The sequence below is a fragment of the Dreissena polymorpha genome, chromosome 10, assembly GCF_020536995.1.
Source record: "Dreissena polymorpha isolate Duluth1 chromosome 10, UMN_Dpol_1.0, whole genome shotgun sequence".
NCBI classification, from domain to species: domain Eukaryota; kingdom Metazoa; phylum Mollusca; class Bivalvia; order Myida; family Dreissenidae; genus Dreissena; species Dreissena polymorpha.
In genome coordinates, this window is record NC_068364.1 from 6,940,031 (window position 1) to 7,183,823 (window position 243,793).

General features: G+C 35.0%; 5 protein-coding genes and 1 long non-coding RNA gene across 9 annotated transcripts in view; 4 read left to right on the plus strand and 2 right to left on the minus strand.

Moving 5' to 3' along the window:
• The window catches only part of LOC127847342 (uncharacterized), a 65,717-nt gene extending 49,888 nt beyond the window's left edge, over positions 1 to 15,829 (plus strand). The window contains exons 41-52 of the mRNA XM_052379187.1: positions 1 to 440; positions 662 to 2,115; positions 2,879 to 6,243; positions 8,059 to 8,373; positions 8,742 to 8,870; positions 9,713 to 9,857; positions 10,826 to 10,968; positions 11,505 to 11,587; positions 11,849 to 12,755; positions 12,946 to 13,168; positions 13,938 to 14,179; positions 14,632 to 15,829. The exon at positions 1 to 440 is cut by the window's left edge and continues 252 nt beyond it. Of these exons, the coding sequence (XP_052235147.1) occupies positions 1 to 440; positions 662 to 2,115; positions 2,879 to 6,243; positions 8,059 to 8,373; positions 8,742 to 8,870; positions 9,713 to 9,857; positions 10,826 to 10,968; positions 11,505 to 11,587; positions 11,849 to 12,755; positions 12,946 to 13,168; positions 13,938 to 14,179; positions 14,632 to 14,936 (7,751 nt within the window). The 3' untranslated portion in view covers positions 14,937 to 15,829. The remainder of the gene's footprint in view (positions 441 to 661; positions 2,116 to 2,878; positions 6,244 to 8,058; positions 8,374 to 8,741; positions 8,871 to 9,712; positions 9,858 to 10,825; positions 10,969 to 11,504; positions 11,588 to 11,848; positions 12,756 to 12,945; positions 13,169 to 13,937; positions 14,180 to 14,631) is intronic.
• Positions 15,830 to 44,337: 28,508 nt separating this feature from the next.
• Positions 44,338 to 50,950, plus strand: LOC127848869 (uncharacterized). Its single transcript, XR_008034797.1, has 2 exons — positions 44,338 to 49,084; positions 49,639 to 50,950. It is a non-coding gene; the product is annotated as an uncharacterized LOC127848869 (long non-coding RNA).
• Positions 50,951 to 125,070: 74,120 nt separating this feature from the next.
• Positions 125,071 to 134,542, plus strand: LOC127847955 (sodium-dependent glucose transporter 1A-like). Its single transcript, XM_052380207.1, has 4 exons — positions 125,071 to 125,210; positions 127,495 to 127,786; positions 128,396 to 128,838; positions 134,369 to 134,542. The coding sequence occupies exons 1-4, from the start codon at positions 125,139 to 125,141 to the stop codon at positions 134,540 to 134,542; spliced, it is 981 nt and encodes a 326-aa protein (XP_052236167.1). The 5' UTR covers positions 125,071 to 125,138.
• An 8,139-nt stretch (positions 134,543 to 142,681) lies between these two features.
• On the minus strand, positions 142,682 to 169,178 carry LOC127848864 (SH2 domain-containing protein 4B-like). Its single transcript, XM_052381528.1, has 11 exons — positions 169,063 to 169,178; positions 158,320 to 158,462; positions 157,520 to 157,601; positions 156,891 to 157,047; positions 155,461 to 155,541; positions 152,512 to 152,632; positions 151,664 to 151,826; positions 151,019 to 151,166; positions 146,928 to 147,097; positions 146,231 to 146,451; positions 142,682 to 145,553 (listed from the first exon to the last, which is right to left on the minus strand). Exons 2-11 carry the CDS (start codon positions 158,416 to 158,418, stop codon positions 145,434 to 145,436), a joined length of 1,362 nt encoding a protein of 453 aa, XP_052237488.1. The 5' UTR covers positions 158,419 to 158,462; positions 169,063 to 169,178; the 3' UTR covers positions 142,682 to 145,433.
• A 31-nt stretch (positions 169,179 to 169,209) lies between these two features.
• LOC127848866 (uncharacterized) lies at positions 169,210 to 181,835 on the plus strand. Of its 2 annotated transcripts, none has more exons than XM_052381530.1 (7): positions 169,210 to 169,319; positions 172,703 to 172,817; positions 173,235 to 173,311; positions 173,620 to 173,711; positions 176,609 to 176,708; positions 178,156 to 178,344; positions 178,759 to 181,835. In XM_052381530.1, exons 1-7 carry the CDS (start codon positions 169,254 to 169,256, stop codon positions 178,870 to 178,872), a joined length of 753 nt encoding a protein of 250 aa, XP_052237490.1. In that variant the 5' UTR covers positions 169,210 to 169,253; the 3' UTR covers positions 178,873 to 181,835. The 2 variants fall into 2 exon arrangements, with proteins under 2 accessions (XP_052237490.1, XP_052237491.1); XM_052381531.1 differs by having other exon boundaries at positions 178,690 to 178,832.
• Positions 181,836 to 182,967: 1,132 nt separating this feature from the next.
• On the minus strand, positions 182,968 to 242,265 carry LOC127848863 (Golgi-specific brefeldin A-resistance guanine nucleotide exchange factor 1-like). 3 transcript variants are annotated; one of them, XM_052381526.1, is made up of 37 exons: positions 242,074 to 242,265; positions 239,525 to 239,699; positions 237,886 to 238,017; positions 236,033 to 236,151; positions 234,801 to 234,909; positions 228,502 to 228,611; positions 227,065 to 227,337; positions 224,895 to 225,050; positions 224,181 to 224,295; positions 221,972 to 222,196; positions 220,691 to 220,911; positions 219,801 to 219,899; positions 218,699 to 218,893; positions 216,645 to 216,927; positions 215,777 to 215,895; positions 213,646 to 213,848; positions 212,106 to 212,229; positions 209,961 to 210,086; positions 208,691 to 208,773; positions 208,376 to 208,439; positions 207,357 to 207,529; positions 206,769 to 206,868; positions 206,212 to 206,388; positions 204,664 to 204,927; positions 204,177 to 204,292; positions 203,315 to 203,712; positions 202,743 to 202,903; positions 200,064 to 200,277; positions 199,361 to 199,548; positions 197,121 to 197,271; positions 196,492 to 196,622; positions 195,996 to 196,097; positions 194,084 to 194,197; positions 193,517 to 193,688; positions 192,296 to 192,415; positions 190,309 to 190,599; positions 182,968 to 186,856 (listed from the first exon to the last, which is right to left on the minus strand). In XM_052381526.1, the coding sequence occupies exons 2-37, from the start codon at positions 239,691 to 239,693 to the stop codon at positions 186,726 to 186,728; spliced, it is 5,928 nt and encodes a 1,975-aa protein (XP_052237486.1). In that variant the 5' UTR covers positions 239,694 to 239,699; positions 242,074 to 242,265; the 3' UTR covers positions 182,968 to 186,725. The 3 variants fall into 3 exon arrangements, with proteins under 3 accessions (XP_052237486.1, XP_052237485.1, XP_052237487.1); XM_052381525.1 differs by having other exon boundaries at positions 190,274 to 190,599; XM_052381527.1 differs by lacking the exon at positions 190,309 to 190,599.
• Positions 242,266 to 243,793: the final 1,528 nt, after the last annotated feature.

Below are 243,793 nucleotides of genomic sequence, written 5' to 3' on the forward strand. Positions count from 1 at the left end.
ACTTTTATGTGCACGGGATTAATGGGGCTGACTTAAAAGCAGAAGCGAGGTCCGATGGCTTTATTGTTGATCATACACCTCCAATTATGACAGAAATTTGTGATAATCAAGTTGGTAGCCGATATCAGGCGGACAAATCAACTTTGAATCTTAAGTGGGATTTCCTTGATAGCGAATCCGGCATAGAAAAATATAGAACGATGATTTACGAAAACCGGCACGGTATTAAACAAAAGCACTGGCCTGCAAATGAACGGTATAATGAAACCAAACCGTCAAATTCCTTCAACGGCAAAATGGAAAGAGCACTCGGGGACTTAAATATGGAAGACGGTGGTATTTATTTTCTACACATTACAGCGTTCGATGGAGCACTTTTAGCCACAGCACACGAAAGCAGCGGAGTTACCATTGATACAACTCAACCAAGCGAACCCACGGTAATTCATTCAAAAATGTTTACAAAATATTTTTAACAATTACATGTGATTGATCTATGTACAACTTTCAAATAATCTACAAAAATATGTTTCCTAAATATATATTTAATTAAGTGGATTAAACATGTTTAGCATAGTAAAACCAATTAAACAAAAACAAATATTTATTATGAGTAAACATCCTATTTAATATAAGAAAATACATTGATCTGATGTTTAAGGTAAAGATCGGCCTGTCAACAGAAGACGAGGAAATTAATGAACAAGGCCAAGTGTTGCACAATGACCAGTATGGTATTCGACTTTATTGGTCTTCGAGAGACTCTGAGAGTGGAATAGCAAAGTATATGGTGGCAATTGGTACAAAAGACAACAAGGAGAAAATTGCTTCGTTCACTAATTACGGAACAGACACTTCTGCATTTATTTCTAATATTTTCTTGGAGTCATTCAGTACCTCTGGCACACTTTATGTTGCCACTGTCGTCGCATTCAATGGCGCCGAACTGGCTTCCGAAGAAGGTATTTCCAGAGATATATACGTACAAAAGGCAAATATTCCCGGCGTCGTCTTTGACGGCAGGATCCTTTTTGAAGACGTATCTTTTACAACTGATCACACATCCATCGCGGCTTCGTTCTATGGGTTTGAGAGCGAAAGTTGCGATATAATCAAATATGACTGGGCAATTGGAACAACTGCTTTTGGAACCGACGTTATAACATACACTAACTACGGCCTAGTCATGTTAAATGATTCACATGGACAATGTCAAATTGATACAGAGTTATTTGAAGACGTCACTTACTATATAACAATACGAGCAGTCACAGGCTGTCATGAGGAGTATATTGTGTCCTCCTCAGATGGAATCACACTTGACAGAGTTGCGCCAAAAGTTAATTTTACTGTTGACGCTTCCAATGATACAATCGTTTCCATTCAAAATAATGTTATTTACCAGTCAGTTAAAGATTCCATGGCTATAGGTGGTAATGTTACTGATAGACATGACATTAAGTCGTTTGAATGGGGTCTTGGATCACTTCCTGGTTTAGTTGACATCAAACCATTTACATATGATTTGGCATCTTTGACGAGCGTCGCAACATTAGTACCCGGTGAGGCAGCTTTTGTGACATCAAACGCCGTTGACCTTGCGGGAAATCAGAACATTGTGTCATCATTTGCTGTCATTGCAGATACAACAGCCCCTGAAATGATTGACCTCGAGTGTACGCAATTTATATCCATACGCAAAAGTGTCGTTACATGCAACTGGTTGACAATTGTTGAAAACGAAAGCATTTTAAAAGAAACCATAATAGCCATGGGATCCACAGAAACTAACTTCGATGTTTTAGACAGCTTTGTTATTCATAAAGACACCTACAGTTTCACCCGAGATCTTCACAACCATATCAGTGAGATAAGTAACACAACTGTCATATTTATTACTGTATCTGTCTCTAATGTTGTCGGACATAAGACAACGTATGGCCGAAATGTAATTGTTGACAGAACAGCCCCTGTAGCCGATAATCTTTATGTCGTGACAAGTACCTCGCATGGTAACATGAGAGATGTTCATCAGAAATGTCAGATACCAAGAGGATATGTTGAAGTAAAATTGATAGGCGTTTTTGATAAGGAGTCTCCAATTGACAAAAATAGGTAAGTACATTTATATGTCCTTTTGAAAAGCGGCCGTATTATAAAAACTCTCAAGAGGGTAAGAATGCATGAGTAACATACCTTTCCCGGATGCTAACTTTGTCCAACATGAATCTTTTTGTTAAATTGCAAGTTTTATAACCACAACAGTACAGCTCTGGGTTTAATACCGAATGTTCCTAAATTTTCAAAGTCTAAAAGAACAAATTCATGTTAAGTTATTTCTGACACGCCTTTGATTTCATTACATTGATCGATTTTAAATGAAGAATGATTTGTCGGATTGATGTGCTAAAGAACAAAACATAATTCGTCAAAGTTAATGTAACACTCAATGCCTATAGTTAATTAGTTGTAAATGCTTTGTCCTGTGCGTCACTGTACCCAACACATACTGACTTTTAATTAAATTGCCAAAAGGAATGGTTTGAATTAGTGTCGCTCCCAATGTCATTGATCATGGTCAATAGACAAATCATGGTATTCAGCATCAATAGGATTTGTGCAGGTTTGAAGCAGTCTTAACAGAGTTTAACAAACAAACAAGTGCCGTTGTTGAAGGTTATGATAACAATACATGGTCAATTTTAAAACATAGGAAATATATTTACAGGGTCACATGTTTGGTCATAATTCCTTATAGTATTTAGATACATAATTGATTAACCCTCTCACATACCGGTAGATGTGTACATCAATGCCATGATCAAAAGAATGTCCTAATAAAACACTTTTAATACGATTTTTTTTTTGTTGTTGAAAGGTTTGAGATCGCTCTTGGAAGCAAACCATTGAAAACAGATTATTTGGAATACCACACGGTCAGTGAAAACAATGATGGAATATTCTTTGTAAATGGATTTAGACTAAATCAAGGAGATGTGTTTTATGCAACAATGAGGATTACCAACAAGGCCGGTTTGAGAAGTGAAATTTCTTCAAGCAGCGTAGTTATCAGCCAGACACCGTATCTTGAAGTAATAGACGGGACTGGCGAATACGATATTGACTTTCAGTCGATGCCGAACCTCATTCAAGGCTCTTGGAAATATAGTGACGCGTGTCCAATCGTAGAGGCAAAATGGAAAATAGAAAGTCTTTCAGGCAACACATTGTTTGAATTTCAACACGTTCCGAATGCTGGAAAAGTGTTTTACAATGACGAGGTTTTACTTGAAAACGGAATAAAGTTCACTGTCACGGTTCAGACGATGGACTTCCTCGGTCGTGTTAAAATAGCGAGGTCGGATGGTGTCACGATTCGTATTCAACCGCCCTTCCCAGGTTTAGTGAGAGATGGTACTGATAAGGACCTCAACTATCAGTACAGTACAACTGAACTCTCAGCCAACTGGGATGACTTCGGCGATAGGTCTAGTGATCCGACGCAGACCATTCATCACTATGAAGTCGCAATAGGAAACGACCGTCGATACGAGAAAACAAGGACTAATATTCATTACTTTGTGAATGTTGGAGTCAAAACGACGTACGCGTTTTTACATTTAAATCTGACATCAAAGCTGGTCAGATATTACATTACGGTCAGGGCATACAACACTGCCGGTGGTTTTACAGAAGGCTATTCGAATGGTATACGAGTTGGATTTAACGATGAAATAATGCCTGGTTCCATTTCCGTTAAGAAATACCAATCCTCTACTGATTCGATGGCAATATCATGGAGTAAATTCCAATCGGATATCGACATAATTGATTACAAAATTGCTATAAGCAGTCATCAAGATACAATTGCTAATGACACCGTGATTTGTAACGTAATAACCCGCAACACAACAATGTACGATGTCGCCCCATTTCATAGCGTTGGCATAGACGAATTAAGCGATCTACAAGGACTTTCACTTGTTCACAACATTAAATATTATGTGACTGTTGTTGCCGAAGATGAAGCTGGTATGTGCACAGGAGTAACAAGTGACTGGGTGCTGGTTGATACATCACCTCCCGTGTTCGGTAAACTATACATTGACGACATAGAAAGTTCTACTGTGATTTATGTTCAGAAGTCGTCGGAAATGAAAATCGAATGGACAAATGTACATGATAATGAATCGGGAATAAACAAAGTTCTAGTTAAATTATTTGAATGTAGCTATTGCATGTCTACGGCAGTTACAAGTGAAAATTGTTACTTAATTGATGAAAATTCTGTGAAAAACGACACGAAAACGGCGTTTTATGAGCTACAAACAAACCCAGACAAAGTCTATTACGTCACAGTAGATGTTATGAATGAGGCGAATCAAGTGACTTTCGTTCAAAGTCTTCCAATTCTATTGGACCAAACGCCACCCTTGGTTGGCGACTTTAAAATAACGGATGACTGGCATGATGTTGAAACATTTCAACACTCGACAGACAAGCTATCAGGAATGCTACCAATTGCACTTTCGGAAGTGGAATATTTATGTCCGAGCCAAAAACTGTATTTTCCTTTGATTAGTGACATCAGAATGGAAAACGTTATGGACAAGTTTGACAAAGAATTTCTTGTAGTAAATAACACAGGTGCATATCTTGGAATTGGATATAATTCGGACTTAACATGTATCACGAAATCCGGGGTGATATCAGAATCAACGGAACTACAAAGTGGGAATTATTCGTTTAATGTTCGTGCAGCGACGGGAGACCGAACTATAACTACCTTAGCTATAATCACAGACCAAATTATTATCCCATTTGTAATAAATGATCAACCAAAAGAGAAGGACTTTGACTACAGTCTGTTTGAAAATGTCACTGCTTTAGGCGCAGAAAACTCATCACTGGATGATAATATAAATATAACAACTACGACCACTGGCCCAAATCTATCTTCAAAGCTAAACAATGCCACAAATGGTTCAAAATCAGATTTTGAAAACGAAGAGTATGGAATAGGAATTCATATTTTAGGTTATAAGCTCGGAAATAACACATTTTATCATCACGCTTTATGGGCCAGAAACAAATATATGTCTTCTCTAATGTGGTTTCAGAGCGACAAAAGTATAAATGCTGAACATAGATATATATTTAAGGTTTCAAAGAAATCGGAATACATTGACGACACAATTGATGTCACCCTAATTGTTGGTGAAGTAGAAATGGCGTCTATTTCTGGTTTCAAGTTTGCCGGTACCGTAAAGCTTGCTGCGCTTACATGGAATGAGGATAACTACCAACCTCCTTTAGATGATATCTACAATCCATTTTACTCAGAGGCAGTATTGAGCTCAATATATATTCCAGATATGCAAGATAAACTTTGTCGCCATGGGCGCGGTTTCTATGATGGTGAAAGCGGCATCAAGGAATTATGGATTGGAGCTTCTGACAACAATGTCTTAGCAGGCAATATTCGTGCATTTGAACTATATCAAACGTTCTGCTTTCCTTGCATAAAACCCTGTAACATACTCTGCAAGGAAACATGTAATGCGGAAAGACTTAACGACGGATTCAACATGATAAACTTTAATGTTACAAATATTCATCTTGAATCATCCGAAAACACACCAGAATGTGCTAATGTCACTAGTGATAAGAGATGTAATAGCACTGCATATTACTTAAACGCCAAACTAGTAAATTTTGCAGGAGTAGAAACAGTAGTGTTCTCTAATGGAATCCAAATTGATACATCTCCACCATATTGCGAGTATGCAAAATGCACATCTCCGGAATACAGTGAAGATGAGCCAACTAATTTCACTGGATCGAGTACTACAATAGGTGCGTATTGGAACTGCACAGAAAATACAAGCCAGATCGTGAAATATAATGTTCATATTACAAACAAGGAAAGTGGAAAACCTGTTATGGATTATGTGGACGTCGGTTTGAAGACCAAGGCTACATTCAAACTCGGCAATGGTACTTTTGAACACGAGAAACATTACGAAGTGAGAGTTTCTTCGTTGAACAGCGCTGGATTAACGACCACTATTTCTTGTTTAGTGCAAGTGATTCTCTTTCCACCAGACGTAACCAAAGTTATATCCGGCCCTTTGTATTCCAATCGGTCAAATGGAGCAGATGACGAGGAACCATACTGGACCGAATCACAGTCACTTATCGGCATTCAGTGGCAGGGTGGAACGCCTGATATTGAATTCTATGGTGAGTAAACTACGTTCTTGTATGCAGCGCTCTTTGCTAAATTGTGAACAGTTCCGGTACCTTTCATTTGGGAAAAATGAGCGTAAAATTCGGAATTGTAGGCCTCTTAAATGAATGTGTACTAAATGGGTGTGAAATCCGGAATCTAACAAAGAAAATACCCATTAAGTTGGTGTTGTAACTTGACCATTACATCTGGTCATATTAAAATACTATCGATGTGAAAGTTTTAATTGTTGTAGAAAATATTCGATGGTAGGGTTCCTCAGTAGGTATAATGACCGCCGGACAAAACGACATCATAACTGACTGAACATGTTAGTTCTCTTTCAGCCATACTTTGGCAACTAAAAGCACCCAAGAGGTTTATGGCCTCGATTACTTTTTCATGTAGTATTGTCTATTGAAACTCACTTGATATACATATATGCATTTCTTTTAAGTTTAAATTATCACGGTTTAAGTCAAAATTAAAATGGAAATGGCTTGTTATGTTTAATTTAACATCTTTTAATCGAACAAGGGGCCTTTGGTTATACAAGACTAATCGATGTAATGTGTTATATTACCATATTACCGTTATAGTAGTAGTAATAGTAGTAGTAGTAGTAGTAGTAGAAGTAGTAGTAGTAGTAGTAGTAGTAGTGGTAGTGGTAGTAGTAGTAGTAGTAGTAGTAGTAGTAGTAGTAGTAGTAGTAGTAGTAGTAGTAGTAGTAGTAGTAGTAGTAATAGTAGTAGTAGTAGTAGAAGAAGTATTAGTAGTAGTAGTAGTAGTAGAAGTAGTAGTAGTAGTAGTAGTAGTAGTAGTAGAAGAAGAAGTAGTAGCAGTAGTAGTAGTAGTAGAAGTAGTAGTAGTAGTAGTAGTAGTAGTAGTAGTAGTAGTAGTAGTAGTAGTAGTAGTAGTAGTAGAAGTAGTAGTAGTAGTAGGTGTTGTTGTTGTTGTTTGTTTACAGCGTGTTTCAACACGCACAACAGATAGTTCCATACACCAGCAATAAAATTCACGACGCGTGAGTTTACCTCGTATCAAGACGTCAAACTGGAAAGGAAGAGCACTGCAATTGGCAATAGGCCTTCTAGACTTAAAAACTTGATTCAGTCAAGATTTTTTCATACACTCAAACATTAATTTAACTTTGTTATAACATCTATTTACAATTTAACAAGTTTCTGTTCTATTGTTCATTTTTCTTCAGAGCAACAATGGCACATAAAAGTGCTAATGAATTTGATAAACACAAACGATCGACATTCATTCAAATAAATTTCGGCATATAAGTTTCTACTAAATGATTTCCTAAAATGAACGTCCAATCGGGACGGGATATTCCCACTGAACATGTATATATCATCCGACGCAAGGTGGGCGTTAAGTTCTTATGCAAGAATGTGTTATGCAACATTTTCGGACAATCGGGAGAAAGTGAAAGTTTTTGTGTTTTTTTAAATAAATTAAATAAATGGAAGTGTATGTTTACACTAGCGCATTCGTCTGCTTCACTTTGCAATTTATGTGGAAATTTAAGAGTACCAATAATATGTATAGAATATGGATACATTTTGGCTATTTTAGTTGCATTAAGATTTTATATTGCAATTATGCATATTTTTCGTCATTTTGGTGGCGTATTTATTTTCAAGCGTAGCAATGTTATTGAAACAAAATACTCCTAGCATATGCGTGTGACGTCATCACGGGAGCCTATTTCTTAATGTAAACAAAATGGTCGATACAAAGACATGCTCGATATGAGGGAACCGTACGAAATAATAGTTAGGCCTAAACATGTTATGTGCATGCTGGTTATTTTTCAGAATGGCGTGTTGGTACTGAGTCGGACGGGGCGGATCTTTTTCCGCCATCGAAGGTTGGAATAAACACGGATGGTTCCTCCGCCATCGTCCACGGGAAGGTTCAATACAACAACAAATATACCAATCGAACTGTGTCTGAATACAGAAATACCCTGAACATGTCGTCTGAAGAACGCAATAACTTTACCTCTGCAAGCGAGGCCGAGAAATCATTCTATCAGATTGAACCGGGGCGTTGCGTGTATCAGTCATTATACGCGATAGGTTTATCGCATTTAAAAAGTAACATCAAATCGGAGACAGTGTGTATAAAGCGTGAGTATTAAAACTTATAGAATAGAGAAATGACATGTTATATAAAATAAATATTTTAGAAAACACGAACGAGTTGGAGTTTAAAATTCCATTGAATAATACTTTATGTTCTATAACAAATTTTCATGTGTTACGGAATAACTTCTGTAAACTTTATTTGATTCGGTTATATTTTCGTGTCGCTTAGCTTGGTATAATGCTATTCTATTTTATTGATGATTTATTTTGTCAAAATGAACAACACAGTGTGATTTTTATCGAGATACTATAAATGAAGATATTGTACAGCGCCAATGTGTTTGCATTGCGTTTTGTTTTGAACTTTGAATTACGAGAACAAACGGTAATATAGTTTAATACCCATACAGGTGCCGGGGATGTTAATCTGAAGAAGAAGGCAGATGACTTTCTTTTGCGGGCAGTACGACCTTCAGGATCTTCCAACTGGATCGAAACAAATGATGCAGTCACCGCAGATATTGTTGTAGAGACAAAACGTGAGTACTTCTACTTTTTAAGTTTGTCGAGTCAAAACGCGAGTCATAACGTGTTATATAATTGTCGCATCAGAACGTTGATACATCCGCTTAATCGCTTAATGCTGTTGTTTATTCTGAACGTTCGTACAGGTTTTACTTCGTTGTCGAATCTGAACGTAAGTTCTTCCAATTAATAAAGTTGGTAAATCCGATCGTCCGTACTTCCAATTTATAACGTTGTCAAATCAGAACGTAAGTACTTCCACTGTATTAAGTTTGACAACAAGAACTGCAACTTTATGTATAAGTCGAACCTCAATTTAAGTTCTTCAACTTCATTTAGTTGTCGAATCTGATCCTGAATACTATAACTTTTAATACCGCTAGTTGTCGACTCTGAGTGTAAGTGTTTCTGCTAAACAGCTTAATATGATTTTCGGATCTGAACATAAGTACCTATATAATGTAGTTGTCTAATCTGCGCGAAAGTACTTCGCCTTATTATTGTTGTCGAATCTGAGCATACGTACTTTTACTGTATATTATTGTAAAACCTGAAAGTAAGTGTTTTCACTTCATATAGTTTACAAATCTTTATATAGTTTTATTGTTGTTATCTATTGATACTGAATATATATTGTGGTATATAAGATTCTTTTAATATAGTATTAAACCATGTGAATAAGTTTTTTTTCCGCCACGAGTATATTTTAAGAGATTGAACTAAAAAAAAGTGTGTCAGAGGATTTACTAACGAACTGAGCAAAAGCATGTCTACCGCAATGGATATGGCGACATAAAAAGATAAGCGTACACTGTAGATTTCCTTTTTATATATATTATAGCTTGTAATATTTAAGTGACCACGGGTGGCTTTACTCTGGGAACGCTGACGCAGCAGGACCTACAGGAAACATACGGTAGCGCCGCTACGGCAGACTATAGGCCATTCATTTCCAACATTGAAACAACGCAATGGAAAACATCACGGCTATTGCGAAACAGGTACGTAAGGACAAAATCACCACGTGACGCATGAGACGAGTTAGTTAAACGTATTTATTAAAGTCCCCGTTCGCGGAATAGATCGTTGTTTTGCATATAAATCGTATAGCGATAAATAAACATAAATTCATTGAAATATACTTTGTATCGAGGTTGACATCGAAAACCTGGTCAAAATCGGTTTCGAATCGATAAAATAATAATATAAATGATGATAATAATAAATACATGCAATAGGCGAAAATCATTGCAGCGTATATTTATATTTAGCTTTCGCTAAACATTATTAGCATATGGAAGATTAATACATAGATTTAGCAAAAAAGTAGCGTTGCAACTCTGTTACCGTCTGTAACAGATGTTTTTGTATTTGTTCTTACCTTCGCTCCGCTAAATTCGCCCGTATCCGCAATTTAGTTTGTTTAAGTTTTAATTAACGTGTCGAATCATAAATATTAATTAGGTCGTTTTCGTACTTAACCGTACTCGACCCCAAAATAAAAATCGCTATATTGTTTGTTTTACACCGATTTCAACCGGATTTTCAGCGATATCCTCAATATTAACACGATTATGCTCATTTATATCTCCGCGAACGGGGACTTTAAGATGAACGAATATACTATTATGTAACAAACGAACTAGATAGCATGTGCCAATCATGCTTCAACTTCTTCGTTTTCAGAAGTTAAACATTCGTTTACTACAAGTTAACATTTAAAGTCCATTCTTTTTTTACACTTAAATTGTAATCCTTACCAGAAATGTGTCAAAAAATTAATAAAATTGAATATAACTCACCGCGCTTGAATAGTTGTTTTTGTTTATATAGCTCGCATAAGTTCACTAAACAGCGTTATTGGTTCCATTGCCTGAGACTATTTAACGACTTGATGTTTGCATATAGTTTATGTATTCAAAAGTCGTTCTTGACTTATTTATTCATACGATAATTCGTTGTTCTCCAGGATACATCGACACTGTGATGTCAATTTATTCATCTCCCCGGCACCACGTGCCGAAGCCAAAAGCGTCACCATCAACGTCGCAGTTCCAACTGGGTGCGAGCCAGACCCCGAGCATCAACCCGCACTCGTCTTTTGGGACAGCGGTTTGAATAACAGAAATCTTTTAAAATACTTGCAAATATTTTATTTTGAACAAGAAGTCATTTAGAAGCCATTCAGAATTTATATAAAAGGAATTATTCTAGCATGGTCTATGGACACTGGAGTATTTCTGTCCTAATCATATTTCTGGTATTGCATTATAATGAAATTATGTACAGCGATTGTTTTTTCACCGGGGTCATGTCATTGGTTATTGAAGTTGAGAATAATATTAATAAATCTTAAAATAACATACGAAAAAACACACTCTACCATGTAATCTCGTAAAACAGTTCCCAGATGTTAATCAAAAAACGTGAGAAACATATTTTACTATAGATTTTACATGTACCCTTTAGTTGTGCACGTCAACTTTAAATTCGTTTGACTGTCAGACAATTTTAAATAGCTCGTAATTGTATAGAACCAAACTGACACGCTAGTTTCTTTTCAAAAAATACACAACAACAATATCCATGAATTTGTATTTGTATTCATATCACATTATTTATCCCATTTTAATTTCAAATTGTTTCAGAGAAAGAAATTTGGTTGCACATTGACGAAGGATGCAATGAAATATTGACTGCAAATGTCTCCAGTAGAATATATTATGCGACGGTACAATTTTATTCATTTTTTATATGTTGTATTAAAAAAACAATTTCTTTAATTAAAAAAAATAAAGAGGCAGCATATAATAATCATTGAGTAAATAATCGATAATTAAGGTTGCATTAGAACATTATGTACGTATTGAGTACAGAACCCGTTTGTTTTTTCTACGACATACCGTGACAACACAAACAAAGTGCAACTCCATTTTAGTTTTTAGGTATTGTGGGGGAATGTTATGCCCTTCAATTTTATTTATTTCGATAGATGTGTCCTAAGTTTAACAACGCAGAACGAAAAAAGAGAGACGCCAACATTGTAATCGATTCACCGATGCATTACAGCTTGGTCAAAATAGGGAAAAAATTCAGCAACTATCCGCCGAAAATAGTTTCAAAAATTTTGGATATAACAGAGGACGTTATAACCGATCTTTTAATTGAAGTACAGGATACAGAAAACGACACTCTGTTTTATAACATCGTCGATGAGCCGGAAAATCTCCAGTGTAACATCACTTCAGACGGGAATCTTCGATGTAAGGCGACTGAGGACGATTTTTATGGAGAAGATTACGTAACAGTTGAAGTTACCGAGATAGATTTGCCAACCATTGAACAACCGATGGCGGATAGAGTCCGGTTGAAACTGGTTATTCACGGAACACCTGATAAAACTGAACGATTCTTCTTCGATTCAAATGAAACATTCTACGCTGACAAACGGCCCTCTTTACGTCACACCATTTTAGTGAACGCTAACAGGTCGTCTACCCACTACGCCGGACGGATTGTACTCGCGGATGTCGACGGCGGCGAAGTGTTTGCTCCTCATCCTAGATTCAATGCTCTCGGCGACGCAGAATTCTCTCTTAAGAGGTTTACTACCACATCGGATATCCTGCTTGCCAATTACACGGCTAAACGATACAGAAGCGTGGACGCATATGACGTGGACTTTGAGTTCTCTCCTTACCTGCAGGGTAAGATGACCCTTGATTTTATCGCCACGAGTGCCGATGACAGTTATACGCCAGGTGTCACCATCGAAGTCTACGTGATGGAGAACCCGTGCATTCATGGTCAGTGTCACCATCCCACTCTGGGCTTTGGTGCTTGTGAACATCCAGCGAGGTCTCTTTCATTCACTGGCTTTGAATGCTTATGTGAACCTGGTGAGCAACTATTTATATTTCTTTGGACGCGTCATATGCACGGTATTGCAGTACTGATACCAACTTACATATTCGTTAGTTGCATAGCTATTTAAATACGTACTGATTAAATTGAAACATGTGAACTTTGGTTGATTAATTTAAACGTTTGGCACATGTTTAATAATTCAATTTATTGATCGACATACAGGTTATACAGGCGACTGGTGTCAGATAGAAATTGACGAGTGTCAGGCCAGCCCTTGCTCCAGTTTATTCGACTGCGAGGATCTTGTCAATAACTTTAAGTGCAGCATCAACATCCCTAAACTTCTGGCTGTCATCGCCTGTCCTCTCATTGCCCTTATTGTCCTTGTGTACGTTCTGAAGAGAGCTATTGCGAGGCTGAGATATATCAAGTTGTCAAGAAGCAGGTACTGGCTTTATTAATCTGTCGTATCATGCCCATGGTGTAAAAGTTGAGGTCTAGTAATAATTCACTGTGCAATGTCTGCAACACCGGCTTCATTCCCTGACACACCGGCTTCATTCCCTGACACATAAGCTTCATTCCCTGACACATCGGCTTCATTCCCATACACACCGGCTTCATTCCCTGACACGCCAGCTTCATTCCCTGACACACCGGCTTCATTTCGATTTATCTATGTCCAAAGAGATTCGTTTTATTTTTTTAATTATACTGCACATGACTGGTCAACTACATTCATGGCCTCTGTTGGATGCGGCCACTTAACTATACCACGAAATACTATTAAGAAATATGTATAATTTCAAAAAACTTACATTGGAAGGTTATATACGTAATTTAAACGTAATGATATATTATGATGGCGTAAGACTGAATACTTTACATTTGCCAATTTATGTTTTGCCAAAAATGTGAACAATTATAGTTTTTACAAATCAGCCGAGTCCCACTGCTTCAATATTTTCGAATATTTGAAATAATAGAAACATGTACCGCATGCCAACAATGATGAACTAAGTATACATTACTTGCTCACAGTAAATAATGTACCATTACGTTCATGATCTTCTGCATTGGTTATATTTTACATATGGTGCTGACGTTTTTCTCGTTTAATGTTTTTATCAATGGATTACTAGTTTTAGGAACACTACTTTTTATTCATTTGGAATTTACGAAAATATTTTATGAGCTCCTTTGTCAATATAAAGGGTGGGTTTAATGGAGGAAAGCGGACGGGAAGTCGATAACAACCGCCCGGCAACAGCCTCCGAAATCTACATGCATGACAATGATAACAACAGCATCTCGGATGATGACGGCGTTGATGACAACAAAATCAAGGGTGACAACACATCCGTTAGAGACAATGCGCCGTTGCAATTAAGTTCGCTGCTTTTGCCTGGCAAGGCTCTGCCACCACACCACGGAGATATCTTCTCCGCCTTCAAAGGTAGCCAGTGTTTCTTTGCTATCAATCGCTGCATGTATGTGTACAATATATTGTTCTGTATAGTTTGACTGTACCGTCAGCGTATGTACACATTGTACGAAACGCTCTGTTGTAAACATAACAATATGCATGCTTATTTGCTTGTGATACACCCCTGAATCGACAAGAAAAACAGCTATTATGTATAACCAACTCGTAAATAATGCAAATAAATGACCCGAACTATAGCTCAACATAGTTAAATATAGGAACCATTATGGTTGCACACTTGTTTATAAAAACATGTACAATATTATTTTTTTCTTATTAGTGTTATTATTCAAGCCATTAAAATACCTTTATCTTTCTTATGCGTGCTTATTAAACAACTAACGCTTCTTTACTTGCTTGCTTTAAATCGTTTGTAATTGCCAATATACAGCGATAATTTAAAATATACAATAACACCTCAGGTACACCTCAAGGCGGTAAGTCAAATCCAAAACGTATCCAAAAATTCGAGCTCTCTGGTATGAACGGTGAACAGAGCAGGCCAAAAAACCCAAGGCATAGTGGCGCTGCCAGCAGCCGCAAGTTTGGCGTCTCGGTGCTAGAGGAGTCATTTTCGACTTCGGCGTCACGACCGGTTAGCGTCAGTTCCGTGGAGGGGATCCCTAAGCCGGGCCAAAAGGTGAAAATTCCGGAACGCCCGGAATATTTCGACGACTTGATTGAGCAAGGTGGGAAGGAGGCCAGCTTGACCGATGTTCAGACGTAACTTTAACAATATGTGATGGCGTGAAGTGATTATTGTCATGATAAAAAAATTGTTCATTAACAAACATTATCCCCAAACATTTATTGAATATATGAAGCATCGTTTAAGCTTAAACCGTGCTGTTATTTTACTGGCTCACAGTGTGTTTTTTTAGTTATATTATTGCAAATTCTTAGTCGCCATTGTAACCGGACATATTTTTCTTTCGAAACTTCGCTTTACTAATTTGATTAAAAAATACTACATGCCTTTTGCTTCTATCGAATGATTTTGACTATTTGCTACACCATTCTTTATTCTTAAATAGCATGGGTCACAAGGCGTTTATTTATAAATTAAAGATTATTTTGGGTTCAAGTTCATGCAAAACAAAGAATACGTCGTAACCGTTTTAACCGTTTTAACCGTTTTAAAATGTGTGTATATCAATATATATAAACTTTATCAATTGATAACGAAGTACGATATGACTTTTAATAAGATTTAATACTACATGTATCTCTGTTTTTTTCTGTATTTCTTTACATACTGTATTGTTATATTCTTGAGTACTTAACCAGTTAACTAAATCACATCGAAAATTAATAAAAAAGAACACAGAACCTGATCGAAAAACTTCAATATTAAAAGATGCACCATTTTCACCATAAAATATACAAGCTTTTATTGTTCTAAGCAGACGTGACGCCATTATAACACTGCTACGTAGTAACCTACTTTTCAATCCGCCATGTACATCATTGAACGAGTGTTGTGCCTAAATGAACTTTGTTATTGTTGTGTTTTCATTATGTATGCCCGTTGTAATGCTTAATTTAACCCTTTATTATAAATATGTATATGTTTCTCCCTTATCTTAAAAATGCTGGCTTAAAATAAACTATATAAATGTGTGACTGTATTTTCTATGTTTCATTCTGTGTTTATTATATTTGGTCAGGTGCCGGACATTTTTACAATTATGTTTCAATAATTGCAACATGGTAACTCTATGGTAAAAAAGTAAACGATTGTGTTGCCGATATCATAAAAGAAGGATTATATACTTTAAACCGGTATAGTAGAATAAGGATCATATGTGTTTCACCGGTATGGTCAAATTTGGGAAGTTACACAACAAATATGCCAGATCAGAAAATGTCGTCACTAAAACACACATTCGCACTATGAATGCCAACGTCACAAAACTTCAAATTATATATTTCACGATTGTGTAAACTCGTTTTTAAATATGGTAAGGTACATTTGAAATACGAATAATTCTTCCATAAAACATAACTGAAAATCACTGAGATGTATATTTAACATACAAAAATGTATTAACGTTACTTTATTCAAATCAGGTAAAGTTTAAGTGTCAAATAAATTGGTCATAAAGCCCATTTTCATGTACCCCCAAAAATAATTAAAAACTTTAACTGGCCGTAACAGGATCCTAATTATGATATTTTCCTCTTGAGATTGGCCTCTTTAGATCCCCAAATAATAGAAGTAGATACGGGCACTATAAATTCCATACAAAAGTTATTTAAATTACATATTTTATTTTTTCTTTAAAGGATTATATTGATTAAAATATCACGACTGGTATATTACATAACTTGAAAAAAGTTCATATTTTCAGTATATTCGGTAATAAAATTTCGCGACGTGAAATCGAAAGTACATCGCGAAATTAGGTGACATATAACGATTTACACACTATAAATAACGCAAGTAGATTGATCATTTTATATATAAAATATAAACAATTTACTACGCATGCACAATTTGCATTCCTGGGTTAACCACGTGACGATGATGGTCAATCTACGTTCGTTATTTATCGTTAACTGGTAGTTACCTGGTACACATACCCAGTAAAATTATATTACCGAAAATACTGAAAATATGATAACTTAACAACTTTTTCAAGTAATGTAATATACCAGTCGTGATATTTTATTCAATATAAAGTAATAATTGTACAAAAAATAAGGTATTTTAGAACTTGTCTCTGTTTCGTCAGTGTGGTTGACGGTCCCTTGAAGTATTAACAACTTAATTAATTTGGTTACACATTCGCGTTATATCTCAATTTTATTCGCTAAGAATTTTCTTAGTGGAGCTGTATTTAGGTCACCAAGCTAAGAAATTTCGCAGCGAGTAAAGTCGAGATCTATAGCGAATATCACTAAGAAATTAACACTGGTAACTTTCTTGCTGATATTGCTGGGAAATTAGCGGCATTTAAAAATTAATACAAGATGTAGAGGATATTAAACGGTGAAATTTACCTGCATGGACGTCGCCATCTTGACTAACACGTCATAACCCTCTCTGACTCAATCAACTATAATATTTTACGCAAAAGCAATGGGACACAATTAAAAAGATTCTTTTAAATAATATATTGACCGGTTGTCGCCCTTTCTTAATTTTAAAGCTTATATAGAAATCATTGTGCGATGCTCTTTCCATGGCATTGAACTACGAATAGAGTTGAGTTTAGTTATGCAAGAATGGTATCTTATAATAAATATGATACCGCTTGTATTTTATGATAATATCATATGTTGTAGTTACGTTTTCAATATTTTTCATTAAGACCGTTTCCATATTGCATGACTTAATCCTTGAGGAAAACAAATATGTTTATTCATCGTTTGTTCTTCATATAAGCATGATTTGTATCAATGTCAATTATATTTTAATTATACAAAAAAATGTGAACATTTCGTTTTAGTCACATTCTTAAAATGTAGGTCCATCTCATGCCTACTGGTCAGAGATCCAATATGCGAAAACTTATTGTGTGTTTTTTTTTGCTTTTTATAATATTTCAATAATAAAAAAAACTATTTTACCGAAAGACAGTGCTGGTGACATTCTTACTACTTGTCTGTCTTAAAACACATGTAATTGATTCTTTAGGGTCTGCGACACGTCTATATGAAATTTTTCTTCATGTACATATTTTGTCTTAAATTGGTAACAGTTATTTTATTGATCAATATTTAAACAATACTATTCATGTTTAAAAAAGATATATATCGAAAGAACATTAATATATTTGCATCCTGGCATATGTAATATTTCGAAAAACAGCATGTAATGCATCAGTCAGTTTTTCATTTTTTATGAATAATCCGCATTCTTTAGTAACAAACAAGTCTTTATTACTTTGCTTTATTACTTTGCAAATAATAGTATCAATTATGGTATCTTTGACATTTGATGCCATGTAAACAATTTCAAATTGCAACAATTGCTTGCCAACCCCAATGCACTGGACTTATATTTCAGTAACTACAACGTATCAACTGACGACCGTAAGTGTTTACTGTATCTACCTTACTAAGCTACTTTACTAAGCCACCTAAGCTCCAAATAAATATCAAATCAGTCCAGTCTGCTGCACATGCAGGTCTTCAGAGCGCTTATATTTTATAAGTTTAACCCATTTATGCCTAGTGGACTCTCCCATCCTTCTAAATTAGATCAATTTATTTCCAAAATTAGGAATGTCTTGTACATTTATTTCTATATTTAGAATATTTCGTACATAAATTACTTTAAGCAAACAGCGCAGACCCTGATGAGACGCCGCATCATGCGGCGTCTCATCTGGGTCTACGCTGTTTGCCAAGGCATTTTTTCTAGACGCTAGGCATAAATGGGTTAAACTTCGACAATCTTCTCTGCAAATGTCATATGTTGAATACATGGTTTGTAACAATACTATACATCTAGATGTCAACTTATGTTTAAAATATGACTCCATATTCAGCAGCTATGTAAAGCTAAGCGGATATCCGTGTAATACAACAGTTACACAAACATATATCCGGATACAAATTCTTAGACCTCCTCAATCAACATTGTTCCTTAAAATTATTCAACTCTTATTTCGTATTTGGTGTGAAACTGCTGCACATATGATTGTACCAAGACTACACAGGGTTCTAGCTAAATCAAAGTTATAGTTATCAACAATTACATTGAAATCCATCGTGTTCAGTGTACAGTGGGGTTAGTGATTTTGTTCCGCAAATACGGGGTTGCTTAGCGATGAATATGTTTGGGGATTAATCTCTAACAATCCGTTTTTTAAGTGATTAATCCTAACAATCCCTTGTAGGGATTTTTTGGGTTGAAAACGGATTATTTGGGATTGTTTGGGATGCTAGCACTCTGCGCATGCGTGCGGCTTAAAAGGCGGATTTTAGAATGTGAGATTTTGCTATGACAACGCATGCGTAGGGCTGAAAAGGCGGAGTTATTATTGCGAGCTGTTACTCGCGATAATAACTCCGCCTTTTCAACCCTACGCATGCGCAGTACTTAAATGTATTAAAGCGACGATCTATAAAAACAGGTCGGACATCAAAGACCTCGTGAAGAGACCGGTAGGACCTGTAAATAAACTCTGATACACACGATCTATAAATAAACAAACATTGGAAAAATCCATTCGAACCAATAGAAAGTATCCGGAATGCGCGCAACGAAAACGAAATCAATATCACGTGACATCAATCGAGCAGACGCTAGTCTCACTCTGTTATCGTACGTTATTATGGCGCACCAAAGGGGTCGAAACTTTAACTTCTGCTCGAGCAGAAAAAAATGCTGCTCGAGCAACATATTGCTGCTCGAGCAGCAATTTACTGGTCGAGCAGCATTTAAATGCTGCTCGAGCAGCAAAATTTCTGCTCGAGCAGCAATATGCTGCTCGAGCAGCATTTATTTTAAGAATAAGCCATTGAACCCTTCAGCCAATAAACTTTGAGCTTACAAACGGACGACATTAGCTATCTCTACGGAAACGAAATAGACCGGTGTAGCGTCAATATTGTCAGATCGTGAGATCTGACGATTTTCACAGTACCCCCGTGATATTGCTCCGATCAGTCGCCGTGAAAAAAATGTCAGATTGATGAAAAATAATATTTAACGCATTGTTGTGTCAATTCAACTTAATTTTGCGTTTTAACATCTTGCAGTTATTTACGGACATCTTTTTTTCGGACGCTGAACCTAAACACATTGTTCACGTTGAACCTAAACACATTGTTCACAACAAATATATCAAAACAGTAGTTCTAACACCATGCAAACATTTGAATTTTAAAACGATTTTCGTTTTAAATGTTATATATATCGATGATGCACATGCATTACGTTGTAAAAAAGTATGGTAATGCCTAATTTACAGTCATGAGTGTTGCAGTTTTTTAATACAAAGTCAAAGATATAACATTGATTTAAGAAAATATTTTCAGATTATATATATATATATATATATATATATATATATATATATATATATATATATATATATATATATATATATATATATATATATATATATATATATTATTTCAGCTTTAAAAAGTTAAAAACTCATTATGAACCAAATTCAGTTCCAATAATGAATAATCCCAATCGGTGTTTTTATCATTAATTTAGCTAATTCACATGTACACTCAATTCAGGAAAACTATTGTATTATATTTCACACAATCATAGTAACCACTATCATCATTTATTTAATATGTCAATAAGCTAGATTGGTAATTGTCGGTTCGGCTCGGGTAATGCTTTAAAGTACCCCGTGTACTCTTAAGTATACTTCAATGTACCCCGGGTACGCTAAATATACTTAAACGTACCGTTGGTCTGTCTGTCAGTGCAGTCACTCACAAACTTTTCAGTGCTTTATCTCAGAAACTCAATATAAGTTTTCAACATGAAACTTTAAGGGTGTATAAATATAGCTGAGGAGAGGTGCCATGCACAAGAACCATAACCCGTCGCTTTCTGAAATAAGAGTTATTGCGCTTTGTTGTTTTTGTATGATGTAACTAGGGCTATATCTCAGATACTATACAAGATTTTAACATGAACAGAACAGAACAGAAATTTTTTTTTAGCTTAAGCATACAGCTCATCGCCATAAACATACATATGCAATAACAGCATGTGTGACAATTATATACAAAACATACATCCTTTTGAGGAAAGACCAATTTAAAAAAGTAATGACATACAACATGTTTTAGTGAGAATGTCACATGGATGGGGTTAATACAAAGTGATCATATAATGTTAATACGAAATTTAATAATTGTTACAAATATAACATTATTCTAAGCTTATTGTCTTTGTGGAAGATATATCATTTATACTACACATATAGCACATCTTCTCGTTACTTAAAGCATTTTAAACAAAAAATGGCAAGTTTTCTTAACACTATTTTGTTTGAACAATTAAGTAGTTCGATAAACTTGAACATACTAGGTCGTGATCTGTAATACTTTTGGAATTAATGTATTCCTAATATCGGCATAATAAGGACATTTAATAACATGAAACTTCATAATTATCAATGCACGAGAACCACAACCGTATACTTTCTTACATAACGGTCATTGCTCTTTCTTGTTATTTTATGATGTAACTTTTCAGGGCTTTATCTCATTTATAGAACCATGCATAAGAACCACAACCCTTCACTTTCTTTAATAAGAGTTATTGCCCTTTGTTGTTTTTGTATGATGTAACTTTTCAGGGCTTTATCTCAGAAACTATAAATACAAGATTTCAACATGAAATTTCATGGGTGTATAATTGTCAATGAGAATAAGTGCCGTGCACAAGAAAAATAACCCAAGTACATATGTACACGTCTGATGTTACTTTACAGGACTATATCACAGATACTATACACAATTTAAAGAAGAAATTTAATGGATGTTAAGATATCAATGAGGACAGGTGTCATGCACAAAATCTATAACCCTACACTTTCTTAAACAAGGGCTGTTTGTAAAACATGCATGCCCCCCATATGGGCTCTCAGTTGTAGTGACAGCCATTTTGTAAATATTTTTTTTGTCACTGTGACCTTGACCTTTGACCTAGTGACCTGAAAATCAATAGGGGTCATCTGCGAGTCATGATCAATGTACCTATGAAGTTTCATGATCCTAGGCATAAGCGTTCTTGAGTTATCATCCGGAAACCATTTTACTATTTCGGGTCACAGTGACCTTGACCTTTGATCTAGTGACCTCAAAATCAATAGGGGTCATCTGCGAGTCATGATCAATGTACCTATCAAGTTTCATGATCCTAGGCATAAGCGTTCTTGAGTTATCATCCGGAAACCATTTTACTATTTCGGGTCACCGTGACCTTGACCTAGTGACCTGAAAATCAAAAGGGGTCATCTGCTAGTCATGATCAATCTACCTATAAAGTTTCATGATCCTAGGCATAAGCGTTCTTGAATTATCATCCGGAAACCATTGTACTATTTCGGGTCACCGTGACCTTGACCTTCGACCTAGTGACCTGAAAATCAATAGAGGTCATCTGCTAGTCATGATCAATCTACCTATCAAGTTTCATGATCCTAGGCATAAGCGTTCTTGAGTTATCATCCAAAAACCATTTTACTATTTCGGGTCACCGTAACCTTGACCTTTGACCTAGTGACCTCAAAATCAATAGGGGTCATCTGCGAGTCATGATCAATGTACCTATGAAGTTTCATGATCCTAGGCCCAAGCGTTCTTGAGTTATCGTCTGACAACCACCTGGTGGACCGACCGACAGACCGACCGAGAGACCGACATGAGCAAAGCAATATACCCCCTCTTCTTCGAAGGGGGGCATAGTAAGAGTTTTTGCCAATTGTTTTTTTATGTTGTTACTTTTAAATTAGTGAGATAAGGGTACAACCCTTCAAATAAACTTTTCTGTTAGTTCTGCACCCATCAATAATCAAAATTTATTCAGCGGGGGATATCAATTTAACGAATTTGCTTATTATTAGTCTAAACGTTAAAGTAGATTTAATATTTTAATTAGCAATGAGAATATAAGACACAACAGACTCATCAGTCATCAGTATTATGTTAGCATATCATTAGTCGGTTACTGAACTAGGGCAAATAAAGTTGAAGTTTATCAGGTGGTCTAAAAGTCCTCACCGCCTAGCAGATAAGTCTACAAAGTATTTTAAAACCGGTTCATGAGCATGAAATGATGTCATTTACGCCATAGGGATTATTTATTTTAGTCAATATGCTTTTGGAATCTTAAGGCACTCATTGAAAAATACACCACTACATAAATAAATATCTAGGTCAATTGTGATTCTGTCAAGCAATGATTATCATATCAATTATTATCTCCAAAAACATATTTTCGAGCAACAACACATATTGATAATATCCATTTTAATGCCGTGCAGGTCTTTACAGTGGAGTGATCGAGTCGCACAGATTTGTTTGCCGCACTCCATGAATCAGAAGTCTGCGTCTTACGACTAGTCTCGATAAACTGAATCATGGGCCTGTCGCAACATTGTGGGATGCTTTTTCATGACCAAACATTTGGCAGTCTAGAAATAAAGTAAAAGTCATTCATACTTAACTTAAAAAAAAACAAACATTTGTTTGCAATAAGAAAAGCATATATTCACTAGATTAAATGTTCACAAAAAATACTATTTCTGAAAATAAAATTGCAAGAACGATAGTTTGACAGTGAAAAGTATTCATGTTTTGTGCATCATAAATATACAACCACATTAAGACACTGAAAAACAACTTTTCATACAAAATAATATAATGGAGCAAAGAGAATGCTTTTTTTCATTATATGACACATCAATAAATTAAAATATGAGTAATCTTCTTGTTTAACCTTTTTTCAGGGTTATTTGACAAAAGTGGGACTCTATAACACAGTTTGATCCTCAGGTTATGATATTACATATGAAATATCATGTCCTTTATAAATTAAAAGAAAATGCAAGGCTCTAAAAACCAATGCACCAACAGAAAGGTACGATGATTATATTCTACATTCTCCCATTATGTTGTTGAATAAAAGTTAATGCAGATCTTTACTAAGCAAACTAGAGCTTTGTCACAGATGTGACAAATACCGCCACGTGCCGCATTGACACAGACTATTTTGCATGCTGTCTTCACAAAACAAGAGAATCAAATTTATGGCGATTTTTAAGAATGATAATGCCATTATCATTTATGGCCATTTCGACCTTTGAACTCTTGAATTCTTTAGCATGACATGCAGTCAACTTTATGGCCATTTTTTTTACTTTTGAACTCAAGTGTGACCTAGACCTTGGAGTTATCGACATAATTCTTTCACAAGACACATCGTCCAATGACTGTGAACAAATGTACCATGTATTTTTTAAATCTCACAATAAATGACATAGTTATGGCCCGGACAAGATCATTTATGGCCAATTTTGACCTTTGAACTCACAGTGTGACCTTGACGTTGCAGATATAGACGTAATTCTTTTGCGCGACACACCGTCCAATAATGGTGAACAAATGTGCCAAATGATTTTAAAATCTCACAATGAACAACATAGTTATGGCCTGGACAAGCTCATTTATGGCCTTTTTTGACCTTTGAACTCAAAGTGTGACCTTGAACTTGGAGTTATCGACGTAATTCTTTCGCGCGACACACCGTCCAATGATGGTGAACAAATGTGCCAAATGATTTGAAAATCTCACAATGAATGGCATAGTTATTGCCCAGACAGGCTCATTTATGGCCATTTTTAATCTTTGAACTCAAAGTGTGACCTTGACCTTCGAGATATTGAAGTAATTCTTTCGCGCGACACACCGTCCCATGATGGTGAACAAATTTGCCAAATGATTTTAAAATCTCACAATAAATGATCAAGTGTGACCTTGATCTTGGAGATATCGACGTACTTTTTTCACGCAACACACCGTTCCATGATGGTGAACAAATGTACCAAGTTATTTTAAAATCTAATCATAAATGACATAGTTATGGTCTGGACAAACTTTCGGTTTAAAACACACTAAGTGACCCCGTGACCTAGTTTTTGACCCGGCATGACCCATATTCAAACTTGGCCTAAACATCACAGGGCTTTTCATCCTTATGTAACAGAGGCCGATATTCGGCTCCTTCCCAATTCTAAAAAGCCTTATTTTTTCCCAACTCTGGCTGAAAGACTTCCCAAAAAAAACGATTGAAATTCCCCTGAAAATCAAAAAAATAAACACAGCGGATAGTGTTTTGTAGCCAAGTTACTATTCGGTATAGTTTTACTGGTCTTGTAGATGATTGTAATTTCATTGAAAGCTTCCACGAGCGATAAACAAAGATGAAGGTTTATTTTGCGTAATTGTTGTCTGGTATCGATTTTTTCGCTACCAGTTCAGTTCAGGTATTTCCCCACTACCGCTAAGCCGAATTTTAATTGTATTTGTGTACCAGTCTAGAACAGAATATTGCGTAGTACGGGTTTTATTGTTGAGATTAGTTGAGATTAACCATAATGTCATAAGAGAGGTTCAGTATCAATTTGAAGTGAATCGGTGTAGAAATGAAGAAATTATAGTAAAAGGCAATTTTGGGTGGGCATGGTCTATGTGGGCGTGGCCAATGTGGGCGTGGCCAATGTGGGCGTGGCCAATGTGGGCGGGGCACCCCAGGGTTGGTAATGGGGCCATGCATAGTTGAGATTATCCGTATTGCCATAAGAGAGGTTCAGTATCAATTTGAAGACATTCGGTGTAGTCTCCGGTTCACTCAAAATGTGCAGCTCCATGAGATACACATGCATGCCAAATATCAAGTTGCTATCTTGAATATTGCAAAAGTTATGACCAAGGTTAAAGTTTTGGGACACACACACACATACAATGACAGACAGGCCAAAAACAATATACCCCCGATCTTTCGATCCGGGGGCATAAAAATGAGTAAAAATCTCTGACCCGGCCCCACCTCAAACCACATAACTTTTGACCCAGGGGTCAGATCAAAATTCCAAATACTAGCAGTGCAGGGTCGCACATATGCTCATAGCTAACATGTGTGTAAGTTTCAAGGTTCTAGTGCTTATAGTGTAGGAGAAGAAAGTGGCCAGGACGGACGGACGGATGGACGGAAGACGGAGATAACCACAATATCCCCACTTTTTTTCCGAAAAGCGTGGGGATAATGAAGCCTAAATGAAAAAATTTCTAAAATTTTAGATGTTAAGTTATGGGAACAGTTTTGTTTGTATTGCATAGGGAAAGGGTTCATGTTTTATAAATGAGTAGGGCCGTTCTGTCAGATGTAATCACTTTTTCACAACAAAAGATGTTAACCAAATGTTTTGATTTTTTTTTCATAAATGTACATGTCTTTTGCACTTAATAAAATCTCATTCAAACATGTTATCAATATTTTATCAATAAACTTGATTTTCGGTAAGAAGGGACTTCCTTCAAACTAAAAAAACCATAAAAGCGGAAAGTCTCGTCCCTGATTAGCCTGTGCGGACTGCACAGGCTAATCTGGGACGACACTTTACGCACATGAATTAAGCCCAGTTTTCTCAGAAAAAGACACATATAATTCACTGTTCTTTATTTAGACCTTGCCCTCTATATATTAAACATTATATTCTCTATATATTGGACCTTGTTCTTTATAAATTAGACCTTGTTCTTTTTATACTTTATACATTAAACACGATGTCCTCTTACTTGACCTTCCTCTGTTATACAATATATCCTCTACATATTTTGGTAATGTGTCATTAAAAATGAATGAAATAATAATAAGTGCTGTACCGTTGTTTATCGAAGGTTTTAACATGGTTTTTAGTGTAGATGTGTAGGAATTGTACCACAAGGGTGACAGTCTGCGTGGTTTAATTATAAGTGTCTGAAAGACTTTGTCATCCATCATATTTGACATTTGACCATGTTCAACTTTTATTTTGGCTTTTTTTTCAGTTGCTTTTGAATGCTTAATTAAATCGAAATTTAATCATTAATTCTGCTATAATGTAAGTTTGTTTTCACTTTCTGGAGGTTTATAAGAAAAACATTCATTTTGTGTCCCAAGTGTACATGTACAACATTTAATAACCAACTTCAGGCTAACATTGAGGATTATTGGAGAAACATTTTGATTAAAATTGACATTAATTTGAGAAGAGGAAATGTATTTTTTAAATAATGTTATGGTAAAGTCAAATATACTTCCCACACATTATCATTTATATGCTTATATTTTTCTTCTGAAGACATACCCATATAATAAGAGTAGTTCACCCCCAGAGTGAAGAAACCACCTTTTTCTCTTGGAGATTACACCCTTCTGTGTACTTCTTTCCAGAAAATTAGTGCCTTTGTTTATTTTTTAAAAGCTATCACCTGTCCATCAAACATGATAAAAATTTCGTACACTTGGGACAATGCTATATTTGTCTTGCAAAAAAATTTCACAAGGTTTTGGCATCAAATTTTCAGTACATCTAGTAATAAGCATTAATGGTTTGAAGAAAATGATGTAAAACCTTGAAAATTCTATCTATGAAAAATTTAAAATAACTTTCTTGCAAAATGTACACTTGGGACAGGGACAAATTCTGACCACATTTAGTATTCAGCTGTTCAAAATTTACATGAACAAATAATTGTATAAATACCTGTACAAATGTGTAGAAAAAACATGTGACAGGTTAAAAGGACACTTTTTGCCTATAAATATTGAACCACTTTATGATGCCACCTAATATACATGAAGAGAGTTGAAAATTGTGGCACAAAATTGACAAGAACATCATTGCTTTGAACACATGCTACAACAGATATCAACCTAAGTAAGAAGCATTGTTTAAAATGTTTTATTTTTCTTAAAGCATATGCATTTTTATATTCATTAAATGATGGCAATACCTAATATTTCTGAAAGTTTTATTGAAGTATAGAATTGAAAATCGCCTTTTACATAAAATGTCACGCAAAACCAGTACACTTGGGGCAATTTTAAGGATATTTTTCAATTTATTTTGTTAATGAAGCAAGTTATTGAGAAGAATTTTCACATTTAAGTTAATCACATGGATACACTTCTGTAAGATAGAAAAAGAACTCAAACATGCTTAATGGTAAGAAAATAAATGCATGTTTTATTTAGGCTTCATTATTTTTTAAATCACCCATAGGATAAGATGCGGCATTTGTCTTTACGGAATATAAAAAAAATCAATCATTTTTACCCGGAAGTTGGCGCTGTAATAAATTTGCTATTCTGTGTGTTCTTTTACCAAGCTTGATTCGGAATTTTTGAAAACGCGCCATGGAGATTTTCTTTCACCATTAAAAAAAATAGTTCACAGATTCAAACCATAATTCCTGATTAATATGTTGCTACAGTGGATTCCTGTTCTTAGCATACCATGTCAGCAAAAATTATGCTAATAACAGGAATATGCTATTAACAGGAACACACATTTTAGCATAAATATAGCAACTGGGGGCTTACAATAAGTCAAATCTGTTAATAATTGATCGTTAAAGTGAAATTTAAATTCAACATTGTATATGATTGATGTTTAAGATAATTATTTATCAAATGGAATTGTATTCTAAGGTATTTGCATTTGCATTTGAGCATATTTTTGCAGATTTAAAGCATATTTTCTTGGCATTCTGAGAATGTTCTATGCTATTAAGACTTTAAGTGAATTCTGAATATTGGGGTTAAAAATTATGCTATTAATAGAAGAAAAATACATTAAAATTTAAGAATTAATCTGTGCTTTGACATTCTATATGCTGATAACAGAAATATGCTATTATCAGGTATGCTAATAGTGGAATCCAGAAATTATCCTGCAGTCTGACAGAATTTCGTACCCTGTCAGACCAAACATCTGACAGATTATTTTACATTTTGCAGTGTCTGACTTGGCTTCTCACTTTTGAGTCCATGATGCTTAATGTTTTAGATTCAACACTAGTTTCCTCAACCTCACGACACCAGAGCTCCTGTGATGCAAATATACTTAAGTGGTATAAAGAGATATTTTTTTCCCTGCAAATTGCGTTTAGTTCCTCACTTCTGGTTAAAAACAAACCTGTTACCCTCCGATTGACTGTCAATTTAAACAGCAAACTCCAATACATATTCCTGTTTGTATTTTGTATGAAAATGTCCACAACATATGGGCGTAGTTATATGGGAACTGAATATTCAAATACATGTAGGTTAAGAAGTACAGTAAATGACATGACAAAATGCTGTTAGGACATATCATCATCCTTAATTCTAAACCAGCTGTAAATGACATTATTCTTAAGAGGGGCATTTCAGAATAAAGATACAAACGATTCGAAATGGAAAAATTATTTCCTGCAAATATTTTTTATCGAAATTATTTCCGTCAAGACATGTTTTACAATAGCATGCCATGGTTAAAATGAGTGTGAAATACAATGCCTAAACTCTTTCTGCAAAATTTGGGAAGTCTGCTTTAGGGACATTTAAATGGAAGGACAGATGAAAGGTAACTCATTATAGTGCCACCAATGTAATTATTATGCAATTTTTTCGCAGTTCAGAGCTGAAAATAACATCCCAGAACTTAATTATGCACTGCCAAGTTATTCAATAAATAGTAAATTGTAAACATTTCAATTATGAAAAATTAAACAACTTGTAATTCAGACACAACTCACATTTTACCTGTTGTTAGCTTTGAACAAGCTAATTGGCCTCGGTGAAAAATAATTTACATTGAAATTGAGAAAAGTCCTCGAGAACTCAGTGCCCCAGATAATTATTTGGGAAATAGGGTTTTCAACCATTGATTTGGAAAAATAGGGTGATTCCATTCTTCATATAGAGTGAAATGAGTAATAAAAATGCATACCTTAAAATAATTGCTGCTTTACTTCCGTTGACGCTGCACACTTGTATTGATTCAATAGAACTGTAAACTATCATCATAAATTTTAATAAACTGATGTTTCGTAATATCTTTAATCCTTGAAACTGTCCAATGATATAAACTTTAAAAAATGTCGACAATTTCTAACCAATGACATGCCTTTTTTTATACTTTTGACAGGTTTGTTAAGTCACAGACTTTCCATCATGTTTTTTGGATGTCAACTCAACTGCTGTATACACAGTTTCTAACAAAATCGATAACACAAATGATTCATCACTTATTGGCTCTTGCTTTCTTGATTCGCAAAAGTTTGCGATCGGCTGATATTTTGGCGCAACAATCTCGGACGTCTTTCGACCTCTCTTAGCTATTTTTATTTCGCATCGTAATAGAAACTGAAAGTACAGACGCTTTACAAATACGGGAAACACTCTTTTCCATTTTCCTGATTCCATTGGCTGTTTCGATTGGCTGTTTCGGCTATGGAAAATAGTTGTATGGCCATAGACGAGAAAGACCGGTTATGGAAGAGAAAGACCGGTTATAGAACATTTAGTTTTAGAAAGACGTCGGAGGACTAAAAGATCAAAAGTAAATAGAAATAACATAAATTTCATTCTTAAATACGAATGAAATTACGGCAGGTATAAAACCCGGAAATATCCGGAAAACCCGGAAATTTTTAAGGTAAAACCCGGAACCGAAAAAAATGGTTATAAATGCATTATTATTCGTCCGATATTAATTATAATGGTACCGTTGTAAAGAAGATTCTCTACAGTTTCTAACCATGTCAAAATATTTTATAGCAGGATCGTAGTCGGCCTGTAAATCGCGGACAAAGTCGGCCTGTTTTAACGTTTTTTTACACACGCAAATGCCGTAAAGGAAACCCGGAACCGATATAAATGGTTATAAATGCATTATTATTCGTCCGATATTAATTAAAATGGTACCGTTGTAAAGAAGATCCTCTACAGTTTCTAACCATGTCAAAATATTTCATGGCAGGGTCGTAGTCGGCCTGTAAATCGCGGACAAAGTCGGCCTGTTTTAACGTTTTTTTTTACGAACGAAAATGCCGTAAAGAAAACCCGGAACCGATATAAATGGTTATAAATGCATTATTATTTGTTCGATATTAAGTATAATGGTACCGTTGTAAAGAAGATCCTCTACAGTTTCTAATAATATATAAAATATTTTATCGCAGGGTCAGAGTCGGCCTGTAAATTGCGGACAAAGTTGACCTGTTTAACGTTTTTTTACACACGCAAATGCCGTAAAGAAAACCCTGACAAGGAAAAAGGGGTTATCAAAACATTATTATTAATTCGATATTAATTATAATGGTACCGTTGCAGAGAAGAACCTCCACGGTTTCTAACCATGTTAAAATATTTTATGGCAGGGTCGTAGTCGGCCTGTAAATCGCGGACAAAGTCGGCCTGTTTTAACGTTTTTTTTACACACGCAAATGCCGTAAAGAAAACCCGGAACCGATATAAATGGTTATAAATGCATTATTATTCGTACGATATTAATTATAATGGTACCGTTGTAAAGAAGATCCTCTACAGTTTCTAACCATGTCAAAATATTTTATGGCAGGGTCGTAGTCGGCCTGTAAATAGCGGACAAAGTCGGCCTGTTTTAACGTTTTTTTTTACACACGAAAATGCCGTAAAGAAAACCCGGAACCGATATAAATGGTTATAAATGCATTACTATTCGTCCGATATTAAGTATAATGGTACCGTTGAACAGAAGATTCTCTACAGTTTCTAACCATATCAAAATATTTCATGGCAGGGTCGTAGTCAGCTTGTAAATCGCGGACAAAGTCGGCCTGTTTTAACGTTTTTTTTACACACGCAAATGCCGTAAAGAAAACTCGGAAACGATATAAATGGTTATAAATGCATTATTATTCGTCCGATATTAATTATAATGGTACCGTTGTACAGAAGATCCTCTACAGTTTCTAATTATATATAAAATATTTTATGACAGGGTCAGAGTCGGCCTGTAAATTGCGGACAAAGTCGACCTGTTTAACGTTTTTTTACACACGCAAATGCCGTAAAGAAAACCCTGAAAAGGAAAAGGGGAATATCAAAACATTATTTTTAATTCGATATTAATTATAATGGTACCGATGCAGAGAAGAACCTCCACGGTTTCTAACCATGTTAAAATATTTTATGGCAGGGTCGTAGTCGGCCTGTAAATCGCGGACAAAGTCGGCCTGTTTTAACGTTTTTTTTACGAACGAAAATGCCGTAAAGAAAACCCGGAACCGATATAAATGGTTATAAATGCATTATTATTAGTTCGATATTAAGTATAATGGTACCGTTGTAAAGAAGATCCTCTACAGTTTCTAATAATATATAAAATATTTTATCGCAGGGTCAGAGTCGGCCTGTAAATTGCGGACAAAGTTGACCTGTTTAACGTTTTTTTACACACGCAAATGCCGTAAAGAAAACCCTGACAAGGAAAAAGGGGTTATCAAAACATTATTATTAATTCGATATTAATTATAATGGTACCGTTGCAGAGAAGAACCTCCACGGTTTCTAACCATGTTAAAATATTTTATGGCAGGGTCGTAGTCGGCCTGTAAATCGCGGACAAAGTCGGCCTGTTTTAACGTTTTTTTTACACACGCAAATGCCGTAAAGAAAACCCGGAACCGATATAAATGGTTATAAATGTATTATTATTTGTACGATATTAATTATAATGGTACCGTTGTAAAGAAGATCCTCTACAGTTTCTAACCATGTCAAAATATTTTATGGCAGGGTCGTAGTCGGCCTGTAAATCGCGGACAAAGTCGGCCTGTTTTAACGTTTTTTTTTACACACGAAAATGCCGTAAAGAAAACCCGGAACCGATATAAATGGTTATAAATGCATTACTATTCGTCCGATATTAAGTATAATGGTACCGTTGAACAGAAGATTCTCTACAGTTTCTAACCATATCAAAATATTTCATGGCAGGGTCGTAGTCAGCTTGTAAATCGCGGACAAAGTCGGCCTGTTTTAACGTTTTTTTTACACACGCAAATGCCGTAAAGAAAACTCGGAAACGATATAAATGGTTATAAATGCATTATTATTCGTCCGATATTAATTATAATGGTACCGTTGTACAGAAGATCCTCTACAGTTTCTAATTATATATAAAATATTTTATGACAGGGTCAGAGTCGGCCTGTAAATTGCGGACAAAGTCGACCTGTTTAACGTTTTTTTACACACGCAAATGCCGTAAAGAAAACCCTGAAAAGGAAAAGGGGAATATCAAAACATTATTTTTAATTCGATATTAATTATAATGGTACCGATGCAGAGAAGAACCTCCACGGTTTCTAACCATGTTAAAATATTTTATGGCAGGGTCGTAGTCGGCCTGTAAATCGCGGACAAAGTCGGCCTGTTTTAACGTTTTTTTACACACTCAAATGCCGTAAAGAAAACTCGGAAACGATATAAATGGTTATAAATGCATTATTATTCGTCCGATATTAATTATAATGGTACCGTTGTACAGAAGATCCTCTACAGTTTCTAATTATATATAAAATATTTTATGACAGGGTCAGAGTCGGCCTGTAAATTGCGGACAAAGTCGACCTGTTTAATGGTTTTTTACACACGCAAATTCCGTAAAGAAAACCCTGAAAAGGAAAAAGGGGTTATCAAAACATTATTATTAATTCGATATTAATTATAATGGTACCGTTGCAGAGAAGAACCTCCACGGTTTCTAACCATGTTAAAATATTTTATGGCAGGGTCAGTGCCAACCTGTAAATCGCGGTCAAAGTTGACCGAAAAATACCGTTTTGTTTTTGTACACAAAACAATGTCTTTAGGAAAACACGGAAAAGCTAAAAGGGGCTATAAAAGCATCCTTTTTCTAACCGACAATACATTTTGGTACCGTTGTTATGGTTTTCTTCCACTGTTTCTAAATATGTAAAAAAAATGTGAGAAAGCATAATATGAAATAAGGCGATGCATCAAAGCGAGCTCAATTAATTTGTAATAGAAGAAACCGCGGACTCTAGATGACAATATACGCAACGTGAAGAAACTAACACACAACTTATATACAGATAATATTTGAATTAAATCATTAAAGGCACTTCCTAGCAGAAGAACCTGGAGTTCGTAAAGACTGTTATAAAAAATAAGGAAATGAACTTTCAATTATTACTTTAATCAGCAATTCAACAACAAACGGGCCATATTAAAGGGTGTCATGTGACCTAATGAACTGAACTGTTAGCCCAAAACCCCGCCCAAAACAGATTGTCATACTATCCGTTGCCAGCCTTGCACTCACAATTTACCTACGAAGGTCAGATCGGGATTCGAACCCGAAACCACCCATTAGCCATCTAAATAAGATATGATTCCGGCCTGGGTTGCTCTACCAATTTAGCTATTCTGACCTTTTGAAAAATATATGGGTAAACTGCAATTCTGTTGAATAGCATGATTAACTTGCTTAGAAAAACTTTTCCAAAGAATAACATGTACATTTCATTGAAATTGTTTCATGATTTAGAACGGTATATTGTCAGTTCAAAAGGTCACACGAGGCAATGTTTGAAAAGCCCACAAAAGCTTCCGTTTGTAGAATGGTGATAATTTGCCGACTGTGTAGTTCAGATAAACCCTTATTTTGCACAAATCTGGAAGAAACATATATGGATCGAAAACCAACTGCAGATAAGAGCAACAGAACAGTCCTTGTAACTAAATAACTTCATTTTTTTAAAGCCCACAAAAGCTGCTGTTTGTAAAATAGATAAAATCACCTTATGTCGGCACACATCTGAAGTATATATGGTTCGAATACCAACTGCGGATAAGAGCAACTAAACAGTCCGGGGCAATTGCACTTTACCGGTACGCACTATAACCCAAGCCCTTATAATTAGTGTTAAGTTGCGCAAATTTCGGAATCCATGATGGCAGCGTACCGGTTAAGTGCACTATAGCCAACATAAATAAGGAGTTAAAGCGGGACTGCACGATTTGTGTCAGCAATTAAACAACAAACAGGCCATATTAAACGGCTTTATGTGACCTGACGAACTGATGAACTGAACGGTTCGCCCAAAACCCCGCCCAAAACAAATTGTCACACTATCAGTTTCCAGCCTTGCAACCACAAGTTTAGCTACGAAGTTCAGATCGGGATTCGAACCCGAACCCACCCATGAGCCATCTAATGATACCGGCCTGGGTTGCTCTAACAACTAAGCTATCTGACCTTTTGAAAAATACGTAGGTTAACTGCAATTCTGTATAATAGCATGAATGACTTGCTCAGCAAGAGTTTACAGTTACTAGTATTCGAACATCCCCGCTCATAGCAAAACACAATTGACTAACATAAAATCATTTTCTTTACATTTATAAATCTTTAATCGAAACATCTTCATTCCTTTTCATAAGATAATGTTTTATAAATTTTACATTGCCTTCTGCGCTTTAATTTTAAATTAGGAGATTTGTGACGTATATCCTTTGTTGTCATTTCAGTGACGAAAAAAACTAGTTTAACCTCAAAATATTTAACATACAGTCCACACAGGCTAAACAGGGTCGACACTTTTCGCTGTTATGACATTTTTCGTTTAAATGAAGTCTCTTCTTAGCAAAAATACAATCGAGGCGGAAAGTGTCGTCCCTCATAAGACTGCAAACTGCACAGGCTGTGCGAACTGCACAGGCTTATCTGGGACGACACTGTACGCACATGCATTATGCCCAGTTTTCTCAAAATACGACACATAGTTTAAACGCATTTTCGATAGAATAAGCGACGACATATGAACGTGGTTTGTTTTTAACAGTAAATTGTTTATTCAAAGCATCATCAAATGCAAAACGTATTTAGGATTGTTTGTTTGTGATGCATTATTGTAAACTTCGATAAGAATAAAAAAGAGCATACATGTGTATGTGGTTTAAAAACATTTAGATAAATTGAAAGAGAGCATAATGTGGATGTGCATTTCGTTTGACTCTCTGGATTTTAATGACAAGTCGACGTGGCATTTTATTTAACAGTAACATATTTGTTAAAACATCGAACGAAACCAAAATGCATTTTGGATCTTGTGTTTGTCATGCATACAAGAAAACTTCCATAGGAATAAAATAACTCGCTGCTACGTGACCGCGGTTTTGTAAAAATTTGGTCAGAATGGTTAGCGTTCGAAACAAACGTTATCAATAATGCTGTGGTTTAAATTAAATTTCGAAAAAGTGATGGAAGTACAAAAATGGTTGTGCATATCATTGTATATATACCTTTAGACTTTTTTTCGTTGTTTATTCTGAGTCCAATGCAATCAATGACGATTTGTACAGTATACTTATTGAATTATCTGTCTATTTGTAAATCAAGTATGAAATTTATCAAACCCATTTTGATACTAAAAATACTTTCAAATATATATGCATTTAAATACAAGCAAAGTTCTGATTTCAATACACATATCTATACTTAGATTCTCAAAACCTTACCCATATCAGTAATTTTAGTCGAAAAACTCACCCCGTATTTTCGGCACATCCCTATATACCCGTATACAGGAAGTAACCCCCCCTCCTTCCGGGGCTGGATGTCGAAGGCATAAATTTCATTTTATTGTACGAGATAGATTAATTTGTTATAATGGAAATGACACTACAAAAGTAACTGTACTGGAGGATATCATTACATTATATCTTAATAGATATCATATATCTAAACATTAAGATATAATTGTTGCACCATACTCACATACCTTTACCTCAGTGCTTGTTCATCTCAAATTACCATGTGCAGTATGGACACAACCATTTTTCATCTTGGTTTGTCATTGTGTACCCAACACATCTTTTGTGAAACCATCTATTCAATTTGCATCTTTTATTGTCACATTCCACCATATCACCAACTATATCAGGCAACTTACAAGTGCAAAAAATCTTAATAGAACAACTTTTTGCTACTTTACACGGCATTTTTTGGCATTTTTTTTTACATTTTTGAAAATGTTGTAAAATGTTGTTTAGTAATACATTATAATAAATATGCTCTCATTCTTGCTATATTATATCTGATACTTGAAAAATCTACATCATAATTGTTGTGTAACACCTCAGTAAGATTTGCAATAGCAAAAACACCACAATCTGTGTAATTACGTTGACGTTGTACGTCGGGTATTTGTACTTGTACACTGCGCTCTCCATTTTCATAGATTTGAGCGATTTGAATTGAAATACTACTGTTAAGAGTTCTTGGAGATTTTAAACTGTCCACCACAATAACATGTCCCTCTTTCTGTGATTGGTATGATAATACCCAGTGATTACTGCCGAGAACGTCTTCTGCATTTGAACTTAAAAATGTTGTCAAACTTTATTTGTTTACAAGAAGTGAATGAATTGTTGGTGTTCCGGCTTCTTTTTTTAGACGTTGGTGTTTTTGGGGTTGATGCTATTAAATTGGCGAGCTTTTGTTTCAGCGATGCGTCACATGATTTGCCAGTTGGTGTCATGAGTATTGAATCGGGTGCTGGGTTAATTTCGAAGTCGGCTTTTTTCGGTTTCTTTTGTCCCGTTTTTTGGCATCAGGCGGTTTGCTATTTCTTCGAAGAAGCGTGAGATTTTTAACCGTCCGTTTATCACAGATTCCGTCAATATTCAGAGTCATTTTAACCGCTAGTAGGTGATAACAAAGTCCAGTTGACGAACAACTACATGTTTCTTTTGGCATGATTGTCACCAAACGTTTGGAGCCATGTAATTCCTCAACAATAAAGGTTTTCATGGATGGGATTAATTTTATTTTATCATTATTTATAATAAATTCCGCCAAAGCTTTTTGGGACATATTCTTTTCAATACCCTTCATTTCCCCTAATTCCTTATCGTCAATAGAAGTAATGTTTTTATCTTCAATTATTTCCAAATTATTTTTTACTCCGTCGATGATATTTTCTCTTGTTATTAAACTGGTTTTTATCGGTTTATCAGTAATTTCACCAGAGTTTTGTAAATGCTCTAGTGCATCTTTCGCTTGTCTTAAAATATCATCCGGTGTGCCGGATATGTGTGGTACATTAATTTCACTTCTCTCTTATCTGGCGTATTCACAGTCTTTTCTTAACTTAAAAATACCAAATCCTGCTCGACCAAATTGTATGTCTGCATAAACTGATTTTTGACACATTAGTAAGTTTAAACATATTAAATCTACCGGTAGCTCTTTTCAGTGTTGTATTGCCTTTATCATATTATTAATTGATTCGGCGGGGTTACTGGTTATTCCTGAGTAGGGATTGTACTAGTATATGCCTAATTGTTCTAACACCCAACGACCAGAATTATTCAAAATGGTTTGATGCAAATGTCTGTCAAAATAGTTTTAAATTCCTGGCTCCACTCTTGTTCTATTTTAGATTTATGGTCAGTGTAATCGTCTTCAGTTGCACATTTCATTAAGTCTTGCACATGTTTAGTGTACACGGAGAAATCATCACTTTTTGCAATAGTTTTCTTAAGCCAAGTAGTAACGTCTGTTCGTGTGTGATTCCAGCAGTGAATAATTTGTATGTTGGTTAGCGAATTCTGAATTGCTAATTTTATTCCGGCCTCTCGATCACAAATTAGCGGAAAATGTGTTCTTTTTAAATTTGGAATATGTTCCTTTATAACACTGAAAAACCTTTCATGGAATTTTGCGTCTCGCCGTTCGTGCATCATGAATGCTACGGGCACTACTTTATTGCCTTCAAACAAAATATGTTGATATGACAGAACAAACAAGTGCCCCATTTTATAAGTTGTGTTATAAAACATTTTGAGGGGTGTATCGGAGTCGAACATTAGTAATTCATTGAATTATGTCAGTATTTCTTCCAACCCCGATATGCACACCAGGGATGGAAAGACGTCAATTTGTTTGTTAAAATTTTCTAATTCTATTGAAATTTCACAGAGATTATATATTTCGTCGTTGCTATAACGTTTTTCACTTCTACTTTTGTATAAATGATTTTTTACTTAGCGAACGTTCCTTGCTGTTTTTACACCAAAATCTGTACCTTTCTCAGCTTTGCATTTCAATTCTTTGTCTATAAAATTAGCACAAACGGTGACATCATCAGCACGTGACTTGATATGTTCAATAACAGAAGGATTTGTTCTTATGAACACCGTTTCCTTATTCTTAGAATTCCCATGTGCTAGTGGTGAATATATGGTGGGGTCTCCAAGGTAGTATATAATTGCAAATTTTCCATTTTCTAAGCGTTCGTATACATGCTTTTGAAAAGATTTTAAATGTTGGTTTTCGACTAATTTAATTTTGAAAAATGACTTAAACATCGTTGGTTTTTTATATAATACTGCATGCTATACTGCCAGGGTCATGCGAAAATGGATCTTATTTCTTAATATCCAGCTTCACACTTTATTAGCGCTGTCTTTATTAAGGCTATGTCTATTTAAAGAACAGATTACGGGGCGCCCAGATTACAGTGAAGTTTATACTAATGTGCAACAATGATGTGGGTCCACTCTCGTTGTTTATTTTAAATGTACATAACAGTTTGGCAATAAATGACAGTTATTTTCAGTAAATCCAATTTGTTCATAACAGTAGCCAGGTGCCTGAGATAGAGCTGATAAATAGGGATAACCACAGCGGGTGGCTAATACACAGTGTAGACTTCCCCTGTTTTATTATTGGAATTGTTTTTTATCTGATTGGAATTTGTGAAGTGTATTAATTCGGGTCTGTTGGCGATCATTTTATGTGCAAAACTGTGTTTCTTACATAATTTCAATCGTTATGCTTTTAAACACAATTTCATGAAACCATTTAATTAAATACATTGGCGCGTTGGAACATGAATTATAAATCAAGCTGAGTGGTATCAGTTTTTAAATCGCATAACTCGCTTAAATCAACGTTCAATGTCACGCACGCTTAACAAAATAATAAAAACATCACGTGATTCATTATATTTGTTTAAAAAAAGTATGTACACATATTATATGTAATACATTGGTATATTTTGTTTTTAATCAACAGGAAAAAAATTAAAACATTGTCATATATAAAGCGCTTTACCTTTGCAAAATTCTACATTACATAAAGAAGTATCGTATTTGTTAAAGTGAACATGCTTGACATATTTATTATGCATTATTTGTAGTACAAACGGAATTTGACCTATAACTGTATGCAATCCACATTTTTTAGCGTCGTATTGGAACAGTTGCAGACAACAGGCATCAGGTTAATAAGAATAACTGATGTATTTATTGAACGTGAATAACATCACCAAGTAACATGTTTTGAAATTACAAATAATAGTATAACATTATTCATCTATCAATTGTCATGAAAAGGTAGGTTTAAAAGCAAAAAATATCAAAATGTTTAATTCATTCTGAAATCGTAAATGCTGTACAGATTAAAACTTAAATGTACGGATCATTGTAATTTCCTGCAACGATATCTATTCATACGACACACGAACACTAACACGGATCTTAATTAAGCAGACAAATGCCTCTGTTATTCGCAAATTCACACGAGTCGCACTTTTATAAAGGATAATAACTGAATATACACTTATATTTGCAAATGCAGCAGCATCATACTAAAACAAAGCCCAGAAGAAAAAAATTGAATATCAACCGACAGAACTGACAGAAATGACTCGATGTACGATGTGAATCAAACTTTTGTTTAAGTAATACGACACACAGAAACTTTTTTATTTTATGGATCATTTCGGCTTAAAGGACTGAGCCAGTCATGTAAAATATCGAATATAATATATATGTTTTATAAACAACTGGTAGCAAGTTATAAATATATCGGCAATATACCAACCGATAAGCACTTCATGCTGTTTATCATCTTATACGTAAATTGGTGTATATGTTTATAAGTATTTCTAATTGACGTGAAACTCTTAAATAGAAATTGCAGCATGACTTTTAGTTAATGTGCTTTGTATTAATAATAGCGATTTTAATCGTTCCATTAAAACCATTTATTGCGCGAGCATCGAGACAATTTTGAGTTAATGATGAGTTCAAGCTGACAGAATAATATCAGTTTTTAATTATGTGTAATTTCATTCGCACCACCCTCGCTTAACTCAACGTTCAAAGGCACGCGCATTTTCACACTTAATTAGCGCCGTCTTTAACCTGTTCTATCTCTATTTAAAAACAGATTAATGTGAACTTAATTAACACAATTATTTTAACTAATGCAAGCTATAATTAATATATGACTACTTGTTATACAATCAGTATCATTCGAAAATGGATCTTATTTAATTGTGGTTCTTTCTTTGAACTTATGCTGTCCGCCGACATTTGGAAAGTATTGCTTCAGATTCACATGTTGTTTTTTTAAGATATGAAAGATGCAAATGTGTCTTACTTAAATTGTTTTCTGGTCTTTAAGCTATCTTATATATGTGACTACGTGCTATTTTTTGGAGAAATGAAAGATTCAAATGTGTCTTATTTATATTTTATCCATGTATCATGTGTTTTCAGTGTCATGCGAAAATAGATCTTATTTCTTAATTTCCACCTTCACACTTTATTAGCGCCGTCTTTAATTAGTTCAGTAAATTAATTAATTTAATATAATGTGCAACGGTGAGGTGGATCAATTCTCGTTATTAATTTAAAGTAAACACCACTTCAGCAATAAATGAAATCAGTTATTTTGGCTGATAATCCAATTTTCAGTACAGTAGCCATGTTCCTGTATTGAGCTGATAAGATCACCACAGCAAGTTGCTAATACACAGTGTAGACTTAAATGAAATCGGTTATTTTGACTGTAAATCCAATTTTCCAGTACAGTAGCCATCATGGCCATGTTCCTGTGTATTGAGCTGATAAGATCACCACAGCAGGTTGCTAATACACAGTGTAGACTTCCCCTGTTTTATTATAGTATTTGTTATTTACCTGCTTGGAATAAATGACGTGTATTCATTCGGGTCTGATAGCGTTATGTTAAAGGTCATTTAATGCGAAAAGCTGGTTTTCTGACATAATTTTTCAATCATTTGAATTTAAACAAGAAATATCTTTAAAAAAGATATACGGCGTAAATAGTTTAATGAATGAGATCAAGGATAGCGAATGTCTTTTTCTGTGCAGTTCTTAGCTGCATCACACGCAGTACGGGATGTTACGGGGAGTTTTCGCGGCTTATTTTACATTATAACATATTGCTGGTCATAAACCTATAGATACAAAACAGAAAACCAAAAGAAGAATGGAAGTGAAATTTAAACATATGAGTCAACCGGCCACACGAGAAGTATCCGTATTTATAGGCGCGTTCTTCGAACAAACCTGTTTTAGTGGTTTGTCGGGCATTGCTATTTGATTCGATTATTAACAGTATCAATTATCATCGTGCTAATGCTTAAAGTGATATTATGGGCATTTTGCACTGTTGAATTGAGCTGAAAAGAATTAACAGGTCAAAATAGTTAGTTAAAATGTGGTTACTGATTAATTATCTGCAACTCACCTTGCTACCAGTTGTTTATAAAAATATATTTTATATTCGATATTCTTACGTGACCCACCCAGTCTTGTAAGCTGAAATGATCCGTAAAACAATTTCGTGTCTTTGTGTCGTATGAACAAATCTGCACTAAAACTAAATTTAGGTTCAACTCGTAAACGCATGATCAGTTGTCAAACGAAAGTACGGTTGATATTCAAATGCATTATTTTTCTCTTTCTGGTATATTGTTTTAGTATGATGATGATGCATTAATTAATATAAGTGTATATGAAGTAGAAACATCAAAAATAATCAACGGTTGCGATAGACACCTATAAACTGTTACATGCTCATAATATCACTTTAGTACATTAGGCAATATGGACGAATAATTATTGTTAAATTTATCAACAATACTATTTATCATTGTATTGTTGAAAACACATTAAGAATCTATTATTTACATACCATAATTATATTGCTGAATATCTTCATTTAACATATTTCTGGTCTAAAGAAAATTCCAGGTCACCTAGTTCACGGATAGCGTCTTTATTATATAACGATTATTTTACTGGCCGCCAACTCCGGTGATGACCTGTATATAAACTCTGAATGTCCGCGAATTGACCCGATATACCTCGCGGGTTGAAATGCAATGCTTTAAAGTGAGGCCTCGCTTCCATTGCTCTTTATACTTTTACATGTTAACATGTTGACAGGAATAAGGAAGTAAGTACTAAATATGAGATCATAGCCTTTTAAGTATAAACGCTCTTGCGCTGGTAATACTCTGAAAATAAAAGGTGTACGCACAAACTGTATTGATGTCGAGAATTTAGTGTAAAACTGTTCTATCTATTAATCCTTTTCATTCGAGATAAAATTGTTTCATACAGTAAAACAGTGTTACAAAGACGCGGATATGTTTCCAATGTTCTGGTGGTATACTCAAATCAGCCAATGGAATAAATGAAGTGTATTCATTCGTACCTAGCCTCGGGAAATTTTATTGGAATTTTATTGGACACTTACAAAGGTCAGGCTAAGGTGAAAAGCTGGCTTATGCAGCTTACGCCGAAAAAAACACACTTATTGACATTCCATAATTATATCCGAATATCTGCAATAAAGATATTTCTGGTCATGTTCACCGGGTTAACGCGTGAGAGTTTATATAATAAGTCTTGTACTGACCGCGAACTGAACTCTATGCCTGGCGAGATGGAATGCAATGCATTATCAAAGCGCTGAAGGCACTGAAGTTGTTCGCTATTGCAGAATTTAAGACGCAATTCATTTTTCAAAATTAATCGCAAGTTTGAAATGAACACACGCCATTCAAATTTATTAAGAGAGTGCCATAACGCACGGGTCGAGCTTTGTGTGCACTTTTTATCATCCTATTTTTTCATAGAGATTACTTAGACAAAATAACAACAACATGGCCCTTTTTGGACGTTCTGAAAGCATAGAAAGTATGATGAAAATGGTAATGAGAACTGAATATAAAAAAAATTTGTAAAAACCTTCATATAAAATGAACATATTGAGTGATTTTATAGCGAACAGCATCGCCTCTGACCTGACTGCGCAAAGGCACATGTTGGGTTTAAGAAACGCTGGCTGAAACGCAGAAGACCCGTTTTCGCATGACGCGGCTATGAAAGTGTGATTTAAATGTTTCGAAATAAAACTGCGTTTAAATCAAATATTAACATACGATATATTTTGATAGTGAAGAAATATACTCATAATAAGGCATATGAGGAGACATATGATGCACTCCCGTAGTATATTTTTAATCTACTTACACTAATGTGTGGTTTTAAAATGCTAACACACATTTCATGCGGCGAATATGCACCTTACAAGTGAAAAACAACAACATAATAGTTCAACTTTTGTTTTCATTTAATTTAATTAATCAGAACCGTAAATTGCAAACTTAATTTAAAAGTCAGCGTTTACGCCTACTAGACATTTCAAAAGATATGTCTTGCTATATTTAGTTGTTTTCGGTTTTAGCGATTATAAAGCATTTTTGAGGCTGTCTATAGTATAGTTTGGTCAAAACGAAAATCAGGATAGGGAAAAACAATATTTTTATGATAAAAAAATGGGTGATCACAGAATGCAATACGGTAGTAATAACTAAATATGAAAACACAGCCTTTAAGTACAAACGCTATTGCGCTGACAATCTTCCAAATTAAAAGGGGCACACACAAAATGTATGGATGTCTTGAGATGATTGTATGAAATTATTCTCGGTTTGAGAAATACGGTATAGTATGGTTTAATACGTGTTATTTAGAAGAGAGATTATGGTAATGGTTTAGCGCGTATAATGCACGGGTTTTGTGTGCATGTTTTAGCGCGAAAGCGCACGAGTTTTTCGTTTTGGGGTATATATGATTTGCACATCTAGTGAGACGCCATTCGAGGGTTGTTTTTGACAGGCAAAGTTATGGAGCAAGAAAACGAAAGGGTGATAAAGTAGTTTAGGCGTTCATTTGCGAAATACATAGTATTCGGAAGGAGATTTTCGATGAGAGGACTGATTCTCTGCTAGAAGCGGAATGGTGAGCTGGAACTTCGAACAAAGGTCAGACTTGTTGGTTCTGTTTATTGTAATAACACTGGCAACAACATTCCGATTGAAATTAACACAGGTTGTGTTCCTTGTTAACTTTAATGATAAGTATATTCAATAACATGCTCCATATCTTTATTTGTGCTGTTGTTTTAGTTTAGTTCCAACTATTCAGATACATCAATTGATTTGATTATTGGGTAAAAATGAAACTATTTAAGTTCAAAAAGATGTCGCAAATGTAATGGTCTGGTAGGATTATATATAGGTAAGGCCACATAGTGTGTCACTCCAGGTTGTTTTGATAGCAGAGTTAGATCACTCTCCCTCATGTTTTTACGAACACCTTGCTTTATTTTTATTGTTTTTAAGATATAAAACCTTATAAGGTAATACATGTGTTACAAGTTATAATTCAACAAACGATTAATAACAATTAACTGCCGTTTTCCTTATAATTCAGCTAGATGGTTGTGTGCGATATATGACGTGGTATGATAATGAGCGGATGAAAATTTATGCAAACATATCTTTAAACTATTCAGGTATTCCAATTGTGAATTAAGAATGAAACATAAAAAATCGATACATTACTGAAATATATATTATATTCATCTATGAAACAGCTATAGAGACTTGTCTTGTAAACTTTTTTCGAAACATGTTTGTGTTGTGCATATATTACATCTCGTTCACTGGATATTAAATAAACAGTTTATATGTTATTGTTGTATACAATTAAAAAATTTCTCTAAATTGAATTAAAACATTAAGAGTTATTATATTTTTCATAATAATTTAAGACGTTAAGTTTTCCCTGCAAGGTTGGTGTCAATAATGGTGCATGCATTTGTGCTAATTAATTTACGATATTTTGGATAAACTGTGGTATAAATTTGGTTTGAAAAGAGCGTTGACAATAAGACTGTTGTTTTAAACTTAGATGAAAGGCATTTATCGGTTTTGTTAAATTTAGTTTCGTCATAGTTAAATGCATTTTTAAAGATTAGGTACTGTAATGATAACAAAAGTAGACCGGATTTATTTGCAATATAAGTCATTTTGTTTTCGTGATAGTTTTTGTTCTTGTTTGGTGGCCTGTTGGCTTGATGTGTAAAGACATTTTGCTTTTATGGTGTTTGGCCGTTTTGTGAATGCCAGTTAACATGTGTAATTTGCTTATCGTTTTGGTGAAAGCCAGTTGACCAGATGTGGATAAACCCAGTTAGCGCGTGTAGTTTGTTAACCAAATTTGTTAAAACGTGCGTTTACATTTACATTTTTGTTTTTATTTAATGTTAAGATTGCACTGTTCGAAGGATATTATATATATTGGAGAACATTAAATGTATGTTATTAAGGTCCAGATTGGCTTATGTAAATTAACCGGTTGGCTCGGGTTGTCCGTTGACAGTTTGTTGAAAGCAGATTTTTTCAGATGCGTATAAGCCAGTTTGCTTGCGTGTCAATTCACTAAAATGTCTCAAAACACACGTTGAAATTGCATTTACACATGTTTGCGAAGTTTATTTTTTCAGAAGCTGGACAGTTCGAAGAATAAATAATGAATAGTGTAACATTATAGAAAGAGGGCAGCTCGAAAGGTATAAAAAAAAAAAAAAAAAAAAAAAAATTTTGTGTAATTATGTGTTAGAAAATAACTTGTTAAGATTAATAATGATGCTTTTATTGATGATGATGTTATAAATGTTGATGATGATGCTAACGTTATTGATGAGGAGGAGGAATAGTTGACAGTATTTTGTGAATGGATAATACTACATTAACGAATTTTGAGTGAATGAAATTATTTTAGGTTTGATAAATACCGAATGATGTTGGTCTATACATATTATTTAGAAGAGAAAGTGAGTATGGTTATTGTTTAGCACGTAAAAATGAATGAGTTTCTAGGTTTTGCGTTTAATTGAACAAAAACAAGTAACTGTTCAGCAACAGGGATTATTCTCAGATGGTACATGTATTCCTTTTAGAGTCACAGAAATTCAACTTTGCATCAATACCGGTTTTCTTTGAGATTTGTTTGATGGGTTAAAATTCCAAAAAATTACGAGTTTTGCAGCCGACCAAGTACCTAGTATAGCTTTGTATTTGAGTGTGTTAAGCATTTTGTTGTTTTCAAATTAGTAAATCAAAATAATACGGTGTTCTAGTATATCAATTGAGCTTATGCTATTGCCATGGAAATTTGAGCCAGGGTTCGATCAGTAGCTTAAAGTATGTCTGTGTTGGTGAATTGAACCTAAAAACAAATGTCAAGTCGGTAGTTTTAATTTTAAGAGCAGAACATACGTATTGATTGTGAGAACATTAGTAAAATGTGTTTGGTATTTGTGCATGTCTCTTGTGGTCATTGGACCAAGTTGATTAAGGCCAATTGGCCTGATTGTGAAAGCCAGTTGGCTTGTATGGTCAGTTGACCGTTTTTAAAGCCATTCTATATGGTGTGTGAACGCCTGTTGGCTTGTGTTGTCAGGTTACCGAACTTTCTTGGAACGAAAGTCTCATAGAATTTACAATACTTGCAAGATTATTGTTTGCAATGCAGTAACTGGACAGTTCGAATAGTATATTAAGTATTGAAGAACATAAAGGTATGGTTTATGTAGTAAGTTATTATTATTACTAGGATTATTATGATGTATTTTATTTGGGTGCATTCGGAGAATTGAAAAGCCGGTAGTTAAAAAAGAGCCTATTACATCAGATATATTAAAGAAATTTTATCACACTTTTGTTTCTGAGAGCGATTGTTCTTTGGGATATTTAAGAGGCGTTACAATCTTTTTCTTATTTTATGCTGGTTTTTTAGGATAAGTAAAATTTTGTCTGTTAAAAGATCAGATGTTGTATTTTTAGATACGCATTGTGATATTAAAGTTGAAAAGTCAAAAACGGACATTTTAAGAGAGGGTAATACTGTTCTGATTGCCAAAACTAATACAGACACATGACCTGTGAAATTGTTTGAAAAGTATTTGTGTGTTGCAGATATTGCATGTTCATCTACTGATTATGTGTTTAGACCAGTTTATTTGTGTAATGTTAAACACTGTTTCAAATTGATTTCTAATAATAAGCATATAAGTTATTCTACTATAAATGATAGTTTTAAGAAGAAGTTAAGTCTATTGGGTTATGTTTCTTCTAAATATGGACTTCATTCTTTTCGTGCTGGTGGAGCATCTATAAGTGCCAATAATAAGACTGTGGATAGACTTTGGCAAAGGCATGGTAGATGAAAAAGTGTTCCACTAAGGACGGATATGTTAAGATTCTTTGAAAGACAGATTATCGGTGTCGCTAAATTTAGATTTGTGAAAAGTCATTATTAATGTATGTGTGATTTGAAATGTATGATGTGTTGTTCGTAGCACATTTAAAGACACTATAATATATTATTATATAAATGGTTTGGAAATGCTTTTGAGTATTATTAAGTTCTGTGTTTGTGTTGTGTGTATGTTCCTTGTGGTCATTGGACCAATTTGTTTACGACCATTTGGCCTGATTTGGTAAGCCAGTTGGCTTGTATGGTCAGTTGACCGTTTTTTAAAGCAAGTTGATCTGATGTGTGAAAGCCGGTTGGCTTTTGTGAGTTGAACTTATTTTCTTAAAAAGCATGATCACATGGAATTAACAATCTTTGCAAGTTTATTTTTTGCAGTGCAGTAACTGGACAGTACGAATGGTATATTAAGTATTGGAGAACATAAAGGTATGGTTTATGTAGTATGTTATTATTATTATAAGGATTATGATTATGATATTTTTTATTTCCGTTTTAATGTTTATCATTAATTTTGTAAATATTGTTTTATTATATCTGTTTAATTCTCTTGTGCATTATTCGATTGGTCATTTGACCGTTTGTGAAGGCCAGAGTGTACCTGATGTTGATTAGCCGTTTGGCTTGTGTGGTCATTTGACCGTTTGTAAAGGCCAGAGTGTGCCTGATGTTGATTAGCCGTTTGGCTTGTGTGGTCATTTGACCGTTTGTGAAGGCCAGAGTGTGCCTGATGTTGATAAGCCAGTTGGCTTGTGTGGTCAGTTGACCGTTGTTGCAGGCCATAGTGTGCCTATTTTGATTGAATTAATTTTATTGCTTTTTACAAATGTTTGTAATTGTATCTTTTCAGTTAAAACACAGTTCGAGAGGTATATAACGTGGTGGAGAATATTTAGGTATTCATTTTATGTTTTATATTATTTGTATTCTCTCTTTGTTTTATTCGAAAGTCCTGTCAAATACAAGCACTCACACCTATTTTGTCTTTGGTTTATTATTTGTTTGATAATGATAATGATGATGATATGGGTTATAAAGATGATGAGATTTTAATAGTATTTTGAGAATAGAGAATAATAAATTTACTCATAACTATGAGTAAATGAAATTATTCTCGGTTTGAGAAATACGGTATGGTATGGTTTAATACGTGTTATTTAGAAGAGAGATTATGGTAATGGTTTAGCGCGTATAATGCACGGGTTTTGTGTGCATGTTTTAGCGCAAAAGCGCACGAGTTTTTCGTTTTGGGGTATATATGATTTGCACATCTAGTGAGACGCCATTCGAGGGTTGTTTTTGACAGGCAAAGTTATGGAGCAAGAAAACGAAAGGGTGATAACCCCGCCCGCCCGCCCTTAATGAACATATGTATGGTTAAATAATTGGTTACATTGCTTTTATGTTTATAATTTTGCTATTATAAAGTCTATATTTGGTATATTTTCAGTTCGGTTTTTAGTCCATGTGAGATGGGATCTTAACACGAACCGATTTCTTTACTAGGAAAGACGATGGGTGTATTTTCATTTAAGTCTGAAGCAGCTAAGTTTTCTTGATTATTTTGGCTCATTTGTTACTTAATATTGTGTTTGAAAGAGGTCTTTTAAGTTATGGGTGTCATGTTTTTCGAGACTCTCACTTCCTGGAGATAGTACCTCCAGCATACTTATTGAAATATTGGTATGTTTAAATGTCAAGTGTTATTATTTTTTGTTGTCGTTCGTAATGAACGTTTAATTTTAAAGACATTTTTATTGTACGATTACTTAATATTTTCATTTTGGTGTGACTGGTTAGATGTTGAAGTCGGTTTAATATAGCTGTTAAATTCGTCATATGCATTTATATATTTCTCGGAATATTTATGATTTATCAACATTCTTTATAGATGCTTTATGGATTTTATGGTTTGAGAGATTTGTTTGTTTCTTGCTGATGTCCGGGGTGTGTGCAGGATGCTTTTGATGTTTGTTTGTTATGTTAACTTGCGCAATGAATTGATAATGTTTTAATTACATTTTTTACTATAAAATACTTAATGTTACAGTATCTTAATAGCTGCTTATTTGTAGATTTCTCTAAATTAGAGGTTTCGGGAGGTGATGAAGGCACCTAGACACCGGTCTCGAGCCATGGGTCCTCATACGTCCCCCTGCCATTAAAAGAAAAAATAAGAAAACAAAAATGGCAGTAGGGTTGCGTATCCCGCTCGCGGTTTTACCTGAATCGTTTATTACTACTGAGTATTGTATGGGGTGTACGTGAAGTCATGTACACTTCTCTTGATTGGTGGTGGTAGATGAATCTTGCAGATATTAGCAGCTTCTTTGAACAAATTAATGTTTCACATTTGTTAATTTATAATATTTAAGCAAGTTAGCGTGATTGATGGGCATTGGGGGCGTCCTGTGTGCACTGTGGGCATCGGCGGGGATCAGTTTATTCAAACAGTAACTCTTTTTTGAGATATATACTTGACGTCTAATTGTTATGAATACATTTGCACTTTTTCACATGACACACATGTGTATGTGAAGTATTCATAATTACATGCCCTACAGCATTTAAATAGTATCGTTTCAGTTCTTTATACACCTGAACAAAGATGTTACACCGTTTCCAGTCGTCTCGAGATTCCTCAACTGAGCGGTGCCGTTGAGGTCTATATCCATTGCGCATACAACATATACGGGCTTCAGAAGAATTGTTTTTTGCATTTATTTGTTGAAAGTCCTGTCAAATACAAGCACTCACACCTATTTTGTCTTTGGTTTATTATTTGTTTGATAATGATAATGATGATGATATGGGTTATAAAGATGATGAGATTTTAATAGTATTTTGAGAATAGAGAATAATAAATTTACTCATAACTATGAGTAAGAAATTTTTCAATACCTCAAGCCTTTGTTTTGAGAGGTACAGTAGATTCATGCTGAACATTGATACAAAGACGCGGTCGTTTTGCCGATGTTCTGTGGAATCATGCTCAAATCAGCCAATTGAATAAATAAAGTGTATTCATTCTGATCTAGCCGCGGAATATTTTATTGGAATGTTATTGGCCATGTTTATAGGTCACCTAAGGTCAAAAGTGACGTAAAACAGCTGTGCCGAAAAAAGAACACGAGATTGTAAGTACATGCATTGTTTCAAATGCACAATTGCTTCGTTCAAATGCGTTGGTTGATTTAAATAGTATTTGTGCTGACGCCCATACATATTTCTTGCTTAATTTGCTTCAGTGGTCATATAGTAAAATGACAAAATAAAATTTAACGTATTACACAAGCAAATTAGATGAATGAATATCCCCCGCCGAGTTAAAAAAAAATCTGAAGATTCAATCAAAGTATACAACTCTGAACCGACCAAATCTCCTGACGAATGTTCTGCAAGAACCACAGAATAATGCTATTACACGTTTAATTTTTATTCCATTCAATTCCATACGGCAGCAAATGCATATCAATTATCAATTTCAATCAATTCAGGGGCCATAACTCAATAAAACTTGCAAGTGTTTCACCACAATATGACACATACCATTTAAATCAAAATTCATGATATTTCATACAATAGTTCTTGAGATACAGTAATTTTAATCAAAAAAGGAGCATTACTCTTGAGATACCAATGCGATCCCGGAGAAATGTATGCATGCGCCATCCCTGTATGATCACACATTTATATTTAGTCTCATTAAAATCCAAGCAAATGTTACTTCTAAACAGCTCTGGACTGACAATATGACTTAAATTTTGATTTATTTTGGGGCATAACTCTCAAAATACCAAGGCTGTTCAAACAGAATTTACATGTGCATCAGCGCAGTGTAATGTTATGCGTGTATATGTAAGTATATTTTATGAACTTTCACGCAATAGTAACTGAGAAACTTCTTCGAACCGGAAACAAATTCAATTTAAAGTAATAAAGGGGGCACAACTCTCGAGTTATGAAGGCTTCCGTAACAGAATTTGTGATTGCACCACCGCAGTATGTTGATACATATTTATTTTACGTATATTGAACATTCATGAAATAGTTATTGAGAAATAGCTATGGATGGAAGAATACCTCAATTCCCATCAATAAGGAAACATAAGACTACCAGTTACGGAGACAAGCCAAACAAAATTTACGTGTGCACCATGGTACTATGAGGGTTCATGTTTATGTTGAGTTTCATACACCTTAAAATTCAATAGCTACTGAGAAACAGTGGGAAAAAACAACCTCAATATCCATCAAATCAGTCTGGAATTGTCAAGGCTATCCAAAAAGAATGTACGCATGCACGGTCGTTTTATGATGATGCACAGTTATTATTAGTTTCATGAGCCTGCATGCAATACTTTCAGAAGAACAGATCCGGGCAAGAACAAATCCTCAATTTCAATCAATAAAGGGGACGTAACTTTGAAGTTACCAGGCTATAAAAAAAAACACAATTTACACGTGCATAATACACATTTATTTTCAGTTTAGTGAAATTCCACGCGATATTTACTGAGAAATAGTTCCGGACGGTAAAAAATTTTACAATCATTAATTTCATTCAAATAAGCTTGAATGCGTTAACAGACAGATTCCTAAGTAATAACGCGGAATGTTTGTTCAGTTGATGTTCTTCGAGTTGGTCGTCTTATTTTTAATATAGGCTTTTTCCTATACATTTGTTTTCATATCCATACCAGCTGAATAAGTTCACGTTCCATCATAATACCACATGCATAGAACTGGAAAAAAATTCTTTAATTAAACATAACCATTCGATCAATGCATTCCAAAAAAGAACACGATTATGCAAAAAATAACTAATTTCTCTCCATGTTATACGAACGTTATATCATACTGACTTGCTATGACGTCGTTTACATGTTATCATTTTTCACTTAATCTATTTGGCTTTGGATCGTTTATTCACAATACTGTCTTCACGGGAAACGTCTACATTCTTAAATATTAAATCATGTTCTTTAAGTCATCTTATTAACTTTCATCCAGCGTTAAGCTTCTTCTCGCTCGCGTACGCGATGCGTAAATAACTAAATCGGTGTAAAACTGCAAAATAACTGTGCAGTCCAGGGTAAATGCCCAGATTCTCTGGGTTTCTGGAGAATCAGCCATTAAGTGTTCATGATCATTACCACGGTCAATCAAGGTAGCTGTAAACTGCTGAGCCTTATCTAATCGCACAGATGGTGCAGACCAGGGGAATTGGATGGTCAGTGTTGGCAATTGCTTCTCACAACATGTACTGTGCTTTTGATAAGAGTGAACAAACCAAGCCATTTTCTTGGGTATTTGCTTATTAATCAACAAAATCGTTAAATGCTTAACTTTCAGGGATGCAAATTTAAATTGACAACTGGAATGGAATGGGAATGGATAGCTTGAAACTTTTTTATTACTCTTATTAAATGTGCAAATAATCTGATTGGTATTTATTTTTGTGTCAAATCAAAATCAATCACATTAAATGATTTAAATCAATATTGAAGGTAGCGCACCCGTAACGGGCACCTTTCCAAATATAATCTTTTGTATTATTTTCTTAATCAGCATCATTTCACTATTTTAAACTACATGCACATTTTTAGGTAGGCTTTCCATGCTTAAAAAAACATATACTGTTGTTTTTTTCAAAACCACCCCACGCTCGGCTATTGTCTAGTTTAGTTACACTCCTGGGGTAAATGAAAGTTCCATAATTCTTACAGATAGCCAAATATGGGCATGCGGCTGGTGTTTACTTGTTCAGTCCTGAAATTGTTAGAAAATTTGGATACTTGAATGTTTATGAGCTTAAATGTCAAAAATTATCATTCAAATTGATGAAGTTTGAATGCGCATGAAGGAAAATGTTAACTAAACCTAATTAATATTTAAAAGCTGTAATAGTGAACTATTACTTACATATCTTAAGAGTAGTTGATGGTTATGGACTCATCACATCTCACTACACACACAACCACTTACAAAATGATGCAGATGTTTGATTTATCTGGAAGACTTGTGGTCAGCAGCAATAAATCACTTTCTCGGGTCAACATTCTCAAAGCGTCAACATCCCAGCATTAACAGCTACAGACCATTATTGTATTGCTGATAAGGGCTGAAGTCTATCTGACTCAAGAATCGGGCATTTACCCTGGACTGTGTGTGTGTGCGTGCGGGCATGCGTGTGTGTATGTGTGATGCGTGTTTGTGTGCGAACATGCATTCGTGGGTGCGGACAAAAAAGAAAATCACACACAGACGAACACGCGCACGCAAGCGCGCGCGCCCGAACGCTTGCATTTATATGGACTTATGCGCTATGTGAAATTGCAGTAATGAACGATGGTGTCATTTTAAGAGTCATTTACTGTGGCCATAGTCGACTTGCAGTAATGAACGATGGTGTCATTTTAAGAGTCATTTACTGTGGCTATAGTCGACTTGCAGTAATGAACGATGGTGTCATTTTAAGAGTCATTTACTGTGGCCATAGTCGACTTTTAGTAATGAACGATGGTGTTATTTAAAGAGTAATTTACTGTGGTCATAGTTGACTTGCAGTAATGAACGATGGTGTCATTTTAAGAGTCATTTACTGTGGCCATAGTCGACTTGCAGTAATGAACGATGGTCTCATTTTAAGAGTCATTTACTGTGGCCATAGTCGACTTTCTGAAATGAACGATGGTGCGATTTTCAGTGTTATTTACTGTGGCCATATTCGACTTTTAGTAAAGACTATAGACTATTTATAGTCAAGATCAATTATTCGATTTTATACTAATCTTTAGTGGTAAAGGATGAGGTGTGCTAACGAATGCAATTTGAAAAAAATATTTTCTCACGCCGTGGCTAGACTTCTGGAAGGAAAGAACTAAAAATATAGACTATTGTTTTAAATGTATTAGTCCGTCGGTACCGTACATATTACGAACAAACGTATTCGCTTTTAAATTTAACTTAAATCTTTTGAACATCATTCACAAACTATTTAGCGTTGAACTGTTTTGCTAAATAAAAAAAATGTTGCGTAATTTGGTGTTTCACTGCCTTTTTGCAGACAATGGAAAAGAGACATTTCAGACAATGGAAAAGAGACGTTCCCCCAAATACATGCACAATGAGCGACGAATTAGGTCAGATTGAAAACTCATAGCGTTTGAATAACTATGACCGTTTGCTGAGCTTGCTGAATGTAAGCGTCGCCGCGTTACGATAATAATTCCAAAGAGAAAATACCTAAAATGAGCAAAGCATTTTAATCGAAGTTTCGTATTGTTAATTTTACGAATTTGCGTAAAAGTCAAATTGGTTGTGTTTTCAATACTCATGATATTGTATTTCTTTGCATTTTTAAACATTTTAATAGGGTGAAAGACGCAGATACACAGCTTATCTGGGGCACTGAGAACTGGTTAACAGACATGATATTTTGGATAATTGTAAAAGTTAGGACAGGAGATATACATGTATGAGGAGAACGAGAAACGCAAACAATGTTAACCAAAAAGGCACAATCACAGGCAATCGGCACCTTTGTCGGAAGCAATTATTAAGAATCATTAAGAAAGTAAATCGATAGAAACAGAGAACCTACACGTGCGCACCCATTGAGCAATTCTTATCAGCCGTTATACATTTATGATCGATTTTCTTATTAAGCGAATGGCAACAATTTTGCAGCCAAAATATAAAGCACTTACCGCGTGTCAATGTTAAACTTTAAACAGGTCGTCACATAAACTTGCAGAAGATGTGAAAAGGCACCATCATGGCGGCAGCCATTTTTTCCAAACAAACCAGTTCGCATCAAATGGCAAATATAACAAGAGTTCTGATTGGCTAATGCCATAATCTAAAAATAAATGCTGGTCGAGCAGGATTTTTCTGCTCGAGCAGAAAAAATGCTGGTCGAGCAGTAAATTTGCTGCTCGAGCAGCATTTTTTTCTGCTCGGGCAGAAGTTAAAGTTTCGACCCCTTTGGTATCCCATACGTTATCATTCGCTACTGCAGCGTGTCTGCCCGCTTGATTCCAATACACAACATTTCATTACTTCGCACAATAGAACTGAAAACATTTAATCATGAACAACTTTCGATATTTGAAGCAGCGTTGATAAATTTAACGTGATTTTTAAACAAAACATAATAGATTTGAAAACGTATGAGTCTCTGAACCAATTTTAAGTAATGAAACATAAAAATGGTATTTTAGGCCGAGTTAGCTTTTTTACAAGTACACCTTTCAATTGCCTTAAACTTAATTATTTCTTTCTGGAACTAATGATTAAAGAATAAATATAAGAGTGATCTCAAAATCTACAGTCTTTAACTTTAATATTTTCTCGGGTATTAAATAACAATACTTCGAGAGATTATCGGCCGAGTTAGAGTATTTAAAGGCATGTAAATACTTCTCCTGAACATATAATTTTAACGGTATTTTAAAATGTACAATACTAAGATTTTTTTTACTTTAGCGTGTTCGGTCTCAGAGATATTCATAACCGATGCATGTTTTTCTTACTGACAAGTACATATCCGTCTTTGCCTAAAACTTTCATATTTCAAAATTAACATTCTATGTTAGAACAATTAGATTTAATATATAAAGCTATTGCCGAAAATAAAAAGAAATATTTCTGTATTAAATTTGCCAAATAAAGTGTTTATTTTAGAATAAACTTTACAACAGGAAACAAATATATTGATTTTAGTTTCGTTTATAACGTAAAAATAATATTAGCACAAAATAAACATTTTGAATACACTACTCTTAAAGGGTGTTATGTCTGTGACACCACATGTCTACGCATGAGTTGATAAGATTATCACGATACGATGATTAAAATCTCGTCGCCGGGCGTGAACATCCAATAACACTAATCTTTGATTACTTATAAATCTTTGATCATCATAACACTTTTTTACTGCAAACATTTACTGTAAACAAAATGTTTAACATTGTTACTTGTGACAATTTGCTCATAGTTTATCATCATCATCCTATTAACATCATTATCATTATCGTTTTCAAATAATAACCCAAATACAAAATAGAAGTTATTGCTTGTATTTTACAAGACTTCAAAATACAAATGCAAAAAAACAATTATTCTGACGCCTGTATGTGTTCCATTTTCAACGGGAACGACCTCAATGGCACCGCTCAGTTGATGAATCTCGAGACGACTTTAAACGGGGTAACATCCTTGCTCAGATGTCTAAAGAACCGAAACGATACTATGTAATGATGTAGGGCATATACTTATGAATACTAAACACGCAGAAGTATGGCATGTAAAAAGTACAAATATATTTATAACAATTCGGCGGAAAGTATATAACTAAAATCATGAGTTAAGCCCAAGTCTCACCCGGAATGATTCATATAAATTATTTAACGCGGTCACAATATTTCCCGGTGCCGCCCCGGTTGAAGCCGGTCTACAGCACGACAGAGTCCCGGTCAACCCCGGACTGGCTACGGTTCATCGCGGTTAAGCCCCGGCAGAGCCACGGTTGTCGCCGGGTATGCCCCGGTTGAGCCCCGGTGAAAGCCGGCAGCGTCCCGGTAGAGCCAAGACAGCGTCACGGCAGAGCCCCGGTATACCGTAACTCCGCCGGCACTCACCGGGGCTTTACCGGCATTAGACGCCATCAACGCTACGGCAACACCCCAGTTTAACCCCGGTCGTCGCCGGAAATACCCCGGTGGAGTCCCGGTGAATGCCGGTTAACTTATGTACGGTAGATATACCAGGATTATGCCGGCATTCACCGGGGCGTTGCCGTAGCTATGACGAAGTCTGCATGGGTCCCGGTGGAGCAACGATGCCATCCCGTTTGTTCCCGTTGCCACGCCGGTCTTTGCCGGTCCTTGCCGGAGACTCCCGGTTCATCCCGGAGGTATTTAACATTTTACTACTTTCTCGTTGAAGCCCCGGTTCATCCCGGTAGAGCCCCTGTTCATCCCGGTAGATGCCGGATCACGCACCGGGGCTCCGCCGGCGTCATAGTGAGACTGGGCCTTTACGGTTTGAATAAACTGATCCCCGCCGATGCCCAAAGTGCACACAGGACGCCCCCAACGGCCATCAATCACGTTGAGTTGCTTAAATATGATATATTTAGAATTAATTTGTTTAAAGAAGCTGCTATTATCTGCAAGATTCATCCAACACCATCAATGAAGAGAAGTGTACATTACTTCACGTACACCCCATACAATAATCGGAAATAATGAATGATTCAGGTAAAAGCGCGATCGGGATACGCAACCCTAAATGCATATGACGAAACAATTTTAACAGCTATACTTCACCGACGTCAACATCTAAACAGTCACACCAAAACGAAAGAATAAGTTATCGTAAAATAAGCATAATATTTTAAAATTAAACGTTTATTACGTAAGCAAACAAAAAAGTATAATACTGACATTTAAACATACTTATATTTCAATAATTATGCTGGAAGCACTCTCCAGGAAGTGTGACAATATACAATACACATACACAATATAAATAAAACAAGAAATATCTTTAAAAAAGATATACGGCGTAAATAGTTTAATGAATGAGATCAAGTATAGCGAATGTCTTTTTCTGTGCAGTTCTTAGCTGCATCACACGCAGTACGGGATGTTACGGGGAGTTTTCGCGGCTTATTTTACATTATAACATATTGCTGGTCATAAACCTATAGATACAAAACAGAAAACCAAAAGAAGAATGGAAGTGAAATTTAAACATATGAGTCAACCGGCCACACGAGAAGTATCCGTATTTATAGGCGCGTTCTTCGAACAAACCTGTTTTAGTGGTTTGTCGGGCATTGCTATTTGATTCGATTATTAACAGTATCAATTATCATCGTGCTAATGCTTAAAGTGATATTATGGGCATTTTGCACTGTTGAATTGAGCTGAAAAGAATTAACAGGTCAAAATAGTTAGTTAAAATGTGGTTACTGATTAATTATCTGCAACTCACCTTGCTACCAGTTGTTTATAAAAATATATTTTATATTCGATATTCTTACGTGACCCACCCAGTCCTGTAAGCTGAAATGATCCGTAAAACAATTTCGTGTCTTTGTGTCGTATGAACAAATCTGCACTAAAACTAAATTTAGGGTCAACTCGTAAACGCATGATCAGTTGTCAAACGAAAGTACGGTTGATATTCAAATGCATTATTTTTATCTTTCTGGTATATTGTTTTAGTATGATGATGATGCATTAATTAATTTAAGTGTATATGAAGTAGAAACATCAAAAATAATCAACGGTTGCGATAGACACCTATAAACTGTTACATGCTCATAATATCACTTTAGTACATTAGGCAATATGGACGAATAATTATTGTTAAATTTATCAACAATAATATTTATCATTGTATTGTTGAAAACACAGTAAGAATCTATTATTTACATACCATAATTATATTGCTGAATATCTTCATTTAACATATTTCTGGTCTAAAGAAAATTCCAGGTCACCTAGTTCACGGATAGCGTCTTTATTATATAACGATTATTTTACTGGCCGCCAACTCCGGTGATGACCTGTATATAAACTCTGAATGTCCGCGAATTGACCCGATATACCTCGCGGGTTGAAATGCAATGCTTTAAAGTGAGGCCTCGCTTTCATTGCTCTTTATACTTTTACATGTTAACATGTTGACAGGAATAAGGAAGTAAGTACTAAATATGAGAACATAGCCTTTTAAGTATAAACGCTCTTGCGCTGGTAATACTCTGAAAATAAAAGGTGTACGCACAAACTGTATTGATGTCGAGAATTGAGTGTAAAACTGTTCTATCTATTAAGCCTTTTCATTCGAGATAAAATTGTTTCATACAGTAAAACAGTGTTACAAAGACGCGGATATGTTTCCAATGTTCTGGTGGTATACTCAAATCAGCCAATGGAATAAATGAAGTGTATTCATTCGTACCTAGCCGCGGGAAATTTTATTGGAATTTTATTGGACACTTACAAAGGTCAGGCTAAGGTGAAAAGCTGGCTTATGCAGCTTACGCCGAAAAATTAATCAAAATAATCAAGAAAACTTAGCTGCTTCAGACTGAAATGAAAATGCACACATAGACGTGTTATGTTAATAAATCGACATACCGGTTCGGAATCCATTTTAAACTTATTGGCGGGTGCTCACAGCAGCGGATAATATGCCAGGTTAAAAATAGATTTTACATCCGTTGATGCGGATTTTTACACCCGACGCATATATAACCGTCGCTCTTGGTTACAGAAAAATTCCCACGCACGGATTTCAACCATCTTTGTTTACAATCAATTAAGTGCACGAGTACTGGAATTTGTATAGCGTTTTTTAAAGGCGTATGTCCAGGCGTGTGTCGGGAAAACAGGGCTTTATGTATTTTTTTATTCAGCTCTATAATATTTATATCAAATCTGTATGAAAAAATGTCGGTGAACATTAATCCGGTGTTAATTTTTGAAAATATTCAGGCGTTCATAAAAACACCGGGCGTATTGCATATTAGTTCGGAGACATGACTCACAAATGACCAACAGCTGTTTCATATGTAAACGAGATTAACACGAAATACCTACCTATCTATAATAAAGTTGATATGCGTACTTCAATATTATAGTTTTATAGCATTTCATGTGGTGCAATATAAGTGTTTTCTTTTGAAAGAGCTGTTGGTCATTTGGGAGTCATGCTATGCTGTACATATACATGCAAACCTTAATTAAGATTAAGCAAAATAAAACACTAAGTATTTGTCTAGATCCATACGAGTCAAAAACATACGTGTCGTAAGAGAGTATTCGTGCGCAGCGAGACTTGCTCATATAGAATTGAAACTCTAATTACTTTCTTTCGAAATAATTTCATGTCTCCGAACTAATATGCAGTTTGTCGGCAGTTTTTTTTATAATTCTACAGTAAAATGATAAATACCGTCGAACGTCTTCTATTACACACACTAACTGTTGGCGTTAAGTACGCGATAAAACATATAAGAATAAAAAATAATAATATAACAATTAATAAAAAAGAAAACTATTGATTTCCTCAAGTGAATATGTTTTCCAAAATATTCGCACCAATGCGGAATTTATTCAAGACAGTTTATTCGCATAAAACCTTATAACATAGGAGAGAGCTGTTTATCATTTGGAAGTCAGGTCCCAAAATGTGTTTAAATGGAACTTAGTTCAAAAAGGGGGGTTAACGCGGTTTAATTCGGAAATAAATGATTTCAAAGACATCAAACGCGTCGAGATAATAAAATAATCTTGATTTATGTTATAAAGACGCGCAAATCAATATACGTTTTAATGAAAAATTACAAGGCAATTAATGCAAACAATGGAAAAGTATTGACGGTCAACGCAATGGACAATCGTAACTATTTTTTCGGTAATTTCTTTGATGAATTTTATTGGTATTAGCTCTTTAGAGTGATAATCCTTTTGAGTAACAAGTTATTGCCAGTGAAATTCAACTGCAAACTTAATGAATGGCAATTATTTTTTTGATTATTTGTTTTTTTACAAATCGGGCTAACTGCTTTGATGTTCATCCTTACTTTTTAAAATTAAAAAAGACTCAAAAATGAAGAATTACTTTGCTATATGAAACTAAATCATTTTCTTAAAGCGTGACAACATCGAGGCAGCAACACCCGAATTAAACTACACAGAAACCTAACGACTCCCTTTGTTAACACTTTTGTGAACGAAATGGACACCCGATTCAGTGATTTGCAGACTAAGGCAGCCATTGGATTGAAATTATACCTGAACAAATGTGCGCCTCTCCTGTCAGTGCTAGTGACCTTGAATGGTTAATTGATGATCTCCCTTTCCCTCAGTCCCTCCCTGCTGAGTTGCACTTTATATGGCAGGCTAGGTGGAAAGGTGTACCCAACCCTCCTACTACCCTTCAGGGCTCTGTTGCACATTGTGATTCCCAGCTGTACCCCATCATTTACACTGTTTTGTCCATATCATGTGTGCTCTCTAATACATCATGCGAGTGTAAAAAGAGTATCAGTGCCCAAGGACTTGTTAAGACAAAACTAAGATCATCAATGGGTCAGGACAGGTTGTCCGCTGTGTGCCTGCTTTCCATTCATAGGGACATGGACATAAACATTTTAATGTTGTACCTAAGTTGACCTAGTAGGATATCCAACAAGGTTAAATAGGAGGTCCACCCATCTAACTCTGTTAAAAAATGTATGGATAAAGATAATGTCTCCCACCACTTTAGTGGTTTGAGAGACATTTGATTTACCCCTGTGTGTCTGTCTGTCCGTACATCTGTCACACTTGATGTGTGAACTCAAGTTCTTATTTGTTTTACATGCACTTTTATCATGCAAAATGCTGATTAGATAGCAGGAAATCGCATCATTTCAAGATGCCATTTAAAAAAAAATCGTCGACGGAAGGGGACACCCCTCCCGCACCCTCCCCTGTTGAGCCCCCCCTCTGAAAATTTTCTGGATACGCCTCTGTGACCCACTGAGAAAAAAACAATACGTTAGATAACGACTCATGCATTGCAGTATATGTATTTTTTAAGTGCCATCCAACGATATTTGACAAGTACGTTTTAAAAATTATTGGTTAGGCGGGGAAGGTGGAGGCGGGCGTATATTAATAACCCGATACGGTAAATACATGGACATTAATTACAAATGAAATGAAAATAAATGAAATGAAAATAAATGAAATTTAATTTTATTTAAAAAATATTTAATTTTTAATTTAATGTTGTTTGCTTGATAATTTTATGTAATGCTCGTTGATACCAATGTATTTATGAGAAAAATTATGTTGTACATTCTGTGTTAGTCTTATACACAAAGAAACAGGTACAGGTTTCTCTACTGAATATCTGCTGTAATTCTGCATTTAAATTGAGATAAACTTTGAAATATTTCAGGCCGTGGTAAACTTTCTTATTGAACAGTTCATGTATATATTTACCATAATCTGCAAGTGTAAGTATGTTTCTAAATCAAGTATCCATTTGAAATTAATACAAAAACTATAGGTTGAACAAAAATGATTTATTGATATTTAACGGTCCCGGCGATGTTCTCTCTATTCCTAAACTGATCTATTTCTTAATAAACTTTTCCAAATAAAATTTATAATTTTAAGATTGAACAGCAAACAGAAAACACATATATTTATTATGCTTTCACTTATTATTGATACATAATATATGAAAGACATTTTGAATTCAAATCTGCGATAGAGGCTCACACGCATTCTTTTCAATGTGGATGTCCCCACTTTTTATTTAAAGCGTTTACTGGTATGCTTGTGAAACCACATGCCGGCACATGTGTAGACAGGACTATAACGATAAGATGCGTAATCTTTATCACTTGACTGAAATATAGGTTGCCGCAAAGACACGAATCTTTGTTGCAGCACGGCAAATATTACGTAAAATCCAACTTGTGCCGTGCTGCCCGGGTGTTCGCCAAAGAAATAATTGATCCAAATAGACCAGTGCGTGATGGCCAGTGAAACATTAATGTGCACTGGTGTACAATTAATAAATTAATAAATTGTATTCTGCATAAAACCGACACAATTAAAACTTCATCTAAAAATAGTTGTCTACGCCCCGCCTACTCGTAAACGACAGTGATTAACTCCGTATTTTCATCCGTATTCCCCGCTGACATCGACTGCGCATGCGTAGAGATTAATTAATCGCTTGAAGAGATGAATTCATCCCTTGCGCTGCGTTGGGGTGAATTCATCCCTTAAAGGGCTTAATTCATCCCTTGCGATGAATTCATCCCTTAAAGGACTTAATTCACCGCAATTAACGCCTAAAAGCCACTGGAAAGGTTTAATACAGATTAATTCGGATGAAAAGGGGTGAAAACGGATTAATCCCTAAAAATCGGCTGAATGAGGATTATTAATTAGGGATTCTAAAGAAATTAATCCCGGAACAAAATCCCTAACCCCACTGTACCTGTAAATGAAAACAAAGTATTGTAAAGACGATGTAGGTTGATATCCGCAATAAAGTGAATGAAGCTATTCGCTTATAAGCATAAGGGGAACACATCTGATTCAGAACAGCTGTTCGTTCAGTCGAGTTCGCTTACAGCAAGCCTCAAAGAGCTGTCACAGTGATCGAGTGTTTCGGCGTGTGTGCGGTAATTTACGTTTTACCCTCCTAGTTTGTCTGGAGTATAACTTTTTTAGTCATCCGACAATTTTTAAAATAATATACGACATTAATTCGCCAGTAGGACACGTCATATCATGCGTAGTTTCCGTCTCTCTACCCCAGAGGTCAAGGCAATATTTAAATATAAGCTGTCAAATGTGGGCATGATACAGCTTTATGAAGTATAAATTGCTTTCTAAAAGAAGCTGCTTTCCTTTTATTGTATAGTATGTAATGTTCTTAACGCATTATATTTTGCACATTCTCTGACTAAATTTGTTTTGCAGAAAGAACAGAAATAAAAGCCTTTTCAAGTTTCAAATATATCATATTTAATTGCAAAACTTTCCCCTGTAAGCGCTTTTGCATATACATGTAATTACATTTCATAGTTATCTTCTACTGTTCATGTATTAATTTATGTCAACAAATGATATTTAGACAATTTAAATAATCTTATTTAGTACCACATCAATATAATTAGCAAATTCACTTAACTGGAAATCAACTTCCAATGATGTTTTTATGTTCAAATAACCTAAACATCTCAAACATTATATTCAAAATAAATTAAAGCATGTGGACTTTATATGTATTGGTCGGATTTAATCTGATCAACTTGCATTTGTTGCATGGTAAGGAGTACCAACACTTTATGAAAATGATGAATTGTAATATGTGACTGTAAAAAAATATTTGGAAAATTCAAAATGACTTGCTGATTGCTATGGTGTCCTTTTCAAGTTTTGTTTACTTGCATATATGTGTTTTGTGAAAGTTTTAGTTATGTCGCAGATTTGCATGAGGATGATAGACTGGTCGACATTTGGTCAGTCAAACCAAATGTGCACTGTTTCGCTTATTATTGTAAATTTGTATATACATTTTATATCAGATAAAAGTGTGTCTTTTTGAATAGGTTTTCATTTATTCACACTCTTAAACAATTTCAAAGTTGAATCTAATTTAACAGCTGTGTCAAGGTAGTATAGTTTGGTATAGCATTAGCATCTTTACCTCTTAACATAAAGCTCTAACGTATTTAGAAAATGCGTTCCTGATATGCACTCCGTTAAGTAGATAAATACCGTCTAAGATGATATCAGTATTTATGTTTACACAACTCTTTTTTTTTCAACAACGTTGTTTTGTGACAAATCAGTTTTAAGTAACATAAGCTGCTCCTCCCAAATGCTCACGTGATGGTTAAGTGTGAACTGATACGCTGTTTACCTGTCTTATAATCACGTGATATTTAATAAAGTAAATATGAGCACTGTAGTCAAGCCTTGGGTCGCATACAAGTTGCTGGATCACAGCTTTACACGCTGTTTATTTGATCTGTGTTCGTCATTTCAAATATCGGTTAATTTTGTGGAATCGTTTTTAAAAATTTAATCAAGGTGTGTGTGAAATACGTGTATAATCTGCTGCATAATATATATTTCACTTGCAATTACAAAGCGCAATGTGTGTTAAAACTTATTAAAGTATGTCGTCATTTCCGAAATCTTCACATGAATGTGATTCTGATAGTTGGGACCATCATTGTACAATCTGCAAAGACAAACGTGCAGAATTTTACTGCACAAATTGTCAAAAATGTTATTGTCAACAGTGTATTCATCCTCATGATGAAACGTTTTTTCGACATATCAAGCATGGAAGAGATAAAGTCGATAGTTGGCCGCAGCAATGCAAAGTACATACAGACAATTACATTGACTTGCACTGTTTTGACCACCATCAACCATGCTGCTATAGATGTGCTTTCCATTACCACAGGTATTAACATTTTAATATTTTGATTTCACGTTTTGGTCGTTTTTCACAAATTTCGAAGCTGTATATTGTTTTGACATGAAAAGGCTTGCTAAGAATGTTGGGTCTATTTTTGGATACCTGTAAGAAACAAGTCAGATAAAAGGGTAGGTTATTATCAAGACTTTCGGAAGAAAGTGCAAGTTATTATTCTCCGAGAAAACGCCTTCTTGACTAGGTTTAAGTTTTTGGTAAGGTAGCCTATCAGGAATGCATCAACATTATTACTTATATCTAAGACAGACGTGTTAAACGTGAAATTACATAACTATTCTTATTTTCGGTAAGAATGCTTTTATTGCCTCGTAAAAAAAAGCTTAGGAAAATTTCCTAAGACTGGACTAGACTGAAGTCGAAACCAAAGTACCTGTTATATATAATCATATTTGTGAATTAAAGGCCCTTACAATAAATGAATAATACGAGTTTAAATACCGTTTGATGTCAAAGGAAATGTATTAAAATAATACAGTCAAGCGCTATTTGAGAATGTACGAAATACATAAATAAACGTTGAATTTGTTCTAAGATAAAAAAAGTCATGAACACAGGTAGATTGGGAATATCCATTCTTTGAAATATAATTTATAAATGAAGTAATGAGGAAATGAAAAGATGTATAAAATAAAAAATAAAATGAAAAATAACAAATATAATATAAACAAATGCATATATTTTAAATAATGCAATTAAAATGTATTGATGTTAAACTGTATTATTTCGCCCCGTATCCGTGTAGATGAAGAAAACTGTATGTTTAGTCCCTTTATTTTTTTTCAAATACTAATTTTGTGGGAATGAAACAACTTCCGTCAATACGGGTTTCTGTAAAAAAAAACGTATTGTCCTATTTCAGCTGGGTTCACAGTCCGCTTAAATAACTTTATGAAGATTTTGTCATTTGATTATGTTTATGACACTTCCGAGCAAGATCTCAGGATATACAGATTTGATTTTTGATGAATCATAATTTGCAGTTTTCTTGTAATGAACATGATTTTTTTCTAGGTTGTCCGGCTCGAATTTATTTAGATACTTTGTTGTTTCCACAAGCGATGTTAGGAACTAATTAAGTAAAATGTTGATGACTTAAGCAATGTTCCTATAATTTGTTGATTGAGCGGACGTCCTAATTATTTCATCAGCGAGTTGTTGACCTTTTATTAAAAGTAGTTGAGCGGACGTCCTAATTATTTCATCAGCGAGTTGTTGACCTTTTATTAAAAGTAGGGTCTCTCATTGCCGTTCAAGGTTTTTAAAATTGATTATTCAATTTCACTTTCTGTGTTATCTTATATTTAAATTTCAGTATTTTCAGGCTCCCGTGATTACATGTTAAATTAACACTTTATGAGCAACGAGCATTATTGAAGAAAATCCATCAGACTAAATGGTTGTTTCACATGTGTATATATTAAAAGAATTATAGAGTTTATCACTGTTCAGCTGCTGAATATAAATTCTACTTTCAGAAACTGCGATGTTAAGACACTTATTCCTGGTTCGGTGTTGTCAGTGCAGGAGAACAAACAGGCGTTTATTGTCGAGAAGACTTCAAAGCACAATGTACAAATACCAGAAGATAAAGTCAGATGCTTTATCACAGGAATATGCGCTTTGGCTGATGGGCAGGTTATCCTTGCAGATTGGGATACCAAAACTGTCAAGCTTCTGGACGAACATTATCAGGTAGTGAGTAACATACCAGTAGCGGCGGCTCCTTGGGACATTTGTCAGGTTACATCAAATAAAGCTGCTCTTACTGTTGGTAAGCATATCCAGTTTGTAAAAGTCAACGATACACAACTTGCAAAAGGTCGTTGTTTTCCATTAACGACAATGAACGAGAGTGTAGGTATTGCCCACCACAAGGGACACTTGTTTATAACGAGTGGGACTGCATTGCGTGAGTACATGGAAAACGGGACATGGCTCTGCAAACTATACGAGGATACATCAAATGAAAGAACTGGTAAGAAACATGATAAATCGATACTCATATACGAACGAATATTTATAAAGTATAATTACAACCATAATAAATACAATATGGTCGTATATTATTTATGTAGTTCACAAAATGTTTTAAGAAAGTGTTTATGTTAACTCATCCCCTTGTCTGTCTGAACTATATTTTAATGAAAAAAACTTTGCGATAGTATCATACAAATTTACCTCCTAATGTGTCCACTTTCGGTTGAATTGGTGAGGTCTTTATATTTCCATCCGTCCGTAATGTTTGTTGGTCCTCCTTTCGTCCCTGTGTATGTCCATAAGTCACTTATCAAAACTGGATCCCGAAATTTCCAAAAAATGCTGAAGATACTAAGTTTATCGAACAATATTTGGACTAAGTACGACCTGTATTTTCAACCAGGTTAGGTCCATGCCATTAAAAAAATAGAACACACATTAAAATCACTAAACTCTACTTAAAGAATGATCATGACACTTGGTATACGCACTGGGTTATATGTTTGCCGATCTGACTGTCAATCTCTTCCTCTGTTTATTAATTAATCCATCTGTTCGTCCTTAAAAGCTGAAAACAATACATGTAATCAACTTTCTTTTGATTCTTTGAAGGCTTTTATAACGAGACATTTTTATGATTCTTCCTTAAAGTATGTTTATAAATTATGTAATATTTTATTAAGCCGTATGTTGAAAAGAAGTATACCATTTGATTTCCAAATTTGATGTGCATAGTATGATTTCCTCTGCCGGGAAAATCCGACATTTCTGCAGAGATGAATATCCAGTGATTATAACATACAAAAATGAATCTCAATACTTAAATTCCTCAAAAGGTTTACATTTTATATTATTATGAAACTTTATATTCACGCGGGTAAGAATGATGCACATATTTTTCTAGACGTCACATGTTGTGTTATATTAATTCAAACATATCGTTGATATTCAATTTCATTATGAAGCATAACACGTGTACAATTATGGGCAAGGCAAATGTTAAATTGCTTAATCGTAAATTGACAAATATAACAGAATTTTACCCTGAATTTGAAACAGGTGTATATTCTCCCTCCCCCCCTCCCTCAAGTTGCGCCCAAAAATTATGTACTGTATATTCCTTACGTTTTACATTTTAATGAAATACTTCGATTTCCTAAAGATGTGGTACCCAATCATGTGCACAGTATAAGGTTTCCAATACAAACGCTAAAAGGATTGTGTGCGGAGTGGGATGGGAGAGTGGAGGTACTAGATAACAGAGCTTTCAGTGCAAAAGTAGATCACAAGTTTGAGGTTTATACTAAATAGATCGCTATCGGGCATTAATAACCACTCTGTATGAAAAATGTAGCAGGGAATATGAGGCACTGTGAGCATAATTGTATGTTTTCAGTTGTCATTAACTGTATTATAAGCGCGCATGTAAAACACCGCTTATCTAATACGCAGTAAAGTCTTCATCATAAGACGCATAGCCCATGCATTTTTGTTTGGCTACAGCTATGAATTAGCATAACGGACTTTTGTAAATATGTTATTACAGAAAAATCTTGGACAATTGCTATCCATAAATTTTATAGTGGTACCTCTACCACGAATATCACATCTCTACCAAAAGCTGTGATTTAATATACCCGGACAAAAAATCGCCCGTCTATTTTTAAGTCTGACTGAGACAAAAGCTGACCCGGGAATAAAATCACCTGTAAACACGTCGTTACGTTCAAAAGCTTTATGGGTTATTTTTGGGAACCCATATCTAAAGAAGGTATATAAGTCAAATACGACTTAATATTATAATTGGCCATTTATATAAACGCATTAATAGACTGTTTAAGAAATTTGTTACAGGATCAACGTAGAAACATGAATGTTAAATTATTTTTCCATATAAGAAATTGATACATTGTTTTTATGTTTAAACTTTGAAATGTGCCATTACAAGAACATCTTTATAAAATATATTATAAAGTCGCATCTTTGATTTCCTATTTGATTAATTATGTATCATAGTGAGTAACAGTTGAGAATTTAGTAACGAACTTTAATATAGGCAAGTACGTGTGCAGGCTTGTTACAAACATTTGTTTTGAAGATGTCTTTGTAACATGCAAACCATTTAAAGAATGGAATCGCCTGTTGTGCCTGGCTCTAATTTGTCCAAAAGTATCAAATTTATGGTTTTGTGAGCTGTTTCAAGATCGGATCAGATACCGTTTTGCTTTTGCCCCATGGTAATATCAACGAAATCTGGTCGTCTTGGTGTACAGTTGTCTCGTTAAATAAGAATCAATAGAACGAAAACTGTATCAGTTTCTCTAATAATGATTTCCTCTTCATTTTGAGATGATTGTAAGTTAGTATGAGCAGATTAAAATATTGAACATATTTATACCAAGTAATTTAAGGCTGGAACTGCAATCTGAAAATATTTGTTTCATATTGGGCATTTAGTTTAATATATGATCCAAGATGACTTTTATTACGTGTTTTATAAGAAATTGACATTTTTTAACCGACTGTTATATTGAATGATGTCCCGGTTCCACCAGCTTGAATCAGTCCATGCTTAGTGTTTATGATGTATGCTGTATCTTGTATTTTATAGGCAACATTTTGATTGCCTTTGATACAAAAAACATACGGATAGTAACAATGGTTTCTCTGCTGACTGTGTGCAGGTTCATTATCTCTTTATTGTCCGTATCTTACCAATTCTATGTAAACATACGAATTCGACCCACAAAAGATTGATTGTGTGTCAATAAATTTTATATACTTTTAGAAATTGCACAATTAATTGTTCTAAATAAGGACAAGCGTAGTTTGTATATACCACGAAAGATAAACATTAACTATGTTCATTATAAATTTAATTTTCAAGAAAAGTCTTCATTCCTAGACCAGAGTCTTACAAGTTCATTTACAGCAACATTTAGTGGCAAAGAGCTTGCTTAAAGGCATACTAACATCTTTTTATGCACACGCCACGCGTCGCGTCTCAATTAACATGTGTGATTTTGTTGGGATGAAAGGTACTTCTTTCAAGATATAAGCAAACGCTTGTGGAGGGTGGGTCCTTGGCTGTTTGGTTCGCGCAATCGTTGGTGCACGCGCTTTTAACGTATGCGACCCTTGTTAAACCCAGGTTCATTTTTTTTCACAAAATATAACGACAACAGAACTCTCCAAATTATTCAATCGTTTCGCGTTGCAACGCTATATAGTTTTCCGGTTTTTAAATCGTCGAAAGATGCATATATTATGACATTTTAGAGAATGGTAAATGTTCAGTATTATTGTGTTCTCATACAATTTAAAAACTAAATTGAAGCACGACTTTTTTAATTGTGTCAATTTACTAAATGTGAAAAGGCCCCTTAAAGTCAGCCGAGTTGATGTTGGTATGTTTACACATTTTTGTAATTTGTCGCAAAAAAGTGATTATGAGTCAAAATGTGATAGTATTTATGTCAGATGTGCATCAACTTTGGTAAAAATCGGCCAAGAAATTCCCAAATTTCAATGCACATATAGGGCATTTCAATTTCTGTCCATGGACAGAAATGATCTAAATTTAAACTTGCGCGGGTCACATGTAAAACCACGTGACCATTGCATAATTGTTTACAACGCCATTTGCATGAATGATGAATAATAATGCTATTACCAGTTTAAATATATGCTGTCTTACACATGCACATTTCGTTTAAATCATGTTCACATTATATGTTGTTTTATAGTGCCGATTTAATTCGTAAATACACGCCGTCTGCTTTATGACTACATTTTCAATACTCGTATAACCCGCCCCATGTTAACTTTACTATCGACCGCTGGTTTTCACGTAGCTTAAATTTCAACTTTAAATCTCTACCGATACAATTTGTATCGTCTGCTATGATTTATTTTTACCTTGTCAATATGAAATGCCCGTTAACGTTTAATTCATGGGCGCAGCAATCTTTATTTGTACAAGTCATTGACTTGATTATTTTAAGATCGTGTATAGTGTGTCGTGTATGTCCAGTAATGTTTTTGTACACACGCAGCCATGTTTGTTTCGTATTGATATCGTGTATGTTATAAATGAAGATAGCTTGCTAGTGTACAGGAAAAAAACTTAAAATATGTCTTTAAACGTACAAAGTATTAACATTAATGGATTTAGATCCAAGCAAAAACAAACTGATTGTGTTATTTAGTAGTTCTTCTTTGTTTTGAAAAGCTCGGAAGTGGACATCACGGGAAATTGGCGCTCACGTGACCCAAAGCGCGAATACGTCACAGGTTAATAATAGTTTTGAGGATTCAGTTATGTACATGATTGGGTTTCATATTTTTTATGCTTTTGGCATTTTTTGGCACAATTTTTTGCGAAAATCAGTATGGAAGAGTTAAGCTTTAGAATGTATCTGACGAATACTGATAAATTCGGGTCAATTGAGAAAACTGAATTGTTGTGAGAAATATCAACTTGGGCGGCTTTAAATGTTTATGTTTGCGTGCAACAAGTCCTGTTTCTATTTTCTCAAATTCCATTTCGAAATTCCAGGCTAAACATAATATATTTGGCATATATCATATTATGTTTAAAACAGTTTTGGTTTCTATATCTTCTTATTTTTTTATAAAAGCTAAATACAAATCTTTTGTGTCAGTATTTAAAGTCATTTATGTCAATATGCTGACATGAAATACGCAGAATGATGTCGGTTGGTGTAAATATAAAATTCAGGTTAACTTTTGCTTACAATAACTCCGTAGCTATATATATTAAATTTAAAACAGTTATATCGTTGTGGTCATTATATATGGATCATGGTCAATTCACTTTTGCAATCAAAACGTGTAAGATCTTTCAACTCAATAACTTAAGTTTGGATGGAAATTTAATTCTTAAACTGTTGAAGCATTAAGTAGCTTACATGCTGATCTAGCAGTGCCTTGCATTTGTAGCCAGTCGGATCAATTGCACTGTTACTAACATGGGCAATATATTGAGAATGAATGTGTGGCAAGTGGAGTCAAGGTCACATTTAAATGGAGTCCCGTTTCCTCTAAATAAATTTAGTTTGCAGATATTGATATTATGCTTTAACTGTGTTTGTAGGTAGCTTACATGCAGACTTAGAGTTGTATTTTATTTTGAGCCGGTTGGAAAGTCAATATTAAAACGAATGAAAAAAAAGGTTGCCTATCAAAAAGTTTGGCTTGTTATTTGAGCAGTAATTGTGTGTAACGGTTGATTTCATGCAGAACATGATTGGGCTCCTAAAATTAAATTAAGTTAAAGAAAATAAATATTTTAAAAATGGTTATGTCTGTTTCAATAAGAATAGTCTAGTGACATATATTGTATTTATTTGATATCCCTGCAAAAAAGATTGTTTGGGGGACGGTGGAGTCAATATATATATCATGACACATTAATATTACTTTTTTTACTCGATACTTAAAATGTATGTGTAATTACCAGTAATTAATAATACTAATACTAATACAACAATGAATATGAAATAAAATAGCAATTACATAATTGGCGTTCATCTTGGTTTACAGTATGGAAATGTGTTGTGAGTTTTGCTGGGGACAAGGTGTACGTTTCTCAACCCTCCCTGCACACGCTTCTCACCTTGGACTTGAAAGGAAACATATTAGCTATCTTTCACGACCCTGGGTTATTACGGCCAGGGGGTGTATGTGTGGCACCGGAAGGTCAAATAATAGTATGTGGAGACGGTTCAGACACTGTTATGCTAGTGGACAGTGACGGCAAGACAAAGCTGGCCACTTTAGCTACATTCAGCAATGGATGTCGGTGGCCATGGTCAGTCTACTACACAAAGAACACAGCCACCATCATTGTTGGTCAATGGTACGACACAATTGTGGGGCTTAAAATAAAGGTATGAAATAGTCAAAAATACTGAAACGAATTGTTTAATATACATGTTTAAAACGATGGAATAAGTATAGATTTCCTCTCCGGCAGTCATTGGCTGTTTGTCCGTTAGGCTGTATATGGTACCTTAATAGTGTTATAACTTAAAAATTAACATGATGATGAAACTTTGCATACACAATTTGATTTAGGTATTTTATTTTTCTGTCTGCCATTTATTATCACGGCCATCTATTTGCCTGGCTGTCCATCATTACTTCAAATAACTTAAACGTACGTATTATCATGCAAATTATGACGGTATTATGCATGAACATTCATTCACCAGCGTATGTCCGATTCGGATAACGTAAGTGTGAAAATTAATGTAACCATTTATGTACTTTTAAAAGAGGCCCACCTAAGACACATATTTGAAACACTTAATAAAAATGCTCAGATTATCGACAAACAAAGGTAGTTCACAAAATTTTAGCTCCAACAGCTTCATAGAATGCGACAGTTAATCAATCGGAACCTGGACTCCTTTGGTTTTTATATGTAAAGTTTAAAATCAACTCCATCGATATGTAGTTATTCTTCTGAAGATTCGGATTGCAAGTTATTTAGGTTAGGTGTCATCTAGAATTACTCAGTATGTTTGTATCTGTGAGACAGATTCGTATCTGTGTTTTGTTGTATGCAATGTACATGATTCCTTTAAAACAATCGTTGTATTTTCTAATTAAATTGTTCACAGGAAAGGGAAAAGGGTCCATTCATCAGACTGAAATGTCAAAAGAATAAATTTCTTATTTTGAAATACACATGTGAAACCATTGAAGGAATTCTCACAATATGCAGACAGGACTTGAAAGCTACTGAATTGTTAGACGACAAATTACACAGTTTCATGTCGGAAGATTATATACAGGTTTACACAACAGAGCAGTTATTGAATCATTTTGAAACTGTTGAAATGGAAGAAAATCAAGGTATGTCTGCAAACAGCGTAGTCGCCTCCATTGCTCAGACAAGTACCTTAACTTTAATCATTGTCAAAGATGACATGTGTAAATCAATCATCAATGCTTTGAAAACATCAGTGATCTGCAACGCAGGTGTCTTAATAGTCGGCAATATGAAGGAGTGGCCTATTATCCCAAACGTATTCTTTGGGATGACCGAGTCGGAAAAGATTTTGAAGGAGGCAGATTATGTTTTTAAACGTTGTGCATGTGGCATATTGAAACAAGTGATTGCAAAATTGAAAGAATTTGCTGAAAATTCAGGAATTTTTTCTGGTAAGACTTTGAATGAAAAATATACGGGTTGTGTTAACTTATTCATAGTTAAGTATTATATAATCTGAAGTAAGCATAGCCAATAGACGCAGAGTCTTTAACTATGTCAGTATGTTATTTAAATATGTTTGTTTATCTTATGATTTGTTCACATATTTGCTTTCAGAACTGAAAAATGCAAGCCTGCAGGAGGTGTATACTTCAGTTAAAGCGTATTTCGAGAATACCTCCATCCCTTACACAGAACGCCTTGTTATCCCATCACAAAAGTTTGAATATCCAAAGAACATTGACAAGGTATAGCATGTGATATAATTGTATTAATGCAAAATGTTCTTTTTAAAGTATAGTTTTGTGTTGTCTTTTCCTTTTTTATATTGAGAATAGTCGAGGAACATAAAATATTTGCACACAGTAACACGGAGGTATATCTCTGTAAATGTATAACTCGTATGTTACTGATTTGTTTGTGTCTCTGGTACTTTCACAGGCTATCGAAGTCATAAAAAGCATACCTTCAATCATTGGATGTGTAAAGAAGAACGGAAAACTAAAAATTTACATTAAAGAATCGCCCGCTAATTCTGACGTGGAAAACAATGTCCAACGCGAGTTGGATAACTATAAGGTTAGCGAAAAAGACTTTGTTTACAGAACTTCCTTTATGTTCGTCAGGCGATTCGGCATTTGGTGGCATAGGTACTCTTGGGGGATTCGTAAGGAAGCAGGACCAATTACCTGACGCCTATGTTGGACCACGTATGGCAGAGGTTGCAGCTTTTCCGGCGAATGCTTACACATTAGTAGCTCTTGTTGCGCGTCACGTTGTCAATGAGTCCAGATCAGAATATCTCACCGTTGGAAACGATTTGCGAGTTATTGGTCGTTTCGATCGAACTGGTACTGATGAAGGTGTCGACGTGTTGCCAATAGATGTATACGCAGAATGTGAACAAGATTGCGACACAAGATTCAAAACGGAACTATGTGTGAGCATGACGACTACACAATTACCAAATAAAGAAGATATACGGACTCTGATAGAGATGAATAAACCTGTGCATATTTGGGGTGCAACTTCTGCTCCCGGTTTAGGTACACTGACAGAAATCGTCGATTCCGCAAATGGAGATTATATCAAGATTCGAGACCGCCAAGAAGGTAGGCCTTTCGCTCAAAAAGGAGATAGTGGGGCCATGGTTTGCTATTTTGATGCGCGGAGAGAAGTGCTGTACGCTGTAGCAATTCTTGTTGAGGTTATGTCGCGTGATGAAGGCGATCAAAACGAAGGATATCTAGCACACATTCTTGATATCGCGCTTCAAAAGCTGTCCATAGTCAATGGATATGACTTTGTGTTCATCTGAGATTAAGATTATGTGGCTGCTCCTGTCTATTTACCATGAGGATAGTTCAACATTATAGTACTTTTGCAATTAATGAAGTATATTATTGTACATTGTGTATGTCGTATAGTACAATTTTTCAATAAAACATCAATACATGTACATTATTGCAGTATCCGTGTATGCATTTCAATATTATACGCGTAATATTCAGTGATCGTTCACTTGTTAGTAAAAGAAATCATGCCGACCGAAAGAAAAAATATTGAGTGTCTTATACTTGATGTCTTCACGCATAGAATTGAAAGAAGAGAAAACAACTAGGCTAAGAAATCCCCATCATCCTCAATACTAAACGAAAGAGTGCTTTTTCAGGAGTTGGCTAGCATTTAAATATTGGGGCGGAAAAATGTAAATGTTGTATAATTTACAAAACTACAAACATATATATTTCTTCGTTTTATTTAATATAACAACTTAAGTTTTGTATGCAAAGAAAAATAATTATATTACTAACCTCATCATTTTATATCTATGAAAATGTCTTAAACCACGAAGCTTGGATAAACATTGTTCTGGTGCCGTCGCTCCAAATGTACATTTATGAAAACAGAATTGTCTTGTTTGCTTCAGAATAATAATTGGTTGTAGAAATTAGAAAATACATAGACCTTTCAACATTACCTTGATAATACATGATTGAAATAAGTTTATATAAAGAACGCGTTTGAATTGTTTTTAACACTTATTATGAGTAAAAACATCTGGATAATATCAAGCTTTCCACTTATGAATACAAACGTTGGGGATTTAAAGAATCGTTACAGCTATCAAAAACACCGAAAAAGCACAAAAGGGGCCATATTGCCAAATAATGGGATGCAAAATATACGCGACCTTCTGTTTATTAAACCATAAAATAAAGTAGCAATCAGATAAATTCAACATGAAAATATACTTGTTATATGTTTTATCTTTGTTGGTTTGGCATTTACGAAACAAATGAGAATTCAAATCCAAATGCTGCCTACTGTTGTTACTGTCAGCTTGATTTTAGGTTAGAATTCTTTTTTTTCGATAATCTTCAAAAGATATAAGAAAAAACGATAGTTTGGTATGATGGATAATTTCAATGGTAATTAAGCACAATCCTAGGATTCATAGTTTACTCAGCGTCGTTCCCAAACTGATCATTATTTTTAATGCAATGAGCCGATTGTTAATGAAATGACAATTAAACAATATTCATGTAACAGAATGTGCGGATGGCATAATTAATGCAATAAAAAAGTCAATAAGTTTGCCTGTAACATAAAAGCCATTGTAAGATCAAATTAATTATATTACTGGTAACGGGGTACATGTACATAATAGTTTTGCGGAACTTGTAAGGATATTGTATTGTGCAGATGAGAATTATAATATTATAATATATTCGCTTATAATTATAAACAAGCTAAAACTGTGTTTATTGTACGATATACCATAATGATTGTTACGTTAACTGCTGCGTGAATGTGACTTTCCCTTTACAATCATTCTACAGTTAATGTTCTTTCTAATGATCAGTGTGAGGTTTTCTTTTTTAAGTTGTTTTCACACGATTTGAATGACATAGTGTATAATTCATCGCAATCTTTCCGATTGATCGTCTTTAGAATTTATTGTCTACCTATGTCAAAGTTAATCGTTGGAAGTTCTGAAAAACATGATGTTGTATTGATTGTTTAGGATTGAATGTAAATGTGTTTACTTTTTGTGTATACTACAGTATGTATAATTGATATTTTCACTCTGTTCTGCGCTATTGTCCTCTGTTCGCATATGTATAATGTTTCGGTTATTTTATATATTTTTTTACATATATCCGTGTATATCATATCAATAATGCCTACCAAGTAAATGTGAATCAGTCTAATCAAAATTAAAGCTTGCGTGTATAGGTCAAACATTATATTACCAAATATACTAATATTACTAATATTACCGCATTGCTATCCATTTACTGCTTAAGTATATCGAATACTTTTGTATAATGCTTGTTTATAAAATGATATGATTGCTATTTACAAAATATTTACGGAAGATTCTCTGTGTATTTTCGTTAAATTGTTTGAACAAGTTTTTGACGGTTGCTGAAAAGATATAAACTTAAGTGATTATAAATGTTAGTCAATATGGTTATTCGATCATTACATGTCTATTTGAATCACGTTTCTAGTATTAACATGCATTGTACATTAATATTTACTTGAAAAAAAAATTGTAAGACGCATATTTTGGTTGATTTCCAAATATCCAATCATACAGTAGCGGTATGCAGCTCAGAGCATATTAGTTTTTATGTTGACGTACCGAAATAATTAATTGCTTCTTACCTATGAACGTGTTCAAAAGCGCTCGTACAGAAGAAAATCTAATCACATACGATCATTAATTTTGTTTGTTTTTTTTTTTTTAGACAGAATGAGTCAACTGTTCTCATTTCTACGTACAACTAATTGTACTCAAAACATACTCCAAACTCTTTTCTAGCAAAAAAGAAAACTAACATCAAATAACAGATTTCATCACGAAACTTCATCCTTACGTCTTTATTTCACTTACAGAAAATGTGGGTGGTAAGTTAATTGAAGCACATATATTTTGTAATATGTCATAACTGTATATATGTACATGCACATTTACATGGTATATTTTAAATGTAGGAATTGACGTTTTTAGTAAACTGGTATATTTTTGCGTTAAAGACTGTTTGTCATTTATTGTTATATTTTAAGATGAAATAAAAGGGCGGTCGATATCCTCAAATTGCTGAAATATATTTTAAAATCATTACCTTCGTATCAATTCGCAAACACTAGTGATGTATAGTATAATATTGTGTCTACTTAGTTTTACATCTTACAAACCCTAGATAATGACCCAGACAAGTTTAACTTTTATTACAAAAGTTTGGCACTTGAAATGTTAAAACTATGCGTGTTAAATTTGAAATGGGCACGGTGTACTAAACATGTATTTAAAATGTGTATAATACTTGTATATACTTAAGAGCATAATCGAATGACGATTGCATCTGAACTATACATTTTGGAAGAGCCGTCTTCATTGTATCGATGTGTTGATGTTACCTAATAATGTGTTAAGGTCCGCTTATAATCGTGTTTATGTCGCGGTCGTGTACGTTTCTGCTTATAAACGTGTTATGTCGTCTTTTATAATCTTTTTATCCGCTTATCAACGTGTAAATAATTATGTTCGCTTTTGAAGGTAAATATTTTATCTTCTCGACGTCTATGTTTTCGCCTATGACTATGTTGGTATCCATTTATAAAAGTCTGCTTATAACGAAGAATCTTTCCGCCTATAAACACGTTTGTGTGCAGTGATAACGTTACGTGTCTCAATCTATAAACACGTATGTGCCCGATAATTAGTCCTATGAACATGAATGTATTATTATAAAGACATGTTTGTGTATGCCAATGTCCGGCAATGAACATACGTTTGTCCGGCTATGAACATATGTGTGTCCGGCTATAAACATGTATGTGCCCGGCTATTAACATATGTGTGTCCGCCTATGGACATTTACGTGTCAATCTATGATAATGTATATGTCCGCCTATGAACATCTAGGTGTCCACTTTTAAACATATACATGTCAGGTTATTAATAATTATGTATATGCCTATGAAAATATAGTTGTCCGAACCCGTGGATGTATGCCTTAGAACATTTGTGCCTGTCAATGAACATTTATGTATCTGCCTATGAGAATGTATGTGTCGAACGAACATAATGAATGTCCCTACATATGTATGTGCCCACTAATCATGTAACATGTGTCGACCTATAAACACGTATTTGTCCAAGATTACGCTACGCGTGGTTGCTTATGTCTACAAATAACGATGTATGAGTCCGCATATGAACATATATTTGTCCGCCTCTAAACATGTATGTGTTCGCCCATGAACATGTATTTTCTTTTGCCTCTGAACATGTATGTGTCCGCCTATGAACATGTATGTGTCCGCCTATAAACATGTATGTGTCCGCCTATGAAAATGTATGGTTTGTCTATGTGCATGCATGTGTTAACATATAAACATGAATTTATTCATCTAGAAACATATGTATGTGATAGGAACATGCATGTGTCTGTCTATGACCATGTCTTTATTGTCCAATGAACATGAATGTTTACATCTATGAACATGTATGTGGCTGCATCTGAACATGTATGTTGGTACCTATAAACATGAATTTTCAGCCTATGAGAATACAAGTGTGCGCCTATGTGCGCTATGGGCATGCATGTGTCCCTCGTTGAACATGTATTGGTCCGCTTATGACAATGCATAAGTCCTCATATGCATACTTATTCAGCTTATGAATAAGTGTTTATCCTCGTTTGAACAAGTCTGTGTCCGCCTATGAACATATATGTGTTCGCTTAAGAACATGTTTGCCTCCGCCTTTGAGTACGTATGAGTTAATCTATGCAAATTTATGTGATTGCTCATGAACATGTTTTGACATTTTAACCAATGTATCGTTTTAATGATTTTTAACGAAGTCGAAAATTCGTGTTATTAGATATGATACTGTGGGGATTTTGTGTGTCAAACAGATGTTTTCGTTTCAATAACTTTATACTACATATATTAATTTTTATGAAACTTTCGATTAAGCAATCATGGCCTAGATTGAGACTTTATTTGGGCTAGTTGGGTCCCTACTATCCATGTTGTTAAAAAACTAAAAGCAATATCCGCTCGATAACTTGCGTTTGGATGAAGGCGTTGCATTTAATGTTTGTGAATAAGTAGCCTACATTCACGGCGAATTAGGGAAAGCATTTCATGTGTCAGATGAGTCAATCAAGATCAAAATTAAATTTCCTTAAATCGAAAAACAATATTCGCGCAATATCTTAAATTAAAATGGAAGAATCGTGATGAAAAGTTTTGTGTATGTATATAACATGTTTACCTGGTATGGGATTCCATTTTAGGCTAGTCGGTTGAAGGTGAAGGTCACTATTACTAAAACTACAAATAAAAACGGTTTCCACTCAGTAACTTTCGTTTTGATGAGGTTAATGTACCGAAATCAGGTGTTGGTAGATACTATGCCGCCCAAGCGTGAGACTCTATTTGAAACCAGTCAAATTAAGGTTAATATCAATGTTGCAAAAAAACTGATTCCACAAAATGACCCAAGTTTGGTTGGGGGAATTGCACTGAATTTTGGTGTTAAGGCTGTGTACATGCAGACCTTTATTGGAATTTAACACTCAAAGTTATTTAGTAAGTCAAAGGTGTAAAAACCTGGATCCTTGTTGTCGCTATGTTTCGTGTATTTCATATATATTCGTCATATTAATTCCTCTAACATACTATACTGCTTTATTGTGCGTGTATTTTCATTAAATGATACTTACAATATAATATACTATTTTTGCTCACCTGTGCACAACGTCCACGTGGTGAGCGTTTGGTATCGCCTATTGTGCGTCGTGTGGTGTACGTCATCCGCCAACTTTTCTTTCAAACGACATTTCATGTTAGTATTTCAAATAGTTCCACGTGTATGTAGCCAGGGAAAAAAAGGTTAAAACAAGAAATCCAACAATTATTCCCATTAAATACCGACGCTCTGATGTTTTGTGTATCGTGTGTAGCACTGCTGCAAGGTATAGTGGTCCTCAACACGTCTGTTTAAATCATTTCCATGGGGTCACCACCGGCAAATCACATTCTTTACCAAGACCAAAATAGTAAAATAACTCAATTTAAAAAAGTGGTTTTGTATAAAGTTTGTTCGTCATGTCACTGGGCTCAAGGCTAAAACCAGGCAGAGCCTGAGGAATAAAATTTAAATGGAACATCAAAGTATTTAAAACAAGGTGAAGCTTTGAAATATTTTATCGGTAATATTGTAAAGTGATCCTATACTAAGTTGGTTAAGATCGAATCCCTGGGGAACAATAAGCTACGCGGGTAGTGTAATGTTTATTTGTTACTTTATAGCATAAAAACTTTGGTAAAGCTCTTTCCCCACGTTTGAGAGCTTTTATATGTGTTACATACAAAAATTGGTCGTGTGCAAAATGTGTTTAAATACTTATTACGAGTCACATCGTAAATATGCAGTAAACAATAACTTTACAGCTTTATGCTCAAAACGTTACACAGATGAGCGATCAAGGGCAATCTCGGCCCTCGTGGTACTTTATAATCTCATCCTCTATGATCTCTCCTAATCTCCCGACAAAAAATATATTTAAAAATCGATGTTCAAATAATGCTTTCTTGGTAATAATAAAATCGTTTATATAATTATCTGAATTTACCCAGTTGTAGATGTCATTGTTTAAGTTCAATTTATTGTGCAGTTCTATAACATATCTCTCTATACATGTTTCTGTTTTAGTTGTTGAATCATTCGAATGATCATACAACATCGACTTGCGTGGACTTTTTTAGTTTTCCCAATTAAGATACCTATCGCGATGGTTTATATATAGTATCAGATTAGATTTCAATCGATTTGGATTAATACTTTTTATAATTAATGTTCTAGTATGTACTAAACTATATCAATCCGTTAACATCGAACCAAGTCTAAAAAAATTATGTGATAGTTATGATAACAATACTTTTATTTCCTGAAGGAATCATATTCAGACAATGAAACTGTTAAGAAAAATCATATCGAAAATAAATATCTTCTTCAGATTATTTCCTTATTGTTTTAACGACATGAGTATTAAATAATGTGTATTACAGCTTTAATCATTTATATTTATGTATACAGGATTTTGCAATAAAATTTAAATCAAAACTGAATTTTAGTGTACATATTAACAATATTAACAACCAGACATAAAACAAATGTACTCACACAAGACACACAAAAACACAACAAACTTGATGCCAGGCTACGATCCATCATAACGACAGACTTGCACCGAGTCTCGTCAATATAATGATAGTTGACATTTCCGTTTTCATGTGTTCTGAAATGCTTCTGAAATTAACAATTTCGGAAAGGTAAATTTCATTATAAAATTCCGTCTTCAACTGTAGCCTGTATAGTTTAACTGTTCTGTTGACTTGTACTTTCAGGATGCTTTTAGATAATGTTTGTGTTCGTGCAATACAATTTCAATGTTTTACTTCTTTAATACTAAAGAAAGGTTACGTTATTTTACATTAAAAACATGAATCTTACCTAGCAAATACACGAATTAACTACAAAAAAACTCTCCCAATAGTCTTATCATAGTTAGAGGGGGTAATCACGTGAAAGTCAAGATGGCGATAACCGTTCCAAGACAGTTTTGTTTCGCAGTTTTATACTCTTTTTTACTTGTATTAATTGTTTAAATACCGCTCACTTTCCAGACAAATCAGCAAAAAAGTAACTAGCGTTTATTTCGTATTAAGATTCGCTCTTTATCTCGACTTTACTCGCTGCGAAATTTCTTAGAATTACAGCTCAACTAAGAAAATTCGCAGCGAGAAAAGCCGAGATATAAAGCGAACTATAGTACAAAGTATACGTTAATCCCTTTCTTACCGACATGGCTACCCGTCTCTGCATGGACGTCGCCATCTTGGCTACCACGTGATTACCCCCTCTCACAGAGAACCCTAGTCCAATTGTGACAAATAGAAACACGATGAAAATGAAGCAGAAACTGTTATTATGACTTGTTGAAGTAACTATCGACTTTTATACACAACACCGTTGGTTATATATATGTTGTACAACCTTCTGTATCCACACATACAACATTATTTTTTTAAAGCATATTAGTTATTAACTTTGCACATAAGAACTGAAAAGAAACTCATAACATGTTATTCGACAGAAGAAAACATTATGTTAATGGAAATAATATATTATGATTGAGAGTGTTTGAATTCAAATGTTACACACAGTTTTCTTATTGGGTTTTTGATATAAGAAATTGTGGAGGAAAATGTTTATGTTTGCTTAATATCGAACGCAGGTGTTCAGTAGACAATTATCCAATTACCATGCCTCTGTTTTACAGTGTTCATGATATGAAGGTATTTGTTTGGTATTTGTCGAAGCGCTATTTTGATTGTTATGATCATCTTTGTAGTAAAAGAGCTAGTTCATGTGTATGTGACATCTAGAAACATAATGGAAATAATAATGCTATAATATACTTGTTGATTAAGTTTGTAATTTGTTGTTACAGATATGATTGTGGGACATTTTCTCTCCGCTGGTCGTTTTTTCAGTTATATTTGTTGATTTTTACTGCGTTCATTACTCAATAAGTTCCATTTTTGTTCGTGTGTATTAATAAATAAATCTGTTTTTCTTCTGTTTATTTGAAAATATCTTCATCCATTTTAATGAAATCATTATTAGTTAGTTCATTTTCTGACGATGTCGTGTGTCCGCTGCAAAAGATCGGCTCTTATTCTTTCACAAATTTCAATACTAACTTTCTGTAACAAGGTATCAATGTCAATCTGAAGATCGGCTGAGTCATTACCTACGCTGACTTTGAGTGCAATCCGTAGAACCTTCGATGTAAACTGCTTTTCATGTGGTTCACCGCTAACTTCCTGAGATGTAAAAGTGGATCTTCAGAAATTGCCATTTTACGATTAGTCCGATGTAGTCATAAACTAATTAAGATCTCGTGAGATTTGCGTCGAACTCTCCCGCGACGGGATCCAAGATGGCGCCGCCCATCTCCAAGAAAGTGTATATATTTGGACACTCGTTTTTGAAGAAGTTGAAAGATTTCATTCGTAATGATCCGTCACTATGTTACGATTTGGGCCTAACTGGTAGTCCGATGATAACAATACACGGGTTTCCCAGGCGCTACAGTCGACCGTCTTCGTAACAACTTAGAAGATATCCTTGATTTCAACCCAGACATTGTGGTCTTAGTGGTTGGAACAAAGGATATCTACAACCGGAATCAATCGCCACTCTCTGTTGCTTCGGCGATACGTGATATTGTGGACACTATACTTTTTGTTCATGGAATTCCACAAGTTATTGTTCTGCAAACCCTTCATAGACATGTTCCAACTTGTCACACTCGTTATCCAGTTGACATTGATTGGTTCAACTACAGGGTTGACGAAATCAACAGTCTCCTCATTGACTAGCTAAATTATTCGCCCCATGGCCGAGCATATCTGTGGCGTTTGAAGGGTTTTTGGTAACCAGAATGTACCCGCATGAACTTTGCAGATGACGGCTGTCAATTGTCACCTCGCGGTTAACATAGATTCTACAACAACATACGGGCGGCAGTGGTCGCTGCCTTTAAACAATCAATCGGATTTGTATAACATTTTGCCTGATCTTGTTGGGCTTGTTATATTAAAGCTGCCTGATTTAGTAGGTTCAGGCCAGCTCTTTATCAGTGTCACATTTTTGTCACTCTTTGTTATAAATTTAGACTGGAAAAAAATCTCTACAATATGACGGCTTTAGATATCATTTCTGTCTGAAATGGTTTCTATATAAAGGCAGTTATGTAATTTTTCATTCGACCCATGCCCACCTTTTGTATTCATTTTTAAAATAGGCCTGTCTAAAGTCATGTGTCCGGTTGGATTTTGATATTTTTATACCGGAATTTAATTATCAGTTCAGGCTTTACGTTTACATGATCAATTTCATGCCTGATTTCAGTCATTCAGTCAGATGTTTTATTGCTGCCGGATTTAAGTAATTCAGTTCAGGTTATCGTTTGTGTTATTCAATATTATGCCTAAATTAAATAATTCAGTTCGGGCTGCTATTGATGTTATAGTTATTCATGTAGGAACTATGTTTTTGCCTGATTTTAGTTATTCAGTTGAGGCAATTTTTTATATTTCCAATAGTATGCCTGATTGTAGTTATTCAGTTCAGGCTTATATTGATGCTATAGTTCTCTACGTAAGAACTATGTTTGTGCCTGATTTTAGTTATTCAGTTCAGGTCAAGTTTATATTTTCCAATATTATGCCTGATTTTATTTATTCAGTTCAGGCTAATATTGATGTTATAATTCTCTACGTAAGAACTATGTTTGTGCCTGAGTTTAGTTCATCAGTTCAGGCCAAGTTTATATTTTCCAATATTATGCCTGCTTTTAGTTAAACAGTTCAGGCTTATATTGATGTTATAGTTCTCTACCTCAGAACTATGTTTGTGCCTGAGTTTAATTATTCCGTTCAGGCCCAGTTTATATTTTCCTATGTAATGCCTGCTTTTAGTTTTCCGTTCAGGCCAATATTGAGGTTATAGTTCACTATGAAGGAACTTTGTTTATACCTGATCTGAGTTAGGCAATCACATACATTATCTAATTCTATATCTGATTATAGTTATCAGTTTAAGCTGACTTACATATTTACGTGTATGTCGGATGTGTTTATCAGGTCAGGCTAATAAATTTTCTGTTCTTTAGGTTCATTATGGTTTCCAGATGAAGCCAAAAAGTACACGCAAAAAAGCGGCCTCGTCTACCACATGTGCCTGCTGCAAGGCTTCAACAGCCACTGGCAATCAAACAACAATATCCATGCCAGCAAGGCAAACGGAGGAGCCGGTGTCGGACCAGACACGAAGGTTTCCCATCCCCACCATTCCTGACAACCGGGCAAACTCGTTAACAGCCACAGTCTCCTCCACGCAAACCTCCAACCCATCACAGTGTCATTCAGACATTTCAAACGCAGCCTCTCATCTACAACCACATTTGACCTTGGGGCATCCAAGCTTAGGCAATCTTCCCACAATGCCCAGTGTTGACATCAACATGGATGACTCGAGTTCCTCCGATGAGGATCCAGATTTCACCTTCCCCCAGGCTTTGCATTCTCATGCCAGGGACATCATACCAGGTACTGGCCAACTTAATGCAGAGCCTATAAGTACCCCAATATTGAGCCAGATCAACAAATCGGTCTTGAAAGATATTTAGCGAAACAAATTCGTGGAGATGGCGTTACTACTTCCTTCGGCGTTGTCTCCACAGTCCCTTCAATACACATTACAACTGGATAACAACTCTCAGATTTCCATTACGCCTAAATCAAACCTCAAGAAAATAACGAACATAGAACAGTGGACAACTGCCATGATCCGTTTCATGGCAGTATATACTTTCAAATATCCTTCAGAAACTCAGGCTATGTTAACGAGCCCCGTTCAGACAATCTTCGCCCTACAAGAAATTTGTGGACAAGACCTGTTTCAACTATAACAAACGCTTCTTCTGCCACGTCCCCTCTTGCCCCCAACGTCTGTGGTTTCTGCAGAGGTTCTCACCCATTATACGAATGCTCCTTCCATTCCAAAGAACACGCTGCTAGACCCCTTCTTGCCTCTTACTTGACAGGTTACCTCTGGGCCAAATATTTAATTGATGGTTTCACATCCGGTTTTAAACTAGGTTATTTAGGTCCCCAGGTCTCTTGTTCAGCCACCAATCTTTAATCATATAAGGATCAACCTGATATCGTACGTAGTAAAATTCAAGATGAACTTCTAGCTGGTCGCATTCAAGGTCCTTTCCCAACCCCTCTTTTAGATAATTTTCGTGTTAGTCTAATTGGTGTAGTACCCGAAAAATCTCCAAGGCAGTTTCGTTTGATCCACCACCTCAGCCATCCTCAAGGTCAATCCATAAATGATTTCATTGAACCAGAACTCTCCACTGTTTCCTATTGCTCATTTGATGATGCCGTTGCCCTCTTGTTGAGTCTTGGCGCAGATACTCTTTTCTGCAAAACATATATCGATTCCGCTTTTAGGTTAATTCCAATATACCACTCTGACCATCATTTACTCGGCATTCAATTTTAGAATGGCTACTATAGTTGTCTCCCTATGGGTGCTTCATCTTCGTGTGCAATTTTTGAACGTTTCAGTTCAGCTTCGCATTTTATTTCTGTATCACATTTGAACATTCCCATGGGCGGCGGGGCTCCCGTTCCGGTTCCCCTTGTGGCGTGTTTTACCGCCCATTATGTCATTTTAAGAAAAACATGTTATATTTTCACTGTCTTGCATTATGGCATTTTGCAATAAATGCCCTTTTTCACTCAGCCATATAGTGTTTGTTCTTTCCTATATGACATACGAGTGCGTCCGGTCTAATATCTTTTCATTACTAATTAGGACAATACATAAAAATAAAAACCAAAAGCCTTGTTGACGATTGGATCAACCACTCAAAATTTACACTGAGTTTAACCGATATTGGTGACGGACCCTTCATCAGATTTCAAAGCGATTTTTTTGCAATAGAATGTCTGAAAAACAAATTGAGTTTGTTAAATCTAGACTGAGTACACTTCCTTGTAATATTCTATTACAAGTTCATGCTTTTGTATAACGAATACATTGTCGTCTATAACGCTTTAAACACTTGTACGAATCATTGTTTACGCTTGAATGCTTAATAATGTCACTGAATATTTTGGGAATTCTTTTCAAAGGCTCGTAAACTGGCTTAACATAATCAAATTGTAAAGTGAGAAACTGATAATAAAAATATGAATCATTAACCGTATTTTGTTTTGCTATTGGGGAATTTCCGCTTTTGGCAATTGACTGTAGTAGCCAGTGAAATATTTTTTTAGACTATGTGTTTGTGCTCACTTTGCTCAGATTGCTTTAGTTGCAAACAATATTAAATTACATAAATCAAACGTATACATGTAGTAAAAACAATGTGCGTTTCGATCACATGTTTTACCACAGTTGTCTTAACAATGTCATCAACTGAATATGCTTCGGAATGTTTCTACTTAAATTTCATTTCTTTACCTATGTGAACTCGTACAAAGATTTGAGCGGCATGATTTCGCCAGAGCACTTAATGAGGGTAATTTATATGTTTCCATTTTGTAAAAAGGCACTTTTATTGGCTCAATTTATAATTTTTGATTTCAATGTGATGTTAAATGTCGCTATAGGGTTTCTAGATTATGTATTCTTATCCGTCTCAATATGCGAAAAAATGTTAGATATACATTTGTTCATCCATTAAACAAATTTATGGTGCATGCTTTAATTATAGTGGCTATGTGACACACATGAATAGTGGCAGTATGTCACAGAAAAACAGATACTATCCCATATTTAACATCGTAAACACATTGCACTGGTTATTTTACCAATTTAAAGACCCAGTATGTTATAAACTCTTTTGAAAAACTAATTAACTGTCATGTACAACAGCAATTGGTTTAATGTGCAGAAAATCAGCCAAAGGAATTTACGTAGTTGGAGATGTATAGACAAAACAAATGAATCGCCTAATTGCTAGCTCGTCTATTCATAGACTATTTGGAGCTTAATTTCTCTTCAAGTGTAAAATATAGTGTACAAGTGATAGAATCGTCGAGCATGCAGTCTTCGGGCAGCGGTCTTTAATGAAGGTTTCTAAATGTGTATTCACAAAACAATAAATGTTTATGTCACAATCAATCCGGAAACATTTCTTTTCACAAAATAAGAAGAAAACTTTTCTCCAATTTTCTTTATTGCAAGGGACGTTTAACAAGTGTGCTGATTGGTTCGCTTGGTTTGGCGAATCAGTCACATATTAAATTGATTAACAATAGGAGCTCGAATCTTGTCATAATTGGTAACCCTAATAAAACCTCTCCAAATGCATAGACAACGATTTCTCTGAATGTGTCAGAAAACATAGAGAAAATTTTCATTAGGCCGATTTTAGGGTGTCTGAACAAAGGATCAATACGGAAGCTGGTTTGACGAATTAATGGTAGAAACAGTCACTAATGTTGCGAAATAAAACATGAAACGTCTAGATTATATGATACAATTGTTATTCGGTCAAGATAATTCTTGGTCAATGATACATGCTTTTACCAGCATTAATTTATTAAAAATAGGGTGTCAGGGTGGCGCAATATATAAATCTTCGTGAATGATGAAATAAACAAAAAAAAATAGAAATATATTACGGTGTTTTGTTAACTCTTTTATTCAATAAATTTATAAAATGTAGGCTAAACGATGTCTGATTTTCATTTTTTTTAACTTTTGTCTTGGCTTCAGTTCTATCGAATTGGGTATCTTTTGACATTGTACCGACTTGTGAATTATCTATATTATACGCATGTATGGTTTCGTATTATTGTGAAGGTTTATTTTAACTCAAATATTATAGCCATAGTTAAAAGAAGTTCCAAGATGTATGTGAGCCTTTACAAAGAATAATTCCCATACGCGTATGTTTGCATTGCATGATAAAACAATTAGTTTAAAAAATCTACCCTGAACAAGTTTTTTTAAGTTTTATAAATACGAGCATCTAAATGCATCTAAATATGCTTCACTTTATTTCAAAATAATCCTTTATTTCACACATTAAATATTAATTGCATATTATGTATCTCTTAAATTATTACTCTAATAACTACCATAGAGTTGTGTGTTTATTGCACATTAAAAAAAACATCAGAAGTAATTCACCCTAAAAATGCAGGCAATTTGCTGGTCTGGGTGCAAGGGGGTACCACTGCTGCAGGTGGTAGATGGCGGTAGAAAGAAGCTAGTTAATCGGGTTGCAATCTGAATTAAGGTTGCTATGGTCAATATGCTTCAACACCACACCGACCACCATTGTTGGAAAGGGTTGTGACAACATCATGGTGTAATAGTTGATTTTATCATTTATAAAATATTTGTAGAAATATGTTTTTAAATTACAATTCGATGATGTGCATTGAAAATGTAGGTTATCATACAACACTGCGTTATGTCATAAACATGTACATGTTTTGTTTATACACGTAGTAATATTGGCTTCTTAAATATTTATTGTGAAAAGAGTCATGAAGTCATTCTCTTAACATTATAGCTAACATATAATGTGTTTTGTATACACATGATTTGTATTTGTCCTTAACATGCTCTAAACACATGTAAAATGAATTGTTTTCAATTATTACTAGTACTGTAAAAGATAAATGTAATGGTGTTCAAATACTGTTAGAAACATGCAGTAATATTATGTTGAAAGGATTTTAAAAGTTAAAGTTGTGTTACAATCAAATCTAGACAATGAATACGTGATGCTGATTTTTTACGACAGGCTGATGCTGTTTGAGCATCGTTTATGATTACCTGGTGACAAAGTGTGAATTTAAATAAAACATGTAGAAGTAGAGCGATCAGGCTATTTGCATGCGATGTTGAATGCAATCCAGCTAATAAGTAACACTACATGTAAAACGATAGTTTAGGCAACATTTTGAATTATTGTTTAGGTTACTGCATGAAATTGTTGCCACACGGTGGCCAAAGATCAAACTAGAGACATACAGAAACAACTAGAGAAAGAAGTACATAATTGCAAACAAATAATTTCTTCGTAGTTCCGACATGGTCATCCCACTAAAGAAGAATGTAAATATGTTTTTTGTGTATATGTGTCAGTTGGCGAGCAATGATTTGATTGCCGTAACTGAATGCAATACTTGAGTGAGTGAAAAGAGGCGAAACCATTGATTTAAGTATACACAAAAGAGGTGATTAAGCAATTTAGTGTGGGAATTTGATGTTCGATTTAAAAATGTATAACTGCACATCATTATTTTTCTAAAAGCTAAACAAATGCTTAAAATATTTAATGCAGTTTACAAACATTGAAATGACTGTTAGTAGAGCAATTAATTTTGCAAAACATGCACGCGAATACAATAACATTATGTAAATTACAGAAACTTGAATTTTCCATTTAACCGCTTTAAATTGATGCTTATCATTTGATCAATATATGTGCTAAATAAAGCACTTAAATTAGTAAACAAGATGCGATCTTAGTTTACTTAAAATAACGATATGTATTCAACATTTAATCCGAATGATTTAAGAGAGACAATTCGGTTTTACTCCTATGAAAATTCAAAAAAGCATCTCCCTTTTAATGAACAGGTCCAGCCGAATATATCATATAACGCCGAATATACCCTTAAGTTATTTAATTCACACTCTGATTGACTTTTTGAATTTTCATCTTAGAATGGAACATGCTTTTTAACTTTTATCATCAACAGCAATACCATTCTACCAACATCGCCATTATCTCAATCGTGTAAATCGTTCAAGATAATATCGAAAATATGCTATCCCAATTATGAGCATATACTATGATTCTAATTATGACGGGAAAGATGATGAATATAATCTATATAGGGATAGTGAAGATGATGAAGATGATAAAGATGAAGATGAATTTGTTAATTATGATGATGATGATGATGATGATGATGATGATGATGATGATGATGATGATGATGATGATGATGATGATGATGATGATGTTGGTGATGATGATGTGATGATGTCATTAAAATTAACACTAATTGCATTAATACTTTTCACATATTATTTACTGCGATATTGCCACATCTGATTAACGGATGACTACAATCAGTTTGTTAGTATTTACATGATATGAGAAGAGTTATATTGTGGGTTTCAGCTTTTTTTTAATATCCATGTAATTGTTCAACAGAAAAAAACGAGAACAATGAAGGAACTTGTTGCTGACACACCAGCATCTCAAACGAGATGGAACATTGCTTATAGAACGGGAACAAAAGTTGCTTACTGATTGACCGACTGCCGCCTATCAACTAAACAATATCTCTAAATAACGAATAATTTCTACATATATTGTTTTGCATCAAATGTACCTTCCAAAACTCCAAATATCTAACAGGAATTCAGAAACAAAATGAGTGAAAATGGCCAAAGACAATTGTAAAAATGCAAAAAAAGTCCAGCGATTAAAACTGAAAACTGTCTGACCAACAACTGGAATACACACTGATAAGGATTGAGCAAATGAATTCTTCAAAGCAAACAAAGAAAACGCAGAAATACCATATAGTACTTTTTCCAGACAACTTCGGTTAAGGCAGAAATTATTGCATGTCAACTCACGGCTTGTTCATAAAACAGATCTAAAACATACGCATGTGTTTAATTCCATCATTTTAATAATATTATTGATCATGAACTGAAATTTCTGTTGGTATTTTTTATGAAGTAATTTCAAATATATGTTTTGTCCGAGTTTTTGTAGCTTGTCATCCTATTAAGCAAACGCCATTTGTCATTTCAGTTCATAGAAGAGTGATAACTCAAGTCACTTAACATGCAGAAACTATGTTTTAATAAAAATTATACAAGTTATTTTAGCTGTAAATTGTGTCAAAAAGTACACACACACACACACTCATGCACACCTTATTTAATGAAGGGTTTCATCAGGATTATATTAAGGCATGGTGGCATTTAAGATAATTTGCAATAATATTTGTTATCAGGGCTCGTTATTTTATCAGGGCTTAAAATTAACACTCTTACAGACGCACACTAGCAAAATACGAGTTAAAATATTTCACAAACAGAAGGCATATGTACATATTAAAACCTGAGTTTAATTTACGGAAGGGGAGGGGTTCTCATCATTGTCATTATCATTATCTTCATCGTTAACCATCATCATCATCATCAACAAAAAACAACTTCCATATCACACTATCATATTATTTAAATAATGGGTAAATAATGCTAAAAAGTAACACATCTCAACTTGTGTAAAAAGTTGGCTTTTAGGTTACGCTAGAAATATCTCTATTTTTAAATTGAATATGTTATCAGAGTTTATTATATTTGGTTGGATTTTCTTGAGCATAGTCAGAGTTATAAAATAAAGTTAACTTTATCAATTGATGACGAAATAAGATTTGACTTTAAATGTGATTAAATAGTATCTCTGTTTTTTTCTGTATTTCTGACGCATAATTTACATACAGTATTGCAATATTCTTGTGTATTTCAACCGTTAACTAAATCAAATCGAAAATGTATCAATAGAATTAAGAACATGATCGAAAAACGTTCAATATTAAAAGATACGCAATTTTCACCATAAACTATGCTATGTATTTATTGTACTAAGCAGATGTGACGCCTACATAACACCGCTACGTAGTGACCTACTTTTTAATCCGCGCTGAGCATCACGGAACGAGTGTTGTGCCTATATGAATTAATGAACGTTGTTTATTGTTTTTTATTATATATGCCCGTAGAAATGCTTAATTTAACTCTTTATTATAAATATGTATATCTTTCTGCCTTATCTTGAAAATGCTAATTTAAAATAAACTCTATAATTGTGTGACGAGTATATACTTTTAACTGGCATAGTAAAATAAGGATCAGATGTTTTTAATCGGTATGGTAAAATGTTGCCAGTGAAACATCGAATATGCTAGATAAGAAAATGTCGTCACTAATATGCACATTCGCACTATAATTGCCAATGCCACAAACTTGAACTAATATATTTCACGGTTGTGTAAACTCGTTTTTAAATACGATAAGGTACGTTTGAAATACGAAATATGTTTGGAGCAAACATAACTGAAAATTACCTAGGTCTAATTTTTAAATATCAGCGTAACTGTACTCAAATCAGGTAAAGTTTAAGTGTCATATACATTTACCTTTTTGTTTGCTTCCAAAGGTAATTAAAACAAAAAATTGGATAAAAAACTAAAAAAATTTATAAAAGATGGTCCTTATTATGATAGTTGCTACTTTAGATTGGCCTCTCCAGATCCCGAAAAACGAAGTAGATACGGGTACTATAAATTTCAATAAAAAGCAATTAAAACTATATATTTTATCTTTTCCGTTTAGTATTAACAACTCAATTCGATTGATTACATTAAACGTTATGTGTAAGGAGCAAGTTTTATTTTGCTAATAAATGACAATTCATGAAAGCTTTTTATACAAATATCAATTTATACAAGTGTCCGATGACCCGTTTCATCAGAAAGTATCACAACACGAACTCTATAAGGAATTTAGTTGTCAATGGTTTCCGAGTATTGTTAACTATGGTTGATTATCGATTTAAATATAAGCACCTCATTAATATTTGGTTTTCTCGTTAGTATATGAATTACAAGACAGTATAAATGATGATCCTATAAAGTGTGCTCTTTGTGAGCGACCGTTTCAAACGACATCGACATTGTTGAGTGTGGAGGTTGAATTCGGAATCATAAATATCCAACCTATAGAGCTCAAAGTGAGAATTGGCATGTATCCGTTCTCTATATTGTTATAGTGCGGTACATTTACGTAATCAAGTATAATATCACACGATAAAGCGTTGGGACACAATCATAACGATCCATATAAATATTATAATGACGGGTTATTTCCCTGTCCGTATTTTAAAGATCATATATAAATACTTGAACGATGCTGTTTTCATTGGACTACGAATAAAATTGAGTTCAGTTATTTAAGAATGATATCTTTGTTGTATATATTTGATACCGCTTGTATTTTATGATTAAATAATATTTTTAGTCACGTTTTCAAGATGTTCATTAAGGGCGTTAGACCGTTGCCGCATTACATGAGTTAATCCCGGGAAAACACACATGTTTATTCCTTGTTTGTTCTTGCTATACTCATTTTTTTATAAATGTTTATTATATTTTTAGATATGATAAAATCTGTGAATATTTTTTTCAATTTTAGATGTATGTCTATCTCATGCGTACAGGTCAAAGGTCAAATATGGTACACACAAGTAAGTTTATGCCTTTTATAATAGTTCAATAATAAATCAACTTATATTCACCGAAAGAAAATGTTCGTGATATTCTTTACAGATGTCATTGATTCATATAGGATCTGGCACGAGTTGTCATATCATACCATATTTTATTAAACGAGACCAGAGATTTCGTTAGTAAGGCGAGCTTACTATGGAATTTCCTGGACGAGTTTAATAAAATATGGTATGATATGACAACGAGTGTCAAATCTTTTTTATCACACGCTTTTTAATGAGCAAAGTAAATAAATATTTACGCAATCATAATGATAAATCCCGAATGTTGTTTTTATTTCGTTTGACGTTGCAACGTCATTTCAGCAAAATAACAAAATGCGATTGGTCAATAAACGACAACTAAGCCAACGAAAACGCTTACAAAGTATATTACACATGTGTAATATACAAATATATGTCATGGTTATATTACATGGGAAACAGGGTATGGCATGTGATCAATTGGGGTCTGTGATACATTTATAATATTTTACTTCATGCACATAATCTGTCTTAAGTTGATAACAGTTATTGTATTGATACATATTTAAACAACAATATTCATGTTTAATAAAGGTTTATTTAAAAAGAACAATGATTTTTTGACATCATTGCATATATAGCATAACGAAAAGATTCCCGTGAACCACTCTATAAACCATCGTTACAGTCAAACAAATGCATCAGTCACTTTGTCATTTCTTAAGAAACCTTCCGCTTAGATTTCATGCGCTAGTAAAAAACCAGGCTTAAATACTTTTCTGATGCAATAATAGTATCAAATATGGTGTATGTGACATTTGATACCATATCAATAACATTAATTTGCAATAACTGCTTGCCAACCCCAGTGCACTGTACTTAATTACAACGTATCAACTGACTAACATAACTTTTACTGTATCTCCTTTACTAGGCCACCTATGCTCCACATAAATATCAACTCGTTGCAGTATGCTGCCCATGCAGTTGTTCAGAGCGCTTATATTCAAACTTCGACAATCTTCTTTGCAAATATGATATATTTAATACATGGTTTGTAACATGGTATAATGTCCCTATGCATGTCTGTTTTCTAAATCTATTTTAATCAAGCGTTTAATGTACTACACAAATTACTTAGTTACTTTTATAAAAAAAACTTTACATCTAGATGTCAACTTAATGTTTAAAATATGACTCAACATTCAGCAGCTATGTAAAGCTAAACAGATATACGTATATTACAACAATTACACAAACACATATCCGGATACAATTTCTGAGACATCCTCAATTAACATTAATCCTTAAATGTATTATCAACTTTTTCTCGAGTATGGTGTGAAACTGTTGCATGTACGTTTGTACTAACAATACACAGGGTTCTAGCTTAATGAAAATTGTAGTTATCAACAATTACCGTGAAATCAATCTTGTTCAGTTTAGCTGTAAACGGTTTAGAAATACTGTATTGCCACTACAGTTTATATCCGGAACAAAAAGAATACGGTAAATTGAGCAATTTCGCTTATAAACATTAAAGGGACACGTCTAAACCATCACATTTCTTCGTTTTGTCGAGTTCGATTACGGTAAGCAACATATAGCTGTCATAGTGATCGAATGTTTCCGCGTGCGTGCGGTAGTGTGCGTTCGACCGTCCGAGCATGTCCGGAGTATAACTTCGCTAGTCATTAAAAAAAACATACAAGAAATATTCACTAGAAGGAAACGTCGTTCGTTACTTTCGTTACTTGTGTCTCTTTTCCCTTAAAGGTCAATGCCATATTAAAAGGTCAAATGAGGGCATTATACAGCTTTTGACGTAAACATTGCTTTTTAAAAATATATGCTTACCTTTTATTGTTTATTATGTAAAGTACTTAACCGAGAGTATTGTCCACATTTTCTGACTAAATTTATGTTACAGACCGAACAGAAATGAAAGCCTTTTTTAAGTCTCAAATATATAATATTCTATTTCAAAGCTTTCCGCTTTAAGCACTTTTGCATATTATTACATTTAAGTATTAACATCTACTGTTCAAGTCTTAATTTATGTCAACAAAATTATCCTCAGTATCGAGTGTAAGATTTGAAACTTGGTTACACATTTCTTATATGTTACGACGCTAATTATGCATATTTAAATATGTTCTATTTTATTCTCTTGAAATTGGAAGCTTTTTGTCGCCGATTTGTAAGACCGTTGGTATTTAAATCAAGATAGATATTATTTTAAAAATTGGTAAAACACATTTCCATGAAATTTCGTTCCATCTTACTTCATATCCCTTTGTTCATCGTTTTGTTCGTCCAAGGAAGACAATGAGGCTTTGTTTTGTGTTGAAGATTTTTTGGGAAAAAAGACTATGAACGGCATGACTTTCCCAACAACATAATACACGTTCAAAACTATGTGATATCTAGACTAATTAATAACACACTAATTATTAAGTACCATATGAATATTGTTTGAAAATTCTGTTATCAAGAACTTAACTTTCAAATATGTTTTTCATTGCAAATACCATAAACATCAAAAACTTTGTATTAAACGTGAATTATAGCGTGTGACATTATTTATGTAATGATCAGATTTAATCTGACCAACTGGCGGTCATCTGAGTTGTGGAATTTGGTGTAGTGGCAACACTTAATTTACATATGCATCATATTTTACTGAACAAGCTCTTTGGCAAATTCAAATTTTGATTACTGATGTGCATGATGTCCTTTACATGTTTTTGTACTGGAATCTCGTTGTGTTGTGTAATATATTGTTTAGCCGCAGATTTCCACAAAACTTTTATCATTTGACGGGCCGGCGGACATTTTGCCACTCTTCATTCATACAAGACTAGGTCAAGTGAAAGTGGATGCTATATTTTACCCAAAGTTAAAGGTGTTGGTGCTAAATCTTTTGCATATAACGCTTGTGTTCTGTGGAACAAACTACCTTCCTCTTTATGAATTTTACAAGTTTATCTAATTTTAAGTTGTCGGTTAAAACTCATCTTCTTAATATGTAATCCTCCTTTTAGTTCTATATAGTTAGTTTTTAATTGATCCACATTTTAATATGTCTACTGTTTTATGCAAATAATTGTCTTTCATAACTCAAATCTGTGATATTCATCTCATGCCTCTCTATTTCATTACCATCAATATCCAAGGACCACAATGGAAATAAAAGATTAAGTTCTCTTTTTGTGTAATCCTTGGTATGATGTTATTGACATGATTTCATTTCTAATACATGTGTATTGTGTTACTGCTTTATCATGTATGTAGATATGGTTTATCATGTTGTATCATTATACTGAAATAAATCTATATATCTATCTATCTATTGGTCATTCAAACTAATTGTGAATTGTTTCGCTGATTTTCGTCAACTTGTATATACATGAACATAGGGTTATATCAAATAAAAGAGGGTCTATCTAAATACGTTTTCATATATTCAAACTCTGCAACACTTATAATATTAAACCTTATGTAACATCTGTTTAAAAGTAGTATTATTCGCTATAATTTGATATGGTTTAAACTGTTCTCTTATTACTTACAAACATTGATGGGTGACAATTCAGTTTTCGTAACATAAGCTGCTCGTCCTTCATCCTCACGTGAAAGTTAACTGCACAGTGATACGCTGTTTACCTGTCTTATAACCACGTGATCCTTAATAAATTAACAAAAAACATGTTGATTGTTACTAAAACTTGGGTCTTATACCTGTTGACGGATGACAGCTTTGCACGCTGTTTACTTTATTTTTGTTCGAAATGTTCAAACTCGTTTAAATTTGTTGCATCATTGTACATTTTGAGCCAATGTGTGTTCTTTTAAAATACGTTCATATACTGCAGGATATACATTTAACTTACAATTGCAAAGTGCAATTTATGTTTTAACCTATAAAATATGTCGTCAATTTTTAAATCTTCTGATGACATTAGTTCTGTGGACTATTTCTGCACTTCATGCTACGACAAGAACTTTTTGAAACGTGCAGAGTTTTACTGTGAGGGGTGCCAAAAATGTTATTGTCAAAAGTGTATCCACCCTCATGATGAATTGTATTTTCAACATATCAAGCATGAAAGAGATGGGGTCAATAGCTGGCCTGCTGCCAAGGATTTGCCGCAGCAATGCATATTACATACATATAAACAAATGGACCTCTACTGCTTTGACCACCATCAGCCATTCTGCTCTAGATGTTTTTCCCTTGCCCACGGGTATTTGAATATTTTAATCTTTGAATAACACATTTTGGTCGTTTTGCACAAGTTTTTAAGCAGTATGTAGTAGTAGTTGTTGTTTCCGCTCGCTAATGAGAGTGGGTCTATATGTGCCTACATATAAAAACCAATTTAGATCATATTGTTCGCTATTATAAGCACAGCTTGCAGGAAAGGGCAAGCTATTCTACCATAAGAAGACGTCCTCTTTGCTAGGTTTAAGTTTTTCATAATACAATTTTTCAGGAATGCATTGATATTATTCTTGATCGTAAAGGCAGAAGTGTCAAAATGCTTTTATACCCCGTTAACCATAATGCATTCGAACCAAAGGTTTGCTGTCCGACTGGTGTTTTTAAAGGAAATGGCATGAACTGAAGTTAAAACCAAGCAGCTTTAACATGTCAAAATAATTGTGAATTAAAACCCTCCCCATAAAGGAAAAGCACACGTTTAAATAACGCTTGAAGCCAATGAAAATTGTGTAACAAATTTGGCAATAGCTATTTGAGAATGTACGAAACAATTACATATGTGTTGAACTTATAATTTCTAAGTTACATAAACTGATGATTAATTGTGTGAACGCAACTTGAGGAAAGTGTGAAACTCCACTCATTTAAATCTTATTAAAACATGAAACTACGTATTTTTTGTAATTTATAAGATGTCAAATTTAATATAAACAATTGATTGCATACTTAATGAATATATTTTAAATAATATCTATTAAAATGTATTGATTTTAAACGTTATATTTTCCGCGCATCCGTTTAAATGCAGTTAACTGTAATTAACTCTCTTTAATTTGTTTATAGCTGCTATTTTTATAGGAATAAAACTATTTCCGTCAATAATGGTTTAAGTTATTATCCGCTTTTAGCTTATTGTATTTTCTGGAAGTTTTTGTATTTTGAATATTTTTTTGCCAAAGTCCCGAGTGAGATCTCATGAATGTTTAAATAGTTTTGATTTTTTATTAATTACAAATGTCAGTTTTCTTGTAATGGACATGCCTATTTAACCAGCTTGTTCTACTTCAAGACACTTAGATACTGTTGTGTTTGCAAGAGAGATTGTTAGGAATTTATTGAGTAAAAGTTGATGATAGAATTTCTTTTCATATATTTGGTTTATTGAGCGGACGTGTGTTTCGGGGTTCGTGCTCTGCGAGTATTAAATTATCAAACGCAAAAGAAATGATGGTATATTTTATTTTAGTTGTACCTAATTTCGATGTTATGGAATTTAGAGAATCTATGATTTCCTCCAAACATGAGAAATACGTTAACCTATTGAGTCTGAGATTTTCGTGCACGTTAATCACGATCTAGGGTTAGATAATTCTAATTTAAGTAATGCATGCATAAAGTTTAATTGTTTGTGCTGCCTCCATTTGACCAGTGAGATGTATTCAAATTTATATTGAAAGCCAAAGATTAAAATAAATAAGTAGTCTGGATTTTATGAGAATAATTTTTACCCTACGACATGTGCTTCATGTCTAATCGTTGATTCCTAATGCTTTTATCAGAGATTTTTTTACATTTTATTTTAAGTAGGACATTTTAATTGCCGCGCAAGGTTTTTAAAGTCATTATTAAATGTATTTTTTAGTTTATTTATTTATTTCCGTGCTGTCTTGCTCCCGTGATTAGATGTACAATTAACACATTTATGAGCAACGGGCATTACCGCAGACAATCCAGCAGACTAAATGGGTGTTTCACATGTTTATATATTAAAACAATTGTAGAATTAATCACTGTTCACCTGCTGAATATAAATTCTACTTTCAGAAACTGCCGTGTTGCGACACGTATTCCTGAATCGGCGTTGTTAAAGCAGGAGAACACACAGGCGTTTATTGTCCAGGAGACTTCAGAACACAATATAAAAATACCAAAAGATGAGGTCCAATGCTTTATCACAGGCATTTGTGCTTTGCCTGATGGGCAGGTTATTCTTGCGGATTGGGATAACAAGACCGTCAAGCTTCTGGACGAACGTTATCAGGTAGTGAGTAACTTAAAAGTAGCGACTGCTCCTTTTGACATTTGTCAGGTTGCATCAAATGAAGCTGCACTTACTGTTGGTAAGCATATCCAGTTTGTAAGAGTCAACGATAAACAGCTGTTAGAAGGTCGTTGCTTTTGTTTAGAAAAAATGAACGAGAGTACGGGTATTGCCTACCACCAAGGACACTTGTTTATAACTTCCGGTACAGCACTGCACGAGTACGAAATTAACGGAACATGGCTCCGCCAACTGTACGAGGATACTTCAGATAGTAGAACAGGTTAGAAACATTATCAGTTGATACTGATATATGAAATAATATCTACATGTTTTACGTATTGTAACGACCATTATAAAAACAACTTGTTTGTTTATTATTGATGCATTTCACAATTTTCACAATACATTTTTTTATCCCCAAAATGGTTTATATATAGCCATCCCAATACATGTCTAAATTCTATATTAATCAAATAAACTGGGCGAAGTATCAAACAAACTCGCCTTATAATTTGTCCGCTACCGGTTGAACCGAGGAGGACTATATTTTTCCCACTGCCCGTATTCTTTTTGGCTTCACCGTGCGAACGTTTGTCCGTTCATCAGTCCGTTCTCAAAACTTGATCCCGACATTTCTTAAAAAATACTGAAAATACTTGGTTAACGTATAACGAACAACATATGGATTAAGTACGACCTGTATTTTCAACCAGAGATTGAAAGTTAGGTCTCTATCACTAATGTGTATTGAAGTAATGATCCTGAAACTGGGTATACACAGTGATTGCCGATTTGGGGGCTTTAACTGCATTCTGGCAATATTTGTTTAATATTAGGCTTTCAATTGTATGAATGATCCAAGATGACTTTTATTATGTGTTTTATCAGAAATTGACAAGTTTTAACTAACTGTTATATTGAATAATGTTCCGATTACACAAGCTAAAATAAGTTGATATCTAGAGTTCACGATATATGCTGTATCTTGTATTTTATAGGTAACAGGTCAATTGCCTTTGATACAAAAATTAAGTGGATTGTCACAATGGTTTGTGGAGCTGCATTACGCCTTTATTATCCGTATCTGACCAAACAGAACATACGAATTCGACCCATATTAATTGTGTGTCAATAATTATTATTTTTGGATAATGTTTTGAATTAGCAGAATTAATTGTTCTAAATAAGGACACGCGTCATTGGAGTGAGTATATACTATGACATATTCATTCATAGTCTAAAAAATCAGCTCATATGAGAACTGAAGCAATTCAATTCAAAACAACGTTTTGTGGTAAAGAGCTTGTTTACCTCGAAGCATACTTTAATCTATTTGTATATAAAAGTCGCCGTTGTGTAATAGATATGGTGTCCTTACTTACTGCTTACTTAATAGGACGAAACTGTGTCAAATGTTGTTGGGTGAGACCATTGTTTTTTTTACCGGTATACCGGTTATTTACCTAATTACGCGAATGGAATGGTCGATTGCCCTCAGGCATGCATCTGCTTTTATATTATGGTGTATTACCTTAATCCGGTTGTAAATATCTATGATCGGAGTGTCAAAAGATAAGCGAAAACAGGGTCGAAGTCTGTAGAGTAGCGCTTTAGAATATACTGTCCAAAAATTAAGAGACATTAATTATGGACAAAAATCTGTATGTCCGAAAAGTATGAGTCACGAAAAATAATTATTTTGCTAAAAAAAGTGTCCGAAAACTTAAAGTAGTTACGGTAGCTACAGTTGTATTTCAATTTGTGTAATCGTGTTCGTGTTGGTTTCAAACTCACTTTTTGGGCATTTACAATTAAAACAATTGGACTAAACGCTGATATAGTTCAGGACACATTAATATTTTTTATTCTTACAATGTATGTGTAATTATCAGTAAAACATAATATTCCAACAAATCATACGTAGTACAAAGCAATACATAATGTCTATTTTCATTGCCTACCTAATCTTGGTTTACAGTATGGAAGAGTGTTGTGAGTCCTGCTGGGGACAAGGTGTACGTCTCTCAACCCTCCTTGCACAGGCTCCTCACCTTGGACAGGAATGGAAAAATATTAGCTACATTTCACGACCTTGGGTTATTACGGCCATGGGGTGTATGTGTGGCACCGGAAGGTCAAATAATAGTGTGTGGAGACGCTTCAGACACTGTTATGCTAGTTGACAGAGACGGCAAGAGAAAGCTGGCCACTATAGCTACATACAGCAATGGATTGCGGTGGCCATGGTCAGTCTACTACACAAAAAACACAGACGCCATCATTGTCGGGCAATGGTACGACAAAATTGTGGTGCTTAAAATTAAGGTATGCAATAGTTAACAATACTTGAATGCTTAAACTAATTATTTAACACATGTATACATTTTTAAACGATGGGAAAAGTATAGGTTTTCTCTCCGCCAGTCAGTAAGTCTGTATATGGTATATTAATAGTGTTATAACTTGAAAATTATTATGAAAATAAAACTTTGCATACACAATTTGATTTAGGTATGTCATTTTTCTGTCTGCCATTTAATATCACGGCCATCTATTCCCCTGGTTGTCCGTCATTACTTCAAATAAATTAAACGTGCGTATTATCATGCAAATAATGACGGCATTATGCATGAACATTCATTTACATGTTTTTACGATTAGGATAACTTAAGTGTGAAAATGAATGTAACCATTTATGTACTTTTAAAAGAGGCCCACCTTAGAAACATATTTGAAACACTTACTAAAATGATCGGTCGGTCACAAAAGTTTAGCTCCAACAGCTTCATAGAATGCGACAGTAAATTAATCGCAACCTGGACTCCTTTGGTTTTTATATGTAATGTTGAAAATCAACTCCGTGGATATGTAGCTATTCTTCGGAAGATTCGGATTGCAAGTTATTTAAGTTAGGTGTCATCTAAAATTGCTTTGTATGTTTGTTTCTGTAAGACAGCTTCGTGTCTATGTTTTGTTGTATTTACTTATTAAATTGTTCACAGGAAAGGGAAAAAGGTCCATTCATCAGACTGAAATGTCAAAAGGATAAATTTCTAATTCTGAAATACACATGTGAAACCATTGAAGGACTTCTCACAATATGCGGACAGGACTTGGAAGCTCATGCATTGTTAGACGAAAAATTACACAGTTTCGTGTCGGCAGATTATATACAGGTTTACACAACAGAGCATTTATTGAATCATTTTGAAACTTTTGAAATGGAAGAAAATCAAGGTATGTCTGCAAACAGCGTAGTCGCTGCCATTGCTCAGACAAGTACCTTATCTTTAATCATTGTCAAAGATGACATGTGTGAATCAATCGTCAATGCTTTGAAGAAATCAGTGATCTGCAACTCAGGTGTCTTAATAGTCGGCAATATGAAGCAGAAGGACTCGCTTGATATCCCAAACGTATTCTTCGGGATGACCGAGTCGGAAAAGATTTTGAAGGAGGCAGATTATGTATTGGAACGTTGTGCATTTGGCATATTTAAAACGGTTATAATAAAATTGAAAGAATTTGCTGAAAATTCTGGAATTTTTTCTGGTAAGACTTTGAATGTCAAATTTACGGGTTGTGTAAACTTCTCTATAGTTTAGTTTTATATAATCTTAATGATACATAGCCAATAGACGCAGAGTCTTTAACTATGTCAGTACGTTATTTAAATCATATGTTAGTTTATCTTATGACTTGTTAACATATTTGCTTTCAGAATTGAAAAATGCAAGCCTGCAGGAGGTGTATACTTCAGTCAGGGCCTGTTTCGAGAATGCCTCCATCCCTGGCCCAGAATGCCCTGATATCCCATTACAAACGTTTGAATATCCAGAGAACATTGACATGGTAAAGCATCTGATGTTATTGTATTACTGCAAAACGTTCTTTTTTAAGTATAGTATGGTGTTTGTTTTGTCCTTTTTTATATTCACAATAGTCGAGGAACATAAAATATTTGCACGCAGTTATATCTCTGTAGTTGTATTACTCCTATGCTAATGATGTGTTTGTGTCTCTTGTACATAAACAGGCTATTGATGCTGTAAAAAGTATACCGTCTATCATTGGGTGTGTAAAAAAGAGCGGAAGACTACAAATTTACATTGAAGCTGGGGCCGCTAATTCTGAGGTGGAAAAAAATGTCCAACGCGAGTTAGATTACTATAATGTTATCAAAAAAGACTTTGTATACAGAAGTGTAAAGCCATTATGTTCGTCCGGCGATTCGGCATTTGGTGGCATAGGAACTCTTGGGGGATTCGTGGTCAAGAACGACAACTTACCTGACGCCTCAGTGAAATACCTTCGTGAAACATCGTCCTTCAAACCTATGACAGAGGCTGCAGCTTCCGCGGCGAATACTTACCGATTAGTAGCTCTTGTTGCGCGTCACGTTGCCATTGCGTCCGGAGCAGCAAATCTCACCGTCGGAAACGATTTGCTAGAAATCGGTCATTTTGGTCAAATTGGTATAGCTGGAGGTATCGACGTGTTGCCAGTAGATGTTTACGAAGAATGTGAACAATATTGCGACACAAGATTCAAAACGGAACTGGGTGTGAGTATGACGACTACACAATTACCAAGTAGAGAAGATATACTGACTCGGATTGGGGCGTATACACCTGTGCATATTTGGGGTGCACATTCTGCGCCCGGCTTAGGTACACTGACACCAGAAATTTTCCATGCCGCAAATGGAGATTATATTAAGATTCGAGACCGCCGAGCAGATGTGCTTTTCGCCAATGAAGGAGATAGTGGGGCCATGGTTTGCTATTTTGATGCGCACAGAGAAGTGTTGTACGCTGTCGCAGTGCTTATTTCGCAAGTTGAAGACTTGCAAGTTCAAAAGAGAGAATATCTAGCTCACATACTGGATATCGCGCTTCAAAAGTTGTCCATACTAAATGGAAATAACTATGTGTTCATTGGAGATAGAGATCCCTAATGTGGCGGCACCTATCTATTTACCATGAAGACAGTTTGACATTAAAGTATGCTTGCAATTAATTAAGTATATTATTGCACATTGCGTATGTCGTACAGTAGATTTTTTTAATTAAACATCAATACATGTACGTTAAATCAGTATCCGTGTATGCATTTCAAAAGTATACGCGCAATATTTATTGATAGTTCACTTGGTGGTCAAAGAAGGCATGCCAAAAGAAAGAAAATTCATTAGTGCCTTATACTTGATGTCTTCACGCCAAGTATTATCAGAAGAGAAAACAAATAGGCTGAGAAATCCCCGACGTCCTAAATATTGAATGAAATAGTGCTTTTTTAGCAGATGTCTAGCATTCAAATATTGGGTTCGGCAAAAATATATTATGTTGTATATTTTAAAAAACTACAAAAATCAGATATTTCTTAGTTTTACTGAAGTTTTGTGACTGAAGTTTTGTATGCGAAGAAAAAAATGTATAATACTCACCACATTATATATGAAAATGTCTTAAACCACGAAGCTTGGATGAAGATTGCTATGGTGCCGTCGTTCCAGATAAGCATTTATGAAAACAGATTGTCTGTTTTGATTCAGAATAATAATTGGTTGTAGCCATAAGGAAATACACATAAACCTTTCAACGACATCATGATTATACATTATTGAAATACCTTTTTATAAAGAAAACGTTTTCATTTTTTAAGGCTTATTATTAGTATAAAAATCTGGTAAATATATAGCTTTCCGCTTATAAATACAAATGATGGGGTTTTAAAGAATCTTTACAGCTATCTAAAATACCTAAAGTGCACAAAAGAGGCCATATAACCAAATAATGGGATGCAGGCTATTTGCGACCATCTATTTATTAAACCTCACAATAAAACAGCAATTAGAGAAGACTCAACTAATAAATATATTTTTATATGTTTTGTGTTTGTTTGTTCGTTATTTACGAATCAAATGTGAATTTATATCCGAATGTTGCCAACTATTGTTACTGTCAACTTGATTTTAGGTAAGAATACAATGTTTTCGATAATCTTCAAAAGATATGTGTATATATATATATATATATATGTGTGTGTGTCTTGTTCTGAGAAAATTGGGCTAAATGCATGTGCGTAAAGTGTCGTCTCAGATAAGGGACGACACTTTCCGCTTGTATGGTATTTTTAGTTTCAAGGAAGTCCCTCCTTGCCGAAAATCAAGTTTAGACGGAAAGTGTCGTCCCTGATTAGCCTGTGCGGACTGCACAGGCTAATCTGGGATGACACTTGACGCACATGCATTATGCCCAGTTTTCTCAGAGCGGCTCATATATATATAATCGAGATTTTTGTATGTTTGATAATTTCAATGGTAATTAAGCACAATCCAAGGATTCACAGTTTAGTTAGCGTCGTTCCCAAACTGATCATTGTCTATACACTAAGCCGCTTGTTAATAAAATGACAATGTTACAATATAGACATGTAACAGAATGTGCTGATGGCACAATTAATGCAATAAATAGTCAATAAGTTTGTCTGCAACAGATTATGAATTGTTTGATCATGTTACTAGTAATGTACTACATATATTTCGTTTGGCGGAACGTATAATGATATTGTATTGTCCAGATGAGTACTATAATATAATTTTATTCTTAGCTTGTAATTATAAACAAGCAACACATTTGTTTATTTTTATATATACCATAATGATTGTTGCGTGATTGTTACTTACCCTTAATAATCATTCTACATTTAATGATATATCTAATTATCAGTGTGTGTTTTTCTTTTTTTTTCACATGATTTGATTTTCATAGCGTCTTTAGAATTCATTGTCTACCCATGTCAAAGTTAAATCGTAATAAGTTCTGAAAAACATTATGTTGGATTGATTGTTTCGGGTTGAATGAAAATTTGTTTACTTTTTGTGTATACTTCACTATGTATAATTGATATTTTCAATCTGTTCTGCGATATTGTCCTCTTTTTGGCATTTATGTATAATCTTTCTGTTATTTTATATATCAGTGTATACCTTTTTTTTTAAAGCCTACCAAGTGAATGTGAATCAAAATCAAAGCTTGCGTGTAGAGGTCAAACATGATATAACCAAATATACTAATATTACCGCATTGCTATCCCTTAACTGCTTATGTATATCGAATACTTTTGTATAATACACGTTTATAAATTAATATGATTGCTATTTACAAAACATTTAAATTATGGTATATTCTCTGTGTCTTTTCGTAAAATTGTTTTAACAAGTTTTTGACGGTTGCTGAAAAGATCTAAACTGAAGTGATTATAAATTTTAACCAATATGGTTATTCGATTATTACATGGCTATTTGAATCACGTTTCTAGTATTAACATGCATTGTACATTAATTTTTACTTGAAAAAAATGAATATGGTAAGGCGCATATATCGGTTGATGTCTAAATATCCAATCATACAGTAGTGGTATGCACGCCAGGGCATATTAGTTTTTAGGTTGACGTACCGAAATAATTAATTGCTTCTTACCTATGAACGTGTAAGTGCTCAAAAGCGCTCGTACAGAAGACACGCTAATCACATACGATCATTAATTTTGATGTTATTTTTTTAGACAGAATGAGTCAACTGTACTCATTCTACGTACAGCTAATTGTACTCAAAACACACGCCAAACTCTTTTCTAGCAAAAATAGAAAACTAACAACAAATAACAGATTTAGTCAGGAAGTTTCATCTTTACGTCATTATTTTACTTACAGAAAATGTGGGTTGTAAGTTAATTAAAGCACGTATATTTTGTAATATGTCATAACTGTATAAATGTACATGCGAATTTATATGGCATATTTTAAATGTAGAAATTGAAGTTTTAGTTCACTGGTATATTTATGCGTTAGAGACTTTTTGTCATTTATTGTTATCTTTTAAGATGATATAAATAGCCGGTCGATATCCTCGAATTGCTGAAATATATTTTAAAATCATTACCTTCGTATCTATTCGCAAATACTAGTGATGTATAGTATGATATTGTGTCAACTTAGTTTTACATCTTAGAAAACGTAGTTAATGACCCAGATAAGTTTAACTTGTATAACAGAAGTTTGGAACGGAATTGATCGTTAAAATGCTTATTGAAACAAAAAAATGAGGCACTTGAAATGTTAACACTAGGCTTGGTTACTTTAAAATGGGCATGGTATACTAAAAGATGTATTTAAAATGTGTATAATACTGGTATATACTTAAGAGCATAATCGAATGACGATTGTATCTGAACTTTACATTTCGGAAGAGCAGTCTTCATTGTATCGATGTGATGATGTTACCTAAAATGTGTAAATGTCCGCTTATAATCGTGTTTATGTCGCGGTCGTGTACGTTTCTCCTTATAAACGTGTTATGTCGCCTTTTATTTTATTTTTATCCGCTTATCAACGTGTACGTAATTATGTTCGCTTTTGAAGGTATATATTTTAGCTTCTCGACGTCTATGTTTTCACCTATGACTATGTTGTTTTAAAATTTATTTATAAAAGTCTGCTTATAACGAAGCATCTTTCCGCCTATAAACATGTTTGTGTGCAGTAATAACCAATCTCTTGCACGACGGTTACATTACATTGTATGTGAAAGCAAGGAACGACAACTCTGCGTGGAGATTGAGTAATAACGTAACGTGTCTCGATCTATACACACGTACACACGAATTTGGGAAAGCATTTCATATTGTCAGATAAGTCAATCAAGATCAAAAATACAGTTGCTTAAATCGAAAAACAAATTTCGCCCAATATCTTAATTTTAATGGAAGAATTTTGATGAACAGTTTTGTGTATGTAGATAACATGTATAACTGGCATGGTATTCCATTTAAGGCTAGTCGGTTGAAAGTCAAGGTCACTATTACTAAAACTACAAATAAAAACGGTTTCCACTCAGTAACTTACGTTTTGATGAGGTTATTGTAACGAAATCAGGTCTTGGTAGATACTATGCCGCCCAAGCTTGAGACTCTATTTAAAGCCAGTCAAATTAAGGTCAATATCAATGTTTCAAAAAACTAATTTCACAAAATGACCCGAGTTTGGTTGGAGGTATCGCACTGAATTTTGGTGTTAAGGCTGCGTACATGCAGACCTTTATTGGAATTTAAAACTCATTAAAAGTTATTTAATAAGTCGGATGTGTAAAAACCTGGATCCTTGTTGTTGCGATGTTTCGTGTATTTCATATATATTCGTCATAGTAATTCCTCTAACATATTATACTGCTTTATTGTATTTTCATTAAACAATACTTACATGATTATGTACGGATTTTCGCTCACCTGTGCACAACGTCCACGAGGTGAGCGTTTGGTATTGCCTGCTGCAGGGTATAGTGGACCTCAACAGGTCTGTTAAAATCATGTCCATGGGGTCAACACCGGCCAATCACATGCATTACCATGATGCTCAATTTTTAAAAAGTGGTATTGTACAAAGTTTTTTTGTTATGTCACTGGGCTCAAGGCTTAAGCCAGACAGAGCCTGAGGAATAAAAATTAAATAAAAATATTAAAAACACGGTGGAGCTTTGTAATATTTTATCTGCAATATTGTAAAGTGATCATATACTAAGTTGGTTAAGATCGAATCCCTGTGGATAAATAAGCTTCGCGCGTAGTGTTATGTTTATTTGTTTACTTTATAGCATAATAACTTTGGTAAAGCTCTTCGATCCTTAATCCACAAGTTTGAGAGGTTAATATGTGTAACATAGAGATATTGGTCGAGTGCAAAATGTGTTTAAATACTTCTCAGGGGTCACATCGTTTCCAAGCCGTTTACATAACTTATCAGCTTTATTCTCAAAACATTACACAGGTGAGCGATCAAGGGCCATCTCGGCCCACGTGTTACGTTATAATCGCATCCTCTATATTATCTATCCTCTAAGAAAACAACGACAAAAATTATATTCAAAATCGAGGTTCAAATAAAGCTTTCGTTGTAATAATATAATCGTCTATATAATTAACTGAATTTACCCAGTTGTAGATGTCATTGTTTAAGTTCAATTTATTGTAAACTTCTATAACATATCTCTCTATACATGTTTATGTTTAAGTTGTTGAATCATTCAAATAAACAGATCATTCAACATCGACTTGCGTGGATTACTTGAGTTGTCCCAATTAAGATACCTATTGCGATGGTTTAGATCGAGTTTCAGATTAGATTTCCATCGATTTCGATTAATACTTTTTATAATTAATGTTCTAGTATGTACTAAACGCTACCAATCCGTTAACATCGAACCAAGTCTAAAATAACTATGTGATAGTTATGATAACAATACTTTTATTTCCGGAAGAAATCATATTCAGACAATGAAACACTTAAGAAAAATCATATCGAAAATAAATATCTTCTTCACATAATTACCTTATTGTTTTTACGACATTACTATTAAATAATGCGTATTACAGCTTTAACTATTTATATTTATGTATACAGGGTTTTGCAATAAAATTTAAAACAAAACTGAATTTTAGTGTACATATTAACAATATTAAATACCAGACATATAACAAATGTACTAACACAAGACACACAAAAACACAACAAACTTGATGCCAGGCTACGACCCATCATAACGACAGACTTGCATCGAGTCTCGTCAATAGAATGTTAGTTGACATTTCCGTTTTCATGTGTTCTGAAATTCTTCTGAAATATACAATTTTAGAACGGTGAATTTCATTATAAAATTCCGTCTTCAACTGTAGCCTGATTAGTATACCTGTTCTGTTGACTTGACTGCAGGATACTTCTAAATGATATGTGTGTTCGTGCAATGCAATTTTTATGTTTTACTACTTTAATACTAAAGAAAGGTCACGTTAGTTTACATTAAAATACACGAACCTGTCCAAGCAAACACACGACTTAACTACGAAAAACCCCTCAATAGTCTTGCTTATTATATTCAGAGGGGGAAATAACGTGATAGTCAAGATGGCGCCGTACATGCCGATATAGTTTTTTTTGCCGTTTTATTCCCTGTTTTATGGATATTATTTTTTAAATACCGCTTAATTTCCAGCAATTTCAGCAAGGAAGTAAATAGCGTTTATTTCGTATTAATATTCCTTTTTTATCTCGACTTTGCTCGCTGCGAAATGACCTTATAACAGCTCACCTAAGAATAAGAAAATTCGCAACGAGTAAAGGCGAGATATGAAGCGAATTGTTATACGAACTAAACGTTAATCATTTTCTTACTGATATGGCTAGAAAATGAGCGTCGTTTAAAAATTAAACAAAAAGAATAAATGGTATATACGGCGAAAAATACCTGTCTCCGCATGGACGTCGCAATCTTGGCTATCACGTGATTAACCCCTCTGATATTATACGACACACATATACACATTCTTGTACATGTCGGTATGGTTTAATTAAAATACAAATAAAACCTTCTAAATCGGCTTATATACAAATATTTTGCGTATCCGTGTGTCAAAGCAGTAGACCTATTACGGATAAAAGCAATAACTATAGCTTAGTTGTTTAAGCTGTTATTGCAAAAGTCTCTATAATTCATTCATGTTTATACTCAGCTTTAATAGATATATGATTGACTTATGATAGAAAGTTGAAAGCGGCAAAAAAATCGTTCTAAACAATAACAAACGAGATTAAAAACCAAAAGACACCTTCTGATTAATGATACTGAAGCCTTTAAAAAATGTATTTATTATTCAAATTGAAATACTTACATTTACTGCTCATCAAAAGCGATTTTTAGAAAACATTATATGTACAAACCAAACACTTGTATTTTTAGACAAACGCTGCAAAACGTTTGCGTTGTTCAAGAAATAATTATGTGTGCTTTTTAAATGTATTACTTACTAAACGATTACGTAAGTTGCAGTTATAAATTCATGAACGCATAGCGAACTTATTTGGAAAAATATATATCTTTTGGGAATGGTATCATTCAAAGAGGGAAAATTGTCAAAATCAAAGGATTGAGTTGGGACACAGTGCTTTGTTTTTGGCAATATATATCCTGATGTAGCGTAAACATTTTCGATGGCGCAGCTATGTTTGAGAAATCGTGGTACGCACATCCTCCTCTGATTACATTTATGAGTACTGATAACTTAATAAAAACCCAACAGGTAAAGTGATACATTAATCATGTTAATTTATGGAAGTTTGATGACACGTGATGCAGCATTATATGCATAATAAAATTGGTATAACTCCGTGACAAGTCTATGTGCATAATACCTAAATTTCAGTTCTCACGATGTATCAAATGACAATGTTACCAAAAGGTATCTTTTTCCAACTGTATTTCAATCATTTCTTCAATCCATCTGCATACATTACAGACCAGATATTTCCCAAGCATATCCTAGTCTATAAGTTTTAAGAAATTTCGTGTTTTAAATCCCATTGGTTTCATTTTAAACAATAGCTTAATGTAATCTTATTTTATACGCTATTATGGAAAACGTCAGTTTAATAGTGTATATGCACATTGAAATAATTAGAAGAAAATTAAGTTTACTATTTAATATTATATTTCATGAAATGTAATTATAATTTCATGTAGATTTTTTTTATAATACAATGCAGGAAATTATTTATGCAAAGAAAACCCTAGTCCAATTGTGACAAATAGAAACATGATGAAACTGAAGCCATTGTTGCAGGAGATACTGTTATTATATCTTGGTGACGTAACTATCGACCTTGAAGGCCTCTAAAGGCTTAATACACAACACCATTGGTTATATATATTGGCTATAACATTCTCTATCCACACCTACACCATTATTTTCTAAATCATATAAGTTATTAACTCTTCACAAAAGAACTGAAAAGAGACTCATGACATGTCTTATTCGACAGAGGAAAAATATTTTAATGGGAATAACATGTGATACTTGAGAGTGTTAAAATTCAAATGTTAAACACAGTTTTAGTTATCTTAATGGGTTTTTGATATAACACATTGTGGAGGAGAATGCTATATTTATGTTTGCTTAATATCGAACGCAGGTGTTCAGTAGACAAGAAGGCGCATTGCGTGTCATGAACGCATCATAACATCTTAGATTTCAGTTCAATGGAATATCCAGTTACCATGCCTCTGTTTTACAGAGTAAATGATATGAAGGTATTTGGTTGGTATTTGTCGACGCGCTATTTTGATGGTTGTTATCTCTTTTGTAGAAATAGCTCTAGTTCATTGTATGTTACATGTAGAAACATTATGGAAATAACATCGCTGTACTATACTTGCCAATCCAAATTACTTATTATAACGCACAATTTTTTTAAACGGCTTCTTACTGACCTCGTAAGATGTGATACAGGGTCAGTAAATTAATAATCGGCAAGAGCATAGCTCATGTTTATCATTTCAAAACGCTGATATTGACCAGAAGCAATGGTGCCTAATATATAAGTGTTGTATATCCGGCCTTTACACATTAATATCAGTCAATCGTTGAAGGTCATCAGATTTATTGAAACAAACAATTTTACACCAAGATGCATTAAATTTTAATAAGTACATTGTTGCTAACTTGTGTCAGCTTTATAACGTTGATGCCGGGAAAAAGAATGGTAAGATATATTCGTTACAAGGCTTCATTCTAATCCCAATTTAACATTTATAGTAATTTGTTATACCGTTGAAAATAAGGAAATGCCAACCATTCAGGTTGATGCATACTGGATATTCTGTTCAATTTTTGAGAACGGATAACATGTATACGGTTTCACGTTTTCAACTTTCATGTATTTTGTTCGAAGAATCAATTTTTCATGAAATTCCGTTTGTTAATTCTGAAATAATCATGCACTTATAGAAAATATTTATTTAGGCAGTGTTTTTGTATTAAGTCATGAATTGGTCTTAAATAAAGCTTAAGGTATTGCTAAAAGGCATCAAGAGGAAAGGCAGATAACAAGAACCATGGTTGGATAATCCCTTTTTCAGAGAATGTTAGCGTTGCATTTAGAAGCGTATTAAATATTGCATTATAAGCAATCCCATAAGCGCAAAAACTTATTTACTAGTCTGTTAGAGGCAAAACCAGTAAGAAAAATAGGTCTGAGTGCGTCCTACTGTAACAATGTTTAATTATTGAGGCTGTATATAGAATAATTAAAATTGAAAACCTTTAATAACTTGAAACTTTTGTTATTACATAACTAATTGCAAAGAACATTAGTGTATTTTTAAGTGAAAACAACCATTGGTCCTTTACCAACTTTGTTCTAACTATGCCATAAAGAATTACTGCCTCAACAGTGTATCGTGCGCAATACGTGTTGCTTTTATTAAATGTCATACTAAGAGGTCAAATTTCAAATATTATCTACTTTTAGGCTATTTAAAATTGTTGTGTTCAAAACGATTATATATTTGGACGAGTACATAGCTGCCATAACATATTGAACGAGCCGATTTAATTTACACATTTCTATTTACATCTCGTGATTCAATTTTGTTGAAATTGGATTTCCTGATATAAATGAAATAACAATCACCCATTATGATCAATATTTGACTTGTATATACATTCAAACTGTATAGTAATTGAATATTGTTCCACATAATATCATTTTTGAATGTTTTCCGTGGCCATTTGCGTAGAAGCAAGATATAAAAATTAAAAACAAAATGCCTTGTGTACGGTTTGATCAACCAATAAAAATTTACACCGAGTTAAACCGATATTGGTGACGGACCCTGCATCAGATTTCAAAGCGACTTCATGCAATAAAATTGCTTAAAACATATTTAGTTTATTAAATCTAGAATAAGTACACTACCCTATAATATTCCATTACAAGTTGATGTTTTTGTATAACTAATACATTGTCGTCTAGAACGCTTTTAACACGTGTACACTTTACGTTTGAATGCATAATTATGTCACTACATATTTGGGGAATTCTTTTCAAAGGCTCGGAAACAAGGTTAACATAACCAAATTTTAAGATGAGAAAGTGGAAATAAAACTATGAATAATTAACCATATTGTGTTTCGCTATTGGGCAATTTCCTCTTTTTGCAATTGACTGTATAAACCAGTAATAAAATACTCTGTCTTTGTGCGCATTTTGCTCAGATTGCTTCAGTTACGTACAATATTGAATTACATATATCATACGTATTCATGTTGCAAAAACGATGTGCGTTTCGATCACATGTTTTACCACAGTTGTACTATAACCTTGAGAAAAGAAACCCATGGCAAATTCCCTCGCACAGTTATGAGATTGTTTTCCCAACAATGCCATCAACTAAATATGCTTCGGAATGTTTCTACTTTTATTTCATTTCTTTCCTCGTCTGTTTTATGAACTCGTACAAAGATTTGAGCGGCCTTATTTCTCCAAAGCAATAAATTAATGTAATGTATATTTTTCCATTTTGTAAAAAGACAATTATAGTGCGTGAATTTACAATGTTGATTTCAATGTGATGCTTAATGTCGCTGTACGGTTTCTAGACTATGCACTCTTATCCGTCTCAATATGAGGAAAATTGTAAGTAATACTTTTGTTAAGCCATTTAACAAATTTATGGTGCTTGCGTCGGTAATATTGGTTATATGACACGCATATATAATGACAGTATGACACAGAAAAACAGATACTTTGCCATATTTAGCATCGCAAATATATTGCACGGGTTATTTTACCATTGTATGACCCAGTATGTTATAAAATACTTTTTATTGTCATGGAAAACAAAATTTGGTTTAATGTGCAGAAAATCTACCAGCCAAATGAGTTTACGTAATTGGATATGGATAGACCAAACAAATTAATCGGTAAATTGCTAGCTCGTCTATTCATAGAAAACTCGCAGCTTAATACCTCAACAAGTGTAAATTATAGTGTACAAGTGGTAGAATCGTCGAGCATGCAGTCTTGAGGCGGCGGTCGTTAATGAAGGTTTCTAAATGTTTACTCACAAAACAATACATGTTCAGGTCACAATCAATCTGGAAACATTTATTTTCACAAAATGAACAAAAAACTAAAAAAAATAATTGTGAGATTTTTTCTCCTGTTTTCTTTATTGCAAGGGACGTTTTATAATTGTGTTGATTGTTTCGCATGGTTAAGCGAATCAGTGTAATATTAAAATGATTAACAATAGGAGCGGGAATTTTGTGATAATTGGTAATGCTAATAAAACCTGTCCGAATGCAGATATCGATTTCAATAACTCTCTGAACGTGTAAAAAACATAGAGAAAGTAATCGTTATGCCGAATTTTAGAGTTATGAACAAAGAATAAATACGGTAGCTGGTTTGACGAATTGATGGACTGGTAGAAACCAGACACTTGTGTTACGAAATAAAACATGAAGCGTCTTAATTATATGATGAGATTGTTATTCGGTCAAGATGAATCTCGGTCAATGACATATGCTTTATACCAGCATTACTTTATTATAAATAGGGTGTCAGGGTGGCGCAATATATAAATCTTTGTGAATGATATATACCAAAATAATATAAATATTTTGTGTTTTGTTCACTCTGTTATTAAATGAATTCATAAAATGTAGGCTTAACGGTGTCTGATTTTGATAGTTCTGAACACATAAAAATTGGCTTCAGTTCTGTTCAATTGTGTATCTTTTGACATTGTACCGAGTTGTGAATTATCTATATTATAAGAATTTATGGTTTCTTATTTCATATTATTGTGGCGGTGTTTTTTTTAACTCAAATATTATAGCCCTAGTTATAAGAAGTTCCTCGCTGTATGTGAGCCTTTAAAAAGAATAATTTCCATACGCGTATGCTTGGATTGCATCATCAAAAATTACTTTAAAAAACGACCCTGAACAAGTTTTCTAAGTTATATAAATACGTGCTTCTGGGAACAATAATGCAAAAATATGTGTTAACTTTTGAATCATATTATTTTCACTTTAATTCATCAATGTGACCAGATGACACCATGTAATGTTTTCCTGTATCTAAATATGCTTCACTTTATTTCCGAATAATCCTGTATTTCATCCCAATATACATTGCATTTTATGTATCTCTTAAATAATTACTATAATAACTACGATAGAGTTGCAGTGTGTTTATTACACATCTTTAAAAACCATCACAAGTCCTTCACCCTAAAAATGCAGGCATGTAGCTGGTCTGGGTGCAAGTGAGTACCACACCTGCAAGTGAAAGATGGTGGTTGAAAGAAGCTAGTGTATCGGGCTGCAATCTGAATTAAGGTTGCTATGGTCAATATGCGTCAATACCACACCGACCAGCATTGTTGGAAAGTGTTGTGACAACATCATGGTGTAATAGCTTACTTGATCATTTATAAAATATTTGTAGACATAGATTTTTTCATTTCAATTTGATTGTGTGCATTGAAAATGTGTGTCACCATACCACACTGCGTTATGTCAAAAATATGTACATGTTTTGTTTATACACGTAGTGATATTGGCTTCTTAAATGTTTATTGTGAAAAGAGTCATGAAGTCATTCTCTTAACATCAGAGCTAACTAAGAATGTGTTATGTATACACATGCTTTGTATTTTTCCTTTTCATGCTCTAAATACATGTAAAAATGACTTGTTTTCAAGTATTACTAGTACTTTAAAAGATTAATGTAATGTTGTTCAAATACTGTTAGAAACATGCAATAATATTCGGTTGAAAGGGTGTTGAAAGTTACAGTTTTGTTAAAATCAAATATAGACAATGAATAAATGATGCTGACTTTTTACGACAGACTGATGCTGTTTGAGCATCGTTTATGATTACCTAATAACAAAGTGTGAATCGTAGTAATACATGAAGAAGGAGAGCGATTAGGCTATTTTGCATGCGATGTTGAATGCAATCCAGCTGATAAGTAACAATGTATGTAAAAACGCTAGTTTAGGCAACATTTGGAATTATTTTTTAGGTTATTGCATGACATTGTTGCTACACGGTGGCCAAAGATCAAACTGGAGACATACAGAAAGAACTAGAGAAAGAGCTAGATAATTGCAAAAAAATAATTGTCTTCGTAGTTGCGCCATGGTCATCTTACTAAAGTAGAAAGTTAATATGCTTGTTGTGTATATGTTTCATTTGGCGAGCAATGATTTGATTTTGATTACCGTAAATGCTGAAAGAAATACTTGGACCAAAGAGTGAGTGAGAAGAGGCGAAACCATTGAATTTAAATTTAAAAAAAAAAACACACAAAAACTGCACATCTTTATTTTTCTAAATAAAAAACAAATGTTTAAAATATTTGATGCAGTTTACAAACATTGAAATGACTGTTAGTAGAGCAAATAAATTTGCAAAACATGCACGCGAATACAATAACATTCTGTAAATTACAGAAACTTGATTTTTTTTCATTTTACCGTTATTAAATGATGCTTATCATTTGATGAATATATATGCTAAATAAAGGACTTAAATTAATAAAATCGAGGCGTTCTTAGTTTAGTTCAAAGAACGATATGAAGTCAACATTTAATCCGAATGATTTAAGAGAGACAATGCCGTTTACTCCTATGAAAATTGTAAGAAGTATCTCCCTTTTAATGAACAGATCCAGCTGAATATATCATATAACGCAGAATATATCCTTAGGTGAGTCAATTCACACTCCGATTTACTGTTTAAATTTTCATCTTAGAATGGAACTTTTTGTGCTTTGTTGGTATCGTTTGTTTGTATCATATACATCTTCAGAAAATGGAGGCAATAAAGATATATATATATAACCGTATAAATCGTTCAAGATTATATCGAAAATATGATATCACCATTATCATTATATACGATGATTCTAATAATGACGGGAAAGATTATCACTATAATATATATAGGGATGGTGAAGAAGATGATGATGATGATGATGATGATGATGATGATGATGATGATGATGATGATGATGATGATGATGATGATGATGATGATGATTATGATGATGATGACGATGACGATGACGATGACGATGATGATGATGATGATGATGATGATGATGATGATGATGATGATGATGATGATGATGATGGTGATGATGATGATGATGATGATGATGATGATGATGATGATGATGATGATGATGATGATGATGATGATGATGATGATGATGATGATGATGATGATGATGATGATGATGATGATGATGATGATGATGATGATGATGATGATGATGATGATGATGATGATGATGATGATGATGATGATGATGACAGGCTGGGACTGGTAGGATGTACTTTGAAGCTTCGTAAAGTACTAATGAATTTTTTTCACAGATTATTTACTGCGATATTGTCATATCTGCTTAATAGATGACTACAATGAGTATGTTATCATTTACATAGATATGAGTTTCGTTGTAGGTAACAGCTTTTTCAAATACCATGTCATTGTTCAACAAGCCAGCCGAGAACAATGAACAATTAAGAAACCTCTTGCTGACACACCAGCATCTCAAACGAGATGGAACATCGCTTACATGTATACAACGGAAACAAAAGCTGCTTACTGATTGGCCGACTGCCGACTGCACTCAACAGCAAATATTTCCAAATAACGAATGATTTCTAAATAAATTTTCGTTTTGCAACAAATATGTCTTCCTAACACCCAATTAAATATCCAAAGAAATAGAAATTCAGTAACAAAATGAGTGAAAATGGCCGAAGAAAAAAGGTTTGCACAAAAATCTAGCAATTAAAACAGACATATGTCTGACCAGCAACAACGGGAATAAACACTGATAGGATTGCGAAATGATAACACTATTCAAGGCAAACAAAAAAAACACATAAACCCTAGAAAGTACTCTTTCCCGACAAATAACTACTTAAGGCAGAAATTATTACATGTCAAATCATGGCTTGTTCAAGCAGATCTAAAACATCAGCATATTTTAATTCAATCAATATCGATAGTTTTGTAACGAAAGCTATGTGTTCATATCCAATATGAAAATAAAGACTCCAGATACATTATCATTACTTTTTTCTTGTTACCACCCACTTATTACTATTACGACTTTTTTACAAAAGGATTTGCTTTGTATATTGTATACAAAAATCGATTCATGTTTCCTGTTATTAGACAATATTAAATGGCAATAATATTTTCGGACCTGCCTTGCAATTAACATGCCTCCAAATTCCCACATTTTCCAGTGAAATTGTATTGCAGTTAAAGAGATGTTAATTTCACAAGATTAAGATTGAGGGGTTTTCGTCAAAGGCACTATACAATTAGGAGGACCGATACAATGAAAATAAAGAATTGACAATAAAAGTGATTTCTAGGGTGTATACAAGATTTTACAATAGCCATATTAGGAAAACTACCACGCACCAAGGCGGCCAAGATTTTACACGGACCGGCACTATATTCGAACTAAGCTGAGATACCTTTAGAAAAAATGTTCAGATCAAGTTTCATGAACATTTTGCTATACATGCGACCCATTTAGACAAATGTTTACTAAAGCCAATTTAGAAAAACTGCCCGCCCCGATGAGTTAATGGTTTTAAACGAAACACAGCCGTTTTGGAAATCAGCCGAGAGATAAATAGAACAATGTTCTGACCCAGGTCCATGAATATCTGACTATAATTGTGACTTCTTAAGTGTTTTCAGCCATTTAAGAAAAACTGCTCCGCACCCTGGTGGCAATCTTTTCACCAAACCGGAACTCATATGTGATATCGTTCAAGCAAATGATCTGACTAAGTTTCATGAAAGTGGACCATGCATTTGACTTCTAGAATATTCACAAGATTTAAATTAAATTCGAACTGGTGACCTAGTATTTTACCTCGCGTGACCCAGTTTCAAACTCGACCAAGATAACATTCGAACAAATCTTCTAACCAAGTTTTATGACCATACAACAAAACATGTGGTCTCTAGATTGTTCACAAGTCTACTTTTATTTTGACGTTGCAAGACGAACGAATCACGACGTAATGTCACGTAAGTAAGCATTGCAGTCTTTATGAATTAGTGATTGAATAAAGCAAATAATGAGTGAGTGCATGAATTAATTAAATAAGAGCGACAGTCATTGGTACCCTGCATCCCCTCCCACTCTTTACGAGTCTCTATACGATAAAGTTAACAAAACGATATGTGAGTGCAAGAGTGTGATGTTTTGTTATGAACTCGTTTCTGGTTGTTCAAAATATTCAAATGAAAAAATATAGCAGTGTAGTTTGGAGAATAAATAATCGAGTTATAGTACATTGCTGCATAATGAATAAAATAAACATAGAGACAGGCAGACAGACAGCAGACAGACAGACAAACACACAGACAGACAAACACACAGACAGACAAAGAAGAGAGAGAATTTCAGTTTGCACAGAATCCGCGGTCATAAGGACAAACATTTTGAATAGTTCGCTACCATTTAAAAACTAATTACTGCATGATCTTTTGGATGAAAAACAGACATAGTTAAGAGCATACAAACTGTCACTCCACAGTCATCTGGCATTAATTTTAAAGGCCGTATCTCGCGTTTTGTTTGTGCAGAATACATTAGTGTTTATAGTTCCCGCGACAATTGGTTCCGAAACTGTTTTCGTTGATACATCTTATTCGTTATGTATACTTAGTATGTATGGCCATTTAACAAACACCGCATTACTTTTAAGTTCGAAAAGTTATGTTATGTGTATATCCGAACGGGTTAAACAATATTGCATTATTCATGTTTCATTTATTGTTAGCGCTAACCTTTTCAAAGGCCGAATTATTTTAGACATATCATTGAATCTATCGTTTTTTATCGGCCAATATTAGACGATATTGAGTTCCCATACGCAGCTATTAAACAACGAGCGCTTTAAATAGAGAAGTTAAATAGCCAATCACCGACACAGTAAAAAATACTTGTTTACTTGTCGATAAATAAAGATAAAGAATAGCACGTTTTTATTCTTGCATAATTTGATAGAGATTTGAAAGCTACATATTTTACTAAGCCATGCTCGGGTTCGGGTTTGCTATTTGTATTGTAAATAGGTAGTTTTACAAACACGTTTGATCTTTGTTTTAGGGAAATGTGTTAATGTTATCTTATAGATATGTATATGTAATGATCGTGAAAAAAAAACTTTGATGTTAAGATCGTTTTGTTCATTAACCAGGAAACCCAATAGTCGACATGACTTCATCGCTTCCTCCCTTTGATATGTTCAGCGTCAATCAATATTTAATATTTTACTATAATATGAAAAAATATAGCGCTAATGTACTTTTGATTTCTATTCATACACACAACGACGCATTATCATGTCGAACCATTCATTGATTGTTCGTTATACGTTTATATGTTTGTTTTACTGTTCGGTTATTATCTGTTAGAAGAATGAATTAAAACAGTGAACAAACCACTGTTTTTGAAGGCAGATGAAATAAAGGATATTATTTTATCAAATTAATGTCGGACAGCATGTCGGAGCCCAACAGGAAGTTAATTACCGTGATGCTCGTGCTGGTCGGGATTTCCCAGGTAAGTGAGCTCGTGCCGCTAGTGTTGCGACTTAGAGCCACAAAAATTCACACCAACGCGTTTTGTGATCGGCATTTTCTACAAACATACTGCGCTAAAATTGTGCTCCGTTTATGCGGTTAAATGTAATACGTTCAGACTGCTTTGTAACAGCATGCTTTGGCGAACTGACAGAAAATACAATCGAACATTTTTTTTTAATTGTATAACAATGACGATGCTACGGTAGCATAGAGGTGACATTCACTCCACTTTATTAAATTGCACTTCTCTTGTTCCTATCTCGTGGCCACGACTTGCTATCTCGTGACAACGACTTACTATCTCGTGGCCACGAGTTGGCTATGTCATGGTCACGAGATAGAAAAAAAGAGGAGTACAAGACTTAATAAAAGAGGTGTGCAATTATTCTGTACGCATATTTATAGCTGGCCAAATCGGGCTTTTACTGTGATGATTACTTCCTTTTGTATGAAGATCGCCATGAACGACAATATGGAACAATTTTATCGGCTGACTAACTCGTGGCCACGAGTAAGCTAAGTCGGGATCTCGAGAAAGATAAAATTCTCTTCTCTTTTGTTGATGATTACTTCCCTTTGTATAAAGATCACCATGAACGACCATGTGGAACAATTTGATAAGCTGACTAACTCGTGGCCACGAGTTAGCTAAGTCGGGATCTTGAGACAGCTAAAATTCTCTCTTCTTTTGTTTAATGCACCCTGCATTAATTTACTGCACCGCTCTTTTTTTAATTGCACTCCTATCTTATTTAGTTTTGCACTCCTCTTTTTCTATCTCGTGGCCACGACATAACTAACTCGTGGCCATGAGTTAGTAAGTCGTGGCCTCGACTTACTAAGTCGAGGCCACGAGATCGAAAAAAAGGAGTACAATTTAAAAAAAAAATAGGAGTGAATGTCTCTCTATGCCACCGTACGATGCGCTTTGACGACTTGTCTAATTCTGATACAGATTTGTACGTGATCAAGTTTTAGTTAAGCAGTTATGCAAGATCTCATATTTGCACACACACACACACACACACATGTTGTCATAACTTACACAAATTATAACAGTTTGTTATGGTTCAAATACCAGGAGGAGGATATTTATTGAAAAGCATCAACAGCAAAACAGCAACACAGGTTCACAGCGCTGATATTCGAGTTAAATAAAGAGATCGTAAATGTGTGTCCCTTAAATTAATTAATAAAAAGGGGTAGAGTTTGGTCGGACTTCTATAATCGGCCCGCGACTGACATAACGGCCCGATAACCTTAGATCTGTGAGCCGTTGTGCGGCCGGGGCGATTTTTGACGTCCGGCAAAATCTCCGGATTTTAGTGACAATTCGGACGTGTTTGTTTTTTTAAGTAAAATATTTACATTCAAAAAGCATCGAACCAATCCAAAACATATTGCGGATTGTTTGTTTAAAAGGCATACTTGGAAACTTAGATAGGAATACAATTAACCCCTCCGGTCAGTCATTAGATCTCGTAAATCGTGCTTTTGGACCGAATGGTAAGCATTCAATACAAACGATTCCAAAGATTTTGTGGTTTAAAATACATTCGGAGTAATGGATGGAAGAACGTTGTTAGCGGGAGCTGTTATTTTGTGGGTCTAAGAAATTTCGCAGTGAGTGAAGTCGAGATATAGAGCGAATATTAACACGATATAAACGCTTACCACTTTTTACCGATATGGTTTGAAAGTGAGTGGCATTTTTCACAATTAATGAGAGTAATAAATGGTATACAACGGCAAAAGTACCTGTCTCGGAATGGACGTCGTCATCTTGTTTGTCACATGATTACACTCTCTATAGTACGTGTTAACTGCAATCGTTTACAGTTGTCTACCATGAAATGTTTAGTTTCAGTTGCGGAAAATGATCAACCGTGGTCCTTTATCTCACGATGATACTGTTAACACTGACACTTATTTAATATAATAACTAAATCGTAACCTAGGCTATAGATAAGGTATTACATAAAACATACAAATTCAAGTGTAATGTGCTTAGAAATTGTATTACAAATAATGCTATTGAAAGTTTACGATTGTAATATTGTTAACGGTAATAATATTATATAATATATATAATACACATGTAAAATGTGTATATACAGTAATACTTTTTTTTATCAAATTATGAATGTGCTGAGAAACATTAATGCGGCTATTGAACGTATTACAAAATTATGATATTCATTACATATACATTTTTTTATTCCAGTATATAAAAAATGTATAATGTAAATATATATATTTAGGGTCTGTTGAACGGGGTCGCAGGGCCCACTATGGTGGATCTACGCATGAAGTTAAACACTTCCTCCGCCGATATAGCGCGCTCAGTCTCCGCACAGGGTTTCGGGATATTCGCCGGTGCGCTTGCAGGCGGGTTGGTCATTGACGCCATGGGGACGTGGAAGTTTCTCTTGGTGACTCTGGCGGAAATCATAGCAACCGTCACCCTTATCTTGATGTCGTTCGTCACCTCCCTGTCCTTGCTCTGGGTGACGTTCTTCTCCGTCGGAACAGCAGCAGGGCTTACCTCTGTCGGTAAGCGCCTAGCCTATCGACACAAATGATGCATAGAGAAAGTGTCTTTGTTTTCTGAGTAATACCGTGAAATATTGTTTTCAGTGAAGTTAAATTTCAGGTGTTTTATACCCGTTCCACTACTTTTTTCTCACTGATGTGTAGAAATTACGTTAACAATAAACTTTCCGGTACCATGTTGGATTACAATTAAGTACGCTGCGGATTTCAAATCTAATTGCTATGAGCTACTTCTGGCGAAATTACCAGGGTTGTCATGTGTGAGTCGCACTGATCCGAGTAGAAACAATGCATATATTAACCATTATTATCCGATGTAAGATAACACAAAGTGTTTACAACAAAGGGTACAGTCAAAACATGGAAACGCAGATAATATGGATGTTTTTAAATATGCTCCTTAGCATGTAACTGTATGCAAAATAGGAGGACTTCTGTGCCAATTGAATGTATGCTCTGTTTGTAACAAATTACGAATATCGGCGATAGGCACAATCAAATCATGTTTGGCTAGTAAAACGTCTACAAATAATATGAGTTTAACTTAAATAACACATGTAAATATCAGTTAAATTAATAGACTATATTTATTGTTAAATGTCGTTGCAGCCTGTCAGCGGATTTTGATAGTATTGTGGCGCGCCGAGGCCGCAGTCCCCTTTAACGCCCTATACATGGGCTACGGCATTGGCTACATGTTAGCTCCACTCGCCATTAATCCATTCCTCGCCGTTTTGGAGTTTCGATCTGACACTTCCGTCAACATGTCAAGCAATAACGTCACTCTCCAAAGAGGCTGGGAATCCCGTGTGTACGTAGCGTTTGCCACCATTGGTCTCTGCGTGGCGACGCTGGTGATGCCATTATTCGTGTACTCCTTCGTAAAGTGCTACAGACGCAACAAGAACAATTATTCGAACATTGACGAACCGGGAGCGAGCGCTCTTTCGCCTTCGAAGAACGGAATAGTTAAGCGGGTGCTGGCTATCCTGAATCCAGCGTCCTACGCTGACGGAAATTTCAAGTTCGGGCTAACCGTACTTGTGTTTACCGTACTGCTGTGCATGAATATCAATGGAATTGTAATGATGTTCGGAAATTTTGTGCGCACCTTGTCCGTGGATCAGCTTCAATTCGCTTCAACAGAGGCTTACTATCTTGATACGGTATACTGGGGCAGTTTCACGATCGGGCGATTTGTAAGCTTCGTTCTTTCTTACTTTATTTCTACACGCAAACTATTCCTGATAGATGTATGTATGTACCTTGTAGCTATTACCTTCGCGGATATTTTCGCAACAAGAGGGAAAATTTTCTTATGGATGTTCACTGCAGCAATCGGTTTCTTCATTGCGCCGATCACTCCCACCGGTATCGCGTACATCAATACGCAGATAGAGGTAGGAGGAATAGTGCTGACGCTCGTCGTGCTCGCTTTTGGCTTTGGCCAACTTTTGTACATGTGGATTGAGGGCGCTCTTTACGTAACGTACGGACCTAGCACGGTTTTTTACACTCTGCAATTCTCTGCGATATTCGTGTGTCTTATTTCAGTTATATTTGTCGCAATAACCTGGACACGGAAACGCTCCGCGAACAACGAGGACCAGACGCAGGTTGTGACGTCAGATCATGACATTGCGACGACGTCGGTTTTGCGGTACAGCGATTTGAATACAAGAAACTGACCACTCTCTTACACTGCGGTTCATCACATTCATTGTATGTTGAGGCACGAACGACAACTCTGCTAGGAGAATGGCAACTGACATGTTCAGTGTTATAGTTTTTTAAGGGCGTTATAATAATACACGGTTGCAAGTTATAATTTAATTTCCATTATTATTGTTGAATTTTATCATCCAATGTCTCGATTATGAACTATACAGTCAATTTCTCAAAAATGTCCTATTCAAAGAAGTTAAACCGGTTATTAGCATTCGTTATGTATTTTAGCCGAAATGTGTACTATTGAAAGGAGGAAAGGTCTAAAAGCAGTCGTGGTTATTATTTTAATATTAGATATAAGATGAGGCTGATGTACCTAATGTGAAAACTTAGGTAATTATACAATAATACTTTATTTAAATAGTGTCGCCAAGGTAAAAGGTAGAACACCGACATTACCATTCCTAAATACTACATACGTTGTATACCACGAAATACAATCCACGAATTAAAATATATTCAATTCGTTTTTAGCAATATAATTGTCAGTTGTTACATGAATAAAGTAAATACACAATTAAAATGGTGACGTGTATAAAATATCATTTGTACATATGATCAAACATACAGTTTTATGTCATTTTCGGGGATCTGGTTGTTATTTTTGTCTGATTTAATATGCTGATTATGCATTGAGAAAACACGTCTTAAAGAGACATTATTTTAATGCCATATTGTTGAACTATCTTTCTGAAAATTCCCTTTAGTTATCGCGAAATGCACAACAATAGCATTCGATATTCTTCGGATTTGCAGCGCTTTAAAATCGTAAAAATGAAATAAACATATATTTATAGTAATAGTGCGAGCATAGGTTCTTTTTTTTCCTCGAAACATATATTATCAAAATGATATTTTTATATTTTTCCTATTTTAGTTAAGTCAGTCATATACCGACTATCTTTGGTGAAAAGTTAATGATACAAAAGGGAACATGCCTTTGGTAACATACTAAACAAATATGCATACGACCACACACATGAAATACCGAGCACAAAGCATTCAACATAAATATATAATAAAATGAATACGTAAATAAATAATTGGTCTTCATCGTTAGTGTTAACAAGAAGCAACAAAACAGCTAACTATCAAGGTAACCATTCATTTTTAACAAAGCATGCTAACTTAATTTGGAAATATTCCTTAATTGTCTAGTGTATCAGTACATATACACATATAGATCAATTGGTGTATATTATAGTGCCAAAAGTGCATATCCTTTACTATACTCTGTTTTATTTGACTTCAGTCAATGTTTACTGTGATTTATTGTATGCAAATCAGTGATGGTAGACATTTTTCTATCGTTATAGAAGGCCTACACTTTAAACGAGTGTTGCCGCAGCAGAATGAGTGGATGCTCAATATCTAATCACGTAAATCAATCTGTAAGAAATGGTGACAAATAATATTTGGAAAAAAAGTGTTTCCATGATAAGCCCAAAATATTTGGGATCATATACAGTTGTTGTTTTGTTTTTTTGTCAAATGACTGATTTTAAAGTCTAAATAAAACACATCATTTAATACAGATTATGTACAGCTTCATGTCCTAACGAATCTGTATTATCCAGGATCTGCTTTGTTTCCTTTGAACTTATATAACATATTTGAAGTTTCAATTATGCCAATATATTATATATGTATAATCAAAGTTTAATGTAATGTTAGTAGTACATTTCAATAATTATTTGTTTGCCATTTCACTTTTTCACTTACTAGTATTTTCATTAATAGCATTGTTAACACTCTCATTCCTAGTATATATGTTTAAGAAAATGGAAAAGGTGTACGAACTATATAGCTTTGACATTAATTAAATATAAATTGGTGAAAGCTTTATTTCGTTTTGTTTTGTTCCATCATGGGTACCCAATTGTTTATTTGCAATGTTCACATATAAGATTTTCATCGCCTGTGTATACACACCAAATGTCTGTGAACGTATTTATTTCGCGAAACTTATTATTTCAATACATCAGTGCTATTTCATTCGCAGTAAGACAATCTGTTGTCGTAGTGGTAAACGTTAAGAATGAAATCAAATACTTACAGTACTGCCATGCAAATGAGCAATGTTTATAATCTGTACAAATAATATTATATTTTTTTCTCTCAGTGATAGACATTTTGCTCACTTTCTTTAGTTAATTGGTATTGTAATGTGAACTTTAGGCCTATTCTTTGCAACGTTCAGATGTCTTTCCTTTCGGTTGCAGTATAGTTGTATATGGCAATTGTACTATTTTTTAACTAAGCTTTACCTTTTTAAACAGCCACATTCTGTAGAAAATTATGATGGTTTGAAAATGTCATTAACTTACAATAGTTGCTTGCAACATTTCAACCATGGTAGAAACAAAATATCGCTCCTGTAGAAACAAAATCTCGACCCCGTTGACAATTAAAGTGAACTCACCTTGATGTTTGTATTTGTCGTGGCCGTTCGAATGACCTACCTTTAAAGGTGAAGCTTTATTTACAACAACTGATATTGAATACATTCATTAAAAATGCGAACATCTAAAGAGCTTTCAGCGCTTTGTTTTACAACATTGACAGCAAGAAAGTGTTTTACCCTGGCCTTATTGTTCGGCTCTGTGCCGCGCCGCCGTTTTGAAGCGCAGAATTGCTATTTTCAAAAGCTAAAACCGCCACGCGCACCTATCGATAGGGATCTTTATTGGCTCTTGACCACTAGTGTTAGATTAGATGACAGCAAAAACAGCGACGGATATTTCTATGGCTTTGCTTGAAATGGCCACCGGAAAAGCATCGCGAAAACTAAATTTCTCAAACTTAATTCCATTTTTATGCTCCCCCAAAAAATTTGGGGGGAGCATATAGTCGGCACTTCGTCCGTCCGCCCGTCCGTGTGTCCGTCCGTGCACAATTTTTGTCCGGGCTATTTCTCAGCAACTAATGACCAGAATTCAATGAAACTTTATGGAAAGCTTCACTACCAAGAGGAGATGTGCATATTATCAACGGGTTCCGGTCGGATGATTTTTCACAGAGTTATGGCCCTTTGAAATTTTCCATTAACTGTACATATAGTGCAATTCTTGTCCGGGCTATTTCTCAGCAGTTAATGACCGGCATTCAATTAAACTTTATGGGAAGCTTCACTACCAAGAGAAGATGTGTATATTATCAGCCGGTTCTGGTCGGATGATTTTTCACACAGTTATGGCCCTTTGAAATTTTCCATTAACTGTACATATAGTGCAATTCTTGTCCGGGCTATTTCTCAGCAACTAATGACCGGAATTCAATGAAACTTTATGGGAAGCTTCACTACCAAGAGAAGATGTGTATATTATCAGCCGGTTCTGGTTGGATGCTTTTTCACAGAGTTATGGCCCTTTGAAATTTTCCATTGTACATATAGTGCAATTCTTGTCCGAGCTATTTCTCAGCAACTTATTACGGGAACTCATTGAAACTGTATGGGAAGCTTCACTATCAAGAAGAGATGTGCATATTATCAGCCTGTCCTCGTCGGATGATTTTTTACAGAGTTATGGCCCTTTGAAATTTTCCATTGTACATATAGTGCAATTCTTGTCCGAGCTATTTCTCAGCAACATATTACGGGAATTCAATGAACCTTTATGGGAAGCTTCACTACCAACAGGAGATGTGCATATTATCAGCCGGTTATGGTCGCATGATTTTTCACAGAGTTATGGCCCTTTGAAATTTTCTATAAACTGTACATATAGTGCAATTCTTGTCCGGGCTATTTCTCCCCAACTACTGACTGGAATTCAATGAAGCTTTATTGGAAGCTTAACTACCTTGAGGAGATGCGCGTGTTATTTGTGGGTTCTGGTTAGATGATTTATTTAGAGATTTATGGCCCTTTGAAATTTTTAAGTTGCTAAACCATCCATCGTATTATTTTGTCCAAAGTTATGCCCCTCAAGACGTTTCCTTTTATCTGAATATTAAGTGCAATATTGTGACAAAAATACATTTGGGGAGCATCAACCGTCTCCGAAGGTTTCTTGTTTCTTTAAGATTGCCTCTTTAAGAGTAAGTATGTAAGTAAGTCTTATTTTTGATAAATAATTGATTATATTTACTTTAAAAAATGCATTTGTCACTATGAAAATGACGTGTTCTCAACATTAAACACGTGGCACTGATTTCTCGAACATTCTTAAGTCGGTTTAAGAAATAACTGACGTTGTCGTTTATTTTAGCTCGATTTGTCATTGTCATGGAATCATATTACGGTTTACCTAGAAGCGATTATCAGATTACTGATATAGTTAAATGTAGAATTGCCAAACACACATAAATATACATATAATACAATTTTCCTAGCAACGAAAACCCAAAGGACAGTAACATATTCAAAAGAAATCTTATTTGATGTAACTCACTTTTTTTCACCCACTAGTCTTTTTTTGTGTTGAAGGTAAGTTACCATAGACTAGACAAAACAGTAAACACAGTGCAAATTGAATATTAGGAACAGTGATCACCGGAAGTGTTTATTCAAAGAATTGGTAATTCAAACTTAGCGCTTAGCATCCTGAACTTTACACGTGATCAAAAATTGAAAGTAAAAACAAAATGAGTAAAAGGGTATCAACAGAGAAACATCTCTCTTCACAAATATGTATATGAAACATGCATTCATTTTGGTTTCAAGTAACAAAACTTTTACCTGTTTTACTGTCAAACAAGAGTTCAGTGTATATTGGTATGTCAACACAAAAAACGTATACATGCATACATATTAAACAATAATTAAACTTGATAAGATGATAAAAACGCAAGATATAAATCGTATATTTTTATCTGAATTTAATTTACAACCAAGTGTTACTGCAATATCAGTTGGGTGACTTCTTCATGAAATCAGTAGGCGTCTGTCAAGGATGTCTGCTCTCCCCCGTTCTGCATACACTTTTCCTTGGGAAGATAATTCAGGAGACCCTCAAAGACCACCACATCTCCATCGGTGGCAGTCCCATCTCCAACTTGAGATTCACTGATGACATTGACATATAGGAAGCATCAACAGCAGACTTCAAAACCCTGCCAAGAGATTTTATAAAAGAGCAGATGCACACGCGATGGAGGTCAGCACGGAGAAGTGGAATATAACGGTGATCATCACGAACGGCACAAGTGCGGACATCATCATGAACGGCGAGAAGCTAGAAGAAATGACAAGCTTCAAGAACTTGGGAGTAATATTGTCCAATGATGGTACCTGTACGGTTGAGGACCGAATGAAATTTCCCATTGAGACTGCAGCGATGGCAACACTTAGCAGGGTGTGGACCATCAGCTCCATCAGCTTTCCCACAGTCTTTACAAACCTTTTTTAGTTTTCATAGCACTGTTCGGCTGCTACACCTTGATGAATCACATGGACACAGACTCGCAGGTAACAAGCCTTTGAACACGTCTCTACCAAAACTGCTCCATATCTCCGACAAACAGCACAAGACCAAAGAGTACGTCCGGAACAAAACAGCTGAACTTGGCCCCCCGCCTTCCCCCATGGTCTGTAAAACTACGCAAGCTGACTATGAATGAAAAAGTCATCAGGCACGACTTTTATGTGCAAGACACTCTACAAGGTGGTCGCCGTCGAGGTCGTAAGAAGAAAAGCTAGTTGGACAATGTGAAAGAGTGGACGTCCCTCCCTAGGGTTGAGCTACTCCTAGCGGCCCACAACAGACCCTGCTCTATGCCGCTGTCCCTTATTTCCCCTAACAGCCAGACCGGTCAAGGGAATGATGATGAGAAGGAAGATGACATTCACAGTTCCCTGAAGATGAAGCAATACATACCGCCTCTAAATTGTTCACACACTTTTATTTTCACCAAACCCACATGACCCAGTTATCAACTTCTAAATATCAATGGGACAAATATTTTGAACATAGTTCATGAAAATGTGTCAAAGAATGTGAATTCTTGAGTGTTAACAATAGTTTTCTATAATTTGACCAAGTAACCTAGTTTATGAGGGGTGAGATATAGTTGGGAATCATGTTCTAAGCAGGTTCACGAAGATTGGGTAATAAATATGGCCTCAAGAGTGTTAACAAATTCTTTATGTTATTTTATCAAGAGACATAGTCTATGATTCTACATAACCTAGTTTCAAACTCGGTACGAGAATGTAAAAAAAGTGATCACTCAAAATAAGAACGATTAGCTCAGGTGTGCTTAAACCCAAAACAAGTGTTGCACATGGTGAATATTATCATGCCAGTAACATACAACTGCACTACTTTACTTAAATGTAGAGGGAGGAACAATTATATTGCCAATCCCTTCTCAATATGGCCACCTGTGAACTGACATCACAATGTCAATCGCGCTGTTCCCCAACTAAATCTCAGACTCATAATAAAGATTATTCTTGACACGGTCATGTTTTTGAAAATTAGTTAGTTACACACAATTTATACTACGACATATAAAAAATTGTTTCAAATTTTATTTGCAAACAAACCCTTTTCCGTTTTTAAGTGAATTTTTTATTCTTAATTCAAAAATGCGTTCTAACGACTAAGGTACTGAAAGACAACAAGAAATGAAATAATGCATTTTGTTTATTACACTGTAATATAATATTTCCTCCTTAACGGACTGAGATAGTACATACATGTTTAATGCACTGAGCATTCTATGTGTCAGTATCCTCCTTTATATCTGATGTATGCAGTAGGTAAGAAAATTTTCTACCTGACTACTAGACCCCTCAATCGCACACAAAGTCTCAAATAACATTAAAATTAAGAATGTACATATTTCGATGTGGTATCACAATACATGATTTATCAAATATTTCATCAATTTAAATGTTGTCCTATCATATAACTGTTTATTTAGAACCTATATTTAAGTGTTTTATTTATTAAAAAAAAGTATTTTAGTAAAACATTACAGTGTCTATAAAAATTGCCTATACTAGCAGACAGGCACCATTATGAAATGTAATACAATACTGTTCAATGTACACAGAAAGCCTGATTTTGAGCAATCATTAACAAATAAATCAAATAGAATGAACTTTCTCACAAATGTCAGGTTTTAATGATAAGTAAACAGTTACAAAAGTACATCCAGGTTACGTTTGTTCCTATGATAAATAAGAAAAGGGCTGTTTGTAAAGCATGCATGCCCCCCATACGGGCTGTCCGTTGTAGTGGCAGCCATTGTGTATACCATTTTTGTCACTGTGACCTTGACCTTTGACCTAGTGACCTGAAAATCAATAGGGGTCATCTGCGGGTCACGATCAATGTACCTATTAAGTTTCATGTTCCTAGGCAAAAGCGTTCTTGAGTTATCATCCGAAAATCATTTTACTATTTCGGGTCACCGTGACCTTGACCTTGTGACCTCAAAATCAATAGGGGTCATCTGCAAGTCATGATCAATCTACCTATGAAGTTTCATGATCCTAGGCGTATGCGTTCTTGAGTTATCATCCGTAAACCATTTTACTATTTCCGGTCACCGTGACCTTGACCTTTGACCTAGTGACCTCAAAATCAATAGGGGTCATCTGCGAGTCATGATCAATCTACCCATGAAGTTTCATGATCCTAGGCGTATGCGTTCTTGAGTTATCATCCGGAAACCATTTTACTTTTTCGGGTCACCGTGACCTTGACCTTTGACCTAGTGACCTCAAAATCATTAGGGGTCATCTGCAAGTCATGATCAATCTACCCATGAAGTTTCATGATCCTAGGCGTATGCGTTCTTGAGTTATCATTCAAAAACCATTTTACTATTTCTGGTCACCGTGACCTTGACCTTTGACCTAGTGACCTCAAAATCAATAGGGGTCATCTGCGAGTCATGATCAATGTACCTATGAAGTTTCATGATCCTAGGCCCAAGCATTCTTGAGTTATCGTCTGACAACCACCTGGTGGACGGACCGACCGACCAACAGACCGACATGAGCAAAGCAATATACCCCCTCTTCTTCGAAGGGGGGCATAAAAATATATAAACATGCATGTAAACAAGGCCATATATTTAACAAATTTTGCCATTCATATTTTGATATTTTAGAAAAGGTTGAAAAGAGACTGTTTACCAACAACAAGTCAAATTTATCTTTTATCTTACTGTTTTTTTTTGATTATATAGTTTTATTTGCGTTAGATTAATTTTCAATTGATTACAAAGTTTTATTTGCCTTAGATTAATTTTCAATTGATTACATAGTTTTATTTGCCTTAAATCAATTCTTGATTCACCTAAGGCAATTTCTACATATTATTCATACTCATAATCTACAAACAATACTAATATACACAAAATAAATTAAATCAATTAAAACAAAAACTTCATGTGACACTGTTATGTCACGAACATTTTCCCACCTAAAACAATTTAAGAAATTCCTGAAATACAAAACGTACATATCTTTCTTCTAAATATCCATGATTTTTTGTAATACACATGTACATAATAGTAATATAAACAAGGAACCATTTGATTGCTAAGACTTTCGTCCCTTAAACAACAAAAAATTAATTTGAGTAACCAGATAAAAGTTAGATATATCTCTTAGAAAGTGAACCTCAGACAACCACTCTGTTGAGTCCAACTTTAAATAAAAAACGCAACAACAAATTTAACACTTTGAGAGTCTAGATATTTTGGGAAATTCATAGAAATTAAAAAGCTCACGTTCTAGTAATTGCTTGTTTAGCCAGTGTTACAATGTTGTTCCTAATAATTCCAGGCAAAAAATGGTCTCTTGTCTTACAAATATTGTTGATGTTTTAATATATAATTATTATTCAAAACAGACTAAAATCATACACGTGTTAAATTTTTTGTCTTAAACACACATAGGATAACATAAAATAAAAACTATTGTCAATATGCACCAAAACTTTGAACACAATCACCTTGAGTAGGTACATACAGACTAATATCATCATTGGAGAAAAAAAAACATTCAGACAAAACAATTGAAACTGTGGATCCAACAGTTACTGACAACTAGAATTTTTAATATCTTAATGTTGGTCACTACATAAATTTCCCAGGAATTGATTTCCAAATGTATATTTCTAAACTTTAAAATTTGGTATGAAATCCCTTACAAAGTATACAGAAACTTATCAACTTATGAAACAAAAGTGCAGTAATATAACAATCAATTAGAAAGACATATGACTATACGAAAATATTACGAATTGTGCATCTAGAAATGGCCAGCCTTATACAAAAGTAGTGCATTTGAATGTATGATGTGTAGCACAAATGGCCAGCAAATTCCTGACATTTATTAGTTTATAAAATTAGAATAAAAATACTTACTCACTCAAGTATCTTAATATCATTTTTAAACATAACTACTCTTTAAAGAATAAATCTGACCAACAAACAAATATATCAGCACATAAAAATATTTGATTAAATTACAGTACACAAAAATAAAACCTTTGATCTAAAAGTACATTATTAAAACATCGCTATCAAAAAGGTATACATGTATTTAATAATATAATATATATTGTATGTACATAGAGGATAACAGCAATCTAGACTATTATACAGTTTAACATATCACATGCAAATATTATGGATGATATTAATATATACTGATATGCGGATATATAAATTAAAAAAATATGCAATAAAACTATATATAAGCCACATCATGCGACAAATTGGTCTCATGCCATATAAGGCTGCAAGCCTAGCTCCTTACCAGCCTGCGCATAAGTACTTATCCACAGGCTGGTCTGGGGCTACACTGGTTGTACAAAGCATTAGACCCAACAGTGACAAAAATACTTCAAACACTCTTGTGTTAGACCATGACATTGACAATAGAATGGATTTAATATTTAGGATGCACTCGGAAAACAGGGCATAATGCATGTTATTTAAAATGACTCTGCAACTAGTTATAGACTTATGGAATTATAGATTTTAAGCACAATTATCGGCAAAATTTAGCCATAGAATTCACCCTGATCAAAAGCAGCCCTAAAATGCTTGATTTCTATTTATCATTATCATATATTATGTACATACATTTTTAAATATTGAATCAACCTACTGTTTAAACATGTGTGGGTTAAAAATTTTAATTAACACTTAACTATTTATTCATAACTCTAAAGCGCTGTTAACCACACCCATTTTTGGCTTGGTAAATAACAGCAAAGCGATAGTAATTAAATGTTGTGAAGTCAAACTATGCACATGCAAACTGTAAAGAACTGTATTGCAGAGTGGCACATTTTCATTTGTAGTGTGTGATTGTTTAAGGCGCAATTTTCAAAGTTCTCTTTTTCAAAAATTAATTCATCATTGCTTCATGAAAAATATGTATGAATACAATGGTTATATGAATTGTAAATATGTTTCTTAAATTTACTGGAAATAAAACAAAAATACCCCTTAAATGATTTATGATGCACTGACTTATGCAAAAATATTGAGTGAATACTTAAACGTCAAATTGTATCACAGTACACAATTTAAATTTTAACCATATATATTAAATTGACTGATTAAACAATAAAGACTTTGATATGGATCGTGATATGTGTACTAGCAATATAAATTAAGGCACTTATCAAACATATGTACTTTCCTATATTCCTGCTGATAATTTTCACTAGTGTGTTAAATGTTAATGTCAAACAAAAGAATTACAAAATGATTTCAAAATAATTCTACACTAATAGCAACTGGCTCTTTATTTTTTTTATGTACATTTGTTAAAATAATACCTGAACCAATATTTTATCCAACATTTTTATATAAGCAGTATTTTGTAGAAAATACAACTTTTAAAATTATAAATCGGTCTTAGTCCAATAGAAAGAAAAAGAATAAACAATGTCTTAGAAAAAAATCCATATATTTAAGTATTGTTGATTACTTTTGGTACTTAAATTTCCAATGTTAATACAAATACTTGGATTTCAGTAGAACAAAACATTTCTTTCACTAAATAACTTAAAAATTTATGAGATGAGTTAAACTCAAATTCACAACGCCAACAAGTAAAGACACAATTATCACAAAGTCAGTAAATCATCTGTTACTGAACAAACAATTATGCCAACTAGCAGCATGCTTCAGTTAAAATGTATTTAATAAATTATCAGCATAGTTCTGTTTTAATCCAATGTCCTGAATGGTTGTCCTAAATAAAAATTTATTTCAATTTCATAAATACCGGTAGTTGTCCAACACATTTGCATTATTTCACAAAAAAAATGATCTGAATTTTCAGCTTTAAAAGTATTGGAAATCATTCAGTTTAGTTCACTTTGAATCTATTTGTTAGTATTTTTGTGTCACATTTGAGCCCATTTTAATATGGAGATATTTAAAGGGATGATATTCAAACGCTACCTACACAATAAAACAATAAACAAGAGCTGTGTTTGTGAAACACAATGCCCCCTACTGCGCTTTGAAGCCATATATTTGACCTTTGACCTTGAAGGATGACCTTGACCTTTCACCGCTCAAAATGTGCAGCTCCATGAGATACACATGCATGCCAAATATCAAATTGCTATATTCAATATTGCAAAAGTTATGACCAAGGTTAAAGTTTTGGAACAGAATGACAGACAGAATGACAGACAGACCGACAGACAGGCCAAAAACAATATACCCCCCATTCATTCGATCCGGGGGCATAAAAAGGCTCTGCTCCTAGTATCTTATAGCCAGATGCAATGACCTGATGTTTTAATAAACAGACTTGGTAAATAACAAGCTATATAAGCATGTGTGATGAACCTTAGATCAGGAGATGTGTGTGTGTGTGTGTGTGGGGGGGGGGGTTATATGTATTCTACATATTGACAAAGAGTACAGATTGACATCAGATCTTTCAATATGTAAAATGCTGTTATTGAATCTTATTAAATTAAGTTTAAAAAGGGGCATACATTTTGTAACGCAATAAAACAACGATTAAAATCACACATGCCCCACTAATGAGGAACAATACCTGCAAACGAGGGTCATACGTTGCTGTAAATTAACACATCAGATGTCAACCCAATTGCTTAATGAAGCCATGAATCTACAGTGGTTTGACAGCGTGGCATTATAATTATCTACAACAAGAAAAGCTGCACAAAAACCTTAGGTTTGTGCGAATAAATATTGCAGCTTTGTACATCAACGACTAGAGATAATGTATTGTGTAATACATTACGATATGAACAACAGGGCCTTCTTAATACAGACATTCAAATCTGTTACAATTTCAAAACTATTTTTAACAACTCTTCACCATTAAGGAAAGAAGATAAGTTTTCAATTAAAATTTAACTAAAATTTGTGACAGAGGAGAACAATTGGTAGAGAAAAAGGAATTACCTTCTTTAGAATAAACACTAAAAATCTTTTCTTTACATGAAAAATGATGTAAAAGAACCTTTCCTATAAAAATCACATACCCGTTACTTTGACACACGAAAAATCAGCTTCGGCAAAACAAAAAAGCCAAATGGTTGATTCTGCCTTTCATTTTGACAAATTGCAGATATAAACCTTATAATATGTCCCAAATTAATTCTGTTAAAATTAATTTGAGCTTACAGCCACATAAGTTTACAAAGCAACATTAAAATAAATGTCCTCAAAGGATGTAATTTAAAAGACATTAGCAATCACCGTATAATGTTTAAAAACATTTAAACAAGAAAACAAACCTCAAAGAACAGCAGCTGTGTACACAAAGTACAAGTATGTACATGTGGCATTTATGCTATAAGCTGCCTTTTTCACAGGGGGGTAAAACAATAATAACAAGAGCTGTCAGAGGACAGTGCGCTCGACTATTCGAGTGCTTGACAGTATAACGTAAGCCATCATGGGGAAATTGTTCATATTCAATAATTTATTAGACGATCTTTCAAAAATAAAAAAAGGAAATAAAAAAAATAAATTCATGGGGCATGGGGGGGGTGCGGGTAGGGGGGGGGTGAGAGGAGGTAAAATGTGGGGTGTGGTAATTTATTAGATGATGTTTAATAAAAATTGGGGGGGGGGGGTGGGGGGATGAGAAGGGGTATAATGTGGGGTGTGGTAATTTATTAGATGAAGTTTAAATAAAAAAAAAATGGGGGGGGGGAGGTTGGGGGGGGCGAAGGGATTCTGGGTAGGGGCGTGGGGTATTGTTTGGGTGGAATCCATTGTGGTATTCAGGTAAGTGTTGTTTTGTCAAAGTAATAATAAAATGGGATCATAAATAAAGAAGTTATGGCATTTTGTTCAACTATGGAAGTGTAAAAGGGGCCATAATTATGACAAAATGCTTGATAGAGTTGTCTGCTCTTGTTTATAGGTTGGGGTCATGTTGGTAAACAGGTATGCAACATATAAAAGCAATATGTCAGATATAGAAAATATTTGGGGTAGTACGCAAACTTTAACGTAGATTCATCAATAATATGCATATTCTAAGTATAAAAGGGGCAATAATTAAGACAAAATGCTTGATAGAGTTGTCTGCTCTTGTTTATAATTTTGGGGTGATGTTCGAAAACAAGTATGCAAAGTATGAAAGCAATATGACAAGGGACAATGAAAATAAATGGGGTTGTACGAGAACTTTAACATTTGCTGCATATTCTAAGCGGAAAAGGGGCCATAATTATGACAAAATGCTTGATAGAGTTGTCTGCTGTTGTTTATAGGTTGGGATCATGTTGGTAAACAAGTATGCAAAATATGAAAGCAATATGTCAAGGGACAAAGAAAATATTTGGGGTAGTACGCAAACTTTAACATTTGCACGCTAACGCAGATGCTCACGCAGACGCTCACGCCGACGCCGGGGTGAGAAGGATAGCTCCACTATATATATTTCATATATAATAGTCGAGCAGTAAATGACAGTAAAAGAGTGAAATACTTGATAAGAATTTTCAGGTAAGCAAAAACATAAAATAACAATTAATTTAAAAAATCCTCTCAAATTCGTCTAAAAATGTAAACAGACAGTTTTAAATACACAATATAAGAACCAACAAAAAAATCTTGATATCACTCTTATAAAATAACAAATGTATAAGAACCTGATATTATTATCTTCCATAGTATTTTTAACATAATTAAAACACATTGCTGCATCATAAACGTTTGCAGTATCAGCAATACACGTTCAATATAAGAAAACTGCCCATTGTATATCCTTTACAAAAAACAATTGTGTTATGTGCAGAGCAAACAAAAAATGCTAAGCTTAATTAGCTCTCTACTCCCTAAATGTACCCAATAGTCAAAAGATTATAAAAGTACACAGTAAGAAAACACATCATCATTAATTTTGATTGTCAACAACCTTGCCATAAACATTCACTAACAACTTAGTAAACCTGTCACAAAATACCCCTGTTTAAAGATTGGGATAAATTGATCATGTTGATGAAATAACACGAGTAAAACAATTCACATGTAAGTGGAAGGAACACTTAAATTTAGCAAATTTTATATCATTCAAGGGCTATAATTCAGGAGTGCTCCAGGTGAGCTAGCTGGTTATCTCCCTTGGTCAAGATATCATGCCCACAAACATGATCTTAAAGTTTAATGATAAAACTATATCAACTGTTTGAGCAAGAGAGTGGACAAGGTTAACTTTTCCATTTTTTAATAATTCCTAGACCGTAATACAGAAGTGCTTCAAAAAATTGGGCTAGTTATCAAACTTTATTATGCCTAAAAACACACCATAATCATAAAGTTTTGTGATGATCAGATTTTAATTATTTGAGTTAGAGAGTGGACAAAGTAAATTATTTTCTTCATTTTCTTTTTTTATAATGCAAGGACCATACTACAGAAGTACTTCAAGCAATCTGGCTTGTTATGAAACTTGGTCCAGATATTATGCCCACAAAAAAGATCACCAAGTATCATGATGATCATTTAATCTTTTTGTTTTATTTAGCGGACATCATTCTATGGATGCTGCCAGCCACCAGCCGCAGGTATGCACATAATATGCCATTTTTTAAAACTGGATTATTGTAATAACAATATTATGATCCTTCCATTACATGAAAAATGTTATTTTCATAAAGAAAAAATCTTTCACCTGGATTTCACCAACTTGTGTGATGGAAAATGATTGAAAAAAAACTTAGCAAAATACCATCATGAACCAGATTTCATACAACTTAAATAAACAAAAAAACTTTCTTAAAACTACCCTTTCAAAACCATATAAACACAAAATGCTACACCATTCCAAAAATACTATGAAGGCATTTCGGCAGTGTTTTCAAAGCTAATCACAGTCGCTTGATGATGGTTGCTAGTAGATTGCTGCTTACTGTTGCTAGGTGAAGGTTGCCAGGCGATGGAAAAACCTTGATTATAATTACTAGGCGAAGGTTGTTATGTTAGGATTCAAGCTGAATGTTGATGTGTGATGGTTGCAACGCGAAGATTGCTGCAGGATGGTTGATAGAATCGGGGTTCATGGGGAAAATGTTTAGTTGATCGTCGCTCTGTGACGGTTGCTATATGATGGCTGGTAGATGACTGTTGCCAGGAGATGGTTGTTACAAGATGGTTGATAGGGGAAGATTGCTACATGATGGTTGGTAGCTGATGGTTTCTGGACGATGGTTGCAATGAGATGGTGAAGATGGATGGGTGATTTTATTGTGACGATTGCTAGGTGATGGTTGCGTGGTGATATGCGTTAAGTGATGGTTGTCAGGTGATACTGCTGCCATGGACAGTTTGCAGACGATGGCCACTGGGCGATGTTTAATTGATGTCAAGAGCAATGGTAACTTCTGCATTTGCGGTGAAAATTGCTTGACAAGAGTTGATAGATGCAGGTTGCAGTTTACATGCAATGGTTGCTATTTGAGGGCTGCCAGGTGATGGTTGCTAGGTTACAGTGTTGTTATAAGAATGTGCTCTCTGTACGGCCACTATGGAACAGGTCCCAGTAGTCGGGTGGATCACAGTTCTGGCCACACGAGGATATCAACAGCTCCCCGCCTGCCAGTGTGATAGGATTGGTCTGCAACAACAAACGTCAGGTATGCAGGCTTCCTACATAATTTGTTTTCGACTTATCAGTATTATCAGGGACATCTTAAACATTGCAGAGCTTAATTTCACCATGTCTAATGTTCACAAAAAAATATGACATGACATCAGTTTTTGATTTCACACTGATTTTGTTTGAGGTGTTTGATGTCAGAAATTGTAATAAGTCAATTGAAAATGAAAATTGATGTCAACAAACTGACATTGAATTTTGACATCTTCATAGCAAGCCATAATAAATTAACGTTGTTAAAATAAGTCCCATCAAATATACACACAGTGAAAAATAACATTTATACCACAAAAAACAATTTGTATCATCAAATAAAATTGAGTTTTTAATTTCATTTGATTATCATACAATTATCAATGAATAATTTCCACTAATCACCACATTATATTTCTTAATTTCAGTATTTTATAAATGGCCTATATTTAAATTTTCCTCTGTGTGAACAATTGTAATGTTACGAGTTTTTAAACATTATTTACCAGTAACGTAGTGATCATTTTCAATTAAAACTAAAGCATTTTGTCACAACTTAAACTGACAGTCACACTAGAAAAAGACAAGAATCCTGATTTGCATGAACCATCCTTGTAAATTATGTTGCTATCTTAACTACATGAAACCAAGAAACTACAAACCTTATGGTACTGTACAAGATCTGTAATACTGTTATGTGAAAGCTGATTTGGCCCAAAGAAATGGTAGTTATCCTCCGTAGCGTCGATCAAGAAATGTTTACAGCGATCAGCCGCTCGATAAGATATAGTGTAGCCCCAGACCTTCTCGCTGACTCGCACCAAGAAGGAGCCTTTCGGTTTGTCAAGCAATAACTTCTCAGCATCCATTCTAGAAATGACTCCTGAAACGTGAACAGTTGGTATTTGAAAAAGTAATTTCATGACTGATGCAGGACAGACTGACGGATGACAGGACACCGTTAGTACTCCACATGCCTGACTTTGGGGGCATAATAACACATTTGCTGTTATTTTCAGTATCTCTTAATTTGTATATTCATAGCCATCAATATCTTAGAAACAATACATTAGAAGCTACTAAATACACACTGAATATATCTTCAGCTTCATGTTAGCTGATCTGTATACAGCTTGGTTGTAATTTACACAAACGTTAATGCTTACAGTGTCATACACCAATGTTTAAAGCTCAGACTAAGCAAACTGAGTGAAAAAAATCTCCCAGAATGTTACTTTTATTTTATATGTAAAATGAGAAATACATATAAAAAAATATTTTTCAAAATCGTCCCTTAATAAAAAGTATAAGAATAAAACACTAGTCTTCATAATAAGGCAAGTTAAAGAAAAGACAAACCATGAAACCATTCTTCAGCTCTCCCTGATTTTGCATCAATCACAGATTTACGACTCTTCTCTTCCAAGTGAAACCAGTCTACAACTGCGTCACGGTTTGGTGGCCGCGCAGGCCGGCTTTTACGACGCTCCTCCCTCAATTGACGATTTTTATCAATCACTGCACTTGTCCTGGCAAATTCATAGAGAATATTTGTTCGTAAGTTAAGAGTATTGATTTGAATGCACAGGTAATATATAAATATATACACGATCTTTCCAGTGGCACAAACAATCAGAACTAACAAATTGTCCTCTTCTTACAATATATGCAGTTAAATGACATGATGCTGTTTTAAATGTGCTATCTCAATGTGTTTGATTTAACAATATTTAGACAATTATCATGTCATGGCATTGAAATGTCACTACAACAATTTGAACGCGACATCATTGCCATTCCATTCCCTTTACTGTATTAAATCAGGGACAATTGGGACACACACTGGGAACAATTAAGAAACATTGAAATTTACCATTTACAACTGTGAATTACAATTTTAAATTGTTTATGTTCCACTTAAATTCAATAGAAATCAAAAATAGAAAATAGAAAAAAGCATACATGAATACTGAATGAAGGTATTGAAAATAAGTGTTTATTTACAAACAAATCAAATCATAAAAAAGAGTGTTATTGTCCTTGTAAAATCAAGATTCTTCACATTATATACAATCATAAAGTATTTGAACTGCATATTAGTTTCTATTACATATAGCCTCTTTTCCTGTATATTCGGCCACTTAAGAGTGAAATTGACTTTTTCTACTGAATGAAAAGATTTTCAGCACAAGTGAGACATTTAATTAAACATTTTATATCTTTCCCACAAAAGTATGGCAAAATAATTAACAACACAGGTATTTCCTTAGTAACAGGCCAATTCTAGTTGCGCACCCTAGCAACCCTGATTTGTTGGTATCTTTCCTATCAATCTGTTCAGTCATCATTTTTATAGGAAAACATAAAACTTTTAAATTAATTTGGATATAAATCACTAAATAAATATTCTTATAGACTAATAAACACAAAAATGCTGTTATAACGTGAATATTTTTAGAATTATTGGTATTTACACAGCCGATTTTACTTAATTTTTAACTAAATTTAATTTTTGCCCCAAAAAATCAAAATTCACATGTTTTTAACCAAAATACAACATCTATGTTATAGACTTTTTTAATAAGCATAACTTACTTAAGGTTTATCAGAAATATGTCATAATTACCAAAATAAGGGGGTGGATGAATCTATAGGAATGGATGAAACAATAGGAAAGAAGAATATTACTTTCTACTCACAGAAAAACTGTGATATTTTTATTGATAAAAAATGTGCAAAACAACAATGAAAAATTTCCTGAAACAATTATTCCAAAGCTTTTCTTAAAAACAACAACATGCTTTTATACAATTAAAGTTAGAAAATAGTCTACAGTGTGTAAAAAAACATTTACCGGTAAATACTGTTACTTTTTAAGTGGTTTAAAAGACAACCTTTACCATTATTTCCAGGCAAACTTTGAACAATGAGTTTTAACTAGCAAAAATGTGACTATGCAGGTTTTAATAAAGTTGACAATATTTTCATACAGGTAGTCAAGAATTTAGCAACATTATTTTTTCACTAAATGTGTATGTTGTTTTTTATTTGGACAATTTTTTTATACTGATTTCATTGTATTACAGTAAAAAGGATATAGAGGATATTTGTTGGTTTCATAGAGACAAGTAATAATATATATGAAATGTGCTCTGTGAAAAGGGAGTTTAATGCTTGTGTGTAAAGTGTTGTCCCAGATAAACCTGTGCAGTCCCCAAAGGCTAATCACTGATTAGTAATCAGGGACGACACTTTCGGCTTTTATATTTTCTGTTTATGAAATGTCTCTTCTTAGCAAAAATCCAGTTAAGACGGAAAGTGTTGTCCCTGATTAGCCTGTGCGAACTGCACTGGCTAATCTGGGATGACACTTTACACACATGCATTAAACCCCCTTTTCACAGAGCACTGCTCATATATTTTTTATGATCACGCGAGGACAAGAAAAAACAACAATCCTCAAAGAGCAAAAAATTTTATTTTTATTTTCAGCTTTACAAGGGTTTAACTTGAAAATATATGTTCAGGAAACTGGTAAAAGTTGTTTAAAATCTATAGGCATGCATAGATAAATAATCTAGCGGTCAATTAAGGTCCAGTTAGGGGCTACTAAAAGGTCATTTATGTCCAGATAGGGGTTACAAAGAGGAAAATTAAGTCCAGTTTGTGGTTACTACAACATTGTTTTAAGTTATGGGTTTCTTAGAGGTCAGTGTTGCAATATGGCGCCATGTCCTGAGAACTGCCCAAAATAGTTATTATTATTGCTATGATAACAATATTTAAACTTTATTAGTTTAAACCTATTTATTTTAGCACGATTACAACGAAAGCCTCAGGCTTATAGAAACGCTCTCGAGTCAGTTTCCTGGGCCTATAACCAGTCCTTGGTGTCTTTCGGGAAGATCTAGAGAACGCTCCCCGAGTGGGGGTTGAACACGTGACCTACCGATTGCTAGGCGGAAAACTTATCCATTACGCCACGGAGAACTTTATCGAACTTTATTAAAAGGTTAAACCTGGATAACAATTTAATTCTTTATAACAAGTGATTTACATCTAAAATACGATCGTCGAGAATCAGTTCAGGTCGAGTTAGGGGTGGCTAAAAATTCAGTCATAGTTCAGTCAGATGTTGCTAAAAGGTCAGTAAATGGCAAGATTGGGGTACCTATGAGGTCAAATAAGGGTCAGTTACAGGTTACTTAGAGGTGAATTAAGGGTCTGGTAGGGGGTAACTAAGAGGTCAGTATGGGTTAACTACAAGGTCAGTAAGGGTTTACTAAAGACCAGTAAGGGGTTACTAAGAGGTCAGTTAGGGATTACTAGGAAGTCATATGGGGGTGGTTGCTGCATACATACCGATCCTTTGCCCTGTTAAACAGTTACATAGATATAAAATACAGATAACATATTTATACAAGAGCTATCACCAAAAAATAGTAAATACATCATTTGTGTGCCATAAGCAAATGTCCTTAAAATGCAAGTGCATGACAGGAGGAGTTCAACCTATTTTAAGGGCTTCTATAACTGTTCATGGTCGAAAGAAAAGGTGTATTTTTTTAGTAGTAGTATGTATAAGACAAATTGGTAGAAAAATATTTCATTAAGATTTTCATGTACTATAAAATCATAATTAATAGCTTAATGCAACCAAATATGTGAATGAGATTTTTCATATTCACCTACCAGGGCCATTAAGCAACTTGAATAAGGAGGATTTTTTCAATAAAAATCTTATAAGCTTTGTTTAACGCACCCATATAACACACAGCAAATGCAATTTATATGTTATAATGGAGAAAAATACCCCAATATACTGCTTTCATACTATTAGCACCAACCATTGATACTCAAAAAATGACCATTACTTGTCATTGAAATATATTAAATGTATCTAAAAATGTATACCACTTTAATTTGGTAAAACAGACAGTAAATATTACACATGTATAATTGCATGAAATCCTGTTATTATGCTATCATGGGAACTTCCCTCATAGCGACCAATTTCAGCCAAGCGATTTGTAAGCAATTAATTACAAGAATGTTACAGCTTCTCAGACTGGATTTACGCCCCACAACACATATTAAGGCAGAAACAGTATCAGAGCAGAAACAGAAAAAAATAGGCTTCTTTTCCATATGCCCCCATCACCTAAACGTATGCATGCCTCAGTCTCTGATAGACCAACACAGAAATTGCACAATTCCTTTGCTTTGACTGGGTTCACCAATAACCTTCTCCGTTAAACAGATCCAGTTAAGCCAAGAGGTATAGGTAAAGCAGTTTTTGCATTCAAAATCAACTGAAAGAAGGAAATATTACACACCACCACTTACTTTGGGGGGATAGAGGTGAGGGTAGAGGTGGGTGTAGAGGTGGGAAGGAGAAATTACACGCCTGCAATTAAAGGAGTGGGGGGATAGAGGTGGGTTCTACTTACTTGGGTGGTAAAGGTGGTTTCTCCCCGAGCGTCAGTCTGTTTGCGTTCACAATGAGCTGGGAAACCCGTGTCAGGGACTGTCTGTTCTCCTCTCTCGCTCTCTGAGCTATCAGCTTCATCTCCTGCTCAGCCTCCTTAGCCTTCCTCTCTGAAAAACAAGGGCCAGGGGTGCCAATCACAAAGCATCCTAAGTTAGACTTAAGACTGCTCTGAAAAATGTAGACCAGGGTGTTCATCAAAAAGCACCCTAAGTAAGTGAGACTTAAAATTTCTTCTTTAAAAATAACATGGAACATTGGTGTCCATAACAAAGCATCATAAGTAATACTTAAGATTTCATCCCCGAAAAACATGTACTAGGAGTGGTCATCACAAAGCATCCTAAGTTAGACTTAAGATTTCATCTTTGGAAAATATGGACAATGGAGTTGTCATCACAAAGCATCTTAAGTAAGACGTAAGACTTCTTCTCTGAAGAACAAGGTCCACTGTTGTTTATCAAATAGAATCCTTACTTTATCTTATCACTTCTCTAGAAGTCATGGTGGTTTTTACAAAGCATCCTATTATTATCTTATGCTTTTCCTTGTGAAAAGTAACCCCAAACTGACCAATATGAGGCCCCAAAGTGACCTCGGAACTCACCTGACTCGCGCCAGTTTTTATCCACCTCATGACTCGTCTCCTCTGCAACCTGGTCAAGTTGTCGTCTCATCTCCTTCCAGCGGATGTAGATCTCGTTGGAACGACGCTTCTCCGCATCTTGGATCTTGCTCAAAGACTTTCGCCTTTCTACTGCTGCTTCCTCCTGTGAGAAACATTACATGTGCTTTTTATAAAAATGTATGCTTTCCTGTTTCTCAATTTGAAACGAAATGATTTTAAATTTGGAAATTCTTGTTTCAAACATTTAAAAGATAAAATTTACATTATTTTCGTTGTTTATTTGTATAAACATTGTTCTAGTGTTGGCATAATTACAGTAAATAAAACTGATTGTCAATGATGCTGTTTTCAAAATTTGTGAAATGATATCATTATTTTGATATCATGACCTTATCATTCATGCACAATTTTCCAGTTAATCCTTTGTTAACAGACCTTAGAACGCTTCATGAGACCTTTGCCTTTGGGCTTGGGACACAGGTCTAACACATGAAATGGCGCCTCTACATAACACGGTAAAAATTACATCGTAACAATTTGTGGCATGTCATTTAAAAATTGCAATATTAACAATGAAGATACTATGATGACACGTGTATCACAATCTTGACCTTTACATTTGAGTTTCGTAGATGTGCCTTACGTAACATTCATTCTTCACTTGATAAACATTTGTCGAAAGTTATTACTGGTTATCACTGGTTATTAAACTGAATGATGAATTATGAACTAAAAGTTTGAAAACAGCTCAGACCAAAAACAAGATGCATTCTTTTACATATCATCTACCATTGGAACAGTTATATCGAGCACACACAACAAACTACCTGGAGCTGTTTCATCCTCAGTGCCTCCTCCTGCTCCCGTTTTTTCTGCTCCTCCTCGGCTCTCTGTGCAGCCAATCGCGCCTCCTTGATGGACTGGTACAGGGCTTCCTCCTCCAGACGCCTGGTATGACCAAGTTAAGCGTGTAACATGAGATATGTTTTGCATAATCAAGTTCAGTGTGTTACATGTAATATCCCTGGCATAACCAAGTACAGCAAGTAACTTGAGATAATCCTGGCATGACAAAGTACAGTGTGTAACATGAGATATGTTTTGCATAATCAAGTTCAGTGTGTCACATGTAATATCCCTGGCATAACCAAGTACAGCAAGTAACTTGAGATAATCCTGGCATGACAAAGTACAGTGTGTAACATGAGATACGTTTTGCATAATCAAGTTCAGTGTGTCACATGTAATATCCCTGGCATAACCAAGTACAGCAAGTAACTTGAGATAATCAGGGCATGACAATGTACAGTGTGTAACATGAGATATGTTTTGCATAATCAAGTTCAGTGTGTCACATGTAATATCTCTGGCATAACCAAGTACATCAATATTTTTTGATGAACCATAACCATTTTGGCACCCAGCTGAGCTATGATTAGAAACAAGAGTGCCAAACTGTCACAAGATATGCCTGTTTGAAGGTTTTGGACAACTTGATAACTTTACCATGACCCATATTTGAACTTGACACACATATCACCTAGACACAACTTCTGACCAAATTTGGTGAAGATCAGATGAAAACTACTTCAATTAGAGAGCGGACACCATGCTAAATGCTTGAAATGCACTAAGTGACCTCGTGATCTAGTTTTTGACCCGGCATGACCCATATTTGAACTTGACCTAGATATTGTCTAGACACAACGTCTGACCAAATTTGGTGAAGATTGGATGAAAACTACTTCAATTAGAGAGCGGACACCATGCTAAATGCTTGAGATGCACTAAGTGACCATGTGACCTAGTTTTTGACCCGGCATAACCCATATTCGAACTTGACCTACATGTAGATATTGTCTAGATAAAACTTCTGACCAAGTTTGGTGAAGATCGGATGAAAACTGTTTTAATTAGAGAGCGGAAACTGCTGTGGACGCCACCCGCCCACCCGCCTGCCGGCTGCCAAGGTGAAACTATAATACGTCCCGTTTTTTTAAAACGGGCGTATAAAAATGTTCTGAGAAAGTTTCATTAAGATTGGACCTTAAATGTGACTTTACAGACAGTTAAAAAGGTTTAACTAAAGCCATATAAAAAAGCCCTGCCCCCTCGCAGCCAGGGTCTTCAACAGACCTGAACTATTTTTTAACTCATCCAAAATTTTATTAGAACAAATGTTCTAACCAAGTAATATGAAGATTTGACAATAAATGTGACTTTAGAGTTTAACAAGGTTTTACTATTGCCATATAAGGAAAAATGCCCTGCCCCCAGTGGCCATGTTTTCCAACAGACCAAAAACATTTTCGAACTCATCCAAGTGTATCATTAGAACACATGTTCTGACCAAGTTTCATGAAGATTGGAAATAAATGTGACTTCTTGAGGGTTAACAAGGATTTACTATAGCCATATAAGGAAAAATGCGATACCCCCTGGCCGCCATATTTTTCAGCCGACCGGAACCTGTTTCATACTTTTCCAAGATATCATTGGGACAAATCTTCTGAAAAAGTTTGATAGATGACAGACAAAAGGCAATCACAATAGCTCCCCATGAGCATGTTGGACCATTATGTATTTTATAAATAGTAGAAAAGTGTTAAATGTTCAGATAGTATTATAACATTTGAAAATCTCCTAAATGAATGTTTATTAGGGCTTTTAAGGTACCCAAACTGACTGTTGTCCTGAGAGTTTAATGTTACAAAACTATAACCTTTGACATCAAAATCAATTGCATCTCCTTTTCCCCAATAGTGATCAGCCTTCCACAAACAATTCATGATCATCCATAAAAATGGCTACGGTCAAGGGCACATAACTGAGGAACTTGTTTATTACTAGGCATGAAAAGGGTGTCCATACCTTCTTTCTGCCTCCCTTTCCTCCTCCAATCTCTGTCTCTCTTCTTCTTACCTTCTTTTTGCCTCCCTTTCCTCTTCCAATCTCTGTCTCTCTTCTTCTTACCTTCTTTCTTCCTCCCTTTCCTCCTCCAATCTCTGTCAGGTGTGCTTACCTTCTTTCTGCCTCCCTTTCCTCCTCCAATCTCTGTCTCTCTTATTCTTACGTTCTTTTTGCCTACCTTTCCTCCTCCAATCTCTGTCTCTCTTCTTTTTACCTTCTTTCTGCCTCACTTTCCTCCTTCAATCTCTGTCCCTCTTCTTACCTTCTTTCTGCCTCCCTTTCCTCCTCCAATCTCTGTCAGGTGTGCTTACGTTCTTTCTGCCTCCCTTTCCTCCTCCAATCTATGTCTCTCTTTTTCTTACGTTCTTTTTGCTTCCCTTTCCTCCTCCAATCTCTGTCTCTCTTATTTTTACCTTCTTTCTGCCTCACTTTCCTCCTCCAATCTCTGTCTCTCTTCTTCTTACCTTCTTTCTGCCTCCATTTCCTCCTACAATCTCTGTCTCTATTCTTATCTTCTTGCTGCCTCCCTTTCCTCGTCCAATCTCTGTCTCTCTTCTAACCTTCTTTCTGCCTCCCTTTCCTCGTCCAATCTCTGTTGCTCTTCTTCTTACCTTCTTTCTGCCTCCCTTTCCTCCTCCAATCTCTGTCTCTCTTCTTCTTACCTTCTTTCTGCCTCCCTTTCCTCCTCCAATCTCTGTCTCTCTTCTTCTTACCTTCTTTCTGCATCCCTTTCCTCCTCCAATCTCTGTCTCTCTTCTTCTTACCTTCTTTCTGTCTCCCTTTCCTCCTCCAATCTCTGTCTCTCTTCTTCTTACCTTCTTTCTGCATCCCTTTCCTCCTCCAATCTCTGTCTCTCTTCTTCATACCTTCTTTCTGTCTCCCTTTCCTCCTCCAATCTCTGTCTCTCTTCTTCTATTTTCCTTTTGATCTCAGCCTCTTCTTTCAGCCTGTTTTATATAAAATACAATACATAAGTAAGTGTTAGCAAATGATCCAAGGATTAACAAGTGTTCCGCAATCAGAGACATATGCCCCCAACCACATTGACTTTTGACCTAGTGACCTGAAAATCAATAGGGGTCATCTGCCCGTCATGATCAATGTAACTATGAAGTTTCATGATTCTAGGCCTAAGCGTTCTTGAGTTATCATCCTGAAACCATTTGGTGAACGGACCGACCAACAGACCTACGGACCGACATGTGCAAAATAATATACCCCCTGTTCTTCGAAGGGGGGCATACAAATAATATGCATAACACCACACATAAAACATATAAAACAACTGCCTTGCATATTGATATATTTGCCTATCTTAAGTGGTGATGCTACCAAAGGATAACCCCATTTTACGATTAATTTTACTTAGTTATGATCAAACCTAATCAGAAATAACAATAAACCCACAGAGTTGTTTTATTTTTTGCAATATAAGGCATGGTGACTATAGCTACAGTTTATCCACAACAGATGTTCTGCTTTCCTCGTTGAAAATATGACGCAATGTCTTATGATAACTGTATTTTGTGAAGAGCAAGTAGAGCTGAAATGTGATTTTTTAAATTTGTATAAACCATTTTAGGTCAACAAACATTTGCGGAATCATAAATGAGTAATTTAGCGGCAGCAGAGAATTGCACACTTTTTGCAAAAAAAAAGGGAATTAACTCAGAAGTGCTTGGGTTGAATCTGTAATGTTTGATAAAGATTCCATAAAAACTTCACAAGCAAGAGTGGAAAATGCAAATTTTGCATTTTTTTGTATAGAAAAGTGCAACAACTCTGTGCCCAAAATAAAAATGCTGGTCAGCCTACTTGACCTTTATTTAATGTCAACAAACATTTCCAGAAAGTTTGGTGAAGATTCTATGAAAATTTTACGCCTAAGAGAGTGGAAACGGCAAATGTCGCCATGTTTTTGTAAATTAAGGGCAATATTTCTGAAGTGCCTGTTGCATGATGGCTGATATCGATCTTAGCCCCAATTTTTTTTAGGGAAACATTTCAAGAAAGTTTGGTGAAGATTCTATGAAAACTATCAGACAAGATGAGCAGAAAGTTGTCCACCATTTTTCACACGCCAGACAAACAACCTGCCTATTTGCCGAAATGGCTACCTTTAACTAGCAGTGTGTTTAGGTTTTATGCTGTTTGCTGCTCATCAGTATCTTATGGCTGGAAATGAAGCCTCTAAACTTTAATCTATTAAGAAAGGACTTTAATTTAATTTGACTTTCTAAGGGACTACAAACGTTTACAAATGTTTACCTGAGATGTCAATTGATTAAAGCCCCACCTGAGTAGTTCAGCCTCCCTGCGTGCCTGCTCATCAGCCTTTCTCTGGGCCTCCTCCTCCAGGATCTGATCAATGCTGCGGTCGTTCTCATGCTCTCCCATCACCCACACCCACTCGTTACCATCCCGACCCAGCAGGAAATCAACCTTCTTCCCTCCTGAAATCCGGAAAGTCTTGTTTTGGGAAAATTGTGCTTAATGAATGTGTGTGAAGTGTCGTCCCAGATAAGCATGTGCAGACAGCATGGGCTAATCATGGACGACACATTCCCATTTAAAGCATTTTTTTAAAAGGAAATCTATTTTAAGTGAAAATCAAGTTAAGGCGGAAAGTGTTGTCCCTGATAAGTCTGTGCAGATTAGTTTTAACTAATTTCACTTGTTCCTTCATGTTTTTGGATAGATCAACAACACATGCTGCCAGACTCAAAATTTGTCAAGTTACATTATCATATATGAAAAGAAACAGTGGAAAAGTGCCACTCCTAGAAATATAAATAATTTTTTATGCCACCATTTGTAAATTAAAAATGCTAATCTGCAGAAACGAACAAATATCCTCTATTTAATCCTATCAAATTATATTGAAGTCCATGACGTCTGCTAAAATTCTGATACCAAACGGTATACCTGGTTTCCTCGGCTTTTTAGGTTTCTTCCTGTCTTCTTGTTCCAGTTTTTCTTCCCTTTCTTTCCATCGCCTGATTTGCTCCTATGTGAAGTAACGCGCATACTTTTATAAACCAAGCATAACAACTATTAATAGAGAATTTTCACACTTTTTTTCAAATTGGTGACAATGCACAATGTCACAATTGAGATAACATAATTGAATGAGACATGTCTTTGCATATTCACATATAATTCACACAGATGTGTTGTTATGGTAACATACAACAAGGAGATAAAATGTAAGGAAAAACATGGCAATTCCTTGGTCAAACTGAAATTGAGCTTACAATTACCATTAATTTATTGCACCATTACATGTATTTATTGAATATTCAAGACAAGAGTAATTTTCAAACTGAAATGTACATGTACTTTTGTTATGGGAATTACATAGTTTTCCATCATGTGGAATAGTTGTGAGCTGCATTCAAAACAATTCAGCATATATTGTACTCATTTTTTGAAGGCATGTCCACTTGTTTTGACTTGATTTGTGAAATTTACTCAATCTTCTTTTCTTACAAATACTTTAAAATTGAGAATAACAGGGATTTTTAACATATTATTTGCAAAGGTCAAACTCAGCTTCAAGAGCTTAAAAGTTAGATTTTATAAACATTTGATTTCATAAAAAATTGAAACTTGCAATTGATACTTCATTTAGTCAGTTGTGCAGACTGCACAGGCTAATCAGGGACAACACTTTACGCTCATGCATTAAGCCAAGTTTTCAAGGCTGAATTACTAGAAGGCTTTACCTCTCTCATTTTCAGGAAGAGAATCTGTTTCTGTTCATCGGAGAGCTCTGCCAGCAGCTCTGGCTCGATGTACATGTCCGTCAGTATCTGCTGCAACATGGTGCTGCTGGGGGTGGGGCAGGCAACTAACTGGTAGGAGCTTCCTGCAAGACATCAATCAATATTAAGTAAGACTTGATTTGACCAGCGAGTCTAGTGGAATTTACATGTGCTTCTTGACTTGACTACACTGGCTCAATGCCCACTTGAGTGGCATGTGAGCTGGGTTCTTAGTCACTACATGTATACTGGATTGGTGGGGTTTAGTCCAGAAACATTGCTTATGCCCCAAAGCAAAAGAAAACATCATTAGTAAATGTTTCAGATGTACAGCTTTAAAGCTTTAATTCAAAATTTGCTAATTAAGGTAGGTACCATGATAGGCACATTCCAAGTCGTTAAAAAATGCAACTTCACGTTTAGAAGCACCCCATCAACTTGTAAACACACACAAGCACAGGGCACACAGGCTACAAAGCATGGGCCAAACTTTACATCTTTACCCTATGAACTTCAAGTTGTCTTTAGTAGTTACAGAGGTATTTACTTGTGTGCATAGGATAGCCCGACTGTCTATCAGCAAGTGCAAATACATGCAAGGCCAATTTCTGCTTTATATGAGGTGCAAGTTATATATCTTCAGAAGTGACAAATCAGACAAAGAAGACATGTGAACTTTTAACAGAGTATCTGTAGGTCTGGTTGCATCAGCATGCACTTGTTGAAAGCAATCCATCAGGCAAGAAATGTATGGGTACTACTTATTTAGCTTGGCATTGTCTTTAAAGACATGTACACGTAGTCAAGCTACAAATGAAGCTTCTTGATCACCAGGGCCCTCGTTTGGCCGTTTTTACCGCCAAATATCGCCGGCTACCCTCATGAAAAAAGTAAACTCTTCCCCCTTTTCAGCTAAAAATTCCCCCTCAAATATTTTTTTTATATTTTTTTTACTTTTATACCTATGTTGCCAGCTGGTATGGTGCTACTAACCTTTGATTAAATGTATATTTATGTAAATCACATTAAAATATAGCAATTTTAGGTGTTGAATGGTTGGTCAAAAGATCTTCTAAAATTCCCCTTTTCGCCCAAAACGACGCGAAATTCCCCCTCATGAGGGCTTTGGGTGGCTTCCCCTAGCGGCAAGAGAGGGCCCTGATCACAAAATAATGTCTTAAACATCATGTTACAATGAGTCATGTTTTGGGAAACCTGGGCTTAATACATGTGCTTAAAGTGTCATCCTAGATTAACCTCTGCAGTCCACAGGGACCACATATTCCGCTTAAATGAAAGCAGGGTTCTCAATAAGAGCTGGCCGCAGGCCAAATCGGCCGTTCGAAATCAGATTTTGGCTGGTTGAAAATCGCTCAGATTTGGAAAATTGGCAATTGACTTCAAATTGTGCGTGTCTTTTTGGTAATTTTGATAAAGCACTGACCGGTATGTGAACTTTAGGATGTGTGTGTTTGGAGTTGGTGTGTAAATTAAATATATTATGTTAAATATATCATTATGTAATTAACATCAGAAAATGACATACTTTTGGCAATGTATTGTCGTTTTTTTGTATGTAGCATTTTAAAAATAGTTTTAAATAATAAAGGACCTTCAGACACTTCAATAATAATAATAATAAATTGTGTTGTTTATTCAACTTTATTTAAATCAAATATAAAGTACCGGTATTCATAATGTGTTTATGATTAATAAAAACATGTTACAGAAACACGAAAAACATATATCTTAATTTTATAAATGAAAATGAAGGATTGCGTACCAAAACCTTTATCGATAATGTTCATATAACTGTTAATGCATGTTAACGTACCGACAAGGCTGCGTGTTGGGTAGGCTGTGCATCCTTAGTAAATTATCATCAACTCGAGGATGGGGAAAAAAAATGTGCATCAAGTATTACCTTAACATTCGTCAAAGTTAATGTTAGTGTTTTCATGAACTATCTTAAAGTTCAGTGTCAATCTTTCAGTGTCCAAAATGTCCCGAACACGAGTCTTTTCTGGTATATGGACTTTCGCGTGCTTGCAGGTTACACCTGGCACTTTATTTTAGTAACTGTTCGTATAATTTGTAAAGAGAAAGTGTCCGTTCAAAGAAAAGTACTTGTACTAGCTTTTAATGCACGATGAAAACGATCAGTGGACAACGGTCCCAAACAATAGTATTTTTTGGACAATTCAATAATAGGTGTTTGTAAAATACAAAAGCAGCTATCACACTGATATAGTCATCAGCCCAGTGTATAAACTTGTATGTTACGTTCAGTGCCCATTTTCGAACGTGCAAACATCCCGAATATGATTTTCCCTTTTAAAATAGCGTACTATGTACTTGAGATCACAAGCATTTGTCACTTCAATATAAACGCATGTCGTCTACATGCATTTAAGACACGTTTTCATTAATCAAATGTTCCGTTCTGGTATAAACTGTCTGCCCTTGTTTCAGTCCTAAAGACTTTCTCAGACTATTGTTAAACACCTACTTGTAGACTACACAAACACCTACTAGGCTAATAAATTCAAGTGCCGTTTAAATACCTCACACACAAGTGCCCATTCATCCTATTTAACGTTTTCATTTCATTTAAAACAAAAAATCGCCTCAATCGTTTTCAATCCATATGGACTTTCAGGTCATCAATTATCAATTGTCAAATTTAGCGTTAATATTAATTTACAACATACAGTGTTCGAGTTTGAGCTTCTAATTTCAAACAAGAGTGCCAAACTGTCACAAGATACGCCCGTTTTAAGGCTTTGGACAACTTGATAACTTTAAAATGACCCATTTTTGAACTTGACCTACATATCATCTAGACACAACTTCTGACCAAAGTTGATGAAGATCTGATGAAAACTACTTCAATTAGAGAGCGGACACCATGCTAAATGATTGAAATGCACTAAGTGACCTCGTGACCTAGTTTTTAACCTTGCATGACCCATATTTGAACTTGACCTACATGTAGATATTGTCTAGACACAACTTCTGACCAAATTTGGTGAAGATCGGATGATAACTACTTCAATTAGAGAGCGGACACCATGCTAAATGCTTGAAATGGTTTAAGTGACCCTGTGACCTAGTTTTTGACCCGGCATGACCCATATTTGAACTTGACCTAAACATTGTCTAGATACAACTTCTGACCAAGTTTGGTGAAGATCGGATGAAAACTACTTCAATTAGAGAGCGGACACCATGCTAAATGCTTGAAATACACTAAGTGACCCTGTGACCTAGTTTTTGACCCGGCATGACCCATATTCGAACTTGACCTAGATATTGTCTAGATACAACTTCTGACCAAGTTTGGTGAAGATCGGATGAATACAATTTGAATTAGAGTCCGGACAAAGTGGCGCCGTTGAAAATGCACTAATTGACCCTATGACCTAGTTTTTGACCCGGCATGACCCATATTCGAACTTGGCCTATATATCAACTAGATGCAACTGCTGACCAAGTTTGGTGAAGATCGGATGAATACAATTTGAAATAGAGTCCGGACAAAATGGCCCCTTTGAAAATGCACTTATTGACCCTATGACCTAGTTTTTGACCCGGCATGACCCATATTCGAACTTGGCCTAGATATCAACTAGATGCAACTGCTGACCAAGTTTGGTGAAGATCGGATGAATACAATTTGAATTAGAGTCCGGACAAAGTGATGCCTTCCGCCCGCCGCCCGCCGCCCACAGCCCGCCGCCCGCCGCCCGCCGCCAAGGGGTTTCACATAATACGTCCCGTATTTTATACGGGCGTATAAAAAGCATCTTGTCGTCTAAATGTGTCACTTTTATGTGATAATTCATTCAGCCATTGTATAAACAGAGCGTGTTTGTTAACGTTTAACTTATACAGTCCCATATGTTCAGTGTCAAATAAGGATGGATCCAGATGAAGATGGATTTATAGTTGTGATGATGCATGTAATTAAGTTGATAGTTGGGATAATAATTGAGTTGATAATCGTGATGATGATTGAGTTGATAGTCGTGATGATGATTGAGTTGATAGTCGTGATGATGATTGAGTTGATAGTCGTGATGATGGTTGAGTTGATAGTCGTGATGATGGTTGAGTTGATAGCCGTGATGATAATTGAGTTGATAGTCGTGATAATAATTGAGTTGATAATCGTGATGATGGTTGAGTTGATAGTCGTGATGATGATTGAGTTGATAGTCGTGATGATAATTGAGTTGATAGTCGTGATGATGATTGAGTTGATAGTGGTGATGCTGATGGAGTGGATAGTCGTGATGATGATTGAGTTGAAAGTCGTGATGATGATTGAGGTTTGTTTATAGTCGTGATGAAGATTGAGTGGATAGTCGTGATGGTGATGGAGTGGATATTCGTGCAGGGTTCTAAATAAGAGCCGGCCGCCGGCCAAATCGGCCGTTTGAAATTAGATTTTACAAAAGTAATACAGAGCTTTTTCCATTTATCTTTTGTTAGTTCAAAAAGCTAAAATTCATTAAATGCACACAAAAATGCTCAAATTTAAGTGCCTGGTTGACCACTAAAATAGCCATAAAATGGCCCAAAATGCAGGAAATCAAGTGCTTAATTTTAAAAGTTTCAGGGGGAGCATTCCCACCGGACCGCCCCCTAGAAGGCCTGTTGGTTTCACATTTGGGCCTGTTGGAGCAAAAGTTATTGAGAACCCTGTGAAAGTTTTAAGGAAGTTGGGCTTATCTGGGATGAATCTTAGCCACATGATCTAATGTAAACTGATTAAGTTACTGAGTGCAGATTACTGTAACTGTTGTTTTAACCCTTTCCCACTTAGATACGTATTTTGATGCATATGTAGTCCCTATAAAGAAAGTCAAATTAAATGTAAGACCTTTCTCACTTTATCTACGTTTTAAAGGCTTCATTTCCAACCCTTAGATACTGATGAGCAGCAAACAGCACAAAACATGAACAGACTGCGAGCTACTCGCAGGCTGTTCTGGTTTTATGCTGTTTGCGCATAAAGATTTTCAGTTTGCTTCTGAGTGGGAAAGGGTTAAAAATGTGATCATAGAATATTACACATAAGCGACTTTACTTTTTCCTGATGGACCTCAATGTGATTATGTGTTAATTTCCTTGACTGATCAACTTTAAAGAAATTAAATTATAGTACCGGTAGTCTAATGGAAGTATTGATTTAAGGCTATATAGCTTTTCCTTGGGGCTAACTGGTTAATGATCTGAGAAGTAATGGTCTACACTGATGAATGAAACATGTTCAATTAAACAAGCCCATATTAGTCTTGAATGACTTTAATCAAGGATATAATCTAAAATGACTGGACAGGCAAACACAATTATAGACATACATGACTATATATATCATATGACCACTCATTAAGCCTGGTGTACATGTATTGTACAGTTAAATAAGATCAAATTGTCCACATGGTTCTATTACCTCAGGATGAAAACCAGACATGCTTTAAATGTTGTATATCAGAATTCACATTTAATTATAAGATAAAACTTTGACATCACAGTCTTTTTTAACATTTAGGGAAAGAGGCAGAGGCCCACAGCTACCTTCAACTCAATTCAGCTCAAGAAACTCAAAAAAACTTGAGATGTATGAAAACAAATTTGGGGATGGGAGGAGACCTTCAATAGGAAATCTTCGGCAGTCATTTTTGAAAAATATACTTTTTTATATTAGTAATGGGGCAAACATTTTACCCCAACTTTTAACACAAAACAACATTAATTACAGTTAACATTTTGAAGACAACAATATTGCATGTAGTGCTATCAGAATCTTTAACGGTTTTACAGTAAAAAATTTCACAGTTTTAATATTGTACAGTCATGCTGTTTTTATAACAAAAATATAAGTTTAATACACATATTCTTAATAGCAGTTAACAATTTAACATAATAAATTCATATCATTAATTTTTAGGAACACATGTTTAAGGCAATCAATTTAATAAATAGTTTTATTTTAACACTGATAGGAGTCATAAAATGTTGATGAGAAATCATTTATGTAATGTCACAAACACATGAACAATTGATATTAATTTTTGTATCATTTAATAATAAGCGCTATCTAGTTCATCCCCCGTGCCATGGCAGGAAATTATTGGGTCAATTATTAAGTAAGTGGATAAATTAAGCAAAAAAATAAATCTGAATAAATCATATATAATATAGAACATAAATATATATAAATACAAGATTTTATTTCTCCAATCAAAAGCTTTCAATTTTTTAAACATGTACATTTAGATTCCTATGTACTGACTCAATATTGCCGTTCTACTCATTGCATTGGAAGAATTATATAAAGACATTTATCGACCTGCATTACCCTTATTGTTTCTTTAATAAATATAACTGTAAGGATATTTTTTAACAATTCAAAAAGTGTGTAATCAACACAACAAAGCTAAATAAACTCATTAAAAAGCGATTTGCTAAAATTGAATGCTCTAAACCTATAATATATTATTACAAAATATAATAATTATGTGATATAATATAAGATTTTTATTTTTTTTGAGATTCTCTTCATGTTGATATACATGTATTAGTATGAAATAGTTTGCACTCTTAGTGGACAACACACTGTGACAGTTGTAAATTTAAAGGTTATTCCAGCTTTTACTGGTAAGTAGTAATTTCTGTGTCATTGGATGCCTTCTTGTGTTAGAAGGTTTCCAACTACTGTAACTTTTGTATACTGTTAAATTAATAATAATTGTGAAAATGAAAAACAAAACACTAATTTTTTGTTCTAAGACATATATTAATAATCAATTTTATAAAAGAATTGCTATATTGGGATGTTTTCAGTGTTCCCGGAAGCACCAGCAGCCTGCGATTTCACTGGTTACATTCAATCTGGATGCTGGCTTTTTCCCAAAAAATCAATTGACATGGTGCAAATACTCACGTTTTATTTTTTTTGGTGAACACTGTGTATTAGGATTTCTAAGGTTTCTTGGGAGCATTTGGACGGACCAGGTTCTGACTTAACTACACAACATGTACATGTAAAACATTGTATGATTTGCAATGGTAAGAATATCAGTCACCATGTACATGTAAAGGCAGTAAGAAGTATGGTGAAAGTGTTCCTGCTCTAATGGCTATCTTCATTTTACCATTCAATGTTTTATTTAATTTTACTACAGTTTCTTCATAAGTGAAAGTCAATTAAAAATGAACTTATGATGATTAAGAATAAATAAATAGCAGGGCCGTACGCAGGAATGTTTGACTGGGGGGCCCCACCGGGGAAGGTGCGGGAGGGGTCTTCCCTACATATTTTTTTTTTAATTTGGCACTTTTAAAGGGGAATTTTAATGCGCTAAAAAAAAAATTATTTTGAAATATAAATTTATGGAATATAACAAGTAAATCAGCACCTTTCTGTAGTCTATTCACACCAATGCTTTAAATTTGAGAAATGTATTATGTTCGATGAAGAAGGAAAGCAAACTTTGAAAACCAAAAACCTTTATAAAAAAATTTATCATAAAGTTTGACAGACATATAAACATAATACTATTTTTCCTTTGAATTAAAACCTCCTCTGAAGTTTCAAAGTAAATTCCCAATAAAATGTTTATCATCTACTACACAGTTATATACTTGCACCACCATCAACACAGATAAACCATTAAAATAATCTACAACTGCGACATTAGATTGGACCTTGAAATGCTTTCCATAATAACCGTTTTCCGTAGTTTTTTTACGGACCTTTTTCAGATATTGAGCTGATTTTTGGTATGTGAGTCTCCCTACATGGACATGACAAACAGATAAAGTGTGAAATTCTATCCAGCCCATAGATATTTGGCCAAGTTATGGGCCTTGGACTGCCAATTTTCTCTATAATAACCGTTTTCATGTGTGTGTGTTTCATAACTGATTATTATTCCCCCGATAGGGTGGCATTACTGGCAATTTGTGGCAGTCGGACTGTCCTTCAGTCTGTCCATCCGGCATTTCATTTTCCGACTTTTTTCAAAACGCTTTAAGATATTTACCTGATATTTGGTGTGTGAGTCACCTTACATAAAAAAGGACGAAGTATGACTTTCGTTCCGGTCCATTGATTTTTAGTGAAATTATGGGCCTTGGACTTAAACAAAGAAACTTGCCGGTTCAAATTAATGAAGACTATCCATATGATCCATAATATCACCTCTCTAATTGCTTCCAACATTATTTGTTGTTTTTTTACAAATCATTAGCGTCAGTAATTTGCAGACCTTCAACCTCCTGCAGGTTTTTTTCTGCCTATTTTGGGAAAAGGAGTCTGACCAAATTGGGAATTTTGTATCGACAACATTGTCCATTTTGGGAATATTTGCTTCGCTGAAAAGGCTCATTTTGGGAAAACATTGTGAATTTATCATGCTTAAATAAGTCAGTGGTTTAACAAATAAATTTGTTTTTATTTGTTATTTTGTCTTCTTTATATAAACACATACAATATTGGGCATGTTCAACTTTAATTCAAGTACCGCAATTTTGTTTTTCAATTATAGTCTGAGATAAGAACTGTACAGTCAAAAACTTATAGCAGATATTATTTACCAAAACAAACACTGGTTAGTCACACAAGTTACAGCATAATTTTTCTCGGCTTTCTGTTTTTGAAAGCATCACACAGCTCCTCCAATGTTTTGTCATTCAGGTTTAGACCTTCAATGCAGGTAAGCATCAGATGAGTAAGTTTGGTTTGTAATGAATATGCTGCGTAATGGGGAACACAACAGGTTCATGGTGCTGAATCCTTGCTCAACCACATCAGTGCTTGTTGATATGATATACATCAGTATAAAGTTGGAACATTAATCATCTAATAATCATAGGTCATAAGACAAGTTTGATTTTTGTTTGGAAATTGGGATATTTTATAATTTCGGTTTGGGATCGGGTCCGTTTGCTTTGGGAATGACTCCGTTTTCCTGAAACATACAGTGCTGAAAAACCCCTGTCCTGTATCGTTTGCTTCCATTTGCTGCTTTTCTTTCCTTAGCCAATCGAAGGACTTGTTACATCAACTATTGACAGATGAAGCATTCAGGATAACAAGGGGTAATTGACTGATCAGGGATGTGTACAAGGCCAGGGGTTTTTCAGCACTGTCTGCGCCTCTGGAAAACAGAGGCACTCCCAAAGCAAACGGACCCAATCCCTAACTGAAATTATTTTTAAAAAATCCCAATTTCCAAAAAAAAAAAGAAAAAAAAAAAAGGGTCTTATAACATGTGTGACTAACCAGTGTTTGTTTAGGTCAAAAATATCTGCTATAAGGTTTTGACTGTACAGTTCTTATCTCAGTGAGTACCGGTAACTGTAACTGAAAAACAAAACTGCAGTACTTGAATAAACGTCAAACATGCCCAATATTGCATCTGTATATATAAAGAAGACAAATAACAAATTTATTTGTTAAACCACCAAACTATTTAAGCATGATAAATTCCCAATTTTTTCCCAAATGAGCCATTTCATCAAAGCAAAAATTCCCAAAATGGCCAATTTTGTCGATAAAAAATTCCCAATTTGGTCAGACTCCTTTTTCCAAAATAGGCAGAAAAAACCCTGAAGGCAATACAAAGCAACAAAACATTGCCTAAAGGCTTATCTCCACTGACGAGTAAAAAGTTTTGTATTGAGGGGAAGTGTACAGTGGGCCCTTTTATGAGAGAAAAATTGCATGCCGCAGTCCCATTACTAAAAGCCAGCTGGGGGCCCAGGCACCACGGCCTGCGTACGGGCCTGAATAGTGAAATAAGCGTGAAACAAAAAAATAATCATCAAAGGATTGTTTCATCATGTTCAACGCTAACAGAAGGTAAGATAGTTAAGAATACGAAGCCAGCACTGACTAGTCTTCCCTTTATTAGTTGCAATAATGCAACTCTAAGCTTTATAGCCCAATGGGCTGCTTCGAATTGCAATGCGCTCTCTCTTGTTCATGGGTGCAAAATTTTATTAACAATGCAAGGGTTAAGGAACACTGAAACTGCAAGAACTTATTAAAGTTTACCTATCTAAACCACAAACTTATCTAAATGGTACCATTAAAGCAAGAAATAATTGATTTTATTGACTAAGGTTTTGTTTTGTACGCTGTATCCGCCATATTGGAAAATTGACCCAATATTGGTTAGGTTGCAGTACACCAACATTTTGCACGTTGGGTTATGTGCTCCAGCCTATAAAGTCGATAACGATGTGGTATTCGATACAGAATACACTGTTTCAAATTTTAACATAAACATGTCAGCGAGAAAAGTGTGTTGAAACATTGTTGTGTTTTTATAGGGTGCATGCAAAGGATAACATCCGTAGGTTGCCATTCAGGTAAATTTAACATGCTTATGAAGTTTATTCATTATTTTCCTCAATTTGTCTCGAACGACGTCTGTTTAGTGAAGCGCACGGATTCGCTGCGCTGAACTGCACCCATGTTTATGAACGGGTGCATATGGACTGCCAGAGCCGCCATAGCAAAAATTATCAAAGGCTCTGGGAGTCCGTTTATATGGACTATCCCTTTATGAGACACAATCTAAGTTAAGTAATGAGAGCATGACAGATTGTAATTAATGATACTAAAATGAAGTTTATATCCAATAGTATTTCAAAACGAATTCAGAATACTTTGACAAAAAATCCTACCTCCAAATCGCACTGACTCATCCAAACTCGTGTATCTTCAATGTGCTAGCACATAATTAGGAAGTAAACTATTAAACTTTAAAAGTTAGCTAATCAAAATACCCGGAAGTTGTGATCGGTGACTTTATTGACTTAACCTCTTACAGAAAGTCCGTTGTAAGCTGTGCCACGACACTGACGTTGTTTACAAAATGGAGCGTGATACGAAAACCGTATTTCTCTTCGATGTTGACGGAACATTGACAGCATCTCGAAAGGTTCATTTTAAAATTACATAATCTTACTTTCTTCCTATTGGAATTAGTTGTCATAGCACAAAATGTCTGTAATTTTAGTAAGAGAAAATAGTCGCGAAAACTGAGGACAGATACGTTGATATGCAATTCTCTATAGACCAATTCACGCGTGACGTCACGCGCACCTGCGTGTTTTTATCCGTGCCACTCTGGTAGGCAAAAGAAAGATACGATCAAAGGGGAGATATCGAGCATGATATTTATTGTCACGCTCTATATCTATATTAAATACATTATTAAATATATTTTGATATGTATACGATCATTTTTAGATTTTAGATTTAAACATCCCAAAAGTTGTTATACTGTAATAAAACAAATAAGAATGAAAACAAACAATAAATAGATCGATTCCATGCACACAGCATTTATTAACTTACCACTATGATAATCCATAATCCATCTGTTATTAAGTATGTACAAAAGTAATTTGTACAGTATATATAAACAGAAAATGTACGCTGTGAAGATACTAGCCTGTTTACCGGTAATTTATAACAAAACGTATTTAATAATTGGTAAATGTACATATAATCATTAAACGTATTTAGCGGGTACCGGTTCATTAAAACTAAACGTCATTCCGTTTGAAGATTGAATGTTACGGCCATGCACAAACGACATCATGAAAACAAGAAATTACGTATGACTACCGGGATAAATAATATTTACGAAAAATAAAAACCAAAATAGATATATATTATAAAATGTAAGATATTTGTCACTCATATACACTAGTTAAGAAATTTCAATATACCGGTACATGAATTCACAGTTTAATTTGCATCATGTGAAGTTGTGTTTTTCAGTTGTATGTTACGATTCATCTATAGTGTTATTCACCTTAAAAACATCATCCAATTTAAAAGAAAATGAACGTTTAAATACTGTCATGCACTTCGCTTTTAATAGGGCTTTGTTGTACCTGTATGTCAGATTTTAATGCACCCCTGTTTTTTCACTCTTATTTTTTTTATCACACTTCCATACTCATATAATTGATAATTACATTTATATAATGGGGTGCATTATTTTTTTTTTTGTAATTTTTGAAATCCTTCTGCAAGAAATAAAACGGCTAACGCATAGTTTTGTTTTGTGAAATTTTCGGTGTTTAGTCTTCAGACCACCTTTACCTTGATGCTAATGACTAACGAGTATATATTTTTCTAATAGATAAGAATACATGTATTAATTAAGCAATATTGACATTAAAAAATGCAATATCTTTAATAGTATTTAGGTGTTATGATGTTGTTGTTAATGTTTTCGATATATTGACTAAACACGTGCCGTAATCTATACGACATAATGTTTATCGTAACTGTACCCAGTGCTTTTTGCCTACCAGCGCATCGCGCATGCGCCATAATTCGGAATCAAAACAATAACAATGAATTGGTCTATTGAACATTCCATTTGCATCCATCATAAAAAGTGGTTCCAGTGAATTAAGTGATTATGTCAATTCGGACTGTTTATCAAATCTTTAGATGCCAAAGAATTTCATTATAACTAACATTTTAACTACTTTTCATGATATTGCCTTAACTTTCTTAAATCTAGTGCAAGTTCATAAACACAGACTACTGGATTAAATTTACCTGAAATCCTGTGGTATCGTTGTACTAACAGAATAATAATTTATGTCTTTACAACATGATTGCAAACAGTGTTCTCCAGAAAAAAATGTATAGCCAGTTATAGTTTCAAAATAGCCAGCGACTAAGCAATAAAACAGCTGTATTGATATTTTGGGGAAAAGTAGCGGGCATATAGATTGAATCTAAAAGGTGAAATAGCTGGCTGCCGGTGCTTCCGGAGATAACTTGATTGTATATCAGATTATTTTTTATTTTGTTTTTAAAAAAGACACACACTGAATTACCAACATAATACTGACATGTGTTGCTAATGTTTGTTCAATTACCGTAAAACGCTGTGTATAACGCGCATTTATGTATAACGCGCATCTACTTTTTTAAGCTAAAAAATCGGGAAAAAAAGTTTTTGAAGCAAAAAAATTGGGCGAAAAATTCCGTACCGCAGGCTAACTGAAAATTGTTATATTTACATTGCCGATCTTATGTGTTTTATTGCTTCAATTATTAATTATTTTAAAGACGATAACGATACAACTAGTTTGTGTGTTTTTTTTAAATCAAAATATGCGTAAAAATAAATGTTTGGATTTAAATGAATTATGCATGAAATGCACACTTTCCACGAGGATACCATCAAGGTTTTCATCATATGTCTCCGAAGTAACTGTCCACGATTTTATCGTGGAGTACACATGACGGATGGATTAGTTATAGCTAAGAAACTGACATTATTGATTGGTATTGTCACATGGTTATTCATGCATGACTAATTCACAACCACGCGTTTTATTTACATTGCCGATATCATGCGTTCTTTTGGAGTGTCTATACTTGACAGGAGACTTTAACAACTCAAACTTCTCAACACCATTACGACATTACCGGCGATAAACAAACAATTGAGGTGTGAAGCCGTTTGCCGGTTCGCATGTTTTGATAATAGCCCAGCTACACAAAACTTGACAGGTGATGCAAATTGCTCGATAATCACATCCTTAATCTTGACAAGACGTATGAAAACGTGCAAACAAACACAACATCAATTTTTTTAACACATTTGAAAAGCAAGAAAAATAATCATAGATATATCGGGAAAGACCTTGCCGACATACTATTGTAAATCGAAAAGTGCCCCCAAATAAATTTTGTAACCCTAGTACAGTAGGGTATAATATTGTTGGAAAACAATAAGTTGAATAACATTTAAATAAAAATGGCTTCCTTGTTTTTTATTCTCTTCTTCAAATTTATTTGAATTAATGCTCTGTACATACCTGAAAAAGATAGAAAATATTTATGTTAACTTTATAATGTTTATCCATCTTATTCAGATCGTAAATATAACACTATTATTAACATAGTTACAGTTAAAACACCGGGGAACAGAATGATGCAAATTACCGCAACTGGGTAACTGACAAGGAAAAAATGTCTTGGCATGGCTGTAGTTGTGCATAACGCGCATCAAGTTTTCAAAATGAAATTTTGGGGTAAAAAAGTGCGCCTTATACACAACTTTTTACGGTACATGTGTTCAGGCATCCCTATTTTCTGTCTAAGGCCTCTAGGTCTTAATTAACTCCAAGGAAGGTCGATACATTTGTTTTATAATGTTGAAATCAAAACAAAACTGCATTTTATACCAAACATATTATCCTATTAACATTTTCGGTCATCATCAATTGTTGGACAACTGGAGCACTATACAATATTTTAATAAATTTGTCCTTTTGTTTGAAGGTAATAGAGCCAGAGATGGCTAGGTTTATGGAGGATTTGAAGTCACAAGTCAAGGTGGCTCTGGTTGGTGGCTCAGACCTTGTGAAAATTGCTGAACAATTAGGTGGTGACGATGGTGAGTTATTTATTGTTAGTACGGTAGGTTGGGAAATGCCTGCTTATGTATTGACGTAAATTACCCAAACCATGCTGTATTTAAGTCTCAAATGATGTAAGAATGTATAAGCTATTATATGTTATTTGTAGCTAGACACTTTCATTTGATTGGCTGAAATGTGTTAGCCTCAAAATAGCTCTGGCAAATCAAATTGTTGATGAGTGAATTCAAGTTGTATCACTTACATGAGTTTTATATCAGTATCTCTGCGTTTGAACAGTCTGCAGTCTGTAACTATTAGTCTAACTATTAGTAATAACAAAATTTCAACCACGTTTATGCATGCTAAATATCATACTTAATAGATATCAGGGCTTCATAAATGTTTATTCGTGTATTGAAGCTATGTATGATCATGCAATTATCTTATTTCAGTAATACACAAGTTTGACTATGTGTTTGCTGAAAATGGGCTTGTTGCTTACAAAGAGGGACAACAGATTGGCCAACAGGTACATTAGTGTGTAAGCATTAATATACAGCATTAGTTCATTGATTATAATATATTTTCTTTAATACGTACTATTTTACAATGTTTTGATAAATTTCAGAAGTTTACATGCTTTACAAATAAATGAATATTGTTTTGGCTTTGAAAACTCACTGTATGTTTATATTTTTAGATTGAAAAAATATAGTACACATTGTGGATGCAACATATTTCAATTTTTCAAAATATCACAACAATTTTGCATACCATCAGAACAATTTTGTATACCTATAGAATGTATTTCAAGTGTTTGCTTTCACTTCATTTCAGAATATTTTGAAACATATGGGTGAAGAAGTCCTGCAGAAAGTTATAAACTTCAGTCTACACTACATGTCACAGTTAACACTTCCTGCTAAACGGTAACTATGACTATGTTGTACATACCGGTAAGCAATTTACTCCAAGATAAAAATCGTTAGCCATGACTTTTGGCATTTCTTCGCAAATTTTGAGCTCACCTGAGCACATAGTGTGCATGGGGAGGTTCTAGGATAATGTGTTGTCTGTTGTTTGTCTGTGTGCATTTCAGTGCGCATATACTTGTTGTATAAAAGGACTTCTCCTAGACACGTTGACAGACTTAAAAAAAACTGCATAGGAATGATCCTTGGGTGACCTTCTTGGAAGTTATTCAAATGGTTTTGGTCTGTGGCATATGTAGGTCACCAGAGCTGAAGTAGATTTGAAAAATAAAAATGTCAAGTTCAAAAATATTCTTTGTAAACACAAATGTCAATGGTGTAAACACAAATGTCAATGGTGTAAACACAACTGTCAATGGTGTAGACACAAATGTCAATGGTGTAAACACAAATGTCAATGGTTTCATATTTGGTGTATTATATACTTCAGTTAGTTCTTCTTAAATTCATTGAGCTTTTATGAATACATACAGCTAAATTTTCTTCCTTGTAAAGACAAAAAATGTTTAAAAAATGTCATAAGAATGTCTATAAAGTCCAGTTTAATTAACCTTAACACATTGTAACAAAGATGATACCTGTTACCATCAACATAAAATTGCATGTCTTTTATGGAAAAATACTTACCGGTAAAACAAAATCTTGTTAAAAACCTGTTGTCAAACTAAAACCCTACGTTTTGAATTGTTATAGAGCGAAGGAAATTAAAAGGTTATGCTGCACCAATTTTTTTCACCCAAGTGTCTGATGGTCTGTTGTTACGCTGTCAGTTAAAAGTTTCCAGCGTATAACAGTGTTATTTTAATGAAGACACATTCTTTTGAAAGCGGTGTCATTGTTGTATGTTTATTGGTACATGGTGTAAACATTGCAAGAAAAGCATTGTTGCAGATTTTCTTAGGGTAAAAAACATGTTTCAAACTATAAAGAAATCATTTTTGCATATTTTCAAATCTGTCATTTTCTATTGCAATAATGTAGACATTTCTGGAACAGTTGATGTGTTTGAAACTTGAATTAATATCATTATTTTTTTAGCACACCATTTCACATAAGTGTAAACCCTTTCAGTGCGGGAACCTAATTTTAAAGGCCTTTGCAAACAGTTTGGATCCAGATGAGACGCCACAAAACGTGGCGTCTCATCAGGATCCAAACTGTTTGCTTTTCTGATAGTATTCTTTGAAAAAAATAGAAAAAAATGCTAAATTTTAAAAATTCTGCAGACGACAAATTTCCCAGCATGCAAAGGGTTTAAATTGTGCACATTAGGGATATATTTTTGATCTTTTTGTGATAATTTATGCCAGAAAAGAGTTTATGTTTTTCACTTTACCAATAAAAGTGCCGCCTGAATTCCAGACAGCAAGCTTACATGAAGAAACCTTTAGGAGTGTGATTATTGCAACTAATACTTCAGTGGTCCTCTGCTATGTTCATGCAAATATTGCCACTGAGTTGAAATTGCAACTTACAAGATTTATGCACACATGCAAAGCGAAACTGCTGTAAATATCTCATCTAAAGGACAATGTCCAGAATTGTAATATTTAGCATTAAACATCATGTGTTGGTCATCTTCCAAGTTTGGGTCTAAATAAGTCTCATCTTGGTGTTTATTATGCCCCCGAAGGAGGGCATATAGGGATTGGACCGTCCCTCTGTCTGTCTGTCTTTCCGTCACACTTTGCATTTAGGTTTCGCATTTAGGTTTCGAAAAATGCTCATAACTTCTATGTCACTTCAGATAGCAACTTTATGTTTGGCATGCATGTGTATCTCATGGAGCTGCACATTTTGAGTGATGAATGGTCAAGGTCATCCTTCAACTTCAAAGGTCAAATATACGGCTTCAAAGCGGCGCAGAAGGGGGCATTGTGTTTCTGACAAACACATCTCTTGTTTAACATAAAACATAACCAATAGTAGCCTATTGTATAAATCTGGATAACTCTTATCCAGCGGATGAGTTTTGTTATTTTCAACCTTAGGATATCTTTTTTGGTGAGTGATTGTTTAAAAAAATAGTTATTCTAACAGGGGCACATTTTGGTTGAGTTTTGGATAAGATTTAGCCAAGTTATTTGACTTTGGTTGTCTTTATCCTAAGAAGGTTACCTTTTGGATTGGCTAAAGTTATCAAAATGTATACACTTGGCCACAGGAGGCTAGATACTTGGCCGTATATGGATATTGTGTTACTTTGTGAACACCCTAAATGTCATACTTTTTTCCCATTAACTTGCTTAGAACATGTGTTCTAATGATATCCTGAGTGATTTCTAAAATGGTTATGGAAACATCACAAAAGCTTCTCAGATTCAGGTTCTTATGGTATCATGTGAGCGACCTAGGGACTCTCAGGCCCCCTTGTCAAAAATTTGATTTTGCAACCACGTGTATGTGTTAATCACAAACATAATTATTCAAAGTTAATTGACAGTGTCTACTGGGCAAATACAGTTAAGCTTGTAATATGTGTAGCTTAATATAATTTTGTATAGAATACATTTAAGATAGTATTTGAACATATTATAGAGGATTTCAGATAGTATTTTTAAAAAAAAGAAGAATTTTGACACTAGCATGTACGTTTTATTTTGGGGTTGAAACGTTTATGCTATATCACTGTAGTAAAATCAGCATTTCTTGGTAATGTGGTGATTTCAATTTCCCTTTTTGCAGTAGAAACAGTTAAACAACATTATATAAGTAAAATTAATGTTGGTCTGTAATGTGACCATTGCAAGCATTAATCTCTTAAAAGTGTGGATTGTTTATGTGATATCACCATGGTAACTACATGTAGTAAATTCAACATTTCTTTGTTTAAGTGGGACATTTATAGAGTTTCGCAGCAGTATGATCAACATTTGCCCCGTTGGTCGCAGCTGTTCACAAGCAGAGAGGGATGCATTTGCTGCTTATGACCAGGTAGAATACTTTTTACCTATAACAGAGGGGGTAATCACGTGATAGTCAAGATGGCGACGTCCATACAGAGACAGTTATTTTTCACCGTTTTATACCCTCTACTACTTCTGTTTATTTTTTAAATGACGCTCACTTTCCAGCCATATCAGTTAATAGGTGATTAGCGTGTATTTCGTATTTAAATTCGCCTTATATCTCGACGTTACTTCCCGCAAATTTTCTTAGTGGAGCCCTAATTAGGTCATCCCGCTTAGAAATTTTGCACAGAGTAAAGTCAAGATATAGAGCGAATATTACTATGAAATAGCAGCCAGTAACGTGCTTCATAATATGGCTGGAAAGTGAGCGGAATAAAAACAAATAATACAAGTAATTAAGGGTATAAAACGACGAAAAATACCTGCCTCGGCATATTGTTTGTCACATGATTACCCCTCTGTATAATTAAATTTATATATTATAATGCAATATCACTAGATGTTAAAAAATGGCTGTGGTGAAAAAGTGCATATGATGTGGGCCTGGATATAAGGAGGTCCTGGGTTCAATACACTCTCTGGAGTCGGTCTCAGGATCTGCTTCTTCCAAGGAACGCACTTAATTTAAAGTGACTCATCAAACATCTGACTTCAGATGCAATTGAGTTTAAATAAAAAGGTTATAAATCTAAAAACGAAAATACAGGCTAAGAACGAAATGGTTCAACTAAATCCTGATGGATTTTTTTTTTTAAGAAAAAAGAATCATCTTATGATTATTATATCTCAATTTTATTAGCTTGTCTGTTTTAGTAGAAAACCCGAGGTATTGTCATAGCCAGCTCGTCGTCCGACGCCGTCTGACGTCCGCCGTCCATGTCATGCTAAAACCTTAACATTTTGTGAAGGTTTTGAACATTGGCTCTAAAATCAAAGTGCTTCTACCTACAACTTTGAAAATTCACATGTAGCTGCTCCTTGATGAGTTCTACACGCCACACCCATTTTTGGGTCTCTAGGTCAAAGGTCAAGGTCATTGTGACCTCTAAAAAATAAAAAAAAATAAAATAAAAATATGACAAGCTTTCACAGCTGAGCGTGGCACCCGCTATGCGATGCTCTTGTTTCAACTACTTCTAACAAAGTATAAAATTATAGGTTATATGATTTTGTTATTATAATTTGAATAATTATAGAGAGTTATGTTAAATTTGTTGTTCCCAAATCACTGAACTTTTTGTGAAATTCTCAATTCAGGAATAGGCTTGAAATACAGTTGATCCATGTATATTTTTTATTTGTCATTGGCTAGTTCTGAGAATAGTAAGATCTGTGACATAATTATACATGTAATGAGGAGCAAAATTGTTTGAGGGAAGTTTTAATGCCATTTGCATTGTTGATAACAGTTTGGTTAAGGGGCACTGAAAACATTTAATTAATGTTGTATTTGTTGTATATATCTACAGGAACACCAAGTAAGGGAGAAGTTTAAACTGGCGCTCGAGAAAGAATTTCAGGGGGCGGGGCTACAGTTTGCCATCGGAGGTCAGATCAGCATTGATGTGTTCCCTGAAGGCTGGAACAAGACCTACTGTCTGCGTTTCATGGAGAATGATGTTGACACTATTCATTTTTTTGGCGATAAAACAGAAAAGGTTGGTGAAAGTGGTTGTAGAAAAAATGTGCAGAGGTTTTAATTTTAAACATTAAACATTGTGGAGAAAAAAATAGTTTAAATGGTCCAATACAAGTGACAATTGTTTTGGTACTTGTAAGAATTCTTTAAATCCCTATACTGATAGTCATGATGTAAATTCCATATCAAATGTGAAAAAGTCGTGTGATTTAATTAGAACGTAAAAGTTTTCAAATTGTTTGTTCGCTTCTTTTTTTTCATCATTCTTAGTATTAAAATAACTGGCTGTCTAGAAGTTTATCTTGCAAGAATATAATTTAGTTGCCACTGGATTTATAAATTCTTCTCAAGTCAACAATTTCAGACTGTTTGATAGGCGGAAACTCCTTGCAGTATGAAGCACATGTAATCAAAAGTGAACTGACCTTTCCAGGGCGGTAATGATTACGAGATCTTCGCAGATCCACGAACAGTTGGACACAGTGTAACAAGCCCGGAAGACACGAGGAAACAAGTGACTGAAGTTCTCAACTCTCTCAAACATTGATATATATCAATGCTAGGAAATCATTAGGCAAAGAGGCAGATATTTTAATCATTGATACATTCTTGTTGTTCAGAAGTAAGAAAAATTGTGAGTCAATACAAGGTTTATTGACAGACAAGAAATTTATTTTATTGTAATTCATATTTATTGCTCAGCTTTATTTTACCCCTAATAAGAGTATAATTTACATTAATATTTACGAGAATTGCAGAAACTTAAGGGTTTCGCGGGATGGAATGAGTGGGGAATCTCAGATCAAATTAATTTGAAAAATGATTCTATCTGTGCATTTGATGATGGTAACCAAAGTTCTTGCAAAGATTTTAATATACAGGTCACTATTTCAATATGTGCTATTTTCAAACGTCCTGCCCAAATATGTGATGTATTATTATTTATATTACATTTTATCCTATTTTGCTAATCCACTGGAATTTATCTCTGAACCGGCTTTCCGTATTATTATTTTTATTGAATTGATGACAAGTCGGACATGTTGTTTTATTCAACAATAAAATATTTTGTAAAGCATCAAACGAATTCAAAACATATTTCGGAGAGTGTGTTTGTCATGCATAATTGTAAACTTTCATAGGATTAAAATAAATTGCTGAGACAGGATTACGGTTTGGTAAATCATGTTTTGGGTCAGAATGGTTGGATTGGATACAAACGCTTGAAAAGAAGTGTGGTTTAAAATAAATTTTGGGACAGGGATGAAAGAACAAAAAATAGAAGTGCATATTGTTCAACTTCATTTTGATAAGCATTGGATTGAAGTTGCCATTGAAGCAAGCGTGTTGTTTATACAAATTTAGTTGTTTACGACTCCTGTGAAAGCTGAAATATTGTCATCAATATAATGATGTTCAATATATCACTCATTCCATATTATACATGACAGTTCTCTCCAGTATACTGATGGAAAGATACTATAAGGATTTTGAGGAAATATATGATTTACATTTGTTATGGGCTTGAATTAAATTCACTCCTTAAATGTATCAAGTTAAACTTAAACTTTTTCGGCGTAGCTGTATAAGCCAGCTTTTCACCTTACCTGACCTTTGTAATGTAAGTGTCCAATAAAATTCAAATAAAATTTCCTGCGGCTAGATACGAATGAATACACTTCATTTATTCAATTGGCTGATTTGAACATGCCACCAGAACATTGGAAACATGACCGCGTCTTTGTAACACTGTTTTACTGTGTGTTCAGCATGAAACAATTTTATCTCTTACTAATGAAAAGGCTTGATAGATAGAACAGTTTTACACTCAACTCTCGACATCAATACAGTTTGTGCGTGCACCTTTTATTTTCAGACGATTGCCAGCGCCAGAGCGCTTGTACTTAAAGGCTATGTTCTTATATTTAGTAATTACTTCCATATTCCTGTCTGTGTACTAGTATATTTAAGTTCATAAAAGTATCGTTTTTCCCTATCCTGATATTCGTTTTGGCCAAACCATTTTAAATTGTTTTCGAAATTGAACATTTAACATGCAAAAGTATAAAGGTTTAAACAAGCTGTCGTTCCAGCAGTGGAAGCGTGGCCTCCATTTAATGCATTGCATTCCAACCCGCATGGTATCGGGGTCAGTTCGCAGCCAGTACAATAATCGTTATATAATATAGACGCTATTGCAGGAACTATGTGAACTGGAATTTTCTTTACACCAGAAATTTGTTAAATGAAGATATTCAGCGATATAATTATGGTATGTCAATAATTGATTCTTAACCCTTTGCATGCTGGGAAATTTGTCGTCTGCTAAAATGTCGTCTGCAGAATTTCTAAAATTAGCATTTTCTTCTATTTTTTTCAAAGAATACTATCAGAATAGCAAACAGTTTGGATCCTGATGAGACGCCGCGTTCTGTGTCGTCTCATCTGGATCCAAACTGTTTGCAAAGGCCTTTAAAATTCGGTTCCCGCACTGAAAGAGTTGATGTGTTTTCAACAATACCATGATAAATATTTTTTTTGATTAATTTAACAAGAATTATTCCACCATATTGACTTATGTATTAAGCATGAGCGCGATGATTCTCGATACTGTTAATAATCAAATCAAATAGCAATGCCTGACAAACCACTAAAACAGGTTTGTTCGAAGAACGCGCGCATAAATATTTAAAATATGTTCGGATACTTCGCGTGTGGCCGGTTGACTCGTATGTTTTAATTTCACTTCCATTCTTCTTTTGGTATTCTGTTTTGTATTTATAGGTTTATGACAAGCAATATGTAATAATGTAAAATAAGCCGTAAAAACTCCGCGTAACGACCCGTACTGCGTGTGATGCAGCTAAGAACTGCACAGAAAAAGACATTCGCTATCTTTGATCTCATTCATTGAACTCTTTACCTTTCACCAACTCCAACCACAATCAACGCCGTATATCTTTGTTTAAAGATATTTCTTGTTTATTATCAAATAAAGGAATTATATGCATTTGTGTGGAATTTAGCAAAAAAAAATCATATCATCAAACAACGAGAGTTTAATGCAATGTTTTGACTTGCTTATCCTCGAAATGAAATCCAGAGCATGTTAGTGATATATTTTTGTACAGGAAAAAAGAATTGATCTGTCAAACATAGAAATCATTTTAAAAGTGGACAGATAATTAAGACCAAAGTGTATAATACTTGGAACAATGTTCAAAACTCTAGCTTTAAGAGTCATTTTACATGTCATTGTTGTAAGTGAATAAACTTTAAATACAAATTGGTTCTACATACATTCCATTTAAATGTGACCTAAATGTCAGTGTTCTTGAACATAAATGTTCACTGGTAATTGTGCATTTAACTTGCTTTAACATATGTAGCCTTAAATTTGTTTAAAAAGCATTTGTTTACATGTATTGCCTTTGGGATCATAATGCATTCTTACTATAAATTGGTTCTCATTCTGTATTTATTATATTAATAAAAATGTGTAAGTCGTGATATGTTTAATGTTTATTAATCACACACTTGTTTACTATAAATACTTAGATAAAATTGTCAAACATTTGCTTTGCATTAATTATTTGGAAGGTACATGTGTTACTTAAACAGCATTCTAAAGATTGAGTGGCCCAGTGGTTCCAAATTAAGATTTTTCCCCTTTATGTCCAAGGTTTTAATTCCAGTGAAGAGTCAGTAAACCAGTCCCTTTAAAGGACATGGTCAAATACTTAAATATTTTTGAAAATTATTAAATGCATTTTGCTAAAAAAACAATAATATTTGGGAAAAAAAAATGCAAGAATTTAAGTAAAAAACAAAAGTCATCTGTGGGATAAGAACCAGGGACCTTCAGGATCAGTATCTTATGCACTTTACTCTTCTAATGAAGCTTTAAAAATGTGTTGCTTATTTTAAATGCTTTATAAGTAATGCACCTATTTTCAAAATATTAAATGGAAATTTTAATGTTGATGATAAACTATTAAACCTATCCAACTTAGAAGCAAAGTGAAAATGGCTATATGCAAACAGCATAAAACCAGAACAGCCTGTGAGTATTTTGCAGTCTGTTCAGGTTTAATGCTATTTGCTGCTCATCACTATCTAAGGTTTGGAGATGAAACACTTGAATCTAGTAAGAAAGGTCTTAAATTAAATATAACTTTCTAAGGGACTACAAATGCATGAAAATATGTATCTAAGTGGTAAAGGGTTAACTAAAACATATTTTGCGTGCTTTTCAGAGTGTGAATTGTCATTTTACAAGTCCCTTTAAGACAACTTTTGAACTTGGAAAACTCTCATCAGCTTCTTGCCCATTGCTACTAACTGATTTACTGTCATTATCTAAAATCATGACATAGTTGATGTTAAAAAATCTGAAAACAAGGGCTCAATTATCATAGTGTAAGAGGTACAACAACTGTAGAAGATTTAAACTAGTGACCTAGTTCTTTACCCTTCTTTAACGAAATTCAACTTAGCCTAACGTTAAATTCTTTCAAGATGGTCTTTTGAGTGGAAACAGGCTAAAGGATGACATCAGACATATACTTCTAACATTAACTCAGAATTTTAGCACAGGTGAGCTAAAAACCATGAATAACAAGTATAAATATACAATGATGTATAATCTTTTAAAGTTTATTACATTTATATCTTATAACATAATGATCCAGAATTACAAATAACAACATCACATATTCAATGAAACAATTCTTTACACAATAAAACATCTATTTTATCATGACTAACAACATAAATAATATAATAGTACACGTTCATAATACAGCAAGCACATTTTAATGTATCTATTAACAAATGTGTCACAAACACTGATGCCCATTCGAGGCATGTAATTTCCTACAGTGGACAAAAAGACAAAGGGCTTTAATGCAAACAAAATATTTTTCTGCCAATATTACTTTTTTAACATTCATCTACAGATTGAAGTTATTCAGTTGCTACAGTAGGAGCAAAATCTGCCCTGCCAGCAGTTACACAGACGGGGTAATAACATGATAGTCACGATGGCGACGTCCATATCTAAACAGATGTTTTTCTAGGTTTTGTACCCTTTATTATCAGTGTTAAATTTTTGAATGCTGATCACTTTCCAGCCATATCAGTAAAAAAATAAATTAGCCTCTATTTGGTATTATTTTTCGCTTTATAGATCTATCTCTACTTTACTTGCTATGAATTTTTTTTGCGAGAACTGTAATGTTGTGATTTTGCTGAGAAATTAAGTAAATTTGAGATATAGAGCGAATATTAATATGAAATACCGATAAATGCTTATGACTTTCTTGCTGATATGGCGTGAAAGTGAGTGGCATTTAAACAATTAATAAAAGTATAAAAGGATATAAAACGGCGAAAAAAAATCTGTCTTCTTGGCTAGAACATCACCATCTTGACTATCTCATGAATACCCCCTCTGTCACAGAGGAGTTGGAAACACCAGTTTGGGAATATATATTCTTTATTGCAAGAAATATAAATAATGCAAACATTATTTCGGTTCTTAATTCCTCAGCTGTAGTAGTAACTGCACCAAGTTATCTCACCATGAGAATGAAATTCAACCAAAAATATACAGCAATACATGTACAAGTCATATATTTTTACAAACAGAATTCTGCAATATTGTCACCACAAAATATCAGGTATTGCACAGAACAAATCATATCACTTAATGAAAAAATAATCACCGAAACACCTTTACAACAAGGTACAGGTATAACAACATTTAGTAGGCTAAAAACAGCTTGGTTCTCCCACATAAAAAACCGACCATCATCCCTAACCATATCATTAATTCAATAAGAAGAACAGGCAATAATGAGTAACAAAGCTATACAAAAATCTATATTTGTAAAATTCTTACATTTAAATTTTGTACAATTCTTGCTGTTTTACATGTCCATGGGTTTGTTTTTAAAGAAAATATATGAAACCAGTAGTTATTGCCATAAATGATTTGTATTTTTCCATTCTGTAGGGTTTAAAAAAGCAAGTATCATTGGATTCAACATACAAATGCCCATCTTAAATTTCACATAAGAGCAAAACTTGAGTTTCAATTTTAACTTAAAGATTTTTAGCACACCAGGTATTAGTATTTTTGCATCATTTATGAATACAATAAAGGTGTAAGTGACAACCAATAAAAAACATATATGTGTATTAATTAACGGCTCTATGCACTGTTTCCAACAATTTAATTGTTTATAAATCTATAGCATTAAAACAAACTGGCAATTTAACATGATTCTATATAATGATCAGCCACCTAGGTCTTGACATTACCAATAACAGTAGTCAGCAATAACCTAATATTTGACGCATACGAGACTTTGCCAGTGCATTAGGAGCAGTCAAAGGTTAGTTATATTAATATTGTGAAGACATTTGATGATTTCCTTTTGTAGACAGTTGTTCAACATACTGTCAAACCCTGTTTACAGACGTCCGGTTTCTTCGTAATTAAAATTGTCAGTTCTTTAAGAAGAGTATTTCGAATCTTGGCTAATGCTATTGTTCGTTACTAAGCTGTACATGAAAACTTTGGAAACATGCAGGTAATGGTTAGAAGTAATATTGTGATACCCTTATTTCTGTTTATAATTGTACTTTAATTAAGCTATATTAAGGTCAGAAGGCAGGCTTTCCCCCTGGCATTTTATTGCAGCTGCGATGCTGTGACTTAACTTCCGAATCAGTGTTCCGGAACGCTTGATTTTTATATTCATGGTTATATTTCACAGGCGCTGGCATGCTCTAATCCTACTGCAATGTGCATTCAGCTAACCACCAATCAAAGCCCTAACACACTAATCAGCTGCTTATGTTTAGGAGCTTGCACAAGACGTGTGAGACAAATGGGTTGCTTCAAAACATGATCGGGGTTTTGTCCCGAGTTTCTCGCCTTCATTGTTTATAACATTATCACACTGGTGAAGCATTACAAACAATCTAACCAGACTTTTCCAACATGAAACATAAACAGTTTTACATCATTGCGCATGCTACACTTGACAACATCCTCTCTTTGAATTTAAAATGATGCTAGCTTGAAATCTTTTCTGCCCCATAATCTTATCAGTCAATCAGCGTTTAGGCGGCAGAATACATGCTTTCTACCTGTAGGTGTATACAATAACTTAATTCATTATTATTAAAGACCCGTGACACTCTAGAAAACGAGTCTACTGGATGGTTTGCTTAAAAAATAAAAATAAAATATTTCTTCTACATTTGCAAATTTGCTGGGTACATATTTCCTTTATGTCATTAACCCATTTATGCCTAGCGTCTAGAAAAAGACCTTGGCAAACAGCGTAGACCCAGATGAGACGCCGCATGATGCGGGGTCTCATCAGGGTGTGCGCTGTTTGTTTTAAGGAATTTCTGTAAGAAATATTCTAAATATAGAAATAAATATACTAGACATCCCTTATTTTGGAAATAAATTGATCCAAAATAAAGGATGGGAGAGTCTACTAGGCATAAATGGGTTAATAGAACACTCTTATTTAGTCATCTTTTTTTATACAAATTTAAGAAATCCAGTCCCTATCCAATCTTACTAAATCTTACTAAAAGTAAATCACTCTTTTCTCTTACCACGTCATCTTTTGTGGATTATACTCGGTTATCTATGGGGGTTTTCTCGTAATAACAGCCCATCACTTCATGAATAGTGGAATCAGTTTAAAATGTCTTTTTCCGGGTCAATCATGTCATATATTCTGACTTGGCACGTAGTCCGCTATAATAATAAGTTTTCTTTCACATCACTTACACCATAGTGTGGATTCAGTCCACTAAAGTTAATACTTTTCTCTTTCAAGAAGTCCAACACTATATGCTTTTAACTTTTCTCCAACTAAGAGTCTATCACTCCATTTGACAATAAATTTTCGTTTTATAACAATCCATCACTTCATAAACTTGTATTTACTTTTCTCTTTCCATAAGTTGAACACTAGAACACTTCATTAGACATCATAATTTCTCAAACAAGAAATCCATCATTCCATTTCATACAAACTCTCCAGTAAGTGTCCATAAACTCTCCACTAAGAGTCCATAAACTCTCCACTAAGAGTCCATAAACTCTCCACTAAGAGTCCATAAACTCTCCATTAAGAGTCCATAAACTCTCCACTAAGAGTCCATAAACTCTCCATTAAGAGTCCATAAACTCTCCACTAAGAGTCCATAAACTCTCCATTAAGAGTCCATAAACTCTCCACTAAGAGTCCATAAACTCTCTATTAAGAGTCCATAAACTCTCCACTAAGAGTCCATAAACTCTCCACTAAGAGTCCATCTCCTCCTTTGCTATTAACCGTTCTGTTACCAGTTCTAGGAGTCCAGCCTTCATATATCATGGACTCGGTTCATTGGGTAGTTTGCCACAGGGACATCTCTGGCGTGCTGTGGGCTGTGGGTGGGGCTTGTAGAACGCCCGCTGGAGGTCCGGGACTCGAGTCTCGCGCTCGGCTGACCATCTGAAGAAATCAGCAAGAGGCTTACAACTATGAAGGTTTTCAAACACACACTCACTCTCAATTTAAAATATTTACCAATATTTTGAAATGATTTTAACTTTCTGGGCTGATTTTCATTTGTGTAAAAAAATTTTTTAGCTTGATATTTGTAGGGATTGCTTCTGGCCATATAATGGAAGCGTACAATAAATCTTACTAAAGTAATTCTTCATTTTCAGGCTTTTAAGTAATTCTTCATTTTCAGGCTTTTAATATGTCATTTTTTGTCTTATTCTTTTGAAATACAGGACATTTTGTTCCCGAATTCTCAGATATTTAATTAAGTGTGATTGAAAACTAAATTTAAGCGTTCAAAAGTATTATAAATAACATAGTGATTAAATAGCTGGTTTCAATTTAATTGACTTAATAATCAAAGTTCAAACTTAGTTCAAGAATGAGATTTTATGTTATTGATCAGCAAAAAAACAACATAAGTGAAATTGTTGAACGTACTTCAAAAAGAAAACCAGCTATGTGACAACCACACTATGCTATGCAGATTTGGTTGCCAGATAATGGTTAATCATTATTTTTGTTTTAAAACGTAATATAAATTGAGATATGCACCTATAACATACTACATACTAGTAATCAGACAGTAAATGAAAGGACTTTTTCAATGTAACAGTGTTGTAACTTTCACATGCAGGATCATGTTTACTTGTTATACATTGTGCAGTTCTGCTTGAACTACCTGTACATTTTTAATGGGCAACGTTCTAGGAAAACCAGGATTAATGCATGTGCAGTCTGAACAGGCTCACAAGGACCACACTATCCACTTTTCTGGAATTGGTCATTAAAACATTAAAAGAAGTCACTTCTATAGAATTATCCATTCTAAGCAGAAGTTTTTGTCACTGACTAGCATGTGTGGACTGCACAGGCTAATCTGGGACGATACTGACTAGCATGTGTGGACTGCACAGGCTAATCTGGGACGATACTGACTAGCATGTGTGGACTGCACAGGCTAATCTGGGACAATACTGACAAGCATGTGTGGACTGCACAGGCTAATCTGGGACGATACTGACAAGCATGTGTGGACTGCACAGGCTAATCTGGGACGATACTGACTAGCATGTGTGGACTGCACAGGCTAATCTGGGACGATACTGACTAGCATGTGTGGACTGCACAGGCTAATCTGGGACGATACTGACTAGCATGTGTGGACTGCACAGGCTAATCTGGGACGATACTTCAGGCACTTTTTTGTGTGCATTAAGCGCATTTTTTCCAGAGCACAACTAAAATGTTGGTATACACAATTTTCCAATTTAATTCAATCAACGTAAATTGAAAAAAATACCTTTTTACTGTCAAGAGAATATTGTTAAATATTTTAGATGTCCTTTGAGGCATTAAATATCTTATATTTTACATGAAAATCAAGAAATGACCAGAAATCAAAGACTAAAAACACCATAATATCAATGTTTAAAAAAAATTAACATAATTATTTCAAACACACACAGCCAAAAACAAACCAAACATAAATAAGGAATGAGGTACATTTGCCATAACCAACAAAATGGACTGTAATCACATGTATTTTACCGCAATTTTTTTTTATACACTTACTATAGAACTGTACAAAAGAGTTAGTACATGTATATTAGTACACCAATGATGTTATATTTTATGTTGATATTTGTTCAACGTATTTGAAAAGAATCTAATGAAAATTGTAAGCATTGATACATATAAAAGCACAGGTGATATATTGGATTTTTTCAATGAGAATCAATTAAATATAGGTGTTCTAACATGTATTAGTTTCTAGGACACTATTGATTTAAAAGGATCATCATATTCAAATGCTGACACATATAAAGTGTGTTTTGTGGTTTTGGTAGATTTTAATTTACAAGTGATAAATAAAAATTACAAGGGGAAACAGCTATTTTTATTATTAAATGTCTATTAAATATTGTACTTGTTTTGTGCTGCAGACAATGTTCTAGACCAATTGGAATATGTTTATTTATAGGTCCAATAATAATGTATAGCATTTGTATTAAATATCAGCACATGACTTCCTCTCAGTCAGATATACCATAGACAATTAGACATGGCATAGATAAACAAGAGATGTGTTTGTCAGAAACACAATTCCCCCTATTGCACCGCTTTGAAATAAAATTTAAATGTATCATTTGGCAGGTTTAGAAATTATCTCCCTTTAACAGCTTATTACTTCCATTGGATTGTTTTTTTTCTTTTGACCTTGAAGGATGACCTTGACTTTGACCTTTCACCACTCAAAATGTGCAGCTTCATGAGATACACATGCATGCCAAATATCAAGTTGCTATCTTCAATATTCAAAAGGTTATGACCAAACTTTAACAAAGGTTAAAGTTTTGGTTAAAGTTATGGGACACACACATACAATGACAGACAGACAGGCCAAAAACAATATGCCCCCGATCTTTCAATCCGGGGGCATAAAAAAGCTACTTCACATGCTTCACTGTGTTAAGAAAACAAACATGTTATAAGTGTTCAAGCCTGATTTGATTGGCTTAATTTCCATGCTGACTTTAACATGGAACCAAGCAAATGCCTGATCAATAATCCATGAGAACAATGTTTGCTGACCGAATCGCCCTAAGTCAATCAAGAGGCATGGCAAAAGTACAGTTGTAGGTTTGAACAATTACTAATTGGACACCTGTATATTACAGTTTAAAGAACAGAGGAAGTGACACTTTGATGAGTTGATTGATGAATTAACTCCATCATTTTAGTTTATGTGAAATCTTCATGTAAAAAGGTATTCTTAAGCAGTGCACATGGCATGTTATTTCTATCTAAATGAATTCCTTTAATTGCAATTGTGTAACAAATTCATAGTGTATCTGAGTTCTTAAGTAACACAGGACTCTTAAAAGAGTAAATAAAAGGCTTTTCTTTAAAGGGTAATGTACCTCCTGATCTTTCACAAAAAGTATTTTTCCCCTTGACCCCTGAATAAGATAGGGTATTTCCAAATTGGGCTGGGCTTAATTATCATTATATCAAGTGTGAAACATTTATATTTGCATGTTAATATTGTGGTTTCATAAGACAAATAAAATATCTTTACTACAGAAATAAAATGTTTTGCTGTTGCTTTTTTAAAGCACGTTCAGTGGTGAATGTAGCCCCCTGCTTTATTTTGTAACTGTACAAGTGTTTCATACTGACATTTTATAAAGGGTAATTGCAAAATGTCAAGAGTATATAAGCACACAAAAAACACTATTATCTGGAGCTCTTGTGACCCATGTACCAATCGAATCTTCCATGCAAAGGGTGGGTTTCAATCCCAGGGGCCTGATACGCATACCCAGCCAGCATGCCTATCAGTCAGTAGTCCGTACTTACATGAACCTGTGGCGACACTATATGTATGCCTGTACCTTTCATAAGGTCTGGGTTTAACAACAGAGGTACCGCGGGTGCCAACACAGGTTCACTTGGGCTGCGTCGAAGAGTTGAATCCACCCCATGAGCAGCATTTCTGGTGCTTGTTTGCTCATTAAGGGTCGTCATGATGATTCCAGAGCTGGGAAGTATGGGTAATGGAGTGTGAAGGAAGTATGGGGCCGCTATGGGAAGTTCTGTCTCCGTTGCTAAGAAGCTGTTGTCTGGGCTGCTAGGACGTGATGTTACAGTGGTTGTTGGCCTCAATGGGGGGTCACACTGGTGTTCTATTCGCAAACACGACGTCATAGATGGATTTAAATGAGAGTGTAATGTACAAGCTTCTATTCTGAGTAATACATATCGTAGGAGTATGAAAAGATATTCCAACCAGTGCATGCATATTTATACCTTTATACATATCTGTGATAAATGTCTAACACAGAATAACATTTAAATTAAAATATTCAAATATTTCAAATGTTCACAGCTTTTACTGAGTAAATTTATCCTCTTAATGAAATATACAACATCTTACATACGGGTCTATAAAGCAGAACAATATACCGTGTGTGTTTTTTTTTTAACTTTAACTTAAACAAAACAAGGGCTCTTTGTAAAACATGCATGCCCCCCATATGGGCTGTCAGTTGTAGTGACAGCAATTGTGTGAATACGTTTTTTGTCACTGTGACCTTGACCTTTGACCGGAAAATCAATAGGGGTCATCTGCCAGTCATGATCAATGTACCTATGAAGTTTCATGATCCAAGGCGTAAGCATTCTTGAGTTATCATCTGGAAACCATTTTACTGTGTCAAGTCACCGTGACCTTTGACCTAGTGACCTGAAAATCAATAGGGGTCATCTGCGAGTCATGATCAATGTACCTATGAAGTTTCATGATCCTAGGCGTAAGCATTCTTGAGTTATCATCTGGAAACCATTTTACTGTGTCAAGTCACCGTGACCTTGACCTTTGACCTAGTGACCTGAAAATCAATAGGGGTCATCTGCGAGTCATGATCAATGTACATATGAAGTTTCATGATCCTAGGCATAAGCATTCTTGAGTAATCATCCGGAATCCATTTTACTGTGTCAAGTCACCGTGACCTTGACCTTTGAACTAGTGACCTGAAAATCAAAAGGGGTCATCTGGGAGTCATGATCAATGTACCTATGAAGTTTCATGATCCTAGGCGTAAGCTTTCTTGAGTTATCATCCAGAAACCATTTTTCTGTGTCAAGTCACCATGACCTTGACCTTTGACCTAGTGACCTGAAAATCAATAGGGGTCATTAAACTTATAATAGAATTCAAACAAATGTGGACTTTAACATTTTAACATTTTAAAACTTTAATTGTACAAAAACATAGTGTTAGTATTGATATAAGATAAAAGCTCTACGTGATATACACACAAAAGATATAAAAATACACACACACACGCACACAACACAAATCACTAGTGAAAACATAATCATGTTTTACCAAGATAACAAAACTCAAAAAAACCTTGTAATTGTTCTAATTTAGTTTAGGCTTTATACTTTATGACAAGTCTGCAACAGGACTTCTTGACTTCCTTTTTTCAAGCCCTATACTTAACACTACTTTTTGTTATTGGTATTAACAGAATAATTTTTTGGAAAAAAAAGAAAAGAGTTTTGCTATTTATAGATCTTATTCACCCAATTTTAATGGTGCACTACGTCTGTATAATTGAGAGATAAATAAAATATTGCAAATATATTTGAATGGCTAAAAAATGATTAGCTCATACACTATATGCTTAGAACTTAACAACTTATTAACCTAAACTTTATAAAAAAAATTAAGGTTGTAAGCGTAATTGGCAAGTTGTTTATCTGCAATAAATCAGCCTTAAAAAACGAACTGATTATGCTATAAGCCCTAAGAAAACACAAAAACAACAACTATCAACGTCTAAACTAGATTGTAGATATTCTCAACCATACCTGAATTTCCATCTGTTGCCTGAGTGGAAGACTGCTCAGTTGTTGCCCCTGATATCAAAGGGGATGACTCAGCCTCAGGAGTTGGAGTTGCCTCCCTTTCCATTGCCAGCTTAATGGGCTCTAAACAAGATAATTTGCATGTCCATTTAAATCCTTCATTCAACGGAAATTATTTTCAGCTCAATGATTTATATTACTGAGATGAGCTCTTGTTACAGGAACAGGAAAGAAAAGCAAGTTTCCTTGACTATATAGGAAAAAAAATGAAAATTTGTTCAGGGTATTTCAGAACCACAGATAGAAATGGGCTTAGATATTGAATTTATTCTCGTAATTAAAAGTGAGAAGTATATAAAGTGCATGTATTTATTTTATATCTAGAAATGTTCAATTTATTTCATTATTAAGAAGACTGTCTTTCTTATGAAAATTAGAATAAATGTTTAGAGCAAAATCTTCAATGTTGACAAATCCTCCTATATAATTTACTTTAGGGTAATATTACATCTTACTTTTCCTTTCGAAAGGGTATTTCGCAAAGGCAAACGCACCAAGGAAAACTATTCAAATATCACTTTCACAGATAAAAACTAAAACTTTGGTAAAGTTTTTGCCAACTTTTCAAACTATCTGGAACAGCAAACATATAGCAATTTTTCCCAGAAAGGACCCGACCCATAAAACATTTTTGAAGCAATTAGCCCCTGCTAGTTTCCATAACTGCCTCTTATCTTGGCCTCTTTACCATTTTCCGCTCAGAGGCAAAGTGAAAATGTCTACATGCAAACCAGCATAAAACCAGAACAGCCTGTGAGCATCCCGCAGTGTTATCAGGTTTTCTGCTGTTTGCTGTTCATCAGTATCGTAAGGGAAAAATGAAACATTTACAACTTAAATCTAGTAAGAAATTTCTGTAATTTAACCCTTTACCACTTAGATACTTATTTTGACGCATTTGTATTTCCATATAAAGTTAAATATACTTAAATACCTTTCTTACTAAATTCAAGTTTCAATGGCTTCATTTTCAACCCTTAGTTACTGATGAGCAGCAAACAACATAAAACCTGAACAGACTGTGAGTTACTCGCAGGCTGTTCTGGTTTTATGCTGGTTGCAAAAGCCATTTTCACTTTCTTTCTTATGGGGGAAAGGATAAATTTGATTTTCTAAGGGCAACAAACGCGTTCAAATGTGTATCTGAATGGCCAAGGGTAATACCTGGTTCAGCTGGCTTGAAGAGTTCGTCCTTCAGGTGTGGCAGGAAGGTGCTGATACGGTCCCAGGTGAGCCGCCACAGTTGACTGTCCACCTCTCCCCCAGACGACTGGAATATCTTCGCCGTGTCCATCACTAGCAACATGTTCTTTAAGGACTCTGGGATGGCCTCAGCCTGTGATGGATATCGAATGGCAAGATGTTTTATCTATTTGTGGTATTTACAAATTGGTGCTGGTTACTTGTTTTGGTAATAAGTAAATAATTATTTCCAAAAAAATTGATAAATCATTTGTGCCTTGTTTGTTTATTCGTTTAGTCTGTCTCTCTTTCGTCCGTCAGCTTGTCTGTGCATCCTTAGATTCTTAATTCATCAATAAATTGTTTATTTATTATTTATTGCTGTTTAATTGGTAAGTAGATAATAATGTTAAAAAGTTATTATAAAAAATTGTACTCCATGATGTAATAAACAAATACTGTTGCTATCAAATATTTTACTATTTTTTTTGTACTTCTGTGTCGACAGAGGTTCTTTTTTTAACTTTACCAAATGTTTGCTTGTCTTACCAGCAGGTCACCCCTGTCAGCATGCATGTACTTGTCCATGAAGTCCAGAATGGTGAGCCAGAGGGCTGTAAATGTGCTCAGGGTCAGGAGAGGGGTCAGATGCTGTAGGAACACCTGAAACCATAGCAACAGGCATCATATCATGGGTTTTAAAGGAACTGTTGGACAACTGCATGTAGGTAGATCACAAGAAATCCTATTGACAGCATAACAAGACCAGGTTTTTTTCAGTCCTTTGGGGGAAAAAAACACTTCTTGCTTCACATGGGAATTTTTAATTCTGAAATTTGTCCAATAACGTAACTAAATACCAAATACATGTACATGTATATCAGAGAAGTCATCGTACAACTTTGTGTATGAGGTATTTATTTTTTTGATTTTATAGAAATTACTTAAATGCAGAACATTATCAAAATTAATTAATTATTTTGTTGCCATTACATTATGAGTGGGAATTTGTTTCCATTAATTGGGAAATATAGTTGCATTTAGCTTTGGAAAAGTGTTAAATATTCTGAACCAAATGAAAAGTGGAAAAAGACCTGATCAAGAAATACTAAAAAGACAACATTTAACAACCATCAATAAAAACATCCAATGAAGACAAGATACCAGGACATCATATATGCCTCATTCCGGGAAAACTGGACTTCATACATGTGGGTAAAGTGTCATCACAGTCTGTGCAGTCTGCTAATCCGGGTAGACAATTTTCGCATACAAATAATTTTTTATTTAAAAGAGACTTAAACAAACCTTAAACCTTAAACAAAAAATCCAAAAAAATGGAAAGCGCATCCCTGATCAGCATGTGCAGAATGCACAGGTTAATCTGGCTTTACACTTCACACAGATGCATTTAGCCCAGTTTTCCCAGAAAAAGGCTAATATCAAGTCAATGGCAGTGCGTACCTTACAAAGAAGGGTCAATACATCCTATCAAGACATCCTATCAAGTCAAGGGCATTCCATACCTTACAAAGAAGGGTCAATACATCCTATCAATACATCTTATCAAGTCAAGGGCAGTGCGTACCTTACAAAGAAGGGTCAATACATCCTATCAAGACATCTTATCAAGTCAAGGGCAGTGCGTACCTTACAAAGAAGGGTCAATACATCCTATCAAGACATCCTATCAAGTCAAGGGCATTCCATACCTTACAAAGAAGGGTCAATACATCTTATCAAGTCAAGGGCAGTGCGTACCTTACAAAGAAGGGTCAATACATCCTATCAATACATCTTATCAAGTCAAGGGCAGTGCGTACCTTACAAAGAAGGGTCAATACATCCTATCAATACATCTTATCAAGTCAAGGGCAGTGCGTACCTTAGAAAGAAGGGTCAATACATCCTATCAAGACATCCTATCAAGTCAATGGCATTCCATACCTTACAAAGAAGGGTCAATACATCTTATCAAGTCAAGGGCAGTGCGTACCTTACAAAGAAGGGTCAATACATCCTATCAATACATCTTATCAAGTCAAGGGCAGTGCATACCTTACAAAGAAGGGTCAATACATCCTATCAATACATCTTATCAAGTCAAGGGCAGTGCGTACCTTACAAAGAAGGGTCAATACATCCTCTCAATACATCTTATCAAGTAAAGGGCAGTGCATACCTTACAAAGAAGGGTCAATACATCCTATCAAGTCAAGGGCATACCTTACAGAGAAGGGTCAAGTCATCCTATCAAGACATCTTATCAAGTCAATGGCAGTGCATACCTTACAGAGAAAGGGTCAATACATCATATCAAGAGATTCTATCAAGTCAAGGGCATTCCATACCTTACAAAAAAGGGTCAATACATCCTATCAAGACATCTTATTAAGCAAAGGCAGTGCATACCTTACAGAGAAGGGTTAATACATCCTATCAAGTCAAGGGTATTCCATACCTTACAGAGAAGTGTAGATGCCCTCATGCGTGTCTCCTCCATACCAGAGGGGTCCTGAGTGTTGATGTTCTCCAGTAGCTTGGTCAGCAGTGGGAACAGGATCTGAAATGTATCATTTTTGCATGAGCCACATTCTGTGTGTAAAGTGATGTCCCAGATAAGCCTGAGCAGTCCACACAGTCCAAAAATTTACGCTTTGATGGGAGTTCCTTTAATCAAAAAAATCCATAACGGCATAAAGCTGTGTCCCTGATAAGCCTGCATAGACTGCACAAGCTAATCTGGGACGAATCTTTATGCACATGCATTACGCCCAGTTTTCCCAGATCAAAACTCCCACCTTAAGGTCTGCATTAATGAAATAACACACCGTGATATAAACTTAACTTGAAACCATCCTTGATGAACAAAGAAAACATGAGCAGTAAAGTTGCACCATTTTATTTATGATACATCATTTTCTTAATTTAAGGCTATGGAACACATAATAACTTACTTTATTAAAGCACGCCTCCCACTCAATGGCTGACAGTGTTTGGAGATCATGCACCAACAGAGCCCTCTGTAAGTAGGTCAACGCCTGCCCTCTAACCTGCTTTCTTGAGTCACAACACAGCCTAGCTATACCTATAACAAGAGGTACTTCATGAGACAACACAATCTTTATTTGAGATTTCAAAACCTCCAAAAATATCATTTTTCTTTAAATTAAACTGTTATTATATTATTTCATATGATGATGAACAACACAACGAGTCACCAAAACAAAAAAGTATGTATAAATTCAGATGAAGAACAACATAATATTAAACAACACTGAAATGTTCATGAAATGTTCATCATCATGAGTAAATTTATGATGCCTGACAAGTCGATGTTTTGCATCTTATATAGAAATACAAAGACTTCAAACATAGCAAAGGATAACCAGGGCAGTGACTTTCATCCAGGTACTCCTGTTTACCCCCACAGCACTAGACCACAGCAAAAGTTAATATTTTGCTTTAAAGTCTTTAAAGCTAATTATTGAAGCTTATATCCAAAGTATGTACCAACTTTTGAGAGTCTAGCAAGTTATTAAGGTACACATTCACACACACAGGTAGAGAAAGTACATGATGGTACCTTGGAGCAGAGGACACCAGCATTTGATCCACAGGGACTCTGAGCCATCATCACCCCTGGCTCCAGGCTCCCTGGTGCCCTTGTTCTCTTCGGACCAGGACATGAAGATGTTGCTGGCCCGTGTGTGAAGTGTGTGCATCAGGTCCAGCAGCTGAAAACAGGAGACCATCTGATCATGCCGGGTTTATCTGGCCTTAATCCCTTTCCCACTTAGAAGCAAAGTGAAAATGGCTATGTGCAAACAGCATTAAACCAGAACAGTCTGCGAGTAACTCGCAGTCTGTTCAGGTTTAATTATTATATAAGGTTTGGAAATGAATAGTTAAAAAAGGCCCGCCATTACGAACAAAGAAACAGATGTCTAGACACACACAAAAACCATCTTACAAACCGTAAAGGCAACATTAATGAAGTTTCCACAAGTTGTAAATTTAAAAGTAAATTCAAAAAAATGTTGTAGGCCATGTACTTCAACCGGTAAATGTGAAATAGATCTTAGAGTAAAATTATTATTTAATCAATTATATAAAAACAAATAAGCACAGCAAAATCAAACAAATACATTATTTGACAAAACGTTTAATCATAAAATGTTTAAAACATGCTTTAGATCAAATTATAATATTATCAACAACAAAAAAACACTATCGATAAAAAAACGCTTCCAAATTTTTGCCTATACCGGTAAGTGCGACCTTGAACTTTTAGCAAAAGACACAGTTCTGACAAATAATTGTACTTGAAGTTAGCAAATAACTATAATATGACTATATAATGTCCTTTGACTTCTATTTTCAGAGTTCCATATATTCATAATTAATTAAAATCCCATTGTAAAAAGTGAAAAGTAAATTAATGTGTGAGTAAATGAAAAAAAATACTTGAAGTGTTCAATCAAAAACATCAACACAATTGTCAGACAGGTTCTCTCCCAAAAATTTCCTTACATGATTTGGTAAGATTTTCAACTTTTACCAGTGTTCCCTCTAAAAATTCTCCTAGCCACTTCTACAGGGTATTGGCGAAATTGTAAAGCGTATTTACTCAAATACCCCTCTTATTTGGTTATATACATGTATGTTTGGTTATATACATGTATGAGCCTTGTTCAGGGAAAATGGAGTTTAAGGCATGTATGTAAAGGGTCCTCTCTGATTAAGCCTGTGCAGTTTGCACAGGCTAATCAGGGACAATACTTTCCGCTTTTATGGTATTTTTCATTTAAAAGAAGTCTCTTCTGAGCAGAAATCCAGTTTGAGGCGGAAAATGTCATCCTTGATTAGCCTGTGCAGGGTTCGACATTAACTTTTTTTACAGCAAGACCGTCGGACCAGCTCCTCTTAATCCTCTTAAAATGTACTAGCCCGAACCTTATGTCTACTAGACCACAAATGACATAGCAAATGAACACAATTGTGTCATGTAACTGTTTAATCAGGATTTATCAGTAAATAATCAGTGAACACCAGATTTTTTTTATGCATAGAGTAAAACAATTAAATAAAACTTTTTTTGCTTTTCTCCGTCAAATTCAATTCATGGGAACTGACTTGATTTTCCATCTAGGATAAAATTGACGTTTTCGTGTTTCTTTATAATTACGTTTCGTGTCAGTTTAAGCATCGGATTCTTTTTTATTAACTGATTTGTCGGACGAAAATCCGAACTTGAACAAAGCCATTCTTTAAATTACATTCTCTTGTTTGCTACGCAAAAATGTTTACATTGACGATACCGATTTTCGATAGAAGTCGTAAATCATGCTCTACAGTTTTACGACACTCTAGAAAATCATTAATATTCATGACAACTTGACCAATGGAAACAAGCAATTTCAGCAGGAAGCTCTCCTTTGCGTCTAAAAATAGCAATGAATCATGTGAATGCTCCGCGTTTATTTAAATACACTAGTTTTGTTTTAATGTAAATAACGGATACGAGAGTAATTTTACACATTAAAAATAAAGGTTTTCACAGCAGTTAGTTGTAATTATATGAATCAGTATAGATTTTTTTATGTACGACCAGTCGGACAAGCTAGCCCGCAGTTTTACTAGCCCGACCACTGATCTTACTAGACAATGTCTGTCGGACGTGCCTTAGTGTCGAACCCTGCTGTGCAAACTGCACAGGCTGACTCTGAGATGACCCTTTACGCACATGCATTAAACCCTTTTTTCCAGAGAGAACCCAAATGTACCTGTATAGAGAATGTTTACCCAGAGAGAACCCATATATACCTGTATGGAGAGTGTCTGCATCTCTGCGTCCATCTCATGCCCCTCGTCTTCCTCGTCTGACCCCTGGTTACCATGGAAATGACCTGGGGAGGAGCTGGACTTCTTCATGTTCCCGCCACCCTTCTTCGTTTTGTGTTTGGACTTGCGGTCCCGGGGATTCCTTGGTACTGACACCTTGCGTCTGTGACCTGGCAATGAGATGCATCATCATTCATATCATTGTTGTCATCTTCCTCATCCTCACCATCATCATCAAAATCATCATCATCATCATAGTTCATTTTATCATGATAATATTTTACAGAAAATGTTATGTTTAAATTACAAACAGACAATAGAGAATTTTGCAATTTCTTAACACTGTGGACATTTAGAATATAGAATATATATTTATATATATTATTAAGAAAATATATTATTTAGCTCCTCTTAAATTAAATATTCTTGGACTTCACTCGCAAAACACATACATATTATCAAAACCTAAAATTTGTACATTCTATAATGCAGTACTCTTTTATATCAAAGCACTTAGATAACTCTATCACAGTGAACACAACAACAATATAAAAATTCTGTAATCATCAAAAGCCTGAAGAACCTATGATTTATGAATGATGCCTTTGCATGTGAGCATGCAGCAATCAAGTTATTTAAACAAAACACAACAATCCTGAAATCAGCAACTGCCTCATCAGCTTACCACCATTCAGCGAGGCCTCAGCGAAGGACCTTATGGCGTGCACACAGCTCTCAAAGTTGAGTGGGGTCACATGGGCGGCGTCTCTCACCAGGAATGACAGGGTCTCAGATGCTTTTAGCATGGAGCGGATATCACAGCACTGGATTGGCTCATTGAGCTCGATGCTGTACTGGTTGACTGGTGGCAGCCGCTTGTACTGCTCATCTTTGTGTACCTGTGTATGGTGGGGTGTGATCATCAGTGTTATCAACAAAGTCATCACCATCATCACAATTACCACCAGCACAACCAGCACAACATTCAAGAATGAAATTAAAACATGTGAAATGTCTGTACAAAACTAGACCGTGTTAATATTGTGATGAATACGCCTTACCTCTGCATGTAATTAATATATCCAAGTGTCATCATCATCGTACAGAAATAATACAAATACTACGATGACATTTTAACTAGAATAATTAATAAACAATGCATTTAATTTTGTATCTAGAATTGTGTAGGAGAATTTCATTTGACAGTTGTGTGTGTATACAAACAAAGACAGATGTTTATAGTGAACCCAGTGAACTCTTCTACCTCAACTTTGATGTAGGGGTGTGGAAGAAAGAAAGGGGGTATAATTACATAACATAATTAAATATGAACATTGTGATACACATTTTTCAATGCTAATACACAGATTTTTCGTAGGATACAAACAGTAAAAAGTACATATTACCGTACTTATGAATGTTTGGTTAATTATTTTTTAAAGCCACATTTACACTCTGAAAATGTTCATATTTTGCCCCAGATAGACTTCATGTCATTGATGTCTTCACACATGTCTACACACCAACACTGACTAATCCATGCAACATTTAACCAGCAGGTTACATTAATCATGAATAAGATAAGAGTTTGTCACTAAATGATGAATACCTGTTGACAATAGGCACTAAAGCACTTGTTGATAATTATTCTGTAAATGTCGGACTAAATTTGCACACAAAATGTTTAAGTTGCACACATTAGTTTTTATGTGTAATTGTAAACAAAAGGTAAATTACATGTACTTTATAAAAAAATAAAGCCATCCTAATCACAATATCTGCTCTTACTGTTGTACTTAATAATATTTATTCTTTAAAGATAAAAAAAGCACACAAAATGTAGGTGATGCACACAAAACCCTGTATATGTAACTCCTTTCAAAACAAACACAATCTGGAAAACGCAACAATATGCGCTGTAGTTTTTTGTGAATATTATAACCCAAGTTTGATGAAAATCCTACACTAAATGAAGACAGAGTTGCTGTAAGAAGAATGGGATGGATTGAAGCAGGCATGCTGGCACACTCGTACACACGCACAGAATAATGCCCACCATATCCACACACCTTTCCATCGTGGATAATATTGCATGCAAGTTTGAATGTTGAATGCCAAATAGTGTAGTAGCACTTTGCTTAAGATAAAGTCTACAGACAGACAACGGAACAGTCAACCATGGCACATCCAGTATAAATCTCTCTACTTCATTTCAGATGGTAGATGGTATAATGATTCTGAGGAGTTTCAACACAATTTGTTTACCTCTTGATTTGCCTAAAATTTAAAATAGTCTTACTAAGTGTCTTGCTCTTAGAAACACTGCATTAAGGACATACATACGCACATCATTTTATGTAAATCTTTTTTTCCCTATAGAATGTGAATAACCTAAATATATGTAATCAGTCATAAGTATATCCCTTTGAAAGACTGTGGGTAAAAAATTGGTGAAAAATTGCTGATTTGTTTATTTGTTTTTAATCACTCTATAATCACATAATCACAGTTTCAAAAGAAATAGCAAATTTAAAATCTGCATAAAAGCCAACTTTGTTTGTGTTATATGGTAAAATCAAGCCAAAAAGATACTATTATCCTGGGATTTATGCCACCTGATGTTAAAATATGTAAGTATAACCATTCCAAAACAACGATTATGTACGTCAGTAAACAAGTAAGACAAAAAAAGGTTAATTTTTTCTTATCAATTTACTGTCACTTTTGCCCAATTTTCAGAAACTAATTTTCTAAATGATGTATCAATTTAAAATAAATTGTCTAATCAATTGTTTATTTAATTGAACAAGAACGGTGTCAGATGCTTTCACATCACATTAAACCATTTATCCATATTAAATGGGAAAAGTCCAATCTTATTTGGACAGAAAATACAGGCATACCCCACAGTTCACTTTATTACATCATGGAGCTCCAATGTGTTTTCTTCTGGAAACTGGCAAACATTTTTTTATGATTTTTTTTTTTAAAGCAAGAATTGCTTTAAGAGCACCGCATAATGGGTGTTATCGCTTGGCTACGGGTACAGTTTTGAATAAATGAAAGCTTGTCAGATTTTTTCTTTTTTTTAGAGGTCACAGTGACCTTGACCTTTGACCTAATGACCCAAAAATGGGTGTGGCGTGTAGAACTAATCTTTCATTTAAGAACCAATGTTCAAAAGGTTAACAAAATTTTAAGGTTTTAGCACGACTCGGACGGCAGACGACACAACACGAAGAGCTGGCTATGAAAATACCTCGGGTTTCCGAAAACAGCCAAGCTAAAAATGGAAGCCATTCGTGTTCATTTTGCTTTAAGTCGAGAGGTGAAATATCATTTTAGGCTCCAATCAAGCTCTTACCAGCATCCAGCTGCCGTTCTCTGGTATGGCCCGCACCTCAAACTCCCCGTGCGAGGCAGATGGCCGGTTCCTGATCTCAAACTCACTGTCTGAGTTGTAGTCCCTGTCGCCCCCGGTAACCGCACCACTTCGGGAGGACACCTCGCTGTCACTCTGAGCCTCTGGCAAGGAGAAATAACAAACAGAGTATAGCAAGTGGTTGGGGTAGAATATTGATTTTATTTCACTTATGATCAATATCTTTAAAAGAAATATGTACAGATCACAAAACTTCATGATAAGTCAAAAATGTAATTAAAAAAATAATCTGGCATCATTTCTTAACTGGATGATTCTGGGTACCAATAAAATTGTGAAAATTTACAATTAATGTGGCTGAAAAAAGCTGTAACTTTCTTTGGTTCAAATTTTAAGCATCACAATATATGAAACAGATCAGCATCAGTCAACTTATTGTTCAGCCTTTTTTGCTATCCATTTAAACTAAAGAATAAGCCACTAATAACTCAAAATCTTTTATCGGAGCTCAAGTTATGTTGTTCAAATATGATTACATCAAATCTATTGCATACCTGCATCTCTCAGACCCTCTGGAAGGTTGACCCCAGAGTTGACCTGTAGCACTGGTGGGGGATCAACACCCGCCCCCACAACTTCGAGAAGCGTAAACAGGTGGTACCAATCTACGGACTGGTGGATGTTAGCCGCATTAGTCCTCAGCATTTCATGGAGTCCGTAGGCGACCTGCTGACATATACTGACACTGTGGACCACCTGGGGTTTCATCATTAACAGAATCTGTGCTGAGGATAACACTAGAGGGGCAATGTCCTCGCGTCGTAACAGACGTATAGAAATTCTTAGCAGACCGACAACTGCCCTCTCTACCATGAAGGTGTGGTGGGGAGCGTTGACTATGAGACTGTATATGTGCTCCTTTACTGAATCCCAAACTGGCGTGACACGATCTCTGGAATGTAGAAGGAACTTTTAATGTTGATGATGGTCAAAGAGAATGGACGGTTTAAAAAAGAAATATTATTGATAGTCTGTTAAGTTTTGAATTCAGATAAGGTTTATTTTTTATGATTATGTTTATTTATAAAGATTTATGAAACATAAACTACCGTGTATAGCTGCATGAGCTAAAGGTTGACAATGACTGACACTGGACAAAAGCTCACCACGAGCACTTTGTGCTCTTAAAGCTTAGGTGGGCATAACGATCTATTGAAAAAATAATAACAAAACAAAATTATAGATAATCTGATACAAGTCAGTATGGACATATCACATTGAATCACTTAAATTTGTATATTTTCCACTTTTATGCTTGATTCAGGAAATAAATAAAAGCTTACCATGAGATTAAAATAAAGTTAAAAAGTTATTTCTGTCACATCATACTCAGTTTTACCGATAATAACATGTTACCTGTTTTGCAGTATACAGGTGATGAATTGTTCAAAGAAAAAGACAGCTGCGTCCTCATCATAGTTTGTGCCCATGGAATCATGAGCCTCAGGGCCCTGCGACGTGAATATCAGTGCCTGCAAAAATAATGAAAATAGTGCTGACAATCAAGCTGAATGGGTTTGATTTTTTACCATTTGGAGAATAGGCAGAAAAGGTTTAAGATTTAACTGAAATGATGAAAGCTTTATCTGAAGGGTTCTGACATAACTATGAAGGGCTTTAATATTTAACTTAAGAGCTTTGAAATTAAACTGCTGAAGTTCTTTACAATTCACTGAAAGGCTTTAAGACGTACCTGAATTGCTTCACAAATGGACTGAATTGATATAAAATTTAACTGAATTGCTTTTAGATTTAACGCGAGGACTTAAACATTGAAATGAAAGGCTTTAAGATTTAACAGAGAGACTTTAAAATTTAACTTTAATTAACTTTAATTATTCACCTTGATCAGTTCGTGCAAGGACTCTTCTCTCAGGAACTTGCTGTCCACAATGAGCTGCTCCAGCTGGCACTCCCGTATACACCTGGTCGCAACTTTAGTTGCCTCAGCCTCCTCAGCAGTGGGTCCCTTGCTGGTAGCAGACTCCGTCATCGTGAAGTACGAGTAGAAACTGCTGAGGACCCCGGTATCTGATCGCTGATTGGTCCCCTGGCTCTCTTCCTTTACGAGGCAGATCTTACCAGAGGGGTGGATGAAATCTTCCACCTAGAATTCAGGATTAAATATGCTGTATTTAAACAATCACCCGCATTTCATACTAAACCAATCTTTCAGTTATGTATTACAAAGATAGGGAGATGAAAAGCCAAGTGTTTGAATTTTCATTCATTAAAGCTGCATTCAGACAGGATAACCCACTCACCTAATCTTTTTTCATACCCCAATTAATCAAATAAGTATTAAAATTAAAACTACACTACTTTTCACTAACTATTTGCACAATAAAAAAAAATAATACAGAAACCTTCAAAATGTTGATGGTCATTCAAGAAAAACATTACTACATTGTTAATCCAACATTCCAAATCATGAAAACTGTAGCCCCTTTTCATGTTGGAAAGACGCTATGAGGTAAATCAACTTTTTATCCAGAATTAACACAATTTCCACACAAGTGAAAAATGATAAAATTTAGTGTATATAAAACATATTACTATCATAGATGTTTTACACGTCAGGGCTCTTACTTGTGTAACTGACATATTCTAGCAACCCTAATTTTAGTAATTTTGCCATCTGTTGAGTCATCATTTTGATAAGAAACACTACGTTTGTGATAATGTTTTGATATTATTCAGAAAATACATTTGCATAAAGGCTGATAAACGCCACCATATTGTTTCCAAATAACCATTTGCAAAACTTTTCTTATACGAGTAATTTTTCCAATTTTTTTCTTCTACAAAATCTTAATTTCATGATTTTTAACTAATACTGGTAATCAACATTCATGTGTTATAATTTACTCAATAAGAAGACATTCATAAGAAATTTGTCATAAATTCCAAAAAGGAATGGCTGAATCTCTAGGATTGGTTGAAACTATAGCAAAGAAGAATTGACTTGGTGAAAACATGATAAATGAGTTTGTCTAAGGATATTTAAAATAGGATATAAACAAAATTGGCTGAATATATGTACCAAGTGCTATTCTTAACCACAGAAATATTTAACCAAAAACTGCAAACTCAATCTTTGATTTACAAGTTGCAACTTATCGACAATTAAAAGAAAAAGAATCGCTCAAAGCTCAGCTTAAAAGAGGCAGGATGGAAAGTCATAATAGTCTGGTGACATTTTCAAACAATTTTCTACATTCAACAGATTTCTTTGTCTAATACTTTATACTAATAAAGGTTTAAGGGTTATCTTTTCTATTTTCATAGAATACTAGCAAAGTGCTATAGCACGCTAAATCAAGATTGTTCCCTTGGGAAATTATTGATTTACACACTACATAAATATTTTAACTTTTTATCAGTCAAATACCTCAATCATGCTCTTTGGCAGCAGTTTAGCACGGTACAGCTGTAGCATGCAGTCTAGAATGTTCTTCCATCCCTCCCTCAGGATGTCGCCATGACGATGTGCCAGGGTAAACACCGTCCGCGCCGCAAGCTGGGCCTTGTTGTTCATACCAAACTGTATCGGGATGTTCTCTGGGGCCTGAACAAACATCAAATGAGCCTTGTTCTGTGCAAACTGGGCTAAATGCATATGCGTAAAGTGTCGTCCCAGATTAGCCTGTGCAGTCCGCACAGGCTAATCAGGGACAACACTTTCCGCCTAAAATGGATTTTTGCTTAGAAGAGACTACATTAAAACAAAAAATGTCATAAAAGCAGAAAGTGTCGTCCCTGATTAGCCTGTGCAGACTGCACAGGCTAATCTGGGACGACACTTTACGCACATGCATTATGCCCAGTTTTTTCAGAACGCGACTCAAATATAAGTCGAGCGTTGAGCTTGTAACTCATTAAAATAATTGTTATCTGAACACTTAAGAATTTAAAAGTAAAATCTATTGAAACTTTCAAGTATCTTACCTCTGCAGTGCTCAGAAGTGTTGTAAACTTGCAAAGGGAGATCACTAAGTTATCAAAGACGTCACTCATTCCATAGTGAGCTGATATCATGGCACACTTTCTGGAATCAGAATAAAAATGGTGTTGACTGTTAAAATCTGTATTATCTGCCAATATTAAGAGCTGAACCTTGGGCAATAAGTTTTCAATAATCTTATAAATTACTACATACTGAAGGGTTGTAGGGCAAACTAGAACTGTTATTTAGAGCATAGTTAAGGACCTATATCAGCTAATAGTCTGCATGAAAGATGGTCATCAGCTACAATATATTTACCAGGAGCTTTTTGTAAAACAATATTTGATATACAGCAAAGTAATACATTTGTTATATCTTTAAGAGTTCAGTTTCAAACTATTGGTTTTAGCTAAACGCTTTCTTTTGCTTATTGAGGCACTCTCAAGTCTGTTTTCCGGGCATAACCAATATATTTTGTCTTTAATGGAGATCCTGAAAACACTTCAGACTGGGAAATAAATCCATAACCTCCACTTGCTAATATACACCAGATTTCTCCACTTTGACAACATGACCTGCATATTACTTACCTGAACCCAGAAATAGCCTTGGCTATAATGGCTTCATCGGAAGATTTGTCAAACACGAATGAGAGAGCAGCGACAGTGGGTCCCCAGATCAGTGTGAACAGGTCATGGTCGAAGGCTCCCGTGGGGGCGTGGCGGAACACCCCGTCCAGAGTACCAGCCCTCTTCAGCATCACCTGAGCAAGTAATACGCCTCATTCTGAGGAAATTGGGCTAAATGCATGTGTGCAGTGTCGTCCCAGATTAGCCTGTGAAGTCCGCACAGGCGTATCAGTGGCCACTCTTTCAGCTTTTATGTAACCATTTGTTTAAACAAATTATCTTCTAAAAAAATCCAGTTAATGCAGAAAGTGTCCTTGAGGATTAGCCTGTGCTGACTGCACATGCACACATGCATTAAGCCCAGTTTTCCCAGAAAGAGGCTCAAATGAAATACATCAAAGTAATTAGAGACTACTTGGCTGGTATTTAATGCAGATTTAATTACAATTTTTCTAGCTTAAGTTTTGTATAGTTATCAAATGGGACTGTATGGACCAGTCAAAACTTTGGATTTAAGTTGGACTTAAGCAGGCAAATAATTCATCTCAGGTGATGAGAGTCCACTGCAATATGCCAGTACACAATTTGACAAAAGTACCGATACAATAAATTATTCCCGTGGGTAAGGTGATCTCACAAAGGATCAAGCTAGGAAAGTCAATCAAAGAATTGCTAAGTAAAACAAGCACAGACCTGCGCCCAAATTCACCAAAACATTCTTAGACTTGACTCTTAAAATTAAGAATACTGTTAAACTGTACTGTTCTTCTAATTTGATAAATTTAATATGACATGGATGATAACACCTTTTACAATAAAATCTTCTTAAGAACAATTTATTTAAAACAAAAACATCATGTGTAGCCTTTATATTTTCAAACACTGAGTGTATTTTCTCTTTTCTAATTCTTTATTCTTATGTCTACGAACGGGTTTGTGAAACCAAGAAACTGTATAAATTGTGAGCAATTAAACCTTACCTTCCACAGGTAATTTTCCCTCACCAGCCCTGTGTGCTCTGATGGCATCACAATCTCCTCTGTTCTAAAATGACAATTGTCTATTTCATTGAGGCCAATCATTAAAAAAACATTTGTAACTGAGCATTTGTGTGAAGCAATATTTTAATACATACTTATTAAAGAAACTTATATTATACATATATATATAACACTGATATGCTTCTTAATCTTGCAGATTTTTTACCTGAAGCATTCATCAGAGAAAAGAAAAATATTTGTTAAATTTAAGAAAAATAGCTTTTTTTTCTTGTTTCTCATGTGCACTGAACTTACTTAATAGCATTATAGATTTCCAACAGCATTTCACTTTCAAAATCCTCACCACCGTTGGTTTTGGACAGATTTCTTTTAAATTGCTGAAACAAGACGACATGCATACTTCAAGTGAGGACATCCTAGTTTCTAGCTGACACACTACTAAATTATTAGGGATTTCGATGACTTTTTGGATATCCAATTATCCATTTCTGGGTTAATATTCAGATAGTAATTCAGTACCCAAATATAAGTATATAAATAATTATTACAAAAAATATCTCTTGTTATTAAGGCATGAAGTTTATGTTAATTGATTTTATCCAGAAAAGCTATAGGCCTCTGAAGGGGGTCCCCACACATTTCCAGACATATATTTATATTTATTCTTTATTATAGTCTCAATTACATACAACAGTACAAATATTTATATATATATAATAGACAATTGTATGTAACCTTTCTAAATTAGAAATCTCAGAGACATGAAATCAACAAACTCGCTTGATATAAAATTAAGGGATTAACAACAGATGGCGCTTTCACACACCAATAACATTTACATAGTTGAAAAACAAACAATCTATCATGCAAATTAGGTGCGCATGTCATTATAATAGCTGGCTAATTAACCAATTAACAAATGTCAATTATTGATATTTCAAGATCTCAAAAGTATTAATCTTAATTGTATGCTTAACATATTATTATAAGAAATAAGACCCTAAACATTCCAATGTGACCCAAAAATAAAAGATGTATGACTTTCCACATGGATTTGCTATACAATATACTAGACACACAAAACAAATTACAAGCGTTTTTTTAATTAATTTTGGTTCTTTTAATTTAATAGACAGCCATGATGACACTGTCCACACAAACAGTTATTTATCGCAACAAATGTGAAGACATTTATGTGATAAAACACTCTTATTTTACAAAAAAAAATAAAAAAATACAAGTTCAAATATGCATGGTATCATAGCAATACACAATGTGCTGAATATATGGGTCAATAGGAGAAATCAAGCAATATTGCATATTGTAATGTAGCAAAACTTTGGGTATAGATATAGTCTTTATATACTATAGTTTATATTATGTGGATTATTAACAGAGAGTTATTTGCTGGCTCAAACATTATATGATTGACCCATAAGCTTCTCACTCTGGTTAACATTGTCCACATTAAAATGAAATCACATCTGATGCCTTCTCTGAGTAATGGAATTATACTGAAATGAATCACAGAACAAACAATGTGAGGGGCATGAGGGTCACTTACCTCAAAAGTCATGGGTATATTCTGTTTCTTCACATTGTGATTGTGCTGGTCTACATTCAGCATGATAATGGCGTAGGAAAGTGTAAATGCTGCATCTGCATTGGCAAAGGGCTCACCGTTGGATTTCTGAAAGACACGTCTTTGAATTAAAGGCCAAGTAAAAAGAATATTTGGCTTCTCCATGAGGTATTCCATTTGTATATTGGTTCACCATTAATAACTGTCATTTGTTCTCTAAGCTTACTACACAATGGTTGAGCAAACACATGCAATGCAAACAGTGTATTAAGCATAGTTAAGACTTACAGGGAGGAATTCAGCAGAAAGGATGAGAAATAACAGATCACGTTTACAACAAGAGCACCGCATAACGGGTGCCACGCTCGGCTGCGAAAGCTTGTCAGAATTTTTTTTTTTAAGAGGTCACAGCGACCTTGACCTTTGACCTAGTGACCCAACAAGAGATGTGTTTGTCAGAAATACAATGCCCCCTACTGCACCGCATTGAAATAAAAAATTTATTTATCATTTGGTAGGTATTGAAATCATCTCCCTTTAAAGGTTATTACTTCCCTTAAATTTTGTCCAATCCAACCAGGGGGGGGGGGGGGGGGGGGGAGGGGGGAGGCTCTCACAGTCAATTATGACTATGTCAGACATCACTGACAACCAAGGCCTGTGGTTTAAAAGAGATCATAGCCAGAGTTAATCATGTATCTATGGACATAAGTCCACAGGTATGTTATGAACATCAAAGATATTATAATTATATCATTAAAAAAAAAAAATTGATAAATGAATCAATTGGGTTATAAATAATCAAAATAATACATCTGTACAGTAACTGTGAAAAGAAATTCAATTCTTGGTAAGGAAATATATAATATCCATAGAGACGGGCAGACACCAGAATATTGACAGAGATCAACGCAAATGTATATTATGTAACCTTAATGACATCGAGGATGAATTTCACTTTGTTCTTAAATGTCCTTATTATAATGATGTTAGGAATGCATTAATTCCGAAATATTATAGAATCCGGCCAAATATGTTAAAGTTTATTAAACTACTTAATAGCTCAAACAAAACTGTATTAAGAAAGCTAGCCATGTATTGTTTAACATGCTTTAAAATAAGAGAAAATGTCATATATATGTAGTGTTAAATAGAAATACATTTTTACAAAAAAATAAGGTCAGAAATATGTAATTATACCTATATTTGTAAACCTATATGCATAACATTGTGTGACCACTGTGAATTAAACCCATCCATGTACAATTCTCACGAAATATGTTCACGAACTATGTTTATTTCGTGTTTATTTAGATTATTTATTCTTTAAAATGATGTGTGTTTTTGTGTGTACTTCAACGCATGCTGTTATTTATATGTATGTTAATGACAATTAGCTTCACATGCTTAAGTCAAAAATAAACTATTCTGTTCTGTTCTGTTCTGTTCTGTATAATATGAGATTTATAATTATATAATTACTTCCCTTGAAAATAATTGTCTGTAACAAATCTCGATTTTTGGTAGCAAATAATTAAAAGCCACTTCCTTGACTGTAGATTCACCACTCAAAATATGCAGCTCCATGAGATACACATGCATGCCAAATATATAAAGTGGCTATGTTCAATAATTAATAATTTTCTCCCTTTTTAAAGCTTATTACTTCCTTTAAATCTGTATTTTTTACCGAAGAACGTAAATGATGACCTTGACCTTTTACCACAATATGTTTGTCAGAAACACAAAGCCGCCTACTGCGTCGCTTTTATTTATTTAACAAAAATATATACGTGGGCAGGTCAGATAACTATGTCCATTTAAAGCTTATTACTTCCCTTGACTTTGTTTTTTGCACCCTAGACCTTGAAGGATTATGTTCACCTTGAAATTTTACCACTCAAAATGTGCAGCCCCATGAGATACACATGCATGTCAAATATCAGGGTGCTATCTTCAATATTTAAAAAATTATGGCCAATGTTAAGGTTTTAGCACGACGCCTACGGCGGACAGCAAACGGCGGACGACGAGCTGGCTATGACAATAGATCGGGTTTTCTCCGAAAACAGCCTCGCTAATAATACATAAAAGAACCATCATTTTCACAATATCTTAATAACTCACATGCCAGTGGTCTGCAAAGTGTTCCATCACCATGGAGATGACCGGGGCCTCCCCAGGAAGTCTGAAGGCTTCCAAATACTGTCTGAGTGCCTCGTCTATACGCAGGTCTTCAAAGTGGAACGACCTGCAACCAGTCACAATATAAACATCATACAATATACAGTATATGAAACAGTAAATTCAACATGACATGGATTGAGTTACCCAACATAACACTGGCTATGTTACCCAGGTTATGTTTACTTGACTTTTCATACAGATAACCATGTGTTAGTATTATTTCTATTTGATTATCATTCTATTTAATTATCAAATATATAAAAGTATATACCAGAGTCCAGAGGGGGTTATCACATGGTAGTCAAAATGGCGACATCCATGCAGAGGCAAGTATTTTTCGCCGTTTTAAAACTGTTATTACTTGTTTTACTTTTTTAAATACCGCTCACTTTCCAGCCATATCAGCAAGAAAGTGACTAGCGTTTATTTCGTATTAATATTTGCTCTTTATCTCGACTTTACTCTTTGTGAAGTTTCTTAGCGGGGTGACCTAATTACAGCTGCACTAAGAAAATATGCCGGGAGAAAGGTCGAGATATAAATCAAATTTTTATACGAAATAAACGTTAACCACCTTTTTACTGATATGGCGGGAAAGTGAGCATCATTTTAAAATAAAACAGTAAAGTAATACAAGTTATATAAAAATGGCGAAAAATAACTGTCTCGGCATGGACGTCGCCATCTTGACTATCACGTGATTACCCCCTCTGTATAATGTCATGTTAACACTACCAATGTATCCCATGCTCATTCTTTTTGCAAGTTTTTTTTCAGAAAATCTAGAAGCCTATAACACATTCAAATTGCAATTGGGCAATGGGTCCCTTGCTAATTTCTATCTCTGTACAAAATATTGCATACTCAGTTTCGTACAGTGCATTTTAAAATAACTTTTTGGCTGATTGAAAATTATTTTTTGATTGCATTCTGAAGTGGAATGAATGTTTCCCACACCATCTGCTTACCGGCCTCAATTAGCAAGGCCATTCTACAAACGAAGTTAGTTTGTTTCCATCCCTGCATTACATTATATATAATCAAATAAGTGGGAGTATATTCATATATTATGAAGTAAAGAACACCATTAACACTGTAAAAACAAGACTATTGCCAAGCAATATATGTTCTTTACTGGCTCCACCTTTGTCAGATTTTTTTTATTAAAAAAAAAAATTATTAAAAATTATCGCAGGATCCAGAAAACCATCATTTTCAGCAGTATTTCTAGTCTATTTCTTGCCGTAGCAAACAGAATTTTTGTCGTAGGAACAAAATGAAATGACGTGCATAATGTCCATATTGCCATCTATTCATGTTTCAAGTTTCATTAAAAATATGAAGAACTTTTAAGTTATCGCAGGAGCCAGAAAAGTGTGACAGACAGACAGACTCACAGACAGACAGACGCACAGAGCGCAAACCATAAGTCCCCTCAGGTGAAACTGGTAGGGGACAAAAACAAACAGAAAACGCTTACTTGACAAATGCCTCAAGCAGCTGCGAGTTACTTCGTTTTGTGATGAACTCCCCGAGCACTTTCTTGTCAATCTTAGGGTTGCCCCGTATAAAGGTCACGACCTCTCCAGGCTCCAAAGGGTCCGCTAGCAGACCCTGTTCCTGTAGATAGCTTATACCTTTGCCTGGCTTCTGGTTAAAGTACTCTGTGCCCGTGTTGTATACCTATACAAACATAAACAACAATTACTCATTTAGATGGCAACCTATCAACAAAATAAATAAAATATAGGTCTTGGTCAATTTGGCAAATTTTACATAATTTAAGGGCAATAATTTAGAAGTGCTTCATGAGCTGGTAATCATAATTGGGCAAGATTTTGCACCGACCATTATTGTGACTAAGTTTGATTATGATACAATAAAAACTATTTGAGTTAAAGGGGAACAAGTTTAAATTTGCCTATGTGTCATAATGCAAGGATCATAACTCAGATGTGCTTCAGACGAACTGGCTTGTTTTAAAATTTGGTGGAGATTATATGCCCACAAATAAAACAATTCAGAGGAGCTTCAAGCCATCTGGCTATTTATCCAACTTCTCCAAGAAATCATACCAACAAACATTAAAACTAAGTTTGATGACAATAAAAACTATTTGAGAGCTAACAAGGTTAAATGTGCCCATTTAGCTATAAAAAAGGGCCATGATTTAGAATTGATCCAGGCAATCTCTTTGGTTATTGAATAACAATCATGATATTATGGCCCCAATCAGTATAACCAAGTAGCATGAGGATCTGATTTAAACTGTTAGAAATAGAGGGCAGACACACATAAGTTTGTTAATTTTCTGTAATTAAACGGCCATAATTCAGATGTGATTTATTGCTAGCAAATTTTGATGTGATATTATGCGTAAAGATATTATCAGCAAGTTTGACGATGATAGTATTTTAAGTATTTAAGTTCAAGAAAGTGGACAATGTAAGTTTTGCCCATTTTTTATTTAAAAATTCAAGAGTCATAAATTAGAATTTCTTCAAGTTTTCCTTGTTGGTTATAAAACTAAGCCGTAATATATGCCTACAAAATTGTCACCTTGTTTCATGATGATCAGATTGAAACAAAAATTAACAGAGAGTGCCCCATTGTCCGCCTGATGCAGGTGTTGATATAATACACCCCATCCTTTAAACAGGTGTTTAAAATGGAGAATACCGGTATGTGAACAACTTATATATAGACAACAGAAGCTCTGAGAAGGCCAGCACAGTTCAAAACTAGATGTTTGCTTCCACAACAAACGCATAGTATGTCTCTATCATGACTGCAAACCTGGTAATATTGCCTTCAAGACATTGCATGGTGATAGCGGTCAACAATCTTCTAAATGTATCTCTGTATCCATTTTGACCATCACCATTATATTACAGCTTTCATATGCAATAGGCCTGTATCTGCAGTCTGTCTGCAGAATTGATCTCAGGGCTACAGCAACATGATTGATCCAGTGACCTTGGACCTACTAAACCAACAAGAGATGTGTTTGTCAGAAACACAATGCCCCCTATTGCGCTGCTTTGAAGCCAAACATTTGACCTTTGACCTTGAAGGATGACCTTGACCTTTCACCACTCAAAATGTGCAGCTCCATGAGATACACATGCATGCCAAATATCAAGTTGCTATCTTCAATATTGAAAAAGTTATTGCAAAACTTTAACCTTGACTTTAACCAAGGTTAAAGTTTTGGGACAGAATGACAGACAGACAGACAGAATGACAGACAGACAGGCCAAAAACAATATACCCCCGATCATTCCATCCGAGGGCAAAAAAATCAATAGATATCTTTTCTTCACAACAATCACAATATCATACAAATATAACAGCTCAACAATTGTAAGTGTTCAATATATTGAGCACAAACCAAGTATGAGTGGACTAACAAACACATGGATGGATAGGGAAAATTGTATATCTGCTCAGTTGAGGGGAAGACATAATGTCCAAGTATAGTGTTCAATGGCACAGGATGTTCCCATGTTACAGAATGTCATACCCGTTCAATGGCACAGGAGGTTCCCATGTTACAGAATGTCATACCCGTTCAATGGTACAGGAGGTTCCCATGTTACAGAATGTCATACCCGTTTTCGTTGTTTGAGTGCTGTTAGCTCATCATGTCCAGGTAACTCCGCTGTGACCTTCATACGATTGGGTTTGATATACGGCACTTTTCTTCCATCTTTGAGTGTCTTACCAACATCTGCAATGTAAGCAATTACACAAGTCATAGAGAATGCTATTTAAAAGGGCAAAAAACAGACATGATATGATAAGAAAATCTGAAACCCAGGGCCTTGGACAATAACCATGTAAGATGTGTAGATTTTGACATCTATCCTGTATAATTGAGAGCCTTTGGCAGCATGGAATATTGGTTATCATTGACACATGCTGAACTTAATAAACTACAAAACCTTTACTATCAGTTACTTGAATGACAAACAAATATTCAAACCATGCAAATGTTCGCTACACAAACTTACATTACATGCCGCCAAAATAACTAACGGACCAACCAACGGGCAGAGTGTCAACTATATAGCCTACTTAACTTTGATTAGGGGGTATAACTAAAACTAAGAATGAACAAAAGATTGCCAAGCAATATGGTCCCCTACCAGTTAAACTCCACCATTGTCAGATTTTTGTTTTGTTTATATTTGTTGCCATAGCAACCAGAATTCTTGAGGTAGGAACAAAATGTAATGACATGCATAATCTCAATATTGCCATCTGTCCATGTTTCAAGCTTCATGAAAAAATATGAAGAACTTTTGAAGTTATCGCAGGATCCAGAAAAATGTGACTGACAGACTGACTGACTGACTGACTGACTGACTGACTGACTGACTGACGCACAGAGCGCACACCATAAGTCCCCTTCAGTTTCACCAGTAGAGGACAACAATAAGAGGTAAGTAGAAGAAGTAAACAAATATAAACATTAACCTATAGAAGCTTCGTTCCCCTGTATAACTTTTGTCCCCATCGCAAACCCATTTGTAGAAGGTCCAACAAGGCCATCTTCTTTAACCCCCGAGTGACTTTGACCTTCAGCTGACCCCATGACTTCTGACCCTTCAGACTTCATTCCTGACCCCTCGTCTGAAGGTTTGGCGGTGGCTTTGAGGATCCGGGAGTGGCAGTGCTGTTCTATGCTGTCCACAACCGTCAATAGAGCGTCCAGTGATAGCAGGTGGGTGGAGAATAGGCCGGACACCGGGAATGCATTCTGAAAGGGAGCATAAACATCAAAGGCACAGTTCATAGAATAATATTTAATGCATTTCATCCTGTTAGCAAGCATATTCGGCATTGTCAAAATAAACCCTTGTGAAATAAACATAATCTTGATTTCAGTAATAATGGCATAAAGCTGTCATATTTAGTACAATAATGAAATTTTCTCTATGCTCCTGAGCTTTGGTTGTTCATAGTGTTTTCTAGACATGTTCTTTTGTTTATTTTTAAAAAAAGGAGACAGAAAAAATGAAAAATTGATGAAATAAGAAGAATACTATGTAGGTATCAAATACAGATAAAGTAATTTGCTCACAATAAAATAATAACCCACTAACCGACACTTGTGGGTTCCATATTATAACCCCATGTATATAATTATAACTTTAAATCTTTATTTTACACTATCCCAGTATTATCTAGTTACATGTAGATGCCCAATACAGTTAACTATCCATGGAGAGATGGTGAATAGATGAACGCACAGTAAATTAATGTAAAATAGGCACAAAACATTTGGAGGGAGTAGGTTTACTGCTTGAAAGTCCTTGAATATGTAAGTTGAAAAGTCTACTTTGTTGAAAAAGTCTGTAAACGAGTATACCTCATCCCCATGCTCTTGTATAAACATGAAGTAACAACCTTACAGAGCTTGTATAAACATAAAGTACCAACCTTAGAAAGACTGTATAAACATGAAGTACCAACCTTAGAGAGCTTGTATCAACATGAAGTACCAACCTTAGAGAGCTTGTATTAACATGAAGTACCAACCTTAGAGAGCTTGTATCAAAATGAAGTACCAACCTTAGAGAGCTTGTATATACATGAATTATCAACCTTAGAGAGCTTGTATAAACATGAAGTACCAACCTTAGAGAGCTTGTATAAACATGAAGTACCAAAATTAGAGAGCTTGTATAACATGAAGTACCAACCTTTGAGAGATTGTATTAACATGAAGTGCCAACCTTAGAGAGCTTGTATAAGCATGAAGTACCAACCTTAGAGAGCTTGTATCAAAATGAAGTACCAACCTTAGAGAGCTTGTATATACATGAAGTACCAACCTTAGAGAGCTTGTATAAACATGAAGTACCAACCTTAGAGAGCTTGTATAAACATGAAGTACCAACCTTACAGAGCTTGTATAAACATAAAGTACCAACCTTACAGAGCTTGTATAAACATAAAGTACCAACCTTAGAGAGCTTGTATAAACATGAAGTACCAACCTTACAGAGCTTGTATAAACATGAAGTACCAACCTTACAGAGCTTGTATAAACATAAAGTACCAACCTTAGAGAGCAAGTATAAATATGAAGTACCAACCTTAGCGAGCTTGTATAAACATGAAGTACCAACCTTAGAGAGCCTGTATAAACATGAAGTACCAACCTTAGAGAGCCTGTATAAACATGAAGTACCAACCTTAGCGAGCTTGTATAAACATGAAGTACCAACCTTACAGAGCTTGTATAAACATGAAGTACCAACCTTAGAGAGCCTGTATAAACATGAAGTACCAACCTTAGCGAGCTTGTATAAACATGAAGTACTAACCTTAGAGAGCCTGTATAAACATGAAGTACCAACCTTAGAGAGCTTGTACCAACATGAAGTACCAACCTTAGAGAGCTTGTATAAACATGAAGTACCAACCTTAGAGAGCCTGTATAAACATGAAGTACCAACCTTAGCGAGCTTGTATAAACATGAAGTACTAACCTTAGAGAGCTTGTATTAACATGAAGTACCAACCTTAGAGAGCAGCTTTGTCAGATCCTCAAACAGGTTTGTACAAGAGAGGTCACAGTCATAGTTGAGGTAGAGCTCAGTCACCAGGCCAGGTATCCTCCACAGCTGAACCATGGACTCCAGGGCTAGCTCTCTCACCTCGTATGTGATCCGGGGGTGGTCAGATGTGATTATCTCACTCAGCCTTGTAAGGTACATCTGTGGAAAGTGGGAAATAAAGTTACAATCTGTATGCATCTGACATTTTGTACATTACAAGTCTGGTTGAAAATGCCATAAGTAGTGGTATGTTAATAAACAAAAAGGGGTTGGAGATGGATTCTCATGTGTAGGAGCTGAACCATCGAAAGTAGTCCATGCTTCTTAACAATACACAATCATGAAAAAGAATTATTTCAACATGATTAAAAAAATCAATTTCATGAGAACAAAACAGTAGTAAACAAGGTTCAAGATCAATAATAAATGTGTTCTTTGTCAAAAGAACAAGAAATGTGTTTGTCAGAAACACTATGTCCCCTTCTGCGCCGCTTTGACTTTTTTTTTTACCTTTGACCTTGAAGGATGACCTTGACCTTGACCTTTCACCACTCAAAATGTGCAGCTCCATGAGATACACATGCATGCCAAATATCAAGTTGCTATATTCAATATAGCAAAAGTTATTGCCAAATGTTAAAGTTGGCGCAAACCAACCAACAGACCAACAGACCAACCAACCAACCAACCAACAGACAGGGCAAAAACAATATGTCCCCCACTATAGTGGGGGGGGACATAAAAATCTTCAAATATCATGTTCTGGAATAAAAGCCCTAGAACTTCCATGGCTGAAATTTTGATATTGGAAGTCTTAGAATTTCCATGGCTGTAAATTTTAGGCATTGAATGTATAAGAACTTCCATGGCTGCAATTTAAGATTTGAAAGTCCTCAAACTTCCATAGCTGAAATTTTGGAACTGGAAGTCTTGGAACTTCCATGAATACAATTTTGGAATTGGACGTCCTTAAACTTTAATTGGTGCAGTCTTGCAAGTTTCATGACACAAAATTTGGTAAATGAAAGCTATGGAACACAAAAAATAATTTACAGAAAAAGCTCACCTCTAACTGGAGTTTCAAATGAAAGCGCAGGGATTCAAACAGGAGGAAACACACACGCACGGCAGCTGCAGACAGGGACAGCCTTTCAGACTGCACAAGCTGAAATACAAGAGCAGTAGTTCTGATAATTGGTCTGATGATAGGCTGTCAGGTGAGCCCACTGGCTGTTTATGCACACCTGATATATCTGCAAGTAACCTCAGATTACCTCCGAAGATCTTGTGAGCCTTGTGGATGAAATTCCATGATAAGTAGTATGTTTGTAGCAGCTTTGGTCATAATATAATATTATTAACTTTCAGTGCTTGTTCATATATATTGAATTCCAGGCGATTGAATATTTAAATACTTTCATAATATGAGTATATGGAATATGAGTACTATCAGTTGCCATTCTTAATTTATAACAATTATAACAATAATTTCAAAACATTTAAAAGGTTTCATAACGCCCCATAAAAACTAGAGGTTTATCACAGATTTGACTTATGCTTTATTTATTGTTTTGTTAGCTTTGTTTAAGGGCAAATAGATTTAAAAAAAGAGTGGTTCACTGGGTATGCATCAGTTTAAGCAACAACTGCACTTTATTGGAATAACAACCAACCAATTGTCAAAGTGACCAATAAACCCCCTTATAATTGTCTTAGCGGAGGTACGTAGTCAACAGTAAACACACACAATAGCTGCATTTAGAGTCAACATTATAAATCCTCATCACCACAAGTATAAACAAGTAAATTCGTTGAATTGATATCCCCTGCTAATTTCAAAATGTTATGACCGACGGACGGATGGACAGACGGATGTAATGACGGACAGAGGAAATGACGAAAACGCCAATTCTATATCCCTCTGCCTTTCGCAGGGGAAAACAAGTATGAGCTTACCATGAACAAGTATCTGCACATATCGTCCTTGACCAGGTAGATAAGGGAGGCAAACTGGCTGATGTTGTCTGCCCCTGACTCCAGGGCCACCGTGAGCAGGCTCAGCCCCATGTGGATCATCACGTCCGTGTTGTGGCGGTCCAGGGGGTTGGTCAGTGATACCAGGAACCGGAATAGTTCCCGAACGCATGGGAGGCCATACGGAACGAGTGGCGCAGAGTCTGGAAAGTATCAAAGTTTGATCTTGTGTTTATACTTTATCCAAGTTTTGTTAGCATTTTTGTCATATAATGGCAATAAGTTTAAATAAAACTCAGTTAAGTTATCATAGAACAAATTCTCTGAGCGAGTTTGAAAAAGACTGGCAAGAAATGTGAGTTTTAAAAATGTTCACAAGTGTTTTCTATAGCCCGTTGTTATCAGGTACTTGGCACATAGAGATGATACAACAGATTTAAGTTATACCATTAATAAACAAGAGCTGTCACCACAGGATGACTTATGCCCCCTATAAACGCTTGATAGAAGTTATGAGCTTTTTTCAAAACCTAAACGCAGATTTCGAAACCTAAACACGGACCCTAAGTTCAAGGTCAAGGTCACAGGGGTCAAAATTTGTGTGCGTATGGAAAGGCCTTGTGAATATACACATGCATACCAAATATGAAGGTGATATCTCAAGGGACAAAAAAGTTATGAGCATTTTTCAAAACCTCAACGCAGATTTCGAAACCTAAACGCGGACCCTAACTTCAAGGTCAAAGTCACAGGGGTCAAAATTTGTGTGCGTATGGAAAGGCCTTGTCCATATACACATGCATATCAAATATAAAAGTTATATCTCAAGGGACATAGAAGTTATGAGCATTTTTCGAAACCTAAACGCAGATTTTGAAACCTAAATGCAGACCCTAAGTTCAAGGTCAAGGTTACAGGGGTAAATTTTTTTGTGCGTATGGAAAGGCCTTGTCCATATACACATGCATACCGAGTATGAAGGTTATATCTCAAGGGACATAGAAGTTATGAGCATTTTTCGAAACCTTAGTGCAGATTTCGAAACCTAAACGCGGACCCTAAGTTCAAGGTCAAAGGGGTAAAAATGTTTGTGCATATGGAAAGGCCTTGTCCAAGTTATGAGCATTTTCGAAACCTTAATGCAAAGTGTGACGGAAAGACAGACAGACGGACAGACAGACAGATGGACAGACATACAGTCCGATCACTATATTCCCCCTTTTCTACGAAAGGGAGCAATAAAAATATTGCCTAGAAGCTTACCCTCAGGATGGTTTCCCTGGTGTGGTATAAATCTCACGCCGCGCGGATTAACACGTTCATCGTTCAAAGTATTGCTGGCATCATTTGAGTCCGTAGTGGGTCCGCTGCAGTCTGTCACACTGTGTGGGTCCTCTTCCCCGTGGTCTGACTGGGACACGGGCAGACTGACCTCACTGGCTGACCTCACCAGGCTTTCCTCCTCAGGGATAGCCAGCGAGATGTGCTCTGTGAAAACAGGGTGATTTTATATGAACGTAGCTATGGGATCATGGGGCTTAATGCATTTGTGTTATACATTGTCCCAGAATAGCCTGTACAAGGCAACACTTTCCACTCTTATGGTATTTTCCGTTTAAAGAACGTCTTTTCTTTGTAGAAAAATCCAGTTTAGGTGGAAAGTGTCATCACAAATTAGCCTGTGCAAACTGGGACGACTTTTTAACCCATATTTATTAAACCCTGTTTTCGCAAAGCGTGGTCCACATTAAGTAATTATAGCTATGGACAGCTTTTGTAGGCATCTGATTTAAAGTTCAAATGAAAATCTTATTGGGTTTTGTTGACTATCATCTTTTTCATCCATCCATGATCACATAAACAAACAAAACTAATAAATATCCTCTACGTATTTTAAAAACATGAATAATCTACTACATTTTCACACTCAACTAGCGATCAATAAAAAAGGTTGATCAATGATTCACTGGAACCAAATTTCTGCGAGCATACGTGTGTGTAAAGACCCACAACTTTTTCATTTCAAATCCCATTGGATTTGGAATTTTTCATAAGTGTTGATACTATTGCCTGATGACTGGTCAATATAAAAACAAGAGGGCCAAGATGGCCCTAGTTCGCTCACCTGAGAGGAGTCGTTTCATTCAATCTTTACAAAACGTAAAACTTGACCTAGATATTGTACAAACATCCTGGTCATCTTTATTGAACCAAAACTCTGGCATATGGAGTGTTTTTGTTTTTGTAAGATTTTACCTGGTGACCGATATTTTGAGTTGACCCCCCCCCCCCCCCCCCCCCCCCCCCCCCCCTTACCAAACATCAAACTTTGCTTACAAAAACAAATATTATGACCAAGATTCATAAAATCTGAAACAAAATTGTGACCTCTAGAGTGTTTACAAGGATTTTGTATAATATAATGAAAATTTGGACAATCTAAGGACAATTATTAGGGCATTAATTATGTGAGATATATAAAACCAATCTTTGTACCAAGTTTCATGATGATTGGGAAAAAATGTGATTTCTAGTGTTCACAAGCTTTTTTTACTATATAAATATAAGAAAACTGCCCCCCCCCCCGGCAGCCATGTTATTCAACTGACCAGAACCATTTTCGAACTCAACTCTCATATCAAGGAAACAAATGTTCTGACCAAATTTCATGAAAATTAAGCCAAAAATGTGACTTCTAGAGTGTTCACATGTTTTTACTATAAACATATAGAGAAAAATGGCCTGCCCACTGTCAGCCATGTTTTTTCACAGATCTAGACCATTTTCGAACTCATCCGAGTTATCAATAAAACCCATGTTTTGACTAACTTTCATGATGATTGGGATAAAATTGTGACTTCTAGAGTGTTTACTAGGTTTCTCTATAGCCAAATAAGGAAAACTGCCCCGCCCACTGGCAGCCATGTTTTTCAATGGAACGGAACCACTTTTGAACGTCACCAACATATCCTTAAAGCAAACATTTTGACAAAGTAACATAAAGAGCATGAAATGTGACTTCTACAGTGTTTACAAGGTTTTCTTTTTCTTTGACCTAGTGACCTAGTTTTTGACCCAGCATGACCCAGTTTCGAACTTAATCGCGATAACATTGGGACAAATCTTCTGCCCAAGTTTCATGAGTGTTTACAAAACAAATGTGGACAACAGATGGATGGACGATAGACGGACAAAGACCGTTAGTGTAATTGATGTTGTCCAATTAGCAAACGGAGGTCCAAGTGTTCCATCCCTACTGAAGGGGAACTAATCAAAGTCTACTGCACCAAAGCTGGGTTCTACTAAAGAGACAAAACTCACAAATGTCTCAATAAGTCCGAGGCTATCAATGCAATCAAGCTAAAACAGGTTTTAATTGACTAAATTTACTTGAAATTTATCAGAAAGGCACTGTTATTGACAGAACCCACAATTTAAAATTAAGACATTGTTGTAAAACTCTGCAACATACCTTTGAAGTCAGTTGAAGAGATGTTCCTTCTTAAACTGTCATCTCCTTCCAGGCTCTCCACTTTTAAACTAGAATCCTCTTGATGGATATTGTATGACTCCATATCAGAGGCATCCTGTACAAAAATGAGGCAACACTATGTGACAATGACAGGTAATACATATGGATTTGAATTTCAGCTTTTACATAGTTCATTAGAAACAATTTCTGCAAAATTTCATCTTTTATTTTAAGTGTAAATTTCAAGCTTTAATTTGTGTGATAATATTTCTGACAGAAAAACGCACCTTCACGAGTTTAGCACATCACAAAATACATGAAGTTTGCTTTTTTTGTTAAGAGATAATCACATGCAAAACAAACAGACTGACAATATGGAATTTTAATCATCAAGAATGTTTTACAGCTTTTCTTTGATTGAAATTTTGCAAGGAATATACTGTTATGTCTTTGAACACATACCAGTCAAAAATTATTTTTCCTTAATCATAAAGAAGTGTAATATAAAAGACCTGCGGTAGAAATTACCGCATTAAAAACCTTTCATAATCTTTTTTTTTATCTACTACAACAAAAATCCAAGCTGCAAATGGGAATTTATTCTTCAACCTGCCTGCATCAGTAAAAGTGCTCCTTATAACTCACCCTACTACAATTTTTTGCTAGACAATATTTCAGCATTCAAAATATTCAAACATGAGACTTCGTCGATACCTGAAAGCCTTTAACGATGTCAATAATGGTTGTTCCTTCCAAAGGGGTTGTGCATATACTTTCCCGTGATGCCTCCACGTATGCTACACCCGGATCCACAACCTCTCGTGATCTCATTTCTACACCACTGTCATGGCCTTCTGACACTGTGTCGCCCTGGAAACAACAATTACAGGCCAATTAGTTTATTTTGAGTTTTTTACTGTTTTCATTACTATTCAAATCCAATCAAGGTGTTAAGTTCTCCTACTCACACTTTTTACAGAAATTAGGCTACTCAGTTCAAAATGCACATACTCAGGCTAGTAATTGACAACTGCATACTCAGGCTAGTAATTGACAACTGCATACTCAGGCTAGTAATTGACAACTGCATACTCAAGCTAGTTATTGACAACTGCATACTCAGGCTAATAATTGACAACTGCATACTCAGGCTAGTAATTGACAACTGCATACTCAGGCTAGTAATTGACCACTGCATACTCAGGCTAGTAATTGACAACTGCATACTCAGGCTAGTAATTGACAACTGCATACTCAGGCTAGTAATTGACAACCGCATACTCAGGCTAGTAATTGACAACTGCATACTCAGGCTAGTAATTGACAACTGCATACTCAGGCTAGTAATTGACAACTGCATACTCAGGCTAGTAATTGACCACTGCATACTCAGGCTAGTTATTGACAACTGCATACTCAGGCTAGTTATTGACAACTGCCTTACTTTAAGCAGAGGTCGGGGAAGAATGGAAATAGAAATAATTCCATGAACAATCTGCACACATAAGTTGTGTGGCCAGGCCTGGAGTCGAACAAGCAATCCTCACATGTGAAGTCAAGTGCTGTACCAAATGAGCAAGCTGGACCAGTGAATTGGTTTGTATGCATGTGAATGGTCAACAACAACGTGAAAATGAGTCAATCTCAATTGTTTACACACCATACTGTGTAGCACAATAAACCATATGAACCGACATGAACAATGTGTATTTAACTATTTGTTTTGTTTTGTTTAAAACTGGATACCACTACAAGTGATGTGAACTTTGCCTCCCCATCCATTAGGCTATATTGAATAGAAACACCCTTATGTCTTTTTCCTGGGAAATACCAGTACTTGGACAGATTTAAGGCACTCATTGAGTGGGGATTGAACCTTAGACATCAAGTTTGTATTGTTGAGACCAACAAATACACTAACAATACAACCTATTGATATGATTATTAAAAATTCTACAGTAAATTAATAAGACATTGTACTTTCATGATTATGCCTTGAACTTGTAGTTACTTAAAAATTGCCTAGTAAATGATGCAGCTACACTTTGGAAAAGATGCAAATGTTTTTTTTCCCCATATTTGACTTTTAAACTGAGTTATCTTGACTTTTGTCTTAGGGATGCATAAGTGCACAAAAACAGTTTTCATCAAGTGATATTTTATAATTTTTAAATTGCTTGATTTATAATAATGGTACTGTCAAGACAATACTGACATAAGGAGTGTAACGCTTAATTCCTCTAACTTTGTGGGGTCATAAAAAACTGGTGACATGGCTTAATTGGTTATTTCTTAGATCGTGTAACCCAAGATTTGATCATTTTTCGTATCAACATCTGTTTAAAGTTTTCTGTGTTGCTAATAGTATACATGTGGCATTTGAGTTAATATCTATGGGCCAATAGTAAATGGTGGCACCCTTAAAACCAGTTTTAACCATAAATGATATACTTTGCATTTTATCATTCCTCAGTTGTTTGGTTTTGTGCTGTCAGGGCTTTTTTTCTTGAAGTGATGAAGGAATCTAGCCTCCCATTTAAGATTCAAAATTTCAATCAAGAAAGGAGGAAAAATGTCCAAGGTAAACTTAAAATTTTGCATCATTTTAAGAAACTCCATTTGGGAAAGGAGCTTTTTCATTTGGTGAAGGGACCTGTATAAGCCCCTGCTAAAGACAGAAAAAGACTCCCTGGCTTTTTGAACAGTTGGGCCATGGACACTTGTCATAAATAAAGGACCTCGGCATTATGATAATAAATCTTACCTGCCGATGCCAAAATACTTTCAGTTCCTTAAAAAAATATATATCCAAATTTAAATGCCTCTATATTTTGAATAACTTCCAAATCGTCAACCAAAGGGACTTCCAAGTACGTGTACTAACCTCCCTCCTCCCTGGTACTGTTGGTTCATCTGCACCCCCTCCCACAGACGGCACACTCTGACCTCCCCTTGAGGCGGGGTCTCCACATGCCTGTCCTCTCTCCCCCGCCCCGCCCACTCCCCCGGGGTCATCAGTCTCTGTCCCTGCCACGGAGGTCTGATCCACAGACTGGTGAGGGCCGCTAGAGGGCTTGAGCTTCTTTTGCTTCAGTTTCGGGGACTTCTTGCGACGGCTCATACGGCTCTGATCCACACCACCAGTCCTCATTTTCAACTGTTAATAACAATGTGCACCCATATTTTCTTTACTGGTATTACCAATTTTTATTCTTAAATCTTAAACTTTTGAGAATTAAATTCTTTGTTTCAACAATTTTGTTACACATACAAGACATTCTCATTGTGTTGTCAGATGTACTAACCCAGGCAAAACAAAGTCTGTGCCAATATATGTAAAGTGTTACCCTGCTCACACTTTTTCTGGGTCCGCTGGTAAACATGTTCTTATATATAACCAGTATCATATTAGTCACTGATAACTGACCTACTTGAATCAGAGGTAGTAAGAATGGCTGAAAAAATAATTTCATAAACAATCCACACACAAGTTATGTACAAGGACAGGAAATAAGCCTGTGATCCTTGGATTTGTAGTCCAGTTTAACAACTGAACAAGCAGGCTCCATTATAACTGGCACATTTTTCAAATACTATGTCTCAATCGATTTCTAAACTGTCTGGCTGTGTGTTTTGATATTTACAGAAGAAGCTCACAATCAACCAAAAAATGCATTCCTGTATTATACAGAAAATAATATATATCTGTCTAAACAAGAGCTATTACCATAGGATGACTTATGCCCCCTATAAACGCTTGGTAGAAGTTATGAGCTTTTTTCGAAACCTAAACGCAGATTTCGAAACCTAAATACGGACCCTAAGTTCAAGGTGAAGGTCTCAGGGGTCAAAATTTGTGTGTGTATGGAAAGGCCTTGTCCATATACACATGCATGACAAATATAAAATTGCTGTCTGATGCTTCATAGAAGTTATGAGCATTTTTCGAAATCTAAAGGCAAAGTGTGACGGACAGACGGACGGACAGTCCCATCACTATATGCCCTCCTTCGGAGGCTTTAAAATTCTTAGAATATCAAAATAAATCAGAAAGCCACATAAACTAGAGAGCAAACACCATGCTAAATCCTTGAACTGCACTTAGTGACCCCGTGACCTAGTTTTTGACCCTGCATGACCCATATTCGAACTTGACCTAAATATTGTCTTGATACAACTTCTGACCAAGTTTGGTAAAGATCGGATGAAAACTATTTGAATTAGAGAGCAGACACCAAAAGTGTGACAGACTGACAGTGCGAAAACTATATACCCCCTTTTCTTCGAAAGGGGGCATAAAAATACGAAATAGTCCTTGTACCTTTTTCATGTTAGCATTCCATTTGGGGTCTTCCTTGAACTGGGGTAGCCTTGTGAAGAGCAACTGAACCATGTCCATCAAGGTGTGCTCGGCAGAACGGCGCAGTAGCTCTGTGCACAGAAATCTCAGTGAGTTAGAATATATGACCCTTGTTTTGGGAAAACTAAGCATAATGCATGTGCGTAAAGTGTCACCGCAATTACCCTGTAAAGCCTGCACACACTCATCAAAGACATCACTTTCTGCTGTAAAGCCTGCACACACTCATCAGAGACGTCACTTTCTGCTGTAAAGCCTGCACACACTAATCAGAGACGTCACTTTCTGCTGTAAAGCCTGCACACACTAATCAGAGACATTACTTTCTGCTGTAAAGCCTGCACACACTCATCAGAGACGTCACTTTCTGCTGTAAAGCCTGAACACACTAATCAGAGACATCACTTTCTGCTGTAAAGCTTGCACACACTAATCAGAGACGTCACTTTCTGCTGTAAAGCCTGCACACACTAATCAGAGACGTCACTTTCTGCTGTAAAGCCTGCACACACTAATCAGAGACATCACTTTCTGCTGTAAAGCCTGAACACACTAATCAGAGACGTCACTTTCTGCTGTAAAGCCTGCACACACTAATCAGAGACGTCACTTTCTGCTGTAAAGCCTGAACACACTAATCAGAGACGTCACTTTCTGCTGTAAAGCCTGCACACACTAATCAGAGACGTCACTTTCTGCTGTAAAGCCTGCACACACTTATCAGAGACGTCACTTTCTGCTGTAAAGCCTGCACACTCTCATCAGAGACATCACTTTCTGCTGTAAAGCCTGCACACACTAATCAGAGACGTCACTTTCTGCTGTAAAGCCTGCACACACTAATCAGAGACGTCACTTTCTGCTGTAAAGCCTGCACACACTCATCAGAGACATCCCTTTCTGCTGTAAAGCCTGCACACACTAATCAGAGACGTCACTTTCTGCTGTAAAGCCTGAACACCCTTATCAGAGACATCACTTTCTGCTGTAAAGCCTGCACACACTCATCAGAGACATCACTTTCTGCTGTAAAGCCTGCACACACTCATCAGGGACATCACTTTCTGCTGTAAAGCCTGCACACACTAATCAGAGACATCACTTTCTGCTGTAAAGCCTGAACACCCTTATCAGAGACGTCACTTTCTGCTGTAAAGCCTGCACACACTAATCAGAGACGTCACTTTCTGCTGTAAAGCCTGCACACACTAATCAGAGACGTCACTTTCTGCTGTAAAGCCTGCACACACTAATCAGAGACGTCACTTTCTGCTGTAAAGCCTGCACACACTAATCAGAAACATCACTTTCTGCTGTAAAGCTTGCACACACTAATCAGAGACGGTACTTTCTGCTGTAAAGCCTGCACACACTAATCAGAGACATCACTTTCTGCTCTAAAGCCGGAACACACTAATCAGAGACGTCACTTTCTGCTGTAAAGCCTGAACACCCTTATCAGAGATGTCACTTTCTGCTGTAAAGCCTGCACACATATCAGAGACGTCACTTTCTGCTGTAAAGCCTGAACACCCTTATCAGAGGACAACACTTTCTGCTGTTAAGCCTGCACACACTAATCAGAGACATCATTTTCTGCTCTAAAGCCTGCACACACTCATCAGAGACATCACTTTCTGCTGTAAAGCCTGCACACACTAATCAGAGTTACTTTCTGCTGTAAAGTCTGCACACACTAATCAGAAACATCACTTTCTGCTGTAAAGCCTGCACACACTAATCAGAGACGTCACTTTCTGCTGTAAAGCCTGCACACACTAATCAGAGACATCACTTTCTGCTGTAAAGCCTGCACACACTCATCAGAGACATCACTTTCTGCTGTAAAGCCTGCACACACTAATCAGAGACGTCACTTTCTGCTGTAAAGCCTGCACACACAAATCAGAGACATCACTTTCTGCTGTAAAGCCTGCACACACTAATCAGAGACGTCACTTTCTGCTGTAAAGCCTGAACACCCTTATCAGAGATGTCACTTTCTGCTGTAAAGCCTGCACACACTAATCAGAGACGTCTCTTTCTGCTGTAAAGCCTGCACACACTAATCAGAGACGTCACTTTCTGCTGTAAAGCCTGCACACACTAATCAGAGACATCACTTTCTGCTGTAAAGCCTGAACACACTAATCAGAGACGTCACTTTCTGCTGTAAAGCCTGCACACACTAATCAGAGACGTCACTTTCTGCTGTAAAGCCTGCACACACTAATCAGAGACGTCACTTTCTGCTGTAAAGCCTGCACACACTCATCAGAGACATCACTTTCTGCTGTAAAGCCTGCACACACTAATCAGAGACGTCACTTTCTGCTGTAAAGCCTGCACACACTAATCAGAGACGTCACTTTCTGCTGTAAAGCCTGCACACACTCATCAGAGACATCACTTTCTGCTGTAAAGCCTGCACACACTAATCAGAGACGTCACTTTCTGCTGTAAAGCCTGAACACCCTTATCAGAGACATCACTTTCTGCTGTAAAGCCTGCACACACTCATCAGAGACATCACTTTCTGCTGTAAAGCCTGCACACACTCATCAGGGACATCACTTTCTGCTGTAAAGCCTGCACACACTAATCAGAGACATCACTTTCTGCTGTAAAGCCTGAACACCCTTATCAGAGACGTCACTTTCTGCTGTAAAGCCTGCACACACTAATCAGAGACGTCACTTTCTGCTGTAAAGCCTGCACACACTAATCAGAGATGTCACTTTCTGCTGTAAAGCCTGCACACACTAATCAGAGACGTCACTTTCTGCTGTAAAGCCTGCACACACTAATCAGAAACATCACTTTCTGCTGTAAAGCTTGCACACACTAATCAGAGACGTCACTTTCTGCTGTAAAGCCTGCACACACTAATCAGAGACATCACTTTCTGCTCTAAAGCCGGCACACACTTATCAGAGACGTCACTTTCTGCTGTAAAGCCTGAACACCCTTATCAGAGATGTTACTTTCTGCTGTAAAGCCTGCACACACTAATCAGAGACGTCACTTTCTGCTGTAAAGCCTGAACACCCTTATCAGAGACATCACTTTCTGCTGTAAAGCCTGCACACACTAATCAGAGACATCACTTTCTGCTGTAAAGCCTGCACACACTAATCAGAGACGTCACTTTCTGCTGTAAAGCCTGCACACACTAATCAGAGACGTCACTTTCTGCTGTAAAGCCTGCACACACTAATCAGAAACATCACTTTCTGCTGTAAAGCCTGCACACACTAATCAGAGACGTCACTTTCTGCTGTAAAGCCTGCACACACTAATCAGAGACATCACTTTCTGCTGTAAAGCCTGCACACACTAATCAGAGACGTCACTTTCTGCTGTAAAGCCTGAACACCCTTATCAGAGATGTCACTTTCTGCTGTAAAGCCTGCACACACTAATCAGAGACCTCTCTTTCTGCTGTAAAGCCTGCACACACTAATCAGAGACGTCACTTTCTGCTGTAAAGCCTGCACACACTAATCAGAGACATCACTTTCTGCTGTAAAGCCTGCACACACTCATCAGAGACATCACTTTCTGCTGTAAAGCCTGAACACCCTAATCAGAGACGTCACTTTCTGCTGTAAAGCCTGCACACACTAATCAGAGACATCACTTTCTGCTGTAAAGCCTGCACACACTAATCAGAGACATCACTTTCTGCTGTAAAGCCTGCACACACTCATCAGAGACGTCACTTTCTGCTGTAAAGCCTGCACACACTAATCAGAGACATCACTTTCTGCTGTAAAGCCTGCACACACTAATCAGAGACGTCACTTTCTGCTGTAAAGCCTGAACACCCTTATCAGAGATGTCACTTTCTGCTGTAAAGCCTGCACACACTTATCAGAGACGTCACTTTCTGCTGTAAAGCCTGCACACACTTATCAGAGACGTCACTTTCTGCTGTAAAGCCTGCACACACTAATCAGAGACATCACTTTCTGCTGTAAAGCCTGCACACACTCATCAGAGACATCACTTTCTGCTGTAAAGCCTGCACACACTCATCAGAGACGTCACTTTCTGCTGTAAAGCCTGCACACACTCATCAGAGACGTCACTTTCTGCTGTAAAGCCTGCACACACTAATCAGAGACGTCACTTTCTGCTGTAAAGCCTGCACACACTAATCAGAGACATCACTTTCTGCTGTAAAGCCTGCACACACTCTTCAGAGACGTCACTTTCTGCTGTAAAGCCTGCACACACTCATCAGAGACGTCACTTTCTGCTGTAAAGCCTGCACACACTCATCAGGGACATCACTTTCTGCTGTAAAGCCTGCACACACTAATGAGAGACATCACTTTCTGCTGTAAAGCCTGCACACACTAATCAGAGACGTCACTTTCTGCTGTAAAGCCTGCACACACTAATCAGAGACGTCACTTTCTGCTGTAAAGCCTGAACACACTCATCAGAGACATCACTTTCTGCTGTAAAGCCTGCACACACTAATCAGAGACGTCACTTTCTGCTGTAAAGCCTGCACACACTAATCAGAGACGTCACTTTCTGCTGTAAAGCCTGCACACACTAATCAGAGACATCACTTTCTGCTGTAAAGCCTGCACACACTCATCAGAGACATCACTTTCTGCTGTAAAGCCTGCACACACTCATCAGAGACGTCACTTTCTGCTGTAAAGCCTGCACACACTCATCAGAGACATCACTTTCTGCTGTTAAGCCTGCACACACTTATCAGAGACGTCACTTTCTGCTGTAAAGCCTGCACACACTCATCAGAGACGTCACTTTCTGCTGTAAAGCCTGCACACACTCATCAGAGACGTCACTTTCTGCTTTTATGGAATTTTTTGTTTAAAGAAAGTTTCTTCACAATGAAAATCCAGTTAAAGCAGAAAGTGTCATCTCTGGTTAGCCTGTGCAGACTGCATAGGCTAATCTGGGATGACACATTATCCATAATCATTAAACCCAGTTTTCCCAGAATGAGCCTCATATAGTTACGCAAAAAGGGGAGACAATCAATACCTAAACAGGAGTACTGGTGACCAAGTTGTCAAATGCTTCTTTGCTATTTTGCAAAAGGTACACAAAACAAAAGTTGCGAGTAAAAACGCTCAGAGAAAGTTATAAACTCTGTTGTATTGAAAATACAGTCACTCTCTTACATCTACCTAGCCTTAGACAAATCTAGTAGTTATGCTAGGTCTTTTTAAACATTTACAAACATATTTTCACTTCAATGTACTTTTAATGTTAAGTGCCAGAACTTATTAAACATTGTTTATTTGGAAAGGAGCCCTATTGCACCTAAAAAATGACAGATTGACAGCAAATATTACTAAACTGTTATCAGGAAATATAAAAAGTGCAATTTAAAGCCGCATTCATCCACCACATTCCCACCAGTTTTACATTTCAATGCATTTTAAAGGGCATTGGTTATTATGAAAGTTAATGTTAATGTCAACAAGAGCACCGCATAACGGGTGCCACACTCTGCTGCGGGTGAAGTTTTTAATAGTTGAAAGCTTGTCAGATTTTTTTTTTTTTTAGAGGTCATAGTGACCTTGAACTTTGACCTAGTGACCCAAAAATAGGTGTGGCATGTTGAACTCATCAAGGTGCAGCTATATATGAAGTTTCAAAGTTGTAGGTTGAAGCACGTTGATTTTAGAGCCAATTTTCAAATCCTTGACAAAATGTTAATGTTTTAGCACGACGCAGACAGCGGACACAACACGACGAGCTGGCTATTCGGATTTTCTCCGAAAACAGCCAAGCTAATAAAATAACTTCATTAATTTTTTATAAGACATGCTATTAATTATGAATTTGTTTGTAAGGGCTTGGTATGAAAACATTTATACTTTACTTATCTTCAGTATAAATGTACTGTACTTACTAAATTAACTTCATCTCAAGCCCCCTCCTGAGTAGCTGAGGAATTACTAGGACAACAAATTATTTGTCCAATTTCAATGAGGGTTTGTATTTTTGTTAATAGATGTCCATTTGAAACTATTTTGGAAAGTAACATTTGTGGACAGTATTAGATGAGTAGGGCTCATTGCCTCCCACTATTTTGACCGTTATGATTTCAATGCATATTTGCATTAAGTTCGATCAATGTCTATCAAAAACCATTGAATCTCATCGATGTTTTATTTTTAAAGTTGGCATGTAGTGGGATTTTAATTTCCTCCAAATAAATGCAAAACTAAACAGGCCACTTTCCACTAAGTCTCAAGGCTACTTACCACTGAGTCTCATTTCAAAGCAGATACGGAAACAAGACTGCATGATTTCACACACCGACTCGTTTGTGAGCAGAACACCAGCTGGACACAGCAAAAGGGTCCTCAAAACCTGAAAACAGAAGAAAACAAACCCTTTAAAAAACAACTCGTTCTGGTAAACTGAGCTTGAAGCATGTGTGTAAAGTGTCGTCCCAGATTAGCCTGTGCAGTCCGCAATGTGTAAAGTGTCGTCCCAGATTAGCCTATGCAGTCCGCAAAGGTCAAAACCAAAATAACTAGGAAAATTTCAGTGATTGTGTGCCTCTTTTGTTAAATGCTCACATTAACCAAGTCAACTACTGTACTTTTTCACAATTGTATAGCCTTAATTCGCAAATGGGATTATGTTAAAACAAGAATTGTGTCACAGATATTGATGCCACAAACATATTTGTACACAAATAAATCTAATAAATATTCTTCACTAGTCAAAATGACATAATTTTGCCAAAATTAATCAAAGCTTAAATAACCTTTGCCAATCACATAAATTTAGTTATTCAGCTTTAAAAATTTGAAAGAAATTCACTAAGCAGTTAAAAAGGAAGTCAGTACAAACAATTTTTGTGACTGTATTTTCTATCATAAAAAACAACAAAAGTTAATAACTTTAACTTTTGGGAATATATACATGTATTCCATTTGCAAACACTTGATTCATTAATTAACATATTTATTTGGCTTATACAAATCGTAATTCCTTTCTTTACGATAATGTACACATTAAGGTCATTCACTGTTAAATATTGAGCCAGATCCAACAAGTAGTTTAAGAGAAGTTGAAAACGTAAGCTTCCGAAAGTACCAAAGTATCAACTCACGGATGAACAAGTGCAATGCTTTATGCCTTACACAATGTGGGGGCAAAACAAATGAAAACTTCGTCAACTTTGTCAATGGTGTATATGTAAATGTTACCCTTTCATAATTAAAGGGCGTCTGTTTGTATATTAAATGTAGTTTAATACATTGACATCACCAATTATAATTTGATTCTAGCTTATTGTCTCCTTTCAATAATACTAATCACGATTTTGGTAATTTGCTATACACTTCATTTCAGGGCATATTCACACATCATTGGAAAAAACACTGGATTCACCAAAAAAAGTAAGATTCAAACACTAGAAAATTATTCCTCGAAAACGAAAAAAAAGCAGCTAGGAAAGCAAAGAAACCCCTGCCCCACTCACATGTAGGATCTTCATGAGCACGACTTCATCAGAGCCAGGATCTGTGCCCACAAACCGGGCGTGAGTCACTGCATCTGCAATGTTCTCAATGGCTGCTGCAGCAACATCACGTTTAGGGTCTGAAACAAAATGGTCATGTTTAGGATCGGAAAAATTGTAGTAGCCTTAAGTGTCTGAAATATTGTAGTCAAGTTTAGTGTCTGAAACATTGTAGTCATGTTTAGGGTCTTAAACATTCTGGTCAGGGTTTGAAACATTGCAGTCAAGTTAAGGATCTGAAATATTGAAGTTACACTTAGGATCTGAAATATTGAAGTCACATTTAGGGTCTGAAACATTGCAGTTATATTTAGCGTCTGAAGCATTGCAGTAACATTTAGGGTCTGCAAACTTGCAGTAATATTTAGGGTCTGAAACATTGTAGTCACACTAAGGGTCTGAAACATTGTAGTCATATTTAGGATCTGAAATATTGAAGTCACATTAAGGGTCTGAAAAATTGCAGTAATATTTAGGGTCTGAAACATTGCAGTTACATTTAGGGTCTGAAACATTGTGGTCATATTTAGGATCTGAAATATTGAAGTCAAACCAAGGGTCTGAAACATTGCAGTTATATTAAGGGTCTGTAGCATTGCAGTTACATTTAGGGTCTGCAAACTTTCAGTAATATTTAGGGTCTGAAAAATTGCAGTCACACCAAGGGTCTGAAACATTGCAGTTATATTAAGGGTCTGTAGCATTGCAGCTACATTTAGGGTCTGCAAACTTGCAGTAATATTTAGGGTCTGAAACATTGCAGTCACACTAAGGGTCTGAAACATTGTGGTCATATTTAGGATCTGAAACGTTACAGTCACATTTAGGGTCTGAAAAATTGCAGTCACACTGAGGGTCTGAAACATTGCAGTCACACCAAGGGTTTGAAACATTGCAGTCACATCGAGGGTCTGAAACATTGCAGTCGAACTTAGGTTCTGAAACATTGCAGTCACACTTAGGGTCTGAAACATTGCAGTTGCACTTATGGTCTGATACATTGCAGTCACACTAAGGGTCTGAAAGATTGCAGTCACACTTAGGGTCTGAAAAATTGCAGTCACACTAAGGGCCTGAAATGGTGTGATATATACAAGGACTCACTTTTCTGCATACCCCGGTGGTTGCACCAGAATAAAGCTTTAGGTATATTGTCAGTGTGTTACTAAATTTTCAGACACAATTTTGGAATATTGTTAAGTATCTTATTTTTCAGACACTAAACAAATTCATTACTTTTAAGTCAGAAAATTTAATACAATATAGTAACCAAGAGATGTGTTTGTCAGAAACACAATACCCCCTTCTGTGCCACTTTGAGTTTTAGAAAAAAAATTATCATTTGGCAAGTACAGATAATTATCTACCTTTGAAGCTTATTACTTCCCTTGGATTTGTTTTTTTGACCTTTGACATTGAAAGATGACCTTGATCTTGCACCACTCAAAATGTGCAGCTCCATGAGATACACATGCATGCCAAATAATTATATCAAGTTGCTATCTGAAGCGACATAGAAGTTATGAGCATTTTTCTAAACCTAAACCCAAAGTGTGGCGCAGACAGACGGACGGTCCGAGCACTGTATGCCCTCCTTCGGGGACATAAAAGAAACATTGATTTCAGAACAAACTTTCACTTTCTATGTAAAAAAACAGTTGACAAGATTTTTGTATTATTAACCACTACCCCTATTTCATTGCTCAAAGATTACTATTGTCTCTTAATTACAATTTATAAAGGGAAATTTCAATTTTATGTAGACAAACAGCCCCCTTTATTGAAGTCGCGTATATCAAGGCCATTCTACTTACCCACAAGACCGTATGAGAGAAACTTGTTGATGGAGGTGAGAGCCAGGCCAGTGATGGGGCCTGTGGTGTCCTCTGAGCGTATCACTTCCAGAAATGGGCTCAGGTATGTGTTCGGTTCAATCTCCACAAGTTCTGAGTAACAACAAAATATCCCATGACATTTATGCAATAGAAAGAACAGCAGTTTGTTAAAATCAATAAAATATTTCTTAAACTTATTTGCCAAAAATGCAAACACTAGCTGTTATGTTCTTTACCCAGAGCTCCAGATAAGGGCCATACAGCCGTAAACGGCTTTTTCATGAAGGTTTACGCATTTATTTTTATAAACTGGACGTACAATTACGACTTTAATATCCCTTATACGCATTTACGAAAAAAAATCTGGCTGTACCGATACGTTCATGCGTGATTTAATGGTCTCTAACCTAACGGTGCTTTTCGTTCATTTAAATTACCGAAAAGTTGTAGACTGGGTTCCGGTATTATTGTCTATTCTGTCACGTGATTTCCGGTAACTCGTATACCCGTCAAAAACAATATGTCTGCGCACAAGGGAAGGCCTGCTTAACCGAAAGCGATTAAAAAAAACACTGTCATATAATGGCTACATACGGTTGTCTAACCATCCTGACATTAGTTTAAACCTATTTATTTTAGCTTGATTGCATCGAAAGCCTAAGGCTTATATCAACGCTCTCGAGTCCGTTTCCTGGGCCTAGAACCAGTACTTGGTGTCTTTGGGGAAGACCTAAAGAACGCTCCCACGGTGGAGATCGAACCCGTGACCTCCCGATCGCTAGGCGGACACCATATCCTTTACCCCATGGCGACCCTAAACATCATGATATTCAATCTGTAAACCCAGTTGAAGTATTTGCTTAAGCTTTTCACTGTCATACTTGGCATAGTTTTTGCCAACTTTGACAGTTAACTGCTAAAGCAATGATTCTTTTGAGATGAGACAGTGACATTAGTGTTCATTTACTTAGCTTACTAGTTGGCTTGTGTTTTATTGTCAAGAAAAATGAACAAATAGTATTTAGTGATGAGTTTTAATGTGTAGTTGTATTTGCATCATAATTCAGAATGGAAAACCAAATAAAGTAACTTTTTAAGAAGCTAAATATATTAAGTATAATTGCTGCAAATGTTTCTGTAAAGTCAGTTATACACACTTCAATATCCAAGAACACGGATAGAACAGTACTACCTATATTTTTGGATATGGTAGTACAGGTACTAATTGATTTTCAGCGTTACTCCTTTTCTTTCTGTCAGTTGCAGTACCGTTACTTATTTCACAAATCCTTATCTGGAGCTCTGTTACCATAACCTTACCTAACACAGATGCTGATAACACAGCAAACCAGCTGGAATTATTCAATGAAATACTGAGTTAAAAATCAATTAAATTCATCTTATGTAGGGGCCATTAGGCATGGTAATCCCCACTTAATATTATTTAAAAATGTAAATGAATGAAGCGTTCCCATAACATTCTTCTTACACCATATTTTTTTTATTCCACTTCTATGAAATTTTTAATACTAATATGCTTCCTTCCCCCCCCCCCACCTCCAGCCCCAATAATCAATAAAGGTGAAAAAAACATGAAATTGGCGAATGTTAACATTACCAGTGATGTTGTTGAGCACATCTTTGAGTTGCGCAAAACTGCTCAGAAGTGGGTCTCCGTCCTCGTCTCTCTGAGAATGGGCAGACCAGCGAGATGAGCGCCTCATCGCCGTCACCACTAGTGTGATCTCCCCTTGCAGAATGTAGATCCCATTGCTTGGGGACCCCATTATGATCTGGATAAATTTAATAATTCAAATTTACAGAGCTTTTTCATTCTTTACAGGGCGCTGAATATAGGTCACCTCACCCTAAATATGATTTGAAACAGTTACCACTTTATAACAAGTGTATAAACCACAGGTGGCAGAAAAATGAACGGTCATTTATCAAAATTTATGATTCTTCTATGTCTTTTCTAAACTAATCTGCCAAAACAGATTATCAAAAACTGTTCATAAATTTGAGCCAGTAAAATCATAGTTTTTTTATAACTGCTTATTTTACATATTGTACACATGTGGTGTTTAACATTTTATGTATTTTGAATTAAGAGGATATAATTAAAACCCTATCATTTTTAACGTATAAAGATAGTATGTAACGCAATATACAGAACAACATCATTTAAACAAGCAATAACACAATGGAGATTTATAATAACATTTATGAAAGTTGACAATATTTGATGTTATAAAGTTATAGAAATGTATCATTAATTAATTAGTTTAATACATGTGAATTCATTTTGTCTTCCAATGTAAGACAAAATTAAAATACATTTAAATAAAATCATTTACTGCACTTTTTATAGTGCTTTGTTTTATGGTTTATCCAAATCACTCCAGTCCTTACATATTGGATGTTCATGACAGATAAGACACTCTTGCACAACCAGTATATATGGATAACTACAACAACATTTCTAGCCTCCAGATCTTCAACATTTATAGTATGAATCATTAGTTTGTATTTGAATTGTTTAATTCATTGTTCAATAAATAGTATAGCTTATTTATATTGTGTTTCGTTTGTTAAAACATAGGAATCACCTGTGATTTATGTTGAGGAAACCTTTAGTCTGGTGCTTATGACTAACTGGTATTTGTATAAAAAATTACATTTAACTTATTAACATCTGATAATGGTACTAAATAGTAATTAGTATATCTTAACTTATTTAATTAGTTGTTTTAATGTTTACTTTTAGAATTTCTTATGGATTTAAGTACTAAATGCATATGTGTATGCATATGTTTACAGGTATGTCTTGCAACCTGTAACAAGCGCATTTAAATGACCAGAAAACACTGATTATAATCAATAACATTCACATGGTCTTTATGGCTTTCATATACTGTGTTGTCAGAGACTAGACTGTCATTGGCAGACATGGATTTGGGACTGTCTCATCCTGCATTCCTAACAAACAAGTATTTCAATCTAAAACTAAATTGCCATTATTAAGAATGGTATTGCATGAAGAATTTTGTATTAGTTTTGTGAGCTGAACATATTTATCGTATGCTTCCTTTATTTCAAGCATAGCACCCTAATTTCGATAACTTTGTTTACATTAAGAACGTGGCTCTCGTGATGACGTCACACGCATGCGCTCCAGTATTTTGTTTTACTAACATTACTACGCTTGAAAATATATACAGACACTGCAAAAATAAGGAAAAAAACAGTATAATTGCCTTTTAAAATCTTACTTCAATTGAAATAATCCAAATGTATGCCTATTCCATTCATTTTTTGGGGGTACTCTTCATTAAACTTGTACATTAATTGCAGATCAATGCACTAGTGTGAACGCAACACTTTCATGTATTTGATTTATTTTAAAGAAAATTCTTTTACCTTTTCAAGATTCTTAGAAAATGTTGCATTGAACAATCTGTTCATGTATAATGTGAACATAGTTGACTTGACAATATATACATGTTCTTTGGGTAAACCCTGTCATGATTGGATGCTAATTTTATCAAATCTTTTAATAGTAACATATTCACCAAAATTTAAATTGTATTTGAACAAAGTCAGAACATTGGTGTTTTTTTGCAATTCTTGAGCACTTTTTGTGTCAATGTTGCTAAAAAGAAGATCAACAGATAAAACAGAAACTTACTAAATTGCAAATAGAAGTTATAAAAAAAGTTAAATTAATAATTCAGTTTCTATAAAATTTAAATTTGAATGGAATCTTCTAAGTTTTGTCGGCCTTATGCCTATTGCAATCAAGTGCTCTCGCTGTTGGGATGTGACATCTTGACACCAGATAAACAACAAGCATAGTGGATGTAATTTGCGGGTGTGTACGGAACTAGCGACTTTGCGTGGTTAAACACGCTATAAATAAACAATATTGACATTTTTCAGGTGATGGAAATAAATCTGTAAAGGAACATCATTTATTGCACCATTTGAATTAATTCAGACATTTTTTTAGTTGTTTCCTTAACCGCTCGACTCTCAGTAATTATTGGATAAATGAATAAAGTTAAAGATTTATCCATTTTCAATTTTTTATTTTTTTATAGCATCATAATTAAAAACAGCATAGCGATCCGTATACTACTTTGAGTCTTCAAACACACATGTTCTTACCTTAATGACCAAGGTTCTCCTTCGTCTTAAAAGGTAAACAAAAACAATATGTGTTTATTTACAATTTCTGAATAAACCAGTAAAAACATTAATAATAGAACTCATTGATTTGACGGCGACACTGGTACCAGCGTACGGAAAATAACAATTTCTTCCTCTACATTGTATAAGTATGAATTAAATAAACAAAGGACTTAGAACACTCGATTTTTTTAACGACAATTTGTTTGACAACTAGATTAAATATCGTTTTGACAAATGACGTGGTGTTCCTACTAATTTTGGTTCCGAACGAAGATCTTAGTAAAGGGACACTACTGTGTGACAAAGGTTACTTTACACTAATTTGATTGAACGAAACTCTGGTAAATTTGTTCAGAGACGTAGATATGTTATCTACTTCTTTTATGTGCGCGTCTTCAACATTTGAAATATGCTTTTTTAATCTTATGAGACGATTATAGCGAAATGATACTGCATTAATGACATAGCGTTACGGTCAGATGATATTATGAAATGGGTGCGCCTGATGAAATACCCATGTACAGATGAAATGACAAAGTTAAACTTATCGACATTAAGGCGGAAGCAAAACATGTATCAAACATCGAGCTTTAATTATATATGTTATGAGACAACCCTTGCAGGATTATGAGCGGAAATCAGGACACGAAATAATGATTAAAACAGGTCTGGGTCGATCAAGCTATAAAAACGATTGTCCGGGCAGAACCCGGAAGGTTGTCTAAATAATGGAGGAACACATATCCTCTTAATTATCACGGGTCAAAATCATCATTAAACCAATGTCCGGAAATTGTGCGACATCTGTATGCAATCAATGAAATGATTTTTTATATTAAAAGTGTTTGATTTAAAAAAAAGAAACCCATTTCTATAAGAGTAACACTTTTACATCAATATAATTGAGAAAAGAACAGAGATGCAGCTAAAGCATCGGTGATATTTTTTTTATAAATTAATGGTGGATTATTCAAATATATTTAACCGTCAACGAGCTCAACATCGAAATAATTCTTGGTTTTGAATATTAATATTAAATGGTGTCATAAAAGTATACGTGCTAATAAAACACTAATATATAAACAGGTACGGGTGACATGAACTCAGAAAAATGTGCAAAATAGCAGTTAGCTAATTGTTCGATTGACGCAGATGGTTAACTAGAAGATTTCAGCCAGCATTAGCAGGGACCTATACACAGAAAGCTTGTTTGCATAGGTCCATTTCATTAGGGTGTGTGTCAATTGTGTAAATGATAAATAAATGATTAAATATTACACTGTCGTTTACTGCAATATACACAATTCCGCCTACATATTTTATCGAAATATCTTAATACATTTTAATACTTCGGTCTTATTTATAAATTCAGCCAGGTGGTATAATCATTTTTACGATAATTATTTTTTTGTGAATTAGTTTTTGTGACTGTGTGTGTTTCCTTCCTTTAGGTCTCACCGCGTCTTAACGAATTCATTTCGAGTAACCTTTAATTTCATATGTGGATCATTAACTTTTAACAATACATATGCAAGTATGCTCCGAAAATATGTTCCATGAGCGGTAATATAAATCCAAGGTAATAATCTGCTTGGTGTCAAATGTAAACAGTTAAACCGCTATAGTGCTCCGATACCCTGCCGTGAATGTGAACTTATGATTTTGTTTTCCGAAAACATCAAACTGCGAAAGAAAA

Bases quoted from the DNA above. Each gene is read 5' to 3' on its own strand.
- LOC127847955 (XM_052380207.1), top strand. From the start codon at position 125,139: ATGTCGGACAGCATGTCGGAGCCCAACAGGAAGTTAATTACCGTGATG. The intron at 125,211-127,494 runs GTAAGTGAGCTC...ATATATATTTAG, and splicing joins TGCTGGTCGGGATTTCCCAG to GGTCTGTTGAACGGGGTCGC. The intron at 128,839-134,368 runs GTACTGCTGTGC...CTGCAATATCAG, and splicing joins TAACCGTACTTGTGTTTACC to TTGGGTGACTTCTTCATGAA.
- LOC127848864 (XM_052381528.1), bottom strand. From the start codon at position 158,418: ATGTTGCAGCAGATACTGACGGACATGTACATCGAGCCAGAGCTGCTG. The intron at 152,633-155,460 runs GTATGAAGAAGA...TGGTCATACCAG, and splicing joins GAAAGGGAGACAGAAAGAAG to GCGTCTGGAGGAGGAAGCCC. The intron at 147,098-151,018 runs GTAAGTAGAACC...TGAATTTGCCAG, and splicing joins AAACCACCTTTACCACCCAA to GACAAGTGCAGTGATTGATA.
- LOC127848866 (XM_052381530.1), top strand. From the start codon at position 169,254: ATGGAGCGTGATACGAAAACCGTATTTCTCTTCGATGTTGACGGAACA. The intron at 169,320-172,702 runs GTTCATTTTAAA...TTTTGTTTGAAG, and splicing joins CATTGACAGCATCTCGAAAG to GTAATAGAGCCAGAGATGGC. The intron at 173,312-173,619 runs GTACATTAGTGT...ACTTCATTTCAG, and splicing joins GACAACAGATTGGCCAACAG to AATATTTTGAAACATATGGG.
- LOC127848863 (XM_052381525.1), bottom strand. From the start codon at position 239,693: ATGGGGTCCCCAAGCAATGGGATCTACATTCTGCAAGGGGAGATCACA. The intron at 208,440-208,690 runs GTAAGTTCAGTG...TTGTCATTTTAG, and splicing joins GAAATCTATAATGCTATTAA to AACAGAGGAGATTGTGATGC. The intron at 196,623-197,120 runs GTACCATCATGT...CTCTTGTTATAG, and splicing joins CTGGTGTCCTCTGCTCCAAG to GTATAGCTAGGCTGTGTTGT.